Source organism: Enoplosus armatus, chromosome 5, assembly GCF_043641665.1.
Source record: "Enoplosus armatus isolate fEnoArm2 chromosome 5, fEnoArm2.hap1, whole genome shotgun sequence".
Lineage (NCBI taxonomy): Eukaryota > Metazoa > Chordata > Actinopteri > Centrarchiformes > Enoplosidae > Enoplosus > Enoplosus armatus.
The window spans coordinates 22,085,992-22,349,081 of NC_092184.1; the positions used below are offsets into that span (position 1 = coordinate 22,085,992).

The following is a 263,090-nucleotide window of genomic DNA, read 5'->3' on the forward strand; positions in this document are numbered from 1 at the left end:
TTGTATTTCCTCTAATATTTTATACATTCAGTGAGGGTCAAATAGGGCAAATTACATATCTAAGCCCCAAGAGACGTTTTGGTGATGATGAGTGTGTGTCAATATGTTTACAGTGCAATAAATACATATACACATACATTGTTATTGTATATATCTTTTACTTTTATTTTTCAGTTAAATGTTGGAAATGTATATATTTGATTATTTTTTATTTCTTATTTTTTATATCTTATTTTTGTACATACTCTCATTTCTAAATTTACGCTACTTTCTACTCTTGAATGGGAGCACCAGTACTGTATAATTTCCCCCAGGGGATCAATAAAGTATTTCTGATTCTGATTCTGATATGAAACAATTAACATGCAGATATGCTGTTAAACTGCCAGAGGAGACTCCCAGCTGGTAAATGTGTCTGAGGGTGACTATAGCTGCCCTTTAGTGACATCTGTATGCAGCAATGGGGAAGTGCAACACAGAGTGTGTGTGTGTGTGTGTGTGTGTGTGTGTGTGTGTGTGTGTGTGTGTGTGTGTGTGTGTGTGTGTGTGTGTGTGTGTGTGTGCATGAGGATTTACTTCTCAATTCAACCTGCCTGAAGTGATATATTTCAAACAGGAACATCCATGTGGAGAAAGTAGTGAACGTTTTAGCCCATTAACAACAAATATTTTTTACATTACAAAACATGCTGCAGAGTTTTAGATTTTGTGTTTTTACCACCCTCTAAGCTGCTTTTGGTTCTATCTCTGCTTTTATCTTGTCGAAGTTGTTGTTGTGAGGGTAGAGGGATCTGTACTCAGTCATTTTAAAAGACTGCATTGGGAAACACACTTTAAAAAAAACCAAATCCCTCCAGAAACAATGTCCCTGATACTCTGGATAATCCACAGGAGGGTAATAGTACTGAGGAGATGAAAAGAAAATATTTAACAAAGAACACATTTGACTTGTTTTCACAGTTCATTTCCAGGAAAAAACAAAGTGTTTATGTACAGAAACAAAAGATATTTCTTGGGTAAATCAGGATCTGGCGTACTCTATATGAGAAATAAATCTCTGGTTCAAATGATTTGTTTAAGTCTCTCTTTAAACTGAGCGCTGTCACTGCTGCGAGCCCACTGATGTCTCTCATAAATGATAAAGCGCCCGGAGCTGCACTCTGCGCTGGTGCCAGGAGTTCATGCTCAGCACCACTTCATCATCATTTATACAATTTATAAACAAGAACTGTTAAAGTCATGCTGAAGAAAAGCCAACAAGCTGTCACATAGCAACTCTGCCACTGATCATGTCTAGACAGCCGGAAGCTTCATTGTGTTTACATGTACGTTTTCAGGCGCTACAACTTCTCAACTGCGACACTAACTTCGGTTCTGCATCAATTCATAAATAAAAGTTTAGTTGGTAAACTGAACAAAATCACATGAATGATGTGCCACCCTGAAGACACAAATATGCTGGAGGAAAACTGGCACTTAATGCGTGATTCATGTATGAGGTATATTTAATTCATATAGTAACTATTAGTTGCAGCAAATCAAGCAGGAAACAATGTATTTTCTGTGAGGAGATGGCATGTTCTCCTTGTGTACACGTGGTTCTGGACCTTGTAATAGTCAGTGCATCACAGAGTTGCCATTCCTTTAAAGGTCCCATATGTAGAAAGTGTCGTGTTTGGTTATAAAGCAGGTCTAGGTGCTGCATAAATACTGTGAAAGTATCAAAACGCTCAGTCCAGAGAAATGCACACAGCCCGTATTCAGAAACTGTGCCTTTAAACAAGCCGTGAGGACTTTCGTAAGGTTGTGATGTCACAGATCCAGACACAGCACACCCACCAAGTACAGGGACGCTCATCCACCCACTCAATCTGTCTGAGTTATTGGACCGCTCTGCTCAGGACTACTCTTCAACTTTTTGGAGGTTGTTCAGTTTGTCTAAAACAGCTTGTTTTCAGACAACAAAGGTGAACTGGGGGGCTGCATAAAGGGCCAGTATGAGATAAATCAGGACTTTTTATGACTGAATCATGCAAAACTACTCTAGAGGTCCAACCAAACCTGATTCTCAATCAGCAGAAGCACCACCTTTACACATTACGCCATAATGGCCATTTCATGGCTAAATCTGTCTATAAATCTCTCTAAATGCTGTGAAGTTAATGGAATATCTCTTAATGACTGTTTTTAATTATGAATTTATAAAAATGGAGCTGTTACAAAGAAAAAATATAGTAACATTTTCTAACTAATTCAACCAAATTCAGCTTTTTAAGATGATGCCTCGTCTTACAAGAGCTCTGCACCAGTACAGCACAAGTCATGCTGTACTGATATATGTCCTTTTTAAAAATGTTATATTTGTTGTTATAACCAACAAGGGGCGTGTTACAAACTCATAGACTAAAGCATCAGATTCTCCTCCTCCTTTCTGTTTTCCTCACTGTTGTCCTCAGATGTTGATTTCTGTGTTTTTCTGTGGAGCAGAGAGAGATTGTGGTGACAAACATAGTGTGCAACAACATCAGATGCTTTTTGCAGATAAGCCATGTGTCATGAGCCAAGAGCTTAAGCTTAAGATCTGTCACAGTGCTACATATCATCCAGTTTATTATGACAGAAATGAAAGTAGATATATAACTATAGCTGTCAGCTTTTTCTCTGGTAATAAGCTGCTATCAGTGTTACTTTCACCAGATTTACAAATGAAATCTCTTTGGAGGACCAAAAGTCAAATATCTGACTTCCACATTTAGCTGATTTAGAAAACAGTGTTCATCCCTTTCCTAAATGATAGTAACTTCATGTAAATATGTGCGTGTATGTGTATTTCCTTCAACATCACAACACACATTAATCAGCTATTCATAACATTTTATATGATGATTTGACATAACACGATTGAAACTGGGGTGTCTTAAGGTCCATATCAGTCACGTCCACTATGATAACCTGAGGAGCGGGTTTGGTTGGACCTCATCATTCATTTGAAATTGAGGGCTGACATGAAGTCAGACGGACCACATCATAGTCCAAAAACTGGCACATGCATGCACTGAAATTAAAACATTAGAGACACAAAACTGCATTTTCCATTGAAAATAATCTGATAAGTACTGTGATGCTTAAAAAATGACAAAGAAAACTCTGCATCTGTGCTCGCATGTTGCTTCTCATACCTGGCTCCTTCAAACTTCCTCGCTCGATAAGAGTTGCCCTTCTTCATCAGGTAGAGAAGCACAATGTCGCAGAAGAAAGCTCCCTGTTACATGAAGTTTTATTCAGTGATGCGACTCTCACAACAGGCAAAATACAAACAAACGAAAAAGAATCCTGTGCAGTTCTTTTAAAAACATTTTTAACAAATGATTACTGGCACTTACAGCTCCCATCAAAGCCAGTCCTGAAGCAATGTTGATGGCTGTCGGGATGATGCTGAACTTCCCCACCTATGAATAACAGCAGAAATACAAGAAATGCGGTTTATGAAAAAGCTTAGAATTAATGTTTATGTCCGTCTTTTATCAAAAAATGTCTTTGAATGCGATGTTATGTTGATTTTTTGAATGGAACCTCGAGCTGTATGTCAAATTAACATGCAAGAATTACAGTCTACTGAGACACAACAAGAAATCACAACACTATTCCTTATCTTGCTGTTGTTCATAATCCAAGTTTCTCAGTTTGTCATTATGTGCAAATGTGCTGTGTATTTCATGCATTCACCCTATAAAACACATGTTCCATACCTTTCCATGCACCATGATGTTAAAGCGGATGCCGTAGACTTTGAACAGAGTTCGATAACTCTCACCAGCAGCATTTTTGAAATACCGAGTGTGTCTGTTGGGGGGGGGGGGGGGGGGGCATTTGTAGACATAAAACATAAGAATCTTTAGGTTTATGTCCTTTCAAAACACGTTTTTTTACTTGTAAATAACGATAATTTCATTGTTGATGAAAATACATACATACACAGCGACACAGACTGAGACAGTGTCTGTAGCATTATGCACTAAGTGTCTGTAGTGTCACCTGAAGTTACATCCTGCGGCGACGGTCAGGTTGGAGACACTGATGTCCAGCCGCATGAAGCGGTACTGTGGATGGCAGTTAGAGTAGCCTTTGTCAAGGTCACAGTCCCACTGTATCATGATGCCAATGGAGCCACCCTGGAAAACAACAGACTCGATCATATGTGGCCTCTAAGCCATGTTGATGAATCACGGTAAATTGTCTGGATCCCCAGGGTGCACATCTCTACACTGCAGTCCTCAACACACGCTCGCTCCATAATGACACAAGTTAACATTGAAAATGAAAATGAACATAATTCATCTGCCTTTTTTTGTGGTGCTTCCTTTGCATTTCCTCATTTACTCTTTGCCAGTGTTCTGCCCAAGTTTTTGAAATTATTGTGGTGTACATGTGCCTAAATAATGCCAAATAAGTCGACTGAAGCGTAACAACTGCCATGTAAACATTAGGGATGCTCCGATCCAGGTGGAGGATATTGCTGATACTGAGTACCAGTGATTTCTTTTTCTTAAATTTAAAATCTGTAAATGAAACTGTTGTGATGACATGGATGAAGAAACCGTGGGTTGGACACAACATGGCAGATACCCAGTCTGCTCGATACCAATGCAGTGATTGTGCATCCCTTTTAAAGATCAATAAATGTTTCTATCACGATCAAACATGACCTCTGTACATTATTAGGACGCACTAAGTGTTTCTTTCAGTAGGCTGCTTAATTCACTTTTCACTGTTTTCATTTTCTTAGAGAGAAAACCCTGAAATCAATTTGTTTAGTCTCAATAGTCCCTATAGTCATGATGCTTCACCATTACCTCATCCTTCTAATTTATTTCCCTCCTTTTTTGCTGTATGCTTTATAACATTTGCTGTCCCTACTTTTCAACAGTTGTGATGTAGATGTGATGGTGCCTGGTCTGTTGTTTCTTTTGTTGCTCTGACATACAAATACCAGCTGATAAATGATCTGAAATGGATGTCTGTATATTCCAACATTCACCAATTTGTGGCTACATGCAGTTGAAAAGCGTATTACTAACAAATGTGGCCATGTCCTGGAAGCTGTATCCAGCTCGCCTGGTGATGTCACCCAGGCGAAAGATGGGGCAGTAGGGGTGGAGCTCCTCATCGTACCGACATTTCTTCAAATAGGAGTCATCAGTCGTGTCAAGGACGTTGGACCTCAGAGTTAAAGACACACACAGTAGCACAGAGTGTATATGAGTGAGCACTGCTTTCAGTTGCAGTACATGGAGAGGTTGTGGTGAGTGTTGAACTCAGATGAAGAGGGCTTACTTTGTAAATGTGAATATGGGAAATTGGATGAAATTCTTAATGTAGATAGTGAAGTTTTCAGCATTTGTGAGCAGAGGCCCTCTGTAAAAGAAACACAACAATGAGGCTTGTAATTACATTTGTTTTGTGTCTTAGTTTAGTATTATTGGACTATTACATAACTGTCCAAAGAACTGTGGTTAACTAAGCTCCTCAACTTAAATATTGTCATTGTCAGATGGGAATCTTGCATCAAAGAAAAAGTACATGTTTTCTGCCACTATACAATTTAATGTGTGTGTATGCTGGAGGGGGATCAAATCCATTAGAACAGAGAGAGAATAATCAATAATTTCACTGCATGTGACTGCATTGCTCCTTACTGTGATTTGAATTTTCTTTCAATGGGACACCAGCCATAAATTTCACAGGTACCAGTGGAGTTTTCATGTTTTCTTAAGCATCGGCCGCTCATGATTCCTAAAGAAAAACAGCAGAATAAGACATCCTGAAGCCATCCAGCTTATCACTTGTGAAAAGAGACTACATTTGAATTTCTGTTGCAAAGATTCTTCGATTATTTCCAAATGTGACTTCAGTGACATTTAGCACAAAGACTCGAACAGACGAAACAAGTTCTCTCATTTTCTTTTATTTGGAAAATACCATGACAGGGAAATAATTTAACCTGGTTGAATATAGATCCAAATCGTATCTCAGAATGGCACAAAGCGAACCAACTTAATGGGATTTAAAATCAGTGATCATTCTGTCTTACCATTACCAGCCACTACCATCTTTCCCTCTTCACAGTCCTCGTCATCTCGACAGTGGCCATCCAACACTTTGGGGCTCTGAGAACAAACAGCACAGACAAAAAGGTCTGAGGTTCAAGGAACATTTAACCACAACAGATAATTTCTTCACATTTCTTCACACATCACCCACAAACCATCCTGGATGAGAAATCTTGTAGCAGTGTGCTTGATTCAGGAAGAAAATGGGGGGCATTGTGACCTGTTGCAATAGTCACGCTGTCAGACGAAAAACATCTGGACTTCAGTCCACTCAGGCTCATGTCTATGGAAGCCCATTTTGGCCAAGAAGATTAAAAAATACATGAAAACTTGACATATTAGAAATTAAAATACTCACAGTAAGACAAATTTTTTTGTCAATTTTTAAGTATCTTGTCATTTTGACATCATTTAGTATCGCATACTTTTGACTTAATGTCTCACAATTCTTACTTACTATCTTATAAATTGATTTAGTATTTAATATTTTTAATACAACATTAAATATTTAATCATTTTGACTCATAATTCTGACTCACTTGCTCTTAATTTTAATTTACTGGCTCAAAATTTTGACAAAGTATTTCTTAATTTCGAATTAGTATCTCATACTTTTGACTTATGTGTATATTTATTTCATCATATGTAACTTTTATCTTTTTTTAACTTTTCCTTGCAGATTTGGGCTTCTATACATATCACATATATTGGCTGTTACTTCAGAACATATATTGTAAGCAAAATATTACAAAAAGGAGTAACATTCACAGATTGTATGGCCAAAACATACGAATATAATAAGACAACAAGGTCAGTTAAATTTGTCTTTTACTGTATTTGAGACAGCGGGCTTCCAATAAAGATAGGAGGTTTCTGTTTTCGTGCAACACCATTAATATGAAAGTAAAGCTATAGTTAGGGGTTGTTTATGTGTGTGCCCTTTTCATAACGGATGGGAAATTCCTTTTTAAAACCCTGTTTTAGTGACACTTGAGTGTGCCTGACTGGAACAGGATCTATGACAGTTAAAGGCTCCCACTCTAGGGTGCGGTAGTCTTTCAGCAGCAGGGGCACTGCTGTTGAGGAGAGCCGAAATGTATACAAGAGCAGTGTTTTATGGCTGTGTGGTGCTTGTACGGGCTTGCTATTCTTCTTGGCTGTTGCAGTGAGGCAGGAGACCAAGAGAGGCAGAGTTTACATACCAGGAACCCTCTGGAAATCGTAGCGAAGGATATAGCTGTGAGAAATTAGTGTAATTGACACCCACACTCTCATAGAAGGAAGAGGGAGGTGTCAGCCTTTGTTAAAAGTTAAAAGTCTTTTGTTGTGAGAAAGTGCTGTGAAGGAAATGCAGAGCAGTGCTCTCATGGCTGTGATGGCTGCGGCATCATTTGTTGTCTTGCTACAGAAATCAGGGAGAAAGACCACACATCAGCCATAGTCCATCTTACTGTTTCTTTATAAACTTTATTAATTACAGAGTGACTTTAGGGGGTTACTGCAATGTGTGCATTCTGAAGATATAGAGAAGTTCCAGTTTATTTATGTTTTTCATTAAACTCCATCACACGTGGCCTACTGTACCGTTGAAACATGGCCGGCTGAAATAGTTTCCAGATGATGAGATGTCAAACAGTGGAGAGTAAACAAAGTGACCCTAAAATAAACACAGTTAGTCTCAGATGGCTCGAAACTGCGAGCCAAGTGGAGTTTCTCAAAGAGAACACAGTGTCTAACCAGGACATCGTGCCCTGCAGCTAGCTGACAATCACAACAGAAAACTCACTGGTATCCTTGTGTTAAACAAAATAACATGTTTGTCTAAAATTCACTGGGGTGACTGACGTGACAACTGCAAATGTAATGGCAAGAAGAAGTGAAAACATGGCCGAATAACAACAGCATGAGAGAACTTACAAGGAGCAAGTTAATTCCCTAAACAACCATACTGACAATACAAAGGGTCATTTGGGGGGGGGTTGTCTGTATATGATAATTGTGTTTATACTCTATATCTATCTGTAACTATCTATATCTATCTCTATTATCTTGGTGTAGTTCCTAACATTCCTAACATTAGCTTTTTACTTCTGCTGATTCCATCTCCAATACGTGTATCACAGAGTTTATTTTCTGCAATAATCCAAATTCAAAATGGAAAAATCCCATTGGCTCTTTGTCGAGGGAACCATGCTAACTTCCCAGGTTTGCCTACAAAAACACGTCATCCCTGCAACACTTTATAAACTGAACTGGTCGGAGTGAAGTCCCCACCCTGTCCTCTCATTATCGCTACCTGCCAGTATGTTGCCAAATATGAAAATAATGGTTAGCAAATTAAATCTTCGATATCATTCATTTTGACTGCGCCTATTACAGAAACACTACCGCAGTGGTCTAACGTGCAGCTCATGATTTACATTTACATCAACAAAATATTCTTACCTCAGCACAGTGTCCCAGCTTCTGGTTTGGCGTCTCTAAGAAATTAGTTACAACAAACAGAACAGCTTCACCCTATATGTAGAGAAAACATTGTAAATTGCAAATCATGCCGTGATGATGATCACCTGACCCTGCTCCTGCCTGCTCCCCCTCAGTATGTATACCATCCCAGCCACTCTCCCCAACACCTGTTTTAGTTGCGGCATAGGGTTCCTCCCTGAAAACTGCTTTTTGATTTATACCTGCCTGATATCTGCTACCTGTGTTTGACCTGCTTCTCCATTCAGGTTTTGTGCCTGTTCTAACCGCTTAATGCCCATCTGCTGACAAACCGCACATTCCCAGTCTTCACGCTAAACTAAGATCACTGGCTGCCGGCTGTAGCTTCATATTCACCGTTACAGACTTCAGAGAGGTGTCAATCTTTCTCATAATGTTGCGTTGTTTGCAAAAGATGAAATAACTGAAAGGTGTGCATATTGCTGCTGGTGTGTGAATGTTTTCACCTGGGGTGGGATAACGTAGTCCTCCGGCCCCCAAACCAGCAGACCCGACTCAGTGGTGTTAGTCACCGAGACTCCCTTCAGTTTAGTTATGACAGAGCTCTGGATGGCCTCATCTGTCTCCTGGTAGCCTTTCCTGCTTAAAAAAACCCACCTGGGGGTGAAAGCAAACATTTTAAAAGTGAACGTGTTTAAAGCAACATGTAGGAAAAAACAGATTGTGTATATTCAGCAATAAGAATAAATTTGTACTTAACAGTATTGTGGTATCACATATAAGATTCTTTGCCTGATCTAGTACGTTAATTTTATTTATGCATCACCTTTTTAGAGCAGAAGTCACACAGTGCTGAATTATAAAAGACAAAAGCAACAGGCTTAGAATATAAGCAATGCAAGAGGGAAAGTGAAAGTCTCTGAAATAATTCTGACTCTGATTTATTATTCTGATTTAAGTTAAAAGTATTGCTGTGATACTTTTGAGACTTTCACTTTCACTCTTACATTGTCTATATTCTAAGCCTGTTGCTTTTGTCTTTTATAATTCAGCACTGTGTGACTTAAAATTAACGTACTAGATCAGGCTTACAATAGCTTTTTTTTTAATTTATGGGTTTTATTACAGGGCACTGAACAAGCCACGAAAGTACACAGAGCAATAGACAATTGATAGTGTAATAAAAACACCTGTCACTTGTCCTTATATAGGCCTAAATGTATAGTCCACTCACTTTAAACTGAATAATGTAGATGTGGCATAGTCATTAATCACCAATCAATACGTTTAATTTAAATTGCTGCATTTAAGTTGATTTATTTTTATAAAAAAAAAATAAGATCCTCACAGACAGTATGACTATTTGCTACGGGTTAAGTCATTTATACCATATAACAGTACATCACTTACCCTATAATGTAACCGATGATAGACAGCTGAGTGAGTCTGTACAAAATCCCAACTCTCTTGTTTTTGGCGACAATGTATTTTTCCGTTTTGTAATCGAAAAAGGAGAGGACGGGTCCTTTGAAGAAGCTCGCGGCCATCCTGTAGCTGCCTGCCAACGGTTAGTGTGATGCGTTTCATTACACACACACACACACACACACACACACACGCACACACACACTCCGCGCACACAGAGGCAGTGCCGCCGGGCACAGTTCACTAAACAGCCTGCAGGAGGCGCTCCCCCAACTGCCCAGACCTCATCACCCCCCTACACACACACACACACACACACACACACACACAAAATATCAAAATATTACTGGCCTTCTTGGCAATCAGGACAGATGGTGACATCCGGTATTCTCTTTGTACATCATGGTGGTTTGAAGACACTAATTCGAGCTGATGGAAAGGAAAACAATTATAGGATTGTTTGAAAAAAAAAACCCACTCAGTGAGGCTGGACTATATGCATATGAGCTAAATGCTAATGTCAGCATGCAAACATGCTCATAATGACAATTAAACATGCTGAATTTCATGCGTTCAGTGTTTACCATCTTAGCTTAACATGTTTGCATTTTGCACCAACACAAAGTAGAGCTGAGGCTGCTGGGTGTTATTAGTTTTCATCATTATCTACATACTCTGAAAGGCACAAATTGTGCAATACAGCACAATCCCTTTACCTTTATTTATATCTTCTATGAACTTGTGAATTTGTAAATCTGTACATTTGTAAATAGCAGCTGCAAATTTCCCCGCTGAGGGATTTCTAAAGGATTATCTTATTTTACCTTAAACCATAGCTTGGGTGAAGCTTGTCATGTGTTTTCAACAAATCATCAACATTTTCTTCAAGAGTATTAATTCCATTCTTAAGTACCACGGTGACTGTAAAAAATACCATTAAATTAATACCAATAAAATTGAGATATCACAGGAAACAGTACTTGGACGAGGTACTACATGTTACCAATATACAATACTGTGGAGGTGGAGGTTTGACTGGTGGAAGAAGCATTGAACCCTTTAACTTGTGTAAACATTGCGGACTGTACAAGTACTGAAATACTCCGCAAATAAAAGTCCAACATGCAAGTTACACTTGAACATACAGAAGTAATATCAACTTGTGAGAAGTAAAAGTATTTGTAATGCAAAATGACTTTTCAGAGTATTATATCATTATATTATTGGATTGTTACTATTGTGAATTGAGCAGCATTTTAATGTTGCAGGTGGTCATGGTACAGTTAATTTCAACTCTGCTAACAACCGACGCTTCGCCAACAGCCTCAACAACTTCTACTGTCGCTTTGAAAGACTCCATCACTCCATCCTGCCTGAAGCGCTGCGCCGATCAGCTGTCTCCGGCGCTCACAGACATCTTCAGCACCTCACTGGAGACATGCCACGCACCAGCCTGCTTCAAGGCCTCCACCATCATCCCCGTCCCCAAAAAACCAGGGCCCACAGGATTAAATGACTACAGACCCGTCGCCCTGACCTCTGTGGTCATGAAATCATTTGAACGCCTGGTTTTGTCACACCTCAAATCCATCACCGACCCTCTGCTGGACCCCTGCAGTTCGCCTACAGAGCCAACAGGTCTGTAGACGACGTCGTCAACTTGGCCCTACACTTCATTCTCCAGCACCTGGACTCCACAGGATCCTATGCCAGGATCCTGTTCGTGGACTTCAGCTCTGCCTTCAACACCATCGTCCCGGCTCTTCTTCAGGACAAGCTCTCCCAGCCTAACATGCCTGACCCCACCTGCATGTGGATCACAGACTTCCTGTATGACAGGAAGCAGCACATGAAGCTGGGGAAACAGCACCGGCTCCCCTCAAGGCTGCGTTCTTTCTCCTCTCCTCTTCTCCCTGTACACCAACAGCTGCACCTCCAGTCACCAGTCCGTCAAGCTCCTGAAGTTGGCGGACGAATCTCTGGTGAGGATGAGTCTGCCTACAGGTGGGAGATCGACCATCTGATGACCGGGTGCAACAGCAACAACCTGGAGAAGTGGACACTGTGGAGTCCTTCTGTTTCCTGGGCTCCATCATCAGCCAGGACCTCCAGTGGGAGCCGGACATCAGCTCCCTCATCAAGAAAGCCCAACAGAGGATGTACTTCCTGAGGCAGCTGAGGAAGTTTAACCTCCCACAAACAATGCTGGTTCACTTCTACACTGCCATCATAGAGTCCATCCTCACCTCCTCCCTCACTGTCTGGTACGCTGCTGCCTCCACCAAGGACAGGAGCACGATAACAAGCAGATACACAGTGAACCCGTGCAGTTTTATGTTGTGAGAAAATGTGCGTCTTTTGCTTTAATTAGGCCAGGTGAGGATTTACTTTCACATTTGCCTCATCTGTTTGCATTGCAAGCCCCCTTTCTCCGGAAGCATCAACAGGAAGTGGTCTAGAGGAGACCAGTCATTTCAGCCTTTTCATTGCATTAATGTACATGTTGATTGTGTAAAACATAAATTATTATTATTATTATTATGATTATTATATAATGTTTGACATGATCACCATACAGTTAAAAGAACAAAGTTGTGTCAGACATTTGGCTGCTGTTCATGTGAAACTGAAAGACAAAGCATTACTGTAAACGGCTAAATGAACTGTGATGGTCTTGTGGTTTTGTCCCATGATGCTTCGAGGGGTTCACATACAGCACCACCACACTGCTGGTAACACTGTAGGAGATACTGACGATGAATGCTGACAGGTGGATCTTCCTTTTAGCCCTGTGCTTCATGTGTGTGGCCTCAAACGGTGAGTCCTTTTTATGAAATTAAAAAGTCCAATGAATAAAATGCCTCTTTTGTTAAAGGAATTGTTCGATCTATTTGAATATCATTCAGTCAATTTAAGTTATCATTGAAGTCTTGTGCTTGGATATTTGAATTGACATACTACTCTGTATAGTGGACTATGAGATTAATATTTAAATATATTTAATGTTGTACATACAACAGATTTCATATTTATTATCAGTATCAGCGTTATATGATATGTTTTTAATCAGAGTCTGTAATAAGGTAATTTACATTTATTATTTTTACATATATTCTTTTGTTTAATTGGCCTTTATAATTGTTATCCAGCACATTTAATACATTTATCCTCAACCCTGACGGTTAATTTGAAGATGTCTAGACAAAGGTTTTGAATTTAATACAGTAATAAGGAAGACAAGCTCCTCCTGTTGGTACTGTTGGTGGTTTGAGCATGAGATAAGTCAACCTGAAACTTGTTCTTGTGTTTCTCTCTTCCCGTTAAGATGAGGAGAATTCTTGTGAGCAGTATTCAGATTTTTGTGAGACGCACACACTCAGCGCTCCACTTGGCTCCTCTGTGCTCCTCCGTTGCGACTTTTCACCAAGTAGCTCCAACTGGGTGTCATGGGTCCACACTCCTGGGTTGGACCTGGTCCACCTCACATCTGAGGGGCGCATTAAGTTCCTGGACCACAGATACGGCCGGCTGAAAGCCTTTCCAAACCAGGGCTCAGAGGGTAACTACTCCATCTCCATCGATGACCTTAAAAACTCTGACCTGGGGTGTTATCGCTGTAAGCAGGACCTTGACTGTCTTCAAGTGGAACTGGTTGCTGAAACAGGTGAGAGGATTTCTGTTTGAAAGTTTGTATGTTTTCTCACTACTGAGCAGCAGCCTGTGCAGAGACATGCAGCTTCTTCCTTTCCATGGTCACAAACCTCAAATGCCAAACAGATGAGAGAGGACAAGTGAATAAGCTAGAGTTTCCTGTGAAATACGTCTTTGTGAAACCACAACTCACCATGCAGGTGCACCGAGCGACGACAAGATGCTACTGATCTACATATGTGTTGGCGGAGCTACCTTCATCCTGCTGAGTGTCAGCGTCTACTGCTGCGTGAAATACATATGTGAGTACCTGCCCAGTCTGGCACTCTCAGTTCACACAGTTGACCATTTGATGGACGAGATCAAATGAAACACTTTTGTTTTTATTTCAGCCTGCTGTGATAACAGAGCGCAGGTGAATATGAACAATCCTGTTGGTGCAGGTATTGAGGGTAAGGACAATTTATCATTTACATTAGACTACTATATAATGTTGCATTTCTACATTAGAGTTAACACTATTGTTAACTGGTTTCGTTGATGTGGTTATTTGCACAACTATTTATTATAATTTTGTTAGGTTAGGTTAGGTTGTTAGGTTTGCCCACCGCTAAGGTCAAACACTCCCCTTCTAGCTGTAAGACACGTGTCTGGATGTTTTATCATTCATGTGTTGTTATTTAATAGCCCATCTGTTGTCCCTGGCCAATGTATCAGACGATTTTTCCTGATATTTTAGGAACACAATTTTATGTCTGTATGATGATTTTCCTTTAATTTCACTATCATACATATGTTTTAATAGTCCAAGCAGCCTGGCTTCATAATAAATGAATAAAGATATAAACTTCTAAATTGAATATCCCTTAAATTTAGTTGTCTTCTTCACAGAAATTAATTGAATGCATGTATACTATATTTTTTATATATAAACCCTTAAAGTCAAGAGGGCTTCACGACCCCCCGTGGAGCTTTGGTGACCCATGATTGGGGTCGGGACCCATAGGTTGGGAACCACTGGTTTAGACCACAATTGCGAGCAACTAAAAACAGCCACAGCCGCAAGTGTAAACAAACTCTTGGCAAAATGGCTGCAAAGCCGCCATTGTTGGCAGTTACATCTAAATACAATACAATATTAACACTAATACAATTGATTCAGTTAATGTAGAATGAGTTGTACACAGTTTGTTAGTTAAAGTAGCTTTAGGCTATTTTAATAATGGGACAACAGGGCTAACAGTAGCCATGTGTCTGTCCAAGGATAATAAAAAAAAATCCACATAACCTCTAAAATGTATTAAGACAAATTAACACATTATCTTGTTAGTTTAATTTGTACAAACTACGGAATATTATATATTTTTTAACTTGTTTTCAATCTTTGTGCTAAGTTAAGCTAACTGACTGCTAGCTGTAACTTTATATCTAACTCTTGTCTAGAAAGCAAACAAGCATTTCCCTAAACGTTGCTTCATATAATGTCCCACTGCAGGCGTCAGTGCTCCACCTGTGGAAACAGGCAGAGTGCAGAGAGGTAATCTATTGCAATAACAACACACACACACACACACTTAACTGTGCTGTACTAACATGTTGCGTTTTGATTTTACCTGAAACATGTGTCACTCAACACAATGCGTTTCCTTTTCCAGCAGGAGAAGACAATCTCGTTTATGGTGCGTTCACACAGCTCGCCTTCTTCCTTTCATCCTTTTTTTCCAAGTCAGCTATTTATTCACCTCGTTAAAAATCTAATGCCATTGTATCCCACCTAAAACATCACGAATGTCTGAGTCAGTACTTTCTAAATTCATCTCTTTCTTTAAACATCAGAAAATGACGACCAAGACCCAGCCAACCAGCAGGGTGACGCCACCAGAATTCATCGCAGTCCACCAGGAGTTCTGCCTGATGTGGACAGGACTCAGCCCACTCAAAGTATCTATCCAAACTTGAACCAGTCTAACTTTGAGAGTTTGGAAATTCAGCAAACTAAGCAGAGATTTCATACAGGTGCTTAATATTGATTATATTTTATTATACTGTATTACTGGTGACTCCTATCTCATCATCTTATCATGAATATCTGGAGTAACTTCTTCTCTCGCCTCTCCAGAACTCTTCAGCCGATTACGGCAAGCAAGTCTCAGTCGGCATTATTACGGTAATATCAGCATCTCTTATTATGTTACAGTGCTGTCAGGAATTTCACTCATTCGTTTCATTACACAGTTAACCGAGGTGAATTCAGCAAGCAACACGCTGCATCCACTCAGGCGGAGAATCATCGCAGAGGTATTTATTTAAATTTTGTTTCACTCTCAGAATGATGTATCTGTGTGTGAGAATAAGCAGCTTTATGTGTTTCATTATTCACTGAAGTGTTTTGTGTTGCAGGAGGTAACAATAAGAAGAAAGCCAAGGACAGTGAGTGCTGACTTCATCTGTTGGCATGTTCGGGATGAAAAAGTGTTGTGTGCTCAACTGCTCTCCCACTTCTCCGTTGTTTCCTTCTCAGATTGTGACTACAAAAACCCGATTTACAACAGGAGCACGGACCACCTCAACCAACCGTAGAGAACGAAGGACAGTCGAGATTTTTTCAGTGTCAACATCCCTTTTGCAAAGATAGTTACTGATTATTCATTTGACATAAATAGTTTAAACTTGTGTTGTATTTGTTTGTTTTATAATTGCACCATATTTCACTGCCTGTACATCTATTAAACAATGAGTGATTGCTGTCGGTTCATCAAATAAAGATCTTCACATACTCAAAATCAAGAAGCAGTCGTGTTTGTGTGAGACAAGTCTGTGTATGAGATGTGTTTTATGCAGATCATCAAATCTCTACTTTTAGAATCTCAGTTTGACTTGCAGATAAAATATAATCCGTTAAAATACAGGCCTTTTTACCAAAGTGCAGTTTAGAGTTTCTGGTTCACCTTCATGTCTTTTAACTGTGGGGGGGGGGGGGCATACAGATACAGGGAGGACATGCAAACCCAAGAAAGGCCCCCAGCAAGCAGTTGATTTAAACACAGCACCCTCATGCTGTGAGGCGACAGAGTTACCGTGAGTTGCTTTTACTCTCATGCCAATTAAGCCAAATGAGAAGCAGCTGCTCCACCTGTCTCAGAGTCTCAGTAGCCAAAGATGAAAGCCTACAGTACAGACTTCATTTTGGTGACGTTTGTTTCATTATCTTTGCTTATTTTGAGATGTGAAGCCCACACTGTTTTTTTTCAATCAAAAGTTGATAACACCATGAATAATAATGCATCGATTTGCCATGATGGGTTCATGTCTGTTAACATACCAAAGGTGCAATTTGCTGACCTTCCCTTTGCCATCTACGTTCAAGGTAAGTCAGACACTGAAAATACATCTCATCGGTGATGACACATAGCTTTGAAGTGTGTGTTATGCTCTTGTTTGTGTCCACATTTACACACAGATGAACACAGTGGATATTACCAAGTCATTGCTGTAGCAAAGCAGTGCCACTACTTCCTTAGAGAAACTGACACCTTTATCATCTTAACAGTTGGTTCCCATGGATGTTTTGTGAGAAGTCAAGTAAGCTGAAACCTGTCTTGAGCTTGTCTGTTTATTTTCAATGCAGATATGTACACAATTGTCTTTTTTCCTATTCTAATCTGTCTTTACCATTTTGTCCAAGAGAAATATATCACCAACCTGACTGTTGTCATCATGGCGCTTGTGGACACAGGAAGAGTTGAAATTGTCAAGTCAATACCTCTCATCTGTGAAAGGAAAATGAAAGCCAGTAAGTTCTGATAAATATCATGACATTATGTTTCAGAATTTAGTTTAACATTAATTCTCAATGTCTACAGAGGTGAACAACAATGATTATCCATTGCTGTTAAGACCTTTGTTCTGCAACAAGGATGGGTTCAACATTACCATCCCTCAGGATGCCACAGTCCCACCTCTGAACCTGGATGCAGTTAGGATCCCTTCCAGCCAAAGCCACAATTGTAAACCCAAAAAACGTTCCAAGAATGCTGTCACTTTCAGCTTTCCATTCACCGATTGTGGCACTCGGTCCACGGTAAATGTACATAAATCACCTCCCAGCTGCAGTCTTTAGATGGGTCAGGTGGTGTGTTTGTGACTAAATATAACAGCTTTGGTTGTGTCTTGCAGATAGCAGATGGGATTATAACCTACTGGGTCAACGTTGGGGTGAAACAACATCTGCTGAAAGGCTCTATATTTCGTGACACGCCTTTCCAGTGAGAAATTAAAATGTTTCACCTCTCTTGCTTTTGAAGGTAATGGACACTCATTTCAATTTTATTTTTATTTTTTTTTAGCCTTATTGTTCTTTGTAGCTTTGCACTGACCCAAATTACTCAACTGGGCATCGAGGTTCAGGGAGGAAAATCTGAGTACTCGTCAACACTGAGGAGCGAAGGAATACTGAGGACTGAAATGAGGTTTGCCAAAGGTCAAATTTATACTTTTTGCTTTCTATCATTCCCAATTCTTACTCTTATTGTCCATGGAAATTGTTCTTTCATAAATGTATGTCTCTGTATGTATGTTTTTATTCAACAAAACATCCTCAAAACCATAGAAAGTGCCATCAAAATGTGTTAATACGTGACATGAAGATGAATGAATCGCTTTTACTTTGAAGGGCCACAACATTTCTTTTTTTTCTGGTCTTTTATTTACAGATTCCAGTTACAGGTCTTTCTATTCTTCTCGTGACCCTCCAGCAGTGACTGAGCTTGGCCAGCCTGTGTACGTGGAGGTGTTTGTTCTCAAACATGAGGACAAGGATCTGGTGCTGCTGCTGGAGGACTGCTGGGCGACGCCGACTAAAAACCCACACGACCTGCAAAGATGGAACCTGCTCGTTAAAGGGTGAATTCACGTGAAAGTAACAGGTGTATTTTTTATATATACAAAAACTCAGTTACATGTACACATTTGTACTCACCTTTGTGTCCCATCCAGATGTCCTTTCAGTGGTGACAGCCACAGAACTGTTGTGTTGCCAGTTGCCTCCAGTAAGGAGCTGAAGTATCCCTCTCTTCATAAGTGGTTTGTGGTCAAGCTGTTCTCATTTGTGAAGCCCACAACATTTGAAAACCTGGTATGTAAGAGAAATTAAAAACAAACAAAAATGGATGATATGTGTATTGCTGGTATTGATTTATTTAAACAGTTCTCCTACAGGTATATTTCCACTGTGATATAGAGATCTGTAAAGGACCAGCTTGCTTACAGTTCTGCAGCAGTGGTAAGTGGAGCTGCAGTCCATTTATCCTTTTATGAATTTTATGAATCGGCCTTGGGTTATTGAATTATGCACTTGCTTGCATATAACACTGTGAATGACTGTCTCTCATGTCTTTCAGAAAGGCGTAGATTAAGAAGAATTACACCAGGGCCCGGACAGAGGATTCTTCACAGCGTAGTCTCCAGTGGACCTCTTCTTTATCTACTGTAAATAACGAGAAAAAGGGACATCTATTTCAAGTCATATTTGGAAGTTAAGTGTCCATGATTTGTAATGAAAATAAATCTATACTGTACTATTATGGCCTTAAATAGGCATATTTTGCATCATTTTTATTCAAGCAACTCAACTAATTTGTGGATTTTATCAAATTAACCTTGAATGATTCAAGTTGTCAGGTCTACTTTCCAATTCCAGGTGCCTGTCGCAAAACTCGACCGGGTGGGTGAGCAGCAGCAGCACTTGATATTAAAACTGGGTGTGCACCTGTGACCATGCTCAATGGCAGTCTGGGTGGTCTAGGTTATCTGAGTTATATCAATTATAGTTATATCTTTGCTAGGTAAAACATAGAGCCTGCTTTGGTTTTTACTTAGCCAAGGTAGACAGATAAATCTCTGATTCGGTTCTGTTCCTCAGAATAGGTCTTAGTTGGACAATGACAAAGGGTCCTAGAAAAATTATGTTTTGGGATTTCACTGCACAGCTGGTCTAAGTGTTGTTGTGTAAAATGCACAGTCACAATATAATACCATTTATGATGTTAACAATAAAAATACCCTCTCGTTTCCTGTAGCAGGTTTCTTTTGGTCTTCTATATTTAATGGTGACACACAATGGGATTTCATTATTTAACATAAATAATGTTTTAGTAAGAAGTATCCTTACTCAAGGTTATATTTCTTCATCACTGTATTGGCTCGTGTTTATTTTGGGTGGTTGTGAAAAGTTGTGTTAATCAATACAAAAGTGAAGCTAGATGATGTGTTGTATGTATTAATCTATCTGTGGATAATTAATACATCCAGGTTTGGACATTTTGGTCGGTGGGCTCAGAGCACATCATATAGGCTAGTTGCTGATCACTTTTGGGCAAATCCACGGACATTAAATGATGGTTCTAACGCAGAGAAAACTGTCAATATTCTTATTGAATTGGGTTTTATTCTATAAATATGGACAAATGACTTTTTATGTTCTATATGTATGATTATTTGGAGTTGGCACATTTCTACGGAGCCCCCAAAGGGTCATGGCGTGAATTCTTTTTGAATGCTTTGCCTTACCTCGCATTAAGTCTTGCGTTTCCTCGCAATAACGTTATTTTGCTTTACCGTTTTGCATTGCATCTGATCCATAGAGAAAAGCTGAGCTGTATAGCACAGCAACAATAGCCATATCCAGGTCATCATAGATTTAACCACAAATGCAGCCTGTAGTCCGAGCAATAACCATATCCATAGCCACAGCTTCAACCTCCAAGAAAGAAGTAATGAGTAATTAATGCAGAATGTAAAGAGTCACATCATCTCTCCTTTCTGTAGTATGTGCAGAGTGTTTCCCTAAACTGGCAGTGTCTTATTGCTGGACTGGACCAACGCACTAGCTGTTTCTGTTATCAGGGGGAACGTAAAAGTATTCCTCAAAAATAGTCTTGCCGTGATCCTTAGGGGGCTCCGTACAAATCGACCAACACAAAAACAGGATTAGATAGTAAGATATAGCCTTTTTGTTTTTTGTTTGTTTTTTCTCTCTTCATTTCTTTGATTTAATATGAAGTAGGCAAACCTTGTTGTTACACACTCCGGTAAAGTAGGTGGCGGTGTGCACATAAACACGTTGGTTTACGGTCCGCCATTAAATCGGAGAAGAAGAAAAAGAAGACCAATAGAAACGCAGAATGGGTTAGTTTCCGGAAGTTATTACGCGAGCGTGTCGTCTTTGAAACGGGAGGAAGAACTGTGAAAGAAGTTTATATTTTATAAAGTTTTATACTGTCTGTGGGCACAAACGCCAACTAAACCGTGTGCTGCATGATTAACGTCAGTGTTTGTTTCGCCTGTTCAGCTCCTCACACTGATAGTAGCTGCTGAAGCTCGACAGAGTTGTCAGCTATGTCCAAATCAACGAAATGGGACCCAGAAGAAAATGAGTCAAAACACCTGCCGATCTATCAGCACAAAGCCAAGCTGGTTCAGGCTGTGAAAGACAGCACTTTTCTGGTTGTCACCGGTGAGACTGGTAGCGGGAAAACCACACAACTTCCACAGTATCTGCATCAAGCAGGTAAGCGGTCATTTTTACGGTCCTGTCCCTGATAATGTGAAATAGCAGAACTACGTTGAAACAAGCGAGACAACATCTAGACACAATCTGACGCGAGTTTGTTGGTTTAACTAACACAGCAGCCCCATATGTGAACCACTTCCTCTTCTCCTTGCGTAGGTATTTGTAAAGATGGCAAAATTGGCATCACCCAGCCCCGCCGGGTGGCTGCCATCACCGTGGCCCAGAGGGTGGCCCATGAGATGCAGTGCACTCTGGGTAGAGAGGTTGGCTACCAAGTACGCTTTGATGACTGCACATCACAGGTGAGAGGCAAAGACGACTCATCGCCTGTACAAAATACAATGTGTTTATTGTAAGTATTTGGTAACGTGAAGACATGACTGTGTTTGAAACCAGGACACTGTGGTGAAGTACATGACAGACGGCTGTTTGCTCAGAGAGGTCCTGGCAGATCCTGTACTCTCTCAGTACAGTGTTGTAGTCTTGGATGAAGTTCATGAACGCAGCCTCAACACTGTGAGTCAACGTCATTAACATTTATAATTTCGGCACTATACTGTTGGATGCATGCACATTTTTCTTCTTTCTGTCAGCCTTTCAGTGCACACAGTGAGTAAGTGTTTGTATTTGCTGCAGGATATTCTTCTGGGTTTACTGAAGAAAATCTTCTCCAACCCTGCTAAGGCCACCAGGGGCAGATCTTTCCCCTTGAAGGTGGTGGTGATGTCCGCCACCTTGGAAACTGACAAACTTTCAGCCTTTCTCGGCGACTGTCCCGTCTTTGCTATTCCTGGGAGAACCTTTCCTGTCACCTGCACATTTGGTTCTGCTGTAGGACCTAAAGACATAGAGAGCACTGGTTATATAAAAGAGGTACTGAGTTTCAGCCTTGTGTCAAACATTTACTTTGACTTCGTTTCACGACTTTACAATCATTACTGATTAATCAAGTTTAGGTGTGTTGTTGTCGCTTGATGCATGTCGTCGGTATTCATTTAAATTGACATGCTTTGCTCCTCAGGTCATCAAAATGGCCCTTGATGTGCACACCAGTGAAGTGGCTGGGGATATTCTTGTGTTTTTGACAGGTGAGTCATAATTATCAAGCTCTAAGATCACAGCATATCTTAACCCTGACAAAATCTGCCACATTAATTCTCCATGTATGACAGGTCAGTCAGAGATTGAGCGAGCCTGTGACTTGTTGTATGAGAAAGCTGAGTCTATAGACTACCGCTACGATGTACATGACCAAACCGTGGAGGGCCTTCTTATTTTGCCTCTTTATGGATCCATGCCCACTGGTAAATACATGCAACAGTTGTCACATCTTATTAATTGTTAAGTAGATTAAAATTGTATCTTTGACACTGCAAAAGAAAACACAAATACTGCAGGAAAAAAACGTATCATTTTTGGTCTCGTCACAGATCAACAGAGGCAGATCTTTCAGCCTCCCCCTGCGCGAATAAGGAAGTGTGTAGTGGCCACTAACATTGCAGCAACATCTCTCACCATCAATGGCATAAAGTGAGTGAGGCCCATGGTCCACTGGTTTACTACCGCAACAATGAATTGCGTGTGTAATCAACATCATTCAAATGTTTCCCCGACATCTCTGCAAAACACATCATTGTTTAATTATTTTCCCATAAAGGTACATCATAGACAGCGGGTTTGTGAAGCAACTCAACCACAACTCAAGGGTGGGCATGGATATCTTGGAGGTGGTGCCTATTTCAAAGTGAGTTTTTGAATAAGTAAGATGTCATTTCGAAACATGCAACTAGGTTTGTTAAAGTAATTCTCCTGCTAATGCCCACGCCATTAAGAAGGCTTGCCAACAGAGATTTGTCTGTGATTAGGAGCGAGGCTCAGCAGAGAGCAGGCCGAGCCGGAAGAACCTCCGCCGGGAAATGCTTTCGAATCTACACCAAGGAATTCTGGGAGAAGAGCATGCCTGACTACACAGTTCCAGAAATCCAGAGGACAAGTCTGACTGCAGTGATTCTCACACTCAAGTGCCTGGGTGTTCATGACGTCATTGGGTACACTGACGTCTCTGTTGGTCTGTTTGCTTTCTTATAGTTCATCATTTCTTCATGTTCCCTTAATAAGTTGAATTCTTTTAAGGTTCCCTTATCTGGACCGTCCAGAGGAGAGGTTTATTCTCGAAGCGTTAAAACAGCTCTACCAATGTGATGCCATCGACAGGTGAGCGGTTATACCTGTCGACTTGAGTCTTTGTAGGTTTACATAATTCCTGGTGAAATTTCATTAGCTCTTATCTGTCCGGTGCGTTGGCTGTAGGAGAGGTAGAGTGACCCGGCTGGGGGAGCTGATGGTGGAGTTCCCCCTGCATCCAGGCCTCACCAGGGCCGTGCTCAAAGCTGCCTCGCTTGGTTATCAGGACCTGCTACTTCCTGTGGCTGCCATGCTGTCTGTAGAGAACATTTTCATCAGGCCAGGTCAGCTACTTAGCTTTGAAAGCAGAACAAAAAGCATGTGTTCAATTAAAAACTATGAGGGTGAATAAAACACACAGCATACAAAAAAAGAAAAGAAATCCTGTGTTATCTAGAATATTTAGGTTATATTAAGGGCATTGTCTTGTAGCAAGAGACACTAAACACTTGAACATAGACAGCCAGAGAAGTTCTGTATTGTTTACTGATATGTTGATTTGTTGATTTAAATATTTATTTAATGTGTCAGGAAATGTTATGTACAGTGTTGAAGCAAGTGTTGAAGTGTAGTGTGAAGACTGGAGCTTTGAGTTGACACAGCTTTAACTGCTCACTTCCTTCCTGCAGGCCACCCTGACAAGCAGAAAGAGGCAGATAAAAAGCACAGAGCGCTGGCTACCAAGAGCGGCAGTATGAACGACTTTGCCACACTCCTCAGTGTGTTTCAGTCATGTAAATCCAGGTAAAGAACCTGCCTGCTTAATACTGCACGATGCGTCCTTATTATTTCCTTTTGTGTGTGCAAAAAATGTCACTGTTAGCCTATCACTTGCAATCTATTCACTTTATACTGCAAGATGGTATTATAACTATCATGAGTGTGAGCCTATCTCTTTCATTCTGCAGTGACAGACCCTCAGCGTGGTGTAAAGATAATTGGATCCACTGGAGGGCGCTGAAGTCAGCCTTTAGTGTGGAGACTCAGCTGCGAGAGATCCTCCTCCGCCTCCAACAGGTATAGCAGTTTAAGAGAACTCATTTTCACATCACTGACTGCAGCATGTTGTGTATCCATGCTCTGTTAAATGCTTCATTCTGTTTGCCAACACACTGCTGTGATAATTCATATGAGTGTGATTATTTAATTGTGCACGCACCCTCTTTCCTTTCAGAAGAGAGATTTCCCTGTGGAAAAATTTGATGGCAATAAGAGTGAACTCTTCAGGCGATGCCTGTGCACGGGATATTTCACCAACGTTGCCAGAAGGTATCAACGAGGTTCATTTAAAATCATCCATATTTAACTCTCCTTTGGGATTCCGTTATTATCACTTTAGTAATGTGAAGTTTTACTGGCTGTAAATAATTGTTCAGGTCTTTTTTTCTTTTTTCCCATCCCACCTAGGTCTGTTGGAAAGGTGTTTTGCACAATGGATGGCCATGGATCCATGGTTCACATTCATCCATCATCATCGGTACATGTAATTTATAATGCATTCGGTAAACATTTGGAACCAAAACTTTCATGCTTCTTCTCTGATTTCTTCTTTGATCATGATTCTTTGTTTCTCCAAGCTGTTTGACCAGGAGGCTGAGCTGAACTGGGTCATCTTCCATGATGTGCTGGTGACCTCACGGGTGTATATCAGGACCGTGTGTCCTATTCGATATGACTGGGTGAAGGACTTATTACCTAAACTCCATGAGGTGGACGTCTATGAACTGAGCAGTGTGGCAAGAGAAGAAGTGACTGATGAGGAGATGATAAAATGGGAGACCAGGGAAGCAGCCAAAAGACAACCAGGTTTTCAGAATGATTAATTCAATATTTATTTGGAAATTGTGATGTTGTACAACTTGACCTAACTATGACCATGCATGAAATGATCAAAAATAGTCTGCCTGAAGCACGGGATGGATTAAAAGGCTATTTGGGCATGAAGATCTTAATTGTTTTAAAGGGTGAGTGAAGTTAAAGGATGGTTAAGCTGCGTCATTTATAACAAACTGTTTAAGAAACTGTCTACTTTGTTTTGTTTTTTTCAGAGGTTTCTACTGAGGATGTCGCAAAGAAGCTAGAGAAGCGAAACAATGAAACCACAGTCAGCGATGCTCGTGCTCGCTACCTGCAACGAAAGCAACAAAAACAGCAAAGTAAAGCTCTTTGACAGAAAGTGCTTGCTTTTGGGGACATGATTGATACAACGTATCACCAAGGAGCATTTTTGGAAATTATACCTGAATAATAAACATTTGTCACATTTTATAACATTGCCTCTCTCTTCTTTAATCCCTCCACTTAACACACGATGCTGTAGCAGTAGTTATATGGTATATAGTAGTTTTATGGGCCTTTTGTCAAGGTTTCCATCCAGGTCAAACTGGTGCCTTATTCTGAAACGGTGAGTAGATTGAAAGAAAACTATTGGTTTAAGGAGGAGGTGGGAACACTGGGTCAAAGAGACATAATTTGGGACGCTTTCCATGAGTTTATAGAAGTTTTTTGCACTGCTTATCTCTCAGACAATCTGTACACCAGCTCAGTGCAGTTGGGGTGAGGTTAAGGTTACAATACAGTACTTGGTGTACTTTCACACAGACTGTTCAGATGCAGTGGACCCTCTCTGGCCTCGTACGTCACTTCCTTTTGTGTGCGTCTGCGGGGCTGCGTTACTGTCTGGCTGGGACGGAGGGCTTCCACGCTAAGCAGGCGACTACAGACATTAGACCCATAAAGAGGCGGTTTTATCTGTCCAGGATTTGGAAATTAATTCGTAGTCGTATTCAAGATAACTATCCATCAAGTTGGAGCTCAGTGGACTTTATTCTCTCGCTGGCTCACAGACGCTTCAGTGAACCACTGCAGCAGCAATAGACAGAGCACGCCGCCGTCGCTGCTGTTGTTGTGAGAGAAGAAAACAAGCTCGGCGAGTAGTCCGCTAAGCTGTGTGATCATTGACAGAGTTCAATACACACAAGCTTCAAGTGATAACTGGTGGGAGCTTTGTGCAGGGCACACCCTAGCCTCTTCAAGAACCGACAGCTGGGAATATTTTGTCGCTGAAGTCGAGGTAAGAAAAGCCGGGGTAATGAGGAGAACTAGCGCAAGTGGCTAACTGACATGCTAACTAGCCGTTAGCTTGAAAGCTATTTTGGCTAGCTGCCTTGTTTGGTCGTAATGCGGTCATGGTCAGTGTCCTCACCGCTGTCTGACGCGCCACTTGGCCAAACTGCCCATCAGCTATAGCTGAAGTGTTATAGCAACTTGTCTCCTGTTAAACTACGACAGAAAAACGAACGACCTGTCTTGGACCTGGAAGGTAACGTTTGTTGACTTTGCCTCAGCTAGCTTGGTAGCTAGCTACTACACTGAAAGGGATGAGGATGTGTTAACGCTACGTTAATGTTTACGTTAGGTAGCTTGTGGTTGTGCTGGGTACAGTTTGTTATTTTTCAGACATTAGTTAAATATGTAACTGCGAAGATATTTATATTTACGGTCCTTTTTGTTATTTCCTCAACTGGTGCTACATGTACCTTAACGCTTGACTAGATGCTATTGTAACGTTACATGTCCTGTATGTAGGGCCATTGAACTTTTAACTGGTGTACAATGTACAGTGAAGTTGTTGTGCTTCGTATTTATTATCTCAAAGAGCAACCACTATTACTCATTCAACTTCAAATCAGTAGGTGTAACTTTAGAGCAGTGAACAACCGTGGATGTGCTCCTGATGGCCATAAAAAAAAGTCCGAAGTCGTGGGAAGCCTTATCTGTTTTTATCTTTGTAAACAAAGCAGTTCAAACAGTCTTTGTGTTCTGGCGACTGTATGCACTGTAATATTCAACCCCATCACTTTCACTGAAATACTGTGAAATTCTGGTAAACCTATTATCTAACATAAGCTGTTGATTCAGGGCTGACCCTGGATCACCAAGGCCTCTCCACAAACATTCAACAAAAGCTGTGGGAGGTTATTACATTTGACAATACACAGCTTTGCAGCCATTTTGCTATAATTGTTAGATCAGTGGCATATTTGATTTCTACCTGGCATCACTAGAGTAACAATATGTAGCTTATATAGATATATCATGACACTGACACACTGTGGTATCTCAGGGAGAGTTGCATGAGCTGATGGAGGTTTGAAAGTCTAGCTTGTGGTCATGGTAGTCATAATGCTAGTCCCATTTTGGATGTCGTAAGTGTTTGATGGTTAGATATGAGGTGGTGAGCAGACATGCAGATTTCAGCAGTTTTCTTTGTTGTGGAGTTGCGTTTCAAGGTAACTGAGTGCCTCAGAAGGTGAGGAATTTATTCAAGCGCAGTGCTGTGGTGACAACACTCAGATAGGCATCAAGAAATACACAGAAAGTTTCCTTTGTTTTGAGAAATCAGTTTCACTTTATGTCCTCACCTCCATGTTCCGACTTCCTTTACTTCCTTTAGGCTCATGTCTTTTCACATTTATTTTTCAGTCTTCCTCCAAGCAAGAAGCAAGTGAGTGTAAAAGATATTACCCAGGGCTATGTTTTTATTCGAAGTGGGGAACTGAATTGCAAATAGTTAGACGTCACACGGATGTTTTGCTCACACCTTTACAAGTCAGCTGAGGTTTTTTTTTTTTATTATTAACAGTCTCATCAAGTATTCACTCTGTTATTTTTATGATGCTTTTTCTTATATGGGCGGTGTATACCCCTTCTCACATGAATTGTGTTGATTGTCTCTGTGAGTTGTAATTACATCTTAAAGCTACACCAGGCAACGATGAGCATTGCTTTTGTGTTTTAGGGACAGTCACTCATTCTGTATTATGCATTAACAGTATTTCTGTCTGTTCTTTTCCTCCAGGTATTACATTATATAGGTTTTTTTTTATCTGAGCCACTGTCAGGCACTTGACCCACAGGCACAGTTTGCACAATTTCCACCAGCTTGTCTGCAGCCCCCTCCCGACCCAGACAGTCTTCTGCCCCAGCATGAATGAAGTCAGTGTTGTGAGAGAGGGATGGCTCCACAAGAGAGGTAAGGGGGGCTCTTGTTTTCACTGCCCATCATCTAAGTGTACATTGAATTAAAAAAATCTATATTTTGAGTATTAAATACTCCCCCTGCAGGCTTGCAAGGTAACTGTCAAGTTTGACAGTGTAACAGCTGTGCTGCTTTTAATTCAGTTAGCTTACAACAGATTCCCATTGTAATAATATTGTGACACAGAGTAGTATATTTAGCAAAATTATTAAAGCCAAACACGCAGGCAAGTAGCCAAACACCAAAACTCGGTTGGATTAAAAGTCTTCACCTTTCTTTTTTCCAGGTGAATACATTAAAACATGGCGGCCTCGTTACTTCATCTTAAAGAGCGATGGCTCCTTCATCGGCTACAAAGAAAAGCCTGAGGTGTCCAGCGACCACAGCCTCCCACCACTCAACAACTTCTCTGTCGCAGGTCAACTTCCCCTTCAGGCTGGCCAATATCAAGTGCCAGATTAAACTGTGTTTTTATTTTTTGTTGTTAGTGCTTTGGTTCTTCAGTGTTAGCTGATGTGTCTATGCTTTGTAGAATGCCAGCTGATGAAGACAGAGCGCCCCAGGCCCAACACATTTGTCATTCGTTGCCTGCAATGGACCTCCGTTATTGAGCGCACCTTCCACGTAGACAGCAACGACGAGAGGTAAAAGACATGCAGTCCAATGGTTTTATGTTAAGTTTTACTATAAAATTATTTCTGTCTCTTTGGTAGAAAAAATATACCAAGGCAAAACGTTCTTTTTTCAACACATTTGCACTGAATCGTCGGTCAAATCCTGTATTACGTGATTCCTGTTTTAACACAGCATAAACATAAATACAGGTTAAAAATAACACCTGAGTGTTGTATTCAGATTTATCAACATTGGAAAGGATTGTGGGCTTGTAAAACGCTGGTTTATTGTGAATAGAAGGCAAAAATGTGCTTTCAGATTTAGCCAAGACACAAGGAACAACATTTTCACAAAATCAAACTTAAAGGGCCTAAATGGGCCATTGTTCACTACAGGCAGTGAAATCCATTTTAGTTTGCGAGAGAAGGAAAGACCATCTTGCTCAAAATAGAATTCAGTGCCAGATTAAACCTGATTATTCACCCCTAACCCAAGCAATCATCATTGAGTTTTGTTTACATCGGCTCTGCCAAGTACCAAATCCCAGCAGCCCCCAGCTGAATAGTACACAGATTATCTTCTACCTTCTAAACTTATCTAGCTACACTACTGTTTTTCCGTTAAGATATATTTTTGGCACATCTATATCATCCGTCTGAATACAAAGAGTTTCCAAAAAAATATGTCCATAGAATAGATTCTGAGTAATGTAGACATGGCTTTGGCTAGATTTGATAAGGGCAATGTGTGTTTTCTTCTGGGTCAGGGAGGAATGGATGCGATCGATCCAGGCAGTGGCAAATAGCCTGAAGAGTCAGCAGCAGGATGAGGAGCCCATGGAGATCAAATTTGGCTCACCAAGTGACAGCAGCGGCACAGAGGAGATGGAAATTGCTGTGTCCAAATCCCGCACAAAAGTGGTCAGTATTTGCACAAGCAGCGCCTGGCAGCTGAGTGTTTGCTGTGTTTGTCCAGCTAAGCTCATCTTTATTGAGCAAGTTGTTCAAACTTTAAGCCTCTTTCTCAAAGCTTTTTTGGTGAAGCAACCTTTAAATGAGTGGAGGGTAACATTTGTTTTACGGACTTATTTTGTCTATTGACTGCTGACTTTGTCGTCCAGCATCAAAAGTATGTAGAGATGCAGTATGTATAGCTGCTAACATTTACTGATCAGGTTTGTGGTTCTTAAAAGACGCATTACATTTTATGTGATATAATTCAAATGATCACTGATCAGTGTCTACCTTTTCCTATACAACTGTTGTCAAAAAGTCTTTGATAAAAAAATCATTCAGCGTAGAAAATGTTCACTTCCTTACTGCTTTTTGTGTTAGGCTCAGTTCTCTGATGAGAAATATTTATAACTGTTTCAGCATGTCATGGCATGTCTCACATGCATGAGAGATTAATGTGTGTATTCAAATACATCATACGTCGTGCAGTGCACCAACATCAGCAATGGGGAGCCACTGACCGCTGTTCCTGTACACTTCAAAGAAATACCATTATATGATATTTTTATACTATATATGAAGACATTTTAAAGACCCGGTATTTAAGGAGAGCTGGGTATAACCTCTCTCTAGTGTGAGTGCTCTAGCACATGTATGCATCTTTGTCATGGCTTATCTTTAACCATTGTTCCTACAGACCATGAGTGATTTTGACTACCTGAAGCTCCTGGGGAAAGGGACATTTGGTAAAGTGATCCTGGTGAAGGAGAAGGCCACAGGGATGTACTACGCCATGAAAATCCTCCGCAAAGAAGTCATCATTGCTAAGGTTAGTGCTAATCACGTCACAGCAAAATGTTGACTCTGTTTTGAAACAGCTTTGTTATCTATTAGTATGTGGTCTTTGCATGCACTGAATGTGTCTTTGTGTGTGTTTTATTTCTCTAGGATGAGGTGGCACACACAGTTACAGAAAGCAGAGTTCTCCAAAACACGCGGCATCCCTTTTTAACTGTGAGTTACCAGCATCCATGTTGTTGCCTCAGTTTGTGCTTTACTAAATTAATGGACCATTCAATCAGTTTAATGCAAGCACTCATTTTTGTTTTCCTCTTATACAGACACTAAAATATGCATTTCAAACGCATGACCGGCTATGCTTTGTGATGGAGTATGCAAATGGAGGAGAAGTAAGTGTTTTTTTCATTTGGCCCACAGTTGTGTCCGATGTGTTAATATACCTGTGCATGACCTTTTCTTTTTGACAATGGCTAGTTGTAGCACACATTGTGATGCATCAAGTTAAGGGTGCTTTCACACCTAACCAGTTTGGTTCATTTGGGTTGAAAGCTGTCAATCAAACCCTGGTGGACCAAACAACCGTACAGAGACCACTTGATAAGGAGGATTTTGGTCCACTTCCACTGGTGCGGTTTGTTTGTTGCGTGAAAGCAAGTGGACCAAGTGTGTTTTTAGCATGATTTCAAATTACTGTTAAATCCATCTGCTGATCGTGAGCTATGCAGGAAGCAATGTTATAATCCATCTGTACAAGCCGTGTGTATGTAAAAATCATTTGGTTACGTAGGTGACATAACAATCTCAATAATGCCTCCCGGAATATTGCATTAAAAAAAGTAATTAAAAATGATCAATAATTTTCGATATCCACTGAAATGAAACATTTTATTGTGATACATTTTTCAGCCATATTGCCCAGCATATTGCGCATTTGATGATGCATCAAACTGTTGCAGAAAGAACTAAAATCTAATCAGTCCTGGAATCTTATGAATAGTCATTAAAATGAAGGCTATTTTCTAACTGACTGTAGACATGCACACAGAAATGTTCTAAATGCATGCATTGAAAACAACCACAAAGAATAATTAGGATTCAAGAAATATGAAACAAATCAAGCTTTTTTATTAAATCAAGTATCTGAAGGAACATAAGGAATTGTTCTGTCCTTCATCGTGTCTCTTTGACTATTTTTCAGCTCTTCTTTCACTTATCGCGGGACAGAGTGTTCACAGAAGACAGAGCGAGATTCTATGGTGCAGAAATAGTGTCAGCACTGGAGTACCTACACTCACGCAATGTAGTTTACAGGGATTTAAAGGTAAGGTGTCGACTTGCTCTGTCAGTAAGTATTCAGCCAGAGGGTTATTATTTAATATGCTATAACCTCAGATTGTCATAAAATCTAAGGTTATAAAAAGGCATGTCGTCACTGGTGCAATTTCATGGGGAGTGATTAGTCATCATATACTGTACCTGTGGGTGCTGCTCACCATATAGCTGTGAACTAATTTGACTCGAATTTGAATCTTTCCTTGCACAGCTGGAGAACCTCATGTTAGACAAGGACGGCCACATAAAGATAACGGACTTTGGGCTGTGTAAAGAGGGGATCACAGACGGCGCCACCATGAAAACCTTCTGTGGAACCCCAGAGTACCTGGCACCAGAGGTAATTCAACAATGGCTGTGGACTCTGACATCAATATGTTTTGTGACCAGGATTATGTAAATATGCTCTGCTGCCACAGGGCTGGATGAGCACATGATGGAAAGTGGTTTTAATAGGTTGGTAGTTTCATGTCTGAACATTTTGAAGCAAAACTTTGTTGACTTCATTGTGGGGCATTATGTGAAAACCAGTTAGGATGATAGTTCAGCTAGTAGACCTGGTTGTCAGAGTATAGTGTTGGTGCTTTGGCTACCACAATAAAAAAACGCCAAAAAAATGCAATCTCCTCTGAAGTGAACTGCTGTAAAGGTAAGCTCTATTAAATGAATGGCATGCAGTAGCAAGGTGTATTGATCAAGTCGTGATTTAAATAATTTTGTATCTGTAAATAGCACCTTGAAACGTATTGTGTTTTCTGGCTTGACAGTTATGGACCACAGAGTGAATTATCTTTACCAGTAGACAAAACTTTGAAGATTTAATGGTTGCTGGTACATTTTGTTGTCCTTTGAGATTGTGAAAGGGCTACAATGTTAGTCATTGTCGTTGATGTTCCTGCGCTGATATTCCTGTTGTTTTTCTTTCTCTCAACTCTTCATTCCTACCCTGTCAGGTGCTAGAGGACAATGACTACGGACGAGCGGTGGACTGGTGGGGACTGGGCGTGGTCATGTATGAGATGATGTGTGGCCGGTTGCCCTTCTACAACCAGGACCACGAGCGTCTCTTTGAGCTAATCCTCATGGAGGAGATCCGCTTCCCCAAGAACCTGGCTCCTGAAGCCAAGGCCCTGCTGGCCGGTCTGCTCAAAAAGGATCCCAAACAAAGGTTCGTGCCACTAGTGTCACTAATTCTATCAGTATTGGAAGGAAAATGAAAACACGGGTTTAATGAACATCCAACATATTGCTCTGGGTCAGTTTTTTCATAAACACTGACATCTATTCATTAATTTAATTTCAGTCTGCAAATGCTGATGTATCTGTCATAAGCTATGGTCGGCCATACTGATGTATCAGTCTGGCTGCATTTGTCATATGCAATAATCTCCCACTGATTTTTAAAAAAGTATTATTGATAAGCTTGCATTGAAATGTCCTTTGAAAGATTTTTTTTTATTCCATGCACAGCAACATCCAAATACTCAAAAACAAAATCTGTAATTGTGAGCGCGCGGTATAGTCTTTTAATGTTAAACAATGCACTATTTATGTACTGTTTCACTGTGGAAACGTGACTGTTCAGCTGAATAATTGGCTCCTGAAGATGCAGCAGTACATCTTGAGAAAAACATTTTCTTCCTGGGGTTTTGCTCCTGTCCACTGTGCTCGGGGGCTCCACATTTTCAGCTGTAAAATAAGTAACCACATTATTAAGCCTTTGTTCCTTCATGATTAGTTTTGGTACAGGGTAATGGCCATAAACAAGGACATAATTGATTGTTGTTTTGGTCGAGCCCCCGTGTTTCTGGGAACAGTCGAAGAGCTGCTAATATTAGCACATTGAGCAGCGCCTGCAGGCTTACTAACACATGCACCTGTAAGCAGTAAGGAAATGAAGAATAAATTTGCCTAGAAATTGGTAAATACAAGTCAGAAGGGAACAACGCAACACAGGTGCTTGTTGTACATTTCTAATGACAGTGTTTGCACAATTATCTGCATAAAGAAAAGGTAGCTGTTGAGGGGGACGATGATGATAGTGTTTTTGTTTTGTTTACAGGCTCGGAGGCGGACCAGACGATGCCAAAGATGTAATGAGCCACAAGTTCTTCACCTCCATCAACTGGCAGGATGTTATTGAAAAAAAGGTGAGTTGCTGTGGAACAAAAACAAGCAATGTGACGTTTAAAAGATGCTGTTCGGAATGTAAAATGACTGATGCTTCTCCTCAGCTCATTCCACCCTTCAAGCCCCAGGTAACATCAGAGACGGACACACGTTACTTCGATGACGAGTTCACAGCACAAACCATAACAATTACTCCCCCGGACAAGTGTAAGTAGATCGACATCATTAATTTGTGCTTTCAGATTGGATTTATAAGTGTTTATACGCATGTACGTCTGTTTTGAACTGGTGGGTGTATTTGTTTCTCTCTCCCTTTGTTTGTACTCCAGATGACAGTTTAGATGCAGAGGATTCAGATCAGCGCACGCACTTCCCTCAGTTCTCCTACTCCGCCAGCATACGGGAATGATCACTCAGACTCTTGAACAAGCAGGCAGGCTTATACACGATCACAATCCCACATACACACTTGCACTGCTGGGGAATTCGAACGTCACCAACAAAAACTGGCACAAGACACATTTTCATTCGGTCTTTAACGCACCTACACACATGGACACGCACACATATACTGGCAAATCAGACAAGACAGGGATCTTAGAGTATGAAATGAACACACAGGCCGTGAATGACTGACCTCAGCAGGTTTGTGTGGATAGACCGGCAGCTTTGTCTCTGTACGTCCTCTCAGGGTTGGCTTTAGGCTTCCCTGCAGGACCTCTGCTGCACTACACTGGGTACCACATCAGAGCCTTGACACTTTGAAAACCAGGTTATGCCAGCAAGTACCACCTCTTTACCAGCTGTACCCATGCTACACACACACACACACACATACACACCAACCCATGCATAGACTGCATATATATACACAAACGTACTTGATAGAATTTTAAAAAGTGTAATCAAAATTAGGAAAATGGAAAAGATTTGGGGGGAAAAAGACAAATTTTTATTTCATCGATTGTTACAGTTTTAAATGTAAAGCCATATTTCTGCATTTTTTGTGATTTTTTTTTTCTTTCATTTTTTTTAACAAGTGCTCTTTCTGGAACTTGCTGTTACAAATCAAGTGTGGGACTGTTCCTACAGTAGGGGGAAATGGGGACGAGGGGGAGGGGTGCCATTTCTGTGTTTGCACTGCGCGTGTGTATAAGCGAATGGACGAGTAGAAGTGTGAATGTATGCGTGTGTGCATATGAGTGCAGGAGAATGTGTGAACAACCATTTTGATTCTCAACCATCCATTTGTGTCTGTTTTTATGCATGTTTTAAAACTCTGAACTTTTGCAGGAATATCGACAAGAGAGGACACTACACGGCACACTCAATGGCCTTTTTTAAAGGGAACAAGCATGTAATTTATGATTGCTGTGACCAGCTTGGCGCTAAATTGACTCAGTCAGGAATAGAAACTGGGATCTCTTGCATGGCTAACCTTTGCTTTAAGAGCTGCATTAATTTAACCCAAAGTGATGCAGCAGTCAGGCTCTTGGAGTCCATGTTTGTGGACTCCAGAGTGAGTTTTCATTAAGGCCAGTCGCGCTGTGTGTTAAAGACAGTTAGATTAGAAGGAAAGGGGAGAATAGAGACTAGACGCTTGACCGCGGTTGTTCCCCGACCCGTCTAGAGAGACCAATGTAGACGAACACAGCCATTCGCTGTCCTCAATCCAGTAATTCTCACTCCCTAGCTGAAAAGTTAGGCACCAATCTTTTGTTCATTTTCTATTTGTAATATCAGTGTAAGTTTAAAAAATATTTTCAAAATAAGCCTTTGAGTGTTCCCGTATTTAAAGAATGAGAGTTCAATCGTTGTTAAGTCTTTATAATGAGGCCAAAAATTGACTGACTTGGTGGACGTTTAGCACTTCAAATGATTCCACATTTGATGTTTAGGACCTTTTTGGTTTGTGTTTTCTTTAATGCTGTGTCGAGGCACTTAAATCTACGTAGTTGTATGTCTGGAGCAACAGTCTGCAGGTTTACAGTCCAACTAAACGCTGCATGAGCTGGTCGACCAACCTTCAACCTGCAAACAGGGGGAACTAATCAAAACGTCAGCTGATGTATTTACTTTGAGTCATGACGGCACATGATTGAGAGAAGTTCTGGACAACACATTGAAAAGTGCTCATGTTGACGCAAGCATTTTATATTCCATATTGCTGGAAGAGATGTTGGTTGCTCTTTGAGCTTCACTAAAGGAACATCAAGATCTTTTTGTTTGTCATTGATTTGTTTTTGTTTGTTGATTTTTCTCCTTTTTTTGTCCATCTATTTCTCAAATTTTGGAAGACACATTGTCTTGTTTAAGTATACGTTATATTAAATATATATATTAAAAGTTTTAAACTGTGTTTTTTTTTTTTAAATTAAGTTCTTCATTTCAAGTTAATTTCTGGTTTGCATTATCACATCCCTTCGGCTGAACTGGATTGGCTGTTTTGCATAATTGAGCATATATAAGGAAAGTATTATTAAGGGAAATTAACATCAGTTTGATTATTCTTTTGAAACTAGAGAGAAAATAGTCCTTAAGCACTTAGATTAACAATCTTGCCTACATTTTGCAGAACAAATTTTAAAGTTTAAAGTAAAAAAAAAAAAAAAAACTTTTCCAAACATTAAAAGTAGTTATGACCCATCCTTTGATTTATTCTGCAGCGTTGAGAATAATGAAATTGACAGTTGAATATTTTTCTACCATTCTCTGCAGAGCACTGATATTTGAAGGTTTTGCAGGAACACCTGTCAGCATTCTCTGGGAATCCCCTCATGTCACATTCTTTTGTTTTGATTTAAGTTTGTGTGACTGACAGAGCGACAGAGGGTGGCAGGGAGAAGTTTGAGTGAAAGTGGTGACAAGGACACAGAAAAGCAGCAGGTTTTTGACTCTTCATCGCTGGGTAGCAGGTGGCCCCAGTTCCTGCAGATGATGATAATGTGATCAAATGGCTTTGATTTACAGTTCACAACTCCAGCACCTCTTCTCACTGGCTCAGGCACAGCCATCATACTCTAGCCTAGTGTCCTGCTTTGGAAACAGCAGGATCGGATATCAGAACCACTGCACTGATGGACTCCACTGTGGACTTGCCTTCATTGCTATCATGGCCATAAGGGGGTGCTGCTGAAGTTTTTTAATATTGGTTGTGAAGCCATACTCTGAACCTCGCTGCTGGCCACGCTTTAAGCAATGCTTCACAGCTAAACATGCAAGTTAATACCCCTGACCTCTCCTGTAGGCATACACGGGCACAACAAGTGCCTCCTCACTATTGTGTAAATACCAAAAAAAAAGCTTGATGGTGAATGCAGCATTAGTAGAAGGGGAGGCCTGCAGCTTTGTAGTATTTGATTTGCAGCTTTACTATGGTTAACTTGCTTCTCTGTATATTTGAATGTGATCAACAGTCACGAATGTCACACCTTGATGCTGGCGTAAGATTTCCTTTGCTTGTTGCTGTTAGTTGAGGCTCAGAGGGCAATGAAAAAAGCAATCTTTAAGGGGAGGACATTGTCCTGGTTGACAGTTTCAGCCCCCCTTTGCAAGACTTTACAATGTAACGGGTGATACCTGCTACAATATGGTAGCTTATAACATTTGCAACTATAATGTGCCAGTAAACATTTTTACTGAATAAAGCTGTGCGTGTCTTTTTTTATGCATTTTTTTACAGTGCATGCTGTACACCTGTACCCTCTTTTTACAATCCACTGCTTACAGTACAATAGTGTTCGATGTGTTATTATCAGGGCCGTAGCTGCCACTGAGGACACAGAGGTCACGTCCCCAACATTGTTTCAGGAAATTAGAGGGCTTCAATGTGGTGACGAAGAGTTTGTATTACAAAATAAATTTCATATGATGAGTTTAGTAAAGCCTAGTCCAAACCCTTAAATTTGACAGTTTAGGCCAGAAACACAAAAATAATAAAAGTAGGAATTTCGTCACCAGAATTATATTTCTGTGGGAAAGGCTTTGAAACAGCAGTCAGGTAATTGTGTAGGGAGATAAAAACAGAATAAATGTTTTAGTAGTTAATATAGTTATATAGGGTTGCACTTGCGAACTTTGCACTCGTGACCTCAGTATTTCTAAAACCCTGGGTCCTGATTATGACACATAACCTAAATCAGCTTTTTCTGCAGCCATTTAACGAACAAGTGAGGCTCAGAGGGCTGCGCCTATACTCAATGGGTAACTTCGCCCTCTCAGGCTATCGCTAGTGGGATAAGCAGGATGTAGTCTATGGCTCACTTTGTCCGCCCGGTATCACAAACACACACACACACACTGCAGATGAAACAATAAGGGTTCCATGCCCAGCCACCGCGCCGTGCGTAATAGCGCATATAACCCCATATGCGCCCCAGTGGCACCGCACAGTAGAACACTTGACATTCTCCGTGAGGGGATGAAGGCTGGGAACAAAATAAAGCACACTGCTGTGAGGAGGAGGAGGAGGAGGAGGAGGAGACGAAGGTTACGCACTGTAACAGTCCAGCTGGGAGCGTACGAGGGACAGGCAGGTCGGAGAGCGCATGAACTAATCAGATGATGTCAATCACTGACAAAACACTCAGTCCAGAAGCTCTGTAAGTATTGTTGAAGACGTGTGAAGTTAAGGTCTCCTGCTGAAATAGAAGAGCGGAAGTTTATGTGCCCCGGCCCAATGTAACCACTGGTAGTCAGTAGTATTCAATTGGATTACATAATACAAATATTTGCATTATTCTGTCTCCCATTGGTATCCTGTCCCTCCCGTGTGTAGATGAGGGTGGACAAAACAATCCACCACCCCGAAACTGAATATTAGTTTATGATTTATTGCATTAGACTGTACAGATCATCAGATATACAAGAGCTAATCAATGCCATGCCACAAAAGCACACTGTGCAAAATGTTTACAGTACAAATGTTGAATGTCGAGTAAACTAAATATCGCTCCATTGTGGTGCATGGTAGGATTACCCACCGGAACTCCTAATCTAGCCTGTTTACCTTGACACCGGTGTGCCCACCCCAATCAGCGCGGCCCACCTGTCTTTATCAGCCGCTGTCTAAGCAGCATGGCTGCTCCCTCTGCTCCAGGCCTCCGCCGACACCCGTGGATAAGTAGCTGCAGCGGCCCGGCACGGGAACTCTGTCTCCGGCTGTGACCGTGGCCATGGCCAGGACTGGTTTCTGCGACTCCAAGCCCCTGCTGGACTTACACAAGAAGGTGGGCTCAACAGAACCAGACTTTCTTAAGGAAATTAAAAACGTTTAAAAGTGAAGTACTGCTCCAGTGTTGAGGTGCTTAAACTGACATGTGCAACAGGTTATTCATTTTCCCTGTTCATTTATTTTTTAAATAGTTGATGGCCGATAGTTTTTATTGAGCTCGATATCGTTAAGCCTTGATCTCATTGCTTACACCTTTCCCTAGGTAGGCCTAACTCGTGCTTTTTCAGCTATAGAATCTATGACTTTCTTTTTAAAGTGCTTTGCCCACTGGATTCAATCCTGTTTCTCAAACGCTACATGCAGGCCTGCTTCAGGTTTGTGTTGTCAGTAAGGTAATTGCATTCACCTGCCATGGTCCCAGGTGTGGAGGAGTCCCTGATTCAAGGATGCAGATCTCATTACAACTGAGGCGGGGAGCACAAACCTGGAGTTTTCTCAAGAGTATTTTCTTAAACTTTTTTTATTCTGTTGATGGGTAGAACGGTCCAGACCACTGAGCAGGATACATAGGGGGCACATGTTTGTGTGTGAATTATTTAAAAAGTGGAGTCTGCTTCTATCAAATATATATTTTCAATTACGCAATGTATTTAGGAATAATTTATTTGGGGAGACTCGTACCCCCTGGGATCTGCGCCATTAGATGGCCGGAGTAGGACTATTCTTGTCAGAAGTGAACCTCTCTTTGAGCACACTCATTTCATGGCATTACTGATTGTCATACAGAGAATGAACTGCAGCCACCAACAGCTACTGTCAAAGGCATTTCTTACCTCACAAAAAATGGGGTAGGCATGCATGTGTCCAAGATCACGTCAGTATCTGTGCAAAATCTTTCTCTTGTCCCTCCAGGTGGATGAGAGGCGAGCCCCATTAAGAACTTGGGCTAATGCCTGTGGGCCTATCGATCGCTGGCAGCCTGTGGAAGTAGACGAGTCCAGGATGGCCCCTGTCAAAATGGAGCCAGAACGCAGATGGGTTCGCCTTCTTTCCAGCTTGTCGCCTTCACCCAACACATACTACAGTGTCTCTCTTATCTTAGCTCTTGTTATAACATCTTTTCCCATCATATTAGTCCATGTGCATGTTGCACTGACGTGTAAGGTGTTGTCTGCTTGCAGGAAAGGAGGTTATCAACACAGACAAGTGAATGCATCATCATGGGGTTCCACGAAGACAGTCGAACACACTCAGCTGGTAGTGTAATCAATACCAAAGGTTTTCAGACTTATTTTCACACCGTCTCAAATAACTGTAGTTTCCACTCTTTATTTTATGCAGTCTTTTTGCCTGAAATTTGGGATTTTGTTTTTTCTGGGGTTTTTTTATTCTAGGAGCCTGCTTTCTTTTGCTTATTTTGCAACACGAACAATCCACCATAGAACAAGCTGTTGTAAAAAATGAGTGAAAAATAATTAGCTTGCATGTTGTGTTATCCGCCCTTGTTCTCCTTTCCGTCCTGTGCAGCAGATGGGTGCATGGAGGAGCCTGTGCTTCTTCACCCTCTTGGGCTGCAGGGTCTTCACAGCCTACAGGCACTGGTGCCCAGCTTGCTGCGCCATGAAGTGGAGATGGCACTGGAGAAGCTGGACCTCATATGGGACAAGACGTACGCCTGGGACATGTTCTTGGACATGATGGTGAGACATCATGAGTAGAGGTCACTAAAAGCCTTGGGGTGTTTTTATGTAATGTTTCCAATTTTCTCTTTAAGGGACATGATCCCTAAAATAAGCTGCAAGCAGACCCCATCAATGTTTGTTTGTAAGAGGGGCAACCTAGAAGATTGGCACAAGCGCTTATTGCATCTCTTTTAAATATTTAGTGTGTGCCTCCTGTTTTCTGGTTTCACCCTGCAGAGAACTCAAACACGAAACTCTTTTCCCAACGCTGACCTACCCCGGCACTTCACTGATGTCACTCGTGCGGTCCTGGTAGACTGGCTCATTCAAATTCATGTAAGTCAGAGGGATGGAGGGTTTCTTCTTCCTCAAAACAAAGCGCTTAAATTGTCTAAATAGTCAGATAATTTTCTTTATGGATAAGAACCTGTCAAATGCTGACAAAACTGTACCTTAAGGCTCTTTGTAATGGCTCGATTTGTCTTGGGTGCCCGAAGTAAAATACTGAGTTGGATGGGGGGGGCAAACAAACAAACAAACATCAGAATGAGGCTACATTAAAGGAATAGTTAAACATCTTAGGAAATGGATTGAAACCACTCATGTCTGTATGGTAAATATTAAGCTGCTTAGTTTAGCATAAAGACTGGACATGGAGAAACAGCTAGCCTGGTACTTCCCAAAGATAACAAAGCTCAATGATGTTATCTCATCTGTTTAATCTATACAAAAACATGACATGTGACCTCCTAAGATTACCTATTAACTAACCAAATTTCTACTATATCATTTTTTTTTTTTAATGGTTTTCAATCATGAATGTTTATTTCCTACCAGGAGATGATGCATTTTCAGGAGGAGACCCTCTATCTGGCCATGCACCTCCTCAACCGCTCCCTGCGTCAGATCAAGGTGACCACAGCCAACCTGCAGCTTCTCGGCATGGTTTGCCTCTTCCTTGCTGCAAAGAAGGAAGAGTGTCTCCTCCCTGAGGTACGCCAACTATAAAGCTGCAGCATGTTAAACTTGCGTGTGTGGTGCCTGTTAACATATATAAATAATCCACGATTGGTTTGTTGCTGGCTTTTTTTTTTTTTTTTAGCTTGTTATAGACTTAAAACACTAAAGCTATATAATAAATGGGAGATGAGTCCATACTTTTTTTTTTAAACTTGAATGCATGTAGTAATAAAATACCAAATATCTCTTAAGAAACAACACATTTGCCAAAGACAAATGTTTACTTTTTTTGTGCTTCTGCTGCTTCTTCTTCCAGGTGTCTGGACTCTGCTACCTGATGGACCACACCTACACTAAGCATCAGTTGCTGCGAATGGAGCGCAAAGTCCTCTGTGGGCTCAAATTTGATTTGTCCTACTGTCCCCCTCTGCATTTCCTCCTCCTTCTTGCCTCCGTTGCTCGCTGCAGTGCTAAGGTAGATCTACACTGTGTGTTCTTTGACCAGTTTTTTTTTTTTTTTTCCCCGTATCGTTTTTTTTTTTTTCCAGTGTGTAGAGATCTGTAGTGTGGTCTGTGCCACCAGGCGGTGTGGATGGCTCGTTATCTCCTGGAGCTGTCTCTCCTGGAGGGCCAGTGTGTGGTGTTTCTGCCCGTGCAGCTGGCGGGAGCGGCCCTCTGCTTGTCCCGCCAAGTTCTGCAGGAGCCTCCGACACCAGAAGGAGAGGCTGCCTGGTGTCTGGCCTCCAGTGTCCATGTCGGCAGGTGTGTAGTCTCTCATAGCCAGACCAGTCTAGCTCAACCCATCATTGTTCCGTTTTTTTCTTTAAACTAATCACAATCGTCTTGGGTGGTGCTAAGCCTGGGATGCAGCGATGGTGCCCTTGCAAAATAGTGTCTGGGGGGAACTTGTTTTGATGAAACATCTGCATGTGGGGAGGCAAGCCCTGGTTTTAAAATGGCTAAAACGCCACATCAAATGGTAAACAACATATCTAGGGTATGTGACTTTGAAAACTTTCACTGGTAAAAAAACAAACATAACTTGATCATGGTGTCCTAGAGATGAAGCCTACCTATATTTCAGCTCTGGAGGAGCTCACTGGACCTGTTTAAAACCACCGACGATCCAAATCTTTGTCAAAAGTTGCCATTTTCAGCATGTAGGCTGCTAGCTCGGAGGTTGTTGTTGTTGTTTCACGTAGCGACGGGGACTTTGAAAACAGTAACGCGCAGATAGGGGAAGAAAATGGCAACTGTTTGGCACACTTATCCCAGCAGCCTACATCTGGTGAGTCAGACTAGCAGGTGTGTATCTTGACTTATAAGATGCACTCCCCTATACCCTGGCATCATTGGCACTGTAGTCACTGAGCTCCGGCTTCTCTGTGGTCCTAACTTCACGGCTGCAAAACTTTACTTTCCAAGTGATTATTTTTATAAATCTGCATCCACTCTACCTGTCAGGTTGACGTCTATATGCTTTGTGTTTTATTTTTGTTTTAGTGAGACGGCCCTGCTGAGGATCATGCACATTCTGGCCAGTGCTGCAGCCAAGGCCCACACTCGAGAGACATGCGCTAGTTTTATTAAATTCTCCTCCCCAGAGACCATGCTTGTCAGCAGACACCCGGGTCTAAAGAATGCCTCTGCTCTGCTGGGCATTTGCACTTGACATTCCTAACTCCCAGGAATTATATCCTGAAGCCTCAAAATGGAGGTACCGGACCAGTGTCACTTGAGGACTTGACTCCTGTGTGGTCCAATCCTCTGTACCTTCTTTGCTATTGATCCTGAGGGGCTACCATGGAAATGGGTAAGGAAGAAGTGTGAAAGATTTGAAACATTGTTTGACAACGAATTGCATGTATGCGACTCAGTGTGCATGACCTGTTTTATGATCTTATCTTGCAGCCGATTTAGAAAATATTTGAATTGTATTGATATGTCCTTGTCTTGTCATTTGTGAAGAGGATGTCTATCAAGTTATTTCTAACGTTTTAATGTAAAAATAAAGTGTCTGCTGCAACCTTTTGAGATTCAGCTGTTTTTATTTTGCGCACACACTGGCAAGTCCAGCAGGCTGTGACTACAGGTCTACATGACAGCAGGGCCACCTTCTGACTGCAAGGCTGCATTGCTAGCCACTCCTGTGTACATGTGCAAACATGCTGCACATACATTGTATTTCTTTCCCGGCATAACTGGAGACTACGATTCAAATTGTGCATATTTCGGCTAACTGAAACCATCTTTCTGTGCCCTTTTTATTTTATTTTATTGTTTTTATCAAAATCCCAAATGTCATTTTTACCAAATCTGAAGTCTTGTAAGTGTTGCTCTCTGTTTATTGCACACGTTGGTTTTCCTTCACTATCGCTGTCTCGTAGCTGCACATGCACTCATCTCTGATTGGCTGTCGTAGTTGTCTGAAGGACCAATGGACGTTTAGCTCACGGAGACGGATCGTTTTATTGTGTCTGGCAGTTCGTCCACCAGGCGCCTTCGGGTTCAATCAAGGCCACGCTGACTTTTAGCACCCCCATGTTGAATTGTCATCGGTGGGCATTGCGTCCGCCTTGTATCTGCGCACATTATCGAATGACATAACATTTCGATATTATGTGTTTTTGTTTTTTACTTTTTAAAAAAAAAAAAAAAAAACATTTCATCTTCACGTCAAGCTAGCTACAATTAGCCACCGGGATTTCGAAACAAAAGCATGAAAGCCGCCACTGTTGGATAAACGTTTAGGTAAGTACTGCCTGAGGAATATAAAATCATGATGACGACTCTGAATTGCGTTGTATTGTGTCCGAGTAGTTGGTGTTAATTTCAGTTCCATATTTTTGTCTTGACTGTGGGTTTTATTTTGGAACCAACCGGATACGAAGTTCCACATTCAGACTAGCTTGACAGACTGCCAAATCTCAACCCGTTTTCTCTGTGGTCCTATCACACGGCGTATTTGACAAAGAGGAAAATTAATCTTTTTACTGTAACTCCGACAAATTAAACATGGCAAGTTAACGTTGCTCGGTGCCCTGAACCTGGGCATAAGGTGGGAAACGACAGTTATTGGAAATAATTGACTGTTTTACATTTCGAGGTAAGTTTTCCACTGTAGATAGGAGAGCTAACAAGTTACATCTATTGGCTTTGAGAAAGACATGATATTTGCTAATATGTATACTTCCTATTCAAGCTCTCACTCTTCTATAACTTTTTAGTCTTTCACATAGCTGTCAACGTATAATGACGTTTATATTTCGACCACTTATGATTATTATGTGTTTTCTTTTTGTATGCGCTGACGGCCAGTGTCAGAGGAAGTGTAAGAGAGGGCCGGACTCAAAGTTGAGTGTTACATAATAGGGGGGAGGGAGGAGGAGGAGGGGGGGGGGTGCTGCTGTTTCAGCTGAGACCGAGATGTGTTGCCTTCAGGGAACCAAAGCCTCCGAGAATATCAGAAGCACGGGTTGGACCTCCACAAATGACCAAAATAAGGTTTTACATACTTACCAGGACAGATGACATTTCTATGAAAAGGGAGACGTAGTGTTTATCAAAGGTGGAGGGCACTCAAGTTTTAACAGCTGGAGTCAAAATATCAATTGCAAGCCTGGCTGCATTATCGTTTCTTGTGTCCTTGTAGAGGATTATCTTCTCCATTCCTATTGGAGATAAAGAACTCATAATAGAGAGCAAGGAGGAGTATCGGATGTCATTCAGGGTCAACTAAAAGAGGTGATGTAGCTGACATTTCCCCCAGCTGATTCAGCCACCTGTGTACTACGTGTACTACGTGTTCTTCTGTTTTTTGGATTTGTACTTTGACCATCAGATACTGAAATGGCATCCAACTCTCCATGAAGGCTAAATTTATAAAAACAATTTTCTTATTGACATTATGTACATATAACTCTTGAGAGGCACAGGATTTGAAGTACGATAGCATACTAGATAACTTGAATGTGAGGACACGTGTGGAGTGCCATTTTGGCTGCCTCCACCTTCAAGCTTGATAGTCGTCATGCAGTTGTGTGTGTGGGTGTGTGTATGTGTGTGTGAGAGAGAGAGAAAACAATTAGAATAAATGAATGTTTAACCCCAGCCTTAACTTGGACAAGCTGTAGCACTGACTCTGTGCTCCATGGCTCTGCCTGTTAGCTCAAATTACAGCATTTTACATGCACACAAACAGTGGGAACTCTGAGTATACTGTGTACATATACTGTGTCTGCAGGCGCATCATGGACAGGCTGTTAAACTATTGGCTGGCCAGGCTGCTAACTATATGCAGCTCAAATTAAGACTTAAATACCAAACGTGAAACAGAATATCTTTTGCTAAGATTCTCTGTTGCCTCAGTTACACCCCCCAAAGGCATACACACAACCGTCAGCATGTACCGATGTGGATTCACGTGGAAAAAAACATTGGAAACTACTAAAAAAAAGCCATTGTGCAATGTACTACACAAACATAAGAATAAATCAGGCAAGGAGGAGGATTAGTTTTTTTTGAGAAACTGTGCTGCTGAAAAAGTAATGTCAGTGCATACCATCTATTCAACTTAACAATATTCTAAATAATTATCAGCTAATGTATTTATTGATTATTTTATTGTTTTGCATGTAAAATAATAAAAATAAAATGTCTATACCAATGGCCATTAGAGGCTGGATCCTATCCCAGCATGCAGTGGGTGATATGCAGGGTGCAACCTGGGTAGGTCACCATCTCATGGCTAACACAGAGCTCTGTCTCATGAGGGCAAAACATTTTTTGTTGTTATGCTGAATATCACGTATTCTCTCATTAAGGTCCAGAATGCCGAAGGAACAGCCTTACCCGAGCGAGCACAGTCCTCGTGCTGCATCCAGCAAGAAGGCTAAAGATAAGAGCAACAGTACGACTCTGCTGGCAATACGTAATACTAAATATGCAAAAGACTCCAGTGAAAGGGGGTCCCGCTGCAGTTCAGAGAAAGACTCTGGTTACTCTGGTGAGTAAATGTTGAAAACTATAATTAGAGAATGACTATTTGCCAAGTGTTTTGTCTCTACAGCTATTTCCCATACACTCCCATTTACAAGTCAGCTCAGGCAGTGATAATTATAAAGGCTGAATGGGACATTATGCATGACATAATGGGTAGGACATTTTCTTGGATTTGAAATGAAACAATGACAAGGAGGTTATTGTGCTGACTTTCAGGTTTCATTTGATTAAGTTGACATCAGATGAAGACTGTAGAAATTGTAGCAATTTCTATTCTTATATTAATTAATCATATTTAACCCATAGACCGACCCAGCTAGACTGAGTTCAGAGAATATCTTACTACTTGATCATAAAACCTTCTTGGTTGCTTTGGTTGCATATTAAGGATCATCCTGCTGCATTATCCTAAAATTGGTCCTTCGATGTCCAACCAGTTAGGATGTGAACACCCTGAAAACACTCAAATCAGAGCTGAGAGTCAGCACTTCAACCTTATAGCCACGATTTTATTTTACATCCAAAGAGCCAGTGTGTCCCTGTCCTAATACTAACTAGTAAAGGAACTACACTGTGTAACTTGACTCTGATGAGCCTGGATCTAATCCAAGTCTCAGTATGTGTGTGCAGACACCTGTTTTCACAGATGTACTCCAAAATCAGAGGGAGGAATTACAAAAACAGTGGAAAAATGAATATTTTAAAGCATGTCTGTCCGTCTTCTCTTCCCTTTTGTGAACATAGAGTAAATGTTAGCATATTTTGACATACGGTGGTATGACAAAATGTAACAATATCAATACCAACTTCTGTCATAAAAGTTAAACTATGCTTTTGAGCATGGCTTTGCTCTGCATCAGTCAGCATTTCTCAGTTCTCTCTGTTCCATCTTCCGTGCAGATGGCTCAGAGTGGCAGCAGACAGATGTGGAGGACCAGCAGAGCAACATAAGCCAGTACAGATGCAGCGAGCGTGCAGAAACGTCACAGCCAGGTCAAAACCGAGTACTTGGGCGAGGGATCCCTGGGCATCCTGCCCTGATGCCAGCAGGCCGCGAGCTCCCACCCATCTACATCATCAAGAACATGGTGCTTAAGCAGGTAAGACAGGTGTAGGCACCGACAGTGAGGTCAGGAATACACACTATTCCTCTGCTTAAAATTATTCTCTTAAACTATGTAGAAAGGTAAGATATTAGGTGTTCCCAAGGCAGTCTACACCGGATGAGGGACTGAGGCAAGTCCCTCATCACTCACCCACTCAACCGATTTAGAAATGTTATAAGTTGTTGTAGATCAAAGTGAAGCTGATATCTCCCTGTCTTACTTTGTCCTTGTTTTATCTGTGTCTAATTCTTGCTTCCTTCTTCCTCCCTGTCCCACCAGCCGGACATGATCCAGAAAAGAGGTCAGCTGCCCCAGAGAAATGGAAGCAGGGAGACTGGCAGTTCTGGTGCTGCCCATATGATCCTTTTGCAGCAGCCTGGCTTGTTGCCGGCCACCCTCCAGCTCCAGCACAAGCCCTTGCCTCGGAAGTCCAGCACCACAGGGAAGAAAATAAAAGGCACTTACCTACCCATTCTCAACTCCTACCCTCGCATTGCGCCACACCCCAGCAAGAAGCCGCCTGATAAATCTTCACTGAACGATGAATCTCAGAATCTGAGCAAGAGGGTGTGCACAGAACACAATAGTGATGACACACCTGTGACAAGGAGTCTATCTGAGCAGCACCTTTATAAGCAACCCACAATAGCAGCCGTGACCCCTGGGCAGCCGTGTTCCTCTTCAAACAGAGATAGTCTATCCTCCTCCAGTCCCACTACTGTCTCCTCGAGCCAGGGCTCCCCATCTGGGTCCAGTCTGCACAGCACCCCCTCCTTCCTAGCAACCAGAGGACTTCACAGAAACAGCAGCACCAGTAATCGCCACCGCCGTTTCCTCAACACAGTAGAAATCCTCAGACAATCGGGCCTGTTGGACATTACACTGCGCACCAAAGAGCTGCTGCACCAGAGCAATGCCACTGAGCGGGATATTGCCCAACTCCGCCAGCACACAGAGCTGCTGTGCCAGGCTGCCAGCAACCCCAGCTGCAGCCTGAACAGCATCACAGCCTGGGAACATCTACACCGAACCATGGCCGAGTCTGGCACCTACCCCAACCTTAAAATCCTGAAAAACATACCAGTGCCATGTCATCCAGATTCTGCCATTTCCACAGGTGACGCCAATGGCCCACTAGCTGTTGAGAACCCAGCGGTGCCGCCGTCTCGCCTTCTCACTACTGTACCGCACCCAAACCAGAACTGTCCTGCGTCACAGCAGTCTCACTCAGGACAAGGCAGGGAGCTCGAGGCTCGTTATAAATCCTCAGAGAAAGTCACCTACATGCCTCCGGACAGTTCTACCGGTTAGCACAATCTGCAGTGTCTTTAAAGGGAGAGCGAGTACTCAGGGCTAACTAGTGGAGAACCAGGAGTTATTTTTGGATATTATGTGTGGTTTTAATGGTTTATCCCTAGTTATTTAAACCTAGTTCTATAGGGATTGCACTAAATATCTGCAGGACAATGGAAATCCAACGATGACTCGAGTTTAGTACTCACTGTACATGTCACTGTACAAGCTTTGTTTCCAGCTTCCTAACGTACTTGACCAGAATTAAGTGTTTGACAACAGAAAGCTGATTCCTGATTAATGTACTTGACTGCAATTCAATCCCCAGGCACCATCTTATATTACCACTGCAGACTTCATAGGACTTGTAAGCCACTTAAAGGATTATGCGAAAATAAAATATCCCCAGGAGGCAGAGGATATTGGCTTACACACAGGTGGCAATGCAGTGATGACAACTACAGTATATATTATCAGTTCAGTTGGTCGTTTCGCTGTCACGTTAGACCAGCACAATTCAGGGAAAAGATGAATGAATCCATCTCCTGGTAGATAAATGTTGAGAAAATGGTGTCTTATAACCTGCTTTAGCGGAGAGTCAGCAGTCCAAGCAAGGCGATAAACAAGATTGGTGCCTTCAAAAGGACAAAGCTAAAAGCTCCTAGGAAAATGGCACTTTAAGGAAACCGGCAGCATTTGGGGCACAACTGGTCGCACAGTATTGCAGAGAAAAACCTCTCAGTAACATCACACAAGTGCACTACATTGGACTGCTGCAAGGACTTCTACACAAGTGCTTTTCAACAAAGCCTTAAAAACTCTTGCACCTGCATTACAAGGGCACATCATCATCATTATCATCATCACAGGCTATCATACTCATTCAGTTCATTGTCTTTGTTCATTTTACAAATACAGCACACGTCTTATGATAATGGAATTTAACCACAAACTGTATGAATTCAACACAGCATCTCCAAGATAATCAGTCATACAATTTCCTCTCATGCAGCAGCTTTGTTGTCGTGTGGTCATCTGTTTGTTGCATTGTGAGTTTGAGAGAGTTTGACAGTGTTTAAGTATAAAATATGTTGTCCAAGTGGTTATATGCATGTGGTGTGTGTATGATTATTCTATTTCTTTGTGCTTGTGTATATGACAGACAGCACTGCCAGCAATGCACACATTTCTGACCTTCATACAGTGTATTTTTCGGAATTTTAAGGTATTTAAATAAAGTGATACATGAAGAATATACTTTTCTCATGTCATGGTAATATTTTTCTGCATTAAGTTCACATCACATTGAAATGAATCCATCTGCTACCATGGAAACTGAAAAGAGTCACCAAGGTTGTGATGCACATGTGCTTGACTGTCTCCGACTGTTTCCTTCCCAGTTTATCCATTGAGCTCCATGGTGACAGTCAAACGTCTCTGTGCTCGTTTTTATCCTTTTGAAATAAAGGAGTGATTTTGTCACGTAGACCGGTGAAGAAGTGGATTTACAATACACATTTCTAGGATCTCTTGAAATTTCAACAGCATGTTGAAGAGATAACAGTCATTTATTTGTGAATTATACATGTTTTTAGTGTGTATGTCACAATCTAATGGTGATTACAATGTGACTAAAATGACTTTATTTCTATTTTTTTATGTTAAACTGTTTATTCTGTTACATTCAGAGTGGGACATTGAAGGGAGGAAGCTGCCTTGGTACTATTTCCACAACACTACTGATCATGATCAGCATATTATAGCTAAAATGTATAAGACAAGTATTGCTTGTCTTTGACCCTTGGATTGTCGACTTAGCAGAGAAAGTAATATCACAACCAGTAACCGGCCCACTCAGCACCAAATCTTCCTGGTTGGACACATAAATTCAGTTGACAAAAGAGTTCAGGATCCAGTGACGTTTCATATCAACTGATAGTGAACTGTTACAGATCTTCTCCTCTGAGGTGCTGCAGCTCTGTTTCTCCCTTTTGGCTCAGTGAGCAGTCAGGGTTAGGTTGGCACAGATGATGGAGACGCTAAAAATAATATAAGAGAAATATTAATTTTCAACAGAAGTGTACCAAAACCTTCCATTGACTTGAAGCAAATATGTGAAACAAGACCTCTGTCACATTGTTCTTTCCATTCCTCTCTTCCAAGCATTCACACTCCAACCCAGAAGGTGGAACCTACTGTAGAAGCCCTTGTTTGTACAGAGTCGGTGTGATTGGCCAGTTACGTGCTAGCTAGCCCTGATTAGTTATAAAGTTAGTTATTTCGACCGAAATTATAATTCAATAATATTGCCTATTGTAGCTTTAAATAAGAGCTGACTTAAGGGTTTTGTCCATAGTCAGTTGGATCATTGCTTCATTTTTTTGATGATGTTACAATGGCCTGTAAAATGTGATTAAAATTAGAAAATGAATTCCTTTTCGTTATATGACATGTACAACCTGCTATTTCTTGGATTCATTATTGTAATCAATTACAGAGTGGTCCCACCTGATAGAGGTTCCCAGTCCCAGTTCCCAGTTTATACAGCGCCCATCCGGGCACAAACAGGATGGAGGAGAGGGCCAGTCCCCAACCCAACACGTATGCCCAGGTTGGGTACACATACCAGCGATTAAAGGTCAAAGGCTGGTACCAAACTAATGAGCATATAAAAGAGCCCTGAGAAAACAAGAGAGATTCAGTAGTCGTCTCAGTATAAAGATTTCATCTAGCATAAAAACTCAAAGGTTACATTAAACTATTGACACTGAAAGCCAGACTCACCAGCGACACTAGCGGTGTGAGATAAAGCCAACAGATTTTAAAGAACGGGTTGGCGTGCACATCTGTCATGTCCTTTATGATGCCATGCAACCGCTCTGCCCCTGTGTAGGAGATGAGGTTGGATGGACAGTATTCAATAACCACATCAGACAAGATTTTTGTGAATGACTTGTAATTGGTTTAATTTAAAGGGGAACTTTTCTACTACACTTTACTAGTGGTTTGGAGTACTACCCAGCCCGTGAAAACAGTTTTGTATGTCTTCTGTGGCTCTGGAGGAGCTTTGACAAGTCTGAGAAAATAACCCTGAGCAGGCCAGTATTACAAACTGGAGGTGTGGAGTTTGAAAGAAGAAGCATTTAACAGGCGGGAACATACATACTATTGATGCATTATGGAAAATGTACAGTCCAGCGTTTTAGGAACCTGACCATAAAAGTCAAGATATCTCATCCTCTACTGCTTTGATTCTGTCTTTTTAAATCTGTCCTTTGTGAGTCCCCCAACTTTATGGAGGTCCAATGTGGAAGTGTGTTAAAAAACAGCATACCTACCAAATATCCATCCCAGTGCCAGGGTTTCAAACACACAGAGGAAGAGGACGCAGGCTCCGTTACAAGCATAGTAGTCAAACAACTGGAACACATACATCCCTCCCTGGAGACAACGGCAGAAACATGGATTTATTTGTTTCACTTTATATGTCAACCTCAGATGTATGGAAGCCTATTCCTGCCACTTTATTTTTCACATGGTTATAATGATAAAACATCATGAAAACAATGGTGCATATAAGACTTAATACTGACCTCAGTGACCATGACAAGCTGAGAGATTAAGCATATGATGCAAAAGAGCAGGAGGAAAACTTCCCGTCGGCCTGCCCTGCGCATGACTGTGGGAAACATGTCTATGATAGATGTCATCACCACCTCCATGGCAACAAACTGTACAGAGAAAGGACAAGACCGAATAAGTGCATGTCCAAATGTAAATATCTTCCTCCAAAAAGAGTTCATGTACATCTCACTTGTGTGTCGAGCCCCAAGAGAATAAGCATGACAAAGAAACAGATGGACCACAGTTGGGGCAGAGGCATCATGGCCACAGCCTGAGGGTATGCAATGAACGCCAAGCCCGGACCTGGTAAGACAAGATCAGAATGATGCTAGACGCTTCACCTTCAATGACTTTGTAATATATGTAATATGTAAGTAGAGGGTGATGCAGTGGAAAACCCGTCAACCAATCAACAACCTCCTCAGTCTCTCAAGATGGAGGGAAGTTACTGGAAATCACAAAGGGGTTTAAGATACACCAGGGAGTTGAGAAAAGAGGAGAAAGACAGAACACAGAACACTGCTGATGACTTAGGGAAGGTACTGTAGCCTGTACTGGTACAATGGAGTCTCTGATGATGTTTGCACTGTAAATATTTGGGTAGGGAGGAGGAGAGAGAGTGAAGTAACATGTGTGGATAAGTGTATCTATGAGTCCATGCACACACTCACATATGCCCAGACAACATGCAAGGGCCAAAACTACTACAGAGCAGTCCCCTCAGTGGCCCTGCATCACACCAAATCATACCACACCACACCTCTCTCCTTGCTGCCAGCCTTGCAGAATACTGACACCTCAACGTCAACCAAGAAACTACTAACGCTGCGGAGCTGAAAACCCCCAGGACAGACCCACCCAAACTCCCAGCATAGCCCCGGATCACACCCAAAACATGCCAGCCGGAGTCAGCAGCGATATTTGGGAGTGCTGCACGGTACCAGAACTCCCTGTACTCATGTCGTGTCTGTGGTTGTCCTCAAGATGGCAGCAAAGATTTTCCCCATCGTGAACCAGTGGTGGAAGAAATACTCATATCTTTTACTTAAGTAAAAGTATCAATGCAATAATGTAAAAAGACTGCATTACAAGTAAAAGTTCTGCATTTGAATTCCTACTTAAGTAAAAGTACAAAAGCATTATCAGCTAAATTTACTTAAAGTAACAAAAGTGAAAGTACTCTGAAGTTAAATGTCCCCTGTGACTGACACTTTATATTTGACATTATTAGATTGTTAACACTGATTCATCAATGTGTAATCAGCATTTTACTGCTGTAGCTGGTCAAAGTGGATCCAGTTTTAACTACTTTATATACAGTTAGGTACTTTAGTCTGGTGGCTCCCAGTGTTGATGTTTAATGGGGCAGGACAGAAAAAAAGAGTTCTGATTCACAAATCTGTATTCATTTTTTAGACTTTTCTCAAATCTGGATAATTTTACTTATTTGGGATTCAAACAGTTTTTTTTTTATGAAACGATGTGAGAAGTTTTGAGGGTCTCTTTGGTGGAACTGCTGACAACTCATGGACATCTAAAGGAGCTCCAACCAGACACGGTTTTGTGTGTTGTATTTTATAAGTTCACCATGTGTTCATTATGTAATATTTCAATCTGTAAAGTAACTGGTAACTATACCCACCAAATAAATGTAGTGGAGTAAAAAGTATGATATTTTCCTCTGAAATTAAGTATAAAGAAAAATTAAATGGATATACTAAGTAAAGTACAAGTACCTTAACATTTTACTTAAGTACAACTTTGAACTGAAGCAGCCTTGCTAGGGAGTGTAGGAGGTGTGCATCTCACTCTACTGTACAATCGAGGTCATTTGGTTACAAAATGTCAGATGTCATTTGAGCTTATGGCTTCATTATTGAAATTGCAGTTTGACAAAAAAAAATGTTCCACTTATTGAAAAGATTCTGTAGCTTTCTCTAAAACATTTCTAGTAAGCGACCTTGTACTGAGAATGTGTTTTTTTCTCAGATTCAGCCCCCCAGAACTTTAACATGAACCTTCTTTTTATTTTTCCCTGAATGTGACTTCTCTCTTCTTTGTCTACTCCTGTCTCTAACCAACTGTTGCTCTCCACCTCACACTGGAGGCCTCCTCTGCATACTGTGACAAGGTGTGTCTCGGCTGCCTCTCTCTGAATATCTCTGGTGGCTTGCATTACCTGACTCGGCCACTTCGCCAATGGGAACGCCCTGCTCGTGAGCCATGAATCCCAGCACCGAGAAGACGGCAAACCCAGCCACCACACTGGTGCCGCTGTTCAGTAAACACAGCCACAGACAGTCTCTGCAAAACATAAAAACACGTGCAGACGTCATAGCATGTAGCCGATCATTTTGTAACATGTTATAGCATAGCTCTTGTCCTCTGGGGCTTCTGTCAAAGTTGATGTCAGAAGTTAAGTAACGTCAGGAATGATGTTAGTCACACATTGACAAATACTCACTTATAGCAGTTGTTGTTGTAAGTGTTGTAGCTGCCAAGCACAATTAAGGAGCCCACACCCACACTGTAGGAGAAGAAGATCTGAGCCCCAGCCTCCATCCAGACCTGTTCCAACAAAGGCAACACTGAGTACATTTGTCCACCCAAACTGTACTCTGTTACAGTATACAGTGTCAGTAAGCTCCTACCTGAGGGTCTGTGAGTCGTGAGGGTTCAGGCAGAAGATAAAACAAAACTCCTTGTAGAGCGCCAGGAAGAGAGAGCCCACGGATCAAAAGAATCAACAGCATCACATAGGGGAAGGTAGCAGTGAAATACACCACCTGGAAAACATTTCAGGCATTTAGAAATGTGCTGTATCCATATTTACCACCCTTTTAGGCCTCATATAAATACCTTTCCTGTAGATTTGACCCCTTTCCAGATACAAAAGTAGCAGATAGTCCACATAGCAATTGTGCACAGCAGCACCTCCCACCTAATGCTGCCGATCTCCTCAATCCCCCCTGAGATAGCCAGTACTCGCCGTCTAGAAGGAAAACAACATAGACAGAAATGTTTTATTGAGACTCATCAGGACTCATTTCGGCACATTTAAAAGAACCTAAAGGCTGAGTTTGTTCATCTACGTAGACATACTCCCAGAACTCAGTGGCGGCAGAGGTCATGTTAGTCCGGTTGGTCGGTTCAAAGGTGTTATTCCGTGTTGAAAAGTCTACGCAGTCATCTGAAAGGATAGTAAAAATATAATACACATATAATAATGATCATTTCTATATCATTTAAATGCACCTTTTCATTGGGAGTTTTGCCATGTTGGTGACAGTGAAATGCATCAGGCAAATAGATAGATATCAGATATCATAGATAAGGCTGATGATGTAAGATGTGGGCATTTACCAGGAAGGGAAGGTCTAATGAAAGACACAATCCAGTTGCATTATGGGGAATGTAGGGATCCAGTGTTTACGTAACTTGACCCATATTAGGGACTAAATGTCAGCGTGTCTCGGCCCCCCAACTTTATGGAGGTGCACAACTAAATCACTGGAAGGGTCTTTTGATTGACATAAAATTCAATTCATGCAAATGTTAGTACTCTGTTGTACAAGTCAAACTTCAGGCATGTGACAGCATCATTTTTACCTGTGTTCCAGTAGTTGTTGCAGCTGGCCCAGGGGAGCTGGGAGCTGAAGGAGAACACCAGGTAGAGCAAAGCCCAGGACAGAATGATGATGTAGGTCATACAGCTGTAGAGGACGATTAACTGCCCACCATAGCCGATACCTGTGGGGCCAGATTTGGTATTTTCTGTCACAGACAATCATTGTGAAAATTTGCATCTCCATTTATCCATTTACCCAAACCGCATATTTCTCAGGGCCACAGGAACCTGACTGACTTCTTGTCTTATACTAAAACTTGGGGAAAAAAGTTGTAATGTTTCGAGAATAGAAAGTCCTATTAGAATAGATTGATTTGAGTGATATGCTCATAGGTTGTGCATGTTTTAGCATTTCCTGACAACCTGCAGTTATTTTGAGTTGAAAAAAGTAACTTGAGGCAATTCCTCAAATTTCACACAGCTTCCTCTGGAGCCACAAAAGGCTTTATGCAACCTTTTTTTTTTTACATATGCAGTAGTAATCCCAACAACCTGTCAACAGACTTTGATGTGTAAAATCAGTAAAATTTCAGTAAAAAGAAAAACTCAGTAACACAAATGAGAAAAGTCCCGCTCCCCTTGTTTAAATATTAATCAAACAGAGGCCATGTTGTTGTTACTTCTGCCAATGTTTGCCTTGTACTGACAACCATGACAGAGCTCTGATATGGGGGGAAAAACGTGTCTTTCATCATTTGTGATTAATTTTATGTTTGCTCCAGTTTCAGAGTGGGTAACGTGTCACTGCCTTAACTGAAGAAAGAAATTGTCCAACACTGTAAAAGGGGCCAATAATGAAACTCTAAACAATCATTCAGAGATGGTTTCCAGTGAATCTTGGTTGACTTTTCCAGCTTTGTATGGTTTCTACAGCATTGGATATCATAGATTTCTCTGCCACAATAAAGTCTTGAACAGAATACCTTCTGCCAGAGGGCATAGCTTCCTCCAGCAGGTGATGCCACCCTCCTGGGTGTACTGGCCGACAGTTGTCTCCAACAGGAACAGGGGTATGCCACAGGTCACCACAAACACCAGATATGGCACCAGGAATGCACCTGAATTTACAAAGTATATAACAAAGCGTACCGGCACCACAACAGGTAACAAGCAGTGAGCATCATATTTGCTTACCCCCTCCATTTTTGTAGCAGAGGTAAGGAAACCTCCACACGTTGCCCAGGCCAACAACATTTCCTGCCACAGCCAAGAGAAACTCCACTTTACTTCCCCAGTGTCCTCTCTCCTCCAACTCCACGTGCTTGTGTTTTATTGGACATATTTTATTCAACATACCCAAAAACTCAGTCTGAACCCACTCTTCTTCTTCTTCTTCTTAACTAATAATCTTTGTGTCCAGGTTTTCTCTGCCTTTATATACAATTCTAATTCTGTGTCATGTAATGAGCAACTGCCTGAACAGTTAATCAGTTTTCGACAGGAATGTAAGTTATCTCCAGCGTGAGCATGAAATCCGATTACAAAAGCCCAAGTTTCCACAATTAATACATTTCTTGTCACAACATGCCTAAAATAATATTAACCAAACTATGTCTCTCAGTGTTTATCTCCACAGCCGAGGTGTGAAAGATGTCATATGGGTTCATGACAAGACAGTTAAGAAACTGCAAGTGAAGTGGAGAGCAGCAGGTTGGTTTCTCAGAGCTGGGAACAACTCTTACATACCATGCTTAACTCCTCCTGTGTGTCATCAGGATTGTACATTAGGTTTGTGTACACATTCACACACATCCTTTGCTACAAACAGCTTATATTCGACATTCAAACACCTTGGTTAAACTGCTATAAATGTCACTTCAAAGTCACTGTGACGGCAGAAATGGCAGAAAAGACTAGGGGTGACTCATGAAGTCATGTTAGCAGACACATCTGATCTGGCCTCAAATATGACACAAAGGTGTTGTGATGTCCTGCCCTGCTCCCGAGGTTATCTTTTTCTTTGTTTCATTCATTCATTGATCACAGTCACACTGTGCATGAAAGCATGGTTCTTAATCTCTATTTACATTTTTCATTTCATCATTCATTTCAGTTTTTCATTTTAGTTCCAATAGTATAATTTTGTAATTCAAATAACTTATTGACAGTCACAATAAAATTATTCATTCTTTATTCAGTGCACCGTCTTACAGTAGCAAACACATAATCAGCAGTTCAGAAAGACACATTTCTTTGCATTAAATGCACATATTTCAAACTACATTTGTTTTTTAAGTTGTATCTGTCTCTGTCTTTCTGTGCAGCTCTGTGTGTGGGCTGCTGGAATCCAGTGATCCAGTTTGACCTGCAAAACATTTGTAATCACTTCGACCTACAGCAGAGACGACCACAGCAGACCTAACGACAAGAAAAAGACGCCTGTGAGTGTATCGATACTCCTGTCTCTTGGCTGCCTCTGCTGGCCAGATGTTAGATGGCAGCGCTTCATGTTTCCTGCTGTGTCCCACACCAGCAACTCTGCCTGACCAGAGCAGCAGCTGGACGTGTACCTCACCCACAGTGGCTGAGATGAGCCAAGTGCCCATTCAGAGATGTTCAAAGGGGGGTCTCCTTTCTCTAATCTGGCCTTGTGGTGGTGGTGGCTACCACCGGTTGTCTTGTCCCTGTGTGCCTGTTGCTGGTCCAGGCCAAGCTGGGCCTCTCCCAGGCTGTCCTCTGTGGGTGGGGAGCTGTGGAATAAATTCAGAGTGCCTTCACCCTTCTGTAGCTGGAGGGCAGCGAGGCCAGAGCGCCCCCTGTCTGACACGACCAGAGATACACTCCAGTGAGACTCATTGCAAATGGAAGGACAGGTGGACTGTACTCGTGCAGTGGAGCAGGATGGTGGGGACGTGTCAGGATCCTACAAAAGAAAGAAGAAGTGAAGATTCAATGACCTGTTTTAGAAGAATTAATAATCTGTATGTACAAAAACCACATGAGGCTTCTGTATAAAACAATAAAAGTAGACTCCAAATGAAGAATATCTTATTAGTTTCCGTTAATGCTCACCGGGGGGACCACAGTCAAGTAGACCACTGCGTAATTTGAGTCTGGAGAGTCAAGAGAACGCACAGTGAGTGTCAGGGTGAGAGTCGCTCCTGCCTGAGCTGTGGCAGGAGTGTGGAGGTCCACCTGACCACGGAAAGACCCTTGTTCTGGAACATGGAACCTGAGGGACAAAAACTCAAACTTAAAGAATGAAAATGTGCCCATAGTTCAAATTATATACTTCACTACTACTTTAGAGACAACAGTCCTCAAAAGGTATGAAATGTTCTTTTCTTTTACATTGATATGACATGATTGCAAAATGAGGACATTCAATTTAATGGTAAGATATTGCTGTTCACTCAGTGGCCGATCAAGATCTTTTATTCATCTTTTTGCTCTACCTGTGAGGTCCTCTCTTATGAAGATATCCACAGTCATCATCAGCAGTCAGACTGAAGAGTCGGGCCGGGCCATGGTTCAGGATGTCAAATTCCACCATTGTGCTGTGACCAGGTACCAGGCGGGGGACAGACAACACCTGAAGAGATAGAGACACACAAGCTATGAAAGATTGTCACCGCAAAGCTCAGTGGATATGAGGAAAATGCACCAACACAGAGGTTTGTATGGAAAGTTGGTGAAGGAAAAGTCATAATGACAGTTTGAAATGTGATATATTTTAAATGGAGCATAACCAGCAGATTAGCTGTTTTAGTACTACATTGTTTTCTGTTGCTGCTGATGAGGTGGCAGCAATAATTGATTTGTCCACTTGTGTCTGCAAACGCTGACATGTAGAATTATGTTAGCATACATTTGTCTATTTACACATGCAGCAGATATGCAGCAACAGTCGCCTTCATTTGGAGTCGTGTCTCTGGCTTCTCCTTTCAGCTCTGTTTTAGTCTCCAATGCCTCCTGAGGGACATGTCAGGATCTTTAGCTGCTAAGCGTTCCACGATGTTCTCCAACTAGCCGCTATCTTTTCTGTCTGCTGTGCGGTGCTGAGCAGGTAGTGTACCGTGGGTTTATCAGAGCTTTTTTGCTGAGAACAGTTGCCTGCTGTGTGGAAATGTCTGAGGCAAAACAGTAAAATCAAAACAATGAGCTAAAAGATGCTAAAACACTTTGATTCTGCAGAATCAGGTGATAATTCTGCATGTAAAACCTTTCACATTACATGTAGTCACTTTTTCTATTGTATATATAAAAATATTGATTAGTGCAGCTTTAAATCTGTGCTACATCACTTAAGAAGACTGACTTTGTTTGACAGAGCAGGTATTATGTCTGAGGAATAAACATCCATAAAGCATATAACAACTGAGTAACAGAATTGAACTATTAATTACCTGTATCTGAACGTGAGTGGGCTGAACCATCTCTGTGGAAACCCTCTCCAGCCTGTTTCCTCTGCTGTCTTGGCCTGTTAGTCGAACACAGAAGGAAGCTCTGGGAACAGAATCCACCCGTCCCACCAGCTCCTCCGCAGAGTAGGACGATGAAGAGGAGGAGTTCAGCTTCACCTGCTGGAGGCTCTCCCCGTCGGCCCCCAGCAGCGACACGTGACTGAAAGATGCCTCCTCATCGGGAGCCAGGCCTGTCACAGTCAGCACCAGGAAGGCAGGGACGCCTATGAAATTATATCAGTAACAAGGCAGTTTTGATAAAGGCACATTCCTGTGTGAGTCTTACTGCACACTGCCACTGATACATCCCTTATTATACTAGAAAAAAATCACAATCCCTTACCTGCTACTGGACTACCCTCCACTCTGGCCAGACCTGGGTGTGTCTCATTGGTCACAGTGGCAAAGTAATACAGGAAATCTACACTGCTGTCACCTGGGGGTGCAGATCCAAAGACACGTCTCAGTACAAGCACAGTTAGATAATAACATATGTACTGGGGATTATCTGTTCATAGATTTCCTCAAAGTCTTATAAAATAAAATAGTTTTTTATGTTTTACCTATTACGTTGAATGTGAGGTGTCCGTCACTCTTGGCTTGGAGTTTCCACTGGCCTGGCTGTATAGGAGAGAGCAGGCTGATGCGGTACAGACCCTCAAAGCGCTCCAACTCTGCCAGAGGGCCTTGCTCACTCAACAGAGCCTGGCTTTGGTCTAACAAGGAGAGAGAAATACAACAACTGGGCTTATTTTATTATCAAACGCACAGAAGAGTAGCAGTAATGGAAGACTGTATGAGCAGGTACAAAGTAGAGTTCACAGACAGTAGTTCCCAGAATAAAATAATAATAATAATGCTGCCTGGATATAATGATTAAAATAATGATAACTTTATTTATATAGCACGTTTCAAAACTAATTGCAACAAAAACTATTGTTATGGCTACCATCAACAGCTTATACGTGTATAACTTTGCCTTACAGTTACCTGATGGACTGATAAGGATGCACTCTATCAGGATGCCAGTGACGTGTAGTGTGATTTTTGTTACTGAGCCGTCAACTCTGAAGGAATGGGAGGACATCAGCTCTTGGTCACTTTCCACGTGGAGGAGGGTCACCTGGGGAGGAAGGGAAAGAAATGTGCTTGACATATCTGAACAATAAATGGGCATGTTTCCACTTCAAATAGATATAAACTTTATATATATTCGATAATAAAAATCCAACCCGGTATCATGCCAAAGCGTGACCCACCCATCTACCTCCCTACGCGGGGGCAAATCGTGACTCTGACATGCTATCCTCTAGTGAATTGGCAGGTCTATGACACGCTTGACACATGACACATGACACCTTGTATGTAAAAGGGGTCTTTGGTAGTGACAAACACATATAATCATTGCCAAACCCTGCAGCATCCCGCAGCTCAATGGAGCATTTTAGTGCTTTTCAGCTCATAGTTTTGGTTTCACAGCTTTACTGTTCTGGTTCTCTTTCTCGCTCTCAACAACCTAATTTGCAACAGGAAGCGGTTTTCAGCACAGTGTTAATTGTGGTATGAAACAGGCACGCATTAGCAATGATGTAGCTCAGCTGCTGTGACCCCCAAAATAGGTTGATAAGATAAATCTGAAGGTGTTCCAGATAATTAACAAGGTAGAGATTTGTTTTTGCTACACAGTGTTTTTCAGACTTTCCTCTAATCTTTAATTTTGTTGTGTTTTACTGAATAATTGTGCCTCTACAGGCCTCTGGAATTATTCAAATAAAACCAGGAAAAAATGTCCCTGATCACAATCAGTAGATGTACCTAAGAGACGTGATGAGGAGTTGCAAGCAATGTCCACTTGCAAATGATTACAAGCCAAAAGCGTTGGGATCCGATGATGTAGCGCCTTTAGAACTTGTTTTATTTGGTTCAACTAAGTGTGTAAAATGTTGATCAGCCTCAAAGGATCTTGCTGCCGTACCTTGTCAGCTGCTGTGTTATCCTCCACTATGGCAGAGACCTTGTGGATGTCTGTGTTGGTGGTGAATATTGTCAGTCCTCCTGACAGGGAGGACAGTGAAGAGTAGAGAGAGAAACGATCAGGGGACAAAGGTTCCCTACTCCTCCTCCTACTCCTCCTCCTCCTCCTCCTCCCTCTGCTCTCTGTTGTGTAGCTGGGGTCTTCAGTTAGGAGAAACGTCACCTGTGGGAAAATCAGCCAATAACATGACCAATGGTTGAGCTGAAAGAAACGTGCCAAAGTACAATTTATGTGATTGCAGTTACTGTCCACAGTAAGTCCCCAGTGTGTAAGATAAAACACTCAATTCATGTAATGCTATTCCACTTCTTTGAAGTAATATAATCAGTATCTGCAAAGGTAGATAACTTCTTCCTAATTTGTATATCAATTGTCATGAATTGTTAATGTCAACAGGCAAAACCTGTTTTTGGTCTGAGATATTAAAGTCGAATGGGTTTTATTCAAATGTAGGCTTTACAGCTGAGAATCAAAAAATGTCTACATATGACAGTATAGTATAATCATGACTCAGTGTCTTCAGAGCAGCTCCAAATGTGTCTCTAGATAACATCATTACCACAGACTTTCTGTCTGAAGATAATGTAGCTTACATTACAGACGAATTTAAATTGAAAACTTACCTTGCTCTGTTTCTCAAGAGTGAGGGCCTTCACCGCATCAAACAAGTGGGCGTCTTTAGGGGAAGCATCAGTGAAAACAAAGATCTCTGACAGAGGTGGACTGTGAGTGAGCGCCAGCTGAAAACACACAGGCAAAATGGGAAAGCTACTACGTGTGCTTGTAATTCTCATATTGTACATGTTGCAGACACTCAGACACACACCTGATCACTTAGCCTAGAGTGTTACAAAAGAAGCAGCGTCTAAATTTACCTGAACAGCAGAGAGGCACATCTCTGGTTCATCTCCTCCTCCCAGCGCCATCAGGTTCTCCATGTGCTCCATGAACTGGGTCGGGTCATCTGTCTCATAAACTGGTCCTACCTCTGAAGGGTACAGTGGATAGAAATGTCAGATGGTAAACAATGGCTGATGGCTTTTTGAGCTAAAATAAAAGCAGATCTGTCAGTTAACCATCACGTTGAACTTTGAAAGCGTTTAATTTAAGGGCTAAAATGAATTGCTTAAAGGAATTCTTTACAATTTTGATAAATAATCGTTAATGCAGAGAGTTAGATGTGAAGATTGACACCACTGTCATGTCTTTATGGTAAATATCTAGCTACAGCCAGGAGCTTGTTAGCTTAGCTTAGCACAAAGACTGAAAGCAGGGGGAAATGGCTAGCCTGTTTCAGTGCAATGGTAACAAAATCCGCCTACCTAAAGCTCACTAGCTAACGCACTGTTCGTTTATTCTGTACAAAAACCGAAGAGTAAAAATGACAAATTGTGTTTTTTCTGGTTATGTACTAGACTATTTCTTGGCCGGTTCTCGACTGCTGACTTGAGGGAGATCTTTTGTCACCTGTGCAGTAGTACTACTACTACTACCATGCAATCATAATCATTATTGTTAATCAACATTAAAGTAAAAACAAAGCAATAACTATTAAAGTGAAACATAAACAGAGAATAGATAAGTGGTAAAAGATCATTACATGATAAGTCAAAAAAAGGGAGTTTTACGAAAGTGATTTAAAGACGACGTAGGTTTAGCACAGCTCTTAGAGCAGATCTTTCCAGCTGTATGCAGGACTGATTTTCAATCCAGACCATGTCCAAAATCCGTTCCCTCACCTGGGTCATGGAAGGGCACAAGTAGAAAGGTGCCAGGCTGCCCGGGGCCGCTGGCTCGACTCTGGATAATGGAGTGGGCCCGGAGGCGAGCAGCAGTGATCTCCTCAAACATGCTGCCTGTGGTGTCTATGACAAACACCAACGCTGGGACCTGCTTCACACTGAGGAGCCTGTGCAAGGAAATGAATACATACTCACTCAACATCTGAAAATAAGAAAAACCTATTAGCCAATGAATGTGGGCCTGTAAGACAGCAGTCAAAACCTACCTGAGGAAGGTTTTGTTGCCCACAGTGTCTCTGAGGTCTCTCAGTACACTCAGGGTGGCCTCAGTAGCCAGTGTGGCAGCTTTCACATGGAGGTAATGGTGAGGGGAGAAGAGAGGTGAGGTGCTGTCCTTGTTGATGCCCCCTTTGGCCCCCATGTAGCGGCTACTGTCCAGAATACCTCCATGACTACATTTGCCTGAAAAAGAAATAGTCAGCATTTTTAAAGCTTATAGGGTGAGTTTGAAAAGTAAAAAGCCATTAAAACATGGTATATGGAAAACGCTCTGTAATTTGGGTGTAGTTCTTCTGTTGCTGCAGCTGCTGGTGGCTGAGGTTTCACAGACATACCCTGAGGTTTAGGAGGGGAAGTGCTGAAGTAGCCAGTGGTTAGTAGCTGGGAGTCTTGCTGTGTGTTTGTCAGTCTTGGCAGGAGGTTGTCTCGACAGGTGACACTGAAGCACTCCATACAGGTAGGTGTGTCTTCTGTGGACAGAAAGGAAGAGGGGTTAGTCTGTTGTTGTTGACGAGGCCCACTGAATCTGTAGAAATAAAGATATCAATAGTGGCATAGTACCTAAATAACACCATGACATTAATGGTATGTTAGATGTACATTCAACTATGTTCAAAAAGTGGCATTGACAATTTCTCTGTCTTTAAGTAGCTCAAGACATTCAATTTACTGTCAAATATGACAAAGACATCACATTTGAGAAGCTGGAACCAGAGCATGTTTGGCATTTTTTGCTTGAAAAATGTTTGAAACAGTTAACCGATTATCTAAATAGTTGCCACAGCTCCACAGGTCATTAATATCCACAGTGTGTATGAAGTCAGAGTATGTGTTGCTAGGTGTGGTTGTAGAACCAGCCAGACTGTTACGTGTGTTTTGACCTTTGTTGACGTGTTCTAACTGAGGAACCATTGACCTGTCATCTAGTTAGCTTAGCTTTAAGTCAACCTGCCTTGCATGTCTGTCTGCATTTGGGTCCACATTACCACTGCCAGAAAATGAATAATGACAAATGCATTACTGTAACAAGCATCCAGAAGAAAAATAAAACATTACAGCTGTCAGGGCCATCATGATGTACTGCAATAGATACAAATGCCTGGATTACACAACAGTAAAAAGTACCTGTCAAGAAGCAGAGAATCTACAAACTGTAAACTAAAATGTAGTATTAACAGCAATACTATTAGGCACATCATAAATGTATGTACAACAACAGTACAATCAAATAAAACATCAAATAATCAAGCTAATGTTCAAGGCAGCGAACGATACAACATGAAAACTCTTCATTGATGTCAAAGTGAAACCTTAGTAATTCATTTTGATAAGAGATCCTATATAAGATCATACGATAATGTTCTGTTGAAAGTTAATGACCATCCCCCAGTCCTGGGATCAGTTTTTGATGTGTTAGTGGATGGAGAAGATTGTGAATGACCTTTAGCCACAGGGATGGCAGGCTCGTCTGGCTGCAGCAGGTGGAGGTAAATGAAGCGCTGGCCCATCTCAACCCAGTTACTGTGGCTGTAGAAGTCCTGGAATAAGAGAAGTTTGAAAGGCAAAGCATTACTTATTTTTGTTGCCAGCACGTATTGATTTGATTGTCATGTCAACATTTCAGCCACATCAACATACAGATTAAAATCCAGAAAAGAAAAACTACACTGAACATGTGGGATGATGTCTTAAAAGAAGTTGAGTGTTGGAGTTTACTTTGCCAAATTGAGCTCATCCAGGACAACCTTAGCTTTTACCCTGATCATATCACTGATAATGATACTCTCAAAAGATAACAAGATAACTAACATCACGACTGCATCACCATCATTGGGAACTACACTGAAGAGAATCTCTAAAGCACAATCCTCTCTAGTGCTCTTGATCCTGCCCCATCTTTCTTTTGTTTTGTTGTCTGCTGTGTACCTGCAGGGAGTGAAATAGCTGGCCCAAGCTGTGACGAGCACTTTGGTACTCTTTGGCCCGTACTGAGAGCAGAGTCTGAGCCCAGAACTGCCGTAACATCTCCTTTGCGCTGTCCACGCGCTCCGAATCAAAGTGGTACACTGGGTCGGACCTGGTGGAGCTCAGGAAGTCCATGGCCGCATTGGACTTCACCACCTCTCCCACAGCTCTCCAGAAGCCACGGCCCAGTCTGGTCTGAGAGGGATAAAGGCTGATTTTTTTTTATTTTCTACCATCTGTGCTCAAATATCACAATGAACACAGAAGAAGAGCAATTCCTTCAGTGTGCATTCATTGAAACTATATAACCATTTTTAATACAATAAAGCTCTCATTAACCGCTTTGTGTAATAGTAGAAAGTAGGTCTTTTATACTATTTTTCATACTGAACTTACAGTAAATATCTTGACTGTAGACATCAGCTCACCTGTTCCTCTGCATGGTCCCCCTGGTGTTTTCTGGTGCCCCTCAGGGTCTCCAGGGTAACGTTGAGAATGGCCTGCTCCGTGATGTACTGGTGTGTGTGCGAGTCCCAGGACAGCGTTAACACTCGAGACCAAAAGTTGGGGAGGAAGCAGGTGCATGGTAGAGCCAGGAGGAGAAAGTAAGCGAGAATAAACCAGTGCATCTGCCTCCCAATCCCCTCCCAAATTCTTCCCCTGCCCTGTGACATCATGTCCTGGAGACGGGGTGAGTATGTCACATCCTACCTGCATAGAATAAAAGAAATTGTCAGTTGCAATACAAAATACATTCAATTTGATGGCGTTTAACAGCCATGGCAGATGACATAAGCCAACTTTTAAATTTGAATGTAATAGCTTAGCCATTCATTTACATAACAAATATTTTAAATCATGACAAAATAAAGTCTCAGTTTCCAAATTGTCATTGGAGAGTTACCTGAAATATAAGTTTGTACCTTACTAATTTACTACAATCTTGACATAGTATCACTTTGTAAAGTTGATGTGGTGACAAACAACTGACACCTGACAGATCTAAGTCCAACATTAACTCTCCTTTTAGCTCTATTTTAGTCTCTCTGGCCCCTTAGCTTCTAAATGCTGCTACATGTTCAACAGCTAGTTGCTAACTTTGTCCGTCAACCGTTTCCACCAGCGCTGGGCACGTAGCGTACAGTCAGTTTATAACAGAAACAGTGAGCTAAAAGATACTGCGATGCTCTTTAGAGCTGAGGGGAAACTGTCACATTACCAATAATATTGATTAGGGCAGCTTTAATAAATCTAATTTCATTTCATTTTTAAGTTTTTTTTGTGAATACTTTGTTTTTTATTTTTGAAGCTAGAATTGTTGCCTGTTAGAGAGGCATGTTGAAAATATTGTTAGTTCAAATGTTAAAAGACATTCAGCTTAACTGAATAATCCTCAAATGAGTAATGTACTTTCCTGTCATTGCCCACCCCTTAACACACACACACCCCTCCTCTCACATTTTCTCAGCCTTGTCTGTAAAGAAGCTCCTATTGTTCTCTGTCATCTTTATTCAGATACAATACTTTGGTTTTGTTCTCACAGTCTGTGCTTTCACAAGGGGGAGACTGAAACAAAGCATGAGGCCTATAAACAACTGCTCCCGCTGCTCTGCCAGCCTCCATTCAACAAATCACTTTTAATTGATTGCTGTGGTCTCTTAAATTGAAAGCACAAAGACTCCTCCTTTCACTCATTCTGCAGGAGTGATGCAATATCTTAATATAACTTGTGTACTGTGGCTCACTTCTCATGTTTTGCTTAGTTTGCTATGAACAAACTAAGGCGTGTAAGTATAAGTATATAACAAGAACTTAGCTTCACACCAAACTAACTCCATCACTGTGCAATAATGTCAACTACTTTTTATCACTAAGAGCTTGTGCATGCTGTATTTTTTATTTCTTTTAATTAGGATTTGTATATTACCATGGAACCACACGCCTTTCCTAAAAGCAGTACTTGTAATTGAATAATTTCTACACAAAATAAAAATGTTCTCACCTCAGTTCATGCCGGTTAGACTTTTTCTCTGTAGATTTTGTTCTGACACCACAGCATTTAGCAGAGACGTCACGGTCCTGTAAGCGCAGAGGAAGACCACACATGTACATTCATATGACAACGTAGACTTTCACCGCAACCTGTCAGCAAAGGAAACCTGTGACCATGTATCACAGCATTCCTGTCTGTTTAACAAAATTATTGAGTCTTCACATTTGTCTGTCCTTGGGCTCTTTGTCTCTGGCCGGCTCCTCAGTCACAAAAATAACAGCCAAGATATGAGTGGAATGAGCACTTTGTTTAACTCAGATGAGAGTCTGGTTGACACTGCGTGGTCTTAAGTGTGTTTCTTAGCGAGGGGGGCACACCATGAGGCAGAAGACATCTCGTCATTGCTCCCCTACAGCCTTGTGCCCCCTCCTTACCCCCCATTATTGCACGGTGCATTGATTGACCACAATAGGGCCGCATATATTACCAGCCGCGCTGTTCAGCTTAGGCCTTCCCCAACCCCCCTGTCCTCCATCCATCACTCTCTCTTTTCCTCACAAAACCAAAAAGCACATCTTTTCACAACCGCAAACTACAACCCCTTCCTCTCTCCTTGGTTACCCACATTTCTAATGGCAATGCAAAGAAGGGCATTAGTTGCTGGCCAACGCTAGGGACAGTGTTGAACTTCAGTTTGTTGGATTGAATGTTGAAGTGAGGATGAAGTGAAAGATTGGGATATTTTTAAGCATTGGCCTTCTGTTGTTTAAGGGGCTCTGGTATGTTTCTCAACTACGGAATAAGAAATAAACTGCTACATAAATATTTCCTCCTGTTTTAGTTGATTAGGGAAAGAGAAACAAACAAAGGGACAGGAAGAAAACTGTGATGCAGAAGTGTTTGTTTGTGTCTGTGGTATGTTTCGTTGCAACACCTTGGCACTCCGCAAAAAAAGTCTATGTGTTTGTTTCGATCTGATGGGTGATTCAGAGAGTACACACAGGACCACATAATCAGGGAGGGATGGGGCAAAACATTTAGACAGTGTGCAATTCATGTATGTATGTAGCCGTACAGGGAAAATTACTAACTATTCTACTAAAACTCCCAATTTCACCGGAAGCCAGCTGCAGGTGAGGTTAGTGCGTGTTTCCTGTTAACCTGCGGTAAGGTAACCCAGTTTGTTTCTGCGCTGATGTTTTCTCAAGATGGTTTCGCTGCTCCGGTAGTTTCACACCCGAGTTTCACAACATCAACCATGACAAACTGATTAGACAGACGATTCCTCTTCCTTTATACCCAGCTGGGATGGGATGTGCACACTATCCACATATTTTGCTTTATTCAAAAATGTAAAACAACATGATGTGAGATGATTGAAGTTCTATACATTTGAGTATTTTCTGAAATTATATTTATTGATAGTAGGTTAATGTGGACATGAGACCCAAATTACAACTTTGGGAGCTGAGATAAAAGTTTAAGAGCCTTTGCAATACAATGTATTACACTATGACAGCTAATGTGAGAAGTTTAGAAATGTCTACACCATTCAGAGTTATTATACTTCCATTGTAAACCTTGAGCCCTACACACAACCAAAGCACTGTTGTTGTGAAGTGAATCAATGGCCATTAATAGTTAATCATAATAACATTTTCTCTTTTCCTGTTTCAACATTGAAGCGGGTGATCCAAGCAAAATAGCAAACCAAAAAACAAATCTTTTTTTTTTCAGATTTGTGGACGCTTCTTCATCGTGCGCATGCGCTGAAAGTGATCGCTGCACGCACCTCACGGGAGCTCGCAGAGCGAAAAAGCAGAATCCTATCAGACATTTAAATGATTTTCTGAGGAGATTTGGTGTTTATGACAGATATTACCGTTTAGTATCCGGTTCACCAGGTAATAATAATAAACATATAGGCACTATTGGACCAGAAATACCACGATAATGAGATAATCTCGCACTTCCGGTATCACGCGCGATCCGATGACAGGAAGGCCCGTCACATCTGTGAGCGTCACTCAATGCCGGTGTTTCGGTTTAAGGAGTGACCCGGTTAACTGGCGACTCTCAGCCGAAGGCGTCTGTTGTTGTCGTAGTTACGACGGCTGTTGAAGGGAACTTTCTCTCTTCCTGTTTTCAACAAATTCCGGATCAACAAGAAACGTTCAAAATGCGTAAAATTAGTATGTGACACGTTTGCTCAAACAAGACTCGGTGTGTTTTGATGAAAAACTAAAAAAAATCTCTTTTTTCAACAACTGCCGTAATTATGACAACAGCTGTCACATTCGCCTGTTAATCGGGTCACTCGTTGAACCGAAACACCGGGCAGCATTCCGTCGCTCAGATTTAGAGCCTTGGGGAAGTTTCAGCGGTGTGTAGCTGTGGCAAATATCCCGCCAGGTGCGTGACCTGGAGGCGTGGCTTGGGCTTGACTGTAGGTGAGTACCGCATCAGAAGCCTTCCGTATTTGATATCCCTCTCCGGACACTTCCTGCACGGTGTTCACTTTGTTCGCAAAGGTAGGCATCTGATGCATTGTTTTCATGATTGGAAAAGAAGTTAATAATGCCGTTTAGTAGTTTACAGTAGCGTAAAGGTCAGGATGTCTATTGGTATGTATGTTAAACCTACTGTAAGCTATATAACTGGTGTATTATACACCAAAACAAAGTTGTATGCGGTTTCTCCATTTACACTAATATTCTATATAATCTGACTCCAAACAACACAATCAAATGTAAATAATGTTATAGGTTGTTAGGTGTTATGTAGGTTACATTTGACATATTAGTTACTATTTCTTTTGGTGTGATTCCTCAATTCTACTGAGCTCACACAAACCATACTGTGATTAGTTTAAAAAGCATAACAGATCTTATCAACAATCATATTGTTCTTGAATGCAGCTTATTAGACTTGTATGGAAGGATCGTTTTAGGGAATTATAATAAACATACATGGCTTCATAATATGTCCAATGGTGTTGTTGCTGTGCCTTGTCAGCACAACATATGCACAGTTTAATTCCCTTTGCCTTTATTTCTACAGCAGGAACTACCTCGACAGTGTAACTGGTTGAACAGGCATGATGGTGAACTGCTGTGGTCTGCTCACTGCCAATAAGGAACCAGGTACAGAGCTGTTAGAAAACACAACATCTAAATTGTACATTGTATTTTACTCATGCAAAAAGTGACTCATTCAAAGTCGAAGTTTGATTCTGTTATTGTTTTGTTTCCCTACTGTAGTCTAATAATTAGTGCTTACTGGTGATTTTTGTAGATGTACGAGAATGATTGTGGGTGTGAATATATCGGCTTGTGAGTGCTTATATTTGTCCATGCAAAAGTGTGTGTTTGGGCCACAGGGTGGCAGGAAGGGGCTTTTCCAAACATCTTTAAAAGTTAATATACAATGTTGATATTTATGCTAAAGGGAAAGGATTTTGTGTCACCAATCATTTATACATATCCCACAAAATATAAGGAAGTTTCACACAGTCTATGCTCATTGTGCCTCCTTGTGTTTCTCTGTCAGTTCCTCTGAAGAGCGTGGAGGTGGAGCTGGAGGTGAGGGACCACGTAGCTACAGTGGTCTCCACTCTGAACTATGAGAACAAGGAGGACAAACCACTAGAGGCTGTCTTTGTCTTCCCTCTGCCTGGAGATGCTGCTGTCTGTCATTTCAGCGCTAAGATTGGACAGACGCAGATTGTAGCCGAGGTGAAGGAGAAACAGAAGGTGAGCTGGACAGTAAAGATTTACTCGCTACAGTGGAGCTTAAAAACACAGTGAAAGTTACTCACACGTGTCATCTGTACTCCAGGCTCGTGAGGAGTATGATGATGCTCTGAGCTCCGGCCAGCAGGCCTTCCTATTGGAGGAGAGCGATCAGAGTCCAGATGTATTCTCTCTGAGTGTGGGCAGTCTGCCTCCAGGAGAGAGCGCCTCCATCAGGCTGGAGTACGTCACTGAGCTGGCTGTGCAGGCTGATGACGGGCTGAGGTTTTGTCTGCCTGCTGTGCTCAACCCTCGCTACCAACCTCAGGGTAGGAAAACCAGCTTACATCCGGAGCTCTTCAACTTCAGCTTAGTGGTCACCTCACCTGTCCATACAAGGGTTTCACTGTATCAGTCACATACCTTGTGACTACAAAGCACTTGCCCTGCAAATGGAGATGAAGGGATGGATTCTCATATTTTAGCCTTGCTAGCGGCATTACTCCAGGGATGGAGAGGTCAGTCATTTTGGTCCAGACTAAATATATCAACAACTATTTGAACATTTTTCCAGTGCTTTGTTTTCTGACCAAATACCTGCAAAACTAATGACATTCTAATGCTAATGCTAATTGGCAAATGTTAGCATGCTAACACACTACACTAAGATGGTTAAAATGGTGAACATCATACCTGCTAAACGTCAGCATGTTAGCATTGTCATTATGAGCATGTTAGCATGTGACCATGCCCACAGAGCAGTTAGCACGGTTGTAGTATTTTATGGCTAACTATTATTTAGGCTAGATATAAAAACTATGTTCTGCTGTCTCACTGCTGCTTAAATGTAACTTAATGTCTCTTTGATTATAACATTTCTAACTTGTTCACAGGAAGTGGAGGTAGCGGAGGTGCCAGTGTTCAGGTGACCTCTGTTCCAGCCTCTCTGGTGCCCTACAGTCTGTCTTTCTCTGCCCGAGTGTCCTCTCCTCGTCCAATCTCTAAAGTAGAGTCCAACTGCTCCCTGGACCCTCTGCAGTACCTGGACACAGAGCAAACCCAGGCCACGGTAGGTAGAGTGCTAATGTGTCTGCTGTGTGTGACTGTTCCTCAATATTGACAACTTTATTTCTATTTTTGAGTGTGTTTTGTGACCTGCAGGTCAAGTTGGCTGCAGGACACAAGTTTGACAGAGATGTTGAGCTGCTGATTTATTACAAAGATGCCCACCAGCCCACTGCTGTGGTGGAGGCCGGACAGGCCTCTGCCAAGACTGGTGAGTGCACATTAGTGAAGTTGTTACTTTGCAATAAAAAAGTTCATCATCTTCTAACTGATGAGTTACATATGCTGGAATAACATAGTTTGTAGTCATTGTTCTGTCTCTCCTCTGTGTTTCAGGCACTCTGATGGGTGATCCAGCAGTGATGCTGAGCCTGTACCCGGAGTTCCCCCAGGCTGTGATGTCTTCAGTCGCCTCATGTGGAGAGTTTGTGTTCTTAATGGATCAATCTGGCAGTATGCGTTCACGTATAAACAACAGCGAGAGTCTTCAGACTCGCATTGGCAGTGCCAGGGTATTCATTGTGTGTCATAAAGTCATGCATGGTGTCCCTCTCACACACAGTGGCCTTCACCATCTTTTCTCTCTTCCCTTAAGGATACTCTGCTGCTCCTGTTGAAGAGCTTACCAGTGGGCTGCTATTTCAACATCTTCAGTTTTGGGTCCAGCTATGAGCACATCTTCCCGTAGGTCACTCAGTCCAACAAATGTGTTCCCGTCTTTGGTGTTAATGCTTAATGCTTGTACATGTAAGTGTATGTTGGAGATGAGTTCATGTATTTGTGTGTTTGTGATGGCAGTAAGAGTGTGGAGTACAGCCAGAAGACCATGGAAGAGGCTCTGAAGAAAGTTGAGGAGATGGATGCTAATCTGGGAGGAACAGAGATCCTGAAGCCCCTCAAACACATTTACAGCCAGCCCTGCATTCCCAGTCAACCTAGACAAGTAATACACACACACACACACACACACACACACACGTTAAACAGGTTGTTTCAGGTTCATTCTTAACACACCTTGTGTTACTGAAAGAGCTCTTAGAGAACGATTTGGATGACTCAACACATGCTGCATATTTCTATGATGTTATGCAACTTTAAGTGAAATGTAAACTCTCCACCTTAGCTGTTCGTCTTCACTGACGGAGAGGTGGGGAACACCAAAGAAGTCATCAATCTGGTGAAGAAGAATTCAGGTTCCCACCGGTGAAACCACAACGAACACCCACACAATTCCCAGGATATTACCCATGTTGTTGTGCTGTGTGTGTTAAAAACCCAGCTCCTGTATTGTAGGTGTTTCTCTTTTGGGATTGGGGAAGGGGCCAGCTCTGCTCTTATCAATGGGTTGGCCAAGGAGGGAGGAGGTCACGCTCAGTTCATCGCAGGGAGTGACAGGATGCAACCCAAAGTAAGATATCAGTCATTTTAACAATGTGAATGATAAATGCAATTTGGAGAGAATACAAGATTACAAATGTGAGTAAATACATTCAGTGCCCCTCCCAACTTTTTGTATATGTTGTTACTCATCAGGTGATGCAGTCGCTGAGATTTGCTCTGCAGCCAGCTGTGGTGGACATCTCAGTCACGTGGGATTTGCCAAAGGGAGTCTCTGTCACTGTCCTCTCTCCACCAATCACAGCACTTTTCCAGGGTCAAAGGTCGCTGGTTTATGCCCAGCTCACTGGACAGGTAGGATCAGCACCATAGAGAAATACCTTTCTGGTCTGATATGTTATATATATATTTTTTTTTTTTTTTCCTGTCAGGTATGTCATTACATTAACAAACATGGTTTCTGACACTGCAATGCTTTCTCAGAGTTCAGAGGCAGCAGAGGGCTGTGTGACGGTGAAGTACAGTCTGGCCGGTCATCCCTCTCAGAACCAGCTCCGCTTCAGTCTCAAACCTGCACAGGACTCGGGGTAAAACAGGTTGTGGTCGGACAGCACTGTTATGCATTGGGTCCTGACCTTACAAATGTTGAGTTTGATTGAATTATTTCGATAAAATAGAATGGCACAGTAGCAAGAATATTGCGCTGATACATGGCATTAAGTGTCTGCTCAGTGGCTGACACGTAATCTGGAGAATGGCTTTAAATGTAATAATGTTCCATATTAGTATTGGATTGATGTGATCATATAAAAAACTTCATGCTATACTTGAACCAAAACAGCAGGTGCACTTGGAAATGCCCCCAGAGTCCATGCGCCAAAGACCTACAGTACTGCTTTGCACTTGTGGTTGCGTGCTTAAAATAGGGCCCAAAGTAATTTTTCTTGGATGGCAGGGCTGTTGACAGAATAGAAATCTGAAACTAGTGTCCGCAACTCCCCTGGCTGTAGCTCAGTATTTTGCACTGTCACCTCACAGTAAGGAGATCCTGGCTTTGAATCCACCAGCCAGTTGGGGTTGTCCTTGTGTCTGTGTGAGTTTCCTCTGGGTGCTCTAGTTCTCTCTCACTGACATGCAGTTTATGCTATATGGGGTGTGAGGATTGCCTGTAGGTGTGAATGGTTGTCCGTCTGTAGATGTTATCTTTGTGATCGACTGGCGACCTATCCAGAGTGTACCGTGCTTCTCACCCAATGTGTGCTGAGTTAGGCTCCAGCTCTCTATGATCCTGAACACGATACGCTGGTAGAGAGGTTAATGAAAAAATAAAAATATAATGTGGCAAAACTTTCCATCTCTGTCCTGTGTGCAGAAAACACGGCCAGTTTTTCCAGTTTGGCTAAACACAAATCTCTATTTTGCATTCATAATAATGAAAGGTAAAATTCACCTGTGTTTGCATCTCTGTCCTGTGTGCAGATTAACAGTCCACAGGTTGGCTGCTCGGACTCAGATTCGCTCCCTGGAGATGGAGGAGAGAGAACATGGAGGAGAGCAAGATGGAGGAGTGAAGAAGAAAGTGGTGGAGCTCAGTGTCCAATCAGGAGTGAGCAGTGCCTTCACTGCCTTCATTGCTGTCAACAAAGGCGACGGCGAGGCGGTTCAAGGACCTCTGGTGCGCAGAAATGTTCCAACACCCAGTGAGTGTAAATAAACAACTAAAGTCACCCTCTAGTTAAGAGATACTATAGCTGACCGTGAATAATAGTGTAAAGAAGCACGATGATGTGCTGCTTAACATTAAGAAAATCATAAATAATTTACATATGATTGTAGTATTTAGTATTTAATTAAGTATTTCATTGGATATATGAGCTAGCATTTGTTCTTTGCATGATCACATCTGCTCACATGTTCCCATATCAATGTGCTTGTATGGAAAAACTTTAACTTTATATTTTACGCATTATTTAACTCCTTGTTGTCAGTCATTATGATAAGCTCAGAAACCAGTAGTTTACTTTTTTGTTTACAACTTATCATGTAATGTCTTGACCCTATACTCTTTTTTTATTTATTTATTTAAATCTCAAAGTGCTGCAGTGCTATGGTTTTCAGCCTGTGATGATGAAGTGCAGTCGTGCTCTACACATGAAGAAAGGTAAGTAAAAAGCTGAATGGGAGTAGAACACACATCTGTCTATGTTCTATAAATACAGTAAATGGATGAACAAAAACAACACATTTGCGGCTTTAATGTGGAATACTATATCTACAGTAGGAGTTGCTTTGGCTCATTGGCATAGACTAGTGCAGCAGGTGAGGAAGGTTGAGCTGTTATATGTGTGCTCGTGTGTGTCCCTAACATGCAGCAGAATCATTAGAATGATGCTCATTTAATAAAAGCACATTATATGACTAGTTGAAACATCTGCCAGTGGGAGGACATTATTTTATTGTATATATATATATATATATACTTGAACCTGTGCCTGCTGCCTCTCTGAGCTCCAATCCTGTTGTTGTGGAAGAGGCGATGGGGTGGCCATTTATGTCCAATCTTGTTTTTCTTGTTTCTATTCTACATGATGTTACATTACTCAAATGTTTTGAATTCCTTGACCTTAAGCTAAATAGTGGGTCTAACAACTCCATTGTTGTAATTGGAATTTATAGACCTCCTTCAGCCGATGCTCGGTCTATTGATTATTTGGCAGAGTTACTCTCTTGATATTCTATGATTTTAACATTGATTGGTTGCTTCTTTTTATTATTTAAATGAGGTTCCTTCCAGCCTCAATTTCTCTCAATTGATCAGTGAACCCACCAGGCCTAGTCTCAAGAACCCTTTAAGATCTACTCTTAATTGATTACATTTTTTCTAATAAGAGTGACAAAATTATTGCAAGTGGTGTTTCCGATTTAGGGATTAGTGATCATTGCCCTATTGCACGTATTAGGAACATGCACATGAAGAGAACTTCACCACAAATTATAGTGAAGAGGAACTGAAGAAATGACCTTTGTAATAGTGATTTATAGGCATGCCTCTACCTCTACTCTTCATAATAAAGGAATATTTCACCAAAATGCAAAATGTGGCTCTTGTGTGTATTTTTAATAATAGTAAGGTATAAGATATAACAGGCTGTGTTTACTCTGCTCTCTCAACAGCTTGCAAATCAAAGACTAAGTCTGGCAGCAAACCAGGGTTATTCTCTAATATGAATATGAGGATGAATATGAGGATGGGTGCCCGCATCCCGCAGTCTCTGCAGACTGGTGGTGCTGCTGATTACCTGTCACTGTCCAGCTGTGATGCTGGTTGTAAGTAGACACATGCAGACAGCTGACACGTTCCATTATTTACAGCATGTCAGGGCAGATATAACATTGTTCATAATTTACTCTATTTTCACTGAACTGTTTGCCCTGGGCCTCAGCCTTAATGGTACGCACTCTACCAGGTGAGCTACCGTGTAAAGTTCTGCTACTCTTTTTCTCTTCAAGCGATGGAAATGAGTCGTCATTCTGCAAGGATGTTGGATGGTAAGTACCAGGTTTTGAAGATACACCTGTTGACAACTGTTGGATGGATTGTCATCAAATTTGGTACACATGTCATTGGGTGCATGTTAGCATGATGGTGTTAGCAGTTAGCTCAGAGCACCGCTGTGCCTAATTACAACCTCATTCTGTTGTTTTGGCCCCCATCTGGTTCTCTGTTTTTTTTGTTTATTAGCACTGTAAACAAAAATTATGCAAGAAAACAAACTAGATTTTTTTATGTTTGATTTTCAATAATTATGAAGACAGCCAGATTCCACAATGGAAGCAACAATATGGTTTGAAGACACAAATTGGCATACTAACCTGGAACACACTGACTCACATTTTTTAGTGTAATAATTCACTCAAATATTTTTAACTGCAAAATATAGACACATCAATATCACATAGGCAAAAATGGTGGGAGAAAAGGATTATTTTATCTTTGCAATTTGATTTTCTCCTCAGAAAGCCGCTCGCTCAAGCAGCCACCCACAGACCCTTTGCTGCAGTTGGTCTCCCTCCAGAAGGCATGTGGCTGCTGGGGGCTGGATCCAGCTCTGGCTACTGCACTGGGAAAGACCAGTGAGGAGGTGGAGAAAACTAAACCTGCATCGGTGGGTTATTAAAAATAATAACACAAATGAATAATGGGACTTAATAATGAGACAGATTTCATGACATGGTGGATATAACAAAACAGAGGAAGTAATAAAACACAAGGAACCAAATCAACACAACATACACTCAAGCCCAAAGCACCCACTGAGCTGGCTCCGATGTCTGGTTTTAAACAGTAAGATTTAGAGAAGTCATGTGACAGTATACAAGTGTCTTATTATGTTGTCAGGAGGTAAGATTGTTCAAAACCATCCAGCAGCATTTTCCCTTTGGGCTGTCTCGTCTTTGTCGTGTTCGATTTATTTTTTTTCCTCTGTCGTTCCATGTTTTTTCTTTTTCTTTGATTTGGTGAATTAGGTGAGCCAGGAAGTGTGGGCCACCATTCTGGCTCTGATCTGGCTTCATGGTTTCAAGATGGATGCTCAGGAAGAGTGGGAGCTTCTGGCCATGAAGGCTGTGTCATGGCTCCGTGCTCAGAATGGTAATGACCATAATAATAAGTGCTGATCTGCTGTTTCTAACAGTGTGTGCTGGTTAAAGCCAGGTGTTTGCCCACATTCAAGTCTCCTCTGCTGACGACCTGTTTTGTGTTTTCAGCACCGTGTGTGACAGAGTGTGTGGAAGCTGGAAATGCACTGTTGGGTTGCAACGTGCAGAAAGACGCCCTGGGACTCTGAGGTTTTTTATTAAAGTGGAGAAGAAGCAGATTTACTCCATCCTCCAACCTTTACATTGGATGCTACGCTTTGCACTATCTACCTGTCTAATATTGTGTGCCTTAGTATATTTGCACTGTGCTTCATCTGTCCAGGATCAGCCATGTAACGAGACAATTAATTGTTTTTCTGTTGCTTTGTATCAGAAACTGTTTCACTTAAAAAAATGAATCTTTGAACCTGAAACTTCATGAGTCATGCATAAAAGTAGAAATAAGAAACTAACATATTTCTCCATGCGGTGTTCCATAACACAGTACTATAACTATACAATCTTTATAGAGGGTTGTTGTTTTTATGAGTTAAATGCAAAACAACCAACAGACCACAGCTTTTTGTGACATGTAGGTTCAGTTAATCCTAAATCACTGCTGAGCCCTGAGGATGTCTTTATTTTAAATGTTTTACATTCTTGTTTTTAGGGACAAATCCACAGCATAGAATAATTATTTAACAGACCAATGCTGTAAATGCTGTAGCATTTATAACAAAAGTTGATTTGGTTGATTTAAACATGTTAGTGTAAATGGGGCCTTATGAGGAAAAATAAAAACAAACAAACAAACTTAGGGCCACATAGGTTAACAATGAACTTTTAGGCTTCAGACCTAATGTAGCTTTAAGTTGACGCTGGGTTCAGACAGGAGGTGGATGCATTACGAAGCGCCACAATATGTCAACTATCATTCTTTTGAAGAATTTCAAGTTGCTGTCAACAAATGTTACCTTTTTTCTACTTGAGTAATATTTAAAGACTAACTGTGCCCTGTCTTTTCCTGCTTGTGCAGTGGGTCTAAGTAACTCTGCGTTGCATTGTATAATGGACAAAGACAACAAGTCCTCCAACTCAAACGAAAAATATGCCGTCTTTGTTCACACCCTCTACAATGACACCCCCCTCTGAGTAATCTCACAATCAGAAGATCAGGCCCTGTATCAGGCTCAGTATTCACCATTAGAGTCCCCAGTCGACTGCTGCGTTTGAATTGAAAGATGGATCACTGTCCATCAAAGCAATGACTGGTTAAAGGAACAGTCTGACATTTTGGGAAATTGTCCTGTTAATCATTTTCCCCAGAGTCACATGAGAAGATGAATATCACAGATCTCAGTACAGTGTTTAGATAGCTTAGCAACTGTTAGCCTTGCTCCATCAAAAGAGAAAAACACACAAAAGAAAAAATGACTATAGTGTGAAATAGGCTGAGGCTAAAGCCCAGAAACCCTCAGTTGATGATGGGCACAATTTAATCAATTTTAATTTAATCTTTTTATGTCTAACTTTATGATGAAAAGAATAACTTTCTCCGTAAGACTACAGCAGGACCCATCTGGGAAATATATATAGGAAATCTGGATTTTGTATATTATACATTTAGAGAATTGTATATCATCATGGTACAGTCAAGTATTATTTTATCAATTTCTTTTTTGTTCCTTTTTGTTTTATATTCAATAGTTTATTATTATCATTATGCTGCCTTCTGCTGGTCTAAACACAGAATAACACGCTGAACTCCATTTACTATTTCTCTATTATTGATTGACTGTCTGTTTTTTGGGTTGTCTGTTTTTTTTTACATCTGAATTAATAAGAAGGTGTGTTTTTTAGGCTAGCAGTTTCCATATGCCTCCAGTCTTCGTGCTAAGCTAGGCTACATGTCCTATCTCAACAGCATTTCTTTAAGTTTTTTACTCTGCAACAGTTCTGCAACATTCAGCCACTGGATTTCTTCTGGCTTAAAATATATTTGGGCCGCCCCAGTTTGCCAACATTACCAATAAATCTGTTCAATCCACCTTCATATTCGTGAGCACTCTTTGTTTCCTTGTTTCCTCCCATTTTCCTTCTTTCTTTCTTTCTTTCTTTCTTTCCTTCCTTGACTCCCTGTTTGAAATGAATTGCCAGAATTGGCAATTAAAGCTGAACTGCTTTACCTAAAGAAGCTAAGAGCTGAAAAATATTGCTAGAAAACCCGGAAGCTAAACTGTAATACTGTCAATGGTTTTCACTTCTATTGTAATAAACTGTTGAAAAAAGCACAATATTTTAAAAAGTGCTAGAAAAAAGTTGAATAGAAGCATAAATGTCCCTAAAGAGCAAGTTTTAACATTTGAATTGTTTCTGTAGATTAAAATATGCGGAAGTAGTTGACCGAGAAAACATACAGAAGAAGAATAAATGACAAGTCATAGTTGAATGCAGAATCTGATATGAATTACTTATTTTGAAATTACAGCCTTGTCCGTTGCCTCTCAGGAAGCTCCTGTTACCATCTGGGGCTTTTATTTTGAAAATCCAGCATTGTCTGTGCCCCCCCCAGCTCCTCTTAGTATATGGGGCTTTTATTTTGAAAGTCACATTTCATCACATTATTTTGATTGCGTGGTTGCATGTAAAAAATAATGGAATACACTAAAACACACAACAAGAAATAAATATATAAAACACAAATATTATAATAGCTCATCTCGGCCGATAAATGAGACTGTAATGAGACTGCAGGTTTGTGTCTGTGAATGTGTTGGTGTGTTTGTTTGCATTTTACAGCAGAGGAAGACTCTTTCCACTGTAGCAGCTGCACCTTATCACCTCATCACCAAATACTACTTTTGGTATTTTGGAATAAAAACAGGAGTCAAACATAAAGCTTGTGGACTAGGACTCAAATTGCGAAATTAAGCTCCACCCGCCCGGTTCTCTTTTGTACTGAAATCGAGCGCACCAGGGTAACATGACTCTGATATCTCTGTCATCTGGTTAAACTCTTCCTGCTTTACAATCCCGCAGGTTGTCTCCAAACATTACCAAGTGAAACCGCCCGGACGCATATTTACAGATCCTCAGAGGTAGGCGTTCTTCTTTATTACTGATATGATATCTACTTATACTGGAAACCCTGATTAATACTAACGACCGCTGAGTACTGTTGTCACATTGGAGTTTTGTTGGATTGGATTGGATTAATTGCTCAAGAAAGTCCAGAATGTACATTAACTGTCATTACCATTCATCACTACAGCAGGTTGTTCAGGTACAATGGTGAACTGCTGTGGTCTGCTAACTGCCCAGAAGGAACCAGGTACAGAGTTGTTTCTCTGATCTCCTCCATAACCTTTTTTTGTACTCACATAAAGTTCAAATTTAAAGGCTTGTATTGGCTGTAATGGGTATTGGGCACATAATCGTACCCTGCTTTGCACACTATTAGCAGAGTCATGTTGAACTACACCTTTATTGTGGTTAAAATGAAACCTTAAGCAGCATCCTCAACAATTTGAAAAAAAAGAGAGTTTGTGTTCATTGTGCCTCCTTGTGTTTCTCTGTCAGTTCCTCTGAAGAGCGTGGAGGTGGAGCTGGAGGTGAGGGACCATGTAGCTACAGTGGTCTCCACTCTGAACTATGAGAACAAGGAGGACAAACCACTAGAGGCTGTCTTTGTCTTCCCTCTGCCTGGAGATGCTGCTGTCTGTCATTTCAGCGCTAAGATTGGACAGACGCAGATTGTAGCCGAGGTGAAGGAGAAACAGAAGGTGAGCTGGACAGTAAAGATTTACTCGCTACAGTGGAGCTTAAAAACACAGTGAAAGTTACTCACACGTGTCATCTGTACTCCAGGCTCGTGAGGAGTATGATGATGCTCTGAGCTCCGGCCAGCAGGCCTTCCTATTGGAGGAGAGCGATCAGAGTCCAGATGTATTCTCTCTGAGTGTGGGCAGTCTGCCTCCAGGAGAGAGCGCCTCCATCAGGTTGGAGTACGTCACTGAGCTGGCTGTGCAGGCTGATGACGGGCTGAGGTTTTGTCTGCCTGCTGTGCTCAACCCTCGCTACCAACCTCAGGGTAGGTTTCTTTGTGCAACACATTGGCAGCACATCATCTCACAACCATCTTCCAGAAACACTTAGAAATGCCCAAACAAAGGTTATATTTACAGTCAGTGTTTCTTACCAACATGAGTGTATCCCCGAGATCTCTTGCGCTCTTGCGTTTCCTTCCTCATTAAACATTTGTGAAGATTTTCTTTAATATTTAAAATGCATTATTTCGATCCACGTTTACTTGCTAGAAATCTTCTACTTCTCTGTCTTTGTGTGCGTGTTGCTACGGTTATTTGCCGTTACCGTCACCAACTGTCGATCAGCAAAATAGCGAGAAATGTTGGACAAGAACATGTGTCGCGTTGCTGCTTACTTATTTTCACGAAACAAACAAACGGTGACCCACTTGTGAGAACATTGCTCCATAGGACTACTTGTGGTCAAAACTCCACGGGGTACCTTTAACATAACTGGGAGAAGACTTAAGGGCAGACCCAGAACATGCTGGAGGGATTATACAGTATACCCCATCTGGCTTGGGAATGCCTCAGAAGGGTGTCTGGTAGTTTTTTTTTTACCAAAGGTTGTCAGTCTGTAATGTCTCTTTGATTATAACATTTCTAACTTGTTCACAGGAAGTGGAGGTAGCGGAGGTGTCCAGGTGACCTCTGTTCCAGCCTCTCTGGTGCCCTACAGTCTGTCTTTCTCTGCCCGAGTGTCCTCTCCTCGTCCAATCTCTAAAGTAGAGTCCAACTGCTCCCTGGACCCTCTGCAGTACCTGGACACAGAGCAAACCCAGGCCACGGTAGGTAGAGTGCTAATGTGTCTGCTGTGTGTGACTGTTCCTCAATATTGACAACTTTATTTCTATTTTTGAGTGTGTTTTGTGACCTGCAGGTCAAGTTGGCTGCAGGACACAAGTTTGACAGAGATGTTGAGCTGCTGATTTATTACAAAGATGCCCACCAGCCCACTGCTGTGGTGGAGGCCGGACAGGCCTCTGCCAAGCCTGGTGAGTGCACACTTTGCAAATAAAACGTTAATTATCCTCCAACTGACTAGTTACATATGCTGGAATAAATAATAAAAGCCAGGTCTGTGGTCATTGTTCTGTCTCTCCTCTGTGTTTCAGGCACTCTGATGGGTGATCCAGCAGTGATGCTGAGCCTGTACCCGGAGTTCCCCCAGGCTGTGATGTCTTCAGTCGCCTCATGTGGAGAGTTTGTGTTCTTATTGGATCGATCCGGAAGTATGGATTGTGCTACCAATGACAGCGAACAGCAAGAAACTCGTATTGGCAGTGCCAGGGTATTCATTGTGTGTCATAAAGTCATGCATGGTGTCCCTCTCACACACAGTGGCCTTCACCATCTTTTCTCTCTTCCCTTAAGGATACTCTGCTGCTCCTGTTGAAGAGCTTACCAGTGGGCTGCTATTTCAACATCTTCAGTTTTGGGTCCAGCTATGAGCACATCTTCCCGTAGGTCACTCAGTCACGTGCTTCATTGTTTGATATCAGTGTTTGTAATTTAAGTCAGACAGACATATCATTGACATTGGATGATACTCTGAAACCATGGATTATGTTTAATGTCAATGTTTTTAAACATCCTCCACATCCAACATTTTTTAAATGAATTATTCCGACAAAATCTGTTCATAGCAACTACAGTACAGTTAAGACCTGCTTAAGATCAAGGGAAGACTAAAAAAAGATGTGAAATACTGAATTGTGTAGAAGTTAGTAGCGCCATACAAACATCCACCACCTGACCTCCTCTATTTGTGTGTTTGTGATGGCAGTAAGAGTGTGGAGTACAGCCAGAAGACCATGGAAGAGGCTCTGAAGAAAGTTGAACATATGGGTGCTGATCTGGGAGGAACAGAGATCCTTGAGCCCCTCAAACACATTTACAGCCAGCCCTGCATTCCCAAACAACCCAGACAAGTAATACACACAACACTCACACACACTTGCACTGTAGCGTAGGGTTATATCTCCAAATATCCAAAGTAAGAGTTGGGTGCCAGACAGAAAAATAATCACAATCCTATAACCTGTCACTTTTAAACAAATTGGATAGATAACCCGGATAGCTTGTTACCCTCGCTACAAGTGGTAGACACATGCAAACATACAAAAAAATGCCATACAGTTAAGTCATCAACACTAGGGGCTCTGTTTTTATACTGTGCAACCCATTGAAAAGGCCTCAATTCATCCACTCACTGGCACCTACTGTTCTTGTCACACCTTTCCAAGTAAAATCTTGAACAAACCAGTTCATTCAGCGCTCATTCCTACCACACCTTAGTTGTTCTTTACACTTTGCCATAAAAAAACGTAACAGTGACAGAAACAGCAATCTGACACAGCTGTCAGAATGTGGGTGTGACGTTATGCAACTTTAAGTGAAATGTAAACTCTCCACCTTAGCTATTCGTCTTCACTGACGGAGAGGTGGGGAACACCAAAGAAGTCATCAATCTGGTGAAGAAGAATTCAGGTTCCCACAGGTGAAACCACAACGAACACCCACACAATTCCCAGAATGTGCCCCATGTCGTTGTGCTGTGTGTGTTAAAAACCCAACTCTGGTATTGTAGGTGTTTCTCTTTTGGGATTGGGGAAGGGGCCAGCTCTGCTCTTATCAATGGGTTGGCCAAGGAGGGAGGAGGTCACGCTCAGTTCATCGCAGGGAGTGACAGGATGCAACCCAAAGTAAGACATCAGTCATTTTAACAATGTGAATAATAAATGCAATTTGGAGAGAATACAAATGTGAGTATATATTGTTACTCATCAGGTGATGCAGTCGCTGAGATTTGCTCTGCAGCCAGCTGTGGAGGACATCTCAGTCACGTGGGATTTGCCAAAGGGAGTCTCTGTCACTGTCCTGTCTCCACCAATAACAGCAATTTTCCAGGGTCAGAGGTCGCTGGTTTATGCCCAGCTCACTGGACAGGTAGGAGCAGCACCATCTCATAGTGAAATGACGAGATGAGGTTTCCAACACTGCAATGCTTTCTCAGAGTTCAGAGGCAGCAGAGGGCTGTGTGACGGTGAAGTACAGTCTGGCCGGTCATCCCTCTCAGAACCTGCTCCACTTCGGTCTCAAACCTGCACAGGACTCGGGGTAAAACAGAGTATCTTTGGGTTTTATGTGTAAAGTGAAGTGGTTGCAAGGGGTAATACAATTTCATCTCAATCTCTCATCTCAATTTCAATCCATTCCACACTCATCCCAGTGTAACTCATCCCTTTAAAACTTAGACTTGACGATGATTGCAAAGAAACTGGGTGGAAGTGAAAAGATGCAAAGTGGATTCTGAAGTGGATACACAATATAGAATATTCATTGTACCATGTACCAGAGCATTTATTAACCGAAGCTAGTTTGCAGCGTTTGTTCCTACATGGGCTTTTATGTGAAATATGGTGTTTACAACGGAAAGAGACAAGGTACAGTGAAACAACATTAAAAATAAAGATTATAAAAGTCAAAATGCCAATAAAGATTTAATAGTAGCCATGTATTGAGACTGATTTACAAGAATAGCCCTCTCAAATATAATCATGGAAAACACGGCAGTTTTTACCTTTCATAATAATGAAAGGTAAAATTCACCTGTGTTTACATCTCTGTCCTGTGTGCAGATTAACAGTCCACAGGTTGGCTGCTCGGACTCTGATTCGCTCCCTGGAGATGGAGGAGAGAGAAGATGAAGGAGAGCAAGATGGAGGAGTGAAGAAGAAGGTGGTGGAGCTCAGTGTCCAATCAGGAGTGAGCAGTGCCTTCACTGCCTTCATTGCTGTCAACAAAGGCGACGGCGAGGCGGTTCAAGGACCTCTGGTGCGCAGAAATGTTCCAACACCCAGTGAGTGTAAATACACAACTAAAGTCACCCTCTAGTTAAGAGATACTATAGCTGACCATGAATAATAGTGTAAAGAAGCACGATGATGTGCTGCTTAACATTAAGAAAGTCATAAATAATTTACATATGATTGTAGTATTTAGTATTTAATTAAGTATTTCATTGGATATATGAGCTAGCATTTGTTCTTTGCATGATCACATCTGCTCACATGTTCCCATATCAATGTGCTTGCATGGAAAAACTTTAACTTTATATTTTACGCATTATTTAACTCCTTGTTGTCAGTCATTATGATAAGCTCAGAAACCAGTAGTTTAGTTGATTTTTTTTCTTGACCCTTTTTTTCTTTTAATTTATTTAAATCTTAAAGTGCTGATGATGGCTTGCAGTATGCCGCCGCCGCGTATTATGATGATGTCCTGTAGTGGTCCACCCATGAGGAACAGTAAGTAAAAAGAGGCAGCTTAGTCTAAATTATTGTTCTGGTTATAAAACTTCACTGGTGCTGATAAAGGGATCTGCATGGAATTTATGAAAAACCTGAGGGTTTATATGAAATATTTTTGCCCCAGCACAACTGTTATCAGTTTATTATCAGATATGATATTTTTGCCCCAGCTAATGATTTAATATCCACTGTCTTTTTTTATCTCAGTGTGTGTTGGGGCGATTAGCAGGTCTTCTGTTGTTCAAGACATTGGTGAGTCAAAGGTTCATTGACTTTTTGAACACATACTGGTGTATTTCTGAACACAAAAGTACACGAGGGCACTTGTTACTTAATGCTTCAGTACTACTGTAATGTGTATGGAAATAATTTGCTATTGTAACACAGCATTTCTTCTGAGAAAGCAGATTTTGAAGATGAAGAAGACTGCTGCGAAGTGTACAGTGACGGAGGTATCTGTTTTGTTTCAGTGGTACACACCCTTCATAGACTTGACAACATCTATTGATTCTTCTTAAACAGACTGATACTTCCTAAAGAATGAATGCGGAATTTTTTTTTGTATGTTTGTACGCATTGCTCAGAGTTCACTTACAGGTGCGCACATTCTCCCGTCAAGTTTGTTTTTATAGAGCACAACTTTTGCGTGGGAAGTGGCGTACGCCTCTTTCAGGCCTCGTTTTATGTGTACTCAGTGGTTATAAATGAGAACCCAGGTAATGCTTCTTATCTGAAAACTGATCCAAATATGAGCCGTGAACACACATAAATCTGGCTGTAAATGCTCCTGTAATTATTTATCTAAGACTGAATCTATAACAGACACCTGAATTTAATAACTTCATGTGAGGATGAATTGTGTCATATTTATCCTAAATTACTTTTTCCCTTTTGTGACTAGATCTAGACTTGAGCCAGATATTAGCTCTAGTGTTTTTCTACAACTTAGTTATGCATTGTCTTCATAATATATTTGATTTGAAGTAGAAGCCATATTAAATATGAAAGCAAAGGTATTATTTGGACATTTGCAAAAGAAAACAGTAGACTGATCTACTGAGATCATTTCATCTAGGCACTTTTTTTAAATTTTTCAAGAGTTTCAAGTCGCCATGTCCAAACAGCCTCGCAGTGACCCTTTGCTGCAGTTGGTCTCCCTCCAGAAGGCATCTGGCTGCTGGGTGCTTGATCCAGCTGTGGCTGCTGCACTGGGGAAGACCAGTGAGGAGGTGGAGAACATAAAACCTTCAGCGGTGAGTCACTGTCAAAAATAATAACACAAATTAATAGTCTTTTATATGAAGCAATTCATATAAAAGACAGGAAATTGTTAAATACTCTTACAAAGAGGAGCCAAAACAACAAGGCTATACAGTATGTATAATAATAACAAAAAGGCAAGCTAAGATACAAAGAATCTATGGAAATGAGTCTGCAGCAGAATTTGAGGGGATTGTGATTAACAGCCGCCAGTCATCCCTCAGTGTGGCAAACAGCATGGTGGTGTTCAAACTGCAATTAAACCAGTAGAAACGTCAGCTGCTGTGTTCTTTATGAGCTGAAGATGAGCGTGACAAAGATGTCAGGGCTGTTCAGTAACACACTGAGTTTGACGCCCTCCTGTGGTATTTTTAACCACATATTTATGAAAGTCTTTGACCATATCTGTGAAGAGCTCACATGAAAGTATAACTACATGTCTTTTTCTTTGATCTGGTGAATTAGGTGAACCAGGAAGTGTGGGCCACCATTCTGGCTCTGATCTGGCTTCATGGGTTTAAGATGGATGCTCAGGAAGAGTGGGAGCTTCTGGCCATGAAGGCTGTGTCATGGCTCCGTGCTCAGAATGGTAATGACCATAATAATAAGTGCTGATCTGCTGTTTCTAACAGTGTGTGCTGGTTAAAGCCAGGTGTTTGCCCACATTCAAGTCTCCTCTGCTGACGACCTGTTTTGTGTTTTCAGCACCGTGTGTGACAGAGTGTGTGGAAGCTGGAAATGCACTGTTGGGTTGCAACGTGCAGAAAGACGCCCTGGGACTCTGAGGTTTTTTATTAAAGTGGAGAAGAAACAGATTTACTCCATCCTCCAACCTTTACATTGGATGCTACTCTTTGCACTACCTGTCAAATATTGTGTGCCTTAGTATATTTGCACTGTGCTTCATCTGTCCAGGATCAGCCATGTAACGAGGCAATTAATTGTTTTTCTGTTTTGCGCCTTTAATATGTTACGAAGCAACATTAAAGTTTAATCCTTGGACCTGAAACTTCATTCATGAGTCATGCTTAAAGGCAGAGTGCAGAGTTTGACACCAGAAGGCTGTTTTCACATTCGTCTGCTGAAGGAGAGAAGTTTCTCTCTGCTGACTTCATATGAGCAGGACATTGTGACATCACAACTAGCTTTCAAATTAAAAAAGAATTTGCATAGTCATGTTTTTTTCTGGATGTTTAAATGAGGGTGAGGGTATTTTTATGTGTCTAAAAACATGCCTGGCGGGTTGTTAATTTGTGCTGCCAGCAGATGAAGCAGGAATTTGTGAGCTAAATGTGTGGAATTGGATTGGCGTCAAATCGCGAATACAGCTCGCCACCCACACTGTGCTCCTGTGGAACAAATCAAACATACCCCGTAGGTGTGACTGGGATTTCACAGTGTCGGGTGTGTGCTGCAGCAGCTGGACAGTTCCTTTTTTATAATCCAACAAAACTTGTAGGATTGTAGCCTCTCTGAGGCAGGCGTTTCGTCTGTATGTTTATTTAAATAGTCCCAAGATGACGCAGTTCTTAGCTGTAATTCATGTTAATGTAAGTTAGATTGGATTTAGTTATTTATAATTAGTTAATTTGACAAGATCCATTGTAGAACTATTTGACCTACGTAATAATACCTAAATAATGATAACATTACCACTGCAGATGTCTGTATGTGTGTTTGTGGAGTATTAGGTTAAATGATACTTTAAAAACATAGCAAGATTAGCGCCAGCTAGCTTCCCAGCTAACAGGGAACGTTCCCTACAGGTTCTTTAAAGGTTTGTTAAAAAACGACCTTAAGGGAACCTTTAGAGAACGTTCCCTGAAGGTTCTCTAAAGAGTTATTCCAAATAACCTTTAACCACGGTCCGGACTTTGAGAAGTCCCACGACCCTAACTTTTGGTTGGAGTATTGCTAAGTCTTAAAACTGGTGTTAACCTTTGCAAACTGTTTATTTTTTTATTTAATTCATGATTTGAGTGTATCAAATCCGATATTCCCAGGAAGGAGACAGTTCTCACTCAAAAGACATCTGTAGCTGAGACCAACACACACTCACAGTGGCTCATGATATAAATCCTCACACACCTGTGTGACACACTCACTGAGCTGTTAGTGCTTGTTTCGCCTTACTAGACCAACTGTCATGGCATATAATGTCCCTCGCTCTTTTGTTGTTTGTGCCTGTTAGATTTGAGTCCAGTTCAGAACAAAGACTCGAGGCCAGTTGAATCTTCTACTTCTAACGTGATAGTGAGTCACTATTTCACGTAGTTTCTCTTTTCGGTGTTGCACTTTTCAGACTGTCCCCGCTTCACCGGCGGCACATGCAGACCAATGTTATTTGTCCAGCCGGAGGACGGCTCCTTCTGACGAAAATTAGGTTGTTGCTCGTTATAGGCTATAATATAACTATATTATAAGATGAGTTACAGTTGAAGTCTTAGCTTTAACCGCTCCTATTGTGTTAACTTATAAAAAGCAGTAGGAAACTACCTCAAACTGTCCCGGGACACTGAAATCCTTCTCTTCAAAGGCAGGCATCTCCTCCCCGTATCTGTACGTATCAAAGATAGACACTATTGAAGGAAAATCAGCCTTCACCACATGAAGAGCAAAGAAAACAAAAACTGGAAACCCCCCCGGAAGTTACTGTTCAGAGTTCAGACTCTGAGCAAGCGAAACCGAAACGTACCGCAATAAAACTGTGATTATATATATTATATATATATATATATTTCACAGTGCAGGATTACTGGAAATATGGAGAGTGCGTCTGCGCGTGTGTGTGTGCACGCGTCCCAGGGGCGTGGCAGTTAGGGACTGTCCAAAAGTCTCATGCAAAAGCCACCATAGAGATTTACAACTGAAACTGTTCTACATGCATGTAAATAATGTTTCAGTGTTTCAAACGTGGGGCGGGGGTTAGCCTTTTCTCATCCTAGATTTATATTTAATCTCTCGGTTTGTGTGATTTATTACCTTTTTTTTAAGTCACACATAAAATGGCTTTTGTTTGCGCCATTATGTTATATCGTGTTTAAATGGGTTACATCATTTTATATTCCTAAATTTAAACATTTTCCAGCTTTTTTTAGGAAGTGAAACGAGGTTCTGTCCCTCTCCCGACTCCAGGTAGAAAGATGAACTGCTGTGGTCTGCTAACTGCCAAGCGGGAAGCAGGTACAGAGTTGCACCCTGTGAGATTAACAGATGCTGTCCTGCTGTGTTGTACCAACCTATTTCTCCTTTTACTTCATATGTAATGAAGACGTACGATTGTTCAAACCATCCAGCAGCATTTTCCCTTTGTGCTGTCTCGTGCCTCTTTGATTTCTTTTTTCTCCTGTCGTGCCTGCTCCATGTTTTTTTCTTTACATTTTGGTGAATTAGGTGAACCAGGAAGTGTGGGCCACCATTCTGGCTCTGATCTGGCTTCATGGGTTTAAGATGGATGCTCAGGAAGAGTGGGAGCTTCTGGCCATGAAGGCTGTGTCATGGCTCCGTGCGCAGAATGGTAATGACCATAATAATAAGTGCTGATCTGCTGTTTCTAACAGTGTGTGCTGGTTAAAATCATTATTTTGTGTTTTTGTGTGTGTGGAAGCTGGAAATGCACTGTTGGGTTGCAACGTGCAGAAAGACGCCCTGGGGCTCTGAGGTTTTCATTAAACTGGCTTCTCATACAGGATTCACTCTGCCCTATAACCTTTACTTTATCAACTTTGCAATTTTGCGCTATTCACATTTAATTATGCAGCTGTTTGTTTAACCTCTTGGAAATTAATTGATTTGTAGACTCTGTAGATACTGCATCTATCCAGGCTCAGACATGTGACAGAGAGTTGTTCTTTAAACCTTCCTGTCAGGTTGTGTATGAAAATAAAACCTGGACCTCTGATGAAGAATATGTGACTGAAGAAATAAGAGCCCCTCAGCCTCATGTGTGACGTTTGCAGAGGCTGTACCTGACCTTGATGAGGACTCATCAAGATTCAGAGACATTCAATCATACCTCTCACCCAGTGTTTCCTTTCAGTGACAAGACATGATATTATGTGCCTTTGTGAAACATAATTCCCAAAAAAGATCAACACATCTTTTCATGAAGAGTGTGAACTCTATAAAAGTGTGAGAACATGACGAAGGCACTAATATACACCGAGCATTCGCAAAACTGACGGACACGGATTTAAAAGGAAGTTGGCTATATTATGACAGTTGGCTGTGATAATTGTGTTTCTAAAGTGGCTGATTTAACCAATTCCATTTCTTTTTTTCACGCGATAGCTGATCATGAAATGTGTTATTGATAATGCCTGGAGAGACCAGGAGTATGTCAAGTATATGCAGCCCTGTAGTTTACAGTATAATATTTCTATAAGGATTCATAAAGTAAGGTACATTCTTTTAAATAATCACTACAGTATTCCTACAATATCTATTATCATTAATAGCAATGTGTTATTAATATTTCACCTACAGTGTTCAGCTGGAAGTAGTTCAACATGTGAGATGCAGAGTCTTCCCCGTTATTTGGAGAGCCTCATTATGAGCAAAATGAATAAAAAAACAGGATACCTACAAATCAAACAATATCTATTCCTTTTCTTCCTTTACTTCATGCCACTGAGACCACTTTAAGACCTTCACCCTGGTCTTTCACTGCCACCTGGTGGTCAGTATGTGTACGACTTCCTGCACAGCACAACGCCACAAGCTCCCTGGCTACTTTCTGCTTTGTGCCCACTTCTCTGGAGAGTCAGCAGCTTCTGTTGTTGATGATATAAAGTTGTAACCTCCTGTTCTTCACAGTGAAAAGATCATAGATGAGATGAGAAATATGCCATGTGGTAGCAGAATATTGATTATTATTCTTTATCTACAGCAACAGCTATCTTAAATGTGTGTTGACAAGAGTTTACAGAAGAGTGTGTGTGATGCTCGCATTTAACAAATCAGGTGGATATCTTCCAAAGTTACACTGAGACGTCTGAAGCCTCACATGAACTTAAACTTTAATAAACTTTTTAGATTAGATCAATTTTGAAATTATTTTTTTTGCACAGAAAGAGGATTGTGGATTTTGTCCCCCATCACTTACATTGAAATCACATTCTTAATGTCCAGCATGAACAGTAGGAAAACCTGTTTCAGTGTTCATAAGGACTCCTGCCTGTTGCTTTAAGACTTAGTTGAAAAATGATGAAATTATCCTTTAATCTGAAAAGATATTTCACCCAGAAAATCCTCTACCTGACCTTGTTGAGGTCTAGATTCAGAGCCCAGAGAGACATTCAATCATATCTCTCGCCCAGTTTTTCCTTTCAGTGACATGATCTGATATTACGTGCCTTTGTGATACATAATTCACACTGAGCTCTTTCTGAGAACCCCTGAGATAAATGTTTTTTTTTATCTACCTTGAAGTATTAGTGCCGTGTAGGCAGTGAAGTGAAAGCAATAAGAATACACTGAGAGAATATGACTATGTGAAAGCCTTGTTTCATAGAAATCAATGGAATATTGAACATTGAACATTGAACAGTGTTGAGATGCTCAAGCTATAATTCTAATAATAAGTCCCTCCATTATCGATCGTCTTTGAAACATTGAATGCACACAATATGAATATTTTTACATTATTCATTCATGCCCAGGCTTAAAAATAGTTTTTCTTCATTAAAAGGAATGACATGCTGCAGGTGTTTGATATATGGATTTGAGTAAAATGTTTAAATTGTAGAGCAGAGAAAACAAAAACGCTTAATTGCAAATATTTAGGACACATGTCCACGTGCCATCCGCACACTGACTTGTGTGAAAGCTGTCGAGAGACGAAATCAACAATCAATATCTGAGCAAACGGAAGAGTCAACCCAGCATCAAAGGCATGTTTTGTTGTTGTTTCTAATTGTACATTTTATAAAGAAACGTGGTTATTTTGACAAATTCCAGGTCAAAAAAAAGTCGCCTTTGTAGAAGCTGTATGGGACTGTTGCCAAATTTGTTATAGACAAACACAGAAAAAAGAAAAAATACACTGATACTGCGTGTTTTCAGAAAAGATCTTGTTCAAACATACAGTATAATCTAATCTCGGTGCTGTGTTTGTGTTTGTTTTTCTCCATCCAGTGCTCATCACAGGCGGTCTGTGGTATCACAGCCTGTCCATCTTGGAAGAGGCAGTGCTCAGTCTGCTGGAGTCAGTTCCTGCCAACACAAGGTCAACACCACACAATCTAGAGCAGCAACTAGCACAGTCACCGCTGGCAGACTTTTAAGAGATCAGATAAGATCCTTAAAAGGATTAAATTGTGCATTTCTTGGATAGATACCTTGAAGATTCATCAAAAATATTTGCTCTGTTGAATCAACAGCTGGCAGACTGATGTAATTTAAGTCTAGTTTGGCAGCATCTCACAAGCTATTATTGAAAGGGATGGTAGTCAAATCAAAAAGCCAAAGTATGCTGTATTTAGAGAGCTATGTGTGTGATTATGATAATAATAATACACGTCAGAATCAGAAGAATATCAGAATCAATGTTATTGCCGAGTAGGTTTTCACATACACAGAATTTGCCTTGGTGCGTAACAATAAACATAGTAAGTAGAAAATATAAAGAACGATAAAGGAAGTACTACAAGTCAAGAAGCATAAATATAGAACATAAAATTGACAATAGAATGTGAAAAAATATAAAAAATATGAGAGTCCCAGCATGTGAAAACAGTTAAAGCAGCATAATGTCTTCTGTGTCTCCGGGGAGAGCTTTATCAAGTCTGAGAAAAATAACCCTGATGATGTCATAGTGATGTCATCAGGGTTATTTCGGCTCAGGCTTGCATAAAAGAAAACCTTCTTTAAAAACTTGACCAGCAAAAACCTGACACATAATCTCTCAGTGACCTGACAAGTCTACTGCATTACACAGGTCAGTCTCACGCTCTGGAAACAGGACAACATTGTATTCCACATGTTGCACAGAAACACTGTATCAAGCTTGTGTAGAGCCTGTGTTTAATTTCTATCATCCTTTGTTAATTTCTGCTGGATCAGAATCAGAAATACTTTATTGACCCCCAGCGGAAATTTTACAATACAATGCTTATTTTGGACAGGTGATAAGGAGTCATGATAAGTTTGGCCAGTACGGGGGCGACCTTGGCGTTATTAGCACCACGCTCTAACCAACTGAGCTAACCGGCCATGTATTAAGTGTACTTCAGACAGAATGAGCAGGCCACCTTGTGTTTGGCACCATGCTAACATTAGCGCTAGCCGCCGCAGAGTTTTCGGACCTTTCACATCGTCGCTTTTAGCCTTTGTGAAAAATCCTGTTAACTTTGGTATTTTTTAAGGAACTCCAAGTCTCGCTTTTCTTTTTGGACCTTTTTCTTTTGAGCACCACGCTCACTCTGCCATGGTTGGGGTTTTTTTTTTTCAATCAAGCGGTTGCCAAAGCTCATAATGTTGCAACACATCAAACTGACCAATCATTCAGAGCATTAGACATTCAGAGGCCCTTTGAGATTCAGTGCCACCGGGCTGCATTATGGGAAACGTAGGATCCAGCATTGTTGGAAGTTGACCAACACAAGGGACTGAAAGTCAGGACATTTTAGCCTTTTAGTCGCATTGATTTTGATCATTCTTTTTAAAACCTGTCACTCACAAGTCCTTCAGCTTTATGGAAGTGCACTACTAAATCACTTTAGGAGCCCTTTAACACAATCCACTCATGTTTAACTGCACCTCAGGTACAGCAGGTTCATAAGAAGTAATGGAACAAGACAAAGCTTGTAATGGAATTAACAGTTATCCTGGTTGATGGTTTATTTATGGATTAGCTGCCAGTCTATTGATTAAAGACAGAAACATCCAACATGATGATAATGAAGATTTAAAGTTAATTACACACGTTATGTATGTGTATATATATATTAGCTCTATAAACGATTCTATAGACTCAGGCTTGCATTGAGCATAAGACATGTGCCATCAGCTTACACCCTGACAAAGACTCTGTCATGTCGCTTGTTGCTGAAGCTCACGGAGACAGATTTAGGCCTGTGGGGGACTTGTTACTATGGCAGACAGCATGCAACAGTGATACCCGCTGTCACAAACCAACGCCAACCCAGGCTTCTCCAATTTAGATCACATAAATCCTCCTCTTAACTATACAAGTAGTGGATTATTTAGATGCTGGTCATCCTCAAAGTGAGGTTTTGCACTCCATATTCAAAAGACTTTGACCCAACGCAGCATGTTGCGTGTTCAATTCATCAGTGCTATATATGAAGTTTATTAAGACGCCATGTTACTGACTCTGAAATGACACAGAGGAGTATAAATAGCAAACCGCTTCACTATTTTTAGTGTTAGCGCATCTCTATTTGCATCAATGGTACAGTGTCGGTTACAGTAGCCCATTACAGTCAATCTTATCCGAACCTTTGGCAAACCTCCAACCAACACTTTCTAAACTGGTTTCCAAGGCAACCCCAACCAGCAGGACCAATTAGAATTGACAAAGGATCCCCTGAGCACTAAACTGCCTGGAGATTAGAGGAAAAGAAGACACATCCTCAAAACAAACACAACAGATGAAAGAAGGGCGCTCTGATCTGTAGGTCTGTCTATGTGTGTGTGTGTGTGTGCGTTGGGGGGTGGGGGTGGCTTTGCATGAGCATGCACCTGTGGGCTCGGTTATGTCTGCTTCAGTCTATCCATTAGAGGAAGGGAGATTTAATTAAACCTGCTATCTTTCCTTCCCTCCCCCTGTTTGTCTCTCCGTAGGACTGTTGGGTGTCCACGTGTGTTGTTAGAGCCGCAGGCAGGAAACCAGATCAATAACAAATAGTTTAGAGTGGCTGATGTTTCTTTTTTCTTTTGAGGCCATCGGGGGAGCACTGTGGCCTCTGAGCCGCACATCAATCACATGCTGTGTGTGTGTGTGTGTGTGTGTGTGTGTGTGTGTGTGTGTGTGTGGATGTGATTGATCTGATAGCCTTTGCACTTCAATGGGGGATCTACTTTATTGAATAACTGACACCTATGATGGTGTTTGTTGGTTATTGTGTGAATGTGTGTGTCAGTGCCTGTTTCTCTGTGAGTTGAAATGTGTGTCGAATATCAAAATCAGTGACCTTCACTGTAAACCCTTCTAGCGCAGTCCTGTGAGGTGAGAGCAGGGTTTTATTCAAACAGTCATACTGCTCAACAAAGCCAAAACACAGATTAGGTCAAAATGGAGTGAAGACCTGAATCTAATGTTTTGATGTCTGTTATAAAAAGTCATGCAATAGAAATGTAAAAGTTCTTTGAAAACAGTATGTAAAGTTTGCAGTAACTACAAAAGCCCTAAGCTGTCATCACATGCCGCGTGCACTTCGTAACATTCGGCGTATCAGGGCAGCCTCTTCGTTGTAATTCCTCGTCGGAGATCACAGGAAAAGAAGTACAAAAGTGTCAACAAACTGCCACCATTGCTGGCAGTTAGGCTACATCTACATAAAATCCAATATTAACACAAATACTGTAGATCCAGCTAGTTTAAAGGGAACTATACACACAGTTTGTTTGTATCTTGTTTGTCAACGAACAGCTTCTATCTTCTGTGTAAAAATCGTTAATTTAGGCGATTTTAATGATGTGACTACACAGGGATAACCATGCGCGAACACTCCCAAGTCAGAATATGAGGTTTTACTGTTTTTCCAATTCTGCCGGCATTGTGTGAATGTTGCAGAAACCGCTAACTAGACAGTAAAGGCAAGAGCGCTATATCAAGTAAAAGCTAGCTGGTAATACAGCCACAGCTAGCCTTTAGCTAAATCTAAACCTAACTGACTTATTTTCCCTAGTGGATATCGGGAATTGAAAAATAACCACTTTGATGAAGTGACATATTTTGCTAATTGAGTTACATATTCCACATAATTATGCAATTCTTTTAAATCGAGTACTTCAAACGGACGAGCTGAAAGGATTTCTATTTTAGGGTGTTGTGTATGTTTTATGTTGATGATGTCTGTAGGTGAAATATATCATCTTAAAATGAAGGCATTACAACCTTATATTTTACAGTTTGCCTTTTTACCCCAACGTCACTGCTTCAGTTACTGCTCTCATGTCAAGACCTCAAATCAGATTTTCAAATTGTGGTTTTGTGTTTGTTTGGAGCCATTAAAGTCGGACTATGTATCTGTATCTGACCTGCGTCAAAGCCAGCGTGATGCCGCTGTCAACCTGCTAACGATGAGTCGAGAGGGCTCATCTCGCTCCGGGTCATGGTCTTTTAACTTTTCAGTGCCGTCACTGTCTCCTCTGATCCTTTAGGATTTCTTTTCTTCGCCCTCTTTTTTTTTCAGCTTGACTTTCTCTCTCAGCTTCTTCTTCCACTCCCTTGGCTTTAAAGGTGTTTAGGCGTATCCCTCTCCATGGTAACACCATCTCCCATTCTTGCACACACATTTTCTCGCTGTCTCTCATCTCATAATTCTGCCCTACCCTGCGCTTTATCGCTGTACCCTCCCCCTATATGCACTCCCTCTCCCCCTTCCCTCTCTCTCTCCCCTCCTTCTCTCTCTCTCTCTCTCTCTCTCTCTCTCTCTCTCTCTCTCTCACACACATACACTCAACCTCTCCTGCTCTGGCAGCTGGTCTACTGCTAATGCTGCACCATCAACTGACTGCGAGATGTTCACCCCAGCTTGTAAAGGATCTGCAGGAGAGCCGAGGTAAGGCTTTCACACTCGTTCCCTCTGGAGCAGAAACACAGCAGAGATGTTGCTGCTGTTGCTGTTGGCTGCTGACAGCAGCTAACTGAAATGACTGATGGGAAGAGCGTGTGTGTGTGTGTGCGAGTGTGTGTGCTGATTTGTGTGAGAACTCTCCAGCTGGAGCCTGTGTGAGTTGCAGGTTAGGTATGACACTTGTGATCTACATACACACACACTCACAGTCAAGTGAAGTGTGAGTCTATTTCCAGGGTTCTTTATCCTGTCTGTATTTTCTTGAAACTTGAGGAGAATATTGCTCTGTGTGTTTATTCGTGTATTTATTTGCATGTGTGTGTGTGTGTGTGTGTGTGTGTGTGTACATGCTGTGAGAGAGCCAGTGGAAGCCAGGTGGCACGCAAATTGTCTTTCGAGTAATGCTGCAATGGTGGTGCACTGTCTGGTTATGGTGCTACATTCTCTGATGGTTTATGACACCATGTTGTGTTTATGTGTGTGTGTGTGTGTGTGTGTGTGTTTCATTGCGGGGGGGGATGGTGAGTGGGGGCATGAAGTTAGGTTTCTGCATATGTGAGTGGGTGGATAAGAACAGTGTTTCTTAATATTTTCATAAATTCAACTCAAAACGCTGTGTTCATGCCTTGGGAGGAAATGCAAGGCAAGCAACAGATATAATACCATTCATAGACATGAAAGCAAGAATATTTCTTAATGTGTATTATTTTTAGTAGTAGTGTTATTATGAGAAGAAGAACATGCGCATGTGAATAATATGTGAGCGTTCTGAATTGTGTGTGAGCCAACGGGTAAACGTCTTCATGCATGCATGAATTTTCTAGCATGTGCGTGTGCCAGTGGGCAGTCATTCATGTTCCTGGGCATATATACAGTACATGGTGAGTGTGTAATATGTGTAAGCAAAAGTCCCCCTGGGGAAACATGGTCCCTACTGTATGCAGTGCAGAGGGAGAAGCAGCAGGAGGCAGCGAGATGTTATTTGATTCATGAGTAGGTTTCCCCAGAGGACGCATTGCGTGTGTGGTAATGGCAGACATTAAACATCTTGCAAGACATCTAGCAAGAGATGAAGGTTTTCATTAAGTCCTTTACAGTTAAAGGAAGGTAAAGCGCTACTAGCATCGTCTGAAAGAATATGACGTACTTCAATTATTCCTGCAGAAAAAAAGTTCTATTTCATTCTGTTCAAGACAGACTTTAAATAAAACATTCTTCCTCCTCATTGCACTCTGGAGTTTTGCCATTACAGCCTTATTTGTTCTGGTATGACCAGTAGCTTATGGTGGCTAATGTTAGCTAAGTTAATAAACTTTAGGTCGACTTGGCTGGACATTACTGAGTCAGTTCAATGATTCTCTACCGCTGTTCCACAACGTTTAAGCATTTAGCATTATCCCATAATTGCCATTTGCGGCCATAGTGTTCAGCAAAAGTTACCTTAGCACGCTTTAAGTTTCTTCCTCTAAGAGCTATTTCTACCTTTAGTATCCCACCTTATGTCTTTTTTTGTAGAGCTGTGGGACAAATGGATTTGTGTGAACATTTTGCTTAACTTTCATAAAGCAGTGTACTTTCAGTTGATCATGTCGTTTGGCTTCCTCTCTAAATATTGTCACTCACACACACAATCTGTAATTGTTTAGCTTTTGCACAAAGAAAAGTTTTCAGTATATTTGTTTAGTTTTTGTCATGTCATGATCATCTGCAGGGAGATGTGCTTAGTGTGGAGTTGTGCCTTCAGCTGGAACCCTCCAAGTAGGAATAGTTTGTGATTGCGGACTTTGAAGTATTTATTTAGGCTTTGGAGTTTCTAAATCATGCTCATATGAAGGCAAGTCAAGTTTTTTCATAGAGCACCTTTCAACAACAAGGCAATTCAAAGTGCTGTACATAAGACAGAAAGGCATTAAGAATAATACAATATAAAAATACACACATAAGTAGGATTAAAATGAAAACAGAGTAAAATAGAAGATAAAAATAAGCTAAAATACAATAAAACAGATTAGAATAAAAATGGCAGTGCAGCTACAGTGCAGTGCAAGATATGAATAAATGGTCCCAATATCAACCAAAGAGGCAAAAAGAGACTCTTGACACAGCAGCCGCAGACTAAGAGGCTTGACAAATCACAGTTCTGCAGTGTCGAGTGGACGGCTGGTCCTGTCGGCAGCTCTGTGTACTATCTGCTGCTGATTCCAGCTCGAAATAGATGGTGGCTAATCTGCACCTCTCAGGTGGAGTGAATTCAGGGTTGTCCCAGTTACTTAAATGTGCATGAGCACGCACACAGATATGCACGTGCACATACTGTCCACGCATGCACTCTTATGGTGATTTATGCTCCCAGCTTCTGCAAAGAAGTCTTTATACTTCTTCACCTTTAGTGTGAATCATTATTGCATTTATCTTTACCCCAATTTTTACTGCCCACGCTCTCTGTCTCATCTCTTTTGTCCCTACTGTGACTTGAGTAGTCCACTCGAGAGCTGATAAAAATCAAATAGCACTCAAAGAAGACGACGCACACCCTCCTGTCTTCTGTCCTCACACCTCTCCTCTCCTCCTTCCTCTGCTCGTCATTAACCATCTTTCATTAACCCACCCTCAATCTGCTAACACTTCTCACTTCCCATCATCCCTCCCTCCTCCTTTCCCTCTTACACCTCCATGCCTTCCTCTGCCACATATGCTCCTGCGGCCATTAAGTCTCATTTCCAGTCACATCTCTGTGATGGTGCCTCATCCCCTCTTGCAGATCATACTTTTCCAAACCTTCGTTGCTCTTCAATTCTCTCTTTCTCTCCATTAATCCGCCTCTTGTTCCCTCACCTACTTTGGAGATGAGATCAATGCAAACTCTGATACGGTGACACATGAGTCACCGCAGCTGCAGAGGGCGATTTGCTGAAAACTTCCGCAGCTTGTGTTTGTATTTGGGTTGTTCCCATTAGAAGAAAATGAAACAGCGTGAGAAAATTGCCATGTTCTCAGAGTGCACCTGATTAAATTGTTTTTGTGTGGGCTGAGCATTTGCAGTTGCCCCTGTGGGTGTTTCTCACTGTGTTTGCGGGATCTTGGGTCTGTGTGTTGCTCTCTATGGCCTGCCAGAGCTGCAGTGAAGGGGAAGTACGTGAATTAAATGGATGTTTTTCTCTGATCAATGTCGTCTGGAAGAGTGAACAATGGGGGAGAGTAGGGCTGAAGGCACCGTGGAGGCCGTGGGTGGAGGAGGTGTGTGTGTGTGCATGTCACAGCTTGTTAATTTGTGTGCATGAATGTGTGCTTGTGTGCAGTGCTGTACATATCTATCTGTGATTGTCTGAGATTGTGTGTATGGAAGTGTACACTCATTTGTGCGTGTGTGTGATCTGAAAGAGTGGGTGTATGGGTGGGCTTGCTGTCACTTTCACTAAATCCACCAACAGAGAGAGGAACTATAGGGGGAAAAAGTAGAAAAATAAAAATAGAACGCCAACAAGAAGAAGGTTTAGTGAAGAGTGAGAGATTGAGGATTATGAAAGGGAAGCTATAAGAAGGATAGAAGAAAATGAAAACTAGGAACAAGCTAAAGGAATGCAAAAAAAAGAACAGAAGAAAAAATGTATGTCTACATACTGTCGTGCACTTTCCTGCAACCAAGGAAGATTAGCAGCTCTCATGGTTGCAGGTAAGGGGGATCCATTAGACAATGATTGCCGTATTATCTGTTGAATGAAATGATTCATCTGTCCTTTTCACTTGATTCTATTGGGTCAGTAAAGTGCAAAGCTCCTTTATTAGTCACATATGTGCCATTTAAGTGCAGACCACCGCAGACTTAACATTACAGTAAAACACTATAAACCCGTTGTGCTGAAGTATATGTATGTGTGCTTTACTTAAGTATTTCCATTTTAATTTCCTCTCCTCTACATTTAACACACACAAAACATACAATCATCTTGTGCATTGCTACCGATTAAACCCAACAGGATATAAGGTTTTAGCTCCACCTCCACGGGCCACAACATAAACTGCTTCTTACAGGTTAATACACCCTTAATAAAAATCCAATATAATGATATAATTCTGACGGAGACTGCATAATGAGTACTTTTGATACTTAAAGTGCATTTTCCTGATAATAATTACCCACTTTTACTTAAAGTGCCCTGTGGATATTTCTGTTTACGTTCAGTGTTTCACACCAAAACACATTGTGTGCATCCTTGAGGCATGACAAATGTGTTGAATGAATTTCCCTTCTAATAAAACATTTCCAATTTCTTGAGCATTTTGCAACCTGAATTGTTTACTTGTAATGAAGTATTTAGGTATTTGTGGTGTGGTATTGCTACTTTTACTATGTAAAGGATCTGAATACTTTTTCCTTGTGGAAGGATTTGTGGAATAAATAAATAAATAATGTTATGTTATGAGAATCATTTTCATTTGATCACGTTCAGAGCAGCAGATGGATGGACCGTCAGTCCGTGTGGTGTTTTCAAACAAGTAAACAGCCTGGTCACAAATGTTTAATTTTCTTCTTCTCCCAACATCACAGCTTAATTATGTGAGCTCAAGATATCAGCAGTGGTTACAACGTCTGCTGGGGACGTAACTTTAAAATATGGTTAATGAATCTGTTGTGACCTCTGCTGTCGTCTGTTGCTATGGATGAAAAATGTAAGGGACACTTAAAACAACCATTAACTAGTTATCAAATGATAACAAGATAACGATGGTAATTTAATTGGAATAAAATGCATCCAGTGTGAAGTCAAACCTCCTGACTTTGAAGTCGATAGTTTGCAGCTGAAATAATTCCCCAAAGCAAGTGGTGATCTCCAGAAAACAGCTGTGCTTCACCAATCAGCATATTAAAAGAAATGCCAAGATGCATTTGGACATATTGTTTGGCTGTTTTTCAATATGTAGGCTTGGTGCCTCTGTGCTCTGTGCATGTGAGTATCCGTGTGTGCGTTATGATAGATGGTGATGGATGTGGTTGAGACAGGAGCCATTAAAGCGGACCATCAGCTGAGTCTCTAAATCAGCCACCCTCCTGGAAAACCTCATATGACTAAGTAACCTATTAGAGACGCAGGAGGGAGGGATGGATGGATGGAGAGACGGAGGGAGAGATAGATGACGGAAAAGAAAACGGTCTCTCACGTCTGTCTTGGCCCATATCACCCCCTGGGAATCCATCTAACGACTGAATACCTTATTACATGGTGGGGAGAGAGATGGAGGACGGGAGAGGCGGCGAGGAAGGAACAAAAGTAATAAAGATGGAAACATCACGTCTCTCGAGGAGTCTCAGTGCCAATGGATGACAGGAAGAAAGTTATTGAGAATGAGATGAGGGACTGAAACGAACAAAACTGGATTGATGGCAGAGAGAAAAAGTTGAGATAGAACAAAAGAAAAAGGTGAAATTGTGACACATACTGCACCATCATGCATGGTCATTGTCTAGAATACACTTAGCACTGTTGTGTGCACAGGCATAAAACATGAATAAACTGGAAAACAAAAAAATCACAATTCTTTTGCAATTCATCTTTAAAGAGTTGGTCCACTCCCCCCCAAAAAACACAAAAACATAATTTCTCACTTCTCACTTACTGTAGTGATATCTAGTCAGTAGCAGATAGTTTTGTTTTTATCTGCCAAGGTTTTGAGAGCTGGTAAATTTAAGCCAACACCTCCATTTGCTGTAAAAATGACATTTAAACAGTACAATATCTTTACAGATAATGTCCCTGTTTCTCTGGATATTCAACAGACCCCGCTGTGGACACGTTATCCTGCAGAACTGGGACTATGTTTTAAATGGCAGACAGACAAAGTGGAGCATTTACCAGCTAAAGATCCAGATATTTCCCTCAGGAGTTGGTAGAGGCCAAAAACAGAGCTAAAAGACTTACATACACACATTACACTTACTAAAGAAAAGATAAGAACATGTGGAAATGTGCACATTTGTATGAACTTCCTTTAAACCAATTATAATATTGCAAACATGTTTGCAAGCAGTTGCCTATTTGCACGTCCAGCAGATGCAGAGCAACGTAGCATTCATCTGAAGTCGTGTTTACTGGACACCTGATGAATGTAAGTACAATATCCAGTCTCTTGTTAGCTCTATTTGTGCTCTCCACCCACTCTTAAGAAAAAATATCTGTCTCCTCAGCCACTAAGTGCTCCACTATGTTCACCAGCTAAGGTCGTTGCTAACTTAGTCTGTCTTTCTGTTTGGTGCCTGGCAGATAGCCCGGTTGTCACTAGTTGAACCAAAGAGTGACTTTTTGCCTTGTTTTACTGAATAATTATTAAAAGTAAAATTATCTATTAATTCACAAAGCAAAGATTACAGGGCAGTCTGTTTGTTGAATATAATTTGGTGTAGCCGATATGTTTTGCTGCTGTTCCACCTACCTAATCATCAAGTGACCCCTCAGGTTTATCTTGCGACCCCAGTTTAAGAGCTTTTCTTTTTCTTTCCATTTGTGTAGCGAAAAACATCATGAGCTATCTCCATTTGGATATCAATTTTCTCCTTAAAAGACAACAGCAGCATTTATTCTCTAGTATCCACCCATGCTTTCTATACAGGATAGGAAAATGTTTTCCTATGTTAGAGTATGAGGGAGTCTTGCTTGCTAACTTCTTCTTTCTTTCTTACTTGCTTTACCAGTGTGACTGTCACGAAAATTGTTTTTGAGGTTATCTTATAATTTTCACGACATCTTTAAACCACTAGAGGGAGGGTGAGATGTGTTCTCAGAACTGTCACTGTCATGTTCATAAATGAGAGTTTAATTGAAATGCAGTTTCTTGAATGTTAAACCCATTGTATATTCTATTCTATTCAATTCTTTTTAATCTGTAATTATGATATTACTAATGCAATGCCAGCCTGATTCATCTGTGTGTGTGTGTGTGTGTGTGTGTGTGTTTGCGCGCCACATTATGCCAGTGGAGCGTTTTATTGCTTTTAATCAGTGCAGTCTCACCATGATGGAGATATGGGCCGAGAGCACATCCAGTCATCCACTCATCAGCCACATAGAAAGAGAGTCAGAGCACATTAATGATATTTCATTGTGAAAGCTTTTGACCATAATCATTCTCAACAGGCTTCACGTGTGCTTGTTTGGTTTCTTTTTGAAGTGATTGTAAATCAAATCAAGGTTCCATTCAAAGCAGAGTTCAGGTTTAACATGAAAATGAAACCTAGAACCTCCTGAGGACATTATTCTTAGTTCCTTATATTTTGTGGTATCATGCCTATTGTTTGCTGTTGAACTCCAATTTACTCAGGGTGTAAAAATAACACACAACAATAGTGTAATCCAATACAAAAGCCTGGAAAATAAGTATGTAAGTGAGTAAACACGTCAGGTTCAAGCTCTTTGGTGATCTTTGAGGCCATACTTTGTGACAGTGTTGTACTGGATTACCATCCAGGCAAAGTGGGAAACTGCCCTGGGGCAAAATACCAGGTTCACTGCATGTCTCTTGTTTTTGTTAATTTGATTAATTGAACATTTGTTCGGGAATTTGCATCACATTTTCAACTAATGCAGGTCCTGCATAATCAGATCTTTTTGTGTCCCTGTCTTGTAGGAGGACCATGTCTCAAAAACTGGTTTCAAGAACTACCTTCTTGGTGTGTGTATAGTGTGTTTAATGAAACAGTCTCGATATACAAAGATTTTTTTTTGAAGCATTGAAGCAAAAAAGTATCCCATTAGCTCTCTTGAAACCTCTTGATCTCTTTCAGTCTTTCATCAGCTGTGTGAACGTTAACTCTGAGAGTGCGACCTGTCAAATCTGGAGTGAGGAGGAAGGGTGTCAGGAAGGGCACTCCCTTTGGTCACAACATGGGAGGTTTCTATGTATATACTGCAGTCTGACTGCGCGGCTGTTCAACTCCTCCCTTTTCCTTTAATAGCCTGATATCTCTCTCACTCTGTGTTACAAAATGAATCCAGTTTCACTCACGCTGTCAAGTATCTGGCAGAGTTTCCATTCAACACAGACTCCTGCGACTAGATTTCATGACTCCGGACTGTGCACACTTCACAACCCATACGAGAATGAAAGATTAAGATTTGAACCATCCTGGATGCATGATCTCAGTGTATCCGACTGCAGGTGTCATGTGTTGTGGGTGTATTGTAATTGTAGTGTACTGTGCTTTATCTTTGCCCATTCAGGGTGTTTTTGCATGTTGCTGTTTGAACTGTGGACACTTTTGATGCCTGCCAGGTGGATACACAGTGCAGGAAGTGACCCCGTTTCCTGGTGGTGGGCATGTGGGCAGACCACAAATGTTGAGGCTGGTTGTGATGATAAAGATGATTCAAGAGTGTATTTGGGAAATAAAAACACAGAGTCAGATGAGAGATTGTGGCCCCTCCTCACCTTGCTCCTCCCCCTGCTGAAATGTGTGTATACCTCAGTGTACCTGTATGTGTCCGATTGTGTGTGTGTGTTTAACAGCCTGTGAAAGCCAAAGAGCAAGCAGTGTTTCAGGAAAGTAGTTGACTGGTCAAGTGGCAAAGTGGAAAACGACAGCTCTGGGGAGGCAGGTGGCAAGGAAGAAGAGAAGGAGACAAAAGAGGGGGGAAAAAAAGAGGGCAAACAGAGGCGAGAGAGAGAGAGGGAGGGAGGGAGGGAGGGAGATTGGGTCAGAGAGAGACACAAAGTGCAAGTATTCACAGTATAGAGAGAGAGAGAGAGAGAGAGAGAGAGACTGACAGCAGAGCATACATTTCCCAGAGGAGAGAGCCTGAGAGCGAGAGAGACTGCTGAGAAGTTCAGTCTGACAAAATGCTGAGGAGGAGGAGAAGCGTGTCATTTGGTGGATTTGGATGGTATGTTGCTTTTTCATTGGATGCTAATGTCTGTGTGTGTCTGCCCAGGCTCATGATTGTGCACGTCATGATTACGCTTGTATAGTGAGTTTAAATGATGTACTTTCTGTACTGATGTATTATGCTGCTGAAATGTCTATATGTTGGTGTTACGGGTGTGTGTGTGTGTGTGTGTGTGTGTGTGTGTGCGTGCGTGCGTGCGTGCGTGCGTGCGTGCGTGCGTGTGTGTGTGTGTGTGTGTGTGGTGCAAAAATGTAAACTTTTTTTTAAAAAGGAAGGATGGGTGGAGGCTGCTCCTCTGTGTCACACCTCTAACACTTTGTCCTCTGTTAGATGGCCTGTGTTTGTGTTTGTGTTTGTGTGTGTGTGTGTGTGTGTGTGTGTGTGTGTGTGTGTGTGCATGAGAATGTACAGTTTCACTCTGTGCCGTCTCCGTTCAGGGAGGGATACTACAATCAACAGGCTGCTTTGTTTCTGCCTGCTGTCTGTGTCTGCTGTTGTTGTTGCTGTCCTGTTGTGGGACTGTGGTGGACGCAGCTCCTACCAGTCGTGTTCTCCTGCTCTATTGGCCAGGAGAAGTTCCCATGATGCAGCGCTGAAGAAGCTGCCAGGGAGCCCATTTAGCGCTGAATGCGCTGACACACTCGGATGGAGTGTTTTTGTGCTGGCTCCCCTGCTGGTTGTCATTCTGACACTGAAGCGCTGCTTCAGAGCACTTAACCTTCCCAGCTGGGCTGAGGCAGCACGTCCTGCCAGACGGGCTGAAATAACCTGAAACAGAACCTGAAACAGACAGTCATTACGTGTGACAGGGTTAATTAGTGACCATTGTGTATGACAGTGATAAAAACAAAACAATCAGATTATTTTCCGAAAAATAGGTGATTTCTTAAAGGTACACTGCACTGATTTTACACAGTGAGCCCTGTGAGCAGCTGTATAATGTGTTCTGTGGCTCTGACTGAAATTTCAACATTAGAAAATATAACCCTGAGTGGCATTATGGGAACTGAAGAATCAGGCTTTATTTTTGCAGGGGGGGGCTTTACCCATACAAGGGACTAAAAGCATAATTCCTTGACAAATTAAAGAACGCCTTATAGAATAAACTGTCCCTCTGCAGGAAACTCCACTAATAAGTCTTTTTTTATTATTATTACACAATAAAAGAAAAAAGAAGAAAAAATGTGCCAAAAGGGTACGATTGTCTCCAAAACAAATAACCTTTCAAGAATTACCAAGAATCCTCATGAAGCCGCACTCATGTGGAATTATCCCTCCTGACTGGCAGATTTTTAGCTTGTTATAATGTCTTGAAATATGAGGTGGAAAGACTTCTTAAACAGGATTATTCCTGCTGTGTATCAGTTCTTTAAGCAAACTACTTTTACTGTAAGTAAATGCTTCAACAGATTACATTTTGTATGAAGCAAAGACAGACAAGCAGAGAAGGGACAATATGCATTGCTAAATACCCTAAAACCATAGCATGCTGTTGTCCCACTAACAGCTGGCTTTTCAGGAGGATTTTAGATTTCTGGTTTCTTTTCTTTCTCTTTTTGGACATGGGCAGACACACGTATGGATGGCTACTTCAGATGGAGACATATTTGAGCACCTGCTTATATATATAGTATATCATTAGTCAGCCTGGTCATCTCTGATGCATTTTGTAAAGGCGCTGTTAAAACCTTGTGTTAGATCCCGTCCCCTCTGGACACACAATGTTGTCCCCATAATGTGATTAACATACATGCAGTCAATTGTAGTACTCCCTTCAGTTCCAAGATGTGGGATGAATAAAGCTTACGCATGGCAGTATGATCTGTTGGATGATTCAGGCATAAGGTGGGTGGTGTACCTAAAGCCTGTGAGAGCACAGACTACAGCTCCAGTATGATAAGAACGAGGCCAACAGTTGTCGTCGTGCAACAACAGATAGCACTGAGACAATAAGGTGTCACTGCAGCAGAGCAGCAAACAAAATGTGAGATGTCTACAGGGACTTTTCATGTTCATTGTCTTATTTATCTGTATTTCTGTTAATTGAGATTCATCTTTAATAATGCATTATGCAAACTTTTGCATAAACTACTGTAGCTGCATTTACTACTTCACTAGCTGTAGCTCAATATGTCTATTGTCCTGACATTTGACACATGTCTTGTTACTAACATGAGGAATTACAACCTCAGTTCTCTCTGCTTGGTGCTATATGCGTCTGTCGATGCTGCTATAATAAACACTGTTGTTGGTATCATCCAAAAAACCCTGGAAAAAATTCAAATCATATTTAAAACATCCAGGTTGGGTGAGGGTGCTAGTGTGCACTGTGTGTTGTTGTACGTGTGTGTCTGTTATGAGTGCGTGTAATTGCATGAAATAGATCGGGCCACGTTCTGCACGGTTCAGTCTCCAAATTAATGGGATTAAAGAATTAATGTCATAACGTCTTCCTCAGAGAGTCATGTGAAAACGCTGTCAAACAAGCGCCGAACATGCACATACATAAATGCATGTGCACACACGCACACAAACACACACACACACTTGCAAATAAGGTGGAAACTCTCAACATATTTGTATGTACAGTTTCCCTCAAACAACAGCCCCATGTGCCTCACAGATCCTCCTCTATTATTAGCAGTAAATAGCAACTGAACTGAAAAGTTGTTAATATAACATCTTCTGACTTCCAATGTTTTTAGTGTGAACAGTATGTAGTGAAGCATGAATAAATCCCTTATAAACAGTGAGACCGCTCATAACCGGTCTGAGCAGCTTGCAGAGATGTAACCTTGTTAAAATCGCTCCCCGCCAGTGACTTTGAACCGACACTGTGCTCTCTTACTGTCCTCAGGCTATACCCACTCTGTACGAACCAAAGAGCATTTAGAGAAAATTAGTAAGCTTTGTTGCAACAAATATGTACGGGAAAAATACGTTTTACACACCTTAGAAGTGTTTTGTTTCTTATATACATATGGTTTCCCCCTTTCCATATGAAAGTGAATGCCAATGTGCCAGGAGAAGCAGTCACACATTAATGACCATTTTTCAAATGCCATAGCACCCAGGGGTCCCATTATACCATGCAGAGATGAAGTCATACATCTCACACCCCTCACCATCTTGATTTGCATGTCTTCCAGTGTTCAGATCCTTACTGCTGTAAAGTAAGAGCACATATGGCAAAGAATTTAATTGAGGCTTTTGAGCAATCGTGATCAATAACTGTGTGTGTGTGTGTGTGTGTGTGTGTGTGTGTGTGTGTGTGTGTGTGTCTTTCTCTCCTGCCTCCTCTCCAGGATCGACAAGCCCACTTTGTCTGCATTGAGAGCCCGGTAAGTTCTTCTTTAAATCCTGTTTTTTTTGGCATGTTCTTGCTTCGAAAATGATCAAATTGATCTGAACATCTAGTTAATATTCTAATCTTAGTTAGTCTTAATTTGCGTAAACGTGCTTGTGGGGAAATTCCTGGGAGGCGCTGGTGTGTAACAGCTCACAAATGAAGACTGAGACTGCGGCTTTGGCCACATCATAAGTAACTTAAAAGCTACTTTAAACCTGGACCCTATTTCCTCTCATTTTCCATCCCACTGATTGATTCTCACTAAAACCTCAACAATCGATTCCCTTACAGAGCTATTGACATTTTATTTGAGCAGCACTCGTACTCCCTCTGCACTGAAAGCCTTTTCAGCTCATGGTACACATGAAAATGACTTAAATTCATTCCTTTCTTCTGTAGTTTTGATGCTACTTAATCACTTCCTTGTTCATTCTTTACCTGCCATCTGTCTTGTACTTGCCTTCAGGAGTGTGATTAACTAACTGCTCCAGCAGAGACAGTCAGTTGTACTTGTAGATGTTGTGTTTGTAATGTGTGAATCAAACATTCGGAGTCTTGTACGCTGCTTTGCACTCACAGCAACATGGATCGTTTAAGGGGCGAGTGGTTTTTTTTGGTTGTCAGGTTTCTGCCCCTGGTTTTGCCTCTCAGGCTACATTCAGGCTGACATAACCCTTTCATTGAGGAAGTTTGTATTCAAAACCGCCTACTATACTAGCAGTACGTACTGATTTGGCCAAAAATGTAGCATGTCGTAGGCAAACAAAAGCAAAATATGCAGTATGTCAAAAACACCCGGATGTCGTACTGATTCAGAAAAACTCTCCATTAAACTCTCACTTATTTCACCTCAGCAGTCACCAAAATTTGTTTCTGAACACATTTGAAATAAGCAACCCAGTTACTGAATCTTCACTCAACTTAGGTCTACAAGCCTCATTTAAAAGTTTGCTCTGACTTTTGCAAGGCAGGGACATAATACCTGCATGTACTACGGAAACCATAGTACATACTGCGTGCTGCATTTATTGGTAGTATGCAGTTCTGAATATAGCTGAAGTTTGTTGGGACTGTATGCAACCTGACAGGAAGATCTGCAGACACAACTCAGGGCTCAAAAACAACTCATCCGAAATCTTAATACGTCTTAATTTACAGGTAAAAATATGTAGTTTTATAAAAATATGTTACAGTTTTATCAAAGTAAAGGCAGGACAAAGTGTTCCCGGCACAATAACTTATTTTTAGTTACTAAAACTAAGCTCTTCTATAACCTTATCTATATAGTTGTCGAAGGCACAAAGACCAGTTCCATTATAATGTGCTAACTTCTAGGTTAACATAAATGCATGTAAATAAATCGCGTTCAGGTAGAACTCCAGGCGTCATTGTGTCCCCTTGACTTCTGGAACCAAAAATAAAGCCTGTGTTCTTAGCAAAACCCACCCCTGGATAGATTTTCTTGATAGATAATTTTCTACTTTGACGAGTTGTTCAAGGCTACAATGACAGGATGAGACAATGAACAACGGCGTATCCTTTCAGACTGTCGGCAGTCCTGTCAGAGCTCATTGTAGGACGGCACGGTGATTTAACCACCGTCACAGAAAGAAGCTACAGGGTTCAGATGCCACCGGGGCTGACTGGGGACTTTCTCTGTTATCGTGGGTTTCCTCTGCTTGTTGTGGTTTTCTCCCACAGTCAAAGAGAAACATGTTAGGCGTTGGTTAAACTTCTGCTTTTGCCCTTGATCAACGCACATGGCCTCAGCAATGGAGATGGTCTGAGGGCATTGTGGCTGCCCACTGCTCCAAAATAGTAAGGATGGGTCAAATGCAGATGACTAACTGTCCCTCAGGGAATGAAACTTCACTTAATGAAATTACATAACAACCTTATATAACTGGTTTCTGCAGGGTAGTTTACGTCATGTTGCTTTTAACACAAGTCAGATTAGGCGTTCTTTAACACATAGCCACAGTGTACTGTTGAATAGCTGCCCTGTGTTGCTCCACCACTGGCTTTGTTGATGTTTGATTCATTGGACGGATGCCATTGTTCGCTCTCAGTTTGGTTGTCTGTGTTTTGGAAACAAGAACTGACGATGTCCAACAGATAATTATGAGTTTTGAGTTTTGTAATTCATAGCTGTAAAAGGAGAAGTTAACAGTGGAGGTTTTGACTCATGTGGACTTTAATATGTGACCAGGTTGTGCAAGTTGAGAAAACCATTAAGCTGAAGTCAAAATCACATTGTGCAATGATCATTTGAGATGTACGCAGCAGCTGTTTGGTCGAATGAACTGTGGAGAGTGGAGTGGAGAGAGAATTTGCTGCTTGTCGTGTGCCTGCTTCATGTGATGCTCTTTGAGGATGTTATGTGTGAAGAGCTTCTCTTGAAACAAACCACCGGCAAGCCCCGCTAATGGTGGTTGCCGTAGCAATGAGGGATTGAAGGGCTTCTGTGTGTGTCTACACCCCAAACTCCACCCTCCAGAGCACGCTGCTCTATGTGTCTCACCCACTTTTGAGTCAATTACTCAGACATTTACTCTCTGAACTTGTAATGCAAACGTGCTTAAGCCTTTTGTGTTGCCCCATGTGCTGTCTTCATCCCTCACCTTCTACCTTTGCAAGTGCTCAGGCTGTCCATGTTTGCCATAATGGCGCCACCTGTTGAAACTTCACTGTTGACTTTGTTTAGGGAATGCTTTAAGAATTGACTCATTTTGGAGACCTGTAGCCTCGACTGCCTGTACCATCTGCGACACAACTGTAAATACAAAATAATTTGATTTAGACTGCAAAAGAATCTCCATCTCACCAACTCCTCTCTGTCTATAATTGAGTCCTAAAATTTGATTTAAAAAAATGCCAGTCCAGTTGGATCATTTCCACCTGTTTCTAGAATTTTCCAGAAATGAATGTCTGTATCTTAAAACAAGGAAAATGAGACTTGGACACAACTGGCAGATCTTTTCACTTGTTTTAACACGGCTTTTCTACACCAGAGACTCAGGGTCGTATTCTGAGTTAATTAAAGCACCAAGCTGGTAGCAGCTCATCATAATTTACGAGTTTATTTTTACTCTTTTGACAACAAGTGATGCTCTAAATATATCTGAAGATTAAGTATAAGTTTCAGATGTACTTTGAGTCTGTAAAAGGTTTGCATCCATCAGAATAGTCAAAATGAAAGTAACAATAATCTAGAACGTGAATCTGCGTATGAGACACAGGATTAAAATGCTGGACTGTGTCTCCAAAGGCCACAATGATACAACACTAAACAAGGCAGATTTGTTGTCAGCCTTGTTTCAGACACAAAGAAAAACTCATGTAAAATAGGACTCGTCTGTTGTCTACGGTGTTCACATGCACACACACACACACATCCAGTGTCTCCCTCAGTCCCTGGCCAGGTGTCATTAGACCGTCTGCTCTGGAGTGGTTTCTGAATATGAATGAGTGAGTCGTGACTCCTGCTTGAGCTGCTGCTGTGCTTAGACGCTGAGCAGCACCGACTTGTATGTGCATGTGTGTGCGTGTTTGATCCAGGAGTTAGATGTAAGAAAGCAGACAAGCACCAAAGACAGAGAGGAACAGAAATGACGCTCTACTTATAATGGCTCCCAATGAGAATTCAATGCAAAGGGGAGGATGGACAGATGGAGAAGTGAGTTCGTATGTGGGGACGCTTGACATGCTAACAGGGGACAGTTTTAAATGTAAAGAAAGAGAATCATCTCTATTTAATTTAATGTTGTTAATGTTGAGTCACAGCAAAGCAGCATCACGGGCCAAAAAAGCCTGGAGAGAGCCTGGACTTAGTAGATATCATAAGAGGGGAGTAAAGAAGAATTGGACAGATGGCAGTATTGGATGACAAAAAAGATTTAATTCGTCCTTTTACTCCATATTTGTATAACTCTGGCCCCATGCTTGCTGCTTGAATGCTGATGTCCTGATAAACTACCTAAACTGAATTGTCATGTTCCCAATTTAAGGAGCCAGAAAGGATGATGAGAGCAAAAAAGGGAAAGTGGAAAAAAACACGAGATGGATGTCTCACTTCAAAGTTTGTGGCTGAAGGGCAGCAGGTGTGAGGATTTTATCAGTTTACAGTGTGCTTTTTATTCCTCCTCCGCTCCAACTGTTCCTCTGCCTCTCCTCCGCTCATGGATACTACAAAGAGACCCCTCCGCCTTCACCATACACATAACACCTCATTAACAACTGCATAATCAAACCTGTGTGTCCGTGTAGCCTAAGTGTGTGTGTGTGAGCAAACACGTGCATCTGTTTGTGGGTTTTGTCTTGAAGTGGTGGTGAGGGTGAATGAATATTATAAGTGGACAAACAGGGATAATGGAGGAGAGAGAGAGAGGATGAAACATAGAGAGAAAAGGGGGGGGGGGGAGAAGTTGCACCTGATCAGCTTCTTAATAGAGCTTGACGATGCCCCGCAAACTGTGGTGAGTAACTGCTGTCTGTGTGTATAACCACTGTCTGCATGCTTGTAATTGCATGATTTACTTATATCTTCTTCTTTTATCGACTTCTAAGTCGTTACATCAGACCAGACCAGGTTTGTCTCGACGTGTTGCTTTTGTGTCCGGACTGCTGGCATCGCGAGTTACTGTTTAAGTCATGCATCATTGTAAGATACCTGGGAATGTCTTCACTGATATTTTATGTACACAAGAAGTTGAGTGACTAAATATAGAACCGGTTTTATGAATGGGGAGAGTTATCTATCCCGCTTTACATGAGGTCAGGGGATGTAAGTTTTGTCTCATTGTTGAGTCTTATTTTTTATTAAATTATTGTAAATACATATCTGTGGACCCCAGAGAGAGTAGCCACTGTTGATGTTCCAGTACACAGAGGAGAGGAGATAACTTGAATTTAGTAAGTAAAGTACAACAACTTAAAGTGGACTACAATAAAGCCAAAGTGAACAGAATAGAGTAGAGCAGTATAGAACAGAGTGTAATAAAAGAGTGTTGCTGTGTGTTATATGTATTTATTCAGGATATTTGATGGCTCCGATCACGTAGCTCTTCAGTCAGCCTCAGATACAGACGGATTCATCAACCTGTCTCTATAAAGAGAGCTATCACGCATGTGGGTCACCGTCTAGCTCCAGGTCGTTTTTAGAGGAGCTGCTGGTGTCCAGTGTCCTTATGTCTTTGTATCATTTATGTGCTGTAAGACGTCTTTAGGTTGATTCTCACAGTGTAAGTACCAAAACAGATGGTTTTACCCGCTGGATTTTCTGTCCGACTGTCTGCCTGCCTCCTCTACCCGACTGTTAACATGCGTGTTTGTATGTGTGTGTGTGTGTGTGTGTGTGTGTGTGAGAGAGAGACTGCAGCCAGCTGCTGCTAATTAGACGTTGATACTTGTCATACATTATTTCCATCGTGCTCAGCCCCTCCTCTGTTGTCCTCTTCTCTTCTCCTCACCTCTGCCATTCCCTGCTCAGTTCAAACAGAGCAGCTGCTTACATCTCGCAGCGCTGTGATCTGGATCCACAGGCACCTGTGGCGTTCTCCTCTCCGTTGCTGATTTGTAGTCTAATGCAGCATTTCATTGGCCTTTTTACTACTATATTAAGATCCCCTTTTAGGACATATAAATAACATTATCATCCACCTGAGTTGGATTGCTGCGTGGAGTGACAGGCAGGATGAGTGACAGTAACGAGGCTGAGATTGGACAAGGACCCTGGAGAAAATAGGTTTAGACAAAAATATGAAAGAGGCCTTTTTAACAAGAGTAGGAAAACAAGATAAGAGGAGGAGCGTTCTTCTTAAAAAAGTCCCCTCCCCTTATCGTCGTCTAGCCTATTTTCTTTGGGGCCAGGTGTAAATGTTATCTGTCTGCCAGCATCATGGAAAAGAGCAAATGGGCCGCTGCTATTTCTGGAGCCTGGCATTTACTCTATCTCCTGGTGCAGCTTCTATATTGCAGGGCACGATGGTGAGTTGTGACCACCGAACAAACACAAGACTAAATGTCTGCTGGTATCATATTTACTTTAGGTGGTGGCTTATTAAAGCTCAAGGCTTTTCTCAAAAGCGCGGGGAGAAGAAGCAATGATTAGTCGCAGGGAGGCTGTATGCAGCCTTAATGAGCTGTGAGCTTTATTGTGTTTTGCTTATTGGACGCAGTTGTTGATGTAGTGTACACAGTTACAGTCTCTTACCTAACGTAATAGAAGCCACGAGCAGAAGGAAAGGAGAGGAGCAGTTTTGATCTAATACACAACTGGCCAGGGTGACTATGATGCTCAGCTGGAGTTCATTTGGGAACCAGGGTTCAAACACTCACATACACATGCGAAGCTATCTGGTGGGATTGACTCACTCGTTGTAGCACAGTTTCAGTTCACTTTTTTTAAACAATACAACCTCAGCTATGTGTGTGAATTTGTTTCCCTCTGCCTATGGGTGGCTTGCACGAGTGTGTGTGAGAAACGGCTAGAGAGACCAAGACCACAAGGTCGCGGAGATACTTGTAGCAGTGCAATGTGGGAAGTGGTTGAACTCCACCCATCCTCAAGAGCTCAGGAGGGGATGTTGCACTTCCTCTCCTCTCACCCCCCCAATTCTAACGAAGTTAAGCTAAGCTAACAGCATTTTTATGTGTGACATTTCATATTTTTTTGGCACTTATTTCAGATTACAGCTGATTACAGCACTGCAACCATATCTGCATTTATTAAAAAAAGCTTTCAAATCAACTTTTCCTGGTTTGATTGAGGTTAAGATCTTAGTTTCTGGTCATTTATTTACTTCTTGCACTGTCTTCTTGCACAAAAATATGAATCAGTCGATGGGACGAATAGTACAGTCCAGATATTTTCACCTATTTCTGCCGTGACCACAAGAGGGAGATGACGGCATGTGTTTGTCTTCGTGCCTCTCGGAGGGAGAAAACAGTGCACTGTGATGAGGGCAGCTGAAGTGAACAAAAATGATCACTAGAGTGAGCAATTTCTCTATTTTCATGCTGAATCAGTGTCAAGCTCTGACCCACCTGTTAACATGTCTACCTGTTGAACAGCTTTACATGACTGTATTCATTGTGAAACCATTGTTAAACCAGTTTACACTCATTCATTCTACATTCTTCCATAGTTCACCCAAAAGAAGAGAGATTTCAGTTGATTCATTGAGATGATACTTTGAGGGTATTTTTATTTTTTATTGCAGTCATGTTTTATTGACATGTGTCTTGATCACTCATAGATTATTTATATTTCACATAAACAAGGTGGATAAACACACAGTTCTGCACACGCTATTTCCTCCATCTAAATGTCACCTGACATATAGTACCTTAAACCCAGCAGGCTTATGTCTATACGTTGCCACTGCAAGACAAGTGCGCCTTGTTTTTTCACCCATGCTGTACGTAGAAGCCTATAGGGAGCAAGGCTGTTGCCATGGCAGCGAGAACTGATGATCACCTCAGGGATGGTCCAGTATGGTTCATTACCATGGTGATAGGCCCTGGTTGTCTCGCCTTGCAGCCAGACTTCATTGCCAGTGCATCAAAACATGACCAGTGGAAAGATAATCTTGACTTGCAATGCTAGTGGTTGCCCATGGCGACCACAGTGCGTTTCCCCCCATGGATCTAGAGATTGTGTGTGTGTGTGTGTGTGTGTGTGTCCAAAGGAACATGTGGGGATAAGATACATAGGGGACAGCACAACAGGGCTGGGAACATAACAGCTACAGTACTTTGTGTCCTGTGTAATGACCAGAACTCTGCACTGTTTGTCTGGAGGGAAGTTTCCTTCATTCATGCTTTGACATTATATATATCCTTTGCTTAGATGAGCTCTCCATCATGTTTGTCCAGTGTCTCAAGGTTACAGGCGAAGTTGTCAATGTCATCTCTTTGTACAGTAAGGAGATGGAAGCAGTCTTGGTATATCTTGTTAGCTACTGATCAAATGATTGATCAGGCCCTTTGAGGCGCTGTGTGCAGTCTTTGAGCTCCACTGAAAACACTCCTATCATAACTGATTTTTTGGCCACTTGGGGGCAGCGAAAAATGAGGAACACAACAGTGACGTAGCGCCACCTTTTAAGTTGATGTGGCAAACTTGTTAGCAAACAGTTACGTATTTACATTGAGCAGATACAGAGCAACATTAGCATTCATTCGGCCACCTGATGATTTGAGTCTAATATTAACTCTTCTTTTAGCTGTTTTGTTCTCCACTAATTCTGATTAAAAGAGAAATATCTTTCTCTTTAGCAGCTAAATGCTCCGCTGTGTTCAGCAGCTAGTCACTAACTGTGTCTGTCTGTTGTTTGGTGCTGAGCAGTTTGTTTTTAGAGATTTTTAACAGCTGCCTGCTGCATCTGGAAACTCATTGTTTTGGGTGAAAGAAGCTTTGAAGCTCTCTAGAGCTGATAGAAATTGCAGATATCAGATAATATTATCTGTGCCTTGGCCGCTATAAGTGACCTCTTTCGCATAAATGTAGTAATTTGATCCACTGTTAATATGAATATGTTGATTTTAGCCCTGCCGTGTGCATAGAGATGAAACTGATAACTACCTTTTCTTATATATCTGCATAGGAAAGCAAACAAGCCAATTTCCCCAAATATGTGACTGTTCCTTTAAGTAGGTCGACTATGCATGCAGTGTTTTCCCATTTTACCTGTGTGTCCTGTCCTTTTATACCATTTAGTAGCTTTGATTTTTATTTTCCTTTTTGGCCTTGTGACATCTTATGGTTCATTTAAAGCTTGTCTGTTGATCAATGGCCACGCCCCTGACAAAGAAACATAAACACTAAACTACAGAAAACATCATCTCTGCTTTTCTCTCTCTTCTGTCTGAAATATGTATTGCCACTAGTGTCCCTGTGTGTGTGCTTTGCTTGTTAAGCGAGAGTCTTGTTACTCTAAAGTCCCCCAGACAACCAGCTGCCTCTTTGCTTCTGACAAATATTTACTTCTTGCCTTCTGCCTGCTGCTACACACACACTCACACACTTAGACACACAGAGTAGCTGATAAGCGCACCATCTGGCCTGAGTGTTGGCTGTTAAGGGCTCATAAAACAGACCCTCACCTATTTAAAGGCAGAGGGCTCCCTGAGCGGCGAGCTGTGGAGAACAGGTAAACAGCACGCACAGTCGCACGCACGCCCACCCAAATGCACATCCACATCCATGGGGGACGTAGGAGGTGAGACCGATAGAAGGTGAGAGGATCAGAGGATGTACCTGTTCTTGTTCTGTCAATGTCTTCATCTCTGCCGCCCTCACTGACTTTCTTTGAGGATAAAGTTATACAGAGATTGATTCTGCGAGCCTGCAAGCTCATCCTGAAGTTACATATGCCGTCAGTACTGCAAAATACACATCTGGCAACTTTGTGCAACATGTCAGCGCTGCGTTTAAGGTCATAATTCATCACAGTAAAGGGGTAAAAAGAAGCATTGCTCCTTTGTGCCATAGAGCTCCATTGTTGCCCCAAAACAGTTTTAAAAAAAGTGATGAGCCACACTGTTACACTGGGCGACATGTTCCTTCATTGCCACGACCAAATAGACTGTAGTTTATTTTGACTCAATCCCAGGGGAATCAGTATTGAAAGACATGTTGCTGGTTTTGGTCTTTTTATTGGAATTGTTGACAATAAAGAAGTAAAGAATAACACCAGGCTTATCCTGTAAATAACACAGAACACAACTAAATAAAAGTTTTCACCCACAACATTCTTTTAATGTAGTATTCAGATGTGTGAGGACGCTTACAGCAAAAGAACTGTTCTTATTATTTATCTTAGATCATTCAAATGCAATCTGACAAATTTAAATGCCGTTACATAACAGAAGTTGCATGACTTTTTTTATTGGCAACTGTAATATCATCACAGATGCTGAGGATATTAAAATATTCTTATTGGGGAAAGTAATAACAATCACTTACTCTTCTTTCTTTATTGCTACTTGACACACAACAACTGATCTTGGTGTGCGTTGTGTACATCTCTTCTCCGTCTCGTCAGTCTCTCTTGTGTCTCTGGGAGTCTGCCAAAACTAAGTAGGCCCGACAGTGTTGCCGTTGGAAACCAACTTAAGAGGATGTTGTAAGTTATGCTCTGCGATTGCTGCTTTTACTGTTTTGTACACAAACACTTGACATAAGCTAGCGGCAAATTACAGCCTGTCTCCTTAGCATCTGAAAGACAGGAGGGTGATGTTGTAGAGAGTGCAGAAAATGAGAAAGAGATGGGGCTGGAGAGAGCCTTTGCATGGTTCAGAGGAGAGACAGAAGGATCAAGGGTGATAGAAGAGAGCAGGGAGGCAATAATAGACCAGGGGAGACAGACCCTTTGCTGAGATTGGACAAACAGAAAGGAGAGGAGAAAGTCAAACCTTCCTTCCTTTCTTTCTTCCTTCCTTCCTTCCTGGCACTTCCGTCTACCCCTCACAGCAGAGATGCTCTTAACATCTAACAGGGCGGGAGGAAAAGAAAAAGAGGTGGATTCTCTCTTGTGTAAAATGAGCTGGAAAGAGGGCAGAGGGAGAGGGACAAAGAGGGCGAGAGAAAGGACTGAGGGTTGTGAAAGAAAATCTTTTTTTCCTCTCTCTCTCTCTGTCTCTTGTAAAGTGTGACCTCTGTGGATGAAAGTGTATTTGAGCGAGAGAGCGAGTGAGTGCCTTCTCTGTGACCCTGTGAGGTCATTCTCCAACTTCCACATGACAGCTGTTGAAAGATGGCGGAGCACTTCACTGATGTTCTTGTCCGTCATCTGAAGCCATTTTAGAGCTTTTTTTTAATCAAACTACCCGTTGTTTTTCTCTCCCCCTCCGACTGTCTCTTGATCTGGCTGAGTCTCACTTTTCTTATTGACTCACCTTGCTCTTATTCCCGGTCATAAGTGGACTTGTGGGAAAAATCTTTATTAAACCTGCATTTGGCTCCTGTTCAACTCTGTGTTTTATATGCACACGCACACATAAACACACACTTTCCCTCTCAGTGCGTCCATTTTGTAAATGCATCAGAGGCAGGGAACACGGCCCTGTGTCGCTCCGGCAGAGCTGAGCTCAAACCCAATTTTCTTTCAAAGGAATAATTCATCTCCATATGAGCAAGCTGCAGATACGGCCTCAGCTTGTCCTTGCCTGCGTGGCCTGTATGTTGTTGCTAACAGCTAAAATGGAAATGGCTTGTGTTGATAGATCATGGCAATTTACACCCGGTCACTATGAAATCAAATTACATACTTACTGGAGATTGAAAATCTCAATGTACAGTGAGATAGGCAGCATTTTGCAAAGGTGACAGCTGCTTCTACAAAATGGTCAATGGAAAAAAATGAAAACAAATGGATGGTAGTATTAAAACCATTAAAATTATTGTTGAACAATTTGTTACAACAAACAACTTTGACAACCCCCTTAGCTTCAGTATATATACTGTTTACAATGATTACGGTGGCAGATTTACAACTCAAAGTTCTTGGTATGTTTTGAAACAATAGGTTCTTGATTTCACACAGAGGTAGACAAAAGCAGCTTCTCATGCGTAGCTCTGTGCAATGACAATAAAGTAGAATCTAATCTGAATCCAATCCAGTTAGAGACCGTCCAGCTGCAATACCAACTACTGGCAGATTCCATCAGCTTTAGCTATCCTGCAAATTGAGTTAAGCTCTATGACTGTAAAAGGGTTTTAAACATAGATGATATTCATGCAAAAGGACTGATGCTGAAGCTGCATGTCCCAGGCAAAAAGTCAGCTTCCTCACCAGCGGATGACCCATAGAGCTAGTTCGCCCTCGTATGATAAGGAAGAATGTACTAGAAGATTGGATTGCTATTTCTTTCTAACATAACGCTGTTTGCTTTAGCTTACATACTTGTTTACAATATGTTTTTAGTATGTTTTCACTTTTAATCTTGCAAGAAAAAAGGCTTCCAGTAAGGAATTCGGCTGGGAGTGCAAACTTCCCCAAAAACCATGAGCGGCTAATGTCTAAACTCTGATATTCTCTGATTCAAGTCCAGCTTCCAGTAGGGAGATACTATACAGTGGATGAGCTAGTGGGGGGTGGGTTATTCTCTTTTTGCTCTATTTTATGTAACCTGCAACCTCACAAACTTGTGTAGATAGCTGATATGCTCTTTGGCTTTGGAAGTAATGCTCAGCTACTACTGCAGCTACACCCATCTCCTCATTTTCCTTCCTACAGTTACAGTAATGTAATGAGTTCTTTCTATTCTTCCTCATGCACCCCCTATTTCGAATTCCCAAGGCATGTATTAAAATGCTCATGTGTGTATTTCTTTGCGTCTGAGGGTCAACCAGCTGTCAGCCAACATCTTGGTCAACCAAGCAAACTGAGAAAGCAGGAAATTGATTTACCTCTCTGATGTTACGCATGACATCAGAGAGGTGAAGGGGAAGGAGAAAGCACACAGAGGGATAAAGGAGCGGGAGAAACACTGGCTCGTACGAAGTACAAAAAATCTGAACAAAAAGGGAAGCGGCACACATGAATTGTAGCTTTCCGGTTGCGTCATCTTCAAGCACAGGAGTTATGTTTTTACTCTTAGACCTGTCAGAAATTTGCAGTGATTTCAGCGATCAGTGGCAAAAATGGCAAAAATCTGCGTGCACATATTTGCAGACCTATTTATTTGTGTGTGTGTGTGTGTGTGTGTGTGTGTGTGTGTGTGTGAGAGAGACTGAATATCGCCCAAAGCTAATTGCCAACACATCACAAGCAGAGATTATCAATCAAACTGCAAATAGCCCAGAGTGTGTGAAAGTAATTGTCCGATGACATTTCTGTCGCGGTGAACTGACAGCAGTGAGCAGAGCGCCAGTCAAGGCCGGTGTGCTTGGTGATTAACAAAGGACTGTCTGTGATTTGACACTATAATCAGCGCTCACAAAGGGAACAGATATATCTCCTAATCATCATTGCCCTCAATCACATCTCCTTTCTCTGCACATTTCGTCGCTCAGTCTCTCTCCCTGTCCTGTTTTCATACTTTCTTTTCTCATGTTTCTCTTCTCAGGTTAGTTTTTATTGACTCTTCTTTGCTGTTATGCATGTTGTTGGGCAGTTTGCGTCATCCTTTTGATTTCTTCTCTTTTTCAGGATTTTTCTCAGTTCTGTTGTTTGACAATGTGGGAAATACACTTGTTTGCTCTCTTGAGCGCTCTAGATAAGAGGATCAATCTCAAGCAGCGGGTTAGTTTAGCTTAGCATTAAGACTGGAAACAGCTAGCCCAAAGCGTATTACCCAAAATATCAAACTATTTCTTGTGCAGGAAGAGTCAACACCTTTTGCCGTAGGACTCGATAAACTAAATGTGCAGCTTACGAGTTTCCATTACGGTTGACCTTTTTGAAGTCACTGTTATCTCTCCTTTATACAGTTGGCATCTGGTGCTGACAGTTTCTAATGATCTGAAAAATACATTGTCTTTGTGTTAGTCTGGCGACCTGTGCAGGGTGTACTGTGCCTCTCCCCAGGTGTATGCTGGGATAGGCTCCAGCCTCCACGACCCTGAACAGGATGAGTGGTCTAGAAAATGGATGGAAACACGTCCTCTCCCTCCTCCCTAACGTCCCCCCATTTCCTCAGTCTCAGATTCGTTACGAGACTGGACAGGTGCAGGCTGGTGTTTCACTACACAGCTGTTACTGATTCGGTTATGTCAAATCAGTGATTTTACAAGAAGAGATGGATGACTGCATGATGAGTTTGGGTCAATTGGGCATTGATTTCTTTTCTGTGTGTTTTTCTCAGACAAAAAAACAAACAAAACCAAAAATCCCCTGAAAACTGGGTTTTAAATATGATTTATTTTTGTATAACATAATAAGAAACAAGCAAAGTTTGATTATTGTAACATTAGTTATTATTTATGATAAAAGTTTAATACTCAAAAAGCTGCTTTGTCAGGACTGTGTAGGCGTGGTTTGATCAGATTTAACTGACACAAACAAAACCAGAAAGTTTGTCACGTGAAATAATCAAAACTGTAACTTGGGCAGTGTTTGTGTAGGACTCACATCACTCAAGAAGCCGATTGAGAACATTTTCAGGTTTTTTGGGATGTTTCTGAATGCTACAGTCACATATTTCCTGCCACTGTATCATCACCTTCATCACTTGGTAATTACAGTGATTGAGAACAGATCCATGATTTGCAGCTTCATCCTGTATAAATTCAGACGTTTCCCCCTGATGCTGACTGCAGCAGCCACGGTGTTGTGCACCGGCTGTCTGGGTTGTCTGTGTCACAGCCTATCTGGAGACCAGACACCAATAGTCCTGCTGATGGATCATCCATCAGACGCCACTTTGGACGCTCGGGGGGTAAGAGAGCAGTTCGTAATAGCTGTCGTGCTGTGAGTGTGTGTGGCCCTTGAAAGTGCCCTGTTCTCCTCTGCACCTCCGTTCTGCTCTGAATCTCACAGGACTGCTCACTGGTCCTGCTGGTACTTTCACTCACACACACACCCACACAGACACACACACACACACAGACACACACACCTGCGCACACACACACACACACACACACACACACACACTCCCAAAGACAGTTTTATCACTATTTCCTCTTTAGTTTATCACCGTTATTTCCCACAGCTGGGTCCCAGAGGGAGTAAACTGCTGTTTGTGTGTGTGTGTGTGTGTGTGTGTGTGTGTGTGTGTGTGTGTGTGTGTGTGTGTGTGTGTATGTATGTATGTGTTACATCTCGCCCCTATAGTGCAGGTCAGTTGGTCTCCCAGCATTGTGCGTGTTTACCACCATTATCACTCAAGGCCATCTGAGCTTCCAGTAAACATTTGAACTTCATGTCATCAAACAACCTCTGAGAAAGTTCAGTTGTAAAGACGGTCCAAACACTGTTCGTATACTGCAGCACCTGATGTGTACACTGACTCACCTCTCATGTTCCCCACACGTCTCTCTCTCAAGTCTAAATGTTTCCTGCACACACAAACGTTCACTTGGAGAAGAAATCACTGCGACGTTATTGCCATAATACAAAGGAGAGCCATCCAATTCAAGTTCTGCAATATTAATGAGTCATAACACTGAGGCATTCAAGCTCAAATTAAAGTAATAACACAACAATTTTTGTATAAATTACATTTGCTACAGTCTATTTCTCATTGAAACAGGGCAGCTGTGATCAATTACACAGACTGCTGATAGAAGCTTTTACAGTTATTGCTTTAAACACCAGGTGGCTGATGCATGTAACTATTTCCAGCAGAAGCAAGTGATTAAAAAAGACAAGAAGGGTGGATAGGACGTGCAAAGAAGAAACGAAAACCAAAACGAGCTTTTTCACAGCAGATATTTTGACTTGTCGTAACGTAAAACATTAACAGTATCCAGAAGTCTCCATCCAAATGTAGCGCAAATATTTAACCGAATTTAAAGAAAATCAGCAAAAGAAAATGTGAATTAATGTGTGTCTCTATGAACAGTCGGGTGGCGAAGAAGGTGCAATGAGGTGACGTAAATAAAGAAGCACCAAACCTCAAACAATTGAAAACCATGTAGAAAACATGATGGAAGTATGGCATCTTTGTTTGTTTTATGTATTAGTTTGAGGAACGCTACAGTCTCCTCCAGATCAGATGTTTTGCCTGCTGCTATTTTTGTCTCTTCATAAAACAGGTTAGTTAAACACGCTTATTAGTTCAGTTCCATTAAAGGTCCTAGCACATACTGGAATTGGTTCACTTACATGGAACGCAGTCCTTGTAAAATAAATGTCCGAGACATTGTATGATTGTATGAGGTGATCTCTGGGGAGTGCGTTTAAAAAAACACCACAATGATGACCTTTTCACACTGAAGGGTTCATATATATTATCATATATATATATATATATATATACAATTGCTATACGAAGAGGGCACGATGTCTGTTTTGGAAAGTTACAAAAATGATCGGATGCAGTCCCCCCTCTGTTAGACAATTTGACAAGCACTTTGTTTGAAGCACACTGAGGCCTTAAAGGCGACGTCTATATAAATTTCACGTTAGAGGCTGCCGCTTTAATGCAGTTCAGTTCAGTTTTTGCTTAACTTTGCTTAGTTTTGGTGTAAAGTTTGACTGGCCTCATGCATTCAGCACTGGGTCTGTTTGTTCCAGACAGCATATGAGGCACAGCTTCAGTACTGTGTGAAACAGCTAACAGCAGCTGAGTTTTAATGTGCTCATATTCTATCCGTCACCTAATCTCACTCTTTAAGGTTGGGCCTGTGTGTACGTGTACATGTGTGTGTGTCTGTGTGTCTATTGACCGTCACACACCACACATTCTCTCCCTCTCCTCCTTCTCCATCTGTCGCCTCTTGACAAACACATGGTGTCTTGTTTGGCCGACTCAGCAAGGCCCCCGGCTCTGTGGGCTACATGTATAGTCACACACACACACACACACACACTCCTCCATCTCTCGTGCATTGTTGTGTGTAGGACTCACAGATGTAGAAGGTATGAACGGCTTTATGAACACAGACAGATGCATCGTGCAACTCAGAATTAATAAGCAAGGGAAGCAAAGAAAGGCAAAAAATAAAACGGCGATACACTTTGGTGCATTCACTCGAGGCTGTTAGCGGGTTCGTCCTGTGTGTCCTGATATTCTGCCAGAGTGTTCGGCCTCGTACGGAGGAAGATGAGACACAGAGAGCAGAGGAAGAGGCTGATGATAACAGCAAACAGGCATATGGAGAGAAACAAAGAAACCTAGGCTCAGAGAGGGATTGACACACAGATGAGTGAATGGTTTCATACTGTTAATTATTTGGGTTCAACATGCATGCAGGGTGACAGGGTGAGACTTGGCACCAGCTCATGATGAATGCCATATTTCAGTGCCAGTCTACTGACCGCCACAGGGAGTCAAGTGACACGCAGCTCTCTAGGATTGCAATTTTTTATTACACATGCTGTGGACAGTTCCACTCTCAGTACCTACAGCAATGCAATAGTGCTCCCTGTCGGTTCATTCTCTTGTAAATAATAGTTTGTTCAGGTTGTAATCCTGCAAACGTTAAGCCTGGAGTAGAGCCTAACCTGTATCACATGAAGCTAAAGTCATATCCCCCCCAAACATCTAATCTAGGAGTGGCTTTTCCTGACTGTTTTTTCCTAATTTGACTCTGGTTTTATGTTGTTCTCATTTTTTGTACACATTGTTCCAACAAATACTGAAACTAGTGAGTACTACTGCAGCACTGTCCACCTGCTTTTTATGGGGGGCCTCATGGGGGCAGTGGAACAAACTGTAAACACAACACTGACACATTATGACTTTATAAAGCTGATATGGCAAACGTGTTAGCAAACGCTTGCCTGTTTACATACCTAGCAGATAGGGACATTAGCTACATTAGCATTCATTTGGAGTCTTCTTTTAGTTCTGCTTTGGTCTCTACAAACTCCTGAGGGAAACATCTGGGTCTTTAGCTGCTAAATGCTCCACTATATTCACCAGCTGGTTGCAGAATTTGTCTGTCTGCAGTTTGGTACTGAACAGGTGTACAGTGGATTTATCAGAGCTTATTTCAATGAAAACAGCTGCCCGCTGCATCTGGAAACGATGTTGATGAGAGCTGTGAGAGTGAACCAAAAACAGTTTTGGCCATAAAACCAAAACAATGAGCTAATAGACGCTAAAATGCTTAGTGGCTGCTCAGTAGCTTAAAGCTGATGGAAACTGCAGAGTCAGGTGATGATTACCTGTGGGTTTGTCACCACAACATCATGCACATTTGATTGACACTTGAACCCTCATCTAGACCTGTGTATATATATAAGTACCTGTGCACCATCGACCTGGTTTCAAGGTTTCAAGAGGAATAACACTTAATTACTGAGAACCTTCACAAGAGCGACAAGGAAGGAGAGAACAAAAGGGAACCTGTGAGAAAGTCGGTGTAGGGTTACCTGAGTAAATCTGTGTAAACTGAACAGTACAGTAACTGGATTACCAAATGTTATTATATATTATAAATGATGTCATTTTGCTTGTATTTAACTATATTGTAGACAGTGTTTTTGTCTTGTGTCTTGTTTTCATTTCTGTTCTTGCATCCATGTGTCTGGATTTACATGTGTCCCACACACCCGCAGCTCAAGTTTATTTGTATAGTCCAATATTACATAAAGTATCACAACAGGTTTCAAGTCCTCTAAGAGCAAAAGGAATAATAATAAAAAATCCCAGAAAACCCTTAGTAGAAAAAGCTGAATAAACCTCAGGAGAGGAAATTTGAAGAGAGATCCCCTCCTCCTTGGAAGTCTGGGGCAGCTATAGGAGCTGTTGGTGGGAAAAAGGCAAAGTCAGGCATCCAGGCCCCTAATAATAAACAGCCATAAGCGAAATACAACCCTTGATGAAATTTAAGATCTTTCAAGCTCTCAGACTTTCTTTCCAAAGCCAGTAAACAAAATCATCAGTGACTATGTTGTTTTACTTTAAGAACCCCGAGATTTGAACAGAAATCCTCTGATCCTAGACATTAAGTTTCACTTACAACAGCATACTGGAGCATATCACATTATTATACAACATAGGTGACTCACTCTACCACTTTTATTGTAATGCATACGTACATATAGAGTAAAAGTAAGCAATGTTACTATTCATGTGAATAAAATAGTTTGGATTTGAGGAGTACTTTACGAGCAGTTCAGATGATGTTACAGATAAATATGATGAATTTACTTGTTTTCTTAGTGGTTTTGTGTCCCAGTTTAAAAAGGGTTTGTCATCCATTGCTGCCAATGGCGTTCATCGTGGAGCTGAACACATTGCTTCCCATGTCACTTAATATGATTTACACTCTTGAACTGTATGTGTGTACATGTTTGTCTGTGTCTGTGTGTGGGTGTGTCTATGTTATTTTATGTGTACATTACTTTTATAAGAGCAATTTCCCTGCCTCAGTGCAGTGTCAGAGTAATAACTCACTCCCGTTGCCTTGTCTGAGAGGAACAGACAGCATGCTGCAGTAAACTTATCTTAAAGTAATAATCCACCACCTTCTGTGGTTTGTTTGCTGCTCTGTCGCTGATATGGTACAACAGTGATTCATGAAGCTTTTACATTTAAAAACAGCTGTCAAGTAGGTCTGGGAAAAACCTCTATCAAACAGTTGATGATTCATTTTATGTTGCCTGCAGAGGAAATGGGTAGTTAGCATGAGAGGCTACAGCTGCCATGGCTTGACAGACAAAGAAGAGCGCCATCCAGAGACACTCAAATCTTATTAACAGAAAACCGAGACAAAAGAAACTGCTTAATTGGATGGAGGAAGTGTGCTGAAAAGAAAGAGCATGCGTCTGAGACTAAACATCAACTTTACTGTCTCCTTCTCTCCTTGAATGCAAAAAAATCCAAACAAGACTGAAGAACATAAGTGATCTTGGGAATTAACATTGGTAATATTCTGTATTTTCTGTTATTGTCCTCAAATCCCATAAAAAGGCTAAACTCAACAATGTCTTAGTCCGTCTCTCAAAACTTTACAACTTCCCCAGCCTATCAGTGGCACTCAGCCCCAAGCCTGTTTGTCCCTACTGAAGATCTTTAAAAATGGGTCACAAATACATACTTTCATTTTTTTTAAAAGACTTCCTAAAACGACTCGGCATTAGAGTTTTTAAGCAAACATAACTCAAACAGGAGCTGGTTCTTTACTGGTTCTATGACACAGAGGAATAAATACACACTTTAGCTATACACACATTACTTGTCAGTGGGATCAGTTCATTGTTGGTTTTGGTCTTTACGTTGGGATTTAAAAAACAGAGGATATCACCAGCCTAATCCTTTAATGTCATTTAATTTACCCTATTCACCTCTGCCTCGTGAAAACAGTAATATTTCCTTTCTATAGTGTATATAATGATTTATACTATACTGCTAATTCTAGCTGATTGAGCAAATACAACCACTGCTGTGACCTGACTGCTCTCACACTCTCGAGTGGGAAATTACACTGAATGAGACGTGAGTGGAACAGAAAGAGGAACTGTTTATGATTTTATATATATATATATATATATATATATATATATATAGATATAGATATAGATATAGATATTATATGACTGTGTTGAGTGTTATATGGATTTATGTTTATTGAAAACTCCTCTATAAATCACTTGACACAACATTCACTTTAAGTTTGTATGTGTACATTTGATTTAGAGTGTATCTGCATATATGTGATTATACTTGTGTATATATCTGTATGCATAAATGTGTGTCATTGTATTGGGAGTGCACTCTATAGCTCTTTTGAAAAATGGGCCTGGATCCAAATACTGAGTGTACTGACTGTACGAGGGAGGAGAGTACACAGAGAGGAGAGATAAAAAGGAGGTGTGATACGAGGTGAGACCAACATGGTAGTTAGGCGTGGATGGGAGGATTAGACTCTAAATTGATGCATGTAATCAGTCACAGATTACTGATTATTTAAATAGAACATGATCAGAGATAACATATTCTGCTGGGATAATCAAATTCTGATGGCTTTCCTGTGAAATCTAATGACTGTGCAGATTAGAGAGGAGTTTGAGAAGTGTTCTCAGTTTTTCTGTTATCACCAACATGTGAAATATTAGGTTGGTAGGTCAAAATTTTGCCTCCTGCATACACATGAAAATTCATAATGTAGTTTTATTCTACAGAAGTCATCCATAATCTGGTTACTGTTTCCAATACTTCCTGATTGTTGTAATTGCATTTTTGTAATCAGCCGTAGTTTACTTTGTCGTAGGTAGTCAGTAAATGAAACCAAACTATACATGCAGAGTGAATGTCAGACTTTCTCCGCTCTAACTAAAGTGATAAAATACCAGTTTCATTTCATAACAACAAATGCAAGTTTCACCAAAGTGACACCATCACCAACAGGGAGGCCTTCTTTTCGCCAGCTGGTACTGACATGACAAACAGAGCCTCAGCACATGAGGACTAACCACATTTTAAGAAACCTTACAAAAGTCACATATTGGATCCAAAACACACAAAGAAACAAAACACTGAGTAAATCATATTTAGAAAGCAATCAAAGCAGGTAAAAAAAAGCCTTGGCACAGCGCACACAGTCTTTTTTTTTTCTCCTAACATAATAAAAGTCTATACCACATTCAAAACCCCATGGAACATGTGTAAGGTCAGTATGTGGCGTTTAGAGATAGGAAGAGATGACATTTCCCTTTATTTACTTAAGTGCCCATCATTTGATTTATGTGACAACACGACATTTCAGTTAATCTCTTATTTATGGCACATTTCCATTTGAACCTTTGTTGTTTCTTCATAAACACTGGACACGTGTTCCTGGCCTGGCTCACTCATGGTTACTGCATGGAGGAGCTGAATATGTGCAGGTACACGTCTGCAGAATCTCCCACCCACACACACATTCAGACACGCATGATATGGACAACTGGAAAGGGATTTCACATACAAGTGTCAGGATGAGTCGCCTTTCTATTTTTACGTCAGGATAGAACACGGTGGATTGAAGGTGGAAGAGATTGAACAGGAGAGGAAAGTGGGAAGAGGGAGGGTGTGTGTGCGTGTGTGTGTGTGTGTGTTGGGGGATGGAGTAGTTACTCAGCAGCAGTTGTGAAGGTCATTTTCTCTAGCGGGCTGGTTGGTTTAAGCATTTTGTGTGCATGTGTGTGTGTGTGTGTGTGTGTGTGCAAATAAATGACCTTGTGTATCAAGGCTAGGCCTATTATATGGACGGCCACATTGTATTTTTCTTTACTATAAGGCGCTTGTGTGTGTGTGTGTGTGTGTGTGTGTGTGTGTGTGTGTGTGTGTGTCTGTATATCCTGTAATAGAATGAGCTGCAAAGAGAGGTGACGTTGGGAGACTGGCATCTGTTTGTTTGGGAGACACTTGAGAAGCTGTGAAGTGACAGGAAAGGCTGCTTGGCACCATTGAGACACAAATAAGTGTGTGTGTATGTGTGTGTGTGTGTGTGTGTGTGTGTCCGTGCGTGCAATAAGGAGAAAAGGAGATAGAGAGTTTGTAACTGTACGTGTAGACGTTTACATTTGAAACACAACTCAAGTGTTCGACCATCATCGATTTCCAGTTGAATTTTAAATCCATCGTGCCATTTTGTTTCAAGTTGGGTTGTGACTGCAACGCCAATTTTTGTTTTTAGACGAATTGTTGAAATTGGACTACTTTTAGGCCAACAAAATTGATAAACCACATCTCCCCTACAAATGTTTTCCTAGCAATGTGGAGAAGGCTTCAAAACAGTTGCTCGGATAAATAAAATATGAAAAATCCAAATAATTAAAAGAGGCCGTCTTTTTGGCTTCTTGTCCAAATTGTCTGAGGGTCATCGGAGGATATATATGGAGGGAGGACTCGTGATCTTATCTAAAATCCTGGCTGCAACGTACTGTTTTAAATTGAAAATGAAAACAGATGATTCAACGAATAAGGACCTGCCTTTCTCAAATAATCAATGAGTTTCTTTGGTAAATGCCTGCACGTACACTCTCATCTTACTTCCACCCACTGTTAAATGACACCATATCTGCTCTGAATGTTTATTCAAGCTCAGGGGCGTACCGGTACACCTCAGTGTATCACACAGGAACAATGTCACACCTGTGGGTGTGTGCATGTGTGAGTGAGAGAAAGAGAGGAAGTGGGTTGAAAGAGTGTGAGTAGTGTTTGTGTGTCTGAAAGTGAATAGATACAGGTGTCTCGTTTCCCCCCCCTTGATGACGCACAATAGGACCCTAGTGAAATGGCAGTCACTGTGTGTGAGGGAGGACATTTGACAGTCCAGCTTATTTGTTTGCCTCCACGCAAGACTTAGGAAAATCCTCAAGAGGTTTTGAGCGAGGGATCTGTGATCCGCAGGTTGCATCAATCAAAAATCACAAACTGACGTTTTTGGAAGCAAATTCCACAAAGGGCAGATACCAAAAATCTACCGAGCCTTTTCTCGGGTGGGCGTCAAGGGTATACAGCCTTGGGGGTCCTTCGGGCAGATCCTTTGGCAGCTGTCCTGTTGCTATGGCGCTGATCACACACAGGAAGAGCAATGCACGAGGAGAGAAAAGGGACCTTCCATTTAATTGTTGTGTTTCTGGCTGCTGTTTTGCCAGCTTAATCTATTCCCTGGCTGCTGTCGGACAATTAGTGAAGCATCTTATCTATTCAGATGTCTTTGTTTCTTGTCTTGAATGATGTATTCCTCAAATTATCCTCTGTACAAGGAGTCTTCGACACTCCATTTCAGCTATCGAACAACATTTACCCCTTTATTATTGTTACTACTCTCACTCAGACGAGCTGTACCAGATGTGCAATGTGATTGACTGTATTTTTCCGCTGCATCAGGCTTTTATGTTGCTTGTATAAGTTTATGTCTGTGTCCTTCTCTGTCTACAGAGTTTAGTCTTTGCTGCCACACGAGAATAGCACACTTCACATGACTATTTTGTACCTTGAATTGAAAGTTTATGTTTTGTGGGAAATATAAAAACCCTTTCAAACATTAGCACTCATTAGAGAAATGAGGACATCAGTGCAGAAAGGCCAGACTGTAAAGCTGTCTAATGAGGCGGATGAAAGGTAACAAATCAGAGCTTCATTACACTTCCAATGGTGCACAGAGTTGTTACAGTTTCTGGTCATGCTGTAATGAGTGAAAATACCATTTTTGTTTAACAGCAAACATAGTGGTTATATCTATTTAAAACTTTAAAAGGGTATGTGCTGTGTGTTTTTAATACTAATGCTTAAAGAAATGGTTCCAAATTTTGGGAAATAAGCATACTTACTTTCTTGCCGTGAGTTAGACAAGCGATACCACTACCATGTCTATATGATCAGTAAGCTGAAGCCAGAAGATGGTTAGCTTAGCATAAGACTGGAAAAAAGCACAAAAGGGCACAAAAATTCACCAATGGGCACCTCTCAAGATTACTAATATGTACGTTATATTTTGTTTGTTTTCGTACAAAAAAACAAAATGGAAAAACAAGGTTGTAAAAAAGAGGTTTCCAGGCAACCAGCGGAGACTCCTGCCTCCAGTCTTTATGCTAAGCTAAGCTAACTGTTCCTTGGCTGTGACTTCATATTTAACAGGACAGACACGAGTGTGGTATCAATCTTCTCATCTAACTGATAGACCTATTACGCAATGAATGAATAAAAGAACAAAAGGACTAAATGAAATGGGTGAAGATACTATGTCGAAAAATCAAATAATGCTACCTAATGCTAGAATTAATGTAGCTAGTCAGTCAATTAGCCATCCCTTCACTCACGCACTCACTCGGTCAATCAGTTGGTTAGCTCACTAACAGAGGGGAAGAGGAACAGGTGGCCCAAGATGGAAACAGAACACTTTGGATCAATATATTCTGGGAAGATGACTACCTCTGTTTACTGAGCTGTAACTGAAGAGGAAAGTGGCTCTGGCTGGAGCTGGAGAGAAACGCCAGCATAGTAGACTGTATATTTGTTAGAAAAAACAAGAAGCAGGCAGGCAGTTTATTAGTATGAGGAATACAAATAAAGGTAAATTGGAGAACAGATGTGGCACAACAGGATAAAGGAGGAGGCAAAGAACAAGAAAAGCAGTGTGAAAAAATGTGTCATGTCTTCCCCTGTGTGTCTGTGCACAAAAGAGATTATGTGAAATGTGTTAAAATTCCAATTTTTTCGTGTGGTTTCATTTAATCTCCTTTCATTTTGTGAGGTTACATTTCAATTCCGATGTCCTTGGCAACAGCATAGCAGGCAATAGGCTGATAAGCCTGTTTGAATTGAGATTTCACACAGAGGGACGTGTGAGTGTGTGTGTGTGTGTGTGTGAGTGTGTGAGTGTGTGAGATGGGTTGGGTAGGTGGGGATGTGCATGCATGTGCCTAGAAATGAAATCATAAAAATCAAGCACAGATAGAACAAGGTCAGGGAGATTAATATAAAATTATGAACAAGGTAGGAACAAGGACAGGGAGAGAGGGAGGCATACAGTAGAGGAGGAGGAGGAGGCAGTCCGTGCACAAACTCCAGCCTATCAGACGGAGGAGGGCGGGGCTCAGCAGTCAGGAAGGCGGTAGCAGAGCAGCAGCAGACACAGAGGGAGAAGCAGCAGAGCATGTTAGAGAAGGAGGGAGAGGTAGGAAGGTAGAGGTAGGTAGACAGGGAGATGCAGTACCAAAGTGTGTGCGTTCGCGAGGCTGTAAGTAGCGCAACTGTTCATCCTCTCATCAGGGACCGTGATGTGTTATGGAGCTGCGATGCACAGATTCTCTGCAGAAGCAGGGAATGCAGATAGAAGTTCACCTTGAGCTGGAGTCCAACAGTGTCACTCTGGGATTACGAGAAATGCTCATTGATCCCAAGACCAAGAACAACAGAGATTTAATCGGATCTGACAACCTGCCAAACCAGACGTGGCTCCAGAATCTTTAAATTTTGGATTACTGGTTCAGATTTATACCAGAACATCTGACAGAGAGGCTCAACCAATCCAGGGCCAGAAATCAAACAGGTACTTGGTTTGGCAGAAACTTGCCAGCTGTCTCCAAACCTGACAGCATACAGAACCAAGGTTGTGACATCCACATCTCACACTGGAACCCCGCAAGGCCACGACCAAGCAGGTCCTGCAGCCCAGGGACCCTGGAGCTGGCCTGACCTTGGACCGGCTGTCACCTGAACCTCTCCTGGCACCGGCAGAAGCGTCCAGCATGTCTCAGACCGGAGGGCGGTTCCACAACAAAAAGGCTGGCATTCGGGCCGCAGTGATCCTGATCGGACTCCTGCACAAGTCTCGCAAAGCCAAGGAGAAGGAGAGAGAGAAGGAGAGGGAGAAAGAGGAGAGCGAAGGGTGGGTGAAGTTTGTCCCGTTGTGTCCTCCGATGAGGCAGGCATGCTGGGTAGATAATGTATGGCTTAGGGACAAGCAGAGAGTCTGCAGTAAAGTGTTGAGCTGGGATTGTGAAGAAAACTTTATTAGCTTGTAAAGTCTTTGTTATTCCAGGGGCACGGGGCGCTTTGCACTCTTTATGGTTCAATGAGTTTGCATCTGCGGTCTTATAATAGGTCCTTTTTATTAGTGTGTGCTTGTCTGTGTGTCTTGTTGACCGCACTTGTGTGTGTATCTCATGCTGTGGAAATGACAGACGGGAAAGGTATTGAGGATTGTAGGTGAATAGAAGTGTGTTCTGAGTGCTTTTGAAGAGCGAACGAGAGGCACTGAGAGAATGAAGGACGGAAGTAAATCTGTGGTGTAAGAGAGAGAGGAACATGGAAAAAAAAGAAAATGAGAGGGTGTGAAGGGTTAAAAGAGAGAGATGTGGCTAATAAAACGGTAAAGGTGCAGAGCAAAGGTCATCCACTCATCTGTTTGTCTTTCTCCGCCTGGGTCTAAACAGTTTTTGCTGTACACACAAGCATCAATGGACACTTGTTGATGCCTGTAGTGCTGATGATACGGTTTCAGTCCTTTAGCAGAACAGCAGTTTGAACACACGTCCGTAGGTTGGTGGACTGAGAGTTCAATAGGTGAACAGTGGAGAAAAGAATACCACGCTTTACTGCCCACGACCCTGCTGTTAACAGCAGCTGTAAATACGATATTTAAGCAGGTTTTTTAATTAATTTATTATGGAATATGAAGGCTACAAAGAAAGCAACAAATCTGATGTTCCTATTAACAAGTCAAACTCTTTAGGGCCGTACGTGTGATTTCTGTAATACCAGATTGTGTCATCAAGAAGGCTGTTGATGCCTTACTTCTTCAGAAACTGCCACTCCAAATGCACCTGTAAGAGGATTTTCATGCTGTGTGTTGTGTGTTGCGTCCAGATCATCTTACTGCTAGTACTACCTTAGATGAACGCAGTCAATAAGATCCCTGGGAATATCCCACCTGGTAACAAACAAACACCTAACCCTAACCCTAACCCCCCCCCCCCCGACACACACACACACACACACACACACACACTAAGCCTCCCCCTGGATAGACCTGTTTTGGCTGAGCTAACATTAGCAGTACAGTTAAAGTGGGATCTGAGCAGACTGAGTTTTCCTATTTAGTGTTATTGTGGTGAAGGATATATACAGTGTGGTCTGGGTTAGGTGTATGTGTGTGTGTGTGTGTGTGTGTGTGTGTGTGTGTGTGAACATTTGATATGCAGCACTGAATGCACTTTGCTACACTGTTTTAATAGCCTGGACCAAAATAGACTGTAACTCACTTTGCAAATGCTGATAAGTTTATCTGACCTCTGTGTGTGTGTGTGTGTGTGTGTGTGTGTGTGTGTGTGTAATTTTGTTTTTCATAGTGTAAAATTAACCCCTAGATTAGCAACCATGTAAATCGAGCAACTGCCCCAGACCTCCTAAAAGCCACAGATTGATTGTGTGACAGTTTGTTTGTGTGGATTTATAGATATATGCACCACTAATTGTCAGCTGAAATGATAAAGACCTGTGATATTACCCAAGTCTTGGTTTGTATAAGGAACCAAATCTTTATCATTTTAGTTGATAGCACACTTATTTTGTGTATATTCCCAAATAAATGTGTTTTTTAATTGAATTACCATAAATTAATTGACACACAGCAAACCTGTGGCCAGGTGGTTTTACAGCAAACAATAGGAGGTTGGTTTCTGTGGCTCTGGGCAAAATATGAACATGACGGCAACAGGGTACATACACTGTGAGTAAGATGAAGGGGTGGCCAGTGGGGCCCCAAAAGTTCAATTTTACCCCAGGGCCCTCTCGTCGATCAATCCAGCCATGCCTGGAGGCGATGATTGCAAATGCAACAACAATGCATTGTCACACAGATACACACGAACATGCACACAAAAACACACTTTTTTTGACAGGAGCACTTTTTATGCGTTTTTCACACGCTTGCTGTGGGATTTATGACTCTGTGTGTTATTGCTTCATGTCGAACAGTGCAATCATGTCTGGACAGCAGAATTAGCCCAAAGCAGCACAACAACAATATTCCACTGCTGCCATTTCTATTGCTGTGGCTGTGTCACATAACGATTCTGGCACAATTGCCGACGATTTTAAGGTGTCTTTTTCCAAGTGCAGTTGTTATGTGCATGATTGCACTCCTTTCAGACTTTTACCACCACTATTTCTCTCAACTATAGGCCATCCATTGTGGTAGGGTATTTCGTGTCCTTAAAGAAGGAAAAGTGAATTACAGGCTGACTGTTATTGTTAGAGCCGAGCATTTCTAACTACATAGTAATAATAGGGAACACTTTGTATAGACTGCCAGAAGAAGAGTGTGTTATTGGGTTTTTGAACCACCTGATTTCCCACATTTTTGTCCACACACACAGACATATAGACATGCAATTTTTCTCCTTGTCTGTATCTTCCATGTATTCCTCTCACTCTTTATCTCTGCGCTGATGGAGCCATAATGTATGTTTGCCCTCCATTAAGCTGAACAGCATGAGGTCTGCTGCTCGTATCTGAATGTTTACGTTACCCCTCCATGCATTAATGTCCTCCTCAGCTCATTTATCTCCAGCTGCAGACCTGTTTTGTCTGTGTGTGTGCTTGTGTATGAGATGTGTGTAGCTAAGCATGCATGTGTTGTGTTTATGCAGTTCTACAACAAGTGCCTATAGTGGTTGTGGTTACATTTCCCTGTCGGTTTGTGGTGATGTGGTGCAATAGGTGGGTTAGAGAAAGACACAGAGAGTGTGTGTGTGTGTTTATGAGGAGGCACACTATGTTGCCCCCCTCTAAGATTAAAAGCTTTTAATATCACATCCATACATATTGACAAAACATGCATCTGTTTTGAAAATGGCAATATTTACTTCGCATTTTTTATGACTGTACTGGCTCGGTGGTACAATACCGCCTATTGATTACTGGGAGATGGACAGTAATGGCACAGGAAAAGGCGCGACCTTCACTGTAAATTGGAGGTTTGAGGCTCACAAAAACTGCATTAAGTGGCTCACTGCATGAAACTGGTTCAACGACAGACAAAAGTCCAGATGTAGAGATGAACCGCGAACCTCGTCTGTAAATTAAGCTTCAGTGTCGGTGACCATAACTACAGGGGCCGAGCAGTTGCTTCACAATAAAAGACCAAATCAATTCTGTTTGCTAAAAGGCTTTACAGGAAAAGGTTGTTGCAGGTGCATTAACAGCACATGAATGTAAATTGGTACTGTGGTTTAATTCATTATTACATAAATACATTTATGAGGATACATTATGGTCTTGTTCCTGTCTGTTTTTCCTCATGTCTTGTATAAAGGTTAAGGTTATTATGGGTTGTAAAAATCCTAAAAGTAAATACATTTTTCATCTACAATTCAAATCTTTCAAGTAGGTAACAGTACACATGACGATACAGCAGTTGTTCTGTAAATTCAATTAAGAAATGGCTTAAAATAACCATACCGTACTTCATGCTCTGTATTTACAGTTTCACTCTCCTCCATGTTGTCTTGTCACTCTCTTCATTACTGCCTCCAACTGTCGCTCTCAGGTCACGTGAAGACGTAGTAAGCAGTCCTGCTGCCCGTTATCACGTTACTTGCGAGGCAGCTGGATTTGCGACTTCACGTGAGAATCCAGCCCTGATTTGCTACATAGCCTGCCCCGAATATATATAGCAGAGACACCACTGATAGCTCCCGCGGTGGAAACGGTATTGCCAAATCTCACGCACGGTTTTCATATCGCCCTACTTTCAATGACGTTTGTGAATTGTGGATACCCCTTTTCAATCATCAAACAAAATCAACTTAGTGTGTGTTAATAAGGAGTCAGCCTGACTCATCTCAGTTAAATTAGCAGGCTTCCTTTTGTGCTTCTTTATTAGCATTTCCTCTACTTGTCAGGGTCATCTGGGTTTTATTTTTCAGCTGTGAAAAACTAATGGCTGCTCTTTTTAAGGGAAATACCGCTGAATTCCAGCCTTCCTGATGCCAAGTTTCATGAACACTTCACTTCAGTATCAAAAAGCAAAGACTTTTGGAGGATTTGGACCTCCCAAACTTTTCATACAGCTGCTTGTTCATAAGTACAAGCATTTATATGAAGAGCCTTCATTTTCCATAGACAACATAGACTGGATCTTGACTACATATTCACATCACATGAGAAGAGCTCAGGTCTCAGTGACTTTTTTCAGTTTCCATTTAAATCAAATCCTTCTTCAGATCCCCACAAGGTCTTCCTCACCTTCTATATATTATTTATAAGAGCATCTGTCAAAGCAATGATGAGAACAGACACATAATAAAATGTGCTGATGATTCGGTTATTAGTCAGCCTACACGGATGTGGTGGAATAAGATCGGCGGCCTGTGGAGGAGGACTTTGTGTCATGGCATGACAAGTCCTCCATTCTGCTAAACGTAGCCAAAACTAAGGACAAAAGTATTGATTTCAGAGAGTTGTCTTCTGCTGCTACGGTGACAGTTATTAAGGGAGAGGAAATCGAGCTGGTGGAACTAGACAAATACTTTCTGGATAAGAAGCTGCGTTTTAAAATCAATTGAGATTCTCAAAAAGTGAAGCAGAATCTTTTTATCCTGAGGACTTTGATGAACATTTTTAAGGTTTATAGAAACATCTTAATCTTGTCTTTATTCACTGTTGTCTGACATATAAATCTTTACACAGCCAGAAAGAAGAGGCTTGTTAATGTGACAAGAGGCAGTTGTTAGGATGAGTCAGACCCTGCTCAAGGATATTTACAGTAGCAGGGTCCATAGCGTGTCCTGCACAGACAGTTTGAGCTCTTGCCTTCAGGTCACTGCTACGAAGGAAGAGGAAAAGCCTGAATGTTGTCCTGGTATATATGACAACTGATATTCTGAACACAGACAACCGTATGCACATTTATAGCCGACCTATTGGCCTCTTTTTGCACTGTGATATTGCCTTTTCCACATATGTATTGGCACTTTATGCCCCCCTAAAATCTGAAATGATCCTAGTTTGTGTTTTTTTTTTCTCTCATAATTGTTCATTTGTTATGGTCTTATGGTTTTGTGTGATTGTCCCAGTTGTCTGATTTGTTTTGTTTTGGTGTTTTAAACCCCGCCTGCATATCATATTTCCCTTTGGAGTAGATAGATTGATTTGATTTGACAGTTATGCCAGTATATTAACAGTTGCGGTCCCTTAAGAGAAAATCTCATCAAACACTTGTCAGTGGTCTATTATATGTCTGTTTGGGGGTCCTTGATATGGAGATGTTCAGGAGCTTCTGCAGGGCATAACAGCAGGAATGTAAATGGTTAGACACAAATTGGGTGCCGTCTCCCTTTGAAGAGCATGGTACACTTTCAAATTTCAGATTTTCAAACAAGTATGCACAGTAATGGTGAAACTCAGGATTAGACCCTCTCTTATGCCATCCAGTCGGGCTCATGGAGTCTTTGTAGCCATGTGGTTGTTGAAATGTTTGGGACTGAACAACAGAGAATAAATTACACTAGAAACTGGTCACAGCTAAAACCCATCAGACGGAGTCAGCTGCGACACTCCAGTCACACACACAATAAAACACACACGCATACACACAATATAAATTTGATAATAAATAGGCAACTTGAAACTGACTGTTTAGCTTTCTGTTCTCGCACGGTGGCAGATTTACCTCTTGATAATCTTGGTAGTTTGTTGTATAATGAATATGACAAGAGTCTGATCTTTCATTTTTCCTTATTTCGTTCTAATATAAACCTTTTGTTTATTGTTCGGCAGCTTGCACATACTTGGACAAACAAGTCAGTGGTTAGATTTATGCTTTATTGTATGTCTCAAACAGAATTTTCACTTTCAACATTACAAGAGAAAAGGCTTTTAGGATGAAGACTAACCGATGTGCTTGGAAAACTTAATGCTAGCTGGTATATCGTGTTTGACTGGGGTTGCTGGAGTGTGAACTTCCCCAAATCCAATAAAAAGCAGGACAGAGCTGCTGATGTTAGCCTACACTCTGATATAGTAGCATCCGAGACTGGCTCCCCTGCACTCGGGAGATACTACACAGTAGATGTGCTCGTCGTGAATGGGGCTGTTTTTGATAACCTGTACAGCAGTTCGCTATATGCAGTGTTACCTCCTTGGCCTTGGACGTAACACTGGGTTAGACAGGCATGCTGAAGTTTGGAGCTTGAGCTTTTGTGTTTCAGGTTTTGGAAAAGTAAATAAAAAGACACTCTTTAAAACTATTTAAATGCAAAGTATCACTCTCACTAGAGTTCCCACGCTGCTTCAACATGTGGAGAAATCCAAAGCCTGGCAGACCTGCTGTGTCTAGTTACGGTTGCTAAGCTATGATTGGACAACCTCTGTTTGGGGGAGGGTTTTATGGAACGGTCAATTGTGTAACTTTGTATGGTAAGATGTATTTTTTAGCCTGCATTTCACATTCACATAGCGCCAAGGCCGAGGCATTTCCTTAGAATCATGTTTTCCCTAATGTTGTGTGTGTGTGTGTGTGTGTGTGTGTGTGAAGCCGATGGAAGATTGTGAACATTTGCTTTTAGAGAGAAAAACCTTGTTTGACCGAGCCGATGTTTTAAAGTGCAGTCTTTCATGTTGCTTTCTTCGATCACCTTACGCAGTTTTTTCCTTGTCCTGCAGTCCCTTCCCTTGTCTCGCTGTCGAACCCATCTCCTCCTGCTGTTTAACACAACCACTTTTTATTCACTGACTCACTTGTATTTCCATTCCCCGGTCTCCCCCTGTTTTTCCTCTCTACCCTCAATTACTCCCTCTTTTAAACTCCCTGTTGTTCCTCTTGTGCGTGTCACTTCTTTTGTGATTAGCAGCTGCACACAAATACATGCACACATTTGATTGCACTCACATATCTCTTTGCTGTCTGTTTGTACAAATATGTGTGTGTGTTTGTGTGTGCAGCAGTCAGCCTTGTCTTGGGGTGTAATGGATGAGATGGTATAGTCTCTAACAAGTGTCCAGAGACCCACCCAAGACGGCCCTATTTACCCAGCACTTGAGAGTGCTATTTTTAGTCTGCAGAGATTCATTTATTCTCTCTCTTTCCGTACTTCGCTCTGCGGCCTTCTCTCTTTCTGTCTGACATCCATTCATTCTGCACCTCTCTGTCTTCATATCTCTCTCCTTTTCTTCAGGACCTTTCTGCTCTGGTGTGGTTATCAGCCAGTCTGGAGTGGTGGAGTTGGTTGAAAAGAGAAGTATTCATGTCATCTGACGGATGCTTAACTTCTATTTTTTTCTTTAACTCAAGTCAGAGTGACTGGGTGAGATTGGGCAATGATAAAGAGGAAGTGGGTCCCAGAAAATGAATAAGATTAGATAGGATTTATGGCATTTCCAGTGATATGACAGAGTGAGTGGTGATGCCAGGCAACTATGTTTTTCACTGCAATGCAGTACTGTGCCAAAGGACAAAAACCTCTGTCGGTTTAAATCAAAGGTTTTGAATCCATACCTGATGCAGACTCTAAGACCTACTGAATGAATGTTCACTCTCACATATATATATTTAAATCCTTGTTCACACTCTCTTACCAGTGAAATAGCACACAAAAAGTAGCCAAGAGCGTTTGCAAATGACAAAAAATGAACGAGAGAGTGGTGCGTCTTCCCAGTGGACTAAATATTCTGAAAACAGAAAGTAATTGATAAGAGCATTTACATGACACCGTTTCATCTTTTGAACCCACACAGAATGACATTTCTTTCAATGATGTGTTTTTACTACGTTTTGTTGAACTGTTATTCAGGTGTTTACTGGATCAAAAGGCTCCGTGTTAATGCACCTACTAATACATTATAGTCACCTAACAGTAAATTGACTATCAGCACTGCCGGCCATTCAAATAAAGTGTGATTAACTGCATAAAACACAACCGTAGACAAAGAAACAAACATGATTCAGCCCGTGGCCTTTATCAGTGTCTCCCTGCTGTTTGGAAGTAAATACACGCAAATGTCTATCATAGGTCTCTTGGCATCATTTGTGCAGCGAGACACAAAACAACACTGACATTTCAAAGGTAAGACCAAAGCTGCAGTATGTAACCTTTTACTCGCTTTTATTGTTTGCCTTTGGTGTTTAGATGGTAAATCCAGTGTGTGTGCCAGGGAAGCTGGTCATCTAGCCTGTTTTGTGATCTTTAAAGTCAGTCTTTATGTCAATAAAGTGGCTGCAGTACTCAGTAGATATTTAACACAGCACAGTTACAATGTTACAGTGAGCCATCAGAGCGTTATCCAGGGTAACACACTTACTGCAGTATAATTAACCTGGTTTCTTTGGGAGGAACAAAATGACACACACACACACACACACACACTCCTAGTTTCCTAGGGTGGGACTGTGTGTGCCTGTAGAGGGCGAGACCTTCACCGGTGTCAGTTTAGTCTAACACTTGGATTAATTACCGAAATAATTGAGTGAGGAGAAGAGAGCCAAGTGAACCAAGAAGACAGGTGGAGACAAATAGGTAGACATTGAGAAGAATAAGGAAGATGAGGGATTAGAGAGTAAGATGACTGTCGCACAGACAGTCCTGCCAACTGATTCATACGTTTATTCCCCCAGCACAAGGAAATGCTGCGATTGAGTCTTTCTAGTTGTTTCTAGTTGAACTTATAATAAGGGGTCAGTCACAAAAATACACACTCCTTAATGCCCGCGTGTGTCTTGGAGCTGTACTGATGGCATAGGAACATGCAAGTAAATTACACGGCAAAGTACACACAAGCCACTTAAAGGTCTCTTGTGTGTTTGCATGCGTGTGTGTGTGCTCGTTGACATGGGGTTCAGTCTGTCACATAAAGAAGTTGTGAGGGTGATAATGAGAACGTCTGTGTTCAGGTGTGTGTGCCAGTGTGCTTGCATTTTTCTATATAGTGTTAAAATAGTGTTTGAAGTGTGTTTCTTTTTTTTTACCTGCAAAAGACCCCCCCCACACACACACACACAAACACAAACACAAAATCCATTTCCTCTCTTCTATCAGCAGAACATCTAAATGAAATGGTTATTTACTTCCACTTATTTCCACTTGCCAGCTCTGTAGTTGAAGGACCAATTATGTTTTGCACAAATTCATATATTAATTTAAAAAGTAGCGATGTCTCCCCCAGAGACACTTCCACCTCATCACCACCCCCCACTCTCCGTCTGTCTGTTCCTCTTCCCCTTATTGATAATGAGAGTGTTTCAGGTTGTCTGGCTGGACAGTCTTATCTCCTGTCTGCTGTCATCTTTGTATCTATTCATATCACAGTAAGAGAGAGAGAGGGCGAGGCCTGGCGTTCCCACAGGAAACAGCCGGTGACTTCGAGTACAGTTGCCTCGTAATTATTGCTCCCCTGACCTCTCCGCATATCTGCAGATATCTGGCATGCCTGTACTCTCCTGTTGGACAGCTGACTGCCTCATACATCCATTTCTTACCTCTATATGTGGAGTGGACTTTTTAACAAGGGCAGACTGATAGATAGTAGATAGTGCAGGGGGAAATAGAGGAAGGACAAGAAGTGTCTTAAAGGGCATGAAAGAGTTGAGATAGCACTGTGATGTACCTTACAACATCACAGATTATCTTAAGTCATAGTTGCTAAAATAAGAACCCTTGTTCACTCATTCACAACCCCCTATGTAATAGACACTCAATCTTAGCATACTCAGAAGTAAATCATGACTTTTAGATTGTGTATCTTCTTAGATTTTTATAGTTACTTGTTAACGTTTTAAGCTTATAGCCTTTGAATATGTTTAGTTTTTTGATTAACAGTATCTCTCTTTGTTTACCCATTTACTGTGAGTGTATCTGTTGATCTGGGTGGCGAGCTGCTGTGCCCTCACAGGGAGAAATAAAGTTGTATTGAATTGAATTGCAGATTTCGGACGCGTACTCATCATCGTCATTTTGCGTCATCACTGACGGGTGAAGAGTCTCACTGTAATTTTCACATCTATAAAATGTGGCATGTTGCATTGTTGGATTGTTAGCAGAAAGTAGTGTACATGCCATAGCATGCTAACATTTCCTAATAAATACAGCTCAGGCTCATGGGAATGTCTTTCGTTTTGCAGGTATTTGGTAATAAAATATTGGACAAATTAAAAGTTTGTCTTGATGATAGCGCTAAATGGAATATTTGGCGAGATATTTCAGTGTGGACGAAAGTGGACAGACAGAAGGCTGACATGCCACTTGCGTGCCTAAAACGTTTGCTTCAAACATGTATGAGCTTGAAAAATGTCAAATGAATATGCAGCTGCTTACATACAAATGGCAGACGGAGAGTTAACTAATTTGACCAGCTGTTCACATTATTTGTGCCCAGATTCCGATATAATTACCTGCGTTACGTTGGAACATTTGGGCAGGAAATTCTTCATGCTTGCAAATCTAAATTGAAATAAAGAGTCAATCTTCAGCACCATTCATTAAATACTACTTATATCTTCTACAAGATGTGTTCATACAATAACTTAATTAACTTTGGTTATATTAAGCAATAGGCATCACCTTTCCTACATCAGCTGCATAAAGTGCTTATCAGAGCTGTAACTGTCACGTCTAATGTGTAATATAGTAGATGATTTTGCTGTGCGATGTGGTTCTTCATTCTCAGTCTGCTTTAATATACATCAGGGTTGATGGGTCCTACCCTCCACAGCAGGCTGTCTTATGTTCCCTGCCCTCCACGCTCTCCGTCTCTGTACAACCCTCGTCTTTCTCCTTTTCTCTGGCTTCAATTACTGTTGTATTAACTCCATTAGAGAAACCATCAGTTGTGTAATTGGCCAATTGGCATGAGGATCAGGCTCCTTATCAAGTTTCATAACAAATATGAAGCCCAACTGGAAACAGGATTGCGCAGTAAGCCCCTGGGAGAGGCTTCATATCCGAGACCTGCAGGTCATCCCCTCCTCGATCCTTCTGTCTCTGTCCTCCGTTCTTTATTTTTATCCTCTCTGCACCCTCCTTCACCCTGATTTCCTGTTTTCATCCCCCTATCTCCTCTTCCTGTGATCCGTCCATCATGTGGGGATGTGTAGAGGTGTTGCTCCCTGTTTTTTTGCCTGTGCCTGGTGTCCCGCTGTCCTAATCTTATCTCAAGGGTGTAATCAATACATGGAATAAATGAGATGTATTACAATCTCTCCCTCCATCTGTCTGTCTCTCTCTCTCTCTCACACACACACACACACATTACGAGCATCATTAGATAAACATGATGACTGTGTAGATGTAATTACTGTTGAATCAACCATAATTAGTGCCAGCCAAATGCAAGCAGGATTATAGACATGCTGCAGTACAAGAAAGGTACATCTTGTGCTAGTTTGGATGTAGATGTGGAGCATGATCTGCCCTATTTTTGTCCAGCAGTTTTTCAACCACTTAATCTTTGCTCCAGGTGAGGCTTGAGTTAAATTACACTTCATTCATTCACCCAACAACAGCAACAACTACGTCCTAAAATCCTTTAAAGAGTTGATTGAAGAAGAATGTTTATTGTTTGTTAGATAAATGAATTTTTCAGAGGTGACTTCACTGTTCCTGGCAGAGCGCCCGGGCCAGAGAGAGTCACACAAACCACCACAGCTGCTGTATGTTCCAGCCAGTATTTACTGTGTATCAAAATAATGTCATTGTGTGGCGGACGCCGCACTTTGGCTCGCTGGGAAATTTCTGCCGCGCGTTGTTTGTACCCGCTCAGAGCCAGAGGTTTGAATGCAATTTGACCTTGTGATTTCATTTCACAGCCCAGGCTGACTTCCTCGAAACCAACAGTGAAGGTATCAACAGATAGAGATCGAAACGTTTCATGAAAAATCACCCGTTTATCTGTTAAGTCAGAGTTGAAATTGATTGCACAGAGGTACTGCTAACTGTCCAGCCTTGTTTCCAGTCTTCTCTTTGTATTTTTAAGGAGAAAAGACTGTGTTGCTCCCATTGGTTCCATCATTCTTCCTGTTTGTCTTTTGGCCTTTACTTCACTCTCCCTGGCCAGACGAGAATGTTGGTAGCGGACAATTCGGTGAAATCCTGAATTACATCCATTTAATTACATACATGTTAATAAAAAACGTTGTGGTTATGGCAAATAAACTATGGTGAAGATGTTGTGGAGGGTTAGGCACCTAAAACACTTGATTATGGTCAAGGAAAGATCATGGTTATGGTTAATAAAAAGGCAAATGTAATGTCAAATCCCCAGCGATCTTTGAAAAACCCAGAAGGTTATTGAACAAAACCTATTTTATGAATCTTCTAACCCATCTGGATGAAACAATATTCTATCTGCTGCACGACTGCACAAAGATTTATAAAACATTTCCCAAGTTACTGCTCTATTTCCTAATCCAAACAAAGATGGTAGCCGATAATGACCTTGTTCATTTTTTATGACACAAGAAAAAAGTGCTGTTTTTGTAAGAGAATCATCTGTTAATAAACTTATACTATAAAATGAGCAAGGACGTGTGTCATTTCCAGCCACCATCTTTGTTTAGCTCTGTGACTCAAATGTAATATTAATACATGAGAGGCACAAGCCGGGGCAAGTCTGTGACGATCTCCTGCTACGCTCCCATCCACCACCCTGACCGCCACACCAACACTACCCACCCTGTGACATACAGTAAAGGACATACTTGTGCGTTGGCAGTGACTGTTTGGACTGTGAACATGGTTATTGGGGATACTGGGCTGTAATGTTTGATATTACACCATTCGATGACGATCTTATGCAAAGCACCTTCAAGTGCCTTGACTGCACATCTCATTGAACCCTCTTTCCACAGTTCCCTCTTCTGACTCACTCTCTCCATGACCTATTCTTCCTAAATTGTTTCTTTGCTTCCTCCCTCCCGCTGTCCCACTATGTGCTCCCCCTCCCCCTGCTTCCCTCCCTTCCTGGGTGGGAGTCGGTAGCAGTGACGTAGCTGTTGTTTCATCGCCACGGAGACAGTCCAGGCTGCAAGGACAGCAGCTCCTCGTCTTTCCCTCTTTCTCTCACGGACACGCACACAGTTTTCCTCTGCAGACAGCATGTGAGTGTATAAGACAGAGAGATAGGTGTCGTCATAGTGCCCATACAGAGCAGCTGTAGAGACCGCCCCAGGGACAGTGGTCTGAACAAGCTTTTCCTTTTCACAGGTCAGTGGTGGAAAGTGTGCGGCGTCCTCTTTACATCAGGCTGAAAGGAAACCAAGAGAAAGACCAATGCACGACAAAAAACATGTTTTTTTTCCTCCGTTTTTGTAAACTCTCCCAGTCTGTCTTGGCTTATGATGCTCATTCAAACATTGTCCACCCTTGGTTACTGTGAGCTAACATACTGCAGCATTACGTACACAGGGGGACACAGCAGTGCATTGTGTGAAAGCTGTGGAAAGAACTGAGCAGTAAGGGCTTTTCCTCTGGACAGTGGAATGAATATGGTTGAACAGGAATTTGGGTTTGGCCTGTGGTGACTGAGACTTTTGGCTGTGACTTTCCCCCTTTGTTTGGGTGTCTGAGAAATTGAGAGGCTATGAGCGTTGTTGATGAAATTCAACGGAGGAACGGGCTAGAAACAGTTCTTTGCTACCTCTCATGGCTCTCCTCTTCAACAGCAAGCTGTTGCTGCGTCAAGTTTTATTATTTCACATTTTCATACTGTATGCAATTGAGAGTTGTTGTTTTTTTGCTGCTCACAACCCAGAGAATGGAGAACATGCTATTATGGTTCCTGCTAATGAAAGGAAAGAAGGAGCATATACATTTCACAGAAACTCTCAATTAAAACTCTCATCTTGTCCTCCCGTCCACTAAATCTGAAGTGATTTACAGCTTTCAAAAATACAGCTTTTGGTTTAACTGGTAAAAAAAAAATGGTATAGGTTCTATTTGTCAGTATCAAAATAAGCATTTAACCAGATATAACAAGGTTCACATCATGTTTACATGCAGAGCAAAACGAAAGGTTTCCACGTAATATGGTTATGTGGCGAGATATAGGCTATATATGACTATTCACATCCAGCAAGTTGTACTGGAGTAGGTTGGTCGATGCAGAGGCAGAGAGAAAATGTGGTTTTAAGTGCATTCTGCAGAGAGGGTCTAGTGCATCTGTGCTTTTTTTCCTGTTCTTTTCTCTTCACTTCTTCATAAACTTTCCTGATCTTGATCATATATTCGGCATGAGAGGTGTCCATCACAAAGTGTCCTATCTGAAGTTGTTCAGCTGAGGTATCTGGGGTTAAGCTAATCCCCCTGCTGTCTCCCAGTGGCAGCTCGACCTTTAACATCTGGGATCATTAATGTGCACTCATGCTTCTGAGTACGCTGCAGAGAAAAAGCATACAAGAGGAGAAGAGGCTTCTATAGCTCCAAAGTACTTCTCTTAAAGTCTCCTTGGCAGCTCCTGGGACTCCAGAGAGCATATCAAAACAGCAGAGAGCCATCTGATACTTCGCTACATATTTCCAACTGGCTCTCACTTTGACACCGTAAATTATATTACAAGTTAAAACTAAAAATTGGACTGTTTAGTAAGTTAATGGCTCTTGGTTTAAACTACGCTGAAGGCCTTCGGATATGTACGAGACCGAGACCAACACCGACGGTGAAAAGCAAAACTAATTGTAAACTCTGTACTGTAATTATGTTTCCTTATGCAATGTACTTTTTTGTGTTTTTAATAGTTACAAGACGACAATGGTGTTTTTCACAAACAAAATTTTTTTTTTCAGGATAAATTCATTGTTGGTTTTAGTTTCTAATTTTACAGTGTGTATGATAGTGTTATTCTTCAAAATGTTTCCTTCATTTGCTCCTATTCCTTATAAGTTTCTCTCCATTAAGACAAAAGGAAGACATGTGACAGAAAAGAAATGTAGGAAATGTGAACTTCTTGAAAAATGAGACAAATAGTGGCATAAACACTCACTTAAACAAGGGAAGGACAGTGTATGTAGCCTAATCAAAGTCCTGTGAAAGTGCACTTTGCGTGCAAATTGGGACAGTTGACCTTTGATCAAACTTGGAACATTTTGGTGAACATCAATGAATCAACCTTGTTCATTCCTCATTTTTTCCTCTCCTCTCCAGGAAACAGGAGCTGCTGAACATTTCCAACGTCCCTCTGGGAGAATGTCCCCCCTCACCGCCCCGCACTGCGCCGCCCAGCATGAAGGTAGGACACACACACACACACACATTAATGTGCACGTGCACACATATGGTGGCACATACATGTGTAGACGCGCACATTTTTAGATCGATATCGATTTACTGACTTTTTCATTGACACATTTCACCCTTTAGACCTTTAGGCCTGTTAGAAAATCGATTGATTCTGATTATCGTCATTGAGAAATCTCTTTAGCAAGCAAAGCAGTTTACAGACAGTGACTGCAGTGTCACAACAACCTGAAGTTAACAACTTGATATACATTATATAACTACATTTAAAGCAAATTAGGGTTTTAACACGTTATGATCTTGTTTTATGTCACAACATTTACCATTTTTTATAATCCATGGCACTATTTTTCTTGTCTTCCCTCTTTTCGCTGTATATTCTGTCAGCTTGAATTTTGATGAAAAACTGTAAATATTCATTTTGCATCAATCTGAATATCTACAGTATGTACATAGATTCACTGCATTAAATTAGTTAAATTCATACTCTACAACTCGGACACCCTGTATGATTTTTGCCATATAATCTCAAGGTCATGAAGGCAATCAAAATCCAAATATTGCTCTCAGAGAGAGTGACATCATTTTCTTCTCAGTCCAGGCGTCGAGTGATGTTATCCTTTTTTTCCTCCAGTGTCTGCTTGATATAAATGCTGATATTTGTTGAGTTGCCTCTGGAGGCAGGGAGACATAAGAGATGCAAAGCTCATGGAGAAACTGAACTGTGCTCTCTATAGTGTGTAATGTTAAGTTGTGAACGTCACCACTGACACTAACATAGCTCACATTTTTATATTTTTACTTTTAACTTCTTTGTGTCTACTCATACTATTACTCTGCTGTTATTGTGGTTAGAGAAGTAACCTTGGCCACCTTGGCTGGCACATGATACTGTCAGCATACATGATCTCACTTGTTTTTATTTCCCCTCATTAGACTACTTTTATTTGCAGTTCTGGTATGACTTGGAGTCTTTGGGGTGGGTTTCCTTTTGCCACTAAAAAGTTGTGTTATTAAAAAGGAATTGCAGTGGAATTATCCTGTGGTGTATATATCAGTTTGTGACCAACTACAGTAGGAAAAGGTTTGAAGCTTTGTTCTCAGGCTAATGGTATCCTGACCACAAACTGTCAAGTTCAATCAAACTCAAGGGAAACTTTGGCCGGAGCTGTGACTCGGCAAATTGAAAAGAAACATCAGAGCAAAACCAAACTGAATATGAACACAAATTAAATGCATCCTCTCTCTCAGGTGTTGAAACACTGATGCTTGTAGTGATGTATTATTGTGCTGCACACACAGAGAAAGCATTTTACTATTTATATGAGATTGTTAGGTGTGACGTTTTCAGACTTTCATCACTCATGCTGCCTTGCACTTGCACTACAGCTGAATAATTCTTCCTTTTTCCTCCAGCATGATTAAAGAGGAGGCAGATTAGCAGGCCGATATACAGGAAATACACGACAGCTCCTGCAAGAGGGAGTCACTTTCTGCAGCATGTCACCTTGAACTAAGCCGTCATTATTGAATCTGCTGCAGACAACACAGACGCCGATACAAGACTATCCAAGTTTGACTGCAATGTGTATGAGAGAAAAAAACGTGTAGAATAAACCACAGGTGACGATGTACAGTGGCCTAGAAATTATTTTAACATTTAAATTATATACAACGTTGACCTTTGCCCTGCTTCTCAGATTGGTAAGCACATGAAACGTTCACATCTAATTGCACAGACTCCATGTCGTTGCGACACAACGTAGTTATTGGCATTGCCCTTCTAACACAGAGGCCATAAAGACGAGTCTCCTGGGACGCCACACTGGCACATGTACCACTGCACAGTACTGGAGCTGCTGATCTGCTGTTTGGTGTATGTTCTTCACAGAAAGGTTAAGAAAATAAAGTGAGGACATTTTGTCTTTCCTTTCATCTTTAAGAGGGGTGAGGACAGGCGTGTCTGTGTGTGCTTTTTTTCAGGCATTTCATTCTGTGATTTTTGCACTTGGAAGTGACTCACACTGTGCTTAATATTAACAGTCAACCTTCAAAGACACTGCAGCTGACGCAGCAAAACAAATCTTAGACAGTTCTTGGCCCACGTGGCTGATCTATTGTGTGTGTGTCTGTGTGTGTGTTTTGTAGACACATACACACTGGAATGACGTGTTTTGACAAACGATTCAGTTTGCTGCCTGACTTGACTTTCCTGTTTAAGCCTTGAGGCGTTTAAGGGCAAAATAGAGATGAAAAAGGAGTGAGAGGGAAGTCACTTTCTAAATGTATTCGGGAGGTAAGAATAAGGGGAAGACAGACACACAGAGGGTTTAGATGTTTTAGCCGCTGTTGTTAAGGTAAGTCTGCATTTTGACTCAACAACTTGATGTGTGTCGCTGTTTTCAGATCAAAGTGTGTGGCTAAGTGTGTAAGTTAACTCTCCATCTGCAATGAATCTACTTCAGGTATCAACTTACTCAAAACTGAACTCAAAACTCTTTAAATGTTGTCTTCCATTCATCACTTTACTGCTCAGCAGCATGTTGATTACCGACTGTCTACTCTGACTCACCGGATGTAGGCTGCTGGGATAAGTCTCTCTCCCCCTCCGCTATCTGCGCGTTACTGTTTTCAAAGTCCCCGTCGCTACCTGAAACAACAACACCAACAACCTCCGAGCTAGCAGCCTACACGCTGAAAATGGTTAGGATCGTTGGTGATTTTAACGGGTCCAGTGAGCTCCTCCAGAACTAAAGTATATGTAGGCTTCACCGTCGCTGCATCCTGGGCTCAGCGCCGCCCAAGACGGTTGTGATTGGTTTAAAGAAAAACAAACAAGCCAGAGACTACCAACTGTCCAGTGAACTATATAGTATGCTTAGTGTGAAAAAGCTGACACTTCAGTGTCAGTTACAGCTAATATAATTTCCATGTGCTCAAAACATAATGACGTATTGACGTAAATATTCTGTACCCACAGGGCTTAAAGTTCAGAAAGGCATTTGGCAGTTCCGGTATCAGCCTCTCAAGAATTAGCTGGCTTTAATTTCAAAACATGTTATATCTAGTTTGGGAATATTTTACACCTTCACACCCCTCAGTCAGAGTAAGTGAAATAACTGTAGAAACAGTCCGGTATCCTATAGACGCTGCATCTCTGAAACTTCTATGGTTTTATGTCGTATTTATAGCAGGTTAACTCCCACATGTACAGTGTTTCACAACCACATTCCATAACCCAGGGACCAAGCCAAAACAGTATTGACTGATGCATCAAAAAAATATGTGTGTCAGTGCAAATATCAGCCAGCGTTCCAGGTTTTTGACAGAGCTGTGCTACAAGGATTAATCCGCGGTTCACATGCGGACCGTTACTGTATATCTGATAGCCATCCCTTCATCCACCCGTCACCTTTTAGACCCAGAGAAGGAGTTGTGTTGTGGGCGGGAGAGAAGAGTCTGTGGATCTACCATCCGGTCATGCTAGGACAATGCTAACTTTGGCTGAGGTATTTTGAACAAAGCCGTCTCATGTTGCAAACAGAGCTGAACTGCACTCAACTAGAAACAACATGAAGCGACTGTGGATATTATTAGTGGATATAATAAGAAGAGCGTGACACCCATGTTACCCCTGTCAGTTTGACTCACCAGGACTAAACAGAAGAGAAAAGAAATAAATCGACAAATCATGAAAGCAAGTTTAGCTTGTTCCCGTATAATTCCTTTCCCCAATAATTTAACTTTACCAAAGATTCTAATTGAAGTGTTTTTGATAATATTCCTTTAATCCTGAAGATAACATGATGAGACATGGAGGCCACTGTCCCTGTCTGTGACTTATCATCATTGCTGTCAATGTGCGGATGATAATGTTCATGACTTTACTTGAATACGTGTGAATTCTAGCAGCCAACGAGTGTCAGTCAGGCAGGCAGGCGGGCAGGCAGCTGGTCTAATCTGCCTGCGGTCTGTGGTCGCCCCAGCGGGTTGCCATGGGAGATAAGAGATGCAGATGTTGTTGCTGGGCTAGAGAGAGAGAGAGAGAGAGAGAGAGGCGAAACACAGAAAGAGAGAGAAAGCAGGAGAAAGTAAAGGAAACAGAAACCGGACAGAGAGGAAAAGAGAAAACATAATAAAGCGTTTGGAGAGAAGAGAGGACAAATGAGCGCAGTGAGACACTTTGATAAAAGAGACAGAACAAAGTGCAAGGACAGAAAAGTGACATCCAGACAGACATCCAGGTCTAGGTCCTGTTTTAGATTGACAGCGAAGCAGAAAGACAGATAGGAGTCTTGTCTGGTCACTGTAGGGGATCTAGATGATGATTGAACACAATGTCAGCGCAACAGGATCCCACTCAAAGACCGCCGGGACAAGCTGCATCAGTGTGTCTCTTAAACCGTCACGGTCAACTATTTATGAGGACGTGCCGCTCACATCTTGATAGATTAAAAGAAGCTAAGGTTTCAAAAGCTGCTTTTCAGGAATACATCTCCTCACTTCCACTTGTCACCCTCTTATGATCACACACACACACACACACAACCACAACCACCTCCTGGTAACGTGCAGGTGGCTGAGAGCACATGTCGACTGCCAAAGTTGTTATCTAACAGATATAGACAGCTGTGCTTATTGTTGGTCTGGCTGTCTGGTGTTGACTCTGCATGTCCAGCCACAGCACTGTATCAGCTTACAACAACTTTAACAGGGTTAATATTAACTTCTTGATAAGCTCTGCATGTGTGTGTGGTTCTGTCGGCAGTTGGAGTGGTAATGATAGATTTTTCACTTAAGTGCAGGGTGTCTGGAATAACATTAGCTTTTTTTTGTACAGTCATAGTTTCCATTTTTTACTGCTAGAATCATAGAGTCATTGAAAAGGCTATAAAACACCAGTTTAACACCAGACTTTCCTTTTTAAGGAGCTACGGTTTATTGGTAAGGCATTTATTTCCCGGTTCATTCTTGCTTTGTATTTAATGGTGCTGTACAGTGTGCAGCACCCAGACTGGTGCAAGTGTGATAGTGCATGTTAGTGTGTGGTATTGGCTGTCAAAGTCATGATTTTTAGTTTTCAATGAAAGTGGGTCCTTTTCTTTTTTTCCATTGGTTCCATTGTGATTCATCAGCAGTGAACTGTTAAGTAGCCACTTAAAGAGGAAGCATAGCACTGCTGCTTTTCTGAATTTCTTCCTTTAAACCAGACTTTTTGTTGAACAGGAAGTTTAATTCTCTGCCATGAATTGACATCTCCTGTGTGTGTGTGTGTGTGTGTGTGTGTGTGTGTGTGTGTGTGTGTGTGTGTGTGTGTGTGTGTGTGTGTGTGGCCTAAACCACCCTGCACACATTTACACATAATATATATGGGCCAAAATGTAAAAACAAAGTGTGTGCTACTTTCTGAGGAAGTGGTTGCTTATCAGTGTGTGTGCATGTGGGTGTGAGAGGCTGCTGGGAAAGTTTCTCCCCTGCCCTGCCCTGTTGACACAGCTAAGTTTATACTGTGTGCAGCGAGCTGGCCGGCAAGATCTGCTGCTGTCAACACCAATGTTACCGATGTAAGACCTTTAAAATCCAGACATTTTGGTTTTGCTGAGTGTCGAAACACTTCTGTAAGGTGTAAATTTGAGCCAACAAGAGGGCGATGACTGAGCTGTTGTACTGAAAAACATTTGTTTGATGTCAGTGGATTTTGGAAATCAAAGTTTAGCAGCGTTACACCTTGTTTTACATGTTTTGTAATGCTCTTCTGTGTGTTTCAGTCTGCAGAGTTCTTCGATATGCTGGAGAGGATGCAGGTATGAAATTCTCATGAATTCTTGTCTTTCCTGTGAATCCAGTTTCTTTCTCTACAGTAATCCTGTAGTTTGTACCATTGAGCAAAAGATGCATATGTGCAGTGTAACTGGACAAAACTTTGAACAGACCATGAACACACTGTGATCTTTGACCACAACCAGATTTAACATATACAGGGATGAGACAGACATTGATGATCCTTTCAGTGTAGGTCAACCCGCAGGGTCCAGTCTGTTGCTCAGATTGGATAATGGTCATGCTGGGGGGCAGAGAAAAATAGCACTTGAAAGATCTGGACTGGCATAACTATTTCCTCCTTTTCTGTATGGAATTCATTCAATTCATTGATTTTTTAAAGTCTGTCTCTCTCTGTATGCAACCACTTTGTGCCCTCCACGGGCCCCTAAGGGTACGTAGGCTTTGAGTAGTCTGGGGACAGATGGGGATATAAAAAGGGAGAGGAGGAGGAGAAAGAAGGTGGGAGGATAAATGAAGGGCACAGAAAAAGAAGGATCTCCAAGATGTCTGAATTGGGCAGTCGTACCAGGTCTAGGTTCATAAGTTGAGAATAGAATGACCGTTACTTTTATGCAGCTAATCAGACTTGCTTTGCATAGATATAACCAGAGTCCAGCAGAATTGACGAGTCACTGAAAGAGAAAGTTAGTTTTATGCAGCAACCCATGAACGAGGCACATTAAACTACCCAAAAAAGAAATGGTGAAAGCTCTACCACCTCCCCCACACAAAGCCTCTAACTTTTCTTAAAGGATTAGTCTGCTTATATTCTGTACTGTCTTATTATCAAAAATCCCTTAATTGAATTGATCCTAATAGCAAGTATTGCTTGTGTAGCCAAAGCCTGATATAGTTTATCCTTCTGTGCCATAAACCTCCATTGTTCCAAACACTTCAATGAGCTGGGCTGTTGCTCTGAGTGACATGTTGCTTTATTAGAATAAACATGGGCACTGTAGTTTAATTTAAGTCAATCCCACATACACCGTCCTGCTGCTGTAAATACTCACTAGAGCATCAAATGTGTATTAATCCGCTGCTGTAAATAGTTCCCCATAATGCACTATTAACCACGTTTAAGTATTGTTTGTTTAAAACTACAGTGCCTGACTGTTTTAGCGATTTTGAAAAATAAAGCTATATATTTCAGTAGGAATGAGTAGGCTTGTGGTTGAGTGCCACAGACAGGGTAGGGAAGCTGAAAAGTACTGAGTAGGACTAACATATTCTCGTTCCTGATCTTTTTATGCTGACAATAAGAAAAATAAGGCCAGCGTTTTCCCTTAATTTTGAAGCATGATTTCTGCTCAATAAGGAGAAAGGTAGAAAGACGCTGCTCGGGGAGACGCAGCAGGAGAGGCTGACTGAAGATATCAGTAGAGTTATTTGGAAAGTGTGACTGGTGGATGACAGTCGGGCAATGCAGCCTGATGATCAAACAGTCTCACACGCACACACACACACAGAGAAAACGTGCACCTCATCCATCTTTTCTGAACTTCAGCTTGCATCGACCTGCTCTCTTGAGCTGTAAGTCCACATTTGGAACCAAGTGTTCAAAGTGTGCTGTAATCTGGATGGCGCTGATGAAGGTCACCTTTTTGATCCCAATCTCTTCTTCTGCCTCTCCTAACTTCACCCCTCTCCACCTCTACCTCCTCCCTCTTCCTTTGTCCTCTCCTCATCTTTGTCTCTCTGTCTATGACTGAAAATTAAAGCCTCTTAAGAGCGTCTTTGTGATCAGTCTCCCATTGTGGACAACGACTCCCCCGTGACTGTAACAGCTGCTCCATCAATATGCACTCAGACAGACACACACCACTACAGACAAGACTGAGAAGTGTGTGTGTGAGCGCTTGTGTGTGTGTGTGTGTGTGTGTGTGTGTGTGTGTGTGTGTGTATTGGGGTCCATGAGTGTGTACTTGTAGCATTCAAACAAGTGCTGTTGGGTTCTTGGTATGATAAGAAGTGATGGTAGTGGTGTGTATGTTCGGCACTCTGAATCCCCACACACACACGTTCATTTCCTCGCGTCTATGCTCAGTCATGTAGACGAGCAGTTCCACTGGGCCTGTACCATAATTGGCCAATTTACTCTGTGTCTTCCAGACTTTCATATCTGCATATATACACAAAACACTGCAGACTGAAAAAGGCCTCGGCCTGCGTCTCAGTGCTGCTGTGTCCCAAAAAGAGGCAATAACGAATGAGGAAAGGAACACTTCAGTGAGAGAGGATGACTAAGTGTCTGTATTACCTGTGTGTGTGTGTGTGTGCAGGGAAGTGCATTAGCATGTATGACTCACTCAGTTGTCATCTGGCAACAGAGACAATGAGGTCTGAAAAGCGAGAATGCCATGTTCCAGGACAGTTTTAAAATGCACAGAAATACACGGAACTTGCTTTTTTTTTTACCCTTGTGCTTTTCCGTCCTCACGCTGCGTACGGACACTAATAAGGTCCCTAAAACTGAAGAGACCAAAAAATGGAAGGTGTGACCATACACCAGACACATACCTGTACACATCTCATCAGTTTGTGTCCCATGTCTCTGCATGTTTTCCATCACCACCGCTTCATCATGCCTCCTGATTTGCTCTGTAGTTGTTCTTGTCTCATCTGTCAGCCTGTTCTGAACATGCCTGTGAACGCTTTTCAAATTCTTCTCAGGGCTCTTAAAGTACAAAATCAATAGCCTCCTGATCTGATTGATTATAAGTTGAATGAAGTCCAACTGTCAATTGATCCTCTCTGGACTGCCAGTATCCTGACTCCTGCTGCTGCGGAATACAAATGACTGGCTGTCCGTAGTGCTGCGCTCTCAGCGGTGCAGACGGGCCTCAGCAGTATTTAGAGGTCGCAGGCTGGAGCTGTGCTACGCTAGCAGACTGACAAACTACTACAGGCTCTTAACCCCAGGGGCTGCTGAATCAAAACAGCTCTGACATCATCAAGGGGTGACGCACCCTCATTGATGTTTGTTGATGACTGTGCATTTCAGGCTGTTGCATCATCATCATTTGGCATGATACGCTGTGTTACCTTTCTGCTCTCGTGGCTGTGCTTGCAACTGTGTCATTGTGGTGAAAGTCAGTGAAGTTCACTTATGTTGAAATGAGTCCTTCTAACTGTGTGTGTGTCCTCTTTTTTACAGGATGACTATATCCCCTACCCACGGATAGAAGATGTGAGTCATTTCTCACTCACATAATACACTTATAACACACATTTACACCCTTCTCATGTGGAACCGCTAGCTAGGAGTGTTTCCAACAATAGATAATATATTTAAAGTTTAAGTACTTTGCATTTTTATTATTACATGCTTAACAAGCTTGCCTTATGAAGGTGCAATTCTGGAGAATATGTCCCAGAGCTATTATATTTTATTATACTTCTGCTTTTATCTACCGCCCTTCCTCCCTGCTGCGCTTCTGTCCAAGGTCTTGGAGAAAGGTGGTCCATACCCCCAGGTAATCCTGCCACAGTTCGGAGGTTACTGGATTGAGGATGTGGAGGCACCAGCAGGGACCCCCTCCTCCTCAGAGTCCAGTTTCTGTGAGGAGGAGGAGGGAGGAGAGGGCATGAGCCCTGGTGGGGGGCACAGCTACCGTCTGGAGTGTAACAGCACAGCCCGCGCATACCGCAAACACTTCCTAGGCAAGGTTAGCGTGTGTGTGTGTATTCATGTCAGTTTCACTATGTATTTAGCAGGGAAGAAGCAGTTATTGTGTCTGTCTCTCACACACCCTCCTTTCTACTCTCATACATCCAGGAACACATGAACTATTATTGCACTGGCAGCAGCATAGGCAACCTCATCATGTCTCTGAAACACGAGGAGGCTGAGGGACAGGAGTTCCTACGCATCATGCTCAGGTACAAAGACCGAAATGTCTAATATGATGAATGACATACCAACACTACATCCTTAATGTTGAGTTTCACTCACAATCCATGTTTGTCACGAGTCCAGGCCATTAGAGTCCGTCTTCGTCTGTGTTGTCTGATTTGTTTTTGCGATTTTTCTTCTTGTTCCTGTCAGTGATGGGCCATACCAGAAATGAGTGTTTTTAATCCAATGCCAATGTCTACCATACCAATAATAATAACAAGACTAAGAGTCTACAGCCATGCTAGCAGCTCTGTGAGGCTGTACAGGTATAATGTTTACCATGCTCACCATCTTAGTTCAGTGTGTTAGTGTGCTAACATTTGCTAATTAGCAATAAACACAAATACAGCTGAGACTGATGGGAATGTCATAGTAGTTGTTTGGGTATTTGGTCATAAACTGAAGTATTGGTAAAATTGAAATTTTGACATTTTGAAATTTTAGATGAAAAATGTCAGAGGATCATCAAAGTGATTGCAAATCATCGTGAGGTAAACATAAATGTCTTTACCAAATGTTATAGCAATCCATCCAACAGTTGTCACGACATTCCAATTAAAGTCACAAATGTCAAATTCATGGTGGTGCTCGAGTAAAAGTCAAATCCAATAGTTAGATATTTCAGTGTGGACCAAAGTGGTGGACCAACTTACTGACAGACAAATTGGTTTGGGCTTTACTCCTCCCTCTTTCTTCCTCTTTTGTTGCAGCTCTTTATGGTCTTCATCATGATTAACTGAACAGATTTGTGGTGCTTTAGTGGGCAGCTTTCCTGCCACTATCGCAGTTGGTGACATTTTAATTAACAGGCGAGAAAAACAATGAACTAATGTGATGTTTGCGATTGGCCGTTGTGGGCGCTGCAGAGGGGACTGTAGCCAGGTGATGGCTAATCTCCTCTTTGACAGTTGACAGCGATGATACCAGTAATATCGCCAGTATCGACACATTGGATATCAATCAGCCCATCACTAGTTGCTTATTTCTCTGTTTCTTTTCTCTGTTGAGACCCACTGAACTCATCGTGATCATAGATCATAGCTTTTCCATGATGTCACCTGGCCAGTGGACTGCAAATAAACTACTCCAATAAAAATCTCTGCTCAGTCTTACCAGCAGAGCTTCTTATTCTGTTGCAGGTCGAGGATCAAAACAGTCCATGACAGGATCTCTTTAGCAGGCATCAACCAGCTGCCCAGTGTACCCCAGATTGCCAAGGTAAGATACAGTTTACAAGTACTCAAGGTTTAAAAATAGCCATTTTCCATGAATTTCCAACACTCTACATGGAGACATAGCAACATCAAAACATAATGGCAGCTGTAAGGGCAGGATTTGATATATGGAGGCTGGCTCGCTCTCAACTGAAAGAGGGAGTTTGATGGAGAATATCTTTTCAGCAGCTTACTGATCCCATGCTTCAATCATTTCACAACTGCACTTAATGATGATGATGATGATGACTTTTCCAACACATATAAAATATAATGCAACACAAGACCATTTAACAGCACCAGGCTTTGTCTGACTCCAGTTCCAATGACAGAGATCAGTTCTTGAGGCACCAATAAAGCCTGCCAGGGCAGGTCCAAATTCTTGTTTGGATATAGCCGGTGGTTGGAGACCCGTTTCCTAATAAACGCAGCTGCAGAGATTCTGGTAATGGTTTAAGCAACCGCACCGACATACTTTAGATTACTACGCTTCCACAAGAGAAAACAGAAGACAGTCCCACATTAAAGGAAGAAAAGTACCTCCTTACTTCATCTTTACACTTCAAAGTGTCATCCATTAGTCCCATTTTGCACTTGATAATTTTTACCCCGACATGTGATTCAGTGATCCAGTCAGGGATAGAAAGGTTTTACATTTTGTATGTGATGGTAAATCAAGGATGTACAGCAAATGATTATAATTATAATTATAATAATATTATTATAATTATAATAATTATTATGATTTTTAGATGGCAAGAAATACATTTCAACTTTCTCTCATATGGCATTAGTCAAATCGTCTCTTTTTTCTTGCAGCTTCTCTGTGACGATGCCACAGGGCTAAAGTTCAACCCGGTCCTGTACCCTCGGGTGAGTTTAACCCAAACTCCCACATTGTGACCTCATTAATAACCAGTCTGACCTCAGCTCATCCATCCCGTTACGAATGTATTCATTCAAGTTGACAGGAGTTACCTTTTCCTGTCTTTGTCTTTGCTTCTGCTGAGAGACAAAGGGGCACTGTAGGGTTGAAAGTGCTAATGCTACATTCAATAACAACCTTCATCTGTAACTTTTCATATATTCTACACACCCATAAATATTTCTTGCCCTTTGCTTAAGGCCTGGGGCATTTTTTTAAACATTAACTGATGCAATGTTTCTATTAATTATTCCTTATATTTTTGCCATACACCAACACCTTAATTAACTTTTCACTTCACTTTCCCTTCAACTTCACCCTCATAAGCCCCCTACCCCTCTAACATCTGCCGTGTTCATTATTCAAAACCTATTGATGATACAAGAGGTTACCAACTTCCTAAAATGGATAAGATGGATCTGTTTCTCCTCCTGTGAGCCCTGTGGAGGAGTGTGATGGAGCATGCTCTCAGACTGTGCCTCCGGAAAGGAAAAAAACCCATCTGTGCCTCAGTCTGCAAGAGACAGCAACAAGCTTGCTGCCCTCGCTGAGGGCCGTGACAGTTTGTCGCATGTCGGCCTTACGTAACAAGGGCCCAATAAACCTGCCCCGGAGACATGTTTTCAACATGTTTTCCTAACTACCACAGAAAGAAGAAAGTGTGTAACAAGTTGAGTGAGATAAGTAAACACAGTAAGAAATAGTTGTTTTTGTTTTTGTGTACAGGGATCCCAGCTGATAGTGGCTTATGATGAACACGAGGTGAACAACACCTTCAAATTTGGAGTCATCTACCAGAAGTTTGGACAGGTGAGACATTATGTTGACATACACCATCTGATTGTATACACTGTTTGATCTCTTGTATTTTTTTCGCCCTGTCCTCAACCATTTCCATGTTTCTTCCTCTCAGACATCAGAGGAGGAGTTGTTTGGGAACAATGCGGAGACGCCTGCGTTCAAGGAGTTTCTCAGTACTCTGGGCGACAACATTGAACTCCAGGACTTTAAAGGGTAAGGGTTGGAGGAGAAGAGAAGCAGGGTAAAGTGCAATAAAAATGAAAGTAAAGAAGGCAGGATTCAGAAACACCAGAATAAATAGAGACTGGAGAAAAAAGGTCCAAAAGGATCAAAAGAGGGATGCCATTAAAGTGCAGTGCAATAAAGGAGAATAGCAGGGTTTAATTGCTGTAACATTGGAGCAATTTGTCCTGCTGTTTTGGTAATCAGAGCTTTGTATACTGTTTCTTGTCTTGCAGGCCTTTTCTATTGTGTTACACTTCTAAATTGTAGCTAACTCATTTGGGTGGCCTTGGAGCTGGTTAAAAAATGTGATAAAATACATAACATATAATCTTATCTTCTTAGTCTGGAGGCACACAGAGAACAGGACACATGTGTTTTGATAATGTGACAGGTTCCGCGGTGGGCTGGATGTGTCCCACGGACAAACGGGGTCTGAATCTGTCTACACTGTCTTCAGACGGAGGGAGATTATGTTTCATGTGTCAACCAAGCTTCCCTTCACCGAGGGAGACGTCCAGCAGGTACAAGACTTTAATACTGGCTTTATTATTGTTACACTGAAGGCACAATGGATTTAGCTGGATCCTTTGGCTCAAATATATCAATATTAAATTGGTCACTTGTGATTATTGACAATGTGTTATGTTGTTCTCATAGCTGAATTGCTATTACGTAAACTGTGGCTAAATGTTAAATCAAACATTTTCAAGTTATTTGATGTGAAGCCGCTAAAACCCTCCTTAGAAACAAATAAAGCCCTTTGCTTTCAATGGTTTATGTGTCATGGAAGACTCATAAGTTGTGCTCTTGTTTCCTCTGAGCTACACAGCCACAAAATGAAATCTGTTGACCAACTAATAAATCTTTTCTCCTCTGCTTCTTTAGCTCCAGAGGAAAAGGCACATAGGAAATGATATTGTGGCCGCAGTCTTCCAGGAACATCCCACTCCGTTTGTTCCAGACATGATCGCCTCCAACTTCCTGCATGCCTACGTGCTGGTGCAGGTTGAGAACCCCTGTACAGAGAACACAACATACAAGGTACAAACCAGGCCTGTGGGTGCCCTGTAATAACTGTAAATGAGTAAATCAAAGAAGCTTAAAAGATTGTGTTTGAAACTGCAAGTAGTCCTTAGCTGAGTACTGGGCAGGAAACATAAATAACTGCATAGGAACAACAAAGGCCCAACAAAGTTCATGATGAATCACTCATCACTCGCGATGGCGTGTTCTCAAGTTTCCCCCTGACTTCGTTCCAGTCCCCCTGAAATACATGCCAATAACGTGTGACTGTTATTTGTTTCATGTCAACAGGTGTCTGTTACAGCGAGGGAGGATGTGCCTCCTTTTGGACCCCCTCTCCCGAACCCAGCTGTCTTTAGGAAGGTGAGAGCCTGAGCTGAGATCAGCACAAGGAAAAATACACACTGGACTTGAGTCATGAGTCTGATCACCTTGACTTGAAAAATTTAAAAAAGGACTTTGACTCAGGACTTCATAGACAAGTCTTGAGGCTTAAAACGACTTTGTCCCACCTCAAATTTTGAGAGTTGACTGTACTTTACTATACATGTATTTCCATTTTTCCAACCCTCCTCTTCATCTTGCATTTTGACATCAGCCAGAATGACTTGCTTTATTTCAGATCGTTGTCACAAAGGGGAAACTGCATTATAAAAACAACCTGACCAGTAGATTCAGTTACTTTTGAGTTGCAGCGTAAGAGGACAAACAGAGGATTTGAGGCAGATGAGGATTTAAATCAGTGGAGTTGATACTCTTGATCAGACACAGCCTGCTGCAATATTGTCATCTGTATGGTGCTGATAAAGGGCACCTTTTCCTTTCCTCATCGATGCCCCCCACCCTTCTGATTCATCATCTAACTTTACCCCTCATCCCTTCTCTCTCTCACCGCCCCCCCCCCTCCCTCCAGGGTCCTGAGTTTCGAGACTTCCTGCTGACAAAGCTGATCAATGCCGAAAACGCCTGCTACAAATCCGACAAATTCGCCAAACTAGAGGTGACACACGTTCGTGCAGCCACACTAAAAACACCACAGCATGCCGTCAATCGCTGCTCAGCTTCGTCCCTAATCATCACCATAATCACCATCCCGATGCTTGCCAAATGAGTTTTGTGTATGTGCATTGATTCCAGGGGCGAACGCGAGCTGCGCTGCTGGACAACCTCCACGACGAGCTGCACAGACAGAGCCAGGCCACGCTGGGTCTGGGCCAGGCGGGAGAGGAGGACAAGCTGGAGAACGGGGGACACGGGGGTCTGCTAGAGTCCTTCAAGGTGACCATGAACCTGGACAAAAGACACCATGTAATCTTCTTGCAGCTCTGTGACATTCATTTTATCACCATCATTACAGCACAAGAGTGTGAGGCTTTCTTGCTGTAGGTCAATTAAATGTCACAGGTCTGCAAGATTACATAAAGTGCTAAACTATTTTCTCTATGCTCGAAGATTTTGACCTTATATTGAGTGTGTATGGGTGTGTGTGTGTGTGTGTGTGTGTGTGTGAAAATGAATGCAAACACTGCTGTGCTTATGTATTTGTGAATAATTGTCTCTTCCTCTTTGTGAATCTTAATTATTTTCTTCCTCATCTAACTTTCTCATCACTCACTGTCTCTTCACACTCTTATGTCGGCGACTAAAGGCTAAGTGATGTTAATAGGACCATTAAAATGTGTATTGTCTGTGTGTGTGTGTGTGTGTGTGTGTGTGTGTGAGATGAATGTGCGACTTATGTGACAATCTGGCTCTCTTACTCTTCACAGGCATTATGGACAGCTACTTTGCACTTTCTGCAGTCAGTCCCAGGGGGCGCTGTTCTCATTGCTGTCCTGGCAGTCACTGTGTATTATCTGTCTGCATTACTGTAAATTCAACAGAGGATCACCACATAATTAATAAACATTCTTTTATATGGTGTTGTTTGTGTTTATACTTTCAAAGGAAACAAGTACCTCATGCTATATCTGCAGTAGACAGAACATCAGTAGACAGAACATTAAAATGTTATATATATATATATATATATATATTATTATATACTTTTTTATAACAATTTTACTCACTGGAATTTATTATGGACTGAACTATGATTCTGAACCTTGTTATCAATGGACTAAATGAATACAGAGTCATTAGAATAATAAGGATTAGTACAACACATGTTCATTCATCCACACCAACTCACTTGGCTTCTTTCTTGGAGAACAGCGTCCTCTGGTGGTTGAAAAATCTACGAACCTGAATGTTAATTCATGCCTTAAAATGAAAGCTGCTTTCAAACTGATAAAACCTCACTTTTGTTCTGGACCCCTTCTGTTCTTATTTTACTCTCCACACCCTCTCCCCTCTCTCCTTCCATGCACACTCTACCTGTCTCCAAGATTCTCCTTTACCCATCTGCCTCTTTCCCTCTCCCCTTTGCTCCATTCACTCTCTTGTTTCCTCTCCCTTCTCCAGAGAGCCATGCGTGTCAGGAGCCACTCAATGGAGACCATGGTGGGGTCCCACCGCCACAGGAGCCCCGGGGTAGGAGGTGGGGTCCCGGCCAGCGTGAGTGGAGGAGGACTGCCGCAGAGCACCAGCGAATGCACAAAGAGCACCTTCACTGTGAGTAAAAGGGTACAATGGAAAGAGAGAGGGATAGTCACTGAATGAAACTTAAAGCTGTATCACGTTGAATATCAATGAAGAAGCCTAAAGTCTATAATCTGTGATCTTCAGCCTCCCGTGTTGTCAGCCAAGTCTCCTCTGAAGAGCCCAGTGAAGCGGCGCTCAGGCCTCTTCCCTCGTCTCCACTCCAGCACAGACACCCCATCGGACAAACACACACGCAGGTTGTTTTTTAGGGCTCGCTGTTGTAAATGTCACCGGTCAGCATCATGAGTATGTCACGCCACAGACACCGACAGTGTCTGTGCTTCTATACAGGTAGTCCAGAAAGTCGTCGCGATCGCCTTAATGTGTTGTTTTTGTCAGCAGCGACCATAAGCCTGCAGAGATCTGCCCGCTGTCCCAAGAAGTGAGGTCGGAGACATCATCCAATCCCAGCTCACCTGAGATCTGCCCCAACAAAGAGAGGTAAGACTAATACTAGTACCTGGAGATAATCGCAACACTCCTCTACAGTCTGCAGAGCAAGGTGGCTGAGTAAAGCTGGTATTTTGTCAGTGGTCTGAAATGGGGTCACCACAGATTTGAGATGAAATTCATGTTTCTTTCCCAGTTCTTCTGTCGAAATCCTCTATTGAACATCTAATTTTCAGCTTCTCCACATCTCCCTCCCCTCCGTTTTCTTCAACAGGCCATTTATCAAGCTGAAAGAGTGCAGCGGTGGCAGACCGAACATCTCTCGCTCTTCATCCAGCACCAGCAGCTTCAGCAGCACCACGGGAGAAACAGAAGCTCTGGAAGAACTGGACACAGTGAGTGCAGCACTCAAAATGAGTAATAAAATCACAAAGGTCTGTCCCACAACTATCTGTTGTTTACATCGTTGTGAGCTGGTCTTTAGTGTTTGGGTTTAAAGTGGAGAGAGCAGAACTGGAAACACATCCTGAAAGGAGTGTGAGGTTGTTGGTAGTTGTCAAAGCTTTCATGGATGAAATACTCTGTAATTACCAAGAACTGTCTAATAGAGAGTGTCAGCACATTGATAATAATGATTACAGCCCCCATCACTTGCTGTGTATCAGATGACACTGCTTGTCAGTGTTGTTTTATTTTATGTGAGAAATGCTGTCAAATCGCTCTCCGACTCTCACCATTGAACTGGACGGGAATCAGCGTGCACAGTGTGCTGTTGAACTTGTCATGCTGATTATTGAAGGCCAGTGAAAACAAGTAAAATAGTGCTTTGACACAGTGAAATACACCAGTGATCATCACAAGTGAAAAATGCTTTTCTTTGCCTTTAAAGACCTCCTCCTTATTCAATTTTGATTAGTTTAAACTGGAATAGTTCAACATTTTTGGAGATGCCCTTGTTCGCGTTCTTGCTGAGAGTTAGAGGAGAAGATTGATATGGTAAAAATAAAACTACAGCCAGCAGCCGTTTAGCTTTGCTAAGAGCAAATGGAAACAAGGGAAAAACAGCTAGCCTGGCTCTTTCCAAAGGTAATGAATACTCACAAATGAATACGTAATGTCTTGTTTGTTCAGTGGGGTGGGGGGGGGACTATTTTGTCGGACTATGTCTGGGAAAAGACTCAAGGAAGTTACTGCGCCTGGCCAAGAAATCCCCTCAAAAAACGGCAACTTTCGGGTTTTACATTTGAACAAATGTATAAATTAGTGAGCTTTAGGGGTGCTGGTAGGGAGATTTTTATTTTTAACTTTAGTGAGAGTCAGGCTAGCTGTTTCCCCCTGTTCCAAGTCTTTATGCTAAGCTAAGCTAACTGACAGCTGGCTGTAGCTTCACAAAATGAATAATTGTATTTTTTAAAATCACTTGCTGAGCATTTAGTGCCTCTAACTTTGCTGACAGGAAGGTTTAAGTCAGCTTCGGAAAAATATCACTTCCTTAATTCATTGAGCTTCTTCAGTTTCTTTCTTCCTCCATGTTAAACTTTTTTCTGCTCTCTCCGTCCCCCAGGCCAGTCATCCCTCTATAGCGTCCTCCTCTGCCTTTAGTCCTGCCCTCAGTGTTGACAGCCAGGGATCAGGTACCCCTGTCATCATGTGCCGCAGTCCAACCGGTAAACCTACAATTTTACACACCAATACACAGCAGTATTCAGATCCTATTGTCAACATCTTAACACTGACACCGACATCCTAGAGGTGACAGAGTTTTGGTCTCTAATCAGCATTTCCTGTCTTTCTTTTCCGTACTCAGCAGATGGGAGAAGTAAGACATCACCAAGGTCAAACTTGAAGTTCCGTTTTGACAAAATGAGCCACTCGTCCACAGCTGTAAGTCTTGAAATGTCTGCCTGGTCAGCATACTTTCATAAATATTATTTTAAAGCGCTAAAGTGCTGATAAAAAAAAGTCCTTCTGTGTGTTTTTGATACACGCACAGTCCATCTTACGGACATCTCATTATCTCTGGATCACCGTAATGTCATTGAAACAGTGGCGCTGGTGTTGGGTAATAGCTAACTCTCTCCTCTAACTGGCCTCTTTGTCCACTTTCCTCTCTTTCAGTCTGAGTAGCTTTGCGGAATGGAAATATCAGACTTGCACAACAAAGGGACAGTGCGGGCTGAAGGAGCTGCAAAAAAGAAAAATCACAACAACAACAACAACAACAACAACAACAACAACAACAACAAGAAAATCACTGTAGAACCACTCCCCTAAGCCAAGGATAATCTGACATGATTACCACCTGCACCAGAGTCGCCACACACTATAAACTAATACTGAGAGTGTATAGTGAGGAGAAGCAGCTGACGTGTTGGCTTCCTTTACCTTTAGCTACAGAAATTAGTCCATACTTTGCTAATGTTACAAGTTGCTGCATCTCAGTTGTTAATTGGTCACATGGAAGTCCTATAGCATGGCTGTGATACTGTGAGCGTGGGCCGAGCTAGACTCTGCCTCAGCTTTTTTTCTCAAGCATCTTGTTTAATAGGGAGACACGGTGATCTAGAAGAATGGTAACATGAGACTATGGCCGAACTGTTACTCTTTATCTGCTCGACTGCTGAGTGCTCAGTGGAAAGGATGTCTTTAAGAATGGTCAGACATCAGGTTGTTCCCTTTTGCCTTTGCCCTTGAATGGTACGTCTGGGAACAGTTCCTTTTCTTTGCCTAAAAAAATAGTACACAGACACACAGACAAACACACACATGCACAGAAACATAATGTCGACTTACAGTAGCAACGTTTTGGAGGTGACAACACTGGGAGTCTGAATTTTCCACTGTAGGATCTGAGCGTGTTCTTTGCATTTACAAATGCTTTTCTAGGGAACATCTTTGATTTTCGAGATGCTTTTGTAACCTTGCTAGCTGCTGCATTGTGTCTACTGCACTATAAACACGACATTGCTGAAATTCAGTCGATACCTATGACAGCGTTTCTGCATCTGTAAGGGTAACTTCAAATCCCTGACTCAAGTGCTTGGTTAGTGGAAATTAGCTCATATAGGGCACAGTAGGAGACACTGCCAACACATTTTGCCATAAGCTTATTTTAGCCAAAGCTGCGCCTTACAATCTATCAAAAGCCCTTTTCACCACTGATGCTCTCTCTCTCTCTCTTTTTCTCTGACTCTCTCTCTCTCTGTCCGTCTGTCTGTCTCTCTCACTATGTGAGAGGACGAGAATCTTCTGGATCCGGTTACAGCACAGTTGTGGGTAGCCGATCAACACCCACGTTTGCTGAAAATAGACGTTGCACGTACTGAAAAACATTTCACCCTCTGATACCTCCCATTGAAGCTTGCTAGCTCGGTGTATCTGTGTTTAGGTTCGGTGGAACTTTTTGAACTGGAAAAGTTTCAGTTTCCCAGCATGTGAGCTGATGAAGATGACTTGATGTTTCAGGTTAAATGAACCACCTTTGGCAAAAAAAAACCCACTTTGAATGTGAACTTTTTTTTGTATTATTGATTTCACGCTTTGTTAGTTGTTATTACAAAGTCTCTTAGAAGTAAATTGCAAAGCCAGTTGCTTCCAAGCACAACAGGACAATAGGTCTACTCAACTATACCACGACATTAGCCTGGAGCTGCACTAACTAGAGTTAGCAGGGCAAATTGGGAGTGTGCTCATCAAGAAAAAGCTTAACTGTGACCAAAAAACAACCAAGCTGGTAGGTTTTTGGAAGAATGTCTATGAACCATTCCTGTTGCTGAGAGGATGGCTTAATAGTGGGTGAAGTTCTGTCACATGAAACTCAAATCCCGCAATGTTTAAAGGGTCAGTTCACCCAAATGACAAAAGCCTACTTTGTAATTTAGGTGACCGGGAAGCCGTTGAGTTCCTTGAGATGTACCTTTCTGATGTAACTGGACTAGAAGCAGATGTGTTGACTAATACACGATGTACTCAGTCAGTGTAGACCAGTGATTACCTCGAGCGAAGGAAGCAGGGACAGAAATCATTGTGAAGTTCAGATGTCATTCAGTTCGTAGCAGGTATCGCCTAAACGCCCTGCAGCCTTTCCTCTGTTAATATGCTTAATTTATTAAAATGATAACTTCTTTTGCATTGATGTCATGTAAAAATGTAACTGCAGAGTACGCTAATTAATAAGGTAAAGCGATTAAAGGAAATATATTAATTTAAAAGATGTCTACACATGTATATGTATATTTGGTTATGTAACGTGACATTGAGAATTTATTCTAAAATAAAATGTTGTATTTTGTGTCATGTATGTGTTTTCTCAGTATTTTACATCTCACACGACACTCGCACGCTTAAAGCGCATCACAGTTCATACTTTTAATGTTTTATGTACATGAACACACCAAAAGCATTGGTAGATAATACAGGCAAAGTCTGTTTCACATTTTAAATACTGCAATACTCCTTCAACTTACATTTCAAAACAATGAAACATCAGTGAAAGTTGAGCCTCTTCTCTCTGCAGCACCTCGGGGTGGTTCAGCTGATAAATGCATGCTCCAATATCTCCTCATTATCTGCTCCACTTGCTACCTGTTACGCTACGAGCATATGAAGGATTTTTGGCACTTCTCTCTTCTTCATAATTAAAACAGTCACGACTTCCACATCAGGGTGTAATCAGGAGAGTCCACAGGCATGGACAGACAAAAGTGACTCTGACTTTGTGTCTTATTTTGTCCTCTGCTTTAATGATTTCCCACAATGTGCAGGTGACGCCTTGAGCTCAAGAAAGACGAGTGAACATCAGAATCTCCTAAAAAAAAGTGACACATAATTGAGAATTTAACAGACAACTTTCCACCTCCTCTCTGCTTCGACTGCAGTCAGGAAAATCTGAGGGATGAGTAAACAGTGGACTGGTCAGGCTCTCTGGAGGCTCCCTGTTGTCTCAGTGCATCCTTTGAAATGTCTGCATACACCACCTGTGACATCGTGAATGAAAAAAAAAGTTACTGACATGCAAACAAGGTCGCATGCAGGCACATTCAAGACTAGTCAGCGGACACAAACAATGTTGAGGGCATCATGTCATAAAACAGGGCGTCCACCCACCTCGGTCTTCTGCTGGGACTTGGGGGGAGCTTTAAAAAAAAAAAAAAAAAGACAATACAGTAAGTAGAGCAGTTTTGACAAAGCTACAGTAACGTTTATTCAGTGTTACAGGCTACAAGGTACAAATGATGAACGTGATACCTTTGCGAGGAGCAGTGCTACGTTTCTGGGGCACAGGGCGTCGAGGTGGAGGCTGTGGAGCCGGGTGTGGTTGGTCTCTGTACACAGCTGCATTCGTGGACAGTGTCCTGGGATGTGGCTGAGGCTCGACTCCTGAACTCAGACAACGAGCCAATCCCAGAATGATGGGAAGACAAAGAAAAGCTCCGGCACAGACCAAAACCCTGTTCAACGAACTCCTCTGAGAGGGGACTGCTGGGGGAGGACACGGAATAATAGACACAGATAATGCAATTTGAATAATGATGTATTTTTTTCTAGTTAGCACTGCATATACAGACACATGCATTTGGCCAATATATATGATTCTTCATACCTGCGGTGACGTTCACATATGTCAAATGTCCCTGATCAGTGTAACCTTGATGCCATGTAACTTTGCATCCATAATAGCCTTCGTCTGATAGGCTGACACTCAGTAAATTCAAAATTTGTCGAGTTTGATTGGTTGAGAGCGTCACACTGGTCAAACGGCGCCCCACACCTCCTTCGACGGCCCTCAGCTTTTCGTCTGTTGAATTCCTCCACATCCAGTATCCCTTCCAGGTGTCTCCACAGTGCTGGACCACACAGGACAGAGACAGACTGCCCCCTGCTGGTACATCGAACGTGTCACGCTTTGCCAGAACAGCCTGGCTGCATTCCTCGGCGAGGAGACCTGAAAAAGGGAAGTGTCCTTTAGCTCATTTTAGTGCTGGGATATCTGGTCACTTTTGGTAACTGTATAATTATCTTTATCAGTTAAATGTTCAGACTCTTAACGGCCTTTGAAAAAACTGAAAAGATGCATATTAAATGTCACACAGACACAAACAAGATTGCACAATAGGATTCATATGACAACTTTTGGGTTGTTGTTTTCTGACTTAATCACCAGATAATTTCCACATGCACTGAACAAATTGTTTGACATAAAATGTATATATATATATATATATATATATATATATATATATATATATATATATATTTATGTCAAATGGACATATTGTAGCTACGGTTTGACAAACATTTCATACGTACAACGCACTTGAACTTGATTGTGGTTACAGTATTTATGTATAAATTGGAGTGAGACTGAAAAAATGGACTTATCGAGAACCAACAATAAGTTACAATAGCAACTTATTTTAACTTCACTACAGCTACTACAGGAAATGTGAATTCAAAGGCATAAGACTGTGTCATCAGCCAAGTTCCTCAAGTACAACATATTGTAAGGGGGAGATTTCCCTTGTTATAATGAGACTTTGAATAAGATTTTAGATTTGTGTGAACTAAAACGTATTACTTACCGGTATGAAGAAGGCAGAGACAGCTGATGGCGCTCAGGAAATAGTTATGCATGTCTGACTGTAACAGTGTGTTGGTCATGGTTCATCACAGGCTGGTTTTACTTCCCCAGTTTGAAGTCTACATGTCGAGGCTTGTGGAGAAGGCTGCATGTCAAATTGTTGCTGGGAATCCATCAGCCCGCTCTTTGCCTCACTTTCTTTTCCTATTCTCAGTCATTTGGCAGGCTTTCCTTTATCCTGCTGCTGCTCTTGTCCAGATGGAGGAAAGGAAGGAAGTGACACACATCCCACAAGGCTCGCACACACTAAATTACAGGAAAGCAATGACTTCATAAATGTGAATATCAACTTTCCAACAGGAAAAGGGCCGGTTTCAAAGAATAGCATTATAGAAAGAGAAAGACTGAGCAATATAGAAACAAACTAATTTCTCTGTTTTGTATATGCTAGTTTTATGAATACATAAAACTGTAAATGCAGATTTATGTATTTAAATAATGTATTTACAAACATACAAGCAAGCTATAAAACACATGGGTCTCACAATAATCTTGTTTTTCATAATTAAAGTGTTGCTGAAGTTTTAACCAGCAGCACATCTCCTCTAGTATTCAGCGTGTGTAGTATGAAGTGGGTTAGAAATGTAACAGCATGGCAGCAAAGTTTTAAGCATGTAAGGAAGTCTATTACTGTTACAACACAGGTAAACGTTTTGACTTTCTACACCCTGTACATTCCCAGAAAACAAAGAGCAAACTGATTTTCAGCAGAAAGATAACCTTCAAAATAAATGTCACTTTTGAAGATGAAAAACATATTAAAGGATGGGTCCACAGTGTTTCCTTTCTGTAATCATTCCTCCTGCTCATACTGGAAACTAACGTGCTTTCGGTGTAAGTGATGGGGGACAGGTTTGAATTACAAATGCGTAAAAAAAAAAAAAGCGTGATTTTATTTTGTAAACAATAACCGGACGTTTCATACGCAATTATTCTATCGAGCTTGACTTCGGGGGCGCTCGTTTAATGTCGCTCCGTGTCCTCTTCCTCACATGATGTGTGGGAATAACAGAGGAAGTAAGAACAGTGGCGTCCTCTGGATAATGATGCAAAGTATAACAGCTGGAAAGTCCTACATTAATAGCATTAATAACTCTTTTCATGTCATTAGTTCAATGTAGGTTACTCTCACAGCAGGACTTATTGTTCATGATGACCTTTGGTGAGATCACCATACAAACGTTTATTCAACCAGTCACTTTGTTAGGTGGGAGTCAGCGTGGGCTATGAATTAATTTTACACCAGATGGAAAATAGTTTGTGTTCTCTGTGGTAAAGAAAAATCCGCTAAACTTTATTGCAGAATTGTACAGTATATCATTGCATGCACGTGTCATGTATAGCCTATGTATGTAAGTACCAAACGGTGTTGGAGAAAAAAAGCACGCACACACAAACAAATACATAAATAAATGTATTGCAAAGTCTTTTTTTCAAAATTAAAAGGAAAATACTACTTTATAGGTTCATGTACAAAAACAGAAAATAAAAGGTTCATTTCTATTGAAGCTTGGTTATAAAAACATGGTTTATGGTTTACTAACTAAAAGGATCTGTGTGCTCTTTCCGACAATTTGTAAAACCAAAAATGACACATTTGCAACCTTTCAGGAAATGTGTAAAAAAAATAAAACAGAATGCAGCTTATATTTTTTTTTGTTGGAAATCAGTGTCCACCAAAATTATTGAAATCGTTAATAAATAATGAATGTTTCCACAGTCCTTCAGCGTAATTACAGTATTTATTAAATACATTTGGTTTCGTTGTGGTGCAGCTCCTCTCACGGGTCACATCACCTGCTGGGACTCAGGTGGGGTGGCTTTGGATGTCAGGGTGGGGAGTCCTCATCTGGATGGATGGCAAACTCCGCCCAGCCGCCACGTGAAAGACACACCGCGGGTACACAAACGAGCGCACCCTCACACTGACTGCCTGTCGGTGAATGAGATAAACAAAGAGCCGGTGAATTTTCAGGGAAACAGACAACGCTCCTCAAGCTCCACGGAAACATGGAAACTGGTAGGTCGAGAGCCACTTTGTCCTGTTTCAGCCACGGTGCTTTGTGTCGCCGGCAGCCTGAGCGCAGTCTGTATTTGACAGAGGATGACAGCTGACGGAGCTAACAGGCTAAGCTAGCAGTCACTGCGTTAGCATGCCAACCTGCTAGCATGACTTTGCCGTTGTTTATTCATCTAGGCTGACAGTTGGTGCCGATAGATTGTCAGCAAGTTACCGACATCCAAACTGCAGACACAGACGGCCAACACGCCTTAACTCGCTAGTGAACAGCTGGTGTCAGCTTCAGGAGCCGGAAATGTTAGCTTGTGCTAGCTAGCTAGTCGAGAGCGGAGTTGGGAATGCCAGAAGCTGTCAAACTCTTCAAAGTGGTGGCGATTCATTTAAGTGGGGTTTTCGTTAGGACGCACCCGAAAGGAAAATAGTCTTACACATGTTTCACCACTCCTTTTTAATAGGTTTTAACAATGTCTAAGTTTACCTTCAGCCAGCTAAGTCAGTAAGGTAAGTTAAGAGTAGGATCGTCTCTATTTCACTCTGTTTATCTTCAGGTTTCATAACATTTTCACCGAGAGGCAAAGGGTTGCTCGGATTGGTTATTTCTAAGATCAGTGTTAACTAATTGTTCTCTTCTTTAGAGCAAACATTCTTACTATATTTTAAAAGTATGAATTAAAATAAGGACCTTGTCCACTGATCTTTGGACTGTGATTTTCCCCGCTGCTGTGGGTACCTGAGCCTCCACTGTTAGGCTTCATGCCAACTGTAGTTCTGCCCTTTGCACATGGAGCAGTGGTGGACATAATAAAATGCTTAGCTAATATAAAGCTAGTAATATAGTTATATAACCACTGATGTGTAAATGTGCAAGTCACCCTGTGGCTACCTGTGCTTGGCCCCTCTCCATAGAAAACCACTGTGATTTCTGTCCTCACCATTCATGCCTCCACTTGATGAATAACAGCCAACTAACTGACTCTTTAGTTACGCTCACCCTTTCCAATATCTGTTCTACAACAAACACCCTTCTTGTGTGTGTGTGTGTGTGTGAACTGCTGTCAGTTTGAATCTGGCAGCTAACACTCTGTTGCACATTGAAGATTAATCTCTTACTATTTCCTCTTCATTATCTATCCGTACTCATCAGTGTCAAAAACATTCATCTGTTGCGCCACAAGCAAAACAGTGTTACGTTGACACCCACGCAGATCTGCTCTTGAAATATTCTCTGCCTTAGGCCTGGGTCTGCTTTTTTTTCTGATTATACAGCCATGACAGTTAATGAAGTTTGACACTGTCCTAATCTGCAGCGGTCAGTGCATCTCAGCTTTGTGTCGATGGAAAATAACAGAATGCAGCTGAGAGAGAGGGGTCGAACTCTAGGCAGCATGCATGACTAGGCAATGTCCCTCTCAATGTTTAATTGCTCTGCACCATTATTTGACGGAATTACAAACCACACATCAGTGCCAGTTGGATTCTGTCAAAGTGTGTGTGCGCCCCTCCTTCCCCTGTCCGGCGGGACTAGACAAGCTTTCCAGTGTGTTCCTCGCACAGATGGAGCCAGATGAGTGATACCAGCCAGCTCTGGTCAGCCCTCAGCTCCCTAAGGCCACTTATAGCACTACTATAAAGCATTTTTGATTTCTTCCTTGTTTGTCTGCCTCTTGTCCGAGACTGACTTTCATTCTGTACCAGAGCTTTAAAAATAATTGTTGTCAATATCCTTAATAGTCTATTCTCCATTATAGCCTCTATATTGGATGGTGGAAAAAGGGATGCACCAGACAGTTGTAGTATTCAATAAAGGATGTGCTATTAGTTTATGGCTATTGATCTGGTATTTTCCAGGCATCATTGGGACATCTGAGTACATGAGTGCCCATAGATCAGATCTTAAGTGGGAAGTGTATACGCCTAAAGTGCACAGATGAGTCCTGGGAATTGGGACAGTAGGAAATTCCTCCTCATAGTTATAGTCAGCTGTCCGACTGCCTAGCTGTAAAAGTCTTCCTATTACAAGTTAACTTTATTTGTGCTTGTCCTCCCACCTTCATTATGTTACCATTCAGTCTGTCATTCCTTCTGTCTGTCTTCCTTCTCTAACCTCCCCCTTCTTGCTCCTCCAGGTCTGAGTCAGGAGAAGGTAGCCACCTTCCTCAAGCGGCTGCGGGCCGAGCCACGCTACCTGTTGGCCCAGAATGTGTCGACATGCATTGACCCGTTGGAGGTTTGTCTGCACCGGCAGACTGTCCAGGATACTGTGCACATCTTCCAGCACTCTATCCCCACAGAGGGCAAGCCTGTCACCAACCAGAAAAACTCAGGTAGAACACAATGTAGTAAACAACATTATGCAAGTGTACTTTTTTACAAGAAAAAGAAATGCATCCATATGTGGCTTGGAGTGATGTGGTAGCTCTTGGGTCATCACACACGGATGCCTAAGATATAGCTCTGTGAATTTGTGTATTAATCCTGGCAACAACATTACAGAACATAAACAAACGTTATTTAGTGCACATTTGTAAGTGAAGGTATTTCTGAAGTAAATGGGTCATAATTGACATTTATTTTCACACACCTGTGTTCTAGCAAGTCAGCATTTGAATGAATGGAACACAAGCTGCAAAACTTTCCTCAACTTATATATTTCCTGACTGCAGTTATCCATCACAGATGATGAATGTGCATGCACTCACTTTTGATAAATTGTACAGTTTTGTGTGGCAGAGTTTGCACTGTATTTTTTATGAAGTTGCGAGGTCCCCTTAAATTTGATGTTTCCAATCAGTTGCCAGCTGGATTATCTATTTCTCACTAAACCCCCCCCCCATCTGCATTATTGTCTGCAGCTCACACCAAAATCTGGACCTGACAATACGTGACATGTTTTAAATTTGCTGTTTTCTGGCTGAAATCTTGCTTTTGGACTCACAGAGCCCCATAACCACAATGAGTGGTGCAGCTGGAACCTCTCATTATGTGTTGGTGGATACAGTGTAGGCTACAAAAGTTAGTCTTGTCTCAAAAATAGACTAAATGTAAAAAAGAAAAGTCTAAAGATGGATGCACTTTGAACATCCTGATGACGACCACGTTCCAAAGCAGACCAAAGGTTTTTATAACTGATAAATGCATTTATCCTCCCTTCCAAACAGCCAGTAGTTTTGATGTATTTATTTATCTGTATAAAATGAACATGAGAGAGACATGGAACTTCCTTCCGATGGGTCAATCCAACTTCTACCTCAGTCTTAAGACTTGTGGCAAGCTTTGGGAGACACACACAAGTTTGTTTGTGCACAAAAAGCGCTGCTGTCCTGTATAACCACATGTTAAGTCTTTACTAACCTGCTAATTTCTCAAAATCTTTCTTTGTCTTCTTTTTATCATAAGGGAGATGTTGGATCTTCTCGTGCCTCAACGTCATGCGGCTTCCCTTCATGAAGAAGTTTAACATAGAGGAGTTTGAGTTCAGTCAGTCCTATCTCTTTTTCTGGGACAAGGTAAGACTCAGAACCAGACATCTGTAGTCTGTCCCTCAATGTGGCTTTTCACTTTTCATGGGCTGAGAGATTAAGTCTATATTTATCTCTTTCCACTGTAAATGTATTGAATTGTTTCTAATCTTGCTTTTTTTTGCATTCATTAAGTATTTACTCTAGTGTGACTAGTGCAATGTGTTTGTGGAAGGTATCATCTGTAATATGTTTTAAAGTTCTATGTCTGCCTTTTTAAGTTATTAGTGTTTGATGTTTTTGTAGTTTGCAGTCGGAACACACTGTGTGAGTGTGTGAGCGTGCATGTGCGTTGGTACAGTGTTATTATGCAGCGCTCTACTACTATACAGACATTGTCCACCTAAAACCCTCCTTTGTGTGTCGCGGTCAGTGCTCTTCCAGGACCGACGTCACAGTGACACCTCGCTGAATGTTTTTATCCCTCTCTGTCTCTCCGTCCTTGTGTCATTTTCTCCCACATGTTTAGGCAGTTGACTGTAATAGTAGTTCAACACAAGGAAACTTCAAATGTCAAACTCTAATAATATCCAGCCCCCCCTCTCAGTTAGCAGCCATTACATCAGAGGTGTAGAGTTTGAGGTCTTTTATACCAAGTCTTAAGTTGTAAGCAAGTGGCAACCTCTTTCAGGCCTCTGAATGCTGACAATGTAAATGACGTAATGTTTTCTTGTCACTGTTATTAGATCTAATAATCTTATTTATTGTTCTGGGTGTTTACCAGGTAAAAACCTTATGCTTGAATTTTGGTCTCAAGTCAAGTGAAGTCTTCCAGTAGTCGAGTCTTAAGTCGTCATTTTTGTGACTTTTTGTGTCGAGCTCGCATCTACACGTCTGCATTACATACGGTAACAGTACTATAGATTGTACAACCCCTCACAGTTTCTCTGTTTACTCACTTTACACTCATGTCTCTCTGTTGTGTTTTTTTCTTTTTTCCACAGGTTGAGCGTTGCTACTACTTCCTCCAGGCCTGTGTGGAGACGGCGCAGAGGAAGGAGCCAGTGGACGGACGCCTGGTCCAGTTCCTACTCTCCAATCCAACCAATGACGGAGGACAGTGGGACATGCTGGTCAACCTCATTGGTTAGTTCTCCTCATGACACATAATCACGTAAATAAGAAGTTCATGTTGAATGATTGACTAAACCATATCATTTACGCAATTACAAAGGTGTGTTTTGGTTATTAGGAAAAGTAGCTGTACTAATGTATAATTATAAATAAGTACATCTTTTTTTGATTTTTCTTTTGCCTTTTATTGGCTAATGACGGGTAGAGGTAGACAGAGAATGGGGAGAGAGAGAGGGGTATGATCGCTCAAGATCAAGACGCTCTATAAATATGTAGATCTTCTAATAGAAGTCCCACACTGGTGGAACGTTAGACTTAGCTGACTGGATTGAGAATATTGTTTTTAATAATTTATTAATTAAGTTTATATTGCCCTGTCTTCAGAAAAGTACGGCGTCATCCCAAAGAAATGCTTTCCAGAGTCACACAGCTCAGAGGCCTCACGCAGAATGAATGACATCCTTAATCATAAGGTGCGTTTACACATTTCCTTCAGTTCAAACAAATCAAGTCAAACCAGTGAGTCACATAACTGGTGAGTCAGTGCTGACTGTTTTTTTTGTCTCACTGTGTGTTACAGCTGAGAGAATACTGCCTACGAATCAGGAACATGGTGGCTAGTGACGCTACTAAAGCTGAACTGTCTGATGCTGTGGACACCATGATAGAGGAGGTGAGACTGAAAGAGCACATGCAGCTGTTTCCTGTAGAATATGTTATATAAAGCGTTTCTAAAGCATGAATCTTCTCACAGAACCCAAGAACCTTTTGAGGAAGTCAGGAACCACACCTCTGTTTGACCGGAGGAACTAGGGACTAAATTTAGACTGGTTCTACATACCAAAAAAACCAAGGGCTGAATGTCGCTGACTGATCAAACTCGGCTTAGTCACAAAATGAGGAATCACTGAGTGACTCTGGTATCAGTATTAGGGAAAGTGTAAAATAACACTTAATTAGTTGTTTCATTATGGTTATGTTATAAAGCAGAGACAAATAACCATCAAACACTCTTTGATTAGATTGTCTCTCTAATTTGGTGTTGTGGAGTTTTTAGTCTCCTTTTCATTCATTTAGAACATCCATTCACACATCGGAGTCGCTCCACTGTCAATACAAAGAACAACAGGATGACTCCGTGCTGCTGCTGTCAGTGTTTTTGATCCGTCATTTTCCTAATTAGCTTAATCTTCGTGGTTTTTCAGAATCAGTGGAAACAGGAGTGTGTAAAAGAGACTTGTTCAGTTCCTGAGTTAAGTTTCTGAGGTTCCATAGTTTTATGTTGGTGGAAAAGAGATGATCGCTGTGAAATTCCCACGACAATCGCAACCCAGATTCGCTCCTTACCCGTTCCAACATCACCTGCAGCATGTGTTACAATAAATAATGGTCTATTTAGGTAGTTATGAGGTATGATGAAGGATATATTATATGCAATGAAAATACAAATAAAAACGACACACTGGTACATGCAGACTTGTATATGAATATACACTCTGTGGCCACTTTATTAGGTACACCTGTAAAATCTACTTTTATAATGCCTATAACATTCAGTTTTTGTGGTGTTAATTCAATGACATGTTTAAGCACTGAGGCCATAGTTAGTGGTGTTATTGTACTGGACTTCATTATATTCAGTGGTGTTTCCAATAGTGTGCCCCCCTCATGTGTGTGAGTGGGAAGGACAAAACCTTTGAAAAGCCTCTGAATATAATGTACTTGAGTACAACACCGCCTGTAACTATGACCTCAGTAATAAACATACACTTGAGAAGGTTTACCCTCTAAACTCTGTAAAGGTAGAATTTATGGCAAAGCAGTTGTATTGGATTGCAATAGATTGTACAGGTGTTAAGTGAATAAAGTTGCCACTGAGTGTATTTTAAAAAATGAGAATAGTTTTAGAACGTACACCTTGTTTAACTCTAACATTGTTCCATTTGTACCAGAAGAGGGGGCTGTCAAATAATACTTCACTGAGAGCAGCAACGTCAGGCCAGTTTGAAGTGATGCCATTGATCTTCCAAATAATAGGTGTACAGTTTATTATTATTTACTTTATCATTAAGCAGCTTTACAAACTATTACCTAATACCTACGCTTTTCGGATTTAATATCAGAATGATGAAATTTAACATACAAGAACATTAATAGCGCAGGTGACACTAGCCATAAACATGCCAACAACCTGTATTTAAACTGGCATGTTCAGTACAGGGAGAAATGAGTCTTGCGTGTATTGCGTGTTCACTACAGATCCATTTACTCACTCACTTTCCAAGGCCTAAAAAGTCAGTTTTTCCCGTAACACAACCTGCGGTATACCTGCCTGTGCATGCAAATTCTTATTAAAACACATTAGCATCATGGTTTTTGCGTTTTACATATTGTGTTTTTTCCCAGTATTTATTTTAATGATACCTTGTTTGCACTGCTGACAGTGTAGTATGCTTTAATGTACCTATTATTTATGTATATGTGTGCATGAGAGCATACACTTGAAAATGTGTGTGTAATTTGCACACGTCATTTTTGGACTACAGAGAGTGTAAAAGAATAAAACAAAAATAATCACCTGCGTACTGCTCCAGGTGTCACAAAGTTGAAGATAGCGATCTTGTTTATGGAACAGTCTGTCACAAAGCAACTGACGCTGGACAGCAAAGACAAATCCACCTCCAAAACAAAACTAAAAGGTGTACATGTCCACGCAAACAACCTCTTTTAAAACGTAACAAATGTAACATGTGTTATTATGCGTGCAGTGAAGTACTGTCATGTGCCTACAGCTTGGACAGGTTACACTGTGTAGGTGTGTATGCATATGAGGCTTTATTTACGCTTCCTGTGTGTGCGTGTGTTTGCGTGTGTGAATGTATGAGGGGCCAGTCAGTCAATCAGCCTCCCATTGAGGCGATTACACACAGATCAGGGGTCTGGTTATGCAGCCTTTGTTGTCAGCTGTTTGGTTGCATTGGGCTGCTGGCTGGTTGCTTGTTCAAACAGTCACCTGTATCTCACAGCGCCTCCATAGACGCCCAGCCATCACATCACCACACACACACACACACACACACACACACACACACACACACACACACACACACACACACACACACACAAATAAACACGTGTTATCCAACAGTAAAGACTGCACGGCGGGGTGGGGGACGGAGGGTTGTCGGTGTGTTTGTTTGTCCACCTGGAAGTGGTTTGTTTTGCGAAACACCACTCTGTCACGGCCGGTGGTGATGGAAGATTCAGTCATGTCAAAAGCACGACCGGCGTGAAGAGAGCCAAATTGTTCAAGGTTATTGTCGCAAGTACGTTTGGCCAGCATCATTCTAGCAACCATCATTCATAATTGGATAGCCACCGTTAAAGTTAAATCTTTAACATGTTTATTTACATCAAATTCCATTTATTATTTTTTGTTTTTTTCAAATCCCAATGATTGATATCATGAATCAAAGTCTTGTTTGTTTTTTAACTCTTCACATGCTCTTGACCCTGTTATGACCCCAGTAGTAAGAGAGTTATCAAGTTATCACATGTAATACTATCGTTAGGGCATGCTTCACCAGCACGGTTGTTTAACAGCTAACATATTAGCTCTGTAAATAAGGAAGGATGTGATGAACTTGACTGACATCTTATTAGGCTTAGCAGAAAATTAGTGTTGGCGTCAGCTGTTGCATTTGTTGTTATTTCAGTATGTGTTGTGGTATGAAGTTATTACAGCACTTCTTTAGCAGAGCATGTTTAGGAGCTGTTTGTGTATATTACTCATATAAAAGGGGTAATGTCACAGGTATGTCAATGGCACAAAAGTCTTCCAGTTTGTGCACAACCACTTCATTGCTGTCCATGTGTACATTTTTGTGTTTGTGGACATGCACGCCCTGTGCGTCTATGTAGGCTTAGGTAGTTGGTTTTCTTGGACTCAAGTGGGAAGCTAGTGTTTCCTGTTCATGTTCACGTGCGCTTGCACCTATACGTGTGCACATGTGTTTCTCAGGATCAGAGTGCTGTGTCAGTCCTGCTTTGGTGTGTGTGGAGGTGATGCTGTCCACCCTCCCTACGTGGCAGCCGTGATTGTGCTCTGGTCTTCATCACACACTCCCATGACAGGCAACTGGGGTCAACGTCTCTGCTTCCACTTACTATACCCGGGGTGCGCTTGATTTAAATGGATCCCTTTGCGTGTCAAGAATCTATTCTTTTTGTTAACACTGGTCAGGCACATTCGCTGTAACCAAGCACATCACAATTATCTCAAAACCTCTGCAGTAACATCCCATTTTAACCTGCACCTGCAATAGAATGAGCAAACTAGTCTCGTGCACAGTGACAGGTTCTCTTTATAGAGGCTGTTAGGATGACAGAATCCATAAGCTGCTTTATTGAGGCAGAGAGGATTCGTTTAAGTTTCAAAGCCAGTCTCTCTCTTTCATGCTGTATCTGCTGTGTGTCCCTGCTCCTCTATTCTCACTTACATAGACAAGTAGGCAGCACACACACACACACACACACACACACAAATAAAGGGACATTCACTGGAAACCGCACATGCACGTACAGTTCTTTGCACACATGCGCGCACACACACAGATGGTATCCCTCACACCACAACTGTAGCCTTTCCATGCTCCATTGCGTCATGGAATCAGAAACACCATGTGCGGCTCTGGTCTTGGCTCTGAATGCACGGAGAGTGATTCTTAAGACAAGACTAATTTATGAGACAGCCGTCAAATCACAGAGGAACTTTCTTGCTGCAGCTCAGAGGCTCGGCGCTGCTGGCTATCCGCTCAGTTGATTTGTTGTTCGATGTGGGTGGCTTCCTTCCTTCGATGTGTCATTGCTAGGGGCTGCAACGAACCGCTTCGCCAGTTCAGAGATGTCCACTCACATTTCTTGAATGTCTCTGCACCATTGTTAGAATTGAACAATGACCACATGTGTTGCATGTTTACAAAACACGGAAGTTTAATCAAAACCTCGCTCATTTTTATCCAAACTGTTTGCATGGTGTCATTTGCTTACACTCACAAGTCCAGCTTCTACACAATAGTTATAAATTTACCTTCGAGTAGCAACGAGGGACATGTTTTGCCTCAATCTGGCATTAACTGGTTGAGAGCCAGCTTCAGACCCAAATTATGTCTTGACTGACTCGGCCCATAATATTTATTCAAACATTGTTGTCTTGGTATTGAACAATTCTTAATTCTTTTAATTCTTAAAATAATTTCTACTAAAAGTAATTCGGCTGCATTTTTTTCATAATGAAGAGGAATTTTTATTCAACATATAAGTGATCACATATGCTAAATGTAAAACATACAAGAGATATTTCATTTCAGAGACTGATCAGGTAAAAGCCATTATTATAGTAGTTCATAGAAACTACACAGCTCCCTGCCAATCTAAAATTAAGCTGGATAGCTTAGCAGGTGCATTTGATTTTATGCCTCTAATGCTACACGCTACTTCAAACATGTAACATGTAAATACCGCAATCACATTTTTTTTACAGAAGCTTCACGTGGGTTTATGCTGTGTGGCAAAACCTCAGACATCCTGCTTACAATGAAAGCACAGTAAGCAATGTCTTTACCATGTCAGTGCTGTCAGTGGACCACAAAGAGGGAAGGCTGAACTCGGGTTGGCCAGCACCACCATAATCTTGAAAACTGGAGTGCCTTCCTCAAGGTTACCAACATATCCAGATACAATTGTAGTGTGTTGCCGTTGGCTTGGTCTGCTTACTGTATGTGTTACTCTCACTCCTAACTCCAGGTGATCTGTTTGTTTGGGTCGCGTAAAACAAATACGCTTGCAGAGAGATGCCAGCCGGTCAACACTGGAGCACAGATGCCATCAAACATTAGCTGCGGTCAGCCCCAATAGCGTGCAGTCAGCCAGCTTATTGTTTATAGCAAGACACGCAAACCCGCTATGTCACAGAATTGAGAGACTGACCCGAGGTGGACCTTCGGCTACAGACTGATGAGTGGAAGAGAAAGCTGCCTGTTAACAAACTCCATCAGAATCACTTTGAACAGCTGCTTCCTGAAAGCTGTTAACAGTTCAGATGTTTAGAATATTAAGATATAAATGAGATGACCCTTTTTGAAGTTACAGTGCAAACATGAGTCAAGTCCTTTAGAGGTTTTGAGTAACGCCAGTTGGTCTGATGAAGAATTTGAAGTCTACCCTGAGGCCTTGGGCTCAAACCATTTGTATGTAATTGCAGCCATAATAAATTTGCTGACTGAAAGTATTAATCGTAAGAAAGATTTGTTGAGGTCTCCTGGCAGCCCGGCCTTTCCCCTCACACCTACTTTATTTGTCTTGCCAGGGGAGGATGAGTGGGCGCAAGGCTGAAACTGGCATTAAGGGAGGTGTATGTCTTACAGTATGTGTCAGGGCATCTGAAAGAAGAATTGTAAAGTGAGTTGAAAGGTACCAGGGAGAGCAGAATTATTCTTGGAAGAAAGAGACAAAATGGGCGGAGGTCAAGGGGTTACAGAGATGTCTTGTCAAGGTGCCGAGGGCATCTGGGCAAACACAGACCAGAAGAGGGGATGGACACCTTGGCATGTCGTCTTGCCCACAGGGCAGTCTAAACAAAGTAGTTGAACTAGGAGGAAAATACTTCGGGGAGGGGACGAGGCCTCGAACAGATGCCTTTATTGACTCTGCGCATGTGTGTATTTTTGTGTGTGTCTGTACTTTTGTGACCGTACACATTTCTGTAATGAAGAAGGGGACTGTTTGTTTGTGTAAGCCAGACCTGAATTTATGCATTTTTGTGTGTTTGTCTCTGTGCGAGCATGTCCCGGGGTATGTTTGGGGTGAGAACAGTGGGCTCAGTGGGCTCAGTGTCTACTACCCCCGAACGCAAGAATGTCATCTTTATGTAGGGGCGTTTAATATGTGTTGACTAAGCTTGGGAAACTGCCTCCATGGCTGCTATATTTCTCCAGGCTGGGCCAAAAATAATCCCACCGTCAGCTCTATATTCAGCTAGACAGAAGTTTAATTTGTCTGAATATCAGTTGTCGTACTCAAAAGAAATAGTGTGTTAAAGTCTATTGGAAATATGTCCTTTGTGACACCCGTAGTCAAAGTAGTGGGAGTGTGATGTATCACCATTCATCCATACAATCAGAATAATACTCACTGTAGTACACACTACTGTAGGCCCACTGTACGTGTGTGTCTGCTATTTGTCAAACCGATGTGTCACTGTCTAGTCGCACTTCTTTCATCTATCGCCAATAATGGACTGCGCTGCCTCTTAATTTCTCAGCTCCTTTTTTAATCGTGTTTGATAGGAAAAGCATCTGCTGAGTCCTGGGAGAGGATAGCAGAGGATGGGAGGGGTGAAAAGCAAAAGGGGGAAATTCCTGAGATAACTATATCAGAGGTTAGAAGGGCCAGATTGACAGACAGCCCAGTCCAAACAACCCGATTTAGCCCACAGGAACTCGGTCTGAACTTCAGCGCCACAGGAAGACACACATGGAGGGAGGGGGGGAAAGGCTGAGGGGTGCAAATGGGGAAATGGAGGGATATGAAAAAGATGGAGGGGAGGGAAGCACTGTAGAGGGGAAAATGTAGGGAAGGTTGAGAGAGGCCCAGGCATTGATGGGTGAGTATATGCAAGGACAGACGGGGTTGGAGGGGTTAGATGAGTGCACACTAAGAATATGAGCAGGAAATTAGATTTACTAACTTCTCCGACAACCTCCCTAAAGGCAAGGAAGTACAAATGTCCCAGTTCGGTTTGACTGGTGGTGGTTCCCTTCGCTACAGTAGAGATGAAAGAGTGACTTGGCAGGCAATGACACAAATGTGTCTCTTTTTACAAGGTATACGCGTTGCAGCCCCAGTCTGTAGTAACGGTATGGCTTTGTTGAAATAGATACTGGTTGTTTACTCTGAAATTAGTTTTCTGAGCTGTTGATACACGGATCGACTGTCTGAGAATGTTAAATATGGGTTTAATACAGATTAGGTTGGCTTGCAAGCCGGCAATTTGGTAAAGACCTTGATGTTCAAACTGTGTGTCTGGTGCAGGTGTTCCGGGTGGCCAGCGTTTGTCTAGGCAGCCCTCCTGAGACCATCTGTTGGGAGTACAGGGACAAGGACAAGAACTTCCATCGCATGGGACCCCTCACCCCTCAGGAGTTCTACAGGGAGCACGTCAAACCCCTATACAACATTCAAGACAAAGTATGTGACCCGTTACACTCATCAGATAGGCCATGTAACTTGCTGTTGGTCACTACTGTGTTGAACCTCAGTTTCTGACTCCCTGTGGCAAGTTGTGCTGTTTTCTGAGCTCGTATGGTAACTCTCTACCCTCCTCAGGTCTGCCTCGTGAACGACCCCCGACCCCAGAACCCTTATGGGAAGCTGTACAGTGTTGAGTTCCTAGGTAACATGGTTGGAGGCCGCAGCACTCTGTACAACAACCAGCCCATTCAGCTGCTGAAAAAGGCTGCAGCTGAGTCCATCAAAGAGGGAGAGGTAGGTTGGGGCAAAAGGGCGTAACTGTAGACACAAGTATGTACATTTGAGTACGTCTGCATGCGTGAACTTCATACATCTGAACATGGCTACTGTTTTTCTCTTAGGCGGTGTGGTTCGGATGTGACGTAGGGAAACATTTCCACGGCAAGCTGGGTATTAATGACATGAATGTGTGAGTATAACTCAAACACATCCGATGAGTATTGTTGAACAGATGTGGTATGGCATCCTTGGCATTATATGGATTTTTATATTGCAAAATCTATCCACTAGATTCTCCAAATGGTTTAAACAAGTTATTGTTTTAATGCTGTTTGAACGCTGTTTGGCCCAGAAATTAGAATCAATGAATTCAGCGTTACTAACATGGCTTTAGTTTCATTTGTCAAATGTAGTAGTGTTAGGGATGCAGTAAACTTTTGGATTTGATGCTTCACATCAAATGAAGTCACTCCAGGTCACAGCCACAACACCACCGTGGCACTAAAAGGAACACGTTTCTTGTATTTCGCGTCATTTTGTGTTTTGTCTTAAAAATTAAGAGGTTAGTTACCGCTTAATAGTTGTCGGACTATCGAAAGCAAAATTAACCGAAGCTGGCATCCCTAGACAGCACCAACGAACACCAGCCACTAAATGTAAAATTACTCTCCTAAAATCAATTTTACCAGTGAATTGGCCCAGTTCTGTTTGGCACTGCTGCATCCCAGTCTGTGCCATGACTGCAGGGTTCACATTACAAGAGCAGACCTCATCGGCCTTCACAAGGTGTCAGTCTCTCCACAGGGGAAAAGTTGCTCATCTTTGCCCTTCAGGTGCAGCAGCATCTGTGTCTGTCTGAAGTGCGTCTGTGTGAGTTGCTGGCGCCAGGCTTAAATTTGCCCACTGAACCAAACCAGCGTGGTGCCGAATGTCTGGTACCGTCTCTGTTGAGGCTCATCTTTCAGACAGATCTTTTCCTGTACCGGGAGATTATAATTGGAATGAGGCTGAGGCGTAATGGAGCCTCATTTCTAGTCATGTTCAAGAAAGGAATGAAAAGGTGAGCTGTTTTTAGCCTGAGCAGGATCCCAGACTTATGAATGTATTGCTTTTGGCCCTTTATGTTCATCACACCTCATCCCCTGCCCCTACGATGAAGATATATTAGGATTGTTGGGGTATGAAATGGACAGTTACCCATGAAGTTATCAAAACCTATGTAGGTGAAATCAAGGGCAGAGTGTGAACAGAGGAGGTAGTGTTAATGTGATTTTTGTGCATGTCTGTGTGTGTGCGCAGGTTCAACCATGAGCTCGTGTTTGGAGTTTCGGTGAAGAACCTCTCAAAGGCAGAGCGGCTGATATATGGCGACTCTCTCATGACCCACGCTATGATCCTCACTGCTGTCACAGACAAGGTATGCTCACACAAACACACAGCTCAGGTGTGTGACTGTTCAGTAAACTCATGCAAACATACGGTACGTATACAAGCAGACCAACAGGAACGCACACATTCAGAGTTTCCCAGGGTTTATTGCATCAAAGCCTTGCTGCATGTTTACGCTGCTTTAATCGGCTGCAGTTTTTCATAGTGATGTCAATTTCCCCCCTTGTAAGTAACCCCAGCTGTTAGGACACTTTCTTTCCTCGAGTCTTGGCCTCTCACTCTTATCTCCCCATCGTCTGCTCTCTCTTTCTCTCTCTCAGGACGGGAAAGAAGGCTATGAGAAGTGGAGGGTGGAAAACTCCTGGGGCGATGACCGTGGGAACAAAGGTAACACATTATTATACTATTCCTACTTTCAGTGCTTTCCTTTAGGGTGTGATTTTTTTTTCTTTAGATTTAACCTGTAATTGTTATTTACTTTTTGATTTATTTTAATTTGGTCTTTTGACATCTTTCTCACAGCACGCTGGCTCGTGATAAACCATCATCTTCCTGTTTGTGTCTATTGAATTAAGAACAGGATTAGACTGAGAGGTTCCCCCCCGTGTTGCTGCGTTATGAACTTGTAATTGGCTGTGTCCTGTCTCAAAGACTCACAGACATACATAGAGGCACAGCAGCCCTTATTGTGTTTTTTTGAGCTCAATGTCTCCAGGTCCAGTTGCATAAATGTAGTTACAGAATGAGCTAATCCTTAAGGCCAGAAAGCAGCACAGTGAAACCTCCAAGTGTCTTTGCCAAATACATGGTTCTATAGACTTGGTGACATAGTGACGACTCACAGGGCTAGTTGGTGAACTACTGTCTCTGGCGAGCTAACTGCTAAGACGCTAGCCAGAACATGCTAGCACAAGTAACTATAGCTCCCTGAGCTTCTTTCTTTTTTCTCTGTTCTGGGCTGTTTCGTCCCCCCTGACATTTCCTTCTCAGGACTGTACATCATTTCATTCAATAAAATGGGTAAAAAAATCTTCAAGCTAACCGTCAGCTAGCCAGCACATTTGCTTCATCACTAAGAGGACACAGATCACACAGTTTATTCAAAAGACGTATATGTACCATCAACTTCTCCTAACTGTCTGCAAACAGTTACTCTTTTGTGGAGCAGTTTGTACTGTGGCAGAGTAGGTGAATAAAATGGTATGGTTCAACACAGCTAATAAACTATGATAGCTTCCTCCATTTTGGGAAGACGGCTCACTGTTGGTCAACACAAAGTGTGCAGGTTTACTGTGTGTTGAGGGTCCATGAGAATGAAACTTGTGTTGTGACCAGGCCTTAAGACTGGTGGAGAGTATAACTCTTTGATACAACACTGACGTATGACTTGTAGTTGTAAAATGGGAACTTTTGAACCTTATTTTTCTTTTTTTGTGGTCAGTTTACTGAGTTGTTTTTTGTTTTGTTTTTTAAACCACAAATTCGAAATTGAATTTAACAAACTAAGTCAGTCTTGGGCTAGCTACCAGTAAGTCATTTTGATGCATTGAGGAAAGATGTTGTCATTAAATAAGTAAGGTTGGTTTGTTTTATGCAACAGGCCCCACAACACAGCAGGTACTCCCCACCACTGCCCCAGACTTTACTGTCTGCTGTTGTTATTCCCTCTATCCTTTCATCTCTGCTTCTCATCTTCCTCTGACCCTCTCTGACTCTTCTCCATCTCTGGGCTCGACATTCCACTGCAAATTATAGGAGAGTATTTCAGGTCAGTCATGCATCGTCTGGCAACATACACATACACTACAGCGTATACACACAGAGCGACACACACATACTCACAATATTTGCTCGAACCCACAAACCGTAGTGACTGTTGGGAAAACATGTGAAAACCCCTCAGTCAAATCAAATGTATTTCACGCATATCTTATTCCATAAACACCAGCAGATAGAGAAGGCCAGGGCCCCCAGCCCGTCCGCAGCCAAATTGATAAAGTGTTCGAGAACAAAAGTTCAAGAAGTGGAGTTCACTTGGGAATCTGGGGGCTTTGTTTGTTTGACAAAGGCTGAGGGGGGAAAAGAGGCACAAGTGGAGAAAAGGAGAGGAGAGCATGCAGGAGAAAAGAAGGAGATGAAACAGAAATGGAGATGTGGATCAGGTAGAATCAGTTAGAAATAAGGGAAAAACAAAGGCAAGTAGATGTAGATGATTCTGGAAAGATGACAAAGGAGAAATTGGAAGAAGAGTGGTAATGGCTGTGGATCAGAGGGAGAGAGTGGAGTGTGTTTGTAAGGTTTGTAAAGGCTTAACGTCTCCCTTCAGGCCTTTTTTTAATATTCGTCCTAACCCTGAAGGAGTCCCTCATGAGAGGTTTAACTTTCTGTTTCCTCCATCTCTAAGCCCTCACACTGCCGCTGTTATGGCTCCGCTCGCTCCACAGCTCATACTTTCACACCGTTTCAGACAAATGTTTTTTATTTTCAATTTGATTTGACATACGCCCGAGGTGGACTCCTTCACATTCGTCACAAGTTTTGTTTGAGCTCTGAATGAGTTTGACGTGGCGAGAGAGAGAGAGATACTATTATTTTTTTACGAACATGACTCTATTAAATAAATACAGGAAGATGATAATGTGGATGGAAGGATTTCCTTGGTAGCGGACATAACAGATTCTTGGGAAGAGAAGCTTCATTAGCTTTTAAATATGCTTCTAATCCATTGCCATTATTTTGCACCCAAACCGCAGTTGCATATCTGTCCCTTCACATCATTTAAAGGTCCCATGAAATGAAAAATGCCTTTTCTGTGGTCTTACCGCAACTCTGCGGGTGTACTGTTCCCCGTCTATTCTTATGTACCAAATACAAAAACAAATGCATTTTCACATATTTCAAGTTAGAATACCACACTTTCCTTTATGCTGTCAAGTGTCAAAATTATTTCGCAGATGCATCTTGTGCTCTAATCACAGACTCAGCCAACCTCAGTTAAGTCTAAATCATGTTCAATGTGGAGTCCAGCCCTAACTTTTTTTTTTCATATGGAAACATATCAAACTACAAGGATTAACCACAGTCTGAAAAGCACTTCTTTTGACCTTTTGATTGACTTTTTTGGTCTTGTGTCCTCATTTCTATATTAAGCTTTATTTTTAGCCATGCTACCTACCGCCATGGCTCAGGGGATGCCAATGTTCATCAGTCGGTTGGTAGCTCGGTCAACGAAAGCATGTTAGCATGCTGATGTTAGCATTTAGCTCAAAGCACCACTGTGCCGGAATACAGCCCGACAGAGCAGCTAACATGGCTGCGGACTCTTAGTCTTGTTGTTAGGCATTCAGCGGGCAATAAAAACAAAAACTTTGTTCACTTCCATTATTTTGCCTAAACTTGAAATGAGAAATCATGTTTCATGTTGGCCAGTGAAAGTCGTGTGCAGTGAATTGCTGCTGAAGTTAGAAAGCAAGATGGCTGCTCCACACTCTTCTAGCTTACAGTGCGTCCATCTGTTCTGAGACAGGACAGTCAGCCTATCCCTAAAAACAAATAATGACACCCAACATTCACACACACACGGACACACACACACACACACACACCACCATGCCACCCAACACGCGGGTTCCAGGAAGCTCACATCAACACACACACACGGATACCACAGTGAGGACCAGGCAACGTGCCATCGAAGATTTGCGTACTTGGAAGAACACACATACACAACAGACACGCCATCCCTGATACATTGTTTTGAACCGTGGCACGTTCTTGCGGTTACCCTGACGTCTTCGATAAGTCAGCTTGACAGTAGGAGGGATGCTCTCGTTTGCTCAACTCTGCACACATGAGGAGGGGAAAAGAAGAGTAAAATAACTTGAATTCACTCTTGGATCTGGTTGCCAGTTCTCATCCAGCTTTCCGTATGCATCAGTGTCAGTATTCTGGTAACTTTTAGTCTGTGTTATCTAAGTAGAAGACTCGCATGCAGACCTTTCATTTTAATGAATCATTTCAGCATGGGGCTACATCCTCATCCAAAAAGAGATTAGGTTATCCCAACATGCCAAATTCAAGGTAGGCTTTCAAAACCACCCTAGATTCGGCCATGTTGACCTTGTATGACTACACACACGGACACAGAGGGAGAGGGAGAGAGACAGACATTGTTTAGTTTTATCAGGGTGGGCGTGCAGAGGTGTTGAATGCATACTGCACTGCAGGGTGGAGGCCCCCTTCTGCCTGTTGAAACAATAGAGTTTAGTGATAAAGAGCACTTAAAAGCAATTAAAATGTGCGTGCATAAACAAGGTATGTTTGACTGTTCTGTTGAATTGTTCTTATTAGCACTCTTCTCCTCCCCTTTCAATGAAAGAGGAGTAACGATAATCAGTTTAATTTAGTGGCATGATGTGTTCTTCAATCAAGTGTTTCTCTCTAAAAGAATGTGTTGTGATTAAGGCTTTCTGTGAACTGACAAAATCCTGCTATTTTACCAAAGGCATATTTAAAGGCCGGACCACCACTCTCACGTTTGGAGGAAAATTACAGCATCTTAGACGTCCAAGTCAGGCAGGAATAATGCAAATGTTGCTGGAATTTCTAAGGGAACTGATTACATAGTATTTCCTAGCCCTGATCCAGGACTGTATACTATGTTTCACAGTCCTGCATAGCTATCTCTCGAAACTTGGACATCAGCTCATAAAATGTGTTACAGGAAGAATGTCGGCAAAAACTGACTTACTGGATAGTGGGCTTTTGTCCTTTTTGGAAGAAATGTTTCTCTTTTGGAATAAATCATGTTTTTGTTACTTTACAGCCACCTGACATTGTTTTTTCCCACCTTTTATAGAAGATTTCCTACAGTCCAGTGAGCTCCTATTTTCAACATTCTTCTGTAACAAATTTGTTATGAGCTGATCTGTGATAGAAATGTCCGAGATTCATATTTATGGTTAACATATAGACTATAGACTGGTCATATAGTTGAGTACCATTTCTGTTTCTATTGTGCCTGGATTTAATTTATGCCTTGTACACATCTGATCTGCAAGTGTGTCAAACAAGGTTCCCATTAGTGACAAAACACTAAAACTGCCAGATTGTGAGCCAAAATCTACTGCAACTTGAATTTTCTGTAACTTCAGTGCTCCGCTTGACTGCCATCATTTCAGGTGAAAAAAATGTATTCTGACTTTAACAACTGATTGTTGTCTTCCCTGTCTGTCTCTGTAGGTTACCTCATTATGACGGATGATTGGTTCTCCGAGTATGTGTACGAGGTGGTGGTAGACAAGAAGTTCCTCTCCCCTGATGTCCTGGAAGTGATGCAGCAGGAGCCCGTTGTACTTCCTGCCTGGGACCCAATGGGAGCCCTCGCATAACTACAGAAATCCAGGTTTTAGCCCCAACCTCTGGTCTATTTGACTCCGCCCTATTCCTCGGCTGCTTTTACCTCTCCAATATTTCCCCCACACCTCCTTCCAAGACAGCCTGTTCTTCTAGACAAAATAATAAAGATTTTGTTTTCTTTTTTACTGGACTGCCTGTGTCTTTTGTCTGTCTTTATTCCTTCCAGAGAGTGGAGGTTCACACTGCCACACCTTTTTGTTTTTTTGTTTTCTGGTGTTGTAAAGTTAATGTAAGGCACTGAATCTGGGGCTGAGCATTTAAAAGGTGAAGTGGGTTTAGTGCAACATAAACACTCTTTTCATTTTGAGACGAAGCAGCATCACAAACAGGCAGAGGATTTAAGAGAGAGCTACAATCTGAGCTGTGGACCGACAGTAGGATGCATACCGACAAATATTTTAAATCGGGGGTGGTTAATACCACTTATACTCCTGTGTGGTCTGCAGTTTTTTTTGTCTTTGACTTGTGCCTACGTCTCTTTCACCAGGCTAACCCTCGGACACGAGCAAAACAGCCGTGATTTACTGTTGTTATAATAACACTTAGAGAATTTCCAATAACAGACAATCTTCCCATAACTTCCTCTCTCTGCAGAAAAGCAGCATAGGTGTGCATGTGTACGTGCATGCATATATGTATTTGTGATCACATATTCTGCCTGTATCCCCCTGATTGGGTATCTAGGAATGTTAAAAGCAGGAAAGGGTCATACTTCAACAATACTCACTCATTTCTAGAAGAACACATCTACGTTGCTGTGCCAGGTGAAAACCCAAGCACTTCCTGCCCAGGCTCTGTAATCATTCCTCAGTGACGTTCCAACTCTTCCTGCTTTGAAAACACTCCCTTTAAGGTAAGGACGACCTCTGACCTCCCAGCAGTTGGGCTGTCAGCTGAGTTATTGCTGTTCACCCTCAGCACCGTGGTTGTTAGAGCAATGGAGTTCCCATTCAGCATCGCTGGCTGACGGTGGATGGAAGATGTGGGACATGACTTTATGATCACATTAGCCTGTGTGTCGGAGGTTAAGCCTACTGCATTAACTCTTGGGTCCTCATACCCGTCAACCTGCATTTTCCGATTTACTTTCTCAACTTCTCCTCCCCTGATTACCTCCTCTGTCCAGCCTTGTTCTGTGCCTGGCACTCCATTTTCTTTGCCTTTTATATGCAGCTTACGTCACCTTTTTTATACTCTTCTACTTTCACCCAGTTTTCCTCCATCTATCCCGTCCACATATCTTCATATCTTCTGGCTGGTGATGGACTTGTGCTTCTCTTCTCAGTGGCTTCAAACACCAACCCAGAGATTTGTTGTGAATTATGGTGACAGTGAAGTAAGTAGTTTTGAAAAATGTAAAGATGCCACAGACACTAGATAGATGGCGTTGTGAGATTTATGTGTTGACTGTAGGTAAGTTGATTGATAGCATGCCCAACAACTTCTTTCCTAGAAGTCTTCCCTCAGAGGAATGGTATTCTCTTTTATCTGGGTCTGATTTAGAGGAGAGTCTACACTGTAAATCTTAGCTGGCAAGTCCCCGGTTTCACAATATTTTTGTTAAGCTTAAGTAATTAACAGGAGGTAGCTGAGAAAATAATGGATTTATTCAAATTTTCGCATTTTACCATGCACGCAACTAGGTGTATGTGTGTGTATGATGTTGTGTGTGTGTGTAAGGATATAGAGGGAAGAGAGAAAGAAGATAAAACGAAAATGTAGATTGATTGATTGACAGGTTTATATTAAGTTATTACACAGAGAGTAATTACAATTGCCATGAAAAGGCTGCACAAACGGCTAAACTACTGGTTTTGAATGTTTGATAGAAGAAAGCAAATTAAGCCCTAGTTGCATTTAAATTGTATCTGGTGTGAGATCAAATGTATGGAGCTTATTTATCCTGTATTCAGATGATTGGCAGGTGATGTGAGCAGCCAGTGCGCAGCCTGGCCTCCAGAGGCAATCACTCACGTCAGCTCACCAGGTTGAAGCCCCAGAATATGTGTTATGGGCCTCAACGTCAAACTTTGGGGAAAATTTACTTTTCTTGTTAATATATCATTTTGAGTATTTCATTCATACATTTTTTTCCTCTCTAGCACATATCTTCAAATCTTATATTTTATAACAGCAACTCTCTTTTATAACAGTGTTTTTGCCCTGACAATCAGTGGTGGAAAGTACATGTACACTACTTTTTTACTGCACCTCTATCTGACAGCCATTACACCAGCTCCACCTCCAGCAAATGTGTTTGAGGTGCATCCGGAATAATAACGTAATAATAGCAATAATATCTATAATTAGAATTAAATTATTACTTTTAACAACTTTTTTTACATTTTTTCTGATAAAAATTTAATAAGTAAGATATGAGAAGTATTTTAACATTGTTGAATGTTTACTTTTATTTAAGAAAACGATCTAAATACTTCTTCCACCACTGTGTGAAGCGTTTGGTGTAAAGGATTTGACATATAGTAATTTAGAAGTAAAACTTTTTTGTCAGTATCAATAAAAGCGAATTGTTTTTCAAGCATGATGCAGCACTGAGCAGCCACATCAGTAACAGGTGTGTGTTTATTGGTTAATTATTTTAACTGCGGACATCAGACAGCCAATCAGGTGAGAGGAGGCGACAACAGTTTCTCGTGGTTTTAACAGGTGAGGTCCTGAAAATCCTTGTTACACACTGACTCTGGCAAAGGAGTTCAACACTAAGTTTATGAAAATAAATCAAGGTTTGTATAATATTAATTATTATATTTTATTTAATTATTGTATTTGTAATAGCTGTTATCACCAAAATAGCTCATATCTTGCTATGTTAACTTTATTTTGCTAACCTCAACTAGGCTAATTCTGTAAATTAGCCTAACGTTAAGAGCTACAATTTAGCTCAAACAAAAAATACTGTACTAAAACTAAAAATTCTATACAATAATTACTTCCTGCTGCTCGTGTTTCACCATAAAAGCTCTCTATGGGTGAAGCTCCATGGAGACTTTAATTGTGAAACAACTGCAGAAAATGCGTTGTATTTGTCGCCGCATTGTCAGGGCACATCACCGTGATCCCTCTAACTGGAATGTACATTACTTCAACTACTGTACTTAAGTACAATGTTTAGGTACTTGTACTTTACTTGAGTATTTCCATTTTATTCTACTTTATACTTCTACCCCACTACATTTTGGAAGCCAATAGTGTACTTTTTACTCCACTACATCTTTTTAATATCTTAAGTCCATGTTACTTTGCAGATTCAGATTATTAATACAAAATATAAATTAAGATAGATACCCAACAATATATAAAGTAGTTGAAATTAGCTCCACCTTTACCAGCTGCAACATTAGTGATGTACACATTAATGCATCACTATATACTTATAATCACATGATATAATATACATCATTTTACAACGGGCCACTCTGCTTTTACTTTTGTTACTTTATATTTTAATGCAAATACTTTTGTACTTTTACTCAAATAAGATTTTGAATGCAGGAGTATTTTTTGCTGCTTTCACCGCTGACCACTGGTCCGAGTATGAGTCAGCTTCAGATTGAACCCTTCCTGGTATTCCTAAAGGTGCAATCTGTACATTGTGTGTTTAAACAGTGTAGGCTTACAGTTTCAAAAGCCTACATAGCGGTCCTCACATGTTTCCTGTCTTGAAGGCATCCTATGAAGGCTTATTGTGGATGTGTTTCAAGGTATGGGACGCAGAACAAAGCAGGACTGTGAACTTGTGAACCTGTCCACCCTGGCTTACAAGTCCTGACGTCAAAAATGAGTCTTATGATAGTTTCCATGTCCAGCTGTTTGTGTTTGACAGGAGGAATTAGCCCACCGATGAACCATACAGGACTGTTCATCACACACCTGGTCTCATTATTCCCTTCCATTTGTTCCTCTCTTCTTCCCTTTGTCAGTGTGTGTGTGTGTGTGTGTGTGTGTGTGTGTGTGTGTGCATGCTTATGTGTGTGGATTTGTGTGTGTTGCAATGAGGATTAACCTAGTACTTCAGCTGATGCTGATTGGAATGACGTTCAACACTCACACACAGGCTGGCTTTTAACAAGAAGGAGAGACTGGACACTGTGTGTGTGTTGGTGGGGGGGTGGTGGGGGGGCAGAAAGAAAGAGGACACAGTGATTTCAATTTAATGTCAATATGACGGTGACTGTGTTGTCTGTCTCTACCCAGGCTGCCCTCTTTTATATCTCTTACATTTCTCTCCTTGTACACACACACACACACACACACACACACATAATGAAGGCTAAGTAGACTGACTGGACTACTGTACCTGGCATGGTGCCTTTTGGCCCAGTAGATTGCAGGTGGCTGTAAATGGGTTAGTTAGACCAGACATAGACAGGCTCAAATAACCTCACACACAAACATAATGTATATATTTGAAATTGCTGGTTTTGTACATTTTGTGACTTGATTTATGTATATATGTATCTTATTCCTATTTGTCCCTCTTATAAATATGCATCAAGGAGTCTAGGATTAGGGGCAAGGATCCTTTTCTAAAGCTCAGCATGTGTGTGTGTGTGTGTGTGTGTTTGGGTGAGAGCATGTGTGTGAGTGGGTGCATGCATGCTTGAGTATGTGTGTTTGTGTCTTAAGCCAGGCAGAGCAAGAATACGGCCTGCTGTAAGCCCAGGCATGTGTGATTTGTGTGATTGGGTTTAGACTGCGTTGATGGGCGACGTCTTGGTCACCAGAGGACCAGACGCTCCATGGACAACGCAGACCGTCCTGCTAAAAATATCAAGGTAAGACCACACTGCCTGTCATTTTACATCCCATAATGTCATTACCAGCGGGTTCATCATTTACAATCACTGTTTACTCCAGTCACTTCTCGGGTGCAAATTTATACTGATAGCCATCTCTGTAAGATATGTACATATGTTGTGCATGTGTGTAAGCCAGGGTCCAGTCACATAATGGGCGATTTAAAAGGTGAGAGGTGTTTTTTGTTTTTGTAAGATTTAGTGTGTTTAATTTGTTTGTTGTTGTTGTTTGAGGTCTATCAGACATTCATCCTCATCTATATTATTATATAACTATCAGGAATGTGAAATTGGATTTATAATTTGGGGAACAAATTAGAAACTTTTAGATTTGGGCATTAGTTATTTAATTAGGGATATTTTATGTCTTAATGAATGAGGATAAATTATTTACTTTACACAGGGACTAAATGGCTGTAGTCTCTGTAGTTTCTTTTTTGTATTATTATTATTATTATTATTATTATTATTATTATTATAAAAGAGAAAATATAAATTTCACCATGATTCTTTCCCTCTGTTTATGAAGGTAAGGAATTAAAGGAATGTTTAATTTTCTGCTACTTAAAAGTCTGTATTGTATCGCACAAGAGAGGCTCAGAGAGGGGAAACCATGTAAAAGCTTGCTGTTTCACTATCTATTCATCCATTATCTATCGCTCTATCTGTTAATATGGATGAACACTGAGGGGAGAACTTTTCAAACGCTGTTTTCATATTATCTGGAACTGCCTCATAGGTCAGCTCCTACTGTTCACTGTGCACAAAATGTGGGCATAAAGCCATTCAGTTTTCAAGAAATCCCAAAATAATTAACACAATGCAAGCCATAACCCTCCACCACCCACAGGTTGTGCCTCGGCCACTTGTTAAATGGAAAGTCAGTGTTTTCTCAGACTTTCCCCCTCAGAGATCTACTGGGGAAAGGAAATACAGACTTGCAGAAAGCAATGTTTTGATTCGATTTTGATTTGATCTGTGGGGAATATTTACAGTACATAGCCTATGCCCTAATAATAATTTCTCTAATAATTAATGAGGTGGTCATGTTTGCAGCTAAAGGTGGCCTGGAAAATATCTCAGAGATGTTGTGTACAATTCCACCTATAACACACTGAAGGGGCCATTAGTTTAACCTCAGCAAAATGCATTTGGCCTCATGCCAAGGCCATTAGAACAATGCCAAGTGCATTTTAACATCATCTGACCCCAAAGAGCAATAACATGTTGTTTTCATTGTCATTGTTAGTTTTTCTGCCTCAAGCCATTTCATATCATATTGCCCGGCTTGCTTTTTAAGAACGCTGGTGTCGTGCGTAAAGAGATACTCTGAAATTTCAGTAACTTAACGTATTTGATGTCTAATCAAGTGTTAAATAGAGAACCACTTTTGTTCTGTTGTGAACGCTGGCCACATTTGTGTCAGTCGCTTCTGAATTTCAGACTTGACGGTATAATTATGTAATGTTTTGTGTACTTGCTGTAGTATTTGAACCCCTGTCGTCATTATGGTCAGATCAGCAACCGCCTGTAATCTGTCCTTGGATGCTCTACGGGTTGTCTTTATTTTTAGTGGCTGCGCGTCACTGACGTTGCAGGATGCTGGTCCGTCCCAGGGAGAGTTTATGTCGTAATTAAGGCATAAGTAAGACATCAAGCACCTAAGGTGTGCTGGCACCCTATTGTTTTGGTAGGTAGTGTTACTGCAGTCTGTGATAGAGTCTCATGCCTAGCAGCCTGTAGAATTTTGTTTTCCTTAAAGACAACCAATGTGACTATGTAACCACAGTAGCATAGTAGTGAGCATCTTAACCACTATTCCACCAGATACCCCCTGACCACCAGTTCTTTTAATGAAAACTAGCACATAGAGCCATCTACTTCCCTTTAACTCTATTATTAATAAGTATCAATAAACATCTGCTTTTTCTCTTTCTTGCATCAAGATTAGCTTTAAGCATATAATTCAGTTGGTTTTGGTCAAATCATTTGAGTTTTATCCAAAACACATTTTTTGTTTCAGTCAAACTGTGGCCTATTGGTTTGAAGATGATAAAACATATTCCAAATTCTGAGGTTTAATAACAAAAACACATATGAACAGAATGACCTTTCACCCAGTGGATTATAGGGTCATAACAGCCAGTGGGGAGCAGGAACTGTTCAATAAAAAAAGATATACTTGTGAATCATTTGCTTGAATCATTAAAAAAGAGTTACAATAATACGGTTATCATTTTCTCATTCAAATGTGTGGACACACATTCCTGCATTTCTGTCTGTAACACTCACATGATTAATCTCAGACCATTTGACTGTGACAAAGGTGTCACTGAAGACATAAACAGCGGAATGATGTCATTAATCATCTTCAAAATAGCTCCACTTGGCTCCCAGATTAGCGCTTGTAACCTTATTAGATAATTTGGAGTGCATTTTCATATGTAAACTCAAACACAGAGGAGGTTGAATGTTCAGACTGAGGGAATATGTTATTGTAATGTTCTTGTGGGTTGTAGGGAAATTGATTGTTGAAAAATGACGACATAAAGCTGGGACAAATCAAGGTCGGAGTTTAAAACAGTGAGGTTGCTGTCTATAAGATATAACTACAAAAACGAATGACGGTAACCCTCAGTAACTCCTACATTACGCAGCAGCTATGAAACAAGTAAAAGCTGAATGTACCATTGAAAGTCATTTTCTTGCATGACCACACGTGTTTGAGTCCCTCTGTTGGCTGTGACAACAACATGGCTGTGTTGATGGTGACCACTGTCTGAGAGTGACTATTGTTTGTGTATTTCAGAGTTGCGCATGACCAACAGACAGATTTTACACAGTCATGGTAGAAGCAAAAGGCCCATAATTGAATAATTCCCACATTAACATTTCCCACATTTCCCACCATCCCAAGTCTCTCCTTCAGGGCAGGTTACTGTGCATGTTTTGACAATTTGCCACTTAAAATATGCTTGCATGTCTACTTATCAGGCTGCCCCTCAATCTGGCACATGTAAAAATGTGCGAGTGTTTTTCTTTTCTCCCGGAGTTTCCTCTTAAAGTACAACAAGTTCCACCGATTAGTTTGGTGTTGTTTGTGCAGATGTGGCAGCAGTGTAGAGGCTTTCACACTAGCAACCTAATGCACTAAACAGTTTTTCCCCTCCCATGTCTATCTGCACTGTTTATTTTTCAATTAGCCAGGGCTGAAGTTGGCATGGCGTCAGGTGGACATGGGAAACTATATAGCCCACACACAGCAGAAAACCTGCGGGTCAGAACAAGGATTTCATGAATTAGGACTCATGAATTATTTTGTCAGGTTGGTCTCTCTTTCTCTCTCTGCGCTCTGTACTGTATGTGTGCACGTGTGAGAGTAAAAGACAAGTGTCTGTGTCCGTGAAACAGACAGCTGCTTTGCTCTTTGTGTGTGTGTGAATGAGACAAAATGTTTGTGTGAGTCCATGTGGGCGTATGAGTAAGTGAGAGCACTCCTATATGTGTGAGTAAGAAAGTGAGTGTTTTAAAGCACCTGTGCATATCATGTGTGTTTGTGTCTGTGTGTGTGTTTCTTTCCTTTACCTGCTCCAGCACGGTAACTCGTGATCCTTTAGGAATCTGGTGCTCAGATTATTCAATTTAATGATCTGCTATACATTTTTTTAGCAAAGCAAAGAAATGTTGACTACGCAGGCGTAAAAGCTGGCCAGAGGAAACATTATTCCTTTTGTTGTGTTTTTATATAAATCATCAAATTCAGCGAAGTTCAGTAAATTGAGATCGTCATAATTTTGTTTGTGGAAATCTATCCCGACAGACAGATAGATACAGCACACCACAGATAGGGGAGCCAGACCGATAAGTTAGCCAGGTTGGTATATATAGGCCGATATTATAGATCTGTAGCAGCGTAAATGTCCACCAGTAACAACTATTTGCAGTACAGAAATTGAAAATATAGTTTGAGGTCATTTGGAAACAGGGCCTTCATCACATAGTTTGTCCACCAGAGAGCACTTAAAGTTAAAATTCTCTAATTCAGATTTTCAATATCATCCTCAAAAAATCGTCTATTGGTCAGAATCAGACAGACAGACAGACGGATACTCTAGATAGATTTAACTTGCCAGTGTTTAGTCCTCCGTCAGGTGTCTCACAAAGAAATTTGAAAAGAAAAGGAAAGTTGGCCAATAGAGAAAGACTGTCACGAGTCCAAAACTATTCAGGAAACCCCCCCCCCCCGAGAGTTGCCAAAGCAGACCCTGATAAGCATATTATTTTTACTCAACCATTCCTGACGTCTGTGCCCCACACTAGAGGGTGTTGGTCTGTGTTTAAAAACAGCGAGGTTACGAGAAGCTGGCGTAGAGCCCAAAGCTTTACAAGTTGTTTTAGAGTAAAAGATACACTGAGCAGGCTCCCCTCGGGATCTCTGGGGGATTTCAGAAGCAAATGAGCTGATGTCTGGTTCATTATGGGGGGACTTTCAAATTCCATCATAAAGTATGGTTTAATGACTCATTCAACATTTCATAAGAAGCAATAAGGATTGCTCTAACTCAAGCATGTGATTGCAAATATAGTTTGTGCAACATGGGTATGCGTGAGAAAGTGTTTGGTGCATGCATGTGTCTGCCTGTGCACATGAAATACGAACTGAAGTCAAGATACAACACAGACAGAGTTGTGGACTGCTTTTACAATTTTTTTTTTTTTTTATTTCTCAATTTTGACAAACCTTTCACTGTGTAATGTGACAGGTTGAAGCAGTTTGATCTTACACTACAGTATATGAAACACTTACAACTTTTCTTAAGCAGGCAAAAATGATTAAAGTGCAGCAACAACCTGGGGGAGTATAGTTACAGAGGCAAGATTGGCTACATGCAGTCCGACCTGGGAGCTGCCCAGCGCTACCACAGCCTTGCACTGAGTAGTAGTAAGCAAGATGATTCAGGGACTCATGCACTTGACCTTGCACTAACACCAGAGTACGTCAAGTGGAGAGAAACTAGCTTTTATTAGTAAAACACATTTTAAACGCAGAAGAAGCTTGTAAATTGTACTTGCGAGAAAGTCAGCGTCTCCCTTTTTGACAACATGCCTCACACTTGATATCTGAATTGAATGCATGTACTGCTGGTGTAGAACAGGACCCATAAATGATGGGCAACAGGGGTCAAAGTCTAATCTCTCCATAGCAGGTGTGTATGATGACACGAGGAAAGAACTTCAAAAGGGACCAAAAGATTGACGATGAGAGCAAAGTGAAAGCATAACGAGTTAAGGAGAAAAATGTGTGTGAGAACTCCAGCTGTGTGTGTGTGTGTGTGTGTGTGTGTGTGTGTGTGTGTGTGTGTGTGTGGGCAAGACAGACGGTAGCGGGTAGCACCCTGACACAGAGCCCCACATTGCCTTCCCTGGTCTGCAGTTTCTGTGTTTGTGAGTTCTGCCATGTCCATACTGTGTCAGAGCTGCACTCACAGTTCATTGTTGCTGTTTGTGTTGTTACTGTATGCATCAAACCAGGCTTCAAAGTGTGCATGTCTGCGCTTGCATAATGTTTCCCCAGTACCTTCTGTCTGAGCGCACGCATCCATGCGTCTCTGCGCGGCTGTGTGTCTCTTAGCGTGGCATGTGTGTAAGTGTGTGCGGTTGCAAGTCGGCAAGAGAGGGACCACAAGGGAGGGAGAGAGAGAGAGAGAGAGAGAGAGAGAGAGAGAGAGAGAGAAATGAGAGGTTTGAGAGCTCAATGGGCAAACACAGTGTCCTGATGTGCTAGTGCACGCTGTTTCTCTGGCAAGTTTTTGCAATACCACAGGATTCGTTAAGTTTTGGGCAGAAGTTGCTGCTGCTGCTGTTTGTGTGTCTTTTAGCTGCCACAGGTTCTACTTGTCCTCATTTGCCATCTCTTCAGGTAATGTATGGGATGTGAGTTGGGATAAAATACTATTTACTTTGCTGTTCATTTTAGTGCATTTACCTCCAAAGTGACAGCGTGGTGACAAACGATTTGTCTGAAGTTTAAGCAGAGCTCGGTGAGATAAGAGATGGCTCAAAGGAGTGTTTCAATTTGGGTTGGTTTATAAGGGCTCATTGGTATTTTCCTCGCGTGTCCTCTTTCAGTCTATCTTTGCTTAAATCCTGATGTTATCTTACTTTCCCTTTCTTTGTTAAAGTCTTCTTAGTGGAATACTAAAAGATAAGATTAAAGAAACCATTTGACTTTAAAGTTCAGTATCATTCTGTAGTGTTGGTTTTTAAATAACGAGACATGGGAAAAAAACTGTTTATTCAAACTTAATTTGAATTATGTATGTTGCTTCTTGTGTATTTTTTTCAGAGGGCGATTAAGTGTGTCTGCACATGCAGGTCAGATTTAGTATTTCATCTGCGTTTTTCTCGACCTTCTATTGTGAAGCAGTGTGACAGCTGATACGCTGTGTGTGTAGGCGAGAAGATAACATTTTTCAGTTACATCATTTTTTGTTGTTGAAGTGAATGAACATTTCACTTTATCCTCACGTTTAAGCAGAAATTGTCAGATTTCCGTCAGGGTTTAAGAACAGACCAGAGGGAGCATACTGTACTTTTTGCCAGTCCTGAATATTCAGATGGAAATGAAGTCCTTGTTGTGATGAAGAACTTTCATCAGCAAGTAAAAGTGTGGTTTGTATTTAAAAAAAAAAGAAATGTTTGTGTTGAATCGAGGGTCAGCCAGTGTTTCTTTTCCTCCTCAGTCCAGGTACACGACGGGATCATGGTTGCGTGGTAGTCAGATGTGAATGTCGTGCCGTGTAAAACTGCTGGACACTCGGTCTTAATTAAGATAATGACATTTCATGTAAATTGAGTCTTCCTACATTCTGGCATTCATTACTAATTGAGGTAACACTATAAACAATCTAATCCACTTTTAAATGACTCTCTCAGTTTGACCCATTACTCATGTGAGAGCATTTTGGATGTTGAGTATGTGGGAGTTTCCTGCCGGCTATACTGTGCTGTGAGTGAAATGTTAAAGATATATCTTTATCCGTGCAGAGTAGCCTTTCTCTTTGCCAAGTTTAAAACAAATTCAGTTGTTTCACAAAGCAGCTGCTGAATAATTTATACTGAGTATGAAAGGTATAAAGTTTAAAGCACACTTTATATTGTGCGGTTACATTTAGTTACCTCTCACATGATGTACATAACGAGCAAAAACTACATATTCATGGCTCTTCACATAGAATATCACTGGATGCACTGATCTGGTCTCTGATGTACAATTTTGTAGAAGTCCTGAGTTGAAATGATATTTACTATATCAAGTGATTTAGCTTTTAATTAAGAAATAAAGGAGATGCATGTGCTGCATTCATGTGTGAAATTCTGCCTTCTTAAACACCTGAAATAGTAAGTGCAGTTGAAATAACATCTAAGTCTAGTTGTACTCATACTGATTGAATATAGTCAAACATATGCATTTTAGGTAGCCTTGTTTAAACTCATTATTAAAGAGTAGTAAGCTCGTTTTCAAACCGTGAGGTCAATTAATTAATATAGATTTTTGTTTACTAATCTGTTGTCTGCTTAGTGCATGTCACACTGCAAAAGAAACCTGTTGAGCAAATCACTTGTATGTTATCCATATTTGACTGATGTTGAATCTTTAATATTTCATGTTGCTTTTGGTAACAATCGAAATACTTTTTTACCAGCTCGTGTCAACATGTCTTCTGTTCTGTTTTCTATCTTTCGAGGTGTTTCCTGCCTTCAAAAAAGCCGCCAATGCCAGAATATATTCTCTAATTTCTCCCCATTATACGGCTTTGATCAGATAAGCATCAAAACAGGTTATGCAACTGAGAGATAGCATGAAATGAGAACCACGAGGAGAAGTAAATCGGCATGTCCCAGCACAGTCCCCTCAATATGTACCATTGAGACTGTTTTTCATTGTCATAGTTCGGTGGCTTTTGGCATGTAGATGGACAGAAAGACTCATTTTATAGTTTCTATATCACTCAAAAATTTATTTAGAGCTGAATAACTTTGCCTGTGACTTATCTGTGGATTTTCCCTCTGTTTGTTGCAGTTTGCCCCATCGCTGAGTGTCTCAGAGGACGAGCAGTTTGTGGAGAAGATCCAAGATTCTTGTAACTTTCCTGCTGGCCACATCCTGTTCAAACACATCTCTCGTCTTGATACCCTCCTCTGTCTGTCCCAGCTGCCTGCTCTTATTCCTTCTTGCTCAACAGACTTACACATTTCAGTCCTCTGCCACACACACCTCCCCTTATTCTGGCCCCTTTCTCTTCTTTTAGCTCTTCCCTCCTGTCCCCTGTCTCCTTTACCTGTCCAAGAAGGACAATCCTGTTTTTTTGCCACATTTGTCCTACACCGTCACTGCACCATTCCCCCGCTCTCCTAACCCCTCTGTTCCCCTAATGGGCACCATATCAGACAGCAGTGCCACAATCCCTTCATCGTCGCTGAGATCGTCTCTCCACCCCTAACCGCCTCGCCAACACCAACATCAACACGACCCAATGGAGACAAAAGATATGATGATGACGAGCATGTTGACAATGGACAAAGGGGAGAATGAGGGAGAGGGGGAAAAAGGGAGAGAGGAGGTGGGGGGAGAAGAGGAGGGGACGCAGCAGGAAAATGGTAGACTGATGCTGGCTGATGGTCTCGCAGAGAAAGGACCCAAGAGCCTGACCTCCGGCTCTGGACAGCAGGTGTCCAATGGCTTCACCACATCCACCCCTCAAAGCCCCCGGGAGGGACCAGGGACAGCGGCTTGCGCCGGAGGTACAGCCTCTGGGACTGGAGGAGGCACCGGGTCCTCAGTGCCGCTGGGAGGCCTCAGGACTCTGGTGGTCCAACAAACCAGCTTGGAGAGGCCCAGGGAAACCTGGAGCAAGAAGATGGACTTCTTGCTCTCTGTGATCGGCTACGCTGTGGACCTGGGAAATGTCTGGCGCTTCCCTTACATCTGCTACCAAAATGGAGGAGGTGAGGAGGGGAGAGATGTTTGAGATGGGTGGAGGAGGTAAGGAGTGGGGTGGAGTTGGAGATCAGCGTATAGGAAATCCCGTGCTAGAGTAAACAGGATTTCAGGGATTAGAAGAAGAAAAAGCTCTTTCTTGAATTGTCCTGCAGCGTATATTGGGAGTGTACAATAGTCAGAGTAATAATTCACAATATATGTAGCAGCTGAAGTGTGTCAGTTTACTGCCCTGTAATCTCTTCCATCACAAAAGATGGAGGTAGATGGAGATCTTCACTCCTGCAAAGCAAACAGCTAAATGAAAAAGGGCGTAGGCCTATAAGGACTGCTGCCGTTAACATACTTGTTTATGAGTAGCTCTTGATGGAGCTCACTTCTTGCACAATCTTAAGTACAAAAAGGTAAGTTTGTGTTTTTACAAAGTCTGTGTGGCCTGCCCGTGCTCTGTCACTACAAAGTCCTCACCTAGTGGCAAGCAGGGCCTCCCTTTCCGCTTTTATTGAATTTGCAATAATAAAATCTTTGCAATTTCCTGTGTTCTGTGTGTGTGTTTCACGGAGCGAGGTAGAGATGAAGACTGGGAGACACTTGATAGAGGCAACAGTATTAATTGTGGTTTTTATGAGAACGCCTTCAGTCTCTTCTTTCTCCTTGCTTAATAACCTGTCTCCCAGGCAGCTGCTCAATCAACCCTTATCTTTGCTTTCATGTCACAAAGACATGAGACACACACCGACTCACCCGCATACACAAATGCACACATGCACATGAAAATAAGTTGATAATCAGATAGAAAGAAAGGAAGAAAGGAAGAAAGAGAGATGTGTTATCAAACTCTGCACGTTAGGTTGGAGAGGCCAAAGATCTGGCTGCCGTCCTGCTGCTTCCCTGTTCCTCAGTGTTTGGTCTTCTACTTCTCCTTTCATCACTTTTATATTTTCCCTGCTTGATAATGAAGCCAACATCGCAGCAGTCCTACTTTGTCATTGTGGAATTTAAACTAAATTACCCTCTTACTGTGTGTTTCCACATATTGAATGCAGGGTGATATTGAACTGGGAAAGCATGCACTGTTGTTTTTGAATGGACTGGGGTTGTATAAATGATAAGGTACTTACAATATGTGATGATTTTTACAGAGTGCTGTTTAATGTTCTTGGTTCACTGGGAGTTATTGAGAGGACTACTGAGATTTCAGATGGAGTGTGTACCAGTAGCTTTTCTCATGAGTGTAATTTACTTTTTACTGTTCCATAACTCTTTCTATTTTCGAATAATTCCCTTCTCACTTTCCCCACTGTTTTCATCCTCCCCACATCGATCACCCCATTTTTTCTTCTCCCTCTCTCCTTACTTGTTTCTCATCTCCACCTTCCCCCCTCTCTCATCCCCAAATTTCCATCCGCCCTCGTGTCTCTGCCCAGGTGCCTTTTTGCTGCCTTACCTGTTGATGGCGGTGTTCGGAGGTGTCCCTCTCTTCTACATGGAGCTGGCTCTGGGCCAGTTCCACCGTAGCGGCTGCATCTCCATCTGGAAACACATCTGCCCCATCTTCAAAGGTAACGGGATGAGTGGAGAGAAAACGGAACAGATGGAGAAATGAGTTGATAGCGATTTCTTAGAGGAGAAGATAAAAGAACAGGAAAATTGGCGAAGAAGGACAGTGTCAGAGCCTGAGAGACAGCTCATTTAACCCCCTTGTCCCCCTTGGTACAGTTCCCTTGAAGAGCATCCCTGGCTTCTTGTACATCTAGTGAGATGTACTGACTCTCTGTTATGGAAATTGTCACATTTCCATGCCAAATGCCAGATGCTCAGAAATGTGATAGTATGTAAATTGTTGTTGTTCGGAAATGTCACCCACTCACCCAATAGCAACTTGAATTAGCTTGAAAACACCACTGATGTCTCTTGAGGATCTGGAGAGTTTTAATCAAATGTAGATGGGAAGTTTATAATCAAGACAGTCCAAGTTGAAATTTAGTTCAAGTGAAGATTTTTCTTGCTAATTTCTTGCTAATCATTTCTTTGCCTCTCACGCAGGGATCGGCTTTGCCATCTGCATCATAGCCCTCTACATCGCCTTCTACTACAACACCATCATGGCCTGGGCCTTGTACTACCTACTGTCATCATTTCGGCCCACCCTGCCCTGGACAACCTGCACCAACAGCTGGAACACCGCCAACTGTAACCGCTACATGTCCACCGACCACAACGTGTCGTGGTCCAACTCCTCCACCTCCCCGGCCGAGGAGTTCTATACGTAAGTGCATGTAAGTCGGATGTAGAGGCGTAGGGGAGAGCTGTGCAGGAGGGAGGCGTCAAGTGAAGGAGGGAGGATGACTTCCAGAGAGCGATTTACAGGGTCGGTTCTGGTGTTTAACTGACAGATTTACCACCATTCCTCTCTCCAAAATCCACTTGCACCACCGCTTGTGAAGACGCAGCAGAAAGATGCTATTAGACTTTCATTATAAGAATCTCTAATCTCATCTGAGATGGGTAGAGTAACTTACTATGTGAAGAAGAATATATGACATATCCTCACAGATAATATTGTGTGTTGTGTGACAGTCAATGTGCAGATAATCAGGGGTCAGTTAAGTCACTTGTGATTCCATTTTAGCTTCTATTGACAAGCAAACAGTTTGTGCTTAAATAGATATTACAACAAACTAGAAAGCTCTCAGCTCACTCTGAATTAGCGTGCCAGCATATGAACTACCACTTTACTGTAGCTAAAGGAGCAGGAGGAGGATGAGAGAGGCTAGAGATCAGGAGGGAGAGAGAGAGTGAGCTGATGTTTTCTTTGATTATTGGAAGATAAAAAGATGGATGAGAAGGTAGTGAGAAAAATTTGAAGCAGCAGTTACAAATATGCTCTTGTATTAAAAAAAACATCACTGACATGAACTTTTAAGTGATTATTTATATTATTCTAATTGTTAACCAATGTTTTGGATTTCACAGTAATTAATTCAAGTAACTCAACTCAGTCAGGTTTCTTTTTGTTTTGTGTTTTTACTGTAATGTAAAACCCGAACTGAAACACTGTCTCTCTTATTCTTGACTGCTTTGGGACTCTACAGTCTACTGGCTCGGTCTTATCAGCTGCTCACTAGACCGTGTCCGTGTCTGTCCACCGAGACAGATTCAGGCTTTATCCAGAGTTGACTTTTCCTAATACAGGTTTAAAAGTAACAAATTCCCCAACTGAGTCTGGTGCCAGAATTTCCTGTTTTCGACATAAATCACGTCTCTGTTTTATCGTCCAAGCTCTGTGTGCTTAACCTGTGACCAGATGTTAACCTCCCTGTTCATTTCAGCTCCTTCTTTTCTTGCCCTGTAGTGCGTTTCTTCTGTTTTTTATGTTGGCATGTGTAAACTTTGTTTATTGACATGAATTTGCTATGAAGTCAGTCATGGCCCTCTTGTATGGTTCTTATCTAGTCTCTCCATCGTTTCCCTTAGGTGAACTTTCAGTACTGCTCATTTAATCTGTATGTATCATGTATGTGTTTATTTTTCAAGGGATTCGCATTCTCATATTGGACGACAAAGTTTATACTTCTGTATATTTCCCTTCTGTCCTGTTTATTTCCCTTTCTCATCCACCCCCTTTATTTTTCTCCTCTTCTTACTCCGTGATGTTTTTTATTTCTTGCTGTTCCTCTCTGTATCGCACCTCCTTACTTCCATGCTCTGTCCTTTTCCTCTTTTCCCTTCCTATCCACCCTATCTTTGAATTCTCACTTTCTCTTATCTTCTCTGTCACTTCTTATTATTCCCCACATTCTTCTCATTCCTTTTACGTTCCCTTGCCTCTTCTCTTCTTCCTTCACCTACTCTCTTCCACGACTCCCCCTCTCTCTCTCCCTTTATGCAATTTCACTTTTTTCATCACTGTCTGTTCCTTGTCTGCCCTCTTTGCGTCCCCTTCAATTTCACCTCTCAACCCCAACATCTTCACATCGTTTCCTCCCTCCAGTCGGCAGGTGTTGCAGGTCCACCTCTCCCCAGGTCTGCACCAGCTGGGCTCTGTCAGCTGGCAGCTGGCCCTGTGCCTGCTCTTCATCTTCACCATCGTCTACTTCAGCATCTGGAAAGGAGTCAAGACGTCTGGAAAGGTAACTGAAGGGGCGCCTGCATGGCTGATGGGGGTGTCAGTTAGAGTGGATGGATGGATGGATTGATGGAGCCAGAGAGGCAGAGAAAAGGACGGTTGTTCATTTCTCATTCATCATCAGGGGTAGTAAAGTTGGTTAGAAGGACTCAAAGTAAAAAGGTTTGTGGCTCAAACCTCAACATCCAAACCCTAAAAGACCAGACAGGTTTCTAGTTTTCCAAGGTGGACATCAATCTACACAGTATAGTACAATAGCTGGTGTTGGCGAAACATCCTTAACTTAAGGATTTAGTTGTTTTATCCCATAGTGTTTTGCAGTTTAAAGGGGAACTCCACTGATTTTACGCATCTGTTTACAGGTCTGCATATGTGGAAAAGGTTGTATAAAGTGTTTTATGGCTCCAGAGGGAGCTGTGTGAAATCTGAGGAACTGCCCCAAGTGATGTAACTTGAGTCAGCGTCAGCTGGAGACAAGTGTGTGGAGTTAGAAAGAAGTGAGCTTACCAGACCTCTGGAGCCCGCTCCTCAGCTCTGCTCCAGGCTAGCGGCTCCAGGCTACATTAGCCGCTACTACCATCATTTTGACGTGGAAGAAGAATAATGATAAATCTGGTTCTGCATTGTTTTTTGTTTTTTTTACTGTCCACTGTAAGTCCGACAGTATATCAGCTGCTATGACTGATTAGACGTAAGAGTTCATCAACAGAAAAGTAACTTGTTTCGTCTTTCCTCTTTTCTGCATTAGGTAGTTTGGGTGACTGCTACCTTTCCCTACCTGGTCCTCCTGGTGTTGCTCATCCGTGGGGCCACTCTGCCCGGGGCCTGGAGGGGCGTGGTCTTCTATCTCAAACCTGATTGGGAGAAACTTCTTAGCACTACAGTAAGTCATTTGGTGCATTCTTGAAAGGCCTTCTGTGATCTCTCTGTTAGAAATGTTCATGCTGCCGCCATCCTTAAACAAACTTCTTGTCTTAACATACATCGTTCGCCATCATCGACCTCCCTCCGTCTCTAAGGTGTGGATTGATGCAGCGGCTCAGATCTTCTTCTCACTGGGTCCGGGGTTCGGCGTGCTGCTTGCCTTTGCCAGCTACAACCCTTTTCACAACAACTGCTACAAGTGAGAATTATTCTTAATCACACATTTCAGTATATATGTCATGCTACAATGAAACCCACCTGCTTAATGAGCCAAATGCTACTTCAGGGGCTTTTCCACCTTCCCAAATTACACTTCTCCCTAACTCTGTCGTCTTCCTGCCACCCAAACCTCTCCTTTCTCCTTCTCAGAGATGCTTTGGTCACCAGCTCTGTGAACTGTCTGACTAGCTTTCTGTCCGGCTTTGTCATCTTTACCGTGCTGGGCTACATGGCTGAGATGAGGCAGCAGGACGTGGATGCTGTGGCCAAGGATGCTGGTAGGACAACACACCAACACAATCCCAAAAACATCGCTCTTTACTCTTTAGTCTCATCGGGACATCATGTGAGCACAGAGCGTTCATGTCATGTCACGTTGTATGAAGCGTCAGCTGCACACATTTGTAGTTCTGGGCTCAAATGCTGTTCGAGGTCTACAAAAATACAGTTGTGATGATGAATACAACATCTGCCTCTCTTTTTTCCTCTCCAGGTCCCAGTCTGCTGTTCATCATTTATGCAGAAGCCATAGCAAATATGCCTGCTGCTACTTTCTTTTCCATCATCTTCTTCCTCATGATCATTATGTTGGGTCTGGACAGCACGGTTAGTTTGTCAATCAGTCTTTGTATCCTCACATGTCCCTCTCTCCTTGTGGTAATCCACCTGATTGTGTTGTTGCCCAGTGCCCAGCTCTTGCATGCTCTCTCAAACCTGGAAACAGAGGTTTCATATTTGCCTTGTTGTACGGGCAAACAACTTCTTCTGTTTGACTTGTATTTGCCTGTCGTACTCGTTGCTCCATAAAGGTGTCGGGTCTTATTTGTCTTCACTGTTCCATTTTGGATAACAGTCAACGAAAACAATGCGACAGGACTTTCATATTACTGTTGTGTGGTGATCTTGTCTCCATAAGCTCGTGTTTATCTGCTGTGAGGCAGCCAGCTGGAGAGACCCGTAAAGCTCTTATCACGTACTGATAATCAGTGTAGAATCAGCATCAGGGTTGCTGTGCTCCTCCATTTTATGACTGAGGATATTACTGCAAAAGTGTCAGTGTACTTGGATTCATGTTGGACCCTGTTAACATTTTGTCTCTTCATTTTTTTTGGCATTGTGCAAAGGTTGAGATACACAAGGCATCTTTGGATGTTTTTCATCTGTGTACTGTGGATTGTCAGACGAGTTTCAGACTACTGCTGGATTGATTTGATCAAACAGCTGATTAGCAACATCTTGATAACATTTAGAATCTTAAAGCTCTCAGCCGAAGGTATATGTACAGTATAATGTTTCCTAGATAAGTGGCTATGGTTTCATTTTCTGCCTCTTTTTTTAAAAAAAATTCTCCACTTCTTATTTCTTTCCCTCTCACCTCCCCGGTGTCTCTCCAGTTTGCCGGGTTGGAGGGGGTGATCACGGCTATGCTAGACGAGTTCCCTCATATCCTGGTTAAGAGACGAGAGTGGTTTGTCTTCGGCCTGGTGTGTGTCTGCTACCTCGGGGCTCTCTCCACACTCACATATGTAAGTTAAATAACAACGTCACATAGCGGTTACCATCAGAATCGATCATAAAAACAATCAATTTAGATTTTAGAATAACCCAAATCAATAATTTATCCCACCTGACTGCACACAATTCAATAGCTGATGATCGTGATAATCTGCCACTAATAAGAAACATGAATTCAAGACTTTGTTTAATTCCCATCATTTCTCACATCCTCTCTTTCCATTCAAATATATTATAGACAAGCTCATGCTGTTCAAAAGTATCTTAAGTGTGACTGTTGTGTTTTAGGTAATGTGATGGACTGTAGTTAACAATTAGCTGAAATCAGATTAGAGCAGTCTCTGAGCAGTAATCAGTTTATCTCCAACCCTCATTACAGTAAGGTGGTGAACAACATGCATCTTTGGGCGATTTAACACTCACAAGAAATTTCCCTAATCCTTGACTTAGACTTTGTAGATGAAGCCTCTTGCATAGGAGTAATTTGTAAATGGCTTTACAGAAAATCCTCCTCTCTCTCTCCCTCGTCTTGTCTCGTGTGTCAGGGAGGAGCGTTTGTGGTGAAGCTGTTTGAGGAGTACGCTACAGGCCCTGCCGTCATCACCGTGGTCCTGCTCGAAGTCATCGCCGTCTCCTGGTTCTACGGTAAGTTTGAGTATTGGTGGCGGTGATGGTTTTGCAGCCTTATTGTGAACGTGGAGAGTGTGACCCGATGCTGTATTGTAACGTGTTGTTTTTGAGCGCAGATTGTAAACCGCGCTGCTGACTTATGATGATACTGTGATCTCCTCAGCTCTCAGAAAACAGATATTTGATATTTGGGACTTTGTGTGTTCCAGGTACCAACCGTTTCTGTAATGACATCCAGGCTATGCTTGGTTTCTACCCGGGTTGTTTCTGGAGGGTCTGCTGGGTGGCCATCTGCCCCTGCTTTCTGCTGGTGAGGCTCAAATACAGTATTCACACACACACACACACACACAAGCTTAGATGGGCACTAAGTTGTGTCAAATGCTGGAAGAGTAAATGAAGATGCAGTAGTTAGAACAGCTGTCATTGACTTATTAGCTTTCATTAGAATAGTTTTGTCCTGTATTTATATGGATGTTTGATTCTTGTCATAACCCAGCTCTGCTTTTGTTCCTGTGTCCAGTTCATCATCATCAGTTTCCTGGCCTTCCCTCCAGAGGTCAGGCTGTTCCACTACCACTACCCACCATGGACCACTGTCCTGGGCTACTGCATCGGGGTGTCCTCATTCATCTGTGTGCCTGCTTACATGGTCTATCACTTGCTTAATGCCAAGGGTACATTCAAACAGGTACAGCATTTCCTTTCCTGTACTTCACTTCACGCTCTGTCCTTCTCCTTCTTACCTGCATCCTCTCCTGACCTTTGTTCTCTCACTGACGCTCCTCCAACGACAGGGATTGCCTCTGTTCCTTTCCTGTCTGTGCGCTGTCAGGGTCTACCCTCTCCAGTGAGCACACGACTGGAGACCAGATCAGATCAAAGGAGCGCAGAGGAGACGCAGGCCAGAGATTAAGCCATGACAACTTCCAGGCCCCATAGATCTTACACACACACAAGTATATGCGTAGAGCATTACCTGGTGACACACACACACATCATCCACTTTCTGCGATGCACGTGTAGGCTGTCACGTTGCCAGATTTGAGGATGAAGAGACCAGGCTTGTGTCAACATCAGATCGCCCTGCAAAACAAACTGAATCTCGGATGTCTGTTTGTTACATTAAAGTGTTCTGAGCTAAGCGTCTTTAATTCTTGCTCCTGTGGGGCCCTACCTAACATTTTCTGGTGTCTTTTGAGCAACTTGTCCCTTACATAATTAATGCAAATACAACATGTCATCATTATCATCGTCATCATTATTATTATTATCTTGTAATACCCTTTGGTAGAGTTGACAGAAGGTAGGAGGACATCAAAGAGGCTGGTAGACAGAGCTTCTTTGGCCGTGGTCCAGTATTGACACTGCTGCCAGGGTTACACAATGACACTGACACACACTGTCAACACACGGGAGTCGTGTTTTTTTGTGCGCATGTGAATGTGAAAGAAGACAGTGTCAGTGTAACTGGCCGGGACAGATGAGGCAGAGCGAGGTCAAAACGCCCGAGTGTCTCTTTGTAGCAAGACTGGGGGTTGTGTGTTCGTCATCTGTAAACTCACTGCAGGTGTGGATACCGTTCTTGCTCTTCCCTACTCAGTGTTTTGATCGAGTCAGGTGTGTTTGAGATTTGAACGAAAAGGATTAGTTGAAAAAAAAAAGAGTCAAGTTTTTAAGATTAACATTCACTGGTTGCAGCTTCTCAAATGTGAATATTTATTGGTTTCCTTCGTCGCCTCTGATTGTAAACTTGGTCGGACACATCAAGACATTTAAGAATGTCAACTTAACTTAACTCTGGGAAATTGCAATTCACATTTTTGGCTAATTTTGGACATTTTATAGACGATGAACTGACAAATCAAAGAAATAACTGGCAGATAAATCGATAATGAAAATAATTATTAGTTGCAGCCCCACATGAGATAGTACCCATACTCCATATGAATGGCATGTTTGGACATTACGTGGTCTCATACTGAAACAATGCATGCTGTACACAGGTTTAAGACTAAATCAATCACAACCTACTGCAATAACTTTAGTGGCTTTAGTGACCTGCTGTGTCATATCAGTTTAATTTACTCACTTTCTTTTTCTGTCCCTCATCTTTCCCTGCTGTCTGTCTCTTTCTCTTTACTCACAGCGTCTGTTAAAGAGTATCACACCAGAGCCCGGCAGTGACCAACACAGAGACTTCATTGTCACCAACGCGGTCTGACCGAACCCTGACCAAAGGAAGGTGCCACTCTAGCAACACAGAGCGCCCTCTTCTGGACAAACTGCAAAACTACAGGACAAGGGGGCTACCTTTCACCGTCTTTGCCTCTTTTTCATCCATCTCTTACACTTGTTTTTAGCTGTCTCACACCAAGATGTAGAAATAGAGGTGGAGCTAGGTGGAGCCGGGCTGCAGTAGCTTTGTTTAGTTTGGTTCCTTATGCTGGTTCAGTTTTGAAGGAGTTCTCTGGTGTTACTTGCAAACCCAGAGCTTAGTTTCAGTATCTTCAGCGTCAGCATCCTCTCTCTGTTTTTCCACTCACACCTAGGTCATTTAGTGACCGACCTTTCTTCAGGTTATACAGTTGTAACAAACATTTTATACAAGTATATAAAGTATGACACCATCTATGTTCATGTAGACAATAAATTGGAGCCACTGCACGTTGAAATCACATGGAGAAGGCCACATACTTACATTTCAATCCTCTTTATGGTTGTATTTTCATATTATGCTGTTAAGTTATGCATTCTTATATGTAGCAAAATTCAGGTATCTTTTTACATCTGTTACTGAAGCCAAATATATGATATCTGTTCTGTTCATATTTCTAAAGATGTTTCAATATTGTAGTTGTCATTGTGTTGACTGTCAGCCTGTGTTTATTTGGTGGAATCTTGGACGAACGACGGATTTGCAACGAGTTCCCTACACTGTGAAGCGCTGTCTGGTATGACATGAATGTGTGTGTCTACGTGTGTGTGAAACGAAGACTGTTATAATGTCCAGTGGAAAAATGGGACCAACCAAGTGTATTCATTCTATAACTGCAATATAAGACGTGTATTTATTTTAACGTGTATCACTGCTGTCATTTGGGCCTCCCACACTTCAGTATGACAAACACATGACATGATGGTCCTTGTTTAATCACAGCGACACTCTGCACTCTGCTGTTATACTGCATAACTGCCAGTAACAGAAACCAAATATGGATCAGAGCTAATAACATTATCAACGGCATCGTCTGAAAATCAGCGTTTCTGCTCTTTACTTTCTACCAAAAATTAGCGTGTTTGTGAGAGTGTATGTATCTGTGTGTATGTAGGAGCAGGAGTGAAAAATATGGCGAGTACTGTACATCATGTGTATTACTAGTCAGTCTGGTATTGGTGTAATCTATCCTGTGAATACCTGTCTCCTCTCTCCATGGACGTGTGAACGTGTGTGTGTGTTTAGTTCTTGTGTGGGCTTGAGTGTTGTGTGTGTGTATGCGTGTGTGTGTGTGTGTGTGTGTGTGTGTGTGTGTGTGCGCGCCTTGATTATGTATGTTGGTGCATGTATGGGTGGTTGTGCAAAAAAGGATTAGAGGTGTCCAGCCCTTTTATGTGTGCATGCCGTGATGTGTGTGTGTACTGTACTTCAAGTGTGTGTGTGTGTGTGTGTGCGTGTGTGTGCGTGTGTGTGTGTGTGTAATGTGATCCCCTGTTGTCTTGTTAACTGCCAAAATATCTTATGAAGGAAGTAAACTCCCTGTTGCCTCTCTCTCTCTCGTACCTCTCTAGCTTATGTACGATCTATGTATGTCAATAAAAGACTGTATTGAGAAATACACCTGTATAGAGTAAAGATATATAAGTATATGGGAAATAACAGATAATAAAGATATATGGAAATAAATAACCTCTGATTCTTTTATTTACACGATTTGACACATAAAGGTTTGTTTTATTTATTTTATCCTTTAAAAGGTCAACATACTCATCTGGAAATATGAACTTACATAATGAACATGGCAAAATACTCGTCAATATGTACAGTAAGACAGACAACTGACAGATCAACACATGATGGGACACTATGAAAGATCCGCTACTGAAAGAGGGAACAGAGTTCAGTTAAGACTGACTTGACTTAAGATTCAGACTCAGTTAAAGAACCTATTGAGGACCATTTCATGGAGGGGCACATACTATTGCACACCTATAATATCAATAATAAAACACACACTGAAGTGATGCTGTAACGACCAGCTGATCCTTTTTTGTCTGTCCTCCAAGTGTATTTATCGGTGTTGAATGGAATTATCATTTTAATATTGTTATTTGCATTATCTACATGCCAAGGGACAACAGATGGAAATTAGCATTGTACAATATCTGATGCAATACATTTATTGCACATTGTCCCTGTTTTAAATAAACTAATAAAGTAAAAGTAAAAGTCCTGGTTCTGGTTCTGGTTCTGCAAAATGTCCCCTGTGACTAATATGCAACAATGTGTGAGCAGCCTTTAACTGTTGTAGCTGCTCGGGGTGGAGCTAGTTTTAACTATTTTACATACAGTTTAGTCCAATGGTTCCCAACCTACGGGTGGGGCCCTACCAAAAGGTCACCAGATAAATCTGAGGGGTCATGAGATGATTAATGGGAGAGGAACAAAGAAAAAACAAAGCTCTGATTCACAAATCTATATTGTATTTTTTTGGACTTTTCTCTATATTTTGCTGGGTTTTTTTGTGAAATATTGGACACTTTTATTTTTACTTGGATACTTTTACCTCTTTGAGCCTGACTGTTATTTGAATGAAACTATCTGAGTAGTTGGTAGAACTAATAGTTTGCAGAAAATGTTTCTATCTTTGCTGCAAATGATGACAACTTCTTTTTTGTATGGGGTCACAAGCCAAACAGGTTTGGAACCATTCAGTTTAATCTTTAACAACTTGTAAACATATCATATGTGTTTTAACGTAAATGATACTGTGTGTTTATAGAGGGTAACAACTCGCCAAATTAGATTTGGCACGCAACTCAAGTGAAACAGGACAACATCTGGGCTGCGATGTTTTATCTGTGATAAACATGTGAAAACAATTACTAATTTATGGAAAAGCTTGTTCCATCTGTAGTCTGACTGTTAGACTGACACAACAGCGTGAAGTGAGCATCATCTTGATCAAAGGCTTCAGCTGAAATCATGTGTTGCATTCAGCCTCTTTAAACGCTTGCTACCCCAACCTGTCAGTACAATCATTGTTTTGTGTGTTTGTGTGTCTGTGTGTTCATATGTGCACGACACAATGGTTCCTCGTCACCACTGATTAATCCCACGACTGAAATCTGCAATCAGCAGCTTCGGCAGGCAGTCTTGTGGTCATGCAGACACACACACACACACACACACACACACACACACACACACACACACACACACACACACACACACACAACATACAGTGGAGAATGGGCTAAAAGAAAGAGCATGAGTTTCTGATTTCAGTGTTCAGTAAACCCCATCAGAGTAGTAGCCAATGCACAACAGATGTGCAGTTATACATTATGTAGCCGGTGAGTACAGTATATCCTGAGGCAGTGAGAGGAAACTTTCAGAGAAGTGTCATTATTTCAGCATGTACTTGTCCTGCCTTTCTGCACATCAGCAGTTCTATCTGCCAGCTTTGAAATGAAACTCAAAATTGACTCTTTTTTTGTTTAATTGCACCTCCCTGCACCTCCCTGGATGTGCACACATCTCTCCCATGTGTGTGAGAGTGTGAGCCTTATTGTGGCAATTTCCTCTAAGCTCCCTTCCCCTGACTGACGGACACATCCTGTGTTCTCTGTCTCGCCTTATCGCTGCTGATCTATATTAAACAGCGCAGCACAGCCAGCGTATCCCTCCACCTCTGCTGTACCTGTCATCTCTGCATCTGCCTGGCTGCCTGCCTGCCAGCCTCTCTCACTATCAGGTGTCTATCAAGACCTCCAGCTCATTTCATCTCTTTTTCCAGCCCTCATATCTTCTTTTTTTTTTTTCTTTCTTATATTATTTTGGCCAAGCCGTGTTTGTGTGTGCATACATGTGCCTACTCTCTTACTCAAATTTGTCTGTGGGTGCTGTCATTTTGAGAAATCCCTCATGGGTTTTGTTTAGCCTTTTGCACTGTGATAACCCCGATACTTCTTCGCAGCAGCTCACTTTGACTTCCCACTTTCCCGAGAGCAGCCGAGTTTGACATATCTTTCAACTCTCTTTCTGTCTGTCTCCCCTCAGTTCTCGATATAAATATTTTTTGACAGCAATCCCGAGGGTCACTCTTTTTTTCTGACAGAAAGAAATCCTGGCATTTACCTCTCTAACTTGCTCCGTCTGTCCTCACCCTGTCTCTCCATTTTTTCCTCTACTCAGCCTCGCTGCTGATCCCCTGATACTGCCGCTGCCTCTGAAGAACAGGAAATGAAACTCTCCCCCCCCCTCCTATCTGCCACCCTTTATCACACAGAAACCTTGATTCCCAGCAATGGCCGTCTCTCACTCCCCTAATGAACTCATTTTGCACGAAGGGAGAATACCGTCTTATCTCTGCAGAGTAGGCCCTCTTCTCTCTCTGACACACTCCCCCTCTCTCTCTCTTTTCTCCATTGCTCGCTTCTCCTGCCTTCTTAGCTCATATAACTGTTGCCAAGATACACCGAGAGGTCCTTGATCTGTTGTCTTCTCATTACAGGTGAGGAGATGAGAAAGACGAGGAGAGAGAGACTGAAATGATCTTTAATAGGAACTCTGAAATGCATTGGCTTCATTATTCAGGTATTAAAAAAGTGTGTGTACAATATGGCCACCATGCATACAGAGCAACAATGACTTTATGTTCAATTCAATGTCAGCCACTCAGGTAAGAGTTCAGTTGTTTAACAAGATCTGTACAAGCAAGACACATGAAAGCATATTTGTTCAGTATAAAATGACATGAAGTCTTTGGGTTCCTGTAGGGGTTCAGTTGAGTTGAGATCCTAGTGACTGTGGAGGCCATAGCATATGATTCACTGTATTCTTATACTCATCAAACCATTCAGCGAACTGTACTGAAGCATCTGCAATCGTTATGTCTCTCATTTATTCAAGATTTTACTTCAGTCATGAAGAGGTTGGGGAGAGTGGAAGAGGATGTGGTGAAACAGGCATCATACGCCTTGAAACAGCTGAAACTGTTTGATATTCACTGTAATGCGTCTTATTCCACGTCTTATTCCACCTCCTGGCTGCATGGAGGAGGTATGAACAACGCAAAATAATAATAATACGTTTAATACGTATTAATACGGAGGAGATTGAGACAATGAGTCAAGTGCAGAGGAAGGTCCAAGTAAAGGAGGAGGTGACGGCTAGTGATAATGAAGCCACCCAAGTACAGACTCATAAGACACATGGATGCAGACTGCAAGAAGAGCAATGATACAAGCACTAAAGGAGAAAAATGTAACCACCCAATAATATTTATTTGTGTTAGTGTTAGTTTATTAGTTTTAGACTGTAGTTTTATTAACAAGTAAAGGCTGTTTTGTCTTTTTTAAAGTGACATGGTGTTCAAATTTTACTTGCAAGTAAATCTAGATCTAATTAGCTTCGACTGTGGACATAAACCCCAGTATCATGTTCAAGCTTTTCAGACTTAACCTGAGAAAAAAAAACACTGCTGGAATGCAAGCTCACCCAGCAGGAAGTGAGACTGGTAGGTAGGCCTCTGCCAATTAGCAAGAACTGAGAGGCAAGTTAGCTAATTAGTCACACGAGGAATTGAATGTGAAGTTCCACGCAGGGAAAACCTTGCTGTTATCTTTGATTCCGGTTTAAAATTTGATAAACAACTCAGTCATCAGCACTAGCTTCTTCCATCTTAGGTTACTTGCAAAATGAATTTCTATCCCCTTGAAGATTTGGAGGCCATAGTTCAATTCTCTCTCTGTAGGAATCAGTCCTACAGCCCCTGTCAGCCCTATCTCGCCTGCAGCAGCGAGCCTCATCACTCGTACCAAGAAGAGAGACATATCTCCCTTGTACTGGCCTCTGTGCACTGGTTACTAGAGAAGTACAGAATTGATTTTAAGACTCTTCCATTTGTTTTTAAAGCACTGCACCAGGTTGCATCTCTGTTCATGTCTTACATCTCTCACTGCTCTTCATTCACCCAGTTAATAACCAAAGGTGATTGAGCATTTTCAGTTGTTGGCCCTAAATTGTGGAACAGCCTGCCACTAACAATTAGACCTCCCCCCTCCACTGATGCCTTTAAAGCCAGTCTAAAGACGCATCTCTTTTCTTTAGCCTCTTAATTGTCATAATGAAGACATGCCTGACCACACTCTTCATTTGTGCAATGCTGTTTGTGTTAATTCAGTCTTTCTGTAAAGCACTTTGGTTAATGTTTGTTGTTTTCAAATGTGCTCTATAAATAGATCAGTGTAAGCAAAATTCCTGTTAGCAACTGCATCCTTACAAAATAACAATGTGACTTTGACAAAAGTAAAAAATAGAATACAAAAAGGTGACTCATATCTGTGATGGATTAACTATTTGAAGCAGGTTTCAAGGCTGTGATTTCTGAAACACAGGTGCCTACTTGCCATATTAAAAACAATTTCCTGGCAGGCTTATTTTTTTTCTCATTTTGTAAGAATAGCCCGTGAATATGGCGTTTCAAAAGAACTGCAGAGCCAGGAGAACACAACATAATAAAAACAAATTACATTTTCTCAAGTGTTACAATGAGCAGCGTTTGATTCTTCTGTCTGCCATTGAGAGCATTTTCAATCAACATCCCAGGCCTCCAGTGAAAGCTGCTTTTTAATGGGGTCATACCTCCCCCTGTTGGTTTTAAGGAGTAGCATGTCCTTAGAATCCGAGTAGCTTGTTTTGACCAAAGCTGACCACTAGGGGGACTGAAGCTCCATAGAGCAGAAGGGAGTGAGGAGCTGAGGGTGTGGACTCACACGATGACATCATCATTTATTTACATTCATCTGGTGTTTTTGTCAAGAACAGGTGAAACAATTATTGAATTAATGTATAACTGAATAGTAGAGCAGGTCAGTGAATCAATTACAAACTTACTGCACATTTTAAAGACTACGGTTTTTCATTTTGCATTGTGAAATTTACATTATAATTGTTCACGTTAAACTATTTTGGCGAAATGGGGTCAAAATGTGACTTTTCTATTGCTTTTATTCTTTTACTATCCAAACAATCTACCATATACACACCCATATAACTCACACACACACACGGACACACACCGGTCTGTGATGCAGTCTCTTGTGGATAGCAGAGCTTTAATTACAAGGAGGATTGTGACTAGTCCCACTGTCTCTGTCCCAACACTAATTCCCCGAGGTAGAATCATCCCCTGCTCTAATCCTAATCTTGTTTTCTCCTACACACTCGCTTTCTCGGTCTCTCCCAGCCTGTTGTGGTCACCTGTCTGCGGAGGATCTATTTTTTTTCTCTCTTCCTCTTTTGCCCTCTCCTCAGCTGCTCTTTTGTCATCCACCTTGCTCTGCCGAATGTGGTCTTAATACTTTGTTATCATCCAAGAAGGCAGACGTATGAGCTCTGCTAAACATGTTTCGCATACATACATAACCCCTACAACTGAAAACAAATAGAGGTAGATTTATATGCACAGCTGCTTGCACACACACGTATACACACAAGTAAGTAAGGCCTAATGGGCTACACCCAAACTGCAGGGATGGATATAGAGGGGGAGAGGATGTGGGAAGGACAAGTCATCAATCATCCTGTCACGCCTTTATTTGCAATCATTCCTATCATGTGCTTTCTCTATTTTTATCTCTACTTTCTATTCTATATCAGTCTCTTCTCACTCCATCTTCCACCCTTTTTTCCTTTTCATGCAGTCGGGCCACTGCTTTTTCTCTCCACACTACCTCCTAATCAGTTTTGGTTTTATTTGGTTTCACTCTCTCTTGCTCTTCCCCTGTTTTTAACATTAGGCTGTCAGGTGATCAATAAAAAGGACAGAAGGAGAAAAAGGATGGAGGAGGGGAGGGAATGCTGAGAAGGACAGGGAGTGGAGGAGGAGGAGGCAATGACCCAGATAATGCAATGGAATAAATCAAAATGAGCCTCCTATCCTTGTGTAGACCTCAGCTTCACACCTTCCTTTCTGTCACCAACACTCGCTCTATTCCTGAACATCTTCTGTGTGTAAAATCTAAAGAATACGTGCTCTTTCAATAAAATGCAGTGACCATGACAAGTCAGAGGAAGGGTATTTGCTGTCTTTCTGATTTGACACCTTACGTCAAGATTTTCAAGGCTCCTTGAGATAAGGGTGCTGTAGGCTTACATCTCCTCTCATCTTTCACCTCCTTTCCCCTTCAGGAACCTCTTCTGACCTCCACCATCACCCTCAACACACACCTCCCCCTGCTTTCACACCCCCACCCCACATCTCATCTCCCAGGAGAGGTGGGTAACTGAAAAACATGGAAGCACGGAGATGTAAGGTCAGGTCTTCTCCTGCAGCAGACCCTGTGTAGGAACAGAAAGAAACACAGTAATGCATTATGCATTACATTATATGCCACCTATCTAATATCTCTGTCTCCACGTGCACACACACACACACACACACAGTTGGGTACAGCTACAGTTGGGTAGAGTCACCTACCATATTGATCCGTATTATTTTCAGTTTAATTGATCGATTGGTAATGAACTTTGGATGAATGGGGGTGTAAGTATTCATCAAACAGCCAGCAAACCAGTTTGACAGCTGATCGCTAAGGCGCATGCGCTCGACACCGGCAAAACTGCCTTGTGTTTAGGCAATATTTACCTTTCAAAATAAAAGCGTAGAATTTGTCCGCTTTAAAAGACAACGTGAATTTCGAATACAGAGCCCAATAAAACGACAAAAGATAGGCGATTAATGATTTTAATGTCATATAAATACGTAATGAAATCCTACCACACAAATATAATATTTAATGATGTATTGCTTTAGATAATATAACATTTTACTTTATTTCGAAAAAAGTACGGACCGGATATGTGTCAATAAATCTGTTTAGCTTGACAAGAGCGGGGCAACTAAGCAACGACCAGAGGAATAACCTCGGGAGCTGGGCGTACTGTAGTTCCTGCCCAAAATAATGTCTGGTGTCCCGGTTCTTCAGTCTCCGAGGTGACCGAGGTTGAGCAGCAGCAGCCGGGATGGCGCTGGTCACCGTCCAGCGGTCGCCGACACCGAGCACTACCTCCAGCCCCTGTGTGTCTGTAAGTATCGGTGAACTGCTTTGACATTTTGGCTCAGTTTCGTTAATCTGCCACAGCCAGACTACCGTTACCGTTAGCCCAGTTTTCACTGCTCGGGATATATGTACATGGGTGGCTAACTTAGCTGCTAGCATCACACTGTAACCTAAAAGTAGCCTCTCACAGATCTGCAGAGTGATGCAGGTTTGTCTTCCAAGTTATTCCGCTTTGCGCAAAGTTAACTGGCTCAGTTTCATATTAAAGGTGTCAAGTTTTTGCAAACTAACTTCCACTTAGCTTAGTAATGTTAGTAGTTAACCTAACGTTGGAGCTCGTTTGCTAACTCCCTTCCTCCCCCAAAGTCATTTCAGAGCCAAGACAAACTAAAACGTTTATTTTCTTCCGCAGTTTGAATCAGCAGTAATAGTCATTATTGGTTCAGTTTGTTCTATGATTATAAACGTGGGATGTGCTGCCTTCTGTGCCAGTCATGTCAGCACCACATTTACAGACTGACTACTATTACCACCGGTTAGTGGAGTGACAGTGAAGGGAGAGGAGCTGCCTGGAAAGCAGGTTAGTGTGACAGGCCCGTCAGACCCTGTAGGACGCAGTGGGACAGTCCTCTTATCCCCTTTGACACTTTGAGGCTTCCCATGTCTATCTTCAAGCTCTTGACACGGACCCAGGCAGGGGTGATGGTGTGGCTGCCATAGATAAGACCTGTTCCCTGACCCAGGAATATGATAAATTGGCCGCAGTGATATTTGTGGGGGCTGATGCTTCCTAGTCCGTCAGACCGCCTTCTGAAAAGCCAGGATATTTTAGAATAGAGCATATCTTGTGTCTGGAGATCTTGACCTCTGGTTAACACAGCAATGTGCAGAGTTCAGCCACATACAGCTCAATTTACCCTCAGTGTTTTGCAGTGACCTACTGTGTTCCAGGTATAAAGGCCGGTCTGATGTCACATGGGATGGCCATGCAAATTATAGAGAATGGATTAGGAAAATCCCCAGCAGAGAGATGGTCAGCAAACATCAAAATCCTATAATGGCTGGAAGTGGTTGCAGAACTATGCTGGTGGAGGGGAAAAATAAACATGAATTATTTACATACCTAAAAACATCATTAGGCATTATTAGAGTTATTAAAGGGGCTGCAGCACGTGATGGCATTCAGTGCAGTACAGCTTTCATTTGAGTATGGCTATTGGAGATATTTGGACACATATCCATTTAAAATCTTGACCAGTCCGTGCCAGATCAAAGAAATAGCACACATGAATTATGATTTTAAGCTGAATTTATAATTCTGAGACCCAGCATTGCAGGTTTGTAGCTTTGATGCGGTGAAAACGATCCCAGGCTGAGGTTACCAGCTGCTTGTCATGAGACCCATTTCTGATGGGAAGCAGCCATGTGAGCGCTCTTGTGAGATGTGTGGTGCTGAGAGGGGGGATAGGGGGCAGAAACCGGGGAGAGAGACGGCAGAACAGAGCAGTGTATGGAGGAAAGGGCTGGGGATGAAAGATGAACATTCATGAGAGGCACAGCTGGAATGCCATTGCCACTCACACATATCTGTGATAGGCTTTTTCCAGCATGCTGCCTCCTAAACCTTTTATCAGGGCTTTGGCAAATTAAACACAGGTTTCAGATAAATGATTAATTAATTGATTAATTAATACAGTTTGCAATGTACCTTCAGCACAGTGGGGAATAGCCACCCTACAGTGGTAGTGTACAGTAATCTGCCTAGCAGCACACCAAATCCCCTGTTCTCATTGGCTATAAGACCACTCCCTACACATCTTTGCAGTGGAATGGTAACCATGGTGATCAGCCTGTACATTATATCCCAGCCACGGCCATTGCTTATTATGGTATGTTGTTTGATCACATATTGGAAGTATACAGCCCCTACCCACATCAGTAATGTGTGTGTGAGTGCTTTGCAGTGGCGTAATGGTATACTGGTATCACATTTGCCTTTGAAATCTGCTGAGCTAGGCATTTTGTCAGATGTGTGTGTGTGTGTGTGTGTGTGTGTGTGTGCGCGTGCAGTAAGTGTTTGAGTCCACGCATGGACTCCTATTTCTCCTGTGTCACCATATTTTGTCCTGAAGGCAGGCTGATAGGCTGCTGATGCCGAGAGCATCATTCTGCCAGCTGCCTCTCCAGGCCTCATCACATCTGTGGAAGTAGACTCAGGAATAGATGAAAACTCTTCCTCCTCAAGCTTCTCCTGGCCGACTGCATCCAGCTCTCAGCCTAATCTTTCTCATCCATCATCATGTATCATCATAATTCATCGGCACCAGCATAAGCATCCTCTTTATTATTCAAATTCCCATGTCTGTGCCTATCCCAGTGCGTCCATCCATACTGTATGTATCTGGGGTTGTGTGTGTTTGTGCGTGCGTGTGCGTGTGCATGTTTTGGCCTGTTTAGTAGCCAGGATTGACAGATTGATGCCAAAGAGAAAGTTCCCTGAGTTTTGTGAGGGATTACCGAAACAGGCTGGGATTAAAATTGTCTGTGTGTGCGTGTGTGTGGCGAACTGTGCTGGTTGCAGTGGTGGGGGAGGATGATTGCATTTTGGAAAAAGAGAGGCAGAGAGGGGAGGGCATGGACACTCAGTCTGTTTCAGCCTTATCCCTGGTCCCTGCTCTGAGCCTCAGTTAAAATGCCACGCTGACCCTGCCTCGTAGCTGAAGTCACAGATGAAAGGCTTGACGTGGCCGCCCTAGCCGCCAGCCAATTTAGCACTCTTTTAATGCAAGGTTAATTGAGTCTGACTCAGCGTGGGATGCAAATTGCCCCCCAAGTCTCTTTGGTCAATGTGATACAGTGTGTTCTTTCTGAAATGCTAGCTGCCGGTACAGGACCGATGTGAAGTGACTCAGGTAAATGAATAAATATTCCTTTTTCTTTGATGATGATGCTTTTTTCTGTCTGCCTCTCCAGGAGTCGGGCAGTGGTGAGGATGACCGTCGCTCCCAGCCCAGGAGGTGAGACCACTTCCTGTTTTGTCATACTCTGTCTCCAGTTTCCTGGAATAACTCTGTTCTTTCACACACTGTCATTCAATAGCGTGACTAGAAACTGTAAGTTGAGACTCAGGCCACTAGGGGGAGACGGTACATCAGATTTACAGTGATTCTTAAATTACTGAACCACATTTTCTGTTACATTTCTTAACTGTTGCAACAACTGTTGTATTCATTTTATACAGTGCAGCACAACACTTCATCTGCAAAAGGCCAACTTACATGTCAAAATAAAACCAGTGCATCAATGCCAACAAAATACAAATCCCCATTATCTTTGCTTAAACCAAGACTGTAACAAGGAAAAGGAAGTGTGCCAGTTTGAGTCCACTGAAATTGTGTTTCCCATTAGTAAAGTTCAATTTCCTCCGCAGCTAATTGAGTAGTATCCATGAAAACTCCCGTCATATAAACACAGTTAAACATTTCATTTTCTGCCTCATCTACTATATACCCAGTGCAATAAGCACCTTACCACAACAGTAATGTCAAAGATAAAATACAAAATGTGAACGCTATTATAGCTTTGTTAAGTAAAGACAAATGTCTTAATACAACTAATATATGTCATTTAGGAACTCATTTATAGATTATACTCATTAGTACATTTTACACTGTGGTTTGAGAGTACTTAATGTCATTTGAGGATTGTGTCGACGCAACTGAGAATTGGTAACAAGGTTTACTTTAATCGTTTTCTTTAATGGCTTTTCATGCTGAAAACAAATAATGTCCTTGTGAGTAGTTTTGTCAATATTTGGTCAGTCCATTGATGTTGTAGTCTCGGGTTGATTTGCATGATTCCACCTGGTGGAGTAGATGATTTGCTTTTGACGTGTGTATCTGTATCTCCATAAAAGACGAGAACGTCACTACTGTTATTGTCCCTTTGTTTAGATGGCTCAGGTGTTATCATTGTGTGGTATCCTGGGCCAAGGCCCTCTACAGAATTTGAATGAAATCCATAGATTTTGCAGAGGACATGCTGAACACATGGGCGTATAACTACTGAACATGGAAACTTTGTCGTCACTATGCTGAAGGCTCAGAGTCTCTTATCACTTTAAATGTTATCCCTACGTTACAGTCTGTCCATGGAGACGCTAGCACAAAATCATTAAACAGGGAGTGGAACATCAAAGTCTATACAGCCTTTCCATCTTTAATGAACTTTGTAAGGGACTTTTGTGGACTAATCTAAGCTTTGATGTGCAATCTAAATAGTCTAGGTTTGTCATTTGATTTTTTTGTGGCTAGCTTTTTATGTATGTTATCGTATTTTTAAGTTACCATTTTAACGTATTACTTTTGGTACTGTGTAATACAGCAGGTAACATTGCAGTAAGAATTGACAGATCCTACAGTGTTCAGCTGCGCATAAGACTGTTCATATCCTGCCCTGTGAGGCCAGTGCAGACTGAAGGTCTGGTCTGAGTGAAACGTTGCCGTCCTGTCAGGAGGCTGTAGGCATCAGATGCAGAGTAAAACTGAATGTGTGGCACAAAGTATAGGATGTTTGTCAGAAACCCTGAGAAAACTGCTACCTGTCACCTGTGTCGTCTCAGCTTTGAACATTGGTGCTAAGAAGCAGGAAAGAGCTCCATTTTGTCAGAAGGAGATTGAACCTCTCTATTGCGTCATAATCTTTTTCTTTACCCTTGGGCTCTGGCTGTTGCCCAGGTTCACTCTCAGATTTCATTCATGTGTCTTCGACCCCTCCACATCACATGAGCCCAGTGAGACCTTGCCTGGCAAAATCAAATGCATCTGGAAAAAAGCTGGTCTGGCTCCGACTGGTCTAGAGTCGTTTGGAGGGTCAAAGTCTCCAGCCCTGAGCAGCAGGATAATGTGAACTAACTGTCAGGCTAAAGTAACTATGATTCGATGTACATGCCTTGACTAACAAAGCCATGATATGAGTGAAGCGATTCTGAGCAGCATCTTGAACTGATTACATCTACAAATGACTCACAGTAAAGAACATCTTTTGGGGTGTTTTTGTGGTTACATATGTTTGCTAAGATCACCATTGTTGGACCTTCTGGTGGAGCAGAGACATCTAGGGGTGGGTGGTAACTGTGTGCTTATACGGAATCTATACTACTGGATATGTAACAAGACAGAAAAGAAGTGAAAAAATGGCTGTTTCATTTGCTTTATTGTTTAATGTGAAAGGCTTTTCAGAAACGTCCTGCATCACACCTGGATATGGACTTGCACCAAAAACGAATCACTTCTTCCTCGGCCAGCGGGCTTACTTTCCACCTAATTTCATTGAAAAGTTGTTCGTTTTTGAGATATCCTCCTCACCAAAATAGGGACAAACTGCTCTGAAAGCATGGCCTCATTGGCGGCGGTAATAATATTGAAAACCAATGATGAGCTCAGTTTATGATTGCAACTGGCCCAAGATGAGTGCTTCATGATGAGCTCCTATAGTGCATAAAACCTGGAACAGAGTGGAGTTTAACCCAAAGTGGAACGTACTAGAAAAGGTTTTATGCTATGTCACACATATCTGAACATTGAAACTTGGTGACATCACTCCTGCAAGCCTTTAACTCACCCCGATAGTGCCAAGAAGGACATGTGGTCCCAATTATCTGTTAGGTAATACAACAAAGCAGCAGCAGCTGGTGAAGTCATACCCACATATGCATGCACACACACACACACACACATATAGTTTATTCCCCATACGCCTAACATCATTATAGTCTTGCTTTAACGTTTGGCTCAGGTACCTAGCTCGCCATTTGCTCAGCGTGAACACAAGTCCTCACACTCGCACAGACATGCAGGGTGCAGCCAAGGGCCTCGCTGAGTGACCCCTAATGCGTATTACATAAGAGCTGAGGTCCAATTAACTCCCCACCCCACATATGGATTTAGGTAGCAGTGCGGGATGATATATCGTATAAGGGCCACTGAGACTAAAGGGAGCTTTGGCTTTTGCAGTGCAGTGATATTTCTCACTCTGTCTCAATTCTCGCTCTTCTCCGAGTCTTTGTCTCTTTTCTCTTTCACTTATTCAGTCGAGTACACTCTGACTCACCCTGTATCTCTCCCTCTTATTCTCTCTCTGTGTGTGTCAACTTCTCTTTCACACAGACACACAGAAACAGCTGTCTGTACCCCCTGCACCACACCAATGAAGTATAACCTTACTGCAGTGCAATAATGAATCCCTGCCACACACTATTGCCTCAGGACTGACACTGACTGTCAAGGACAGTGTTGGAGAAACTTTCTTTTTCTATCAAGAGTTACAAAACCAACATTTGAAGGTTTTGCTCTATTCTAGATCAATCTTTAAGTGGTTGGAAAAATGGTGAAAACAGCCAATGAATGTTCTGCTGTGGCTGCTGAACAAAAGAGGTGCTTCCTACCCTTTTTGTGACTGTCTCCAGGGACATCATGTGACGTAGCATGGCTGTCAAAGGTTGCAGCGTAGCAAGATTGAAACATACTGACTGTATGGTCAAATTTGTTTTTAATTTCCAAATGTAGGCCATGACCTTATGACTCACAGGGTCCACTTTTTCCAGTGATGTTCAGCTCAGTTATCTTTCTGACCTTGTCTGTCCATTTTCTCCCCGCTGTAGAGCATTTCCTTTTAAAGAATGCAATACAGGTCAGCTGAGGTTTCTGTTATACTGTAAGCTTTTGAATTATCAAATTATTTGAATAGCCGGCAGAATCTATTTGGGCGGCAAGAGGAACTGCTCTGTGAGAAATGACATGACTTAACAACAGCAGACCAACCTAGTTATACATTCTGACACTTGTGGTGCAAGTCTCAAGCAACTGAATGTCTCACTGTTAAATATCCATGTTATGAACTCGTGCATCAGCTCTGACCCAGATGCACACAAGCAGAGCAGGTTCACCAGGCCAAGAACTTAATGAGTCTGCTATTAGAAGAACAAGAGGGGCAAGGTGCAGCAACGAACAGTCCTGAGACATGTGGAGACATGTCTTTTTAAGTTTATAAGCTGTTCTGTCATTTACACTCAACAGCAGATACCACACCTGCCTCCCGTCTTCCTGTAGTACACCTGTTCTTTAAACATGGAGTACTCCCTGTCCTAGATTAGTGACTAGGGGCATATATATCAGTTTCCCGCGGTTAAAAAGAGAGAGATATCTATCTATACAGGCATGTAGGACACAAAGTTATACATGCAGTATTTCATGCACAAAATGTAGGCTATTTGGCACAAAAGGGCATTGTGTGCAGAAAATGTGACACAGTCGTTTTTCCTGCAGAATTCATGAAGATTCATCCAGAAATGATGCATCTCATGTATGTTGTGTTACTCATTAAAATGGTAATCATGTGATAATTATAATCAGGCCAAATTAATTGTTAATTCTGTAAAAGTTGCTATAATGCACCAAATAACTGACATGCACATAAAACAATACATGCCACAGAATATTCATTTGCAAAATGCAGCACGTGTCCTTTAGCACTCCATTGTATAGAAAAGGGATTTTACTAACAAAATCATCCAACACAAAAATGTATTTGAGAACGTTACTTGTCTCAAACCCAAGAACAGATTTCCAGCTGGTGCTTATTAGCCGCGATACAGGACATGTTTGGTTACTGTAGGCTACCTCTGCTAACAGGTCTGTCTTTGTCTGTCTTATCTAGCTGTTAAGAAGGCTCCCTGTTTCTCCAAGGTTAAGTGCTCCTATCGCAATAGAGTGGGCTGAGCAGTTAGCAAACATTTGAACTTAAGGCGCTCTAGGCCAGCTGTTCTTTGCTTTGTTTTTCAATCCTGAAAAATATTTTTATGTTGGCTGTTTGGAGGTTTTTGAGGCCAAGTGTCTTTAGCCACCGCTACAACTCCATCAGTGTTAGTGAGGGCTTTACATTCAGCGTGATAGGCATTTTAAGATGGAAGATGGATATGTTTTTTAGTATATTTGAGTCATACTGTAGGCAGGATGGTAGGGCTCACTCATGGGGGGACTCCCATTCACACACAACTCCCTAACTACAGCACCCATTCCCATCAAGTGACAGAGGAAGACATGTAGCAGGGGACAATTGTGCAACTTGTCCAGGCCTCAGCCAAACACCACAACAGACTCTCATGTTTCCAGCCCACAGACAAATGAGTTCCCACTGAGTGCTGGTAAATGTGACGACGCTAAACAGAACCACATGACAAGAGCGCTGGAGCTGCTGTGTGTGCGTGTGGATTTTGTGGTCACACTTGTTGGCAGAGATTATTGGACAGCCTGCCTTGTGGTGCAAGAGTTGTCGACAGGAAGGTGAGACGTAAAGTAAAGCGTGGTGTGACAGTAGGAATGCAGGTGTTTGTTTCATATGCGATGTAGGCAGCTCTGGGCAGAACACATGTGGAGTCTAGTGTTAAAACACACACTTACACTGTCACGTGTATTTGTTATCTACTTGAAATTGTATTCCTGGGATTGTAAAGCATTAGTAATATGATTAGTGACATAGTTTATAATATCCCCCAGAAGTGATCTTATCAGTTATTGTGGTGATCATTTAGAATATGTTTTACAATAGCATTCTTGACTCAGTTAAAATGAGCATTGATTGCTTTTGTCCAGTTGAGTTAAACAGAAGAAAGAAATAATAAGAAAGCATCAAGGAATTAGGTGACCAGGAGCCTGTCTTGCAATTCAGTCATGAAGAGAAAAATAAAAGGTGCAATTTTTAGCATTTGTTTCAAAATTCAATTAGTTAATTAATGTCATAGTCAGTTCAGAGGAGGAGACAACATAACAACACACACTTGTTTTAAGGAGGCAGAGGAATCGTACAGCTGTCCAAAAAGTGTGTCTGTTGGTCAGAAATGTAGCTGGGTGAAAATATGAGCTGCATTGGCTAGAAATTATTAATCTGATCCATCCTTAGTCTCGGCCTAGTCAGTCTAGGATCAATAGCAAGTTCAGCTACAGTTTCCCCACAGCTCAGCTCATAGACCTAGAACACGGCCATACTGTGCAGATTACAGTGGGTAACAATGGGCTGGAAAGTTTGAGAATACTGAGCCAAAGGTGTGTTGTTTAACAGTATACTTCAGAGTGTCCTATTTCTCAGTCCAACTCCCTATTGATGACGCCTCTGCTCTGGAAAACAGACAAAACATAAAGCAGGCATAAACATTGTAATAAAGCTTAGATCCCCTGTGTAGAGGTCATCTGCCACAGATGTTTTAGTTACATTTTAGGCTACTTGGCACAAGCTGGTGTGAATATGGTGAGGGCGGGCTGTAGTTTTACCATGTTTTTCAAATTGTTGGCACGCCAGTACAATATAAAATGCTTAATAGGCTATAAAATGAATCAAAACATTGTGTCCATCTGACAGCGCACATTATGTCCGTTGATACTTGATATCCTTAATGTGAAGGGTTGTGTCTTCCCCAGACTTTCTTGACAAGACGGGTATATCTTTACTTAGATACTACAGGCATGCTGCTACGGCAGCTCAGTCTGGATAGCTTCAGCCTGTTTCTCATTTGTTCTTGCTCCTTATGTAACTCAACCACAAGGTTTGTGTCTTGGGAGAAAAGGGTGGAGAGGGGACAAGTGAAGTGAGCTGCAAAACCAAAAGCCCATGTGGGTTTAATTGACTCTATTACATTAGCTTAATGAGCACATCCCCTGTTGACCCTGTTGTACTAGGACAGCCAATCAGTTGTTGGGCAGCAGTTGATTCTAACAATATTAACTTAGTATTATTATTATTATTAAGATTATTAAAAGGCATTACCCTATACTCTGATTTGCAGTGTTACATAATCTTATCATGGATGGACAACCATGTGCCATGTTGTACCAAGAGTATGCAGCTTTTAACCAAACACTACAGGCAGTGAAGTTAGTGATAAGCACACCCTCAGCCAGAGAGGAGGAACCACACAGTCTAATCACCTGCTGGAGTAAATACCTGCGTGGTGCCAGCGCTTTGTATACAAACTGCTCTGCTTCAGCAAGTGTCGATGCAGAGGGGCTGTTGGTGTGGGCGGTCGTACTTCCCTGTTGTCCTCATTGGCTCCCCACTTTTCCCAAAACCACATGTCTGCAGCTCCTCCCTGCTATGACTTGTCCGGTGAGAGTTTGACCGTAGTCATACGTCTCAGTACTGTACACGGTGAAAGGTGCAGACTTTTTTTTTTTTAACGGGGGTAAATAAGTAAATAACGGTACGGAAACTTATTTAAAATGGGACTCTCTTTTGCTTTATTGGGAAATCTTGGACAGCCGGGCGTTGCGGTCGGGAGCAGGGACACAGTGTGCTAGGTTTAGTGACTCTGCTGCATTTATTTCAAAAGAATTACGATTTGGAAACGTGTCTTTTTTGCGGTACCCATTTCGCGGAACATTTCGTCATTTTCTACTGTATTACGACCATTAACGCCCAAGGAAGTATTGCCGCCTCGAAATGACGGAGCACATGACTACTGGAGAGGAGTAAAAGTTTTCCCTCGGACCAAGAACACCTGACACCCTCCCTGTGCGCTCCTCCCGCCGGCATGACCCTCGGCGCGGTGTCCGGATCCGACAGCTCGTCGGCGGTCAGCTTCTGCTCCTGCTGCGGGGCCAAGATGGTGCCCTACTTCAGCGACGACGCGGTGGTGTCAAAAAATCAGATCAACCAGCTGTGAGTTTAAAAAGTGGCAAGTTGTGAACGGTAGATACACACTGAAGGAGACTGTACTTTGTGAGTGTTTCATACATTAAAACGCGTTAATAAATGAAGTATATATGACAGAGACAGACAGTAAAGGTGCCATGAAGTAAGAGGGTCTCCATTCACTCTAAAAACAACTACAGCACCTGATAACACGTGAACTTCACTTCAAGGAGGAATTAAACTGTGACATTACTGTCTGCATTTTGAATTGTTGCATAGTCGATAGTCATATTGTTAAAACTGCATTTAAATAGGATGTATATCAGTGGAGCTAGTGGTGATAAAGTATGTTTTAACATTGTCACACTGTGAGTAAGCTGAACATTTTGCAACAGTTTTGCAATATCAGTGTTGAATGTATTTCCTGGTGACGTAGTAGGCTCTTACTCATCATAGTGCCACTCTTTGACCTTACTAAGACATCATGGCTCTCCATGAAGTGTGAATCATACTACCTGTTTCACAGGTCCAGACACACTTTATAGAGGGAAGCCACATAGCTGATTTACTGAGATAACCGTACATCACCTGATCGCCATATCGCAAATGTTTGTGTGGTGTTTTTGTGCCTCCCTTTCTGTTTGTCCAAGGCTGGGATTTGCTTGTTTGAACATGTGAGTGTTTGGTGTGACGAAAATAGTTGTTGTTAAGTAGCCATTAATACCTTTTCGATAACGATAAAGGATAACAACCTAAATAAGCCCGAAGAAGGCAATATTCTCAAGATTTTCTATGTTTTTGTATAAGATCTGGTGTTTAACCATATACCAACAACTCAGGCTAAAGTCTGAGGTCTCTGACTCATCGCAAGATAATGTTTCTTAGAGGCTGACCCAAACAAACTGGCCTGCATCCACTTGGCTTCAGACGCTTAGATTAGGAAAGCAAGAAACAAGCAACTGAATGTCAGTTTTAATAAAATCCTTAGGTCTCCTTGTACACTTCGATTAGGAAACCAGGAGTGACTGAATGTCACTTTTAATATAATTAAATAACAAATTAATTGGCTACACTGGAAATGCATGATTGGCCACTTAGCAGAGTCAGAATCAGAAATACTTTATTGATCCCCGGGAGGGAATTATACAAGCAGATATCCTCTGCAATTTATTATAGGCCCCTGTCCCCACAGGTCAGTAGACTGAGCTAAATATGATATATGTTTCTGGATTGTCTTAGTTGCAATGTAATAGAGTTACCATTAATGCATCTTAGAGCGATCTTGTCTGATCTACAGCGTCTGCAGACATCAAGGCAAAGTGAGGGAAAGGCTTCTTTTTGCTTGAGAGATGTTAAAGGATTCAGTTGACTTATACATGCAGCGAAGACAAATTTTCCCCTCAGGACAGATCAAAAGCTAGTCTGTACCAGTGTTTCCAAACTCTCATGTGGAGCCAGCTCAGATAAGCTTAACAAATTGGGTGTGAGGCATTGGGGGGGGGGGGGGGATTAAAAGATGGTGAAATAATACCCAATAATTTTAACCAAAATCAATGTATTTAGCTCCAGCATCTGTGTTCTGCTGTTGTGTTTTGTAACATTTTCGTGCGGTCATTAATTGGTTGTGCTTGCATGAGAACTGGCCCTCTGTCGTGGTTTTCAGGAAAGTCAAGGACTGCCTGCACCTTGATTGCATTGTTTTTCAGCTGTCTTTCACGTGATTGTGTGGTGAGGTTATTGAGTAAACTGAACATTTACTGTTTATTAGGGCTGCACCCAGTCTTTTAAGGAAATATTTTTTTATGTGAGTTTGCACAATGAAGGTTTATGGGAAGATGTTACTGCAAGACACACACACTGCGTACTGGCAGGCACGTGTGTCTACTAAATAGCAGCAGATGTGGGATCGTCTGACTTCCTGGTTTTGTGGGTCATATTGCACGATGCTTGTTTTGTTTTCATCAACACTCCTTTGTATTGCTCAGGATGGACAAGAGCCCTCATCACAACTCAGGGGATTTTAACATCCTGTGATTTATAGCACCTAGTGTGTGTACATGTGTAACGTTTGTGTACATAATGCCTGTTTATAGTTTGAACGCCTGTATGTGCCTTAATGTCAGCAGGACTCTTAATGTTTAACCAGGGTTTGAATAAGTAATTACAAGCCTTCAGGCTGTCCACTGAGTTAAGTGTTACCTGTGGCTAAATGGCATCTAAACCACCATTGTTATCCCACCAATTTTAGAAATACCGGTAAACCCCTCTCTTCCGCTGCACCTGTGTGTTTGTGTTGCACGCGTGTTTTCCAAAGAAAACAGATAAGACTGAAACGTGACTAACTGAAGCGTGTGTTTAAGTGTTTGTGAGGGACTTCAGCAGCTGAACAGGGAAGTGGGCAGCTGGATATAGGACACTACTTATGCTTGTGTGTGTGTGTGTGTGTGTGTGTGTGTGTGTGTGTGTTTGCCTGTGTGCGTGTGATGCATCTAAAATCGAATAACCTACATAACTTAGTTTAAGTTTGTATAATTAGCTTCAGTAAGTGGCATCAGACCAGATACCCAATGTATCACAGCTAGGCCTATTCATTGCCAGACATCTGATGTCTGTGTGTGAATGGATGTGTGTCCTGGATGTTTCACATGTTATAAAGTACAGTTGTTCAAAGCTATCAAAGTGGGAATAGAACCCCTTATTCAGCCATTGTTACTACCAACTGAGCTACAGTTGGCCTAATTTTAAAAAATGTAAAATGTAATCTGAATCCTTCTCAGAATAGCACCGCAGGACTTGGTCAGGTATGTTTAGTTCTCTAAGGTGGCTGGTGTTCGGATCATGGATTACCAAAGAAACTGCAGCGAAACTGTAGCAAATGTTGAGGTTGTCACTCGTACAGAAGACAATCGGTCTGGGCAATATGTTGACTGTGGTCTGTGCCAGTTGATGAAAGTCTATGTTTAGTATGACCTGGTATCACTCTCTCTTTATCAGTCCTGACCCTCTTCTGCTCTGGCCGCCCTTCTCGCGTCTAATGCTTTGCCCAGTAATCTGCTGTGCAATTGGTCTGAGTCTTGAACTTATTTCTGGAGGAAATTTGCCTTTCTTAGACTGTAAGTGGAGAGTGACATATGGACAGTGAGATGACGTCCCAGAGGTCCCTGGCCAGACTCAAATCGAGGATGTTGCGGTTTGGAGTTGTGGGCCTCTACTTTTCCCTCTTCTCACCCATCTGTCACCGTCTTCTGCTGGTGACACATTTTCCATGGCCGTGCCTCCAAGTAGCAGGACTTAACGTGCACCTGTGGTCATGTAGACACACACATATTTATAGGCAAGCCTTTTTATAGATCTGCATTCTGGTCTTATGTTTTGGTTTGTTTTAGTTTTCTAGTCTGTTTCTCATTGTGCTGTTTTATATTGCAATTTATTATTTTTTATGTATTTATTTTGTACGTGTGTGTGTGAGGCACTTTGTAACTGTGTGCTATATAAATAAAGCTTTACTTACTTACTTACACACACACACCAGCTAGCTCCCTGTCGTTCCCATGGGCTGTATCTGTCTCGGGTGCAAACTCATAAGGCCTTAGCAGAGCCTGCCTTGCATAGAGCCAGGCCCTATATTTATCCCACTCTCCTCCTCAGAGTGACTAATATGGGCACAGGCAGGAGGGGGGAGGGGGAGGGGGGTCACCCAGTTATCTGCCCACTATGTGGAGTGGTCCTTACATAGTGATGATTGTGTCTGTGGCAGTTGCCCTAACAAGTACCTTCCACTTCACTTCTGCCCAAAGCCTGGGGTGGCTGAATGCCAAAAGATGACCCACCCCACTCTCTGCTACACACTCTGACTGGGTCGTCTTTCTTTGTCTCTTTATCGTCCTTCACTGCCCACCGCTCATTCACATACTTTGACAAGTAAAATTTAATTGAACTCATTGCCCTCTTTCCATTTCCCCACTTGCTTTATCCCTCTGTGTGTAAATCGAAGCTAGTCTGATGGAAAGGGCACCTCTCCAGTTGTCTTGACAACATTTTCCAACCTTTTTTGTTAGAACATAACATTGAGCTCAACATACACTACAGTTCATCTGGGTGCATCCCAACACACTGGCTAGTGTGGTGGCACATTACTGCATTACAAATGTGTCATTTTAAATCAATTCAGTCCACAGGCAGCGGTGCTGCGTAAGTTGACATGACAGGGTCTCATTGATGCCAAGATTTTCAAAATGAAAATATTTTGTTTGTGTGAGGAATTGTTATTGATTAATCTGTCTTAAACTGTATGATATGATTTCACACAGCCCAAGGAGATGTATTAGATTCATTGTTATGTTGAACCAACAGTCCAAAACCCAAAGATGCTCAGTTTACTATCATATATGGCAAAGAAAATCCTCACATTTAAGAAGCTAGAACCAGTGAATGTATGGCATTCTGGCTTTAAAAATGACTTAAACTATTGAATACTGATACATTTCCTGATCAACTAACTTGACTTGATTGACTAATCGTTGCAGCTCTAATGTGGAATCGGTGTTGTGGATCTGTGTGTCAGGGTACTTAGCCATACCTTCTATATCTGATTATAGGGACTGGTTTTAGGCTACTTGTACAGAGCACAAGCAGGCTTCAGTGTTAAACCTCTGCAGTAAACTATTGCTGCCCCGTCAAAGAGAAGCTTGTACAGTAAGTCGACCGTGCTCTTCTGAATGCAGTCTATCAATAGCTGAGACTTTTAAAGGACTACTGTATTTTTAGAAACTGTAGTTGAAAGTCGTTCACAGCCCCCCCAAATGTCAGGTTTAGATTCCACTTTCTCAATGTGTCTGTGTGCAGGTGTAAAATTGCATATTTGCGTGCATGCACGTGCATGGCTTCCATGTGTGATTCTCAGGGAGAGTGCAAGTGTTATATTACAGATGACATTGTACAGTAGCACAGCTATACATGGCCATTGCCAAGTACAGTACATGAGTCTGTGAGCGCAGTGGGACAAGATGCAGCAGGGAACAAGGAGGGCGACGGAAATGAAAAGTAGGACGAAGTATTGAGGAATGCAGAAAAGAGGAAGCGACAGAGGGGAGAGTGAGAGGAAACAGCTGGGTCAAGGGTGGTTGGGTTATGGGAAATAAGCTCAGCACAAGGCTGCAGTTTTGTTTTTTCTCTCTGTCTCGGTCTCTGTGTCTCCTGATCCCGTACATCCATGGTCTCAGCAAAACTCAGGAAGGACAGTTGGATGGCTGGAAGGATGAAGAGATGAAGTTACAGAGGAAAAGGGGATGACAGGAAGCCTAAATGGCAGACGGCACTGGCCTTTTTTTGCCCTGAGTGTGAAACTGAAGAACTGTAGAACCTGATGAACTGTAGAAGTCGGTTTCATTGAGTGTAGACTTGCATCCTGCTGCCGAGGGCGAGATAGACTATCCAGCACAGTGTTCAACCATCTATGTAAGCATATCAACCAACTGTTGCAATTTCAATAAATATACCTGGCTTTGATGTCATCACCTCCCTTTGATTGATCCCAGTGATCTTCACTGTTTGTGCGTGTAGTTGTCGGTTCCTTGTCTTAGTTTCTGGCCCCGGAGGCTACGAAACCCCCCTTATTCAAGTTCAGCAGAACAGGTCGGCCAACTATCTGGATCAGTGTTTTCTCTAGTAACACTTATATCTGCGGTGTTTGTTCCATTTTATTATGGACAAACTGCAGTGAGCTTAAACTTTCACTGACATTTACTACATTTGACCTCTTGAAAAGTACCATTAACTTCTTTTGGCTGATGTTCTGTGTAGAAGAAGAAAAAAGAACTACAGCTTGGCATATTCAAGCCAGCAGATGATTAAAAAATACTATTGAAATGCTATAAAAGTAACAAAATGGGGTTTCTCTCGAAATACATCTGTATGTGTGTTCTTGCCAGCTTGACTTGTGGTCTCAAAACCTGCAGAGCCAATACACCCAATGTGTTTTTGTTACTATGGTGGATTCCTCCTTGGTCTGCAAGTGCTAGTTATAACCCCTATGAAACATTTAAAATGCATAGTTTTCTCTTCTTTTCATGCTCTCTGCATCCACTGAATAAATGCAGGAGCACCATTGCCCAAGTGCCCACTGTCTAAGTGGCAGACCTCTTGCTCGGCATCGTTATGGTTTTTACTGGTCCCGTGGCTGTCATTTGAAACAGTCATAAGCGGCTGCAGAAGTAGGTCCTCCAACCTGTTTTATTGGTGTCTTGTGTGACTTAGGTTAGTGTGCCACCGTGAGACTCTAAACAAAAACCTAGTCATTCAGACATGCAAGCACACGAGAGGTGCTCACATACACACTCACTGTTTGGTGTCCAGTTGAAACACTGACCTCAGTTTATTGTGTGTCCTCCTCCTCAATGCAGTGACCTCAGTCACAGTTAATAAGATTAAGTGTCCCAGAGGGGAACAGAACCCTGTTTAATACGACCTGCTTTGGTGTGGAGCACTGTGTGCTGGGCAGCTCTTATCTTTGCTCAAACATTGTGGAGGAGGGGGCTCGCTCGGGACCCCAGTCTCCTCCCAATCCCTACATCCCTCCCTACTGGCAGCTGTTAGTGTGAGTAAGTCTGTGTGTGTAATCCAGCTGTGTGGAGGAGCAGAGAACATTGTGTTCTGAGTTCACATTGGGGCTTGGATCTTGTTTTGCTTGCATCGGTCTGTCAGCTCAGATTTGGGGAGCCTGCAGACCAGAGGCCAGCTGAATGGTGCATTGTGACACTGACATAAGCCCATGACAACACTCCTCTGTTCCTTGTCCCCATCTTGTGCTCATTATGAGAAGTTGGGGTCAGCATGTGCAAGAAAGTGATAACAAAAGTACATTTTTTATAATTGTTTAAAAGTTACACAAAAGACAAAATATGATTAGATAACTTGGCAGAGGTCCCTGTATTTGAGGCTTGTGTTCATGTCTTTTTCTCTTCTCTTCCCTTCCAGTATCAGTGAGAGTTTCCTCACCGTAAAAGGTGCAGCCTTGTTCCTTCCCAGGGGAAATAGCCCCACGCCTAACTCTGCACCTCGTATCAGCCAGCGCAGGAACAAGCACACAGGTAAAAACAGCTTCAGCTTCTCCCAGTGCTCTCTTCCACTCAATTTGACACTCAGCCTCAGATATGAACTCCAGAGAAGAAGCTGAGATTAAATAGCACAGTGTGTTTTCAAATGGACGTTCCTCAACAGCATCAGCAGTAACAGCTGGTGTTAACTTCACTAAAGCTGTTTCACAACAAGGCAGATGAGTTCAGTGCAGTCAGTTCACTGCTGCATGCAATGTGTCGGCCAGCTTGTTTGATGTATATTTTCTCTAAGAACCCACACTTAAAATATCTTGACACGTTTGGACAATGAAAAGGAGGTTTGAAAAATTGAGGAACAAGGGAAGTAGAATCTGCTGCTGTTTGTGACAGCCTTTATAGTCGTAAACTTTGTGATGTGAAATGGGCTGATTACTATAAAAAGAATCCAAAAATGTTTTCCCTCACATGTATTCAGGGATCAGGTTTGAATGTAGGCTTAAAGTGAAAGAGACTCCAGTGTGAATGCACTGGAAACTTGCCACAGGGTAAATTATGCATTGTCCTTGGTGTTATGTCAACCTTTACATGCTAAGAATGAGATTGTTGTCCAAAAGAAAGTAAAGTGAGGATGTTGAAATCCTATCCATCCAGGTGACCTCCAGAAACATCTTCAGACCATGTTCACTGTGCTGCGGCCGGAGGACACCATCCGACTGGTCAGTAACAAACACACGCACACAGTAGCAAAGGTCAGGAGCAAGGTGGCATTGTGAGCAGGGAGATTGTGCTCCAAACAGAGGGGCTGGTTTCAGTTCTTTTGTTCGCAAACATAAAGAACTGAAACTGCTGTTGGACATGGAAACAGAAAACATACAGTACTCAGTCAGAAAACTCCTTTCCATCTTTTCTTGCAGGCTGTGCGTCTGGAGAGCGCCTACCCTCAGGTAACCCGCTACATGGTGGTGGTCTCCACCAATGGTAGACAGGACACGGAGGAGAGCATCGTGCTCGGCATGGACTTTGTCTCCTCTGATAGGTCAGTGCCTCAGAAGCAGCACACTACTATCTTATTGAACAGTGGTCTTTTATTATTGTTTTATTCTTGCATTTGTGCTGTCTTTGAATAACTGTGTTTTGCTTTTTAATGTTGTCCTGAACTCATCCTTTTATTAAGGTATTAAGTATTAAGTCAAACCAGTGTGTCTTGTTTTCCTGTGCTGCTGTCTAACGTGTTGATCTTCCCGCCAGCTGCTGTACGGTGGGTCTGGTTCTACCTCTGTGGAGTGACTCTTTGATCCACTTGGATGGAGACGGGTAAGACACCACACCTACCTCCTGCTTCCTCTTGCTGCTCCCTGGGGCAGCTGACTGACTGCTCTGATGACTTGTTGACATGTTGCTCTTATTTAGCCGTTGTGTTGTTGGTGTTGTAAGATGGTGATAAACTATTTCTGGGTATCCCATTTCTAATCTCTCTCTCTCTGTCTCCACAGTGGTTTTAGTGTGTCGACAGTGAACAGGGTTCATGTTTTCAAGCCAGTTTCTGTCCAGGCCATGTGGTGAGCAACCTTTTTATTTGTTTCCACAAATGACAGTTATGTGAAGTTGCATTAAGGTTAAGGTTGCAGGCTTACTGTACCCATTGTACTTTGACTTTGACCTCCAGCCTTTTTTCTTTGTCACTTTCTTATCTTCCCTCTCCTCTTCCTTTTTTCCTCATTATCTCTGCCTTCCAGTCTCTTCTTTATCTTTCCGTCTCACATGCCACTGCCTCTTCATTTCCGAACTCGTTGTCTTCATTTCCTCATTTTCTTGTCCCTTTGTTATTTTTCTCTCCACCTGGCCTCCCTCTCCCTTGAATGTCTTCTGACACCTTCGTTTATCTGCAGTTATATCTCTGTATTATGTCTCTTCTGTCATAATCTTTCTGTTCTTCTCTCCTCACCTCTGTTATTTCCTCGTTTCTCTCACTAATTATTCAACCCACCTCCCTTGTTTTATTCTCAAATGTGTTGATTATTCCTCGCTTATCTTTTCTAATTTTCACTTTCTCTCCATTTCACATAATTCCTCCCTTCCTATTACCTTGCCTAACCTTTTTTCCTTTGCCCATTATTATATCATCTCCTGATTTAAATTATCTGACTCTCAGTCAGTCATGTGAAAAACACAGTCATGTTCAATCCAAATTTCACTTCAGTTTTTTAAAGAGTTTTTTGTCTTTTTGCCCTCGAGACAACCTCTCATGTGTGAATCCTCTTCCCTCAGGTCAGCCCTCCAGTCGCTCCACAAAGCGTGCGAGGTGGCTCGCTGCCATAACTACTACCCAGGCAGCCTGTTCCTGACCTGGGTCAGCTATTACCAGAGCAGGGTCTCATCCAACCAGTTCTGTGTCAACGAGTGGAACGCCATGCAGGACGTCGAGTCGCACCGTGCCAATTCACCCGTTCTCTTCACAGACCTGTGAGTAGAGGGGAAGAAGGGTGACCACATGAATACACACACAGTTCACACTGATGATGAAATATTGTGTGGTCTTTGGTGTGAGTCATTTTCACAAGTTGGATATGCATTCCAGCAACGCGTGAAAGGTATATGACAAACAAGCATGCACACATGTGGACAGACATACAGTTTGTATACCCTGACATTCACAACAGTAAAGACTTGTTGTATTTAAGTGCACAGTTGCATCTTTGCAACAGCATTGCCCAACATCTCCTCACGTGCCGACAGTGTTGTCACATTTTTACAGCAGTAGATTGCCGGCTATCAGTCTTTAGAGCCCTGAACTCTCGAGAGGTTACAGACAGCATGTGACCCCAGTGCTGTCCGTAAGAGGCAGGCACAAACAAAAACAAACACACACATGCAGACACGGGAGCAAATGCTGAACTATATGCAAATAGACACATGCTGATACACACACTCATTGAATCTTAATCTTTGTGACGCAGAGTTGTCAACGGATCCACAAGGGAGCATAGAAAGTACAGGGAATGACACAGGCTGCTGGATTTATGTCTTCACTAATACCAGGGAAATTCCCCTTCCTGCTGCTTAGTCACGTGACTCGCTACCTATTTGGAGCAACTCTTTCTCTCTTAAAAACACACACACACACACACACACACACACACACACACACACACACCTCGGAGAACCTCGGAGAACCTCAAGTGTCCAAAATAGCTGAGGCTAAAGCCGGCTTGATTTACATTTGGAAAAATGGAATCCAGACAGACAAATAGGTAGACCAACTCAGGGACGGACAGAAGCAGGTGGCAGGCAGAGAGAAGGAGGTAGAGGACGGGGGTGTTGGGGGGGTGGGGGGGGGGGGGGGGGATTAAGGAAGATATTCTGCTGCTGCATGCACCTGATGCCCCCAGATGGAAAGAAGAAGAGAGAAATCAAGTTCCACTTAAAACTCGACAATCAAGAAACACCCATATTTACTGTCTGCCTGGAAACAGAGATACTTTACACTCTCTGTCTTTGGAGGAGGTGTGTTTGCACTTGAGTGCCCTTATCATTAAGATTGCCACCCACACTTTATGAGCCCCAACATACACGTCCAAACACGTAAAGTCCCTGTTTGTCCTCCCGCGCAGGGTGACTGCCAAAGCTACATGACCTGCCAGTGTTTGTTGACATGGAAGTATAACCATTAAATGAAAAGTCGAGATAGCAGGAAGTGGTTTGATGTTGCCGTGTTTGTTTGATTAATGAGGATTACTGTGAATTCCCGTAGACTGCGATTCAAGGAAGTGTCATAGAATTCCCATTCATGAGTTACTCATTAGCACCATGTTTTGTGTCGTCATTAGACATTCATCACTCTCGTGTACTTTTTTTTTTTTTACCCTTTATTTTCCTGTGTTTGTTTCCCTGACCAGCCATCCCTCCTTCAGGCAGACTGTAGGCAAGTCACGACCTGCTGTGAGGTTAAACTGTTGGAGTATTTGTTGGCAGGTGTGAATAGGTTCTTTTTCTCTTAATCCTGTGGACTCAGTGGGTCAGTAAGACCTTCAGCGTTGAGATAAACAAACACTTTTCCAGCACAGATGCTCTCTGTCTGCAGTTGCACACCTGAGGCCATCACACTGCCCCTCTTTGTGACCGCTGACCCTCACTGCTGTGTACTATATCGGTGAGGATCCCTTTGACAACGTAAGAAGGAGAAGCTGGGAAACAAACTGAGCTCCTCTCTCCGGAGAGGTAATTAGGCCACTTGTTGGTATCATCAGTGTGACGTCCAAGGGCTAAATGCGTCCCAGAGCGAGCGTGGTTAGAAACAGAGCCAGGCACAACAACAGGCATACTCTACAAGGGGACTTTGTTGTGGATCGCCGATGGGCCACGCTCTCAGATTTTCTGTTCCCTCTCCAGTTTCTGAGAATCAGACAAAGTGGCGATTCTCTCGTGGAACAAGTAATCTCATTGAGACTGAAGTGAAAATGAATCAGTGAACAGAAGGAAAGTGTCGTTACTGTGATGTGAAGGTGGTTCTTTGAGTCCAATAGTATTTTTAGGCTAAGAGAAACTGTGTGAAATGTGTTTTGTTGTTTTCTTCATGAAGGTGTTTGTGTGTCTATATGTACAGGCCCACAGAGAGGGAGCGCACAGAGAGGCTGATCAAGACGCGCCTCAGAGAGATCATGATGCAGAAAGACCTGGAGAACGTCACCTGTAAGGAGGTGAGATGCACATAGATGAGTGGGGTGAAACATTAAAAAGCAAAACACAGCTATTATTAAAATTTCCAGTTAGGTTTTGTGTACATCATGGTTTAGCAAATGCTGGGTTTTAACACTTAGGTTGTTAAGATACCAAAAGTGCATATTTTCATCATTTTACCATCTTAGATTTTAACTGGCGCTGTTGCATAAACACCTGAAATTTCCCTAACAGAGAAAAGTTTTGTTTTTTTATTTCCCAGATCCGAACAGAGCTGGAGATGCAGATGGTGTGCAACCTGAGGGAGTTTAAGGAGTTCATAGACAACGAGATGATAGTCATCCTGGGACAGATGGACAGCCCCACTGAAATCTTTGAACATGTCTATCTGGTAAGAGCCTATGAGCCATGTGGTCTTAGCTGTTGAGTTTGGTTTAGACAAGACAATGCTCTGTTTGTCTAATCCTGCAGTAATCAGAAATACAGTATTAGCAGATCCATACTCATTTCAGTTCAGTTTCAGTTTCATACAGTTGAGATTGAGTAAAAGCATGAAAGATGTATAGGAACCATGCCCAAAATGTCCCATTTGTTTTGCTATAACTTGTAAGTTGTGACTCATTCTTGATTTTCATTACATGTTGCCTATATTTGTGTACACCTTGATATTGACTGGCCCTGTGATGTCTCCAGGGCTCTGAGTGGAATGCCTCTAACCTGGACGAGCTGCAGAACAGCGGGTAAGAGATCAGTCAGTAACTTACAAACCACACTAACTCAGGCACACTCACCAATATGTCTATATATATATGTATAAATGGAGAGAGTACGCTAAACACACGGCCCACTTACTAGCTTTTTTGGGAGCATTTGGGAGTTTGTTTCACCAGTTACTCAGATCCACAGTTAAAATATACATCTGTCATCTGTTACTTGCATTGAATTCCAAAAAGGTTTGCAGCATTGTGTGACCTGTGAGGTATTAGTTAAGCATTCATCGTGCGAATAACTGAAATATGAATTGCAAGTCAACCTGCCTATTTCTCGCCTTTTTATGTAGAGTGCACTACATCCTGAACGTTACCAGGGAGATAGACAACTTCTTCCCGGGGATGTTTGAGTACCACAACATCAGGGTGTACGATGAAGAGGCCACCAACCTGCTGGAGTACTGGAATGAAACCTACAAGTTCATCACCAAAGCCAAGTAGGCTTAAACACACACAAGCTTGTCAAGTTCTCCTTGGATTCTCAGTCTTGTTATCCAACACAAGTCCTCTCTCCATTTGTCTCTGTGTCTCTCAGGAAAGCTGGCGCCAAGTGTCTGGTTCACTGTAAGATGGGTGTGAGTCGCTCCGCCTCCACAGTGATCGCATACGCTATGAAGGAGTACGGCTGGGACCTGGACACTGCCTTCGACTATGTTAAAGAGAAACGGGCCGTCACCAAACCGAACCCTTCCTTCATGAAACAGCTGGAGGAGTATCAGGGAATTCTGCTGGCCAGGTGTGCTTTCATAAAGAAGCATCTGTACAGTATGCACGTTCTTTACAGAGTGTGTTGGTGCTAACAAACTGTCAATTTTCTTTGCTTCCACAGCAAACAAAGGCATAATAAGCTATGGCGCTCACACTCTGATAGCGACCTATCAGATCGCCCGGAGTCAATGTGTAAACCTTCCTCTCACTCCCTGGGTCGCTCCGACTCTCACAACAACAACACTTCCTCCCCTTCCTTGCATCACTTCCTGGGCGTGGCTGTGCTGCAAGCGCTCGGTGCTGAAACTGAAGACTCTGCCAAATCAAACACCACACACACCTCTGACTCACACGCAGACTCCAACGGTGTGTGTGACTCACAGGGTCAGGAGGAGGTCAGATCAGATTGCGGAGACCCCCTCCTGCTTCCCCTCCCCAGACCCCGAGCAGCCACTGTAGTACCAGAGGAGAGACTGGACAATTCAGCGAGCGTGGCTGTCACTGTGCCTGTCGCTCTGCCCCACCCTCCACCATTACTCCACATCTTACCACCTACTCCCGAACTCCAGCGTGCTCACCGGGGTCCTCCCACACTTCCGTCCATTTCAGTGCCCAAACAAAGACCAGTGGAACTGGCCCTCAATTTGCCTGAGCGAAGCAGCTCAGAAGAAATCTCTCCTCGTACTCTGGGATCCACTGACTCAGACATAATAGACCAATCATCATCAGATTCAACCAGTGACAAACACAGTCCCCTCAGCCCCGCGAACATCACCCCCCTCCCCCTGGTTCTTCCCCTTGCTCCCAGTGATGACAACAACAACCCCAGTGAGTTACAGCTAGGCGGTGCCTTGGACAGCCGTGGTGATGCCGATGGGTCGTCCAACCACAGCGCAGACAGCATCGACTTCTTCAGCGCCAGGGAAAAGTTTCTGGGCCTGGCCCAAGATGGCAGATCCCGGACACTTTCTGAGCAGGCACAACAAAAGACACCTCTGTCACTCGAGGAAAACCGAGAAACTGAGGCTAAGGAGGAAGAGGAGCAGGGGAATGGGACGAGTCAGGTACAGGATCGTTCTGCTTCATCGATCTGTCAACATTTTGTCTTTGCTGGTATAACTTGCTTCATGCAGAAAGCCTCATTTTGTTATTTGCTGTGCACTTCTTGCATCTGACTGTTTGCTAACAGTGGGTGTGCTAAACAGCATCTGTCTGCACATCACAGTTTTTCATGCAAAAGTTGGTCCATTCTGCTCATACAGCTGTCACAGCAGCAGTTAACACTTTTTTTTGTTCTCCATATTCTGGACTTTCAAGAGGGCTACAACCATGTAGCTGCAGACAGAGTTCAATATGAATGACAGGTTGCCTTTTGCATCGTGGTATTATTTTAGCCACACTTCATTGTTGCCTGTCACCACTTGGCGTCGTGAAATTAAGTTGTCACAGTGTCCTTCCCACCATCAGTCATCTGGTGGCGATACTGAGCAGGTTTTAGCTCCAGACTGTTCACGTAAAAGGGTCGTCAATCACTGTAGTCAGTCACTCCCAAGTTCAGGTTTATTTGCATAGCACCGTTTCATACGAACACAAGTCTGTGACAGAAGCAGCAGACAGCTGGTCTGTGTGATAAGTGTAACTGCTCTTGTACTTATCAGACTGGAAGTGAAATTGGAATCTGACTGGACCAGAATTGGGCTATAAGGACTTTAATGTGGTGAATGAACTAAATCTGTATGAATCATCGTGACACCTGCTGGAAGATGAGAGAATAGTCCAGTTTATATAGCTACATTTGTCACTTTGTCTCCTTTCAACCTTATTTTCTATCACGTTACTAACAACAGTGTTTTACGGAGTTTAAGAAGTTATTCAGTTATTTATAATAAATGTAAAACAATTAGTAGCAAATCATTACTCATTATAAAGGGAAGCCTATCACTGCTTCACAAATACAGAAACAACACAAGGCTATAACTAAAATTATGTCTTTTGCTCTCTTTTTCAGACGTCTCCACAGTCTGAAGACAGCATTGACCGAACTCACCACCCTCACCATGACAACGGAGTATCAGTCCGCCATATTGTCACAGAAATTGAAGCCATATGCCACCCTGCCTCCTGCCTTCCCACTCCCTCCTCCTCTCCATCACTCCCTCCATCCTCCCACAGCCCTCAGCTCATCCGACCAGAACATCAGATGGAGGCAGAGACTTCTGAAGCCTCGCACGGCTCTTTAACTCCACCTTCACATCCTCAGTCTCCCTCCATGCTGCCGTGCGATTGGCCGGCAGGCTCGGTGCGGCGAGCCACCAAGCAGCTGGAGCAGAAGCTGAGGCAGGAAATGGAGATGGCTGCGTCTCAGCGGTCTCCGCTGCATTCCCCCAGCGCTGAACACCCTCCTGTCAGACTGTCCCTGTGTTCCCCAAGTACTGAACATCCTCCCCATCGCTTCCCGCAGCACTCCACCGAAGAAAGGATCACTCAGGGAGAGATCACGGCTGTATCTGCTATGTCCAAAGACGGAGAGAAGCATTCAGGGTCACAAACAGAGCTTCAAAGACTCGACTCCTCAGGCACAGACAACCCAGACCCTTCATGCTCCCCTGACTCAAATATCAGCCAAGTCTCTGGTGCTATACCTACCACTGATAGCCATATGCTGACATCATCACTGGCCTCTTCTAGTCCGTTAGAAGAATCATCTGTAGATACCTCAGCCCAGTCCCAAAGACAGAGCCAGCTCCACAGCCAAAACCAGCCGTGTCAGACTCAGCCCCAGGCCTCTTCAAACCAAATGACTCTGGATGGGGTGACAGTGCAGGAGTCAGACACAGATGAGAGGCTGGAGTCCAGTTCCCAGGGTGGGCAAGGGGGCTGTGGCCCCGGCTGTGATGCCCAGAGCAGGCTGGCTCGTGGCAGCCAGGAGCTGGAGAGGATTCAGCAGACACTGAGAGAGCTGCAGGCTTTCCTCCACGAGGGCGTCGGCCTGGAGACGACAGACGGCCAAGACCAGGAACTAGGGCAGCCTCAGGGGCTGAGAGACGTTATGGACACAGAGCCGGGACCTTATAAAGGGGCGTGTTCTGAACAGACCCCTCTAGGCCTGGAAGTAGGGCAGCGGCTCCGAGAGAGACAAGAGGGGAAGAGTTTCCTGGAGCCCACAGGGTGGCACAGAGCCATGGAGCTGGAGGCTCGCATCCGCCAGGCGGGCCTCACCCCCCCTTCTTTCATGAAGAGGTCGGCCTCCTTGGCTAAACTGGACTGTCTGGAGCTGTCGGCCAATGACCTCAGCGACTTGGACCTGAGGCCACACACCAGGACGACATCATCACACTCCCAGGACTCTTTCTCCATGTCCCCGTCTCACTCCGATGACACTTGGAAGAAGCAGAAAGTGTTGGCTCGAAACACTTGCGTTGAAAAGACAGGTTTGTCCCACGGGGGCAGGGGTCTGGACGAGTCATCCTCGTCACCGTCCCTCTGCTTCTCCTCCGCCCCTCATCGCCGTCCAAAAGACGACACAGGTGAGAGGGAGGAGCCGGACGGCAGCAGCGCGGTCACTGTGATGCGTCAGCAGGGGAGGGGACACTCGTCGAGACGTTCTCGTAAAGCGTCTGCTGAGAAAAAGCAGCGAGCTGTCACCTTGCTATACAACACCATGTAACCTCAGTGCAATGGACCGGAGCGGACACGACTGGAGCTGCGCAGATGTGTGAGAGAGGCTGCATGATGTGTATGAATGTGTAGCAAGTAAACTGTAGACCTTGTGTAACCTCCGATGTATGTGTAGTGCATAAGAACTGAATGATGATGATGTTTGCATGTAAACCACTGGATGTGTTGTTTGAACTGGAGTTCAGGTTCGTATGTACAGTAATGAAATATGAATGTCCAAACAAAGACTGAACCAGTGCGTACTGTATGCACTCCATTATGTCTGTCTCGCTTTTTTTAAGAAGCGTTTTTTTTTTTTCAGTGTCTGACCCTCGTTGCCTGTTCAGAGTTTCTAAAACTACGAGAGGGGCGTTTTCTCAAAACATGCACTTTACTGTTTCAATGATTTTCTTTTATTTGAAATCTGTTTCTTACTCCGGGGAGGATTCTTTTGCACTGATCTCAGTACACTTGTCTCTGTATGCGTGTTTTTGTTTTCAAAGAGGAGAGACAGTCTTTATTCAGATTTTTAATTGAACCAGGACAAAGCTGATATCTTTTCTTCTTTTTTTTAGCAGTAAATAAATATGGTGAGTTTGTTTTGACTGCAGCGACATTTTTCTGTGTTCAGTTGTGCTTCAACTCGCACAAACCCATTCGAGGAGAAGAAATGTGTTGAGTATGAGCTACAGACGCTGACATTTTACCAAATGTGTCATCGACTATACTGTCACCTGCTGGTCAGGCAGTGAACTACAGTTTTAAACATGTCTCAGGCAGTAGAGGAGGTGGGAAAGAAGGTAAAATGTGGTGAAAGTGTGTGCAAGCTTAGATAACCAACCAAACTCCACTTTTAGTGGGTAAAAATCAAGCTCACATCCTCTGCATTGATTGAAAGACTTTCTGTCATCTTCAGTCTGTTCCTTTGAACAAGTCAATCCCGTCTCCCAGGGGAAATGATCTCCATCAGCGCTCCGTGCAGATTATTTCAGGCTGACATTTTACCTACTGTTTCATGTGGGTAATTAAACCCTGAGATGTAGGCCACCGGGGCCCCTGCTGAGACACACATACACACACAGATCAGATAGCAGCACTGACCGGCAAAGAATGACATTAAAGGACTTGACCAGGCAAAAAAAACCCAACTCAAACTCATGAGCTCCATATTTTGTGTGTTAAAAATACCAAAAGCTCTTCGCGGGTGTTCTGACAGTTTGTGCTACCCACCTTTCAGACTAGTCTGGTGAACTAAGCCTCTCACTCATAATGACCTACCATAGCAAAAAAAACATTGTTTAGAAGCTACTCAGGTCAGATATGTATAAGAAGCAGATAAATAATCCCTATGCATTAAAAAACAGGGTAGCTCATTCTGTCAGGTAGGAAATCTCAACAGAATGGACTACTACCTCTATAAATGTTGTTAAATATATGTGAGCTCATTCTGTCAGATAGGAAATATCTATTTCCCTGCACCCAAACAGCTAGTTTGATTGTCATAAACTAACTTCATGAACTGTATCAGAGTGATGTCTCGCATAACAGTCTGAGTGAATCAAGAGGGAAGCTAAGATCCCTCGATGATTTCACCAATAAAATCCACTTCAGTAGACAGAGCAGATGGGTTAAAGAAGGACTTTTTTTTTTTTTTTTTCATACAGTTCGTGTTCCAAATTGAACTGTCATGAACAGAGAAGCAGTTGAAATGGCGAGGAATAAAATCAGTGGAGCAGAAGAGAGAGGGTTGCAGCGACTGTTTGTCTCCCCGGGTGTGACGGCTGAGATTGGCATCCTTCCTCTTTGCATACTGATGCTCTCAGCTTCTCTGTCTCTCTGACAGACACACACCTTGTTTTGTGTATGTGGCTCTTTACAAATTCACTTCACACGCGCCTGCAGCCCAGTCCTGCTGTCATTCATAACGCTGGGAGGAGTCGCGGCTATTGACTCACTTAGAAAATTATTTCATTTTCTCTTTTCTCATTCTCTCCCACCCACCACCAAAGCGCAGAAAGCAGCCTGGCTGCTCCGAGTGGTATATCTTAGAGGGTTTAGAGTCTCTAAGCTGTCCTTTTCCTCCCTGTCAAGCCTAAAATAGCTACAGGCAACAAAAAAAAAAATCAACCCTCAGATCAGGCTGAGGCGCTGGGAATCCATGTCACAGGGAGGATGATGGAGGTGGAAGCTGCTAAAAACAGATCAGCTCTCTCTGGTGCCGCCTGACGCTGCAGCTTTCTCTATCTCGTGAGGAATTAATTGCTTTTGTCACCATCCTCCACTCGAGAGGGCTGGAGGTACAACTCAGTGTGGGGTCAGGGGATTCAAAGCATGTGAAAACTATAATTTAAAAACGGATTAAAAAAAACAAAAAAACGACCCACTCATGCATTGCTGTTCCAAAAGATGTTCCTTTATTTGAATCATTATCTGAGCTCACTTCCCAGCAGTACACCACGAAAACATCTTGCTGCGACTCTTTTCTGCAACATTTTTTAAAAAGTAAAAAAAATGAATATTTTTCCTATCAACCAGGCAAGCTTAATTATGAATCGGAGAGGAGCCAGAGGTGGTTCTCCTCAAGTTTGTGCTGATGTTGGAGTGTCAAGGTTTTACATTTCTTTCAAAGAAATAATACAAATGGAAAAAACAAGCTGTTCCTGTCGGCCCTTGCAACAAAACATGTTTCTCAGTGTTTGGCTTGCCTTGAGTCCTGCAATATGAAGTTACTTAAAACTATCAGAGCCACGATTTGAACAATCTGTCCAATCCAAGTACTGAATGCTCCACATTTGTTTTTGGGTTTTTTTTTTGGAGGGGGGTGGTGTTAAATTTGCTTTTGTTGTGGAACCAGAATTGGGCTGCAATAAAACCTAAAATTGCTGTCAGTAGCCTCTACAGTGATTCTTCCAGGGTACATTTTCCCTCAGAGAGCGTGCTCTGATATTGCAGGTCTCTGGGCGAGACTCGAGCCCGACAAAATGGACCTCACGCGGGTGCAGACCATGCTGAAATATTGTACACATACCGTACCATGACTACACAGAAATACAGAAATCATCCGCTCAGTGAGACGATGCAAATACACAGAAAAAAAAAAAATCTCTTCCAGTAACATTTCTACTCCACAAGCCACTATCATGTCCCTTTATTGTTTGTATTACACACAGGCCTGCCACAAACGCATTCACAGTCACAAACAGGTTAGTTAGTACACCGAGTCTTCATCACGTCTCATCATATCTGTGCTCCTGCAGTCTAACGTCAGGCTAAAACTAGAACTGGCCTGAGTTTAGTTTGTGCTCAAACTCGTCATCTACATCCATTAACAGTCATATATGTGATCCGCCCACAAGCTAAAATACAGTACATCTGGATTTTGTGCAAATCAAATAAAATGTACCAGTCTGTTTTTTTTTTTTTGTTTTTTTTTTGTTTTTTTCATTTAAAAACTGAGTCAGATGTCAGATAGTTTGTCGACATTCAACTCAACTTGATCAACCTTTTATGAAGAAGGTTACAGTTATTCTCCACACCACCGGTCCCGCCTTGTCACTGCTCCTTTTCGCGCAAGCTGTTTTTAAATCACAGTTGAGATTGAAAACCTCACGACTCAGTGGCAAACAGGACTCAGTGGGCGTGTGTGTTAGTGCTGGA

At 41.9% G+C, this 263,090-nt stretch overlaps 15 protein-coding genes across 17 annotated transcripts; 11 read left to right on the forward strand and 4 right to left on the reverse strand.

The window, feature by feature from the left end:
• Window positions 1-2,287: 2,287 nt before the first annotated feature.
• Window positions 2,288-10,102, reverse strand: LOC139285340 (P2X purinoceptor 5-like). The gene is made up of 12 exons (XM_070905896.1): window positions 9,966-10,102; window positions 9,062-9,212; window positions 8,556-8,627; window positions 6,092-6,167; window positions 5,697-5,793; window positions 5,335-5,415; window positions 5,079-5,220; window positions 4,036-4,172; window positions 3,750-3,843; window positions 3,384-3,449; window positions 3,180-3,262; window positions 2,288-2,476 (listed from the first exon to the last, which is right to left on the reverse strand). Exons 1-12 carry the CDS (start codon window positions 10,100-10,102, stop codon window positions 2,404-2,406), a joined length of 1,209 nt encoding a protein of 402 aa, XP_070761997.1. The 3' UTR covers window positions 2,288-2,403.
• A 1,670-nt stretch (window positions 10,103-11,772) lies between these two features.
• LOC139285500 (uncharacterized) lies at window positions 11,773-16,376 on the forward strand. The gene is made up of 11 exons (XM_070906066.1): window positions 11,773-12,139; window positions 13,306-13,644; window positions 13,832-13,933; window positions 14,024-14,083; window positions 15,127-15,168; window positions 15,287-15,310; window positions 15,468-15,647; window positions 15,751-15,798; window positions 15,867-15,929; window positions 16,032-16,061; window positions 16,153-16,376. Exons 1-11 carry the CDS (start codon window positions 11,773-11,775, stop codon window positions 16,209-16,211), a joined length of 1,314 nt encoding a protein of 437 aa, XP_070762167.1. The 3' UTR covers window positions 16,212-16,376.
• Window positions 16,377-21,026: 4,650 nt separating this feature from the next.
• dhx40 (DEAH (Asp-Glu-Ala-His) box polypeptide 40) lies at window positions 21,027-25,637 on the forward strand. Its single transcript, XM_070905508.1, has 17 exons — window positions 21,027-21,198; window positions 21,358-21,503; window positions 21,598-21,717; window positions 21,838-22,074; window positions 22,223-22,289; window positions 22,374-22,505; window positions 22,632-22,731; window positions 22,859-22,945; window positions 23,067-23,249; window positions 23,335-23,415; window positions 23,512-23,669; window positions 24,015-24,129; window positions 24,294-24,402; window positions 24,560-24,654; window positions 24,793-24,862; window positions 24,963-25,191; window positions 25,434-25,637. Exons 1-17 carry the CDS (start codon window positions 21,027-21,029, stop codon window positions 25,553-25,555), a joined length of 2,223 nt encoding a protein of 740 aa, XP_070761609.1. The 3' UTR covers window positions 25,556-25,637.
• Window positions 25,638-26,289: 652 nt separating this feature from the next.
• On the forward strand, window positions 26,290-35,348 carry akt2 (v-akt murine thymoma viral oncogene homolog 2). Its single transcript, XM_070906249.1, has 14 exons — window positions 26,290-26,458; window positions 28,247-28,420; window positions 28,713-28,844; window positions 28,959-29,070; window positions 29,808-29,961; window positions 30,692-30,823; window positions 30,943-31,008; window positions 31,116-31,184; window positions 31,994-32,116; window positions 32,339-32,467; window positions 33,081-33,295; window positions 34,190-34,277; window positions 34,362-34,464; window positions 34,587-35,348. The coding sequence occupies exons 2-14, from the start codon at window positions 28,375-28,377 to the stop codon at window positions 34,664-34,666; spliced, it is 1,449 nt and encodes a 482-aa protein (XP_070762350.1). The 5' UTR covers window positions 26,290-26,458; window positions 28,247-28,374; the 3' UTR covers window positions 34,667-35,348.
• A 4,083-nt stretch (window positions 35,349-39,431) lies between these two features.
• On the forward strand, window positions 39,432-43,744 carry ccnp (cyclin P). The gene is made up of 9 exons (XM_070906068.1): window positions 39,432-39,485; window positions 40,343-40,468; window positions 40,612-40,708; window positions 40,958-41,130; window positions 41,350-41,448; window positions 41,950-42,105; window positions 42,389-42,547; window positions 42,656-42,834; window positions 43,576-43,744. The coding sequence occupies exons 1-9, from the start codon at window positions 39,432-39,434 to the stop codon at window positions 43,742-43,744; spliced, it is 1,212 nt and encodes a 403-aa protein (XP_070762169.1).
• A 1,036-nt stretch (window positions 43,745-44,780) lies between these two features.
• On the forward strand, window positions 44,781-50,727 carry LOC139285588 (CLOCK-interacting pacemaker). 2 transcript variants are annotated; one of them, XM_070906177.1, is made up of 4 exons: window positions 44,781-44,823; window positions 46,896-47,077; window positions 47,974-48,173; window positions 48,459-50,727. In XM_070906177.1, the coding sequence occupies exons 2-4, from the start codon at window positions 46,903-46,905 to the stop codon at window positions 49,488-49,490; spliced, it is 1,407 nt and encodes a 468-aa protein (XP_070762278.1). In that variant the 5' UTR covers window positions 44,781-44,823; window positions 46,896-46,902; the 3' UTR covers window positions 49,491-50,727. The 2 variants fall into 2 exon arrangements, with proteins under 2 accessions (XP_070762278.1, XP_070762277.1); XM_070906176.1 differs by lacking the exon at window positions 44,781-44,823 and adding an exon at window positions 45,052-45,178.
• A 691-nt stretch (window positions 50,728-51,418) lies between these two features.
• LOC139285502 (sodium- and chloride-dependent GABA transporter 2-like) lies at window positions 51,419-58,018 on the reverse strand. Its single transcript, XM_070906069.1, has 14 exons — window positions 57,859-58,018; window positions 57,648-57,782; window positions 56,706-56,846; window positions 56,199-56,286; window positions 55,956-56,088; window positions 55,748-55,882; window positions 55,561-55,664; window positions 55,276-55,400; window positions 53,287-53,399; window positions 53,066-53,203; window positions 52,811-52,913; window positions 52,257-52,357; window positions 51,981-52,151; window positions 51,419-51,511 (listed from the first exon to the last, which is right to left on the reverse strand). Exons 1-14 carry the CDS (start codon window positions 58,016-58,018, stop codon window positions 51,419-51,421), a joined length of 1,740 nt encoding a protein of 579 aa, XP_070762170.1.
• Window positions 58,019-59,056: 1,038 nt separating this feature from the next.
• On the reverse strand, window positions 59,057-67,825 carry vwa7 (von Willebrand factor A domain containing 7). Its single transcript, XM_070906501.1, has 16 exons — window positions 67,577-67,825; window positions 67,110-67,343; window positions 66,625-66,721; window positions 65,519-65,653; window positions 65,171-65,366; window positions 64,902-65,071; window positions 64,038-64,150; window positions 63,786-63,902; window positions 63,103-63,324; window positions 62,118-62,250; window positions 61,691-61,843; window positions 61,471-61,563; window positions 61,071-61,351; window positions 60,120-60,256; window positions 59,737-59,896; window positions 59,057-59,587 (listed from the first exon to the last, which is right to left on the reverse strand). Exons 1-16 carry the CDS (start codon window positions 67,823-67,825, stop codon window positions 59,057-59,059), a joined length of 3,021 nt encoding a protein of 1,006 aa, XP_070762602.1.
• Window positions 67,826-71,615: 3,790 nt separating this feature from the next.
• Window positions 71,616-81,966, forward strand: LOC139285165 (von Willebrand factor A domain-containing protein 5A-like). Its single transcript, XM_070905654.1, has 20 exons — window positions 71,616-71,672; window positions 72,202-72,284; window positions 72,691-72,893; window positions 72,979-73,201; window positions 73,766-73,941; window positions 74,034-74,148; window positions 74,274-74,449; window positions 74,533-74,621; window positions 74,736-74,880; window positions 75,061-75,140; window positions 75,231-75,345; window positions 75,471-75,629; window positions 75,759-75,862; window positions 76,755-76,975; window positions 77,371-77,436; window positions 78,450-78,602; window positions 78,786-78,824; window positions 79,293-79,441; window positions 79,803-79,926; window positions 80,043-81,966. Exons 2-20 carry the CDS (start codon window positions 72,239-72,241, stop codon window positions 80,120-80,122), a joined length of 2,463 nt encoding a protein of 820 aa, XP_070761755.1. The 5' UTR covers window positions 71,616-71,672; window positions 72,202-72,238; the 3' UTR covers window positions 80,123-81,966.
• A 979-nt stretch (window positions 81,967-82,945) lies between these two features.
• On the forward strand, window positions 82,946-90,580 carry LOC139284917 (von Willebrand factor A domain-containing protein 5A-like). The gene is made up of 20 exons (XM_070905286.1): window positions 82,946-83,011; window positions 83,185-83,244; window positions 83,493-83,695; window positions 83,781-84,003; window positions 84,617-84,786; window positions 84,879-84,993; window positions 85,114-85,289; window positions 85,373-85,461; window positions 85,785-85,929; window positions 86,419-86,498; window positions 86,589-86,703; window positions 86,789-86,947; window positions 87,015-87,118; window positions 87,640-87,860; window positions 88,234-88,308; window positions 88,519-88,563; window positions 88,716-88,763; window positions 89,410-89,564; window positions 90,037-90,160; window positions 90,277-90,580. Exons 2-20 carry the CDS (start codon window positions 83,202-83,204, stop codon window positions 90,354-90,356), a joined length of 2,370 nt encoding a protein of 789 aa, XP_070761387.1. The 5' UTR covers window positions 82,946-83,011; window positions 83,185-83,201; the 3' UTR covers window positions 90,357-90,580.
• Window positions 90,581-109,068: 18,488 nt separating this feature from the next.
• Window positions 109,069-175,043, forward strand: LOC139285875 (rap1 GTPase-activating protein 2-like). Its single transcript, XM_070906548.1, has 23 exons — window positions 109,069-109,207; window positions 112,516-112,551; window positions 153,743-153,827; window positions 159,604-159,639; window positions 162,813-162,845; window positions 163,102-163,323; window positions 163,434-163,537; window positions 164,693-164,771; window positions 165,587-165,640; window positions 166,419-166,502; window positions 166,606-166,706; window positions 167,110-167,239; window positions 167,604-167,759; window positions 168,033-168,104; window positions 168,655-168,741; window positions 168,879-169,019; window positions 170,205-170,354; window positions 170,469-170,617; window positions 170,727-170,825; window positions 171,049-171,169; window positions 172,339-172,441; window positions 172,582-172,658; window positions 172,893-175,043. Exons 1-23 carry the CDS (start codon window positions 109,164-109,166, stop codon window positions 172,899-172,901), a joined length of 2,172 nt encoding a protein of 723 aa, XP_070762649.1. The 5' UTR covers window positions 109,069-109,163; the 3' UTR covers window positions 172,902-175,043.
• An 88-nt stretch (window positions 175,044-175,131) lies between these two features.
• Window positions 175,132-177,599, reverse strand: LOC139285672 (uncharacterized). Of its 2 annotated transcripts, none has more exons than XM_070906285.1 (5): window positions 177,356-177,599; window positions 176,377-176,718; window positions 176,022-176,252; window positions 175,881-175,909; window positions 175,132-175,750 (listed from the first exon to the last, which is right to left on the reverse strand). In XM_070906285.1, the coding sequence occupies exons 1-5, from the start codon at window positions 177,432-177,434 to the stop codon at window positions 175,652-175,654; spliced, it is 780 nt and encodes a 259-aa protein (XP_070762386.1). In that variant the 5' UTR covers window positions 177,435-177,599; the 3' UTR covers window positions 175,132-175,651. The 2 variants fall into 2 exon arrangements, with proteins under 2 accessions (XP_070762386.1, XP_070762385.1); XM_070906284.1 differs by having other exon boundaries at window positions 176,022-176,255.
• Window positions 177,600-179,317: 1,718 nt separating this feature from the next.
• Window positions 179,318-199,492, forward strand: blmh (bleomycin hydrolase). The gene is made up of 12 exons (XM_070906193.1): window positions 179,318-179,434; window positions 181,561-181,758; window positions 182,831-182,940; window positions 183,897-184,038; window positions 184,411-184,499; window positions 184,607-184,699; window positions 192,118-192,273; window positions 192,412-192,570; window positions 192,678-192,745; window positions 193,855-193,972; window positions 194,265-194,331; window positions 199,186-199,492. The coding sequence occupies exons 1-12, from the start codon at window positions 179,425-179,427 to the stop codon at window positions 199,332-199,334; spliced, it is 1,359 nt and encodes a 452-aa protein (XP_070762294.1). The 5' UTR covers window positions 179,318-179,424; the 3' UTR covers window positions 199,335-199,492.
• A 13,224-nt stretch (window positions 199,493-212,716) lies between these two features.
• On the forward strand, window positions 212,717-223,130 carry slc6a4a (solute carrier family 6 member 4a). The gene is made up of 13 exons (XM_070905571.1): window positions 212,717-213,188; window positions 214,608-214,742; window positions 215,227-215,449; window positions 217,175-217,313; window positions 218,058-218,192; window positions 218,329-218,432; window positions 218,603-218,730; window positions 218,946-219,058; window positions 219,847-219,978; window positions 220,513-220,612; window positions 220,807-220,907; window positions 221,121-221,288; window positions 222,747-223,130. The coding sequence occupies exons 1-13, from the start codon at window positions 212,717-212,719 to the stop codon at window positions 222,819-222,821; spliced, it is 2,025 nt and encodes a 674-aa protein (XP_070761672.1). The 3' UTR covers window positions 222,822-223,130.
• Window positions 223,131-242,465: 19,335 nt separating this feature from the next.
• On the forward strand, window positions 242,466-260,021 carry ssh2a (slingshot protein phosphatase 2a). Its single transcript, XM_070905433.1, has 14 exons — window positions 242,466-242,593; window positions 249,542-249,654; window positions 250,273-250,337; window positions 250,536-250,657; window positions 250,870-250,935; window positions 251,115-251,180; window positions 251,890-252,084; window positions 254,225-254,318; window positions 254,561-254,689; window positions 254,992-255,038; window positions 255,359-255,505; window positions 255,604-255,804; window positions 255,898-256,840; window positions 257,785-260,021. Exons 1-14 carry the CDS (start codon window positions 242,466-242,468, stop codon window positions 259,441-259,443), a joined length of 3,975 nt encoding a protein of 1,324 aa, XP_070761534.1. The 3' UTR covers window positions 259,444-260,021.
• The last annotated feature ends 3,069 nt before the right edge of the window (window positions 260,022-263,090 follow it).

Bases quoted from the DNA above. Each gene is read 5' to 3' on its own strand.
- LOC139285165 (XM_070905654.1), top strand. From the start codon at position 72,239: ATGATGGTGAACTGCTGTGGTCTGCTCACTGCCAATAAGGAACCAG. The intron at 74,450-74,532 runs GTATTCATTGTG...TCTTCCCTTAAG, and splicing joins CTCGCATTGGCAGTGCCAGG to GATACTCTGCTGCTCCTGTT. The intron at 75,346-75,470 runs GTAAGATATCAG...GTTACTCATCAG, and splicing joins GTGACAGGATGCAACCCAAA to GTGATGCAGTCGCTGAGATT.
- slc6a4a (XM_070905571.1), top strand. From the start codon at position 212,717: ATGGAGACAAAAGATATGATGATGACGAGCATGTTGACAATGGACAAA. The intron at 215,450-217,174 runs GTAAGTGCATGT...TCCTCCCTCCAG, and splicing joins CCGGCCGAGGAGTTCTATAC to TCGGCAGGTGTTGCAGGTCC. The intron at 220,908-221,120 runs GTGAGGCTCAAA...TCCTGTGTCCAG, and splicing joins TCTGCCCCTGCTTTCTGCTG to TTCATCATCATCAGTTTCCT.
- dhx40 (XM_070905508.1), top strand. From the start codon at position 21,027: ATGTCCAAATCAACGAAATGGGACCCAGAAGAAAATGAGTCAAAACAC. The intron at 22,290-22,373 runs GTGAGTCATAAT...CATGTATGACAG, and splicing joins TATTCTTGTGTTTTTGACAG to GTCAGTCAGAGATTGAGCGA. The intron at 24,403-24,559 runs GTATAGCAGTTT...CTTTCCTTTCAG, and splicing joins TCCTCCTCCGCCTCCAACAG to AAGAGAGATTTCCCTGTGGA.
- vwa7 (XM_070906501.1), bottom strand. From the start codon at position 67,825: ATGATGTCACAGGGCAGGGGAAGAATTTGGGAGGGGATTGGGAGGCAG. The intron at 65,367-65,518 runs GTATGTCTGTGA...TTTCTTTTTCAG, and splicing joins TTCCCCTCCTAAACCTCAGG to GCAAATGTAGTCATGGAGGT. The intron at 60,257-61,070 runs GTAATTAATAGT...CTATCTCTTCAG, and splicing joins CCACTCACGTTCAGATACAG to GTGTTGTCTGTCCCCCGCCT.
- akt2 (XM_070906249.1), top strand. From the start codon at position 28,375: ATGAATGAAGTCAGTGTTGTGAGAGAGGGATGGCTCCACAAGAGAG. The intron at 31,009-31,115 runs GTGAGTTACCAG...CCTCTTATACAG, and splicing joins CGCGGCATCCCTTTTTAACT to ACACTAAAATATGCATTTCA. The intron at 34,278-34,361 runs GTGAGTTGCTGT...GCTTCTCCTCAG, and splicing joins AGGATGTTATTGAAAAAAAG to CTCATTCCACCCTTCAAGCC.
- LOC139285502 (XM_070906069.1), bottom strand. From the start codon at position 58,018: ATGTTGAATAAAATATGTCCAATAAAACACAAGCACGTGGAGTTGGAG. The intron at 52,914-53,065 runs GTCAGTATTAAG...CGTTGTCTCCAG, and splicing joins AGCTTGTCATGGTCACTGAG to GGAGGGATGTATGTGTTCCA. The intron at 52,152-52,256 runs GTGAGTCTGGCT...TTGTTTTCTCAG, and splicing joins TCACACCGCTAGTGTCGCTG to GGCTCTTTTATATGCTCATT.
- LOC139284917 (XM_070905286.1), top strand. From the start codon at position 83,202: ATGGTGAACTGCTGTGGTCTGCTAACTGCCCAGAAGGAACCAG. The intron at 86,704-86,788 runs GTAAGACATCAG...GTTACTCATCAG, and splicing joins GTGACAGGATGCAACCCAAA to GTGATGCAGTCGCTGAGATT. The intron at 88,564-88,715 runs GTGAGTCAAAGG...CTTCTGAGAAAG, and splicing joins TTCTGTTGTTCAAGACATTG to CAGATTTTGAAGATGAAGAA.
- ssh2a (XM_070905433.1), top strand. From the start codon at position 242,466: ATGACCCTCGGCGCGGTGTCCGGATCCGACAGCTCGTCGGCGGTCAGC. The intron at 255,039-255,358 runs GTAAGAGATCAG...CTTTTTATGTAG, and splicing joins GACGAGCTGCAGAACAGCGG to AGTGCACTACATCCTGAACG. The intron at 255,805-255,897 runs GTGTGCTTTCAT...TTGCTTCCACAG, and splicing joins CAGGGAATTCTGCTGGCCAG to CAAACAAAGGCATAATAAGC.
- LOC139285672 (XM_070906284.1), bottom strand. From the start codon at position 177,434: ATGACCAACACACTGTTACAGTCAGACATGCATAACTATTTCCTGAGC. The intron at 176,719-177,355 runs GTAAGTAATACG...TCCCTTTTTCAG, and splicing joins TCTCTGCCTTCTTCATACCG to GTCTCCTCGCCGAGGAATGC. The intron at 175,751-175,880 runs GTGGGTGGACGC...ACGATGTCACAG, and splicing joins AGTCCCAGCAGAAGACCGAG to GTGGTGTATGCAGACATTTC.
- ccnp (XM_070906068.1), top strand. From the start codon at position 39,432: ATGGCCAGGACTGGTTTCTGCGACTCCAAGCCCCTGCTGGACTTACAC. The intron at 41,449-41,949 runs GTAAGTCAGAGG...ATTTCCTACCAG, and splicing joins ACTGGCTCATTCAAATTCAT to GAGATGATGCATTTTCAGGA. The intron at 42,835-43,575 runs GTGTGTAGTCTC...TTTTTGTTTTAG, and splicing joins TCCAGTGTCCATGTCGGCAG to TGAGACGGCCCTGCTGAGGA.
- LOC139285340 (XM_070905896.1), bottom strand. From the start codon at position 10,102: ATGGCCGCGAGCTTCTTCAAAGGACCCGTCCTCTCCTTTTTCGATTAC. The intron at 8,628-9,061 runs GTGAAAACATTC...CTCTACATATAG, and splicing joins ACTACGTTATCCCACCCCAG to GGTGAAGCTGTTCTGTTTGT. The intron at 3,844-4,035 runs GTGACACTACAG...CCCCCCCAACAG, and splicing joins GCCGCAGGATGTAACTTCAG to ACACACTCGGTATTTCAAAA.
- LOC139285875 (XM_070906548.1), top strand. From the start codon at position 109,164: ATGCTGAGGAGGAGGAGAAGCGTGTCATTTGGTGGATTTGGATG. The intron at 159,640-162,812 runs GTATGAAATTCT...TCTTTTTTACAG, and splicing joins ATATGCTGGAGAGGATGCAG to GATGACTATATCCCCTACCC. The intron at 163,324-163,433 runs GTTAGCGTGTGT...TCATACATCCAG, and splicing joins GCAAACACTTCCTAGGCAAG to GAACACATGAACTATTATTG.
- blmh (XM_070906193.1), top strand. The intron at 184,039-184,410 runs GTTAGTTCTCCT...CCCTGTCTTCAG, and splicing joins CATGCTGGTCAACCTCATTG to AAAAGTACGGCGTCATCCCA. The intron at 192,746-193,854 runs GTGAGTATAACT...GTGTGTGCGCAG, and splicing joins GGTATTAATGACATGAATGT to GTTCAACCATGAGCTCGTGT.
- LOC139285588 (XM_070906177.1), top strand. From the start codon at position 46,903: ATGCCGAAGGAACAGCCTTACCCGAGCGAGCACAGTCCTCGTGCTGCA. The intron at 47,078-47,973 runs GTGAGTAAATGT...TCTTCCGTGCAG, and splicing joins GAAAGACTCTGGTTACTCTG to ATGGCTCAGAGTGGCAGCAG. The intron at 48,174-48,458 runs GTAAGACAGGTG...CTGTCCCACCAG, and splicing joins AGAACATGGTGCTTAAGCAG to CCGGACATGATCCAGAAAAG.
- LOC139285500 (XM_070906066.1), top strand. From the start codon at position 11,773: ATGCCTGACCCCACCTGCATGTGGATCACAGACTTCCTGTATGACAGG. The intron at 12,140-13,305 runs GTACTTCCTGAG...CTTCCCGTTAAG, and splicing joins AAGAAAGCCCAACAGAGGAT to ATGAGGAGAATTCTTGTGAG. The intron at 13,934-14,023 runs GTGAGTACCTGC...TTTTTATTTCAG, and splicing joins CTGCTGCGTGAAATACATAT to CCTGCTGTGATAACAGAGCG.